This window comes from Arachis ipaensis, chromosome B2, assembly GCF_059453495.1.
Source record: "Arachis ipaensis isolate K30076 ecotype BB chromosome B2, ASM5945349v1, whole genome shotgun sequence".
Classification (NCBI taxonomy): Eukaryota; Viridiplantae; Streptophyta; class Magnoliopsida; order Fabales; family Fabaceae; genus Arachis; species Arachis ipaensis.
Window position 1 is genome coordinate 3614678 of NC_142437.1, and position 287820 is coordinate 3902497.

The window sequence follows — 287820 nt, forward strand, 5'->3', positions numbered from 1 at the left end:
TTCCTGAACCCCGTTTCAAGTTTTCTATCAACTATATGCTAATAAAGCTTAAAATAAAGTAGTGATGTTCAATTCCTTTTTCTTTTTTCGCCTTAAACTTGTGGCAAGGGTGATTCTTATGCTGTTATTGGGCTCACTTCCAATCTTCCATTTAATCCACGGAATTAACTTGGATTAAATACTTTTAAAAAATATATACATATATATTCATATTCGTTTTAATTAGCCTTGGATCATAATTATGCCATCGTCTTAGAGAAAAACATATGAGCCTTGAAGGAATAAAATTAAGAAAATATAGCAAGCTTGTTTGTTATATATATAGAGGATCCTATGCTTTATATAAACAATGCCTAGAGTGTATAAATTTTTTAAAAGAAAAAGATACATAAATTTTTAATTTTTTAATTTGATGACACATAAATCTCTGACTAATTGAAAATACAAAAACGTTTTTCACACCTTAAAATATGAAATATTTAAGTCCCTCCATCTAAAATATATAAGGACAAATAGATCTTACGGAGGAACTTAGATGTCTCACTTCTTAAAAAGTGATGGACGCTTTTGTATTTTCAATTAGTCGAAAACTTATTTGTTTTCGAGATAAAAAAATCAAGAATTATTTTCTCAATTTTTTAAATTATTGTTCAACTTTTTAAAATAGTAATTAATATAGCTTCAAACTCAAACAAATTGGATTGGCAACAAACAAAACTATATTTAGTATTTACCATTAGAGTGCATCATGGAGCAACTTGTGAACCTTTTTTGCCCTAGGCCAAAAAAAGAGAAGAAAAGGAGAAAAATGTGATTAAATTAAAAAAGATGAAAAGTTATTACAAAGAAGAAGATGACTCCAAATTAAGCCATGTCAAGAATCAAATGCAAGACACACAAAGCCAAATCCCACCCCCTTATACATAGAGAAATGAGTCAATTACTCTTGTATTGTACATTATTTTTCATAAAAGTTGAGTCGAATTTATTATTCGATACAAATAGTATAATTCTTAGGTACTATTTGAAAGTTACTATTAAAACATATACAATAGTACAAAATTTATTTATTAACCAAGACACATACAAATATTTTTTTTTTAAAGTTATGTTTTGAAATGAAAATTATTCAATACAAATAACATAATTCTAAGGTACCATTTGAAAGTTATATTACTATTAAATCATAACAGTGCAAAATTTATTATATTTAATAACCAAATATTATTTGTCTCTTCAAAAAATAGGTATAATAATAATAACAATAAAGGTAAGATATTGAAAGTCTAAATATCTGTATTTATATTATAGAGACAAATAAAATTTTAAAAGATAAAGGATGCTTTTTATCCTAATATTTATGATTTTTTTTAAATATTCTTAGTGTTTAATTTAATTTAATTCAATTTTATCTCTAACATGTTGATAAAGAAATAAGAAATAAACAAGAAGATAAAGATTTAAACTGAATGAAAAGATACATTAAAATTAAAATAGAAATAAAAAAATAGATTGAAATTAAATAGAGAATCATTCTACTTTCTACCCAATTTTTTGACGCATTCTAAAAAGAACTCATCAACCTAACTTGCCAACGTCATAGTTGGGGAATTGAATTGAAGGGACTCCTCAACCTTCTACTCAATTCCCCGATGTAACAAGAGAGTGACTCCTCAACCTCAATTGTCCACATCATGGTTTCATCACAAAATCAAAAAGGAATTTTCAAACCTCTAAAAATTCTATGCTACGACTACAATAGCTAAGGAGGTATTTATAACCTCTTATTAGATTAAAACAAATAAAAACCCTAAAGCCCATAAACGTAAGGCCCAATCTAGTAATTAAATAAATAAAATTAAAATATATTAAATTAAAATATTCTAAAAATATAAACTAATAAAATTAAAATATATTAAATTAAAATATTCTAAAAATATAAACTAATATCACGAATATTTGAAGCACGTATCACATGTTTTATTTTTGAATATTAACTCGCTCCATCTAATATGTTAAGAGCAAAAATAAAAATATTCAAGAATAATTTTAATATAAATAAAAAATATTAGAAATAAATTAAAGAATAAAAAAATATTAAAAATAAAATTAAACATTAAAATATTTTAAAAAATTACAAACAATAAAGATAAAAAAAAATACTTTCCCTTATTAAAAGGAAACTAAGTTATATTTATGCATAGTAGTGACTCTTAGGCACAAGGAAAGGGGTAGCATGTGTGGATATGCACAGTTAAAGCATGGAATGGTGAGGAAAAAAAAAGCTAAGTGAAGTGTTTGTAGTGGCAAGACCACTATATATATACATAAATCCATGCATATCACAAGGCTCTATCTTTTTCCAGCCACCTTGCGCACTAGTCACTTCTAAATAGTTTATTGAAAATTTTGCTACCTCTCCCTCCATTATATCATCATTCATCCACTTTTCAACCTTGTTATTGATTATTTATTTGTGGTATTCAACTTGTCATTGATTTTGTCTTGTTATGTGTGTTGACAAATACAATTTGTTTGGAGGCCAAAACCCATGTATCATATGCTGTTTCAGTCTATTTGTTTGATGAGACTTCAACCTAACTTTAATCGGCTAATTTTTTTTGTTATAGAAGTAGGAGTGGTGATATATCTTAATATTGTAATTTTTGGTATTTTTTTAAAATTGTGAAAAGTACACAAATCGGAGGGTCCGATTTCATTACACACAGAGAGAGGTATAAATCGGACCCAAGGTTTTCTGAAATCGGACTCAAGATTTTCTGAAATCGAATCCAGGATTTTCTGCCAGTACACAAATCGGACCCAATGTTTTCTGCCAGTACACAAATCGGACCCAGGATTTTCAGTACCTCTAATCGGACGGTCCGATTTCTCTTGGACAACCATCATACGCCAGTGAATCACCATACACCCCCACAATTCAGGTATATACCATTCCTTTTATCATATTAAAAATAAAAAGTTCAACTTTAATCATCCAAAACATAAATAATAACCAAATCATTCTATTTCTTTTAGTAATTAATATTTGTAGGATTTAGCTTTTCTGTATCCTAATACAAGTTAAGATTGCTAATAATAAAAAATTTTAAATATTTTATTTTAATAAATGTATAAAAATTTAAATTTTGTATCTTTTTTATAAAGACTTTTTTAATTTGTAATTTTATCATGTGTTTTAAAAATATATATTAACTAAATTTATATTTTTATTAAATTCTTTTTTCTAAAAGAAGTTGCTAACAAGTGTTATATGCAAGGTAGAGAAAATCAATAATTTTTATAAAATAAAAAAAGTAAATTAAACACGTAAAATATTAAAATTATAATAATATTTAAATCACAAAATTGTTTGATTTTTAATAAAATATTATAGAATCAATTAACTCTATTAAAATTATAATATCAAAATATTTTAAAAGAAGTATAGAGATTTTATTTACTATAATTCTGTGCTCTTAAGGACACTTAGTTGAGAATACAAAAATATAAAATAAAAATGAATTTAACATTATTTATTACAGAAACATTAAAATTTTATCTTTTCTATGAAATTTTTTCCAGTTTTGTATTTTTGATGGTATTAGCAAAAATCGATTAAAAAAACTTTTACAATATTATGCCAAATAGAATCTTGGATGTTGCACATTATTCTAGAAAAACTAATTAAGCCATTAATCATTCTAACAATTGTACAATATATGATATATGTGTAAGGATTCAGCTAATTTGCTCTTTATTTAGAGGCACATATTGAAGTTTTAAATTAAAATTGTTTATTAAAAATATAAACAATTTTAATTTTTAATATTTTTATATTTATTAAAAAAAACTTTAAAATTTCATTAATTATAATTTTATTACGGAAATGTATCATCTCAATTGTTAAAAAAAAATTGAGAGTATAAAGTGTGATTTTTAACTCTTTATTATTTTTTTTCTCATATTTATTTTTTATTCCACTTATAAAATTAATAATGAGAGATCACACTTTACTCCCTCAATTGTCACTTAAAATACATATTTAACTAAACGCTACGTGTATAACTAGTAGCATGCAAAGTAGAAAGAATGATCATAATAAATAGCTGTAAAATTATATTTAATATTCTAGATAGTATGAGAGATGTTCATTTTGTAACTTAATAGCCCATTGTATACATTGTACAAATAGTCTATTGTCTCTCTAGCGGGATCCAAATATTTAATATATTTACCAACAAAATTTATTTTAGGGCAACAATTAAATTCTATGATGCACGGACACTGACACGGATACGGGACACGACACGACACGAGACACGCCGACACATGAATTTTAAAATCTTACATGACACGGGGACACGTATATATATAAATTATAAAGTATTTTTAGATAAATTATAATGATATTTTGATATTTTATTGATATTAAAATATAAATTAAAATTTTTAATTATTTTTAATGTCTTATTTTAATTATATCAAGTATTTAAAATATTTTTTGTTTTAATAAATAATAATATATATTATATCTAAATTTATTTTAAGAATATATGTTAAGAATAAGACTGGACACGCGGATACGTGATGGTATTTAGGTGTGTCCAGGCGTGTCCGAAGAAGAATTTTTTATTTTTTATAAAACACGGTTGGACACAGCAGACGCGTGTCAGACGAGTGTCGTGTCCGAAATGTGTACGACACGCGGATACGATAACTAAGCGAAGTGTTCGTGCTTCATAGATTAAATCTATATAGACTTAAAAACAATTTTTTTAATTTTATTTTTTCGTAACATTGTTCTCATCATTTCTTCTAAAATTCTCACCAGCCTTATTAAATCTTCTTTTCTTTAACTGCTTTGCATCCTGGAAACTAATAACATTGGTTTCTGCAAAAGGTGACATGCGATGCAACAAATCGAAGTGAAAGAACATACAAGAGCATAGGAATCTTGCTTGGGGATTTTTATTATCATGAAAACTTGATTTACTAAGTTGACTTTATTATTTTTAAATATTTTTTTTCCACAAAAAAGCTAAAATGCATCTTATTGAAAAATGGTGTTAGTGGAAGTGAAAAGTCAGAAGAAAAAAAAAAGAGAGAGAGACAGTTCAATAATACTGTTCTATATAGCTTAAAGGGTAACCCTTAGCTTATAATAATGCTGCCATCACAACATGGATTCATGCAGAGTTAATACTTATGATGGATATTATTCTCCTTTATTTTATAGAAACCAAGCCTTAGCTTAGAATTCACTCATGACCATCTGAAAATTAAAGAGGAATGCCAGGGGTTAGTAACTTTTGTGATTTATAGTCATTAAATAACTATTAATGATAATTTTAATGGTATGAAATTAGTGTGAGATTTCATCCAATGACTCACTTTTTTTGCTGATTACATGCTGACCAAAATTTAACAAAATTGTTGGTTCCTAGATTTTTCCATCTGAAAAATATTAGGGGCAAGCCAAAAAAGTATACATAATAAAAAAATAATATCAATATTAAAAACTAATTAATGGGGTTCCAATTAGTAAAGTTCTCATTAGCAAATATTATTATTGATTTAATTATTTTATTAGTTCTTATAATTTTATTAAGTTTTTATATTTTTTTAATTGGATTCCTACATACTATTTTTAATTTTGTAATTAAGTCATTTTTAGTATAAAAAATATTAGAATTAATTGAATATTTTTTCGTAAATTGAAGATATACATAATTAAAGACCTAATTAGATCTTTGGTCACATATTTTTTGAGAGAAATATTTCGTTAATTTTAACATTTTGATAGAAAATGACTTAATTACAAAATTAAAAATAAGATTTAATTGAAAAAATATATATGGACTTGATTGAAAATTTGATGAAATTATAGAGATCAATAGAGTAATTAAACCATTACTATTTGTTTTATATTGTAAAACCAATTAAACTCGACATATTATGAAAAATAAATATCAAATGAAAAAAAAAAACATATTTTTATGATTTTTAAACATCTTATTAATAGAATAATTTTGTAAGATGTTATCATTAAAGAATTTTCTAAAATAAATATATTTATCGAGCATGATCAAGGTCAAATATTTTACATTTATTTTTAAAAGTCAACAGCACACATAGGAGGAGGTAAAAGGCAAAATCTAATCTAACTTCAAAGATTTGTTGATAATAAATAGTTAAAAGACAAGCAGAGAAGTTTAATTTAGAGCTCTAGAACATAATAAGAACTAAAATCATAAATGGTTACAATTCCCTTTAAACAATCAAAATTGTGTAAATTTCATAAATATTTATTTGATAAAAAAAATAGACATAAGTCTTAAATCCTCTAAACCCTATATAATATATGGTGGTACAACCCATCTTCTTTAAATAAAGAAAATCGTTCAAAATTTATAAGAGAGTGAGTGTATATATATATATATATATATATATATATACCTTAACTACTTAACCTGTTTTATAACTTCAACTAACGAAAAATGTTTCTCATCACAATAACTTTTTTTGGTTTTTTACGATATCTCCCGACTTAGTAGGTTAATGACTAATCAGTCGTAGATCAGAATTTTATTGAAGAATTTGTCGCTCGTTAATAAATTGCTGCATATACATACATAAGACGAAATTTAAATTTCCGACACTTATCTAAATAGACTAATAAATTAACCACACTAAACCAATCCAACTTAGTTATCATCGCAATAACTTTATTTTAATTAAATTGGGAGATATATTAAATTTGATGATATGGCTAGGGTTGGTTGGGGGATACATATCATGAAAGGCTAGGTCCAATGGCAGTTAGTGTAACTGTGGGGACTAATGAACTTGCTCCACATATCGCAATCCACATGATTCTTTAGAACATGTACTGCATTTTCTTTTATGGGCCCTTTTTTAGAGACACTTTTGGCTACCATTTATATACCAACTTCTCAGTGCATTGTGACAAATTTCAAGGGGGGCATGATGTATGTGGGGCTACTATATATTATATAATTATATATACATTCATATATCTTCATTTCTATATATATGTTATTTTAATAACTAATTGTTTATTTTCTTGAAATTTATTTATTTAATGTCATATATATTCAGTTGAAAGCCTTAGCTAAAAGTATATATATATATATAAGAAAGAAAACATGCATCACATATTCTCTGATCTCCAAGTGTTATTGTATTTTGAATACTATATATTTATATAGTGGACAATTAATAATATGGCTAGCTAATTAAATTTATTGTTATGGGTTAACTTTATTTCATTTATTATTATTATATGACTCTATCATTGGCATGTTGTAGACCCACTCTAAATTGTTAAAATATTAGGTTATATTATATATGTAAATGCATGTCACGTAGTAAGTCGTATCTGGTTTAATTTTAGGTATGAAAGAGAGTGTTAAGAGTTTAGAATATCAACAATGCTAGCAAGAGGGTAACAGCTAAAAACTAACTAAATATTTTGGGTCAATCTAAAATTTTTACGTGGATGATGTTTATGTTAGGTATTAGAATATTTTTTCTACTAAGTATCAGAATGTTTCTTTTTTATAATAAATAAATATTCTTTTATATATTTTATAAATTTTTTTATATACTAAGAATCGGGATTGTTGAAAGTTCCGTGATCCCTGCCCTTATTTCTCCAACGTATCATTTAGAATTTTAATTTGGGGTGAGAAGCAATTAATATCAAATATTATAAATTAAAAATAAATAAAATTAATTAAATATAATTATAAATTAATTAAATTGTTTACTTTTTTGTTGATCACCTCTTGTTTCATATACTTTTTCTTAGAATATATATCCAATGTATAAAAGAAAAGAAAATCATATAATAATCTAGATGACGACCATGAAACCGTTGCTATAAGTCTGTAATTAATTGTTACCTGAATTTTTTCAAGTGACAACATAACCTTAACTTATTATTAGTATTTTAATATGTCAAACAAAGAAAATGATGTATTCTATATGATGATCATGAATCCCAAGAATAAAAAACGGATATAGTTTAAATCAATTATGTTATATGTAATACGTGTATACTAAAAATCACTTATTCGTATAAAATACAAGTTATAATATGAAAAATATATAAGATAACACACAGATAAATATATAATAATTAATTTGACGAATAATTTTTTATTTTTAATAAACAAAAAACTCTTTAAAAAACCAAAAAATACAACAAAAATTGGCTTGCATATTGTTTTTTAATTTTCAATAAATCAGAAAACTCTAAGAAAGCTAAAAAAGACGAGAGAAAAAGGATAGCCCATACCTTGCATATGTAATTACTTTTAGGAAAAAGTCTAAGAGCCATTAATTTTTGTGTTTTATGGTCAGCACTTAACCATCAAAATAAAAGTGAGTGATTTTTTATCATTAGATGTAATCTCACACCATTAAAAACATTATTAATGACTAATTAATAATTACAAAATACCAAAATTACTGACCCCTAGCATTTCTCTTACTTTTAAGCTTTAAAAAAAAAAGATTAGCGTCATTATTCTTCTTGTATGGCTATATTATTATATAATGTGTAGTGTAGGAATTTTGGTTGGGATTGATCGAAGGTAGTTTCAATTGGTGAGAGTGAAGTTGTTAGAGTAACGAGGCTGCATTGCATGGCTGGCAAAATCCAAAAAGTGCATGAATTGAAGTCATCAAAGGATTTTGCATTGGTTAGATGATTTTTGAAAGTGACAAGACAATAGTTAATTGTTGTATGGGCTCCATAATTATTACTATTATACTAATTGATTAAAGTAAGTTCCTCTTTATTTTCACCACTGTGTTCCAATAAATGGATGGACAAGTATTTGCAGCAAATTAATTAATTGCTTTCTGACCTCATGCTTACAATTGATTAATTTCTCACACCAGTACCGCCACCCCTATTATTATTATTGAATAAATTATAAAAAAAAACTTAAATTATTTTATTATTGACAAAAATACTATTAAATTTTGTTACGAATAAAAATACACTTAAATTATTTAAAAATATGACAAAATACACATTTGTAATAAGACGTGTTTTACGTTAGCGAAAAACAATAATGTGGTAAATAGAATTTTTGTTATGACAAGTAAGAATCTGACATAGACAAGTGAGTCGCGTGATTCGCGTCACGTTTATTCGTTAGTGAAGCTGATTTCTGATAATATATAAATATTTTGAGTGTATTTTTTGTGGTTTACCCTATTATTATTATTATTATTATTATTATATTGTTTAAGAAATTTAAGGTAAAAAAAAGTATTTAAAAAACTGAAATTTCAGTTATTTAATTAATATTTAATTTGTTCACTTTTAATTTCTCATCAAATCTCTAAAGAATATATTCAAATTAAATCTAGATAGGTTAGTCAAGTAACCAAAAAAAAAAAAAAAAGCTAGAGGGATTGAATTTCAACTAAAATAAATAATTTTTAGAATTGAAGAACATAATTCATCAAAAGCATTATTTATATCTTTGATTTCTTAAATTTCTTAATGATCCGTCCACAACAAGTAGTCAGCCTAACATCTAAGGCATAAAGTATTACTAGTTGATTTTATTGTTATAATTCGGTTATAATATATAAATCAATCAATTATTGATAAATTTAAGTTGTACAATTAAAAACTAAATAGGTGAAAACATAATGAAATAGCGTTATTATAAAAGACAAGAAAGAAAATAAAGTTAAATTTTTTAAGTCCAAATATATCAACAAAATACATACTAACTGGAATGTCGAAATACTTTTTACAAATACGTACACTACTTTAAAAATAAAAAATCGAAATGACAACCAATCACATGTAAACAAACTAGTTATAACTCAACATATCTCTAGAACACTAGAATACTTAGTATCCAATTAATATTCAATAGTTTTGGCTGCGTTTATTTATAGAGACATGACATTAAGACATTAATACTGAGACATAAAATCATATTTGATAGAGGAAACGTGAACAAAAACAGTATGTTCAGAGATACTAAATTAGTGTATTTTGTGTCAATCTTGACAGGAAGGACATGGAGACCCTAACAAGAGACACAACTTATTTTTTATTTTTTTTTTATTATTTTTGTTAATTTTTTATTATTATATTTTTCATCTCAAATTTTTTGAATGAAAAAAATAAGAATAAATTAAATGTTTATAATTTGTTCTAATTTATCACCAAACATAATACAAAAACACAAAATTTTGTGTTTCTATCTCTCAGTGTCTTATCCTATCCTATTCTCAGTATCTTATTCTGTCCTATTCTTAAAAACAAACGCAAGCTTATAGTTGTGCATCACAATTTTATTGGTTTTCATTAAAAAATAAATAAATAAATAAAACTGAAGGTTTAAAAATTAAATGTAGAAGGAGAGTTGTATGTAATGATTCATTGTGAGAAGATGAAATAAATACGAAAATATTTCGGACACAATAAAAAATAATCCAAATCAGTTTAAAATTATCTTATTTTATATTTATTAATTATATTTTTGAAATAAATACATAATATTAAATGTAACCAGTATATAATTTTAAATGTTATATATAAAAAATTATAAATATTAAATTAAATAAGATAATTTTAGGTTATTATTTTTTTAGTATTACTGAAATAAATATTACTATAATAATCTAAATTGTATAACTCATGTATATATATAACTTTATAAAAGAATATTTATTATCAAAGTGATGAATAATAATTCAGCAGCCAAACACATATAATATAAAGAGATGGCATGAATAAATAAATGCTTTTAGATTTGAGGATCAACATTATTGAATTTTGTGGGCCATTATAAACCATGGACAAATCCATTGAAATGATGATGGTGCTTTTGCAAGAAAATATTGTTTGGTTTACATGGTTTTGCTTCCCCCACCCCATCCCAGTTTTCTGCCTGCAGATTCATCTGATCCTGTTGCATTTCTATTATTAGTTATGAGTTACAACCCTCTTCTTTTATACCAATTACTCCATGTGCTAAGAAAATAAAAAACACAAAAATAAATTTAATAAATAATCACACTTGCATTTATTGTATATATAGTGAAGACTTAAAATTTTATATGAAAATTTAGGTGCAATTAATTTCATGTGAAGTTAATAATTGAGAATCGTTCGATAATAATTTAATCAAATTTATTAAATCATTTTATATATATTTCCCAATTTTTAATTTTACATGAAATTAATTACACCTAAATTTTCGTCAAAAATTTTAGGATTAAATTTATAAATATAGTTTGTGGTGGACACGAATATTGTGCCATTATATATAGTTGACTAATCTCTATCGCACTTTTAATATAGTATGCAAGTACTAAGAGTCTCAATAATTAACAAATGGGGTCTCGGGGTTAAATGATAGATTTTATTTATAAACTATTAAAATAATATTTAAAAATTTATATTTTTAACAAAATATTTTTGTAAGATACAAATAATGAATAAGCTAAGATTTTGAAAGATATATTAGTTTAAACTTTTTAAAAAATAGTTTCTTTATATGGTATCAAAATTTCTATGATTAAAATATGTAGAATTTTTTATTTTTATAGAACTTCATAAGAAAAAGAATTTAGTATAAAATAAAAAAAATTATGCAAAAATTAACGAAAACTCAAAAGATGTTCTTGTGTAAATGGCGAGTTAAAGATAAAACTATTTATGTGTCACTTTTTATAAGTTTAAACTTTTGAAAGAAATGATCTTATCATAAGATTACGACAAAAATAACAATTTTTTTTTTCTTTTATACTTAATAAACAAATTTTGTATTAACAAATTAACTTGTGTATTTGATTATATTCAATTTTTATTGTAGAAAGATTTGGATAAATATTTAGAAGATATAATAAAAAATTGGAACAAATTTACTCACTAGATCTCTTAGCATAAAATGATCAAATTTTAATGATAAAAATATCTCATTTTTATAATTTTATTTGTAAAAAATTGTCTTAAAATCTAATTTCTAGAGTCTTTTTTAAAAATATATATCTAATATCTAATTATTTTTCTCATTTTTTAAATTTTAAAATTATTTGTTATTCATATTTTTGAAGTCTTTTTATCCAGTAATAATATAAATTTTAGAATACTATTATTATTTTTTTAATTTTAATTAAATATGATATTTTAATTTAAACTTGTGAAGACATTTTAAACACCTTTATATGTTGAGAGTATAAGAGTAAGAGATACTCTATACTTTGATTTTAGTAGATGGACCAAACAAACCTAATGTTGATTTTATATTTTTTTTTCTATTTTTAATAATAAAAAAAAGAGTTGAATTGCATGGCTAGCATGATCCAACCGAACATGGTGGGAGCAAGATTGATTGCACAACAACAAAAATGGTTGATGTTATAAAATTATAACTTCTTGGATGCATCTTTGTTTGGTTACAAAATGTCTTTGTGGGATTGGTGTGTGAGTTCCATTATTTATTATTGTGACTTATAAATAATCATACTTTTTTTTCTTCTAAAAAAATATATATTACTATATTAGTGAAAATTCAGGTGCAGTCGACTTCACATGAAATTAATAGCTGAGAGCGAGCCGTTAGATGAAAATTTAGTCAAATCATCTAACGACTCTGAGTTATCAATTTTACGTGAAGTCAACTGCACCTGAATTTCTAACTACTATATTTGGATTCATATCAAAAGCATATCGGAAAATATTCAGTTTTGATTGGAAATAAGATCATGAAAGGGACACATTAATGAATTGATATATATAGATACATATAATATAAGGTGCTGGATATGAATAAATTAAAAGATATTTTAGTGCATTGGACTGCCAATTTCTATTTTTTAATACTTCAACATTAGTGGATCCGTTGCATGTAATTATTTAAACAATTAGAGTAGTCTTTCTAGAGAACAATGCTTATATATAAAAATAAACCATAGGATTTGGCCTAAATATTAAAATCTGTTTATTTAGTATATACTACATGAGGCTATAGTTGGTTAATATAAAAGTACAAATATAGTATAGTTCTTCAAACACTAGGTTTTTGAGTTTTTAACTAAATTTGAAGTGAGATTTAACTTTGAAAAACTAACTATAAACTATAAATAAATTGCTTAAATAAATCAGCAATTAACATTGATTAACTACATGTATATAAATTTATTCTTTAGTTTGACTTAAATCAAGATATTATTATTTCATTGCTACAACAATAAACCGCTAACTTATGCAACCAAAACCGCCTCTAAATAACTGTCACAATTTGCCAGATGTGTTGTAGAGTTTATAAGGCTTAAAATAAATTAAAAGAAAAAACCATCCATGCTACTTTTTAGCTAATTAAAATTTGATATATACTCTTTGCTTTATTTTAACTTTAGTTATCAAACACATATACACGCAATTAAATTTATTATTGAAATGGCAATAAAACCTTTTTTTTAGTAGAGATAATTAATTATTTATCAAGAAATTATGAACTGAAATAGCAGTAGTGGTTTTCTTTATTTAAATTCAACAAATTTTAAATAATATTAGGGGAATTTGAGGATAAAAAAAATAATTAATTAAAAAAAAATTCACATACAATTATTTTTTTATAAAATTACTTATAAAAAATTGTTAAATAATTTAATATATTTAACTAAATTATTATTATCTAATAATTCTCAACTAACAGTTTTACGTAACAATAAGGTGCGTTTGTTTATGAGAACAGGATAGGACAAGACATTGAGAACAGAACAGAACAAGACACTGATGGACAGAAACACAAATTTTTGTGTTCTTGTATTCTGTTTGTTGATAAACTAAAACAAATTATGAAAATCTAATTTAATCTCATTTTTTTCATTAAAAAATTTGAGATAAAAAATATAATAATAAAAAAATATAATTATAAAAAATTAACAAAAATAATAAAAAAAGAATGAAAAATAAGTTGTGTTCCTTGTTAGTGTCTCCGTGTTCTTCCTATCAGGATAGACATAAAATACATTAATTCAGTGTCTCTAGACATACTGTCTCTGTCCATATCTCTTCTGTTAAACATGATTTTGCGTTTCTATATCCATATTTTAGTGTCTTATTTCTATAAATAAACGCAACCTAATTGCTTGTGGATTTTCATCTTAATTTAATTTAATTTGTTTCACACGAGGTGAAAGGTAAGGTTGATTATTATTGTTGTTGAAACCGAAGGAGTGGCAGAGTGGCAACTAAGGAAGGTTCAGAATTCAGATTTCAGAATTCAGAAGCATTCACGTCAGCCGGAAGAGTGGGGTGGTTTCCACCATTGCGCCGATGCGTCAGACACAATAATTTCTATCTTCAAATCACCATTCATATTCAATCAATTTTTTATTTTTTGTATAATTGAATGTCTATATATTATATTAAATTCTAGACACAAAAATATTTAATAAAATTTATAAATATTAAGTGGTAAATTTCAAATTATTCTTTAGAGTTTTGAAGATGAATCAATAAATTTAAATCGCATCAATTCGATCGATGCAATATTAAAATATTAAACAAATATTTTAGAATTATTATGTTTTTTAAAGATAAAAATCAATCACTATTATAAAATATATATTAAAATACAACATAAATTTAAAATTTATTAAACTGTGTATATAATTTAATGGGTAAAGTATATTTTTTGTCCTTGAAGTTTAACAAAAGTTTTAAAAATACCTATACATTTTATTTTGTTTCAATTTTGTTTTAAAAGTTTTCGATTTGTATCAAATATAACGGCTAATTTTTCAAAAAATTTAAACCCAATTTAACAATGATTTCATTTCAACACAAACAAATCAAGCATAATTTTCATAAATTATTGTTAGATTGGTCTTAAATATTTTAAAACTTTAGCCATCAAGGGTATATTTGATGCAAATCGAAAATTTTTGAGACAAAATTGAAACAAAATAAAACTTAAGAATATTTTTAAAACTTTTACTAAGTTTCAGGAATAAAAAATATACTTTAATATGTAAATATATAATAATTAATTTAGTGATTGATTTTTGATGTATATATAATATTTCATTCATAAAATTATTGAAACTAACATGATAATGAAATTTAGAGAAAAATTGAGGTCAGATATAACTTATTTTCCATTCAATTAAATCAAACTAATGATACATTTAATGATAATTATTATTTTTAGTTAATGTGATGAGGCTCTGAGAGCTAACAGTAATTGTCTCCTATGGAAAACCATTTGTCCTAGGGTTTCTATTCTCCCTCTTTTTTAGATCACTTAACTTTGTAACTTTTCCAAAAACCACTAATCCACTATAATACAAATTAATTCTAAATTAAAAAATTAGAATTAAAAATTTAAAAACTAATTTAAATATTCATTTAACAATATTTAATTAGTTGCATGGTGAAAACTCAGGTGTAGTAAATTTTATGTAAAATTTATAGTTGAGAGCCGTTAAATAAAAATTTAATCAAATAAATTAAAATATTTAACGACTCTCAACTATCAACTTCACGTAAAGTTAACTGCACCTGAGTTTTCATCTAGTTAGATTGGTCCCATGATAAAACGAGAACAGGGTACGTAGAAACCCATGCCTGCGCTGCATGCACACGTGTCATGTTCTGATTGGCCACATAACTTGAATTTTGTTTTTTAGATTTTGTGGGTTTTCATCATCACTTGCTTCAATCAAATCAAAAATCAAATCATGACTACATGGTGCTATGTGTTCATATCATTTACCTTACCAGCTTCAAGTTACCTCTATCAATCCATGCAACTCCATCCACTCTCTCTTCTCAATCATGTCATTCTCAACATGCATCTCATAATTTCATCTCATCATCTATATAATCATATTCATATTATTATTATTAGCAGAGATTTATTGGAAGTTGATCATTTTATGAGTATATTAATACCTGAATTTTTTTTAAAATACTTCGAATTCTTCTATCGTAATAAATAATTTTTGGATAATTTAAAAATAAAATTTAATTTTAATACACAGACAATATAATGTGTAATTATATCTGTTTTTTTGAATGACTATTTATACGATTAATGTAAATGTAGTTATTTTTATTGATGTAGTGGTACTTAATTACACTGTTAGTGCATCAAATTAAATTTAAATTCATAAAAGTATTATTTAAAAAAGATTTTAATAAAAAAATTCGAATGAAATGCTATTAAATGAAGTAGTGCACCAAAATTGAAATACTGATTCTTAGTCAATTTGTATTTTTTTTAAAATGAGTAGTAATAATGTAACAAAATTCACATGGAAAAGATTATTTTCAAATAATATACTTTAGTTTCAAGTTTTAAAGAGTGTTTGGTAAATAAAAGAATTTTACCTAATTAAAAAAGGTTTTGAATTTCAATAATATATAGATATTCTTACAACTCTTCAAACTTGAAACATCTCTTGCCATTTTTGGTGCAGTTTTCATGGTTCAATGTCTCCCTGATTTCCATATTATTTTGTCGTTGCCTTTTCCTTTGGATTTGTATTTTGATTTTGATTTTGATTTTGTCTATTCACAACTTTTACCTATGCAAATAAACAGTTACTATTCCCCATAAATTTTGCACATTCCCCCTTGTACACCAAAAATAGGTTTTTTCTTTTCTTCTTTGAAATTTCATTATTACACCCCCAAATCTAAGCGCATATATATATATATTTGCTTTCTCCATGAATCACTCCATACCATGCATGCTTCTTGTAATTCGCATCAAGATTTTTTAAAATAAAAAATTAGTAAAATAATAAAATGAGAAGTTAATTATATATATATATATATATATATATATATATATATATATATTATATCTCTAATTTTAAGGCTAAAATGTGTCACATGTCATTTTCTCATTGTAATTGAAATCAAATATTTCCCTCCAAAATTAAAGAATTCTCCCTTCTTCTCTCTTTCTTTCTCTATCTCTTTCCCTCCAAAATTAAAGAACTCTATCTCTTATATATCATTATCAATGACTAATTACGAATTTGACAATCAAAATATACAACATAATATTCTCTAATTGTATTTAAATTAAATTAAAATTAAAATTAAAATATAGCTATATTATATATTATATTTATATATTACTAACTAATTTAATAACTAAAATATGTCACATGACACTCTCTTATTAAAATTTAGATAAAATATTTTCCTCTAAAATTAGTAAACATTCTTCATATATTTTCTTATCTACCTCTCTCTTTTTTTCTATTTTTCTTTATCCTTCCCACTCTATATATAATTTATAATTCATATTTTATATTAGTAATTTGACAAATCAAAATGTGTCACCAGATATTTTCATTATAATTAAAATAAAAAATTTTCTTAACTTCCAAAATTAACAAACTCCCTCTCTCATTCTTTTTCTTTATCTTTCTCTCTCCTTTCTCTCGTTCTTTATTTTTCTCTACCTTTAAGTTCTACGAAAAATAGAATTAACAACATAATATAATTTAAATTAAAAATATTATTATATATATATTTTTTATTTAATTTTAAATTTTTACTGCTTATCTTTTTAATATATATTTTTACTTTTTTTTAATATTTATTACATATAATTTTAAAAAAAATATTAATGTTGTGATTAAAAGTTAAAATTAAGATTCAATTATTTAAAAAAAAAATAAGTTAATTTTATAACTATCAATATAAATTTTTTTATGTTAATATCTAGTTATATTTTTATATATAGAAAAAATATTATTTTTAAATAGCAAGCATAAAAATTAATTATTTCTATTTGTACAACAAACTTAATATCTAATCAAATATAAAAATATACACGTTAAATTCTTTTAAATTTTAGATAACGAATGTTAAAATTAAGTAAAAAATTAAATTCTTTCATTTGAAAATAATAACTAAAAAACTTATTATTTAATTTTGTTTAAGACTTTGGTCTTCTTAGTCGACGGAGACTTTTGTCTCTTACGACTATTTTATAAAAGTAGTTTAATGTTATAAATTTTTTGTGTCATAATCTATAATACCAGGATCGACGTAATTTTAAAAAAATTATATTCCCGTAATAGTATTACGGGTAAAAATACTAGTATTTTACTAATTTTTTATTTTAAAAGATTTAAATTTGTGGAATTTACTCTAGCTAGTTGTGTTTTAAGCATTATTAATTAGTCATCAGTTAATTATCCAATCATGGTAGATTATAGATACTAAAAATTTGTTATTAATTAATCATTATATAGGATATATATTTAGTATTTATAAAATTTTTAATTATTCTATGATAAAAAATTTGATGATTTTACTGTGAAATATTTATTTAAGTATCTTTGTGACTGATTGATTTATTGAAAATTTATACAAATATAAAAAAATATAGTGAATAATTTGATGATTGAGTTTTTTGAATTGTTGAAGTTTTTGTTAATTATTAGTTGTTGGTATGCACATCATTATTATTATTATTATTATTATTATTATTATTATTATTATTATTATTATTATTATTATTATTATTATTATTGTTTTAATTAACGTATAATATTTATCTCATGACCTCAATGATGAAGATGCAATAATGTTAATGTACACATAATTAATATGCTTAACCAAAAAATAAAAATTGAAACAGATAATATATATGATATTTCATATTTGATTCGACAAATACCTTAATAAGACATGTGTCACGTGGCTATAGAGTTCGCATTTTTGTCACTTTGGAAGGCATTTTGTTGCAACTTGCCATGTTGAGAAATTCTAAAAGCAATTCCTATTAAAGTTATTGATTACTATCGTATTAATATACACGTTTAATCCATATTGTTATTTTTATTTATTAAATATATATAATTATGATAAATGAAATTTGATAAATATATTAAACCGGAACTAACGCCAATTTAAATAAATGTTACATTTTTTTCGGTCATGTGATTTGCATGGACTTTCTTTTTTTGGACTCGTGCATGGTCTAAGCTAGACTATCATCCTTTGCTTCTTCTCCATTTTTTGTTTCTTTTCTATCAGAATTTTTGGTAAAATATGGGCCTAAAGCCCATCTATTCTAGCAGTTACCTGTTTTTGTTATGGAAATTCTTCTTTAGAGGCCCAACTCTGTGTGGGTTAGCCCAAAAAAACACTCAAATTAATGTTTAAAAATTTCTACAAAATTTCACGACCAAAAAAAAGAGTTTACAAAATTTTAAATTAAACACTGTATTTTCAAATAAACTTATATTTTTTAAAAGCTTTTGAAAATTATTCTGATTAGATAAATTAATCCTTATATATTTTAAAACAAATTAATTTATTTTATAATAATATTCTTAGAATCAAGTTATTTTGTAATAAAATTTGTTAAACATTTTATATTTAACGCTCATAATAAAAAGTTTAATTAAAAATAAAAAGACAAATTTGAACTAATGGAATCATTCTAAACAACTTCCGAAATAATAAAAACTTGTTAACAACTAAATTATAATAATAAAAATCAATTTAGATATTTACTGGAATTAAAATTTGTACAGGAAGGTTCATTCAGTTATGTAAAATAATAAAAATAGCATAGAAGGTTCTTGACTTTGTGGATATTTATGAATTTGACACGTGGCAGCCACACGAAAAATCTAGAGCATGCGTTAGATTTTGTTGTATGAACTCGGAAACGCGCGAAGCATCTGGAACTCATTTTTTCTCTCTCTCTTTCTATTCTATTTTTAAGTTTATTTTTTTCTAATATAAAAAGGGTCTCAATTCTAAGATACAAACAATAAACAAACAAAAAAAGATTTCAGCTTTGATAATCATACACACAGAGAGAAGAACACTTACAGAAATTCTCTGCTTTTTTGGGTTGGTGGCTTGATTTTGCACTGAAAAATCTTTTCATTTGGATCGTGTGGAACCGTTTGGCTGGAGTTTGTTGCATTTCTTCATATCTTGTGTTGTGTTGTTTACTTTCTATCGTGATATAATAATAATAACAATGTAAGTTCTTATCATTCTTACCTATTCTCTTTAAGAACTCAGTTTCATTCATTCATTCATTCATGTTCTTTGTTTGTTGTGACTCTCTTGATGGGATCAATGGTGAAAATAACAAGTGTTAATAATGTATAGGAAAGAGTTAATGATGAACTGAAGCAGCTCTTTTTCATGTTTGTTAAGTATTTGTTGTTATGTCTGAGTGCTAAAATTATACAACTATTTTATGGGTACACTAAAAATTACTAAAAGGTGTTATAAAATATATTTTAGAATATAAATACACATTAAAAATAAATTAAATCACATTGTATTTGTATATAAATATATTGGTAGTTGATTTTAATGACTGATTTTAATTTATAAATAGCATTTTTAAAAATCATAATACCAATATCATTGAGATCATTCATGTTGCAGTTGGATATTGTTACACATTCTTGCTCAACTTATTTTCTTCCATGTTTAATTAATTAACTATGATTTATTAGTGTTTTGATCACCCCTTGTTCTCTTTAAGCTAAGAATATATATCTTACCGTTGAGTTGTTTTATAACAAAAATGATATTGAGAAACTTTAAGTTTCATTGTTTATAGGATAAGAATATAGTGCTTTTGCTGTTTTTTAATGGTAGCATTGAGAAGGTAGATTATTATGTCTATGTATGCAGAAGATGAATAAGTTTTGTTCCATAAAAAAGAAACGATTATAATTTGATGTTAATCCTGTTCTTATCCTCTTGTGAAATGCAGAAATATCGGATTTTGGATCAATTAACCTTGCCAAAACCATGATACCTGTATGCAGAAGCATGGACTCAACCTACCCATATCAGAGAAACCAAAATCCATATCCTCCTTTTTACTATCCTGGATTTGAGCCTAATCTCCCTCAAATGAATATGAATCCACCTAAATCAGCTTTTCCCTATGAACATCCTTGGAGCCATGGTGGTTGTTGTGGACATTACCCTAACCCAACGAATTTTTGCTGTGCTCACAACAACAATTTCCATGGCTACTATAACTACAGGCCACAACATTATCATCATCATCATGCTCCATTTCCATCTCCACCAATGTACTATTCTGGTGGTTATCAGGAACCATTCTTTGTTCCTTATGCACCACAACCACATTACACTATGGAGCTTCCTAGATATGATTATGAGAAGCATATGCCGGGAGACTATCATTGTTGCGGCTGTCCAAATCATCCATGCCATCAGAAGGAAGAGCAGAGTGTGAAGATTGAGGAGGAAGAGCCTGATAATAATGCTGGAAACAAAGTGAATAATGATGAGGCTTTGGCGCCAATTCAGACAAGGAATTATCCTTATCCATATCCAATTGTTTGGATTCCACCGGAGTATACAAGAACAAGAAACAAAGAAGCGAAAAGTGGTTCCATAGCTGAGGCGAAGGGTGAGCAGGATCAGATATCTCATGATAGGAAGGCTTCTAGTCCAATGAATTTTCAGGAACCGAGAATTTGGAATGGATGGTTACCATTTGATATGAATCACACGCCAAATAAGGTTCTTGAAGGGGATGGAAGAAGAAACAAGAACTTGGAAAGTGAGAGTAATAAAAGGGTCTATGATGATGGAAAAGGAATGAACAACAAAAACCAATGTGAAAACCAGAGATCAGAATTCCCATTTCCTATTTTTTGGATGCCTTACTACAATAAGCAAGAGGAAGTTGGAAAGGAGAACAATCATGAGAGCCATTCAAGTCCGAAATGCGTCAAAGAGGCGCCGCATACCTTCAAGTCCGTTCCGGTAAATTCTAAAGCTGATGAAGTTGTTAGAAATGGAACCATGTCAAATCCGGTTGAATCCATAGACAGAAGTGGTTCAGATGAAACAAAGGATGTTACTAATGAAAAGATCATCCCAGTTAAAGAGGTAGAATTGCATCAAGGGAGAAACAATTCAAATGAAAATGCCAAGAGAGAAAGGATTATTCCTGTGAAACAGATTGAGGAGAATGTGGCGAAGAAAGAGTCTCATGCTGGCATGGAAAAACAATCAGCATCTCCACGGAAAAATGGCAAGTTACCTCCTGTTTGTTTGAGGGTTGATCCATTACCGAGGAAGAAGAATGGCAAAAGCAGCAATGGGAGCTCAAGGTCTCCAAGTCCTCCTGCCTCAAAAGAGCATTCAAAAGCAGCAAGCGAAGCACCATCTGAAGCTCAATCAGCTGGTGTGAGTGACAAGGTTCAGGTATATTCTGATGTCAAGAGTGTTCCAAACATCAGTGAAGAAGTTAAGCCGAAAGAGCAAAATGTTCCAGTATCCGAAGGCAAGAGCAATGAGAAGCCACAGCTGGATTCAAGCCTTCTGACTTCCCCAGATGTTAGCAAGGAAGTTCAACCAAAAGAGGAAACCATCGAGGTGACTGAAAATAAGACCAATAGAGACAAGGGTGCAGATGAGAATCGTTCAGTTGGAGATACTGAAGAAAAGAAGGCACAAAATGGAGCAGAGAACATCATGGAAGAAGCTCGTAAGCCGTATGAAGCAAAGGACTCGAGCAAACCAACTGGCAAAGGTGGAAATGAGAGAAAGGCTTTATCAGATGTTGATGCAGCCATTTTAATTCAAGCTGTGTATCGCGGTTACCAAGTGAGAAGATCAGAGCCATTGAAGAAATTGAAGCAGATAGCCGAAGTCAGTAAGGAGTTGACTAATGTCAAAGCTTCTGTTCAAGCGTTTGAGCACTCTTCTGATCTACAAAATGATGAGAAGCAAAGGATTGCACTTGGTGAGAACATAATGAGACTCCTGCCGAAGTTGGATACTATTCAGGTATGTGTTACTGATGCTGTTAACTTAATATCAAATCAGCAATTTCTTTTCAATATACTTTGATTTGGTAATAACATGTTGCGTGAAGTATGTATTTGTTTCACTGTTTTTTTGATCAATGGCTCTACATTGCAATCACGTGTGATAAATGTGATTTGCAAGTGATTAGATACATATGCATTAGGAGGATTGTTAAGAGTCCTAGTTAGCTTCCTTGTCCTTGATCAATGTTATACTCACGTGGTATTCAATTTATATACCAGGGCTTGCATCCAAGTTTCAGGGAAACAAGAAAATCTCTGGCAAGAGAGCTTACATGCTTGCAAGAAAGGCTTGATTCTGTAATGGCCAAGAGATCTCAACAGCAGATGAATGAGTTCATAGACAAGAAGCCTGTTGAAGACATTTCGGAGAATTTACAGAATGAAGAACATGTGAAGGATCAACAAGAAGAAAAAGCTGCAGTAGCAAGAGAGGATTCTTCTGTGGGAATTAATGATGATATGACGGGAAAAGATAGAATTGAATTTCAGCCACCGCTTGATCCGGCATTGAATGTGGCAGCAGAACCTAATGTAGCACCAAATGAAGCAGTTGATGAATGTAACCATACAAGCGATCTTTCTGTGGAATTTGAAGCAAGATCAGAGGTTGGCAACACTCCCACAGGGATTGAGAATTCAGACACAAATGCTTTGCAAGAATTACCTGTGGGAGTCATAGACGAGGATGGTGCTGACTGTAGTTCCAAGAATGAAGAACAAAATGAGAAAGCAAAAGTAGATTCATCAGGTATCTATGGACTAAAAGAGTTGCCGGTGGGCGTGCTTGATGAAAATCCAGCTGAACTCGTGAAGGATGATGGGGAAACAAAGCTTGGAGATGTGGAATCTATTGTGGAGCTGCCGGTGGGGGTGCTTGATGAGGAAAATGCTGCATCTGAATTCAACAAAGATGATGGAGCAAAATTTTCAAAGCGGGAACTGGATCATGAAGAGGAAGTGGAAGCCATTGTGGAACTACCAGTTGGGTTGCTTGATGAGGATACAGCAGCATCTGAATCTAAGGAGAATGATGATGGAACTAAAATTTCCACGGCTCAACAACAACAACATGAAGAGTTGGAACCTATTATGGAGCTTCCGGTGGAATTGCTTGATGAAGAAGAAACGATAGAGTTTGAATCTGGGAAGCATGATAGAGATATGGAACATATAACGGAGCTTCCTGTAGGGTTGCTTGATGAAGAAGAAAAAATAAAGTCCGAACCTGTGAAGTGTGATGCCCCTGAAAAAGTTCCACCTGCCATAGAAGAGCAATGTAGTGTTGCTGCGAAAGACACTCAACTGGAGCCTGAACAGCAGATGGAAGAGCAGGAAGAGGTTCAATCTTCTGAGGAATCATCAGATGGGTGGGTGAAGGTTGAATGCTCGAAAGACGAGGAACTTAAAGGTGATGCGGAGCGAGATATAGATATAGCAGTCGAATGTGAAGAGGAAACGGGAAATGAAGCTGAATTGCCAACTATGGAGTCTGTGAAAAGGGCTGCAGAACTTGTTAGTGACTCGTATATGGAAGAGGAGTACAAAAAGGAGTTAACACAGCTTGAGGAACAAACTGAGAGTGTAGAGAAGCTTGCTGCACAAGTACCCAGTGGCAACAATGAAGACACAGCATTATCAAAAGAGGCAGATCAGGTTGCTGAACATAATGGAAAACTCAAGAATGGTGAATTATTGGAAGAAAATGAGAAGCTGAGAAATATGATGAACAGGTTGCTTGATGCTGGGAATGAACAATTGAAAGTGATATCAGATTTGACAGAAAGGGTTAAGGATTTGGAGAAGAGATTAGCAAGGAGCAAGAAGAGAATGAGGACTAAGAGGTTCAAACCAGCGTCATCATTGTCCAACATTAGTTCAAAAAATAATCTATTACAACATAGAGCTATTGATGTTGCAATGTAAAACTATTTTGGTTTAAAAGGGTGTTATGTGTTGTAAGCTTGTAATTCTGAGGTTTTGGTATGGTATGAGAGATTGGATCCTTTGTACATTTTAATGTGTCAATTTCACTTGGTGTTAAATATATGAAACATAAGTGCTAAACTTTTCGCTGCTCATTGGTATTATATTTAGATTATGCTTGCTGCATTAACTGTACTGTGTTAAAAAATGGAGATATATGGTAATTATTGATGAGACTGAAATTACAGATGGTTTGGTTAACCTATAATATAGTTGCCATAATAAGGCAGGGTATATATATATATATAACAAAGCGATGATATTATTAGTGGTTGTAAAAAAAGAAGATAAAAACTTAGGTGATATGTTAGAAAAATGTAATGCTCGAAATTGAAGAATGCTAAAATTCAAGTTAATATATCAGTAACTTTTTACCTAAGGTGACATATGCAGTTTCTTACATGTGCAATTAATATTTAACAGACCTGAACAAAAATGCAAACGGTAAGTATTCTGGCTTTAAATGCTCTAGAGAGGCCGAATTCATTTCATTTTTACTTCAGAAATTTGTTCTTTTTAAAATTTCTGTCAATAGTTTCATGTGTTTGTTCCTAGTCTCAGGACTAATCTTTTATACAAGATACTTCTTAATCCATACCAAAGTGCATATTGTTCGAGTATGATCACAAATTTCTAAAGTTTAATTATCAATAAAAGTATGATCCTCATCATGAAATGTTTGAACAAAAAGCAATCAATTTTGTGTAATTTAAGAACTCACATGATTTTCAGAAGCTGAGCTAGTAAGTGACATTCCCAGCAGAATCGAAAAGCCATCAAACACTCAAACTCCCGACCTAATATTTTTTTCAAGAAGTAGAAAGTTAGTTTATCAAGATTGGTTTTGATAACAGATTTTATTAATGAATAACGACATTACAAATGTATCCTTATTTATAAATTCATGTAATAAACTTGAATGCATTAGAAATGTTACATCTTTTTGTTTAAATTACAAGCTCCGCCACTGAATTGCAGTTTTGGCATTGTAACAGCTTTGGCAGCAGTTGAAGAACCAAAATTAAAATGAAAATACCATCGAGTAATCAAAAAACTTCTCTCCTCAAATGTGATTGACTGAATGATACCCTCTAACCCTCAAATCGCTTATCTAAATTGCTTCAATATATGATTGGATGTTGCATACCTAGATAAATTTTACCCAAGGTCAAAATGTTGAGAGCTTTAAACAGATAAGCCTAAGGATTAGGGATCGTTGATAAAGACAGGATCGATGCGTTGTGATAATCAATACTCCAGCTTAAACAGGTTCAATCTCCTTTTGCAGAAAAAGTATCATTTGTTCATTGATTGAAGCACACCAATCAACCACGAACCACTTTACTTTTGGCCTTTCAGGTAGGACCACAAGGTGTTTGTCTAACCCATGCTACAGCATTCACTAGCCATGATTATAAATTGTTTCCAGCGGGTTCTGAAACAAGGTTTAATTTGTCCAGCTATATTCTCTATCACTTGCACCTTCTTCAGATGGGCTTCATTTAAGCATCTATCAAAGAAACAAAAACAAGGACAATAATAGAGCTTAGCAACCTAACATGTTTATACTTAAATAGGCATAGAAGGTATCACAGGCCAAACTAACTTAAAAAATTTATACCTACTATCACTAATTATTTTTCTAAAAAATAAGGCAGAAAATTTGACTTAAGACACAAGGTATAAATGTGCTTGAAAAAATTGGATCATGCGGAATTACTTACCAGCCAATCAAAATAGAAAAAACGTACTTAAAAAAATCAGTGTGTGATGTTTACATCTGCACATTCTCTCAACCTCAAGAATTCTTAAAATTTCGATATTCACAGGCAATCTCTTCAACATCCATCTCAGAATTGTCCACAAGTAAAGGATCCTCATAATCCACGGAACCATGCTGCTCAAGCTGCACGTCCAAGTCCTCTACTTCAGAATCACTCTGCATCAAGCCAATATCGCCTTCTACATCAGACATGTCACTGAGTATCTCAAACTTCTTCTTCCTCCCTCTATAACCAACAAGCTTTAAGACTTTTTCCCTCCATAGGACCAAGGGGCATTTCTCAATCAGCTCCGCACCTTCATATGCTTCATTCAAGAACACACTAAACCTCTTTCCCCGCTCCGAGACATAGAAGATGCCAATGTGCTTCAGAAGAATCCTCATGAGCTTCTGAGGCATCACCATCTCCCAACGAAAATGAGTGAGGTGATCAGTGACCAATCTCTTTTCAATGGTGAAACTAAGAATCTCATGCATAACAGCAACGGCCCTCTTATCAAATTCAAGAGAACCAGCCTTGAGACCTCTTGCATCAGCATAAGGAGACAAATAAGCCCTCTTTTGAAAATCTTGAATCTTTTCACTATAACGATACACCCTTTTATAATTTGAAGGGAATTTCAAAGGGAATGGAAGTGACAGCATACCAGGGATATGCAAATTGGTAGTAGTGGATTCAGTTACACCTGTAACCTTCTCTAATTCCGTTATTGACCAATTAGGATTCCAATTCACAAGCTCCAAGCACTCAACTTGATCAATGCCATCAAAGGACTTCACAACCCTAAAATGCTGTGGATATTGGTGCACCCAATTAGCCCTAAAATCCATAGGCAACCCAAAATCCCTTCTGAAATGAGCAATCTTCTCTAACGGGAGACGCTTATCCACCGACATCATCAGCAACCTCGTAACATGTTCCGCAGCCTTATCGGAATGCTGCTCAAGAACCCTCTGTTCTTCCTCCAACAATTCCTCAGCTCTCTCCGTCAAGCCGCACCACAGCACCCCCTTGTGATCCTTGTAGAGTTCAAAGAGCTTTGGCGTCTTTCGAATGAAATCGGAGATTCTATGTGGCTTTGGGAGATTGATCTGCTTACGGTAGTTTTCAAGGGATCTAACAGGGATAATCATCTCAGGCTGTTGCTTCAGAAGCTCGATTAAGAAGAGGATTTTGGAGAGTATCTTCCACTTCTCGGTTGCGACCTCAAGATCGTTAACTCTCTTCTGCTTACTCCTGTCTTGAACCCTCTTGCTGGTCGTCATCGATCGATGGAAAAGAATTGAAGCTCCGATGAGCTTCTTCACTGAGGGGTTTATCGGAGGTTTCAGCATTTGAGGGAACTTGTACAATTATATATCACACTCAAGTCATAAAAAATTCAGCACTTTGATCTGTAATTCAAACCAACCGAAATTTTTAGTCATAATATCATCAAAATCAGAATTTTATAAAATAGAAATAAAATACTTCCAGTACCACCAGACATTCCAGTATCAAGTATCAAAAAAATAATGTTCAATTTTTTTTATATCAATAGATTGATCCAGTCTAACAAGCGCAAAAGAATAATTACATTGCAAAAGAAAATCAGTGTAGTAAAGTAATAAACTCACAAAGCAGCGACATAGAGAACTGAGAAGAATAGATAACAACAGCAGGATAGCTGTTTGGCGGTAGCATAGAGCAGTGACGACAGTACAGCGGTGCGGCGGTGAGAGAAAGCCGCGACGGTGAGAGTAGACTCCTCACTCTTGCATGCAAAGTGTTTGTAGAAATGTTTCTTACAACTTTTCTTTCTTTTCTAAAAAATGAAATAAAATAAAATTGGTCAAGGTTGCTTAGAACCTTTTTGTTTTGGACAGAGTTGCTTAGAACTTTAGAAGGCAGGAGGTTGTGCCCAAAACTGTAGCATTTGGACCCAAATTAATTGTTTTATTCTCTCATTGCCCACGCCGCTGTCTGCTACGTGGGCTAGTTTAATTCAATCAATTGCAATGGGCAAAAATATGAACTGTGATGAAGACATTTTTAACATTCTAGCAAAAAATAAAAAAACAAACAAAAAGCATGAGAACAACAATTTAACTAAACAATTTTATTCTGAGTTGCAGAGAGCATGAACTTCATTTTGAACAACAAATTCAATTATGATAATTTTCAGCAACAAAATATTTAGCTCAAAAGATGATTGACAGATTTATAACAACAAAAAAATTTATCTAAGAGATTATTTAATCAAAACAACAACAAATTCAAGGTTCTGTGATGATAATCAACAATAAATTTAACGCAGTGATATTTTTCAACAACAAAAAAAATTAGCTCAGCAATATATTCAGCAACAAATTCAGCTCATATCAATAAATTCAGCTCATTGATAATTTTCAAAGATAAATTCAACTATGATAATTTTCAATAACAAAAATTTCACTTCAAATATGATTTACGGCAACAAAAGCTTTAGCTAAATTATTATTTCAGTAACACAGCAATTAATTCAACCCCTAATGATAACAATCAGCAACAAGTGATGATTTTCAGCAATAAAAATTTAGCTCAATGATATTTTTCAGCAACAAATTCAAAATATCGTGATGATTTACAGTAATAAAATTGAAAAAGAAAGAATATGGCCAAAAGAAGCTCACCTGTACAGGGACCAACTGACGGCCGATGACGGTAACAACCACCAGCCAAGGGACCAGATGCTGGTTCCGTCTACTTCTGTCGCCGGCAAAGACGAGCGAAGGGAAGGCGACTAATGAGTGCGAGACGGTGACGACGCAGAACGCGAGGACGAGCTTGACTTCGACTCTCCGAGACAGTGAGTGCGAGACCGAGAGAGCTTGAGCTTGGGTGAGAGATTGACTAGGGTTGGGTCAGGGCTTCTTCAGAGTTCAGAGAAGTGAGTGAGAGCGCTTCAGAGTTGGGATGGGGTCCTTGAACGACGCCGGTTTCTGGGTTTTTTTTTAAAATCAAGCATGACCCGGTCCAAAAAATAAGAATGAAGACACAGCTTGCTGTACTAGTAACCATTGTTAAGTCAATGAGTAATAGCTCAAATGACATAGACTCCCCATACTCAATTAAGAGGTTGCGGGTTCGAGTCTCCTATCTTTTCAAATGTGCCAATGAGTTATAGCTCAAATGACATAGTCTTCCTATACTCAATTAAGAGGTTGCGGGTTCGAGTCTCCTATATTTGGTAAAAAAAAAAAAAAAAAACCAGTGTTAACAATGAAGACACAGCATTATCAAAAATAATTCCTGAGAGTTTGAACTCATTTCATTTTTACTTCAGAAATTCCTTGTTTACGCTTATTCTTTCTAGAATTCCTCTCTAACTATAGTTCCATGTGTTTGTTCCTAATTTCAGCCTTTCAGGATTAATCTTTTGCACAAGATACTTCTTAAGAAATATTTCCCAGCAAATAGAAATCCTCTAATACAATAATTATTATATTTATATATGAAATCTCATGAATGCATATATAGTGTCTCATATAAAATTATATAAGTATTTTCTTTCTTTCTTTTTTTTTTCGAAAAGAAGAACTTCTGTTTCAAAACCACACAAGTTAGCAAAACTTTTCAATTTTAGAAACAGAACATATTGATTTGGCAAATATCTCATCAATTGGAATAGCTGCTTGGAGAATAATTGGAGTAACAATACACAAAACAGTGACAATGATCGAATAACAAAAGCCAAAAAAGTAAAAATAGAAACAAGAGACCGAAATTTTAACGTGGAAAACCTCTTAATGTGAGACATAAAAATTACGGGTCATTCGAACTAAAACAGAAGTACCACTAAAATTAAGTAAAGATACAAGAGAATCTCAAATAAGTGCACAAATCAAATGCTTACATTAAGTCAAAACAATCAAGCGCCAAAGCATATAGATGTGAACCAAAAACATGAAAAATTTACAAACCACAATTGGTTTGATATATGTCCAAACTCCAAACTGCACACACCATTGAGTGAAGTTGATAGGAACGAAATTGTTGCTGATGGCATCACTACAACTTCTTTGACTACTTCAGGTACATGATTGTCATCTTCAAATATGGAAAGCATATTCTTTGAATCTTGACTGCATTAGCTACATACCTTCATCACCTTGGGAAATCTGTTTGATAAGGTGCCCAAATCCAGAAAGGAAGAAATAGTTATTATTACAGAACCTTTTCTAAGTATTAGAAGTAGATTATTAAAGGCATATCTACTACTAATTATTCAATCTATGGGCAAAAAACTTAACACCTTATGCATGCTGACTCCTTTCACTATCCTACATGAATCTTGTAACAACAGCAACTCCATGATCATAAAGAATTGACAAAAACAGAAACACAATTTTATAACTCTTTTCTTTCCACAAATCAAGTTATAATTTATTTTTTCTCTGTGCAAAAAGCAAAAAAGAAAGAAAATTATAGAGGAATAGAAAAATCTAGCAACAACAACCAAAGCTTTTCAATAATGAGTGTCACCAACTTTCTCCATCATATCTTTGCTTTTCAATAACTTGAAGCCAAAATCAGAAAACACAGAGTTTCTGTTTCCCAATACATCAATCGAGCTTAATTACCACCTCAAATGAACTTAGAATTAGATGAAGATGTATAGCCAATGTATAGGATTACATCTTGATATGTGCATAAGCTACCTGCAGAAGATTGTAAAAATATTAAATTTGATACATCCATTTGTTTAAAAATAAACACCCAACTGTTGGATACACAAAAAATACGATTTTTTTAAATGTGATTTTTTGAATAAAATATGAGAGTTAACAAGTATTACAGATAACAATGGCTGTTTCCTAGAGTAAGAAAGGATATTTCTTTAACTAGAACTGCAAACTGAGAGCTTTCCCGATAAACAAAAGAAAAGAATGCAAATTTTCCAGTTGGCATATGAGTTCATGTGGTTAATGTTGTTTATAGAAAGAGAAAAAAATTGACTTGAAGGAAAAGGAAAACTTATGCATGTGTGAATTTAATTGTGGGTAGCATGACAAATATGAAGGTTAGAGAATTACCTGCTCAGAAACCTCTACTCAGAAAATTTGCTTGCCATCGACTTGAATGGTGGGGATGTGGGAAATTTTCGACCAAATTTGTTGATGCTTGTTCTTGCAGTGTTTGGCCAGCAAATCACAGTAGTCAATTTTGAGTATTAAGAGAGAGGGAGGCAGCTTTTCTCCTTCCATATTGTTCAGCTTCATACAGAACCCAATGTGTAGTTGTTGGAGGGAGGTGAGACGGGGAAGCTGGTTGCACTTCAATGTCTCCAGATTATCGAACCCCCATATCTTCAGAGTGGTAAGGGAGGGAAGGCGAGGCAGCGAACCCACCTCTGGGTATGACTTTATTCTGCTCTCCCTGCCATCACCATAAATGGTGAGATGAGTGAGGTTGTCCAAGTTGCCCAACCATGATACAACCCCCAGTTGTTGCCGGCAACCTCCTACACTAAGCTCTTCCAGGTTAGGCAGAAAACCTCTCTCTGGTAACCAACAAATCTTTGGGCAACCTTGTATGTCAAGAGACTGTAAATTTGGGATGCCACGTGGCAATGCATCCAACTTGTTGCAATTTGTGATGCTGAGATGTTGAAGAGCAGCATGTGGTGGCTCTGACATTGAAACTGATTCCACATTCTCACACTGTGTTATCTCGAGATTCTTGAGTTTGGGAAAGGCATCCAACGACAATGAGGTCAGTGAATCACAGCTTTCATATATTTGTAGATCTACCAAATCATATTTCTGTTGTTGCTGGAGTAATTCAATTTGGCTGCACCTATATATTCTAAGTTTTTGCAAAGATTTGGGTAAACAATTGCCCCCCAACGGCCCCAAGGATACAACAGATGAACACTTGCAGATTTGTATTTCTTGGAGGGAAGTTAGATGGTGGATGATCCTTGTCTTAAATGCACACTCCGCCACACATTCAAATCCACTAATTGATAACCTATCCCCATCGAGTGTCATCTCTTTACCCCATCCTGCATCATCTACTTCTTGTATTTTCAGTTGGCGCACTTTGGAAACATCCGATGAGGAAGAAACGATTCTCATTAATACCTGATTAACCATATCTCCGTTCAACATTGGACACCCTCTTATAAGAAGGCTCTTAAGCTGAGGAAAGGCTTCTGAGTCAGGTAAGTGCCACTCCTCCCAACTTGGCATATTATAAAATATCAATTCCTCCAGTGAGGAAAACGGTGCAATAGGCGAAGAATGTTGATGGCCTTCATTCTTGTAAAACTCCTTGCCAATGCTCTTCAGCTCATCAAAACTTTCGATGCACAGGGACTTAAGAGAAGGCAGCTGTCCAAGTGAAGGCAGCATACAGCAATTCTTGCAGGACGCCAGAGTTACACGTGTCATATTTTTGTAGGAACAGCGCCCCAACCAGTCGGAAAATATTGTACCCTTGTATCCCTTGATTTGCAACTCCTTCAAGCCAGTGTCCGGTTGCAAGCTGTGGAGGATATCTTGTTCATTAGTATGTGTGTTTGAAACTATATCATCACTTGAAGACCATTCCAACAATAACTCCTCAATGTGCTTCTTATCTGTTATCCTTGCACTCCTTGCCTGATTGGCATCAACCACATTCTCCAATTTCTGAATCTCAAGTGATCCATGAAGATTTAAAAGCCCTCCTAACTCTTCGATTCTTTTGTCTTCTTGCTTTCCCACCACAAACTTGCTTAAAACGTGCAACTGTTTTAATTTGCCCATTCCTTTTGGCATTTCTTTCAGAGGAGTACCCTTTATATTAAGATGCCGCAAATTCACAAGATTATACATGCCATTGGGCAGCATAGTCAGCTTTGAACAACCTTCTAACTTTAAAGTTTGTAGATTGCACAAGTTGCATAATGACGGTGGCAATACCTCAATATCACTCCTAGAAAGATCCAAATAGCGCAGTTGGATCAATTTAGCTATTGAATCAGGATATATAGGGAGTATATCAAAGGATACAACTCTTAGGTATTTATTCTTTGACAATATGTCACATGGTAATGTTGCGCGTGCTTTCCAGAAACCAGCTCTATGATTGGTATACAGTAAGGTCCTCAAAGATTCTATTTTATTAGAGGAGCATGTTTTCTCAGGGATTGAATCACCGTATGACAAATGACGAGTTAGAATACTCATTTCTTCCTTTTCACCAAGTTCTTCAGATAGTCTACAACAAAATTTTCCAGCAAGAAAAATTGCCAAGTCATGCATGAGATCATGCATTACGAAATACTTCTCACGATCGTTATTGACCTGCTTGAAAAATAGTCTTGAAGCCAAATCATCAAAACACTCGCAACCAACTTCTTCTAGAGTCTGTCCCCTGCTTCGTGGTCGCAAAAGATCTTCAGCCATCCATAGCAAGATTAATTCATCTTTATCAAGTTTATAATCTTTGGGATACAATGAACAATAAACAAAGCAACCTTTTAAATGAGTAGGCAGATGATGGTAACTTAATAACAATGCAGGAACAATCTTGCAATTTGCCACAGAAAATTCCCAAATGTCACTCGATAGTATTTTATTCCATTCTTCAACACGACGCTCTGAGCGCAACAAGCGACCAAGTGTTTCTGCAGCTAATGGCAAGCCATCACACCTCTCGACAATCTTTCTACCTATTCCTTCCAGTTCTGAGCTCCCATTTGATTTAGGAAAGGATGCATTATCCGCAAAAATAGACCAACAATAATCATCTGACAGTTGATTGAGGGTGTAAGAGTTATAGTGTTGGACTATTCGACCAACATTTACCATGCGGGTAGTTAGAAGAATAGTGCTTCCCTTTGTCCCATGTTGAAAAGGGGTGATAAAACTATTCCACTTGTCAGCATCTTCACTCCAAACATCGTCCAAAACAATGAAGAACTTCTTTTCTGACAGTTTTTCCTTCAAATATTGTTGAAGTAAATCAAAGCCGTCAAGACTACAAACACCTGAAGAGATCCCCTTTATAACATTCTTAGTAGTCTCAACAACATCAAAATTTTCAGAAACACAAATCCATGCTTTCAGATCAACCCCGTCCATCAAATCCTTATTGTTGTAGAGCCATTGTGCTAAAGTAGTTTTACCAACACCGCCCATACCAACAATAGAGATGACGGACAAGTTATGATGATTGTTGTCATTGAGCATCTTGATTAGTGCCTGTTGGTCACTATCCCTGCCGAACACATTCCCCTTCACAAGAGAAGTGGATGGAGGTCTCCATGAAGAGCTTCCTGTTTGAATCTCTCTGAGACCAAGGGTATCTTTGCGTTTCTCAAGATCTACTATTCTTTCAACCACCTCTTCTATCTTAGTCACCATCTTCCTACCAGACAGATCAAGGAAGTGAGGAAGACGAATGTGTACCTTGTTTCGAATTTCAGCTTTGATGAAGACACGGTCCAGCAAGTCATCAGCAGTGTAGAGAGCATCTTTGAGACTATCAAGCCACTCCCTCACGAGTTTGTGTCCAAACTGCTTCTGCTCAGCATCAGCAGCCAGAGCTTTGGCAGCCAAGATAGCAGTCTTCAGCCTGTCAACCAATTTCCGATCCAGCTTCTTGCCCACCACCAAGTTGAGAAACTCAGATGAAATGAGCCGGTCAAGAACAACGTTGGCCAAGCCATTAACTAAAGCTCCAACCACAAGTGCTTCAGCCATGATATGATACAGATCTCAACAACAGCGAACTACTGAGTGAGAGATTGGAATTTTCAGAATGTAACAAAGAGAGAGCAATGGTGCAATAATGTTTGCAAGGTATTCACTATGCAGCAATAGGCATACAGCGAGATTCAAATAATTCCCAGCAGTGGAGTGCAAAGCTGGCTTTTCACGTTACTTCATTTTTATATTCTTCTTTGAAGGATGAAACAGAGTATTCAAATAGCAAAAGGGTGACCAACTTAAACTAGTCTTTGTGGAAATTAATAAACTATATAATGGTGGTGTGAGGTTAAAATGGGGTTGGTAATAGTGTTTACTCATTGGCTTCACGTGCTAGCTGTCTTCAAGGTCACTTTTCAATTTTAGAAACACAACATATTGATTTGCCAAATGCCTAATCAATTGGAATAACTGCTTGAGAGAATAATTGGGGTAACAATACACAAAACAGTGACAACGATCGAATAACAAGCCGAAAAAATAAAAATAGAAACAAATCAAATAAAACAGTACCACTATAATTAGAGTAAGGATACAAGAGAATCTCAAATAAGTGCACAAATCAAATGCTTACATTAAGTAAAAAACAATCAAGCGCCAAAGCATATAAATGTGAACCAAAAACATGAAAAAATTACAGAACCACAACTGGTTTGATATATGTACAAACTGCACACACCATTGAGTAAAGTTGATAGGAACAAAATTGTTGCTGATGGCATCACTACAACTTCTTTGACTACTTCAGGTACATGATTGTCATATTCAAATATGGAAAGCATACTCTTTGAATCTTGACTGCATTAGCTACATAACTTGGTCACCTTGGGAAATCTGTTTGATAACGTGCCCAAATCCAAAACGGAAGAAATAGTTATTATTACAGAACCTTTTCTTAGTATTAGAAGTAGCTTATTATAGGCATATCTACTACTATTTATTCAATCTACGGGCAAAAACTTAACACCTTATGATGCTGACTCCTTTCACTATCCTACATGAATCTTGTAACAACAGCAACTCCATGATCATAAAGAATTGACAAAAACAGAAACACAATTTTATAACTCGTTTCTTTCCACAAATCAAGTTATAATTTAGTTTTTCTCTGTGCAAAAAGCAAACAAGAAAGAAAATTATAGAGAGGAATAGAGAAATATACCAACAACAACCAAAGCTTTTCAATAATGAGTGCCACCAACTATCTCCATCATGTCTTTGCTTTTCAATAACTTGAGCCAAAATCATAAAACACAGAGTTTCTGTTTCCCAATACATGAATCCAGCTTAATTACCACCTCAAATGAACTTAGAATTAGATGAAGATGTATAGGCAATGTATAGGATTACATCTCGATATGTGCACAAGCTACCTGCAGAAGATTGTAAAAATATTAAATTTGATACATCCATTTGTTTAAAAATAAATACCCAACTGTTGGATACACAAAATATACGATTTTTTTAATAAAATATGAGAGTTAACAAGTATTACAGATAACAATGGCTGTTTCGTAGAGAAATAAAGGATATTTCTTTAACTAGAGCTGCAAACTGAGAACTTTCCCGATAAACAAAAGAAAAGAATGCAAATTTTCCAGTTGGCATATGAGTTGAAGTGGTTAATGTTGTTTATAGAAAGAGAAAAAAATTGACTTGAAGGAAAATTTATGCATGTGTGAATTTAATTGTGGTAGCATGACAAATATGAAGGTTAGAGAATTACCTGCTCAGAAAATTTGCTTGCCATCGACTTGAATGGTGGGGATGTGGGAAATTTTGGACCAAATTTGTTGATGCTTGTTCTTGCAGTGTTCGCCCAACAAATTACAGGCATGAATTCGAAGTAGTAAGAGAGAAGGAGGCAGCTCTCCTTCCATAATCTTCAGGTTCAAACAGTACTCAATGTGTAGTTGTTGGAGGGAGGTGAGGTGGAGAAGCTCGCTGCACTCCAATGTGTGCAGATTATCAAACCAGCTTATCTGAAGAAAGGTAAGGGAGGGAAGGCGAGGCAGCGACCTTCAATGACTCTAGTATGCCCTTCTTATAGCCGTTGCCTGAGATGGTGAGATAAGTGATGTTGTCCAAGTTGCCCAACCATGATAGATCCCTCAGTTGTTGCTCGCAAAATCCTATCCTAAGCGCTTTCAGGTTAGGTGGCAAACCTCCCTCTGGCAACCTACAAATGTTTGGGCAACCTCGTATGTCAAGATACTCTAAATTTGGGATGCCACGTGGCAATGCCTCCCACTTGTCGCAATTTGTGACGCTGAGATATTGAAGAGCAGCGTGTGGTGGCACTGACATTGAAACTGATTCCAGATTCTTACACTCTCTTATCTCCAGATTCTTGAGATTGGGAAAGGCATCCAACGACAATGAGGTCAGTGAATCACAACTGTATTCTATTTGTAGATCTACCAAATCATACTTGTGTTGTTGCTGGAGTAATTCAATTTGCCTGCACCTATACATTGTGAGCTTTTGCAAAGATTTGGGTAAACAATTTCCCCCCAAGGATACAACAGACAAACACAATGAGATATGTAGTTCTTGGAGGGAAGTTAGATGGTGCATGATCCTTTCCTTAAATGCACACTCCACCACACATTCAAATCCACTAATTGATAACATATCCCCGTCAAGTCTCAAATGTTGAATACACCAAAGACAAAAAAATTTCCTATTTGACAAATGAGATATGAACACAAATATTGTATTCAGAAATACTGAATTAATGTATTTTATATTCTTTCTGATAGAAAAGACACAGAAACACTAATAAGAGACAATTTATTTTTTTCATTTTTTCTTTCATTATTCCTATCAAATTTTTATAATGATATTTTTTTTATTTAATTTTAAACATATATTAGTCAATGCTGCATTATTGGTTTCTTTAATTAGTGAAAAAGACGGAGACATCATTTTGTGATGAAGTGCATATAAATCAAGCTAATCAAGTAATCATAAACTTGCATTCCACCTTGCCAACGAGCTATAGCTCAAATGGCATAATCTCTCCATCCTTACTTAGAGGTCTCGGGAGTTCGAGTCTCTCCTAACTTTGGAAAAAAAAAAAAACTTGCATTCCATCTTAAGAAGGATGGTACATATACGTTTGAAATTGAACTGCAACCAAGATATCTTTCTCTAACTGACTAACTGACATGCATGCATACATGCTAAACTCATGAGAATGAGATCAATATTTTGTCACAGATTCTTGGCAGAAGCATGCCCTTTGTTTATGGAACCTTCAGGAACACAAATATCCAGGAGTTGGAACAAGCAACAGCATATATGCCAAAGAAACCGGCGAGTCCGATTGAGCTGAGCATCACAGGCAGTGTGCATGTGACAATTATGCTTCCAATCCATAACACTAGAGCGCATATAACTATGCAGAGGCCGCACACCCTTGTTGGAAAAATCTCAGAGCAGAGTAAGTTTGGAATTGGTCCATAGGCCATCTTAAAGCAGCAGAAACAAAAGCATATGCGAGACTATCAACACAGGAATCGCGGCGAGTAGTAGTTGCCTGCATATTAAGGAATCTGTTTTTAACAAGTAGACAACAAACAGAAGCAGATAGAAAGATGCTTAAAAAGTGTACTTTTTTCAAAGTATCCTAAAACATAATTTGAACCTTCCATTTCATGAAGCAAGTATTTAGCCAACTCTGGTGGCCAATTTGAAGGGTTAAATTTTGAGATCCCCAGAGTGTCTTCAAAATGATAACAGAAATACACAACTAAACAGGTATTAAACTGCCAAACCAAAAAAAAAAAAAAAAAGCGTACCATCTTCCTGAGATATCTATGAGCCTCATGCTTAAAGCTATACCAGGAAGAATCAACAAGGTTGTGACAGCACTGATTAGGAATGATGTAGATTTGGAGCTAATGCCAGCAAGGAAGTTCAACCAAAAGAGTAAACCATTCAGGTGACTGAAAATAAGACCGATGGAGACAAGGGTGCAGATGAGAATTGTTCAGGTGGAAATACTGAAGAAAAGAAGGCACAAAATGGAGCAGAGAAGATGATGGAAGAGGCTAGTAAGCCGAATGAAGCAAAGAACTCGAGCAAACCAACTGGCGAAGGCAGATAGGAGAGAAAGGCTTTATCAGATGTTGATGCTGCCATTTTAATTCAAGCTGTGTATCGCAGTTACCAAGTGAGGAGATCAGAGCCATTGGAGAAACTGAAGCAGATAGCCGAAGTAAGTAAGGAGTTGACTAATGTCAAAACTTCTATTCAAGCGTTTGAGCACTCTTCTGATCTACAAAATGATGAGAAGCAGAGGATCGCACTTGGAGAGAATATAATGAGGCTCTTGCTGAAGTTGGAAACTATTCAGGTATGTGTTACTGATGCTGTTTACTTAATATCAAATCAGCAATTTCTTTTCAATATACCTTGATTTGGTAATAAAATGTTGCATAAAAAGTATGTATCTGTTTCGTTATTTTTTTTGTTTCAGTCACCACTTGATCCGGCATTGAACGTGGCAGCAGAACCTAATGTGGCACCAAATGAAGCACCACTTGATGAGGATATTGCAGCGTCTGAATTCAACATGGATGGTGGAACAGAAATTTTAAAGCATGAACCAGATCATGAAGAGGAGGAAGTAGAACCTATTATGGAGCTTCCAATTGGATTGCTTGATGAAGAAGAAACAATAGAGTCCAAATCTGTGAAGCGTGATAACGTATAATGGAGCTTCCGGTGGGGTTTCTTGATCAAGAAGGAACAATAGAGTCCGAACTTGTGAAGCATGTTAAGGCTGAAGCAGTTCCACCCGCTGTAGAAGAGGAATGTAGTGTTGCTGCAAAAGACACTCAACCGGAGCCCAAACAGCAGATGGAAGAGCAGGAAGAGGTTCAATCTTCTGAGGAATCATCAGGCTGGGTGAAGGTTGAGATCTCGAAAGAAGAGGAACTCAAAAACCGAACGCATTGATTTGGCTTTGATAACAGATTTTATTAATGAATAATGACATTTTACAGATGTCTTTATAAATTCATGTAATAAACTTGAATGCATTAGAAATGCTACATCTTTTTATTTAAATTTACAAGCTCCACCACTGATTTCAGGTTTTGGCATTGTAACAGCTTTGGCAGCACTTAAAGAACCAAAATAAGTTGATATTTAATTATTTAATGTACATTTAGTTTAGCATATACATTAAAAAATAAGAAAGGTAGAAACACCACCTTCCCTGAACTACATACAATTCCTTCTCAAACCAAGCTATTATCATCTTGTTTTCTTACTCCAACCAAAATAGAAGTAAATTGTACAGAGGAAAAGAGTAACTATACCAACCTGAAAGCTAAAATAACAGAGCACCACTTTTGATGAACTTTGGATTGAATGAAGATAATTTAGATATGGTTACCAAACCTCAATACGTACTTCCTGAAACACAAATTAAAAAATATTTCTAAGACTTAAAAGTGTTTGTCATCACAGAAACCACACACACAATTATGTGAAAACCTCGTGAACACAATTGGTTTGATATACGTACAGAACTGCACACACCATTAAGTGAAGTTGATAGGAACGACATTGTCGCTGATGGCATCAATGCAACTTCTTTTACTACTTCAGGGAAATGATTGTCATCTTCAAATATGGAAAGCATATTCTTTGAATCTTGACTGCATTAACTACATACCTTGGTCACCTTGGGAAATCTGTTTGATAACGTGCCCAAATCCAAAAAGGAAGAAATAGTTATTATTAGTTTATTACAGAACCTTTTCTTAGTATTAGAAATAGCTTATTATCCGCATCTACTACTATTTATTTTATGTAAGATTCAATCTATGAGCAAAATACATATACACCTTATGCATGATGATTCCTTTCACTATCCTACATGAATCTTGGAACAACAGCAACTCCATGATCATAAAGAATTGACAAACACAGAAACACAATTTTATAACTCTTTTCTTTCCACAAATCAAGTTATAATTTATTTTTTCTCTGTGCAAAAAGCAAAAAAGAGAGAAAATTATAGAGAGGAATAGAAAAATATACCAACATCAACCAAAGTTTTTCAATAATGAGTGCCACCAACTTTCTCCATCGTGTCTTTGCTTTTCAATAACTTGAAGCCAAAATCAGAAAAAGCACAGTTTCTGTTTCCCAATACATCAATCCAGCTTAATTACCACCTTAAATGAACTTAGAATTAAATGATGTATAGCCAATGTATTGCATTACATCTCGATATGTGCACAAGCTACCTGCAGAAGATTGTAAAAATATTAATTTGATACATCCATTTGTTTAAAAATAAACACCCAACTGTTGGATACACAAAAAATATGGGAGTTAACAAGTATTACAGATAACAATGACTGTTTCCGAGAGTAAGAAAGGATATTTCTTTAACTAGAACTACAAACTGAGAGCTTTCCCGATAAATGAAAGAAAAGAATGCAAATTTTCCAGTTGGCTTATGAATTGAAGTGGTTAATGTTGTTTAAAGAAAGAGAAAAGAATTTGACTTGAAGGAAAAGGAAATTTATGCATGTGTGAATTCAATTGTGGTAGCATGACAAACATGAAGGTTAGAGAATTCCTGCTCAAAAATATCTACTCACAAATTTGCTCGCCATTGACTATAATGGTGGGGATGTGGGAAATTTTGGACCAAATTTGTTGATGCTTGTTCATGCAGTGTTCACCCAGCAAACCACAGTTATAAATTTTGAGTAGTAAGAGAGAGGGAGGCAGCTTTTCTCCTGCAATATTCTTCAGGTTCATAAAGATTCAAAGAATATGCTTTCCATTCAAAGGAATGCATTAACTACATATTGTTGGAGGGAGGTGAGGCGGAGAAGCTCGTTGCACTCCAATGTCTCCAGATTATCAAACCGTTTGATATGTAGAGTGGAAAGGGAGGGAAGGCGAGGCAGCGAACCCACCTCTGGGTATGACTCTATTATGCTCTCACTGCCATCACCAACAATCATGAGATAAGTGAGGTTGTCCAAGTTGCCCAACCATGATAGACCCCTCACTTGTTCCTCGCAATCTCCTACACTAAGCTCTTTCAGGTTAGCCGGCAAACCACCCTCTGGCCACCTGCAAATGTTTGGACAACCTCGAATGTCGAGAGACTTTAAATTTGGGAGAAGACTATTCATGCCACGTGGCAATGCCTCCAACTTCGAGCACCGCCTAACATGGAGATGAGTCAAGTTGGGTGTAGCCAGTCCTTCTTGGGGAAATGACACTAATTGGGGGCAGTTATGGATGATGAGGCGTTGGAGAGCAACGTGTGGTGGCTCTGACATTGAAACTGATTCCAGATTTGAACAAAATGGTATCTGGAGATTCTGGAGATTGGGAAAGAAATCCAACGACAATGAGGTCAGTGAATCACAGCTAGAATATATTTGTAGATCTACCAAATCATACTTGTGTTGTTGCTGGAGTAATTCAATTTGGCTGCGATCGCAGATTGTGAGCTTTTGCAAAGATTTGGGTAAACAATTGCCCCGCAAGGATACAACAGATGAACACCCTGAGATTCTTATTTCTTAATGGAGCGAGTGTTCATCGTTTACTATCTTCTACGATTAAATTGGTATTTTATTTTTGTTCAAGGGTTAATTAATCTGGCCTGGAAAATTTTAAGGATTTAATTGTCATTTTATTCTATTTTTTATTATTTTATATTTTTTATTTTAATTGTCATTTTATTCTATTTTTTATTATTTTATATTTTTTATTTATATACTACTGGTTTTATTAGTTCAATTAGTAATTTATCGGTTGAATTAATAAACTAATAAATTGATAACTTAAACGGTTTAATTATTTCTGATAATTATGAAAATATATGCAACTTAGGATGCAAAATTACTAATGACAATAATTGAAAATTAATAGTGTCTAACTAAAATTTGTAATCTATAAAGACATTAAATCCATATTTATTATATCTTACCGTTGTAAACAATAAATAAATTTATAATCCCAATAATTAATTTATTAATTTCTACAAATAACTCATTAAATGTAATAAACATCTATATTATTACAAATGTTATAATAATATTATTAATCATAATAAATTTTACGTTACAAATATTCAAATTTTATCCTATTTAAACTACTTATATAAGTCTCTTATCACCATTCCTTCAAATAACATCAAATTTAGTACAACAAATTTATTTTCGAACTACACATCTCAAACTTACTCAATGGAGTATCATTCTTTGGACAATATTATCAAACAAAAAGACAATTGGTTTATCAAAGTTCGCGTAATAAAAAATATTAACACCTACAAATAAAGAGGAGCTTTTTTTGGTTAGAAATGATTATATTAGATAAAAAGGTACAAAACAAACACATTTACTGTATTTTTAAATTGAATTTACGAAAAAGAAATACTTTTATTATTTTTACTTTTTATATTATTTTATAATACTTTATATATAATTGTATTTTAATATTGTTAAAATTATACATTTTTTTATATGTTATTCATTGTTTCTCTTCTAATAACTTAATAAAAATGTAATCAATTTTTTTTTAACTAATTATTAACTATGATTTACTATAACCGTAGGGAACACCTCTTGTGAAGAAAAATATGATTAACAAATTTAAATATTTATTACATGAAGAAAAAGTCTATACTATAAAAACTTTGAAAATAGAATATGCAAATAATTTGTATAGACCAATTAAAGGTACAATGAAAACAAAGTTTTTACTCACAATTGTTGTGAAAGAAATTAAAGATTTAGTTTTGAACATTCTCCAACACTATTTTGAATTTGCATCACTTGAGACATTATTCGACAGGGTGGGTCAAAGAAAAATATTAATAAGTAATTTCATTTTATACTATTTCAATTATTCTTATTAAAAACAATTTATTAAAAAAAACTTATTAAAAATAACTTATTCACTTTATACAATTCTAGAATCCAAATCTTTTATACTATAAATTATTTTAAATAAAACTCCTTTTAAATTTATTTTAATTTACACATATTTAATTTAATTCTACAAAATATAACAATTTTTAATATTTATTATATATTATCATTAATTTATCGCTCTGCACAACACGCGGGTCTGTTTCTAGTTTGATATAAATAGATAGATAGATAGATAAATTGACTCTTTAACCCATTTTCGTTTCTTTCACATAGGAACCTTCTTTCTCAACCTCAACCTCTAGTATGAGGCAAGTCAATTTTATTCACCGGTCATTGTATCAGCGGTCTTCATTTCAATAACTTTAATTTCCTATTCTTCATCATATGCAAAAGGTGTTTTGGCTTTAATCTTGGCCTTTAAAGTGCAACAGGATCTACTTTTTTCTTAATTCTAACAATACACATCTAATTTTTTTTTTTTTAAGCAAAGTTGTATGCATCACATGAAGAATTCATTGCTATTTTATACTACCACCTTCAGATTATAGTTCCTTTAATTTCCCATTTATTTTGCATCCCACTTGGTGGGAAAATGCTTGATGGTTATTATTGTCTTTGTTGTTCAAATTATTATGCTGTAAACTTTATATACTGTAGTTTTGGCAGTTGTTAGTTTTTACTTTGTAGAATTCTTAAAAGTTTGCCACTTCCCTCTTGTTTAATTAGGATTGGCCTTTCATTATTATTTTCCATCTAACAAATATCTTGTTTATCTTCAGATCTTGAAGCTTTTCAGTGATTCCACTGAGAGAATCTCTGTCTTAAAGGTAGATTTGGAGTCAATTTTTACCATTTAAGCAGTTTGGGCTAGAATAAACAGTGCACAAAATTGCATTTGCAGTTTCATATCCAGTGTGCTACATGCCTACATCTGTGCATGTGTGAAACTTTGTAGACTAGTAGTAATTTTAGCTATGAAGCAAATAATAACCTCAAAATTCATTTAAGTTATAGAACTAGAATTATATACACAGACATTATAACTCATGTGAAAGCCCACTAAGCTCGGAATGGCGATGAAATTAGGCTAATCCTAACAATTATCTTCCTGTGAATCAATGCTATTATGGATTTTCATTCTTAGCATAATGGTACCAACGTACTACTATAGAGAACTTGAATTCATATCATTTTTGCTTCAGAAATTCCTTGTTCTCTCTGATTCTTTCTAGAATTTTTCTCAAGTATAGTTCCATGTGTTTGTTCCTAGCCTCAGGATTAATCTATTGTACAAGATGCTTCTCAAGAAATACATCCTAGCAAATAAGAATCCTCTGAGGCAATAATTATTATATTTATTCATATGAAATTTCATGAATACATAGATAACGTCTCATAGCAAATTGTGTAAATTTCATTCTTTCTTCCTTTTGGGAAAAGAAGTACTTTTTCTGTTGCAAAAGCACACAAATTCCAAATATTAAAGATAAAACTTCCCAATTTTAGAAACAGAAAACATTGATTTGGCAAATACATCATCAATTGGAATAGCCACTTGAGAGAATAATTGGCGTAACAATACACAAAACAGTGGCAGCCAACAAATAACAGAAACCAGACAAATAAAAATCGGGACAAGACACCAAAATTTTAACATGGAAATCTCTCAATGTGAGAGGTAAAAACTACAAATCATTCAGACAAAAAAAGAAGACCACTGTAACCAAGTAAGGATACAAGAGAACCTCAAATGAGTGCACAAATTATGCTTATAGTAAATCAAAACAACCTAGCACCAATGCATATAAATGGGAACAAAAAACATGAAAAATTTACAAAGAGCTACTTTGCGTGCGCAGGCCATATATCTCACCCTAGCCAAAACCAAGATTGGACCACTCTCCGACTGCAGATTTATAGTGACTGCATAATCAACCGAAAAAGAAAAAAAAATATCATTCCAGTAACAATATGGTAATGAAAATTGAGGTCCATTACATCAAAATTAATCCATAGCAGTGCATATTATTCAAGTAGTTAGCAGGACAAAATGTCAAAAGAGACATGAAAATTTAGGCAAGTATTTACATCATATGAAATTCTTCTAAAAGAATATTTCAACAATAGTATGATCACAAAATTGTAGAATTTAAATTATCAATTTAGTAAAAGTATGATCCTCTTCATGACATGTTTGAACAAAAAGTAACCAACTATTAGACTAGATGTGTAGTTTAAGAAATCACACAATTTTCAAAAGTGGATGTATATAAATTCATGTAATAAACTTGAATGCATTAGAAACGTTGCATCTTTTTGTTTAAATTTACAAGCTCCACCACTGAATTGCAGTTTTAGCATTGTAACAGCTTCGGCAGCAGTTAAGGAACCAAAATTAAGTTGATATTTATAGTACATTTAGTTTAGCATATACATTAAAAAATGGGAAAGGTAGAAACACCATCTTTCCCTGAACTACATATAACTAATTCCTTCTGAAATCAAGTTATCATCATCTCTTTTTCTTTCTCCCAACAAATATAGGAAAAGTAAATTGTAAGGAGGAATAGAGTAACTATACCAACCTGAAGCTAAAACAGAGCACATCTTCTGTTGAACTTTGGATTGAATGAAGATAATTTAGATATGGTTGGTTACTAAACCTCAAATGTACTTCCCTTTACCAGTGGATCTTCTGAAACACATGAAAAAACATTTCAAGAGTTGAAGTGTTTGTCATCACAAAAACCACACACACAATTATGTGAAAACCTCGTGAACACAATGTTGGATCATTGGTTTGGTTTTAGAGTCAACAGTGAAATGAAATGACACTCATTGGTTTGATATATGTACAAACTGAACACACCATTGAGTGAAGGTGATAGGAATGAAATTCTTGCTGATGGCATCACTATACAACTTCACCTTCTCATAATGATCATTTCAGGTACATGCTTGTCATCTTCAAATGTGGAGAGCATAATCTTTGAATCTTGACTGCATTAGCTACATATCTTCATCACCTTAGAATCTGTTTGATAACCAGTCAAAATCCAGAAAGGAAGAAATAGTTATTACTACAGAACCTTTAGTATTAGAAATAGCTTATTATAGGCATCTAATACTATTAATTTTAACAAATGATTCGTCTATGGTCAAAAAAGATTATAAATCAATAACTTGATCCTTCTGATTCCTTTTACCGTCCCATATGAATCTTGCAACACAACAGCTGACTCTGTTATCATAAAGAATTGGCAGAGATAGAAACAACATTTTATAATAACAGTTTTCTTTCCATAAATTGAGCTATCATTTATTTTCTCACTGCTCCAAACAGCAAAAATAAAATTATAGCAAGGAATAGAAAAATATACCCACAACAACAAAAGCTTTTCAATCATAAGTGCCACTACTCTAACTCTCTCCATCATGTCCTTGCTTTTCAATAACATTAAGCCAAAATCAGAAAACAAAGTATCTGGTTCCCAACACCTTAATCCAGCTTAATTTCCACCTCAAATGAAGTTAGAATTAAATGAAGATATGTAGCCAATGTATAGGATTACATCTTGATATGTACACAAGCCACCTGCAGAAGATAGTAAAAACATTAAAAAAGTAAATTTAATTCATCAATTTGTTTAATACATCTAAAAAAAAAAATCTCAAATGCTGGATACATGGAAAAAGGATATTCCCTGTGTTTCAATGTTTGTTTCATGGTAATTGCTATCATCCTCTTTAAATGTGATTTTCTTTTGAAACATACGACTTAACGAGTATTACATATAGCAAAGACTGTTTCTGAGAGTAATAAAGGATATTTCTTTAACTACAACTGCAAACTGAGAGCTTTCCCGACAAGTGAAAGAAAAGAATGCAAATTTTGCAGTTGGCATATGAGTTCAAGCGGTTAATGTTGTTTAAAGAAAGAGAAAAAAAAATTGACTTGAAGGAAAAGGAAATTTATGCATGTGTAAATTTAATTGTGGTAGCATGACAAACATGAAGGTTAGAGAATTACCTGCTCAGAAATCTCTACGCAGAAATTCGTATGCCATCGACTAGAATGGTGGGGATGTGGGAAATTTTGGACCAAATTTGTTGATGCTTGTCCTCGCAGTGTTCCGCCTGCAAACCACATTCGTCAATTTTGAGTAGTAAGAGAGAGGGTGGCAGCTTTTCTCCTGCAATATTCTTCAGGTTCATAAAGAACTCAATGTGTAGTTGTTGGAGGGAGGTGAGGCGGAGAAGCTCGTTGCACTCCAATGTCTCCAGATTATAAAACGCTCGGATATGTAGAGTGGTAAGGGAGGGAAGTCGAGGCAGCCAACCCACCTCTGGGTATGACTTTATTCTGCTCTCACTGCCATGACCTGAGATGGTGAGATGAGTGAGGTTGTCTAAGTTGCCCAACCATGATAGACTCCTCACTTGTTGCTCGCAATCTCCTACGCTAAGCTCTTTCAGGTTAGCCGGCAAACCTCCCTCTGGCAACCTGCAAATGTTTGGGCAACCTCGTATGTCCAGAGACTCTAAATTTGGGAGAAGACTATTCATATCAGATGGCAATGACACAAATTTGGAGCATCGAGTGATGGAGAGACGTTGAAGAGCAGCGTGTGGTGGCTCTGACATTGAAACTGATTCCAGATTTGAACACCCTATTATCTTCAGATTCTGGAGATTGGGAAAGGCATCCAACGACAATGAGGTCAGTGAATCACAACTGTGTTCTATTTGTAGATCTACCAAATCATATTTGTGTTGTTGCTGGAGTAATTCAATTTCGCCGCAAAAAACGATTTTGAGCTTTTGCAAAGATTTGGGTAAACAATTGCCCCCCATGGATACAACAGATGAACACCATGATATGTGTATTTCTTGGAGGGAAGTTAGATGGTGGATGATCCTTGCCTTAAATGCATACTCCGCCACAGATTCAAATCCACTAATTGTTAAACTATCCCCATCAAGTCTCATCTCTTTACCCCATCCTCCATTATCTTCTTGTATTTTCAGTCGGCGCACTTTGGAAACATCCGATGAGGAAGAAACGATTCTCATGAATACCTGATTAACCATATCTCCCTTTAACATTGGACACCCTCTTATTTGAAGGATCTTAAGCTGAGGAAAGGCTTCTGAGTCAGGTAACTGCCACTCCTCCCAACTTGGCATATTATGAAATATCAATTCCTCCAGTGAGGAAAACGGTGCAATAGGCGAAGAATGTTGATGGCCTTCATTCTTGTAAAACTCCTTGCCAATGCTCTTCAGCTGATCAAACTTTTCAATGCGGAGGAACTTTAGAGATGGCAGCTGTCCAAGTGAAGGCAGCATGCAGCAATTCTTGCAAGACTTCAGAGTTACACGTGTCATATTTTTGTAGGAACAGCGCCCCAACCAGTCGGAAAATGTTGTACCCTTGTATCCCTTGATTTCCAACTCCTTCAAGCCAGTGTGTGGTTGCAAGCCCTGGAGTATATCTTGTTCATCAGTATGTGTGTTGGAAACCATATCATCACCTGAAGACCATTTCAACAATAAGTACTCAATGTGCTTCTTATCTATTATCCTTGAACTCCTTGCCTCATTGGCATCAACCACATTCTCCAATTTTTGAATCTCAAGTGGTCCATGAAGATTTAAAAGCCCTCCTAACTCTTGGATTCTTTTGTCTTCTTGCTTTCCCACCACAAACTTGCTTAGAACGTGCAACTGTTTTAATTTGCCCATTCCTTTAGGCATTTCTTTCAGAGGAGTATCCGTTATATTAAGATGCCGCAAATTCACAAGATTAGACATGCCATTGGGCAGCATAGTCAGCTTTGAACAACCTTCTAACTTTAAAGTTTGTAGATTGCACAAGTTGCATAATGACGGCGGCAATACCTCAATATCACTCCAAGAAAGATCCAAATAGCGCAGTTGGATCAATTTAGCTATTGAATCAAGATATATAGGGCGTATATCAAAGGATACAACTCTCAGGTATTTATTCTTTGACAATATGTCACATGGTAATGTTGCGTGTGCTTTCCAGAAAGCAGCTCCACGATTGGTATACAGTATTGTCCTCAAAGATTCTATTTTATTAGAGGAGCATGTTTTCGCAGGATTTGAATCACCGTATGACAAATGACGAGTTAGAATACTCATTTCTTCCACTTCACCAAGTTCTTCAGATAGTCTACAACAAAATTTTCCAGCAAGAAAAATTGCCAAGTCATGCATGAGATCGTGCATCACAAAATACTTCTCATCCTCATTCTCGACCTGCTTGAAGAATAGTCTTGAAACCAAGTCATCGAAACACTCGCAGCCAACTTCTTCTAAAGTCTGTTCCCTCCTTGGTGGTTGTAAAAGGTTTTCCGCCATCCACAGCAATATTAATTCATCTTTATCAAGTTTATGATCTTTGGGATACAATGAACAATAAACAAAGCATCGTTTCAAATGAATAGGCAGATGTTGGTAACTTAATAACAATGCAGGAACAATCTTACAATTTGCCAGACGAAATTCCCAAATGTCACTCGATAGTATTTTATTCCATTCTTCAGCACGACGCTCTGAGCGCAACAAGCGTCCAAGTGTTTCTGCAGCTAACGGCAAGCCATCACACCTCTCGACAATCTTTCTACCTATTCCTTCCAGTTCTGAGCTCCCATTTGATTTAGGAAAGGATGCATTGTCCGCAAAAATAGACCAACAATAATCATCTGACAGTTGATTGAGGGTGTAAGAGTTATAGTGTTGGACTATTTGACCAACATTTACCATGCGGGTAGTTAGAAGAATAGTGCTTCCCTTTCTCCCATGTTGAAAAGGGGTGATAAAACTATTCCACTTGTCAGCATCTTCACTCCAAACATCGTCCAAAACAATGAAGAACTTCTTTTCTGACAGTTTTTCCTTCAAATGTTGTTGAAGTAAATCAAAGCCGTCAAGACTACAAACACCTGAAGAGATCCCCTTTATAACATTCTTAGTAGTCTCAACAACATCAAAATTTTCAGAAACACAAATCCATGCTTTCAGATCAACCCCGTCCATCAAATCCTTATTGTTGTAGAGCCATTGCGCTAAAGTAGTTTTACCAACCCCGCCCATACCAACAATAGAGATGACGGACAAGTTATGATGATTGTTGTCATTGAGCATCTTGATTAGTGCCTGTTGGTCACTATCCCTGCCGAACACATTCCCCTTCACAAGAGAAGTGGATGGAGGTCTCCATGAAGAGCTTCCTATTTGAATCTCTCTCAGACCAAGGGTATCTTTGCGTCTCTCAAGATCTTCTATTCTTTCAACCACCTCTTCTATCTTAGTCACCATCTTCCTACCAGACAGATCAAGGAAGTGAGGAAGACAAATGCCTACCCTGTTGCGAATTTGAGCTTTGATGAAGACACGGTCCAGCAAGTCATCAGCAGTGTAGAGAGCATCTTTGAGACTATCAAGCCACTCCCTCACGAGTTCGTTTCCAAACTTCTTCTGCTCAGCATCAGCAGCCAGAGCTTTGGCAGCCAAGATAGCAGTCTTCAGCTTCTCAACCAACTTCCGATCCAGCTTCTTGCCCACCACCAAGTTGACAAACTCAGATGAAATGAGCCTGTCAAGAACAACGTTGGCCAAGCCAGAAACTAAAGCTCCAACCACAAGTGCTTCAGCCATGATATGATACAGATCTCAACAACAGCGAACTAATGAGTGAGAGATTGGAATTTTCAGAATGTAACAGAGAGAGCAATGTTGCAATAATGATTGCGAGGTGTTCACTACAGCGAGATTCAAATAATTCCCAGCAGTGGAGTGCATAGCTGGCTTTGCACGTTACTTCATTTTTATATTCTTCTTTGAAGGATGAAACAGAGTATTCAAATAGCAAAAGGGTGACCAACTTAAACTAGTCTTTGTGGAAATTAATTAACTAATGGTGGTGTGAGGTTAAAATGGGGTTGGTACTCATTGGCTTCACGTGGTAGCTGTCTTCAAGGTCACTTTTCTTAATGTCTTATTCTTACTTTGTTTGGAACTGATCATTTTTGTGTTTTTTATTATGAGAAATGCAACAAATTAAAATTACAACTTGACCAAGGTTTCAAACCTTTTTTTTGTCACAATTACCAATTTTTTAAATTGACTACATCATCTTAAGCTTTATTTTACTTATTTAATTTAAGAAACTAACTACACTCTTTTCTCCAAGAATATCTATCAATTTAGAAATTTGATATATTAATGATGTAATATATTTGAAATTTATATCAAGATACACTGAAAAATAAAGGTAGTGAATTATTTAAAAAGAAAAAGGGCAGTGCGTTGCATCCCACGTTACCGCAAGGTTTGGTGAAAGGCCGTACTCAAATGGTGTAATGTAAGCAGTCTAACCTGACAATTACATCAGTGGCTGCTGCTGTTTCCAAAAACTTCTATCAATTTTCATACTCCAGTGTTAAGAAACTTGACAAATGCAGCCATGCAATCATGGTGAAGCTTCAAATATCAAACAACTTCAGCAGCTTCATTGTCTTGTTTTAATTCTGAGCTCTTCTTCTTCCAACATCATTGCTTCTCTAAGGCATTTGGCTGTCATCTCTACTAAATGAACACAACAATAAACTAATAATGCATTTGGATTTGTGTATGTAAATTAAAAATTGCGCATTTGGATTAAAAAATTATGTATATTTTTTGGAACAAAAATATGTATTTATTTATGCATGATATAACAGCTTGGCAAATATTTGATGACGATGGCAATGGCAATGGTAGTTCAACCAAGTCTAACAAATTAAAAGGAGGCAAAGTTGAGTGATTAGGGATGAATAGCCTTTGATTGTTTCTTGATGTTGATATGAAGAAGACATACATGAACACCAGAATTTGCTATGGAAAGTTGGAAAGATAGTATTAAGTGGTCAAAGGCACACCACTGAAGCATCACTAGGTGAGTTCTTCTTTGCAACTTTCCATTAATTACTTCTTCTTTCTCCGCTTCTGGTCTGGAGGATCGTCTGAGTGATGTTTTATGTGCTGGGGCAACTTTGCTTTAATACTAGATTTAAAATGTGTGATGCACAAAAAAATAGTAGAATACAAATGAGAGTACTAAAAATTAAAATTATTTAATTTTAAAGGTATATTAGTAAATGCTGCTGCATTATTAGTTTTATTAATTAGTGGAAAAGACAGAGACATCATTTTGTGATGAAGTGCATATAAATCAAGGTAATCATAAACTTGCATTACACCTTAGGATGGATGGTACATTGGATATGTTTGAAATTGAATTACAAACAAGATATCTTTCCTCTAACTAACTGGCATGCATGCATACACGCTAAACTCATGAGAATGGGATCAATATTATGTCACAGATTATGGTGGAGGCAGCCTGTCTTACTCTTGAACCGGCAGCAAAGAATTCAGTGATGTCTTTATTAGTGAAGAGAATGAAAATGGTAGTTAGCACTAGGTTAGTTGCTGTTATGCTATTATATTTGATAACTAGCCATCGGCCTGTTAGGTGACCTTTGCTATATATAGTGTCTCTCATTCTCTGTATTGTAGCTGTCACGGCCGAAAATGAGCCATGACTGGCGCTCAGGAAAATAGTCCCCCAGCAAGCCTAACGGATTCGAATATAGGATAAATAAGAAGGTTACAAATATTTTTGATAAATTTACAGTTTCAACTTTCAAGAATGAATAATTACATATTTTTAACAAAAATAAAATATAGATGGATCCTGTCTGTGACATACTAGGGCTTGCATCCAAGTTTCAGGGAAACAAGAAAATCTCTGGCAAGAGAGCTTTCGCTTGGAAGATATAGGCTTGATTCTGTAATGGCCAAGAGATCTCAACAGCAGACGAATGAGTTCATAGACGAAAAGCCTGTTGAAGACATTTCGGAGAATTTACAGAATGAAGAACATGTGAAGGATCAACCAGAAGAGAAAAGTTGCAGTACCATGTGAGGATTCTTCTGTGGGCATTAATGATGATATGATGGGAAAAGATAGAATTGAATTTCAGTCACCACTTGATCTGGCATTGAACGTGGCAGTAGAACCTAATGTGGCACCAAATGAAGCACCACTTGATGAGGATATTGCAGCATCTGAATTCAACAAGGATGGTGGAACAGAGTTTTTAAAGCGTGAACCAGATCATGAAGAGAAGGAAGTGGAACCTATTATGGAGCTTCCAATTGGATTGCTTGATGAAGAAGAAAAAATAGAGTCCAAATCTGTGAAGCGGGATGAAGATATGGAACATATGATGGAGCTTCTAATGGGGTGAAGAAGGAACAATAGAGTCCAAAGCAATGCGGTGTTGCTGCAAAAGACAATCAACCGGGGCCCAAACAGCAGATGGAAGAGCAGGAAGAGGTTCAATCTTCTGAGGAATCATCAGGCTGGGTGAAGGTTGAGATCTCGAAAGAAGAGGAACTCAAAAACAGAACCATTGATTTGGCAAATGCCTCATCAATTGGAGTAGCTGCTTGAGAGTATAATTGGGATAACAATATACAAAACAGTGACCGGAATCGAATAACAGAAGTCAAAAATATAAAAATAGAAACAAGAGACCAAAATTTTAACGTGGAAAACCCTCTTAATGTGAGAGGTAAAAACCACAGGCCATTCAGACCCAAAAAAAAACTACTATAATAATTAAGTAAGGATACAAAAGAATCTCAAATAAGTAAGCAAATCAAATGCTTACATTAAGTCAAAAACAATCAAGCACAATAGCATATAAATGTGAACCAAAAACATGAAAAGTTTACAAAACCAGAGTTACTTTGCGCACGCAAGCCATATCTCACCCTCCAAATCTTATCTCAATCCTCCAACCATTCGGAACAAAAACGTACATCCAGAACTTGCTATCGAAATTTCAGCCCAAACTACCATTGAACCATTCCCCAGCTGCAGATTTACAGTGACTGCATAATCAACCCAAAAAGAATTATCATTCTAGTAACAATATGGTAATCATCAAATTAATCCATACCGAAGTGCATATTATTCGAGTATGATCACAAAATTGTAAAACTTAAATTATCAATTTAGTAAAAGTATGATAATCTTCATGAAATGTTTGAACAAAAAAAATCAATTATTAGACTAGACGTGTAGTTTAAGAACCCACATAATTTTCAAAAGAGGAGCCAGTAAGCTTGACATCCAGAGCAGAATCCACAAACGATCAAACACTCAAAGCCCCGACCTAATATTTTCTTCAACAAGGAGAAAGTTTATCAAGATTGTCTTTGATAACAGATTTTATTAATGAAGAACGATATTACAGAGGTCTTTATAAATTTATGTAATGAACTTGAATGCATTAGAAAAGTTACATCCTTTTGTTTAAATTTACAAGCTCCACCACTGATTTGAGGTTTTGGCATTGCAACAGCGTTGGCAGCAGTTAAAGAACCAAAATTAAGTTGATATTTATAGCACATTCAGCTTAGCATATACATTAAACAATAAGGTAGAAACACCACCTTTCCCTGAACTACATATAATTCCTTCTCAAACCAAGTTATTATCATCTTTTTTTTCTTACTCCAACAAAAATAGGAAAAGTAAATTGTAAGGAGGAAAGGAGTAACTATACCAACCTGAAGCTAAAATAGCAGAGCACCTCTTCTGATGAACTTTGGATTGAATGATGATAATTTAGATATGGTTACCAAACTTCAATATGTACTTCCTGAAACACAAATTAAAAAATATTTCAAGACTTAAAGTGTTTGTCATGACAAAAACCACACACAATTATGTGAAAACCTCATGAACACAATGTTGAATTATTGGTTTGATTTTAGAGTCAACAGTGAAAGGAAATGACACCAATTGGTTTGGTACGTGTACAAAACTGCACACACCATTGAGTGAAGTAGATAGGAACGAAATTGTTCCTGATGGCGTCACTACAACTTCTTCGACTACTTCAGGTACATAATTATCATCTTCAAATATGGAAAGCATATTCTTTGAATCTTGACTTCATTAGCTACATACCTTGGTCACCTTGGGAAATCCGTTTGATAACGTGTCCAAATCCAAAAAGGAAGAAATAGTTATTGTTACCTAACCTTTTCTTAGTATTAGAAATAGCTTATTATAGGCATCTACTACTATTTATTTTATGTAAGATTCAATCTATGAGCAAAAAGCTGATACACCTTATGCATGCTGATTTCTTTCACTATCCTACATGAATCTTGCAACAACGGCTAAATTTATGATCATCAAGAATTGACAAAGAGAGAAACACAATTTTGTAACTCTTTTCTTTCCACAAATAAAGTTATGATTTATTTTTTCTCTCTGCAAAAAGCAAAAAAGAAAGAAAATTATAGAGAGGAATAGAAAAATATACCAACAACAACGAAAGCTTTTCAATAATGAGTGCCACCAACTTTCTCCATCATGTCTTTGCTTTTCAATAACTTGAAGCCAAAATCAGAAAAAACACAGTTTCTGTTTCCCAATACATCAATCCAGCTTAATTACCACCTCAAATGAACTTAGAATTATATGATGTATAGCCAATGTATAGGATTACATCTCGATATGTGCACAAGCTACCTGCAGAAGTTTGTAAAAATATTAAATTTGATACATCCATTTGTTTAAAAATAAACACCCAACTGTTGGATACACAAAAAATGCGATTTTTTTAATAAAATATGAGAGTTAACAAGTATTACAGATAACAATGACTGTTTCCCAGAGTAAGAAAGGATATTTCTTTAACTAGAACTGCAAAGTGAGAGCTTTCCCGACAATTGAAAGAAAAGAATGCAAAATTTCCAGTTGGCATATGAGTTCAAGTGGTTAATGTTGTTTAAAGAAAGAGAAAAAAAATTGACTTGAAGGAAAAATAAATTTATGCATATGAGAATTTCATTGTGGTAGCATGACAAACATGAAGGTTAGAGAATTACCTGCTCAGAAATCTCTACTCAGAAAATTTGGTAGAAATCAACTATAATGGTGGGGATGTGGGAAATTTTGGACCAAACTTGTTGATGCTTGTTCTTGCAGTGTTCGCCCAGCAAACCACAGCCGTCAAGTTGAAGTAGTAAGAGAGAGGGAGGCAGCTTTTCTCCTGCAATATTCTCCAGAGTCTCACACCATGAAATGTGTAATTGTTGGAGGGAGGAAGGCAGCTTTTCTCCTTCCATATTCTTCAGCTTTGGACAGTTTGAAATGAGTAGTTGTTGGAGGGAGGTGAGGCGGAGAAGCTCGTTGCACTCCAATGTCTCCAGATTCTTAAAGTTGAAGAGATACAGAGTGGTAAGGGAGGGAAGGCGAGGCAGCCAACCCACCTCTGGGTATGACTTTATGCTGCTCTCCCCGCCATCACAATTTGAGATGGTGAGATGAGTGAGGTTGTCCAAGTTGCCCATCCATGATAGACCTCTCAGTTGTTCCTTGCATTCTCCTATCCTAAGCTCTTTCAGGTTAGCCGGCAAACCACCCTGAGATTTGTATTTCTTGGAGGGAAGTTAGATGGTGGATGATCTTTGCCTTAAATGCATACTCCACCACACATTTAAATCCACTAATTGATAACCTATCCCCATCAAGTCTCATCTCTTTAGCCCATCGTGGACGATGATCTCGTATTTTCAGTTGGCGCACTTTGGAAACATCCGATGAGGAAGAAACGATTCTCATGAATACCTGATTAACCATATCTCCCTTTAACATTGGACAATGTCTTATTTGAAGGCTCTTAAGCTGAGGAAAGGCTTCTGAGTCAGGTAAGTGCCACTCCTCCCAAGATGTCATCTGATCAAATTCCAATGTCTCCAATGAGGGAAACGGTGCAATAAGTGAAGAATGTTGATGGCCTTCATTCTTGTAAAACTCCTTGCCAATCCTCTTCAGCTCATCAAAACTTTTGATGCTGAGGGACTTGAGAGATGGCAGCTGTCCAAGTGAAGGCAGCACGCAGCAATTCCAGCAATATTGTAGAGATACACTTGTCATGTTTTGGTACAAGGAATGCCCAATCCAGTCTGGAAATAGTTTACCTTTGTATCCCTCAACACTCAACTTTTTCAAGCCAGTGTGTGGTTGCAAGCCCCCAAGTATATCTTGTTCATCAGTATGTGTGTTTGAAACCATATCATCACCTGTTTCTCATTGGCATCAACCACATTCTCCAATTTCTCAATCTCAAGTGATCCATGAAGATTTAAAAGCCCTCCTAACTCTTCCATTCCATTGTCTTCTTGCTTTCCCACCACAAACTTGCTTAAAATGTGCAACTGTTTCAATTTGCCCATTCCTTTTGGCATTTCTTTCAGAGGAGTATCCCTTATATCAAGATGCCGCAAATTCACAAGATTATACATGCCACTGGGCAGCATAGTCAGCTGTGAACAATCTTCTAACTTTAAAGTTTGTAAATTATACAACTTGCACAATGACTCGGGCAATACCTCAATATTACTCCAAGAAAGATTCAAATAGCGTAGGTGGATCAATTTATCTATTGAATCAGGAAATATATCGAGTCTACCAAAGGACAAAACTCTCAAGTATTTATTCTTTGACAATATGTCACGTGGTAACGTTGCGGGTGCTTTCCCGATAGAGGATACATCATTGATATATAATAATGTCCTCAAAGATTCTATTTTGCTAGAGGAGCATGTTTTCTCAGAGATTGAATGATTGTATGACAAATGCCGAGTTAGAATACTCATCTTTTCTATTTCACCAAATCTACAATAAAGATCTCCAGCAAGAAAAGTTGCCAAGTCATGCATGAGATCATGCATCACAAAATACTTCTCGAACTCGTTCTCGACCTGCTTGAAGAATAGTCTTGAAACCAAGCCATCGAAACACTCGCAACCAACTTCTTCTAGAGTCTGTCCCCTCCTTGGTGGTTGTAAAAGATCTTCAGCCATCCACAGCAAGATTAATTCATCTTTATCAAGTTTATAATCTTTGGGATACAAGGAGCAATAAACAAAGCAACGTTTTAAATGAGCAGGCAGATGATAGTAACTTATTAACAATGCAGGAACAATCTTACTGTCTGTCATAGAAAATTGCCAAATATCACTAGATAGTATTTTATTCCATTCCCCAGCATCATGCTTTGAGCGCAACAAGCGTCCAAGTGTTTCTGCAGCTAATGGCAAGCCATCACACCTCTCAACAATCTTTCTACCTATTCCTTCCAGTTCTGAGCTCCCATTTGATTCAGGAAAAGATGCATTGTATGCAAAAATAGACCAACAATAATCATTTGACAGTCCCTTGAGAGAGTAAGAGCTATAATTTTGGACAGTCGGACCAACATTTTCCTTGCGGGTAGTTAGAAGAATAGTGCTTCCCTTTCTCCCATGTTGAAAAGGGACGATAAAACTATTCCACTTGTCAGCATCTTCACTCCAAACATCGTCCAAAACAATGAAGAACTTCTTTTTTGACAATTTTTCCTTCAAATCTTGTTGAAGTAAATCAAAGCTGTCAAGACTACAAACACCGGAAGAGATCCCCTTTATAACGTTCTTTGTAGTCTCAACAACGTCAAAATTTTCAGAAACACAAATCCATGCTTTCAGATCAACCCCATCCATCAAATTCTTGTTGTTGTACAGGCATTGTGCTAAAGTAGTTTTACCAACCCCGCCCATACCAACAATAGAGATGACGGACAAGTTATGATGATTGTTGTCATTGAGCATCTTGATTAGTGCCTGTTGGTCAGCATCCCTGCCGAACACATTCCCCTTCACAAGAGAAGTGGAAGGAGGTCTCCATGAGGAGCTTCCCGTTGGAATCTCTTTGAGACCAAGGCTATCTTTGCGTTTCTCAAGATCTTCTATTCTTTTTACCACATCTTCTATCTTAGTAGCCATCTTCCTATTATACAAATTAAGGAAGCGAGGAAGACGAATGCGTACCTTCTTGCGAATTTCAGCTCTGATTAAGACACGGTCCAGCAAGTCATCAGCAGTGTAGAGATCATCCTTGAGACTATCAAGCCATTTCCTCACAAGTTCGTTTCCAAACTGCTTCTGCTCGGCGTCTGCGACCAGAGCTTTAGCAGCCAAGAGAGCAGTCTGCAGCCTCTCAACCAACTGTCGGTTCAGCTTCTTCCCCACCACCAGGTTGACAAACTCAGAAGAAATGAGCCTATCAAAAACAACGTTGATGAAGCCAGAGAGAAAAGCTCCAGCAACAAGTGCTTCAGCCATGGTGTGATGATCACACAACAGCAAATTAATCAATGCGTAATTGGAATTTCAGAATGTAACGAAGAGAGAGCAATAGTGTAATAATGCTTGCAAGGTATTCAGCAATAATGGGCATATAGCGAGATACAAACATAAAGATTCCTCAGCAAAAGGACTTTGGCATCGCGTGGAGTGCAATACTGGGTTTTCTCTTTACTTCTTTTTCATATTCTTCTTTGAAGGATGAAACAAAGTATTCAAAAAGCAAAAGTGAGAACAAAGCAAACTCGGAAACTAGTCTTTATGGAAATTAATTAACTATATTGAGTATATTCTTCTTTGTTAGTGACTTGCACAGGGAAGAGGAAAACAAAAAGAAGTTAACACAGCAAGAGAAACAAGCTGAGAACGAAGAGAAGCTTGTTGCACAAGCAACCGGTGTTAACAATGAAGACACAGCACTGTCAAAAGAGTAGATTCATTAGGCAACAAATTAATAACAATACAAAAATGAGTGAAATTCTTATCTAATTTTTATGAAGAAATCCCTCATCTTTATGAATTATATCTTATGATTTCACCAATTTTATAATGGAAGTGTTTAGAACAAACAACATCAAACAGGAAAAAAAAAGAAAGAAATGAAAGAATAATGCATCACAGCGAATCTAATGTTTAATTGCAGTGGAATATAGAAGTTCCTTATATATATTCACTCTAAGTACTAAAAGATTTAATGAATGATATTATTAGTGGTTTAAAAAAAAAGGAAAAAAAAAAAAACTTAGATATGTTAGAAAAATATAATGCTCGAGATTCAAGAATGCTAAAATTCAAAAAGATATATTTCTAACCTAAAACATGTTATCTTTATTATTTCCTACTTTCCATATTATTTTTCAAGTGTGTTTAAAATTTGAAAAATACAATTCATAATATATTTTGTCAAATATATTTACAGACCCAAAAGAGAGTTAGATTCAGAGTTTGCTACAACATTCTAAAAAACTCAGATTCATTTCAATTTTACTTCAGAAATTCCTTATTCTCTCTTATTCCTTCTAGAATTTCTCTTAACTATAGTTCTATGTGTTTCTTTCTATCCCAGGATTAATCTTTCCTACAAGATACTTCTTAAGAAATACTTCCTAGCAAATAAGAATCCTCTGAGGAAATAATTATTATATTTATTCATATAAAATCTCATTAATACATAGATAGTGTCTCATATAAAATTGTATAAGTATTTTCTTTCATTCTTCTTTTTTGGAAAAGAAGTACTATTTCTATTGCAAAAACACACAAATTCCAAATATTACAAGTTAGAAAGCAAAACTTTTCAATTTTAGAAACCAGAAAATAATGATTTGGCAAATACCTCATCAATTAGAATAGCTGCTTGAGAGAATAATTGGCATAATAATAATACACAAAATAGTGGAAGTGATCGAATAACAGAATCTAAAAAAATAAAAATAAGGACAAGACACCAAGTTTTAACGTGGAAAACCCTCCCAATGTGAGGGGTAAAAACCACGGGTCATTCGAACCAAAAAAGTGCCACTATAATCAAGTAGGGATACAAGAGAATCTCAAATAAGTGCACAAATCAAATGCTTACATCAAGTCAAAACAACCAAGCATCAATGCATATAAATGTGAACCAAAGACATGAAAAATTTACAAAACCAGAGCTACTTTGCACGCGCAAGCCATATCTCACCCTCCAAATCTTATCTTAACCGTCTAACCATTAAGAATGAAAATGTATATCCAAAACTTGCTATCAAAATTTTAGCACAATCCAAGATTGAACCACTCCTCAACCGCAGATGTGTAATGACTGCATAATCAACCCAAAAAGAAAAAAAAATTATCATTCCAATAATAATATGGTAATGAAGATTAAGGTCCATTACATCAAAATTAATCCATATCAAAGTGCATATTATTCACGTAGTTAGCACGACTAAGTGTCAAAAGAGACAAGAAAATTTTAGGCAAGTATATACATGCTCCCCAACCTACAATTCTCAAAAAGGTTGCACAATGAATAACAACATTATAGATGTATTTATAAATTCATGTAATAAACTTGAATGCATTAAAAATGATACTTTTTTTGGAAACTTCTTTGCGCTTAGCTAAAGAGAAATCGAGAGCTAGTTAAAAGATCACGGATATACATCTTTTAGTTTAAATTTACAAGCTCCACTGAATTGCAGTTTTGGCATTGTAAGAGCTTTGGCAGCAGTTATAGTACATTTAGTGTAGCATATACATCAAAAAATGGAAAGGTAGAGACACCATCTTTCCCTGAACTACACATAACTAATTCCTTCTCATATCAAGCTAGCATCATCTCTTTATCTTTCTCCCAACAAAAATAGAAAAAGTAAATTGTAAGGAGGAATAGAGTAACTATACCAACCTGAAGCTAAAATTGTAAGGATGAATTTCGGACTGAATGAAGATAATTAAGATATGGTTACCAAACCTCAAGTGTACTTCCTGAAACACAAATTAAAAAACATTTCAAAACTTAGTGTTTGTCATCACAAAAACCACACACATAATTATGTCAGAACCTCATGAACACAATGTTCGATCATTGGTTTGATTTTAGAGACAACAGTGAAAGGAAATGACACCCATTGGTGTGATATATGCACAACTGCACACACCATATTTCAGGTACATGATTGTCATCTTCAAATGGGGAAAGCATATTCTTTGAATCTTGACTGCATTAGCTACATACCTTCGTCACCTTTGGAAATTTGTTTGATAACGTGTCCACATCCAAAAAGGAAGAAATAGTTATTATTAGTTTATTACAGAACCTTTTCTTAGTATTAGAAATAGCTTATTATAGGCATCTACTACTATTTATTTTATGTAAGATTCAATCTATGGGCAAAAAACTTATACACCTTATGCATGCTGATTCCTTTCACTATCCTACATGAATCTTGCAACAACAGCTAACTCATGATCATAAAGAATTGAGAAAGACAGAAACACAATTTGGTAACTATTTTCTTTCCATAAAAAAAGTTATGATTTATTTTTTCTCTGTGCAAAAAGCAAAAAAGAAAGAAAATTATAGAGAGGAATAGAAAAATATACCAACAACAACGAAAGCTTTTCAATAATGAGTGCCACCAACTTTCTCCATCATGTCTTTGCTTTTCAATAACTTGAAGCCAAAATCAGAAAACATAGAGTTTCTGTTTCCCAATACATGAATCCAGCTTAATTACCACCTCAAATGAAGTTAGAATTAGATGAAGATGTATAGCCAATGTATAGGATTACATCTCGATATGTGCAAAAGCTACCTGCAGAAGATTGTAAAAATACTAAATTTGATACATCCATTTGTTTAAAAATAAACACTCAACTGTTGGATACACAAAAAATGCGATTTTTTGAATAAAATATGAGAGTTAACAAGTATTACAGATAACAATGACTGTTTCCCAGAGTAAGAAAGGATATTTGTTTAACTAGAACTGCAAAATGAGAGCTTTCCCGATAAATGAAAGAAAAGAATGCAAATTTTCCAGTTGGCATATGAGTTCAAGTGGTTAATGTTGTTTAAAGAAAGAAAAAAGAAATTGACTTGAAGGAAAAGGAAATTTATGCATGTGTGAATTCAATTGTGGTAGCATGACAAACATGAAGGTTAGAGAATTACCTGCTCAGAAATCTTTACTCAGAAAATTTGTCTGCGATTGAGTTTAATGATGGGGATATGGGAAATTTTGGACCAAATTTGTTGATGCTTGTTCATGCACTGTTCGCGCAGCAAATAACAGTTGTCAATTTGAAGTAGTAAGAGAGAGCGAGGCAGCTTTTCTCCTTCCATATTCTTCAGCTTGTTACAGTATGAAATGTGTAGTTGTTGGAGGGAGGTGAGGCGGAGAAGCTCATTGCAGTCCAATGTCTCCAGTTCATGAAATTGTTTGATATGTAGAGTGGTAAGGGAGGGAAGGCGAGGCAGCAAACCCACCTCTGGGTATGACTTTATTCTGCTCTCACTGCCATCATCATAAATGGTGAGATGAGTGAGGTTGTCCAAGTTGCCCATCCATGTTAGACTTCTCAGTTGTTGCTGGCAATCTCCTACAGTGAGCTCTTTCAGGTTAGGCGGCAACCTACAAATGTTTGGGCAACCTCGTATGTCCAGAGAGTGTAAATTTGGGAGAAGACTATTCATGTCACGTGGCAATGCCTCCAACCTGTGGCATTTTGTGACGCCGAGATGAGTCAAGTTGGGTGCATCCAGTCCTTCTCCTGCAAATGACACAAATTCAGGGCATTCATAGATGGTGAGACTTTGAAGAGTAGCGTGTGGTGGCTCTGACATTGAAACTGATTCCAGATTTGAACACCTGGTTATGCTGATAACCTTGAGATTGGGAAAGGCATCCAGCGATAATGAGGTCAGTGAATCACAACTTTCAAGTATTTGTAGATCTACCAAATCATATTTCTGTTGTTTCTGGAGTAATTCAATTTGGCCACACCTATACATTTGGAGCTTTAGCAAAGATTTGGGTAAACAATTGTCCCCCAAGGATACAACAGATGAACACCATGAGATGCGTATTTCTTGGAGGTAAGTTAGATGGTGGATGATCCTTGCCTTAAATGCACACTCCACCACACCTTCAAATCCACTCATTGATAACCTATCCCCATCGAGTGTCATCTCTTTATTCCCCCATGATTGACGCTGTTCTTGTATTTTCAGTTGGCGCACTTTGGAAACATCCGATGAGGAAGAAACGATTCTCACTAATACCTGATTAACCATATCTCCCTTTAACATTGGACACTCTCTTATTTGAAGGCTCTTAAGCTGAGGAAAGGCTTCTGAGTCAGGTAAGTGCCACTCCTCCCAACATGACATCTTATCAAATTCCAATGACTCCAGTGAGGGAAACGGTGCAATAGGCGAAGAATGTTGATGGCCTCCATTCTTGTAAAACTCCTTGCCAATGCTCTTCAGCTCATCAAAACTTTCAACGTGGAGGGACTTCAGGGATGGCAGCTGTCCAAGTGAAGGCAACATGCAGCAATTCTTACAATAGCATAGAGATACACTTGTTATATTGTTGTAGGAACAATGCCCCAACCAATCTGGAAACATTGTACCCTTGTAACCCCATATTATCAACTCTTTCAAGTCAGTGTATGGTTGCAAGCTGTGGAGTATATCTCTTTCATTTTGTGCATCTGAAACCATATAATTATTTGAAGACCATTCCAAATATAACTCGTCAATGTGCTTCTTATCTATTATCCTTGCACTTCTTGCCTGATTGGCATCAACCACATTTTGCAATTTGTGAATCACAAGTGATCCATGAAGATTTAAAAGCCCTCCTAACTCTTCGATTCTATTGTCTTCTTGCTTTCCCACCACAAACTTGCTTAAAGTTTGCAACTGTTTTAATTTGTCCATTCCTTTTGGCATTTCTTTCAGAGGAGTACCTCTTATATCAAGATGCCGCAAATTCACAAGCTTATACATGCCATTGGGCAGCATAGTCAGCCTTGAACAATCTTTTAACTTTAATGTTTGTAAATTACACAAATTGCATATTGACTCGGGCAATGTCTGAACAACATTTGTAGAGAGATCCAAATAGCGCAGGTGGATCAATTTATCTATTGAATCAGGAAATATATCGAGTCTACTAAAGGACAAAACTCTCAAGTATTTATTCTTTGACAATAAATCACATGGTAACATTGTGTGTGGTTTCCAGAAACGAACTCCATGACCATGATTGATATACAATAATGTCCTCAAAGATTCTATTTTATTAGAGGAGCATGTTTTCTCAGAGATTGAATGATCGTATGACAAATGGCGAGTTAGAATACTCATCTCTTCCATTTCACCAAGTTCTGAGAATCTACAATAAAGATCTCCAGCAAGAAAAGTTGCCAAGTCATGCATGAGATCATGCATCACAAAATATTTCTCATCATTATTCTCAACTTGCTTGAAGAATAGTCTTGAAACCAACACATCAAAACACTCGCAACCAACTTGTTCTACAGTCCGTCCCCTCCTTGGTGGTTGTAAAAGATCTTCAGCCATCCACAGCAATATTAATTCATCTTTATCAAGTTTATAATCTTTGGGATACAATGAACAATAAACAAAGCAACGTTTTAAATGAGTGGGTAGATGATGGTAACTTAATAACAATGCAGGAACAATCTTGCAATTTGCCACAGAAAATTCCCAAATGTCACTCGATAGTATTTTATTCCATTCTTCAACACGACGCTCTGAGCGCAACAAGCGTCCAAGTGTTTCTGCAGCTAACGGCAAGCCATCACACCTCTCGACAATCTTTCTGCCTATTCCTTCCAGTTCTGAGCTCCCATTTGATTCAGGAAAGGATGCATTCTCCGCAAAAATAGACCAACAAAAATCATCTGACAGTTGATTGAGGGTGTAAGAGTTATAGTGTTGGACTATTCGACCAACATTTACCATGCGGGTAGTTAGAAGAATAGTGCTTCCCTTTCTCCCATGTTGAAAAGGGGTGATAAAACTATTCCACCTGTCAACATCTTCACTCCAAACATCGTCCAAAACAATGAAGAACTTCTTTTCTGACAGTTTTTCCTTCAAATCTTGTTGAAGTAAATCAAAGCCGTCAAGACTACAAACACCTGAAGAGATTCCTTTTATAACATTCTTTGTAGTCTCAACAACATCAAAATTTTCAGAAACACAAATCCATGCTTTCAGATCAACCCCGTCCATCAAATCCTTATTGTTGTAGAGCCATTGCGCCAAAGTAGTTTTACCAACACCGCCCATACCAACAATAGAGATGACAGACAAGTTATGATGATTGTTGTCATTGAGCATCTTGATTAGTGCCTGTTGGTCACCATCCCTGCCGAACACATTCCCCTTCACAAGAGAAGTGGTTGGAGGTCTCCATGAGGAGCTACCCGTTGGAATGTCTTTGAGACCAAGGGTATCTTTGCGAGTCTCAAGATCTACTATTCTTTCAACCACCTCTTCTATCTTAGTCATCATCTCCCTATTAGACTTCCTATGAGGCAAATCAAGGAAGTGAGGAAGACGAATGCGTACCTTGTTGCGAATTTGAGCTTTGATGAAGACACGGTCCAGCAAGTCATCAGCAGTGTAGAGAGCATCTTTGAGACTATCAAGCCATTCCCTCACGAGTTCGTTTCCAAACTGCTTCTGCTCAGCGTCAGCAACCAGAGCTTTGGCAGCCAAGATAGCAGTCCTCAGCCTCTCAACCAACTTCCGATCCAGCTTCTTGCCCACCACCAAGTTGACAAACTCACGTGAAATGAGCCTCTCAAGAACAACGTTGGCGAAGCCAGAAACTAAAGCTCCAACAACAAGTGTTTCAGCCATGATATGATACAGATCACAACAACAGCAAATAAATCAGTGCGTACGTGATTGGAATTTGAGGATGTAAGGAAGAGAGAGCAATATTGCAATAATGCTTGCAAGGTATTCACTATTCACGAGGGTTTGTTCATTCAGCAAAGAGACGTTGGCATCACGTGCTATGGATCTCCGAGGTAACATAAAATAATTCTAAGCAGTGGAGTTCGTAGCTGGCTTTGCTCTTTACTTCATTTAGTCATTGGCTTCAACGTGGTAGTTTTTTGGGAACTGATCACTTTTATGTTTTTGATTCCGAGAAATGCAACAGATTAAAATTACAACTTGAGGAAGGTTTCAAACTTTTTTTTTTTTTGTCAACATTACCAATTTCTGAAATTTTTTTTTTTTGTTAAAATGGCAATTTACTTCGTTTTAAATTACATGATGCATTGAGACAATTTAATTTTTCAAACAAGTAACAGCCAATAAACTGAATCACTGCAAAGTTGATACAATCTTTACTCACAGCCTCACCGGTAACTAACTACATCATCTTAAGCTTTATTTTACTTATTTAATTTAAGAAACTAACTACACTCTTTTTTCCAAGAACATCTATCAATTTGGAAATTTGATATATTAATGATGTAATATGTTTGAAATTTATATCAACATACACCGAAAAATAAAGGGAGTGAATTATTTGAAAAGAAAAAGGGCAGTTGGTGCATTGCATCTCGCATTAACACAAGGTTTGGTGAGAGGCCGAACTCAAAGGGTGTAATGCAAGCAGTCTAACATGACATTTATAACAGTGGCTGTTTCTAAAAACTTTATCAATTTTCATACTCCAGTGTTAAGAACTTGACAAATGCAACCATGCAATCACGGTGAAGATGTCAAACAACTTCAGCAACTTTGTTGTCTTGTCTTAGTTCTGAGCTCTTCTTCTTCAAACATCATTGCTTCTGGCTGTCATCTCTACTAAATGAACACAACAATAAACTAATAATGCACTTCCGATGTACTCATGTAAGAAAAATAATTTTGAATCACATAGTATTATATCTCCTAATCATGAGTATTTTCAGTCTAACATAGCAGCTTAGCAGATATTTGATGAGGATGGCAATGATAGTTGAGTGATTAGGGATGGAAGCCTTTGAATGTTTCTTGACGTTGATACGAAGAAGACATAATGAATACCAGCTAAGCATATGCATGGAAAGTTGGAAGAATGGTATTAAGTGGTCAAAGACACGCCATTGAAGCATCACTACGATGAATTCTCCTTTGCAACTTTTCATTAATTACTTCTTTCTTCGCTACTGATCTGGAGGATCATCTGAGTTATGTTTTATGTGCTGCAGTTTGCTTTAATTTATAATATACTAGATTTAAATGTGTGTGCTGCATAAAAAAAATACTAGAATACAAATGAGAGTACTATTTTTACTAAAAAATAAAATTATTTAATTTTAAACTATATTAGTAAATGCTGATGCATTATTAATTTCATTAATTAGTGGAAAAGACAGAGACATCATCTTGTGATGAAGTGCACATAAATCAAGCTAATCATAAACTTGCATTACACCTTAGGATGGATAGTACATTGGATATGTTTGAAATTTAATTACAAGTAAGATATCTTTCCTTTAATTAACTAACTGACATGCATACACACTAAACTCATGAGAATGGGATCAATATTATGTCACCGATTCATGGCGGGAGCAGCCTGTCTTACTCTTGAACCCGCAGCAAAGAATTCAGTGATGTCTTTATTGGTGAAGAGAATGAAAATGGTAGTTAGCAATAGGTTAGTTGCTGTTGTTGCTATTATATTTGATAACTAGCCATCAGGCTGTTAGGTGACCTTTGCTATATATAGTGTCTCTCATTCTTTGTATTGTAGCAGAGAAGTCAGTAAGGAGTTGACTAATGTCAAAGCTTCTATTTCAAGCGTTTGAGCACTCTTCTGATCTACAAAATAATGAGAAGCAGAGGATCGCACTTGGAGAGAATATAATGAAGCTCCTGCTGAAATTGGATATTATTCAGGTATGTGTTACTGATGCTGTTTACCTAATATCAAATCAGCAATTTCTTTTCAATATACCTTGATTTGGTAATAAAATGTTGCATCAAGTATGTATTTGTTTCACTATTTTTTTGATGAATGGCTTTACATTACAATCACGTGCGATAATTGTGATTTGCAAATGATTAGATACATATGCATTAGGAGGATTATTTAGAGTCTTAGTTAGCTTCCTTGTCCTTGATCAATGTTACACTCACGTGGTATTCAATTTATATACCAGGGCTTGCATCCAAGTTTCAGGGAAACGAGAAAATCTCTGGCAAGAAAGCTTACATGCTTTCAACAAAGGCTTGATTCTGTAATGGCCAAGAGATCTCAGCAGCAGACGAATGAGTTCATAGACAAGAAGCCTGTTGAAGACATTTCGGCAAATTTACAAAATGAAGAACATGTGAAGGATCAACCAGAAGAGAAAGTTGCAGTATCATGTGAGGATTCTTCTGTGGGCATTAATGATGATATGATGGGAAAAGATAGAATTGAATTTCAGTCACCACTTGATCTGGCATTGAACGTGGCAGAAGAACCTACTGTGGCACCAAATGAACACCACTTGATGAGGATATTGCAGCATCTGAATTCAACAAGGATGGTGGAACAAAAGCGTGAACCAGATCATGAAGAGGAGGAAGTGGAACCTATTATGGAGCTTCCAATTGGATTGCTTGATGAAGAAGAAACAATAGAGTCCAAATCTGTGAAGCGGGATGAAGATATGGAACGTATGATGGAGCGTCTAATGGGGTTGCTTGATGAAGAAGGAACAATAGTGTTCGAAGCAATGTGGTGTTGCTACAAAAGACACTCAACCGGGGCCCAAACTGCAGATGGAAGAGGTTCAATCTTCTGAGGAATCATCAGGCTGGGTGAAGGTTGAGATCTCGAAAAAAGAGGTACTTAAAAGCAGAACACATTGATTTGGCGAATGCCTCATCAATTGGAATAGCTGCTTGAGAGAATAATTGGGATAACAATATACAAAACAGTGATCGAATAATAGAAGTAAAAAAAAATAGAAACAAGAGACCAAAATTTTAACGTGAAAAACCCTCTTAACATGAGAGGTAAAAACCACGGGTCATTTAGACCAAAAAAAGAAATACCACTCTAATAATTAAGGATACAAAAGAATCTCAAATAAGTAAACAAATCAAATGCTTACATTAAGTCAAAACAATCAAGCACCACAGCATATAAATGTGAACCAAAAACATGAAAAGTTTACAAAACCAGAGCTACTTTGTGCATGCAAGACATATCTCATCGTCCAAATCTTATCTTAATCCTCCAACCATTTGGAACTAAAAATTACATCCAGAACTTGCCAGCGGGAGTGCTCGATGAAGATACAACTGAATTTGTGAAGGATGATGTGGGGAAACAAGGCTTGAAGATGTGGAATCTATTGTGGAGCTTCTGGTGGGGGTGGTTGATGAGGATATTGCAGCATCTGAATTCAACAAGAATGATGAAACAAAATTTTCGAAGACTGAACCACAGCATCATGAAGTGGAGGAAGTGGAAGCCGTTGTGGAAATACCAATGGTTTTGCTTGATGAGGACACCACAGCATCTGAATCTAAGGAGAACAGTTTCCAAGGGTCAAGAACAACATGAAGATTCGGAACCTATTATGGAGCTTCCAGTGGTATTGCTTCATGAAGAAGTAACAACAGAGTCTGAATCTGTGAGGCATGATGAAGATATGGTCATAATAATACCAAGGTATAAAGAAAAAAATTTCAATAACCTTATATGTTTGTAACAAGAATCAGGTAAGTGCCACTCCTCCCAACATGCCATGTTATCAAATTCCAATGACTCCAGTGAGGGAAACGGTGCAATAGGCGAAGAATGTTGATCGCCTTCATTCTTGTAAAACTCCATGCCAATGCTCTTCAGCTGACGAAAACCTTGAATGCTTAGGGACTTAAGAGATGGCAGCTGTCCAAGTGAAGGCAGCATGTAGCAATTCCTGCAATACTCTAGAGATACCTGTGTCATATTGCTGTAGGAACAACGCCCCAACCAATCTGGAAACATTTTACCTTTGTATCCCTTGATTCTCAACACTTTTTCAAGACATGGTGCGGTTGCAAGGCGTGGAGAATATCTTGTCCATCAGTATGTGTGTTTGAAACCATATCATCACCTGAAGACCATTTCAGTATTAAGTACTCAATGTGCTTCTTATCTATTATCCTTGCATTCCTTGCCTGATTGGCATCAACCACATTCTCCAATTTCCAAATCTGAAGTGATGCACGAAGATTTAAAAGCCCTCCTAGCTCTTGGATTCCATTGTCTTCAGACTTGCCTACGATGTAGTAACTTAAAATGTGCAACTGTTTTAATTTGCCCATTCCTTTTGGCATTTCTTTCAAATGAGTACCCCTTATATCAAGATGCCGCAAATTCACAAGATTATACATGCCATTGGGCAGCATAGTCAGCTTTGAACAACCTACTAACTTTAAAGTTTGTAGATTGCAAAAGTTGCATAACGACTGAGGCAATACCTCAATATCACTCCAAGAAAGATCCAAATAGCGCAGTTGGATCAGTTTACCTATTGAATCAGGAAATACATTAGGTATATCAAGGGATAAAACTCTCAGGTATTTATTCTTTGACAATATGTCACACGGTAACATTGCGCCTTCTTCCCTAAATAAACGTCCATGATTGATACATAATAATGTCCTCAAAGATTTTATTTTACTAGAGGAGCATGTTTTCTTAGGGATTGAATTATCGCATGACAAATGACGAGTTAAAATACTCATCTCTTCCTTTTCACCAAGTTCTTCAGATAGTCTACAACAAAATTTTCCAGCAAGAAAAATTGCCAAGTCATGCATGAGATCATGCATCACAAAATACTTCTCATCATCATTCTCGACCTGCTTGAAGAATAGTCTTGAAACCAAGTCATTAAAACACTCGCAACCAACTTCTTCTAATGTCTGTCCCCTCCTTGGTGGTTGTAAAAGGTTTTCAGCCATCCACAACAAGATTAATTCATCTTTATCAAGTTTATGATCTTTGGGATACAATGAACAATAAACAAAGCAACGTTTTAAATGAGTAGGCAGATGATGGTAACTTAATAACAATGCAGGAACAATCTTACAATTTGCCAGACGAAATTCCCAGATGTCACTCAATAGTATTTTGTTCCATTCTTCAACACGACGCTCTGAGCGCAACAAGCGTCCAAGTGTTTCTGCAGCTAACGGTAAGCCATCACACCTCTTGACAATCTTTTTACCTATTCTTTCCAGTTCCGAGCTCCCATTTGACTCAGGAAAGGATGCATTATCCGTAAAAATAGACCAACAATAATCATCTGACAGTCCCATGAGAGCATAAGAGTTATAGTGAACTATTGGACCAACATTTACCTTGCGGGTAGTTAGAAGAATAGTGCTTCCCTTTCTCCCATGTTGAAAAGGGGTGATAAAACTATTCCACTTGTCAGCATCTTCATTCCAAACATCATCCAAAACAATGAAGAACTTCTTTTCTGACAGTTTTTCCTTTAAATGTTGTTGAAGTAAATCAAAGCCGTCAAGACTACAAACACCTGAAGAGATCCCCTTTATAACATTCTTTGTAGTGTCAACAACATCAAAATTTTCAGAAACACAAATCCATGCTTTCAGATCAACCCCGTGCATCAAATCCTTATTGTTGTACAGGCATTGTGCTAAAGTAGTTTTACCAACCCCTCCCATACCAATAATAGAGATGACAGACAAGTTATGATGATTGTTGTCATTGAGCATCTTGATTAGTGCCTGTTGGTCAGCATCCCTGCCGAACACATTCCCTTTGACAAGAGAAGTGGTTGGAGGTCTCCATGAGGAGCTAGCCGTTGGAATCTCTTTGAGACCAAGGGTATCTTTGCGAGTCTCAAGATCTACTATTCTTTCAACCACCTCTTCTATCTTAGTCATCATCTCCCTATTAGACTTCCTATGAGGCAAATCAAGGAAGTGAGGAAGACGAATGCGTGCCTTACTGCGAATTTCAGCTTTGATAAAGAGACGGTCCAGCAAGTCATCAGCAGTGTAGAGAGCATCCTTGAAACTATCAAGCCACTCCCTCACGAGTTCGTTTCCAAACTGCTTCTGCTCAGCATCAGCAGCGAGAGCTTTGGCAGCCAAGATAGCAGTCTTGAGCCTCTCAACCAGCTTCCGGTCCAGCTTCTTGCCCACCACCAAGTTGACAAACTCAGGTGAAATGAGCCTGTCAAGAACAACATTGGCGAAGCCAGAAACTAAAGCTCCAACAACAAGTGCTTCAGCCATGATATGATACAGATCACAACAGCAAATTAATCAGTGAATGATTAGAATGTAAGGAAGAGAGAGCAATATTGCAATGATGCTTGCAAGGTATTTTGCAATAGGCACACAGCAAAGAGATGTTGGCATCACGTGGTAACATAAAATAATTGTAAGCAGTGCAGTGCATAGCTGGCTTTGCACGTTACTTCATTTTTATATTCTTCTTTGAAGGATGAAACAGAGTATTCAAATATCAAAAGGATGACTGACAGAGTATTCAATGCATATAATGATATAATGGTGGTGTGAGGTTAAAATGGGTTGGTAAAAGTGTTTACTCAGTGGCTTCAAGGTCATTTTTCTTAATCTCTTATGCTTAGTTTGTTTGGAACTCTGATCATTTTTGTGTTTTTGATTCCGAGAAATGCAACAAATTAAAATGACAACTTGAGGAAGGTTTCAAACTTTTTTTGGTCAACATTACCAATTTTTGAAATTTGTTTTTGGTTAAAATGGCTATTTACTTCGTTTTAAATTACATGATGCATAGAGACAATTTAATTTTTCAAACAAGTAACAGCCAATGAGCTGAATCACTGCGAAGTTGATACAATGCTTTACTTACAGGTAACTAACTACATTATCTTAAGCTTTATTTTACTTATTTAATTTAAGAAACTAACTACACTCTTTTCTCCAAGAATATCTATCATCTAGAAATTTGATATATTAATTATGTAATATATTTGAAATTTATATCAAGATACACTGAAAAATAAAGGTAGTGAACTATTTAAAAAGAAAAAGGGCAGCTACCGCAAGATTTGGTAAAAGGCCGTACCCAAAGGGTGTAATGTAAGCAGTCTAACTTGACAATTACATCAGTGCCTGTTTCCAAAAACTTCATCAATTTCATACTCCGGTGTTAAGAAACTTCAGCAGCTTCATTGTCTTGTCTTAGTTCTGAGCTCTTCTTCTTCCAACATCATTGCTTCTCTAAGGCATTTGGCTGTCATATCTACTAAATGACCACAACAATAGACCGATAATGCACTTCCTATGTACTCATAAGAAAAATAATATTGGATCACATGATATTATATCTCCTAATCATAAGTATTTTGAGCAACCAAATTGGATTTGTGTATGTGAATTAAAAGGTGCATATTTGGATTAAAAATTATGTGTATTTTTTGGAAAAAAAATATGTATTTATTTCTGCATGATATAACAGCTGAGCAACTTACAGACAAAATATTTGATGACGATCGCAATGGCAATGGTAGTTCAACCAAGTCCAACAAATTAAAAGGAGGCAAAGTTGAGTGATGAGGGATGGATAGCCTTTGAATGTTTTTGATGTTGATATGAAGAAGACATACATGAACACCTGAATTTGCTAAGGATATGGAAAGTTGAAAAAATGGTATTAAGTGGTAAAACGTCAAAGGCACACCACCGAAGCTTCACTGGCCACTAGGTGAATTCTCCTTTGCAATTTTCCATTAATTACTTCTTCTTTCTCTGGAGGATCATCTGAGTTATGTTTTATGTGCTGTGGCCACTTTGCTTTAATTTATAAATATACATGCATGCATAGACGTTAAATTCATGAGAATGTGATCAATATTACGTCACAGATTCATGGCAGAAGCAGCCTGTCTTACTCTTGAACCGGCAGCAAAGAATTCAGGGATGTCTTTATTAATGAAGAGAATGAAAATGGTAGTTAGCAATAGGTTAGTTGCTGTTATGCTATTATATTTGATAACTAGCCGTTAGGCTGTTAGGTGAACTTTGCTATATATAGTGTCTCTCAATCTCTGTATTGTAGCGCAGCGCAGCCGGATTCAAGCCTTGCGAATGTAGCAGATGTCAGCAAGGAAGTTCAACCAAAAGAGGAAACCATTCAGGTGACTGAAAATAAGACCCATGGAGACAAGGGTGCAGATGAGAATTGTTCAGTTGGAGATAATGAAGAAAAGAAGGCACAAAATGGAGAAGAGAAGATGATGGAAGAGGCTAGTAAGCTGACTCGAGCAACTCAACCGGCAAAGGCGGATAGGAGAGAGAGGCTTTATCAGATGTTGATGCTGCCATTTTAATTCAAGCTGTGTATCACGGTTACCAAGTGAGGAGATCAGAGCCATTGAAGAAATTGAAGCAGATAGCCTTAGTCAGTAAGGAGTTGACTAATGTCAAAGCTTCTATTCAAGCGTTTGAGCACTCTTCTGATGTACAAAATGATAAGAAGCAGAGGATCGCACTTGGAGAGAATATAATGAGGCTCCTGCTGAAGTTGGATACTATTCAGGTATGTGTTACTAAGATCTTGAAAGGCGATGCGCAGCGAGATATAGCAATTGAAATGTGAAGAGGAAACTGGAAATAAAGCTGAGTTGTCAACTGTGGAGTCCGCGAGAAGCGCTGCAGAACTTGGTGTCTCACATAGGGAAGAGGAGAATATAAAGAACTCAACACAGCAAGTACCGAATGAGAATGAAGACAAGCTTGCTGCACTAGTAACCGGTGTTAACAATGAAGACACAGCATTATCAAAAGAGTTAGATCATGTTGCTGAACATAGTGGAAACTCAACAAAGGTGATGCTGAATTATTGGAAGAAAATGAGAAGCTGAGAAATATGATGGACAGATTGCTTGATGCTGGGAATGAACAATTGAAAGTGATATCAGATTTGACAGAAAGGGTTAAGGATTTGGAGAAGAGATTAGCAAAGAGCAAGAAGAGAATGAGGACTAAGAGGTTTAAAGCAGCATCATCTGTGTCCAAGATTATTAGTTCAAAGAGTAACGCAGGGCAACATAGAGCTATGGATGTTGCAATGTAAAACTATTTTGGTTTAAAAGAGTGTTATGTGTTATAAGCTTGTAATTCTGAGGTTTTGGTAAGGTTTGAGAGATCAGGTCCTTTGTAACTTGTAATGTGTTAATTTCACTTGGTGTTAAATACATGAAACATAAGGGCCAAACTTTTCACTGCTCATTGGCATTATACTATATATAGATTATGCTTCTTGCATTAAACTACTGTACTATGTTAAAAACTGAGATTGAATGTAATTGATAAGGCTGAAATTACAAATGGTTTGGTTAACCAATAATATTTTCCATAATAATGGCGATATATTAGAAAAACAAAGTGAAAAGAGAATTTAATAACAAAATTTACACTCTATTATACAAGTCACTGGACATGACAAGCTTAACAGTTAATAAAACATAATTCATATATAATGTCTCATATAAAATTGTGCAAGTATTTTCTTTCTTTCTTCTTTTTCGAAGAGAAGAACTTCTTCTGTTGCAAAAGCACACAAATTAGCAAAACTTTTCAATTTTAAAAACAGGACACATTGATTTGGTAAATGCCTCATCAATTGGAATAGCTGCTTGAGAGAATAATTGGAATAACAATACACAAAACACTGACAGCGATCGAATAACAGAAGCCAAAAAAATAAAAATAGAAACACAAGACCAAAATTTTTAATGTGGAAAATCCTCTTAATGTGAGAGGTAAAAACTACCGGTCATTCAGACCAAAAAAGAAGTACCACTATAATTAAGTAAGAATACAAGAGAATCTCAAATAAGTAAACAAATAAAATGCTTACATTAAGTCAAAACAATCAAGCACCATAGCATATAAATGTGAACCAAAAACATGAAAAATTTACAAAACCAGAGTTACTTTGCGCACCGAAGCCATATATCACCCTCCAAATCTTATCTTAATCCTCCAATCATTCGGAACAAAAAAGTACATTCAGAACTTGCTATCGAAATTTCAGCCCAAACTACCATTGAACCACTCCCCAACTGCAGACTTACAGTGACTGCATAATCAACCCAAAAAGAAGAAAAAGAATTATCATTCTAGCAACAATATGGTAATGAAAATTGAGGTCCATTACATCAAACTAATCCATACCGAAGTGCATGTTATTCGAGTATGATCACAAAATTGAAAAACTTAAATTATCAATTTAGTAAAAGTATGATCATCTTCATGAAATGCTTGAACAAAAAAATCAATTATTAGACTAGACGTGTAGTTTAAGAACTCACATAATTTTCAAAAGAGGAGCTAGTAAGCTTGACACTCCCAGCAGAATCCACAAGCGATCAAACACTGAAATCCCCGACCTAATATTTTCTTCAACAAGGAGAAAGATTATCAAGATTGTCTTTGATCACAGATTTATTAATGAATAACGATATTACAGAGGTCTTTATAAATTCGAGTAATAAACTTGAATGCATTAGAAATGTTACATCTTTTTGTTTAAAGTTACAAGCTCCACCACTGATTTGAAGTTTTGGCGTTGTAACAGCTTTGGCAGCAGTTAAAGAACCAAAATTAAGTTTATATTTATAGCACATTTAGTTTAGCATATACATTAAAAAATAAGAAAAGTAGAAACACCACCTTTCCCTGAACTACATATAATTCCTTCTCAAACCAACCTATTATCATCTTTTTTTATTACTCCAATAAAAATAGGAAAAGTAAATTGCAAGGAGGAAAGGAATCTACGCCAACCTGAAGCTAAAATTACAGAGCACTCTTCTGATGAACTTTGGATTGAATGAAGATAATGTAGATATGGTTACCAGACCTCAATATGTACTTCCTGAAACACAAATTAAAAAATATTTTGACTTAGTGTTTTTCATCACAAAAACCACACACACAATTATGTCAGAACCTCATGAACACAATGTTTGATTATTAGTTTGATTTTAGAGTCAACGGTGAAAAGTTTTAAATGACACTGATCGGTTTGATATATGTACAAACTGCACTCACTACAACTTCTTCGACTACTTCAGGTACATGATTATCATCTTCAAATATGAAAAGCATATTCTTTGAATCTTGTCTGAGTTAGCTACATATCTTCATCACCTAGGGAAATCTATTTGATAACGTCCCCAAAACCAAAAAGGAAGAAATAGTTATTATTAGTTTATTACAGAACCTTTTCTTGGTATTGGAAATAGCTTATTATAGGCATCTACTACTATTTATTTCATGTAAGATTCAATCTATGGGCAAAAAACTTAACACCTTATGCATGCTGATTCTTTTCACTATCCTACATGAATCTTGGAAAAACAGCGACTCCATGATCATAAAGAATTGACAAAGACAGAAACACAATTTTATAACTCGCAGGAAAAGGAAATTTATGCATGTGTGAACTTAATTGTGGTAGCATGAGAAACATGAAGGTTAGAGAATTACCTGCTCAGAAAATTTGGTCGTCATCGACTTCAATGGTGGGGATGTGGGAAATTTTAGACCAAATTTGTTGATGCTTGTTCTTGCAGTCTTCGCCCAGCAAACCACAGTCGTAAATTTTGAGGAGTAAGAGAGAGGGAGGCAGATTTTCTCCTTCCATATTCTTCAGCTTCTTACAGTATGAAATGTGTAGTTGTTGGAGGGAGGTGAGGCGGAGAAGCTCGTTGCACTCCAATGTCTCCTGTTCATAAAAGTCTTGGATATGTAGAGTGGTAAGGGAGGGAAGGCGAGGCAGCGAATCCAGCTCTGGGTATGACTTTATTATCCTCCCACTGTGACGACCTGAGATGGTGAGACGAGTGAGGTTGTCCAAGTTGCCCAACCATGATACACCCCTCAGCTGTTGCTCGCAATCTCCAACACTAAGCTCTTTCAGGTTAGGCGGCAAACCACCCTCTGGCAACCTGCAAATGTTTGGGCAACCTCGTATGTCCAGAGACTCTAAATTTGGGAGAAGAGTATTCATGCCACGTGGCAATGCCTCCAACTTCGAGCACCTGCTAACATCGAGATGAGTCAAGTTGGGCGTAGCCAGTCCTTCTTCCGGAAATGACACAAATTTGTCGCACTTAAGGATTCTGAGACGTTGGAGAGCAGCGTGTGGTGGCTCTGACATTGAAACTGATTCCAGATTTGAACACTTGTATATCTGGAGATTCTCGAGATTGGGAAAGGCATCCAACGACAATGAGGTCAGTGAATCACCGCTTTCAGATATTTGTAGATCGACCAAATCACACTTCTGTTGTTGCTGCGGGAATTCCAGTTTGCTGCAACTCACGATTCTGAGCTTTTGCAATGATCTGGAGAAACAATTGTCCCCCAAGGATATAACAGACGAACCCCCAACAACTCTCATCTTTTTATACAATCCTTCATAATCTAATATTTCCAGTTCTCGCACTTTGGAAACATCTGATGAGGAAATTCTCATTAATACCTGATTAACCATATCTCCCTTTAACATTGGACAATCTCTTATTTGAAGGCTCTTAAGCTGAGGAAAGGCTTCTGAGTCAGGTAAGTGCCACTCCTCCCAACATGGCATGTTGTGAAACTGCAAACGCTCCAGTGAGGGAAACGGTGCAATAGGCGAAGAATGTTGATGGCCTTCATTCTTGTAAAACTCCTTGCCAATGCTCTTCAGCTCATTAAAACTTTCGATGCACAGGGACTTAAGAGAAGGCAGCTGTCCAAGTGAAGGCAGCATGCAGCAATTCTTGCAAGACTTGAGAGATACACTTGTCATGTTTTGGTACAAGGAATGCCCCATCCAATCTGGAAATATTTTACCTTTGTATCCATCAATTTCTAACACTTTCAAGACACGGTGCGGTTGCAAGCCCTGGAGTATGTCTTGTTCATCACTATGTGTGTTTGAAACCATATCATCACCTGAAGACCATTTCAACAATAACTCCTCAATGTGCTTCTTATCTATTATCCTTGCATTCCTTGCCTCATTGGCATCAACCACATTCTCCAATTTCCGAATCTCAAGTGATGCATGAAGATTTAAAAGCCCTCCTAGCTCTTGGATTCCATTCTCTTCAGACTTGCCTACGATGTAGTAACTTAAGATGTGCAACTGTTTCAATTGGCCCATTCCTTTTGGCATTTCTTTCAGACGAGTATCCCTTATATCAAGATGCCGCAAATTCACAAGCTTATACATGTCATTGGGCAGCATAGTCAGCTTTGAACAACCTGCTAACTTTAAAGTTTGTAGATTGCACAAGTTGCACAATGACTCGGGCAATACCTCAATATCACTCCAAGAAAGATCCAAATAGCGCAGTTGGATCAATTTAGCTATTGAATCACGAAATATATTGAGTCTATCAAACGATAAAACTCTCAGGTATTTATTCTTTGACAATGTGTGAGGTGGCAATATTGCGCGTGCTTTCCAGAAACCAGCTGCATGATCGGTATACAGTAATGTCCTCAAAGATTTTATTTTATTAGAGGAGAATGATTTTTCAGGGATTGAATCAGCGTATGACAAATGACGAGTTAGAATACTCATCTCTTCCTTTTCACCAAGTTCTTCTGAGAATCTACAATAAAGATCCCCAGCAAGAAAAGTTGCCAAGTCATGCATGAGATCATGCATCACAAAATACTTCTCATCATCATTCTCGACCTGCTTGAAGAATAGTCTTGAAACCAAGCCATCGAAACACTCGCAACCAACTTCTTCTAGAGTCTGTCCCCTCCTTGGTGATTGTAAAAGATCTTCAGCCATCCACAGCAAGATTAATTCATCTTTATCAAGTTTATAATGTTTGGGATACAATGAACAATAAACAAAGCAACGTTTTGAATGAGCAGGCAGATGATAGTAACTTATTAATAGCGCAGGAACGATCTTACTGTATGTCATAGGAAATTCCCAAATGTCACTCGATAGTATTTGATTCCATTCTTCAACACGACGCTCTGAGCGCAACAAGCGTCCAAGTGTTTCTGCAGCAAACGGCAAGCCATCACACCTCTCAACAATCTTTCTACCTATTCCTTCCAGTTCTGAGCTCCCATTTGATTCAGGAAAGGATGCATTGTCCGCAAAAATAGACCAACAATCATCATCTGACAGTTGATTAAGGGTGTAAGAGTTATAGTGTTGGACTGTTCGACCAACATTTACCATGCGGGTAGTTAGAAGAATAGTGCTTCCTTTTCTCCCATGTTGGAAAGGGACGATAAAACTATTCCACTTGTCAGCATCTTCACTCCAAACATCATCCAAAACAATGAAGAACTTCTTTTTTGATAGTTTTTCCTTCAAATCTTGTTGAAGTAAATCAAAGCTGTCAAGACTACAAACACCTGAAGAGATCCCCTTTATAACATTCTTTGTAGTCTCAACAATATCAAAATTTTCAGAAACACAAATCCATGCTTTCAGATCGACCCCATCCATCAAATCCTTGTTGTTGTACAGGCATTGTGCTAAAGTAGTTTTACCAACCCCGCCCATACCAACAATAGAGATGACGGACAAGGTATGATCATTGTTGTCATTGAGCATCTTTATTAGTGCCTGTTGGTCACCATCCCTGCCAAACACATTCCCCTTCACAAGAGAAGTGGAAGGAGGTCTCCATGAGGAGCTTCCCGTTGGAATCTCTTTGAGACCAAGGGTATCTTTGCGTTTCTCAAGATCTTCTATTCTTTTTACCACATCTTCTATCTTAGTCGCCCTCTTTCTATTAGACAAATTAAGGAAGGGAGGAAGAGGAATGTGTACCTTCTTGCGAATTTCTTTTCTGATTAAGACACGGTCCAGCAAGTCATCAGCAGTGTAGACAGCATCCCTGAGACTATCGAGCCATTTCCTCACAAGTTCGTTTCCAAACTGTTTCTGCTCCGCGTCGGCGACCAGAGCTTCAGCAGCCAAGAGAGCAGTCTGCAGCCTCTCAACCAACTGTCGGTTCAGCTTCTTACCCACCACCAAGTTGACAAACTCACGTGAAATGAGCCTATCCAAAACAACGTTGATGAAGCCAGATAGAAAAGCTCCGGCAACAAGTGCTCCAGCCATGACGTGATGATCACAACAGCAGGAAATTAATCAATGCGTAATTGGAATTTCAGAATGTAACGAAGAGAGAGCAATATTGTAATAATGCTTGCAAGGTATTCAGCAATAATGGGCATATAGCGAGATACAAACATAAAGATTCCTCAGCAAAAGGACTTTGGCATCGCGTGGAGTGCAATACTGGGTTTTCTCTTTACTTCTTTTTCATATTCTTCTTTGAAGGATGAAACAAAGTATTCAAAAAGCAAAAGTGAGAACAAAGCGAACTCGGAAACTAGTCTTTATGGAAATTAATTAAATATATTTAGTATATTCTTCTTTGTTAGTGACTTGCACAGGGAAGAGGAAAACAAAAAGAAGTTAACACAGCAAGAGAAACAAGCTGAGAACGAAGAGAAGCTTGCTGCACAAGTAACCCGTGTTAACAATGAAGACGCAGCACCGTCAAAAGAGGTAGATCCATTAGGCAACAAATTAATAACAAAATAAAAATGAGTGAAATTCTTATCTAATTTTAATAAAGAAATCCCTTATCTTTATAAATTATATCTTATGATTTCACCAATTTTATAATGGAAGTGTTTAGAACAAACAACATCAAACAGGAGAAAAAAAAAAAGAAAGAAATGAAAGAATAATGCATCACAGCGAATCTAATGTTTAATTGCAGAGGAATATAGAAGTTCCTTATATATATTCACTCTAAGTACTAAAAGATTTAATGAATGATATTATTAGTGGTTTAAAAAAAAGGGGAAAAAAACTTAGATATGTTAGAAAAATATAATGCTCGAGATGCAAGAATGCCAAAATTCAAGAAGATATATTTCTAACCTAAAACATGTTATCTTTATTATTTCTTACTATCCATATCATTTTTCAAGTGTGTTTAAAATTTGAAACATACAATTCGTAATATATTTTGTCAAATATATTTACAGACCCAAAAGAGAGTTAGATTCAGAGTTTGCTACAACGTTCTTGTCACAGCCCAAAATGAGCCATGACTGGCGCTCAGGAAAATAATCCTATAGCAAGCCTAGTATACTCAAATATAAATTGAATAAGAAAGTTACAAATATTTTACAAGTTCTAAAATAAATAGTTTTACATTTTAACAAAAATTAAAATAATTAAGAATAGTTGGACCCTGCCTGTGACATATGGAGCATATACTACTAGGAATTCGACAAGAAATAGGTACTCATTGCAGACCGTTACTCTTGAATAGAAAGTCTCACATAGTCAAATATTTGTTCCTGAAAAATATTTTTAAAAAAAAAGGAGTAAGTTTTGCAACTCAGTGACTAGACAATACATTTATAATCGACTTGAGACCATATAAATATCATTATCAAAGTAATATTAATTAGAAAATAATAGTTGATAATAATAGGTGAATCAATAAGGGAGTTCTCATACAGAAATCAAATCAAAAGTCCACACATAGGCGGCTCCACCTCTATGGGTAGCCCTTTCCTCTTGTGTGTCCTAACAGAATAACAGATCTAACGTGTGGCCTACACGTTAGGCTAGCAACACCCCTGCTGGCTGGAGTCTGAGTCAGATGCATCTAAGTTAACGTCATAACCACCGTTAACTACAGTTTTCTAATACGAGCCTCCCAAACCAATTCAAAACATATAATCTCAAATACAATAAATCTTTAATCTCTCAAATATATAAAGTATCGAATCAAATCAATCAGATAATACTTTCTTATCAGAAATCTTTTCAAATCATTTTTTTTCAATCATAAAAACATATTTCATAATTTAAAAGTGAGTGCCAACAAATACGTTAATATTTCAGGAATATATATTCGAATAAAATCAATATTCTAAATTAATATAAAGCTTAATCAAACATATATATTGTCTCATGTAAAATTTCTAAAGTATGAATTTCATAAAAATAATTATTCATCTATAATAAATCAATTATTCTAATCAAATCAAAGTTTTTCAATAATAGTTTTATAAATATAGTTAAAAACTCGTAATAGCATAAGCCAAAAGCTTATCGGTCACAGCATGGTCCTAACGGACCGAAGAGACCAAACCCAAAGTGCGTCTCACCACAGCGATAATGACCACAACACCAGGAAGTCATTTCAAATCGAATATAGAGACAGGCAGATAAAATTCAGAACAGTGGCAAGGTAGTGTTGCCGATGAGTTTGGAAGCTCCGGCGTGTTTTCCGGCGACGTTAGCGCCGTTCCTGGCGACTAGAGGCACGGCGACGAGTCTCCCTCTCCTCCAGCGAGTTCCTTATCCCCCCTCTGTTCGTGTATAGTGATGTTTCTCTTTCTGCGAACTCTCTCTCTCGTTCTCTCTCTCCCGTTCGAGCTCCTCTTCCCGGAAACCCAGCGGTGGTAGCGGCGGCGCAGCAGCTCGGCGACGGGGCAGAACGGCGGCAGTCCTTCTTCCGCGTCTCCTCTCTCGCGCTCGTCCCCTCTCTCAGACGCATCTCTCTCGATTCTGGCCCCTGATGGCGACGCAACGCGAGACGAACGGCGGGCTCCAGGCCAGCGGTGATGAGGCGCGGCTCTCTCTCTCCTCGCGTGGTGACTCGGTGTGGACAGCTCCCTCCTTCCTCCTCCCTTCTCTTTTTTGCGGTCTCCCTCTTCTCTCTTTTCCTTTTCTTTCTTTCTTTTTCCGTCAAGTTTGGGTGTGTGTGTTGTGGGGAAGAGAGTGAGGCGAGTGAGGGTGTGTGCGGCAGCGGGAGGTGAGTGAGAGAGTGTGTGGCTAGGGTTAGGGAAAGAAGAAAGTAAAAATCTAAGAGTGGGTCCCACCGGCTTATCTGTTTATTTTTTTTTTCTGGTTATTACAGTTCTAAAAAACTCGGATTCATTTCATTTTTACTTCAGAAATTCCTTATTCTCTCTTATTCCTTCTAGAATTTCTCTTAACTGTAGTTCTATGTGTTTGTTTCTATCCCAGGATTAATCTTTCCTACAAGATACTTCTTAAGAAATACTTCCTAGCAAATAAGAATCCTCTGAGGAAATAATTATTATATTTATTCATATAAAATCTCACTAATACATAGATAGTGTCTCATAAAATTGTATAAGTATTTTCTTTCATTCTTCTTTTTTGGAAAAGAAGTACTATTTCTATTGCAAAAACACACAAATTCCAAATATTACAAGTTAGAAAGCAAAACTTTTCAAATTTAGAAACCAGAAAATAATGATTTGGCAAATACCTCATCAATTAGAATAGCTGCTTGAGAGAATAATTGGCGTAATAATACACAAAACAGTGGAAGTGAATAAGTGATTGAATAACAGAATCTAAAAAAATAAAAATAAGGACAAGACACCAAATTTTAACGTGGAAAACCCTCTCAATGTGAGAGGTAAAAACCACGGGTCATTCGGACCAAAAAAGAAGTACCGCTATAATCAAGTAGGGATACAAGAGAATCTCAAATAAGTGCACAAATCAAATGCTTACATCAAGTCAAAACAACCAAGCATCAATACATATAAATGTGAACCAAAAACATGAAAAATTTACAGAACCAGAGCTACTTTGCACGCGCAAGCCATATCTCATCCTCCAAATTTTATCATAATCGTCTAACCATTAAGAATGAAAATGTATATCCAAAACTCGCTATCAAAATTTTAGCACAATCCAAGATTGAACCACTCCCCAACTGCAGATTTGTAATGACTGCATAATCAACCCAAAAAGAAAAAAAAAATTATCATTCCAATAATAATATGGTAATGAAGATTAAGGTCCATTACATCAAAATTAATCCATATCAAAGTGCATATTATTCACGTAGTTAGCACGACTAAGTGTCAAAAGAGACGAGAAAAATTTTTACGCAAGTATATACATGCTCCCCAACCTGCAATTGTCAAAAAGGTTGCACAATGAATAACAACATAGATGTATTTATAAATTCATGTAATAAACTTGAATGCATTAAAAATGATACTTTTTTTGGAAACTTCTTTGCGCTTAGCTAAAGAGAAATCGAGAGCTAGTTAAAAGATCACGGATATACATCTTTTAGTTTAAATTTACAAGCTCCACTGAATTGCAGTTTTGGCATTGTAAGAGCTTTGGCAGCAGTTATAGTACATTTAGTGTAGCATATACATCAAAAAATGGAAAGGTAGAGACACCATCTTTCCCTGAACTACACATAACTAATTCCTTCTCATATCAAGCTAGCATCATCTCTTTATCTTTCTCCCAACAAAAATAGAAAAAGTAAATTGTAAGGAGGAATAGAGTAACTATACCAACCTGAAGCTAAAATTGTAAGGATGAATTTCGGACTGAATGAAGATAATTAAGATATGGTTACCAAACCTCAAGTGTACTTCCTGAAACACAAATTAAAAAACATTTCAAAACTTAGTGTTTGTCATCACAAAAACCACACACATAATTATGTCAGAACCTCATGAACACAATGTTCGATCATTGGTTTGATTTTAGAGACAACAGTGAAAGGAAATGACACCCATTGGTTTGATATATGTACAAACTGCTCACACCATATTGAGTGAAGTTGATAGGAACGAAATTGTTGTGGATGGCATCACTACAACTTCTTCGACTATTTCAGGTACATGATTGTCATCTTCAAATGTGGAAAGCATATTCTTTGTCACCTTGGGAAATCTGTTTGATAACGTGTCCAAATCCAAAAAGGAAGAAATAGTTATTATTACAGAACCTTTTCTTAGTATTAGAAATAGCTTATTATAATAAGCATCTACTACTATTTATTTTATTTAAGATTCAATCTATGATCATACAGAATTGCCAGACAGAAACACAATTTTATAACTCTTTCCTTTCCACAAATCAAGTTATGATTTATTTTTTCTCTGTGAAAAAAGCAAAAAAGAAAGAAAATTATAAACAGGAATAGAAAAATATACCAACAACAACAAAAGCTTTTCAATAATGAGTGCCACCAACTTTCTCCATCATGTCTTTGCTTTTCAATAACTTGAAGCCAAAATCAGAAAACACAGTTTCTGGTTCCCAACACATCAATCGAGCTTAATTACCACCTCAAATGAACTTAGAATTAAATGAAGATGTATAGCCAATGTATAAGATTACATCTCGATATGTGCACAAGCTACCCATAGAAGATTGTAAAAACAATAAATTTGATACATCGATTTGTTTTAAAAAAAAAAAAAACCCAAATGTTGGATACACAGAAAAGATGTTCCATATCGTTCAATATTTGTTTAGGGTAATTCTTATCTACCTCTTTAAATGCGATTTTTTTAATAAAATATGAGAGTTAACAAGTGTTTCATATAGCAAAGACTGTTTCTCAGAGTAATAAAGGATATTTGTTTAATTACCTCAGCAAACTGAGAGCTTTTCCGATAAATGAAAGAAAAGAATGCAAATTTTGCAGTTGGCATATGAGTTCAAGTGGTTAATGTTGTTTAAAGAAAGAGAAAAAAAATTTACTTGAAGGAAAAGGAAATTTATGCATGTGTGAATTTCATTGTTGGTAGCATGACAAACATGAAGGTTAGAGAATTACCTGCTCAAAAATCTGTTCTCAGAAAATTTGTCTGCCATTGACTTGAATGGTGGGGATGTGGGAAATTTTGGACCAAATTTGTTGATGCTTGTTCTTGCAGTGATTGCCCAGCAAACCACAGCCGTTAAGTTGAAGTAGTAAGAGAGAGGGAGGCAGCTTTTCTCCTTCCATATTCTCCAGCTTATGACAGGATAAAATGTGTAGTTGTTGGAGGGAGGTGAGGCGGAGAAGCTCATTGCACTCCAATGTCTCCAGATTATGAAAGTAATGGATATGTAGAGTGGTAAGGGAGGGAAGGCGAGGCAGCGAACCCACCTCTGGGTATGACTTTATTCTGCTCTCCCTGCCATCACCAAGAATCATGAGATGAGTGAGGTTGTCCAAGTTGCCCAACCATGATACACCCCTCACTTGTTCCTTGCATCCTCCTACACTAAGCTGTTTCAGGTTAGGCGGCAAACCACCCTCTGGCGACCTGCAAATGTTTGGGCAACCTTGTATGTGGAGAGACTCTAGATTTGGGAGAAGACTATTCATGCCACGTGGCAATGCCTCCAACTTGTGGCATTTTGTGACGCGGAGATGAGTCAAGTTGGGTGCAGCCAGTCCTTCTCCTGCAAATGACACTAATTTAGGGCATTCATAGACGGTGAGACTTTGAAGAGCAGCGTGTGGTGGCTTTGACACTGAAACTGATTCCAGATTTGAACACCTGAATATCTCCAGATTCTGGAGATTGGGAAAGGCATCCAACGACAATGAGGTCAGTAAATCACAGCTCTCTTGTATCTGTAGATCTACCAAATCATATTTCTGTTGTTGCTGGAGTAATTCAATTTGGCTGCACCTATATATTCTGAGCTTTTGCAAAGATTTGGGTAAACAATTTCCCCCCAAGGATACAACAGATGAACACCATGAGATTTCTATTTCTTGGAGGGAAGTTAGATGGTGGATGATCCTTGCCTTCAATGCATACTCCGTCACAGATTCAAATCCCCTAATTGTTAAACTATCCCCAGCAAGTCTCATCTTTTGATGCTGTCCTTCTCCTATTTCCAGTTGGCGCACTTTGGAAACATCCGATGAGGAAGAAACGATTCTCTTTAATACCTGATTAACCATATCTCCCTTTAACATTGGACACTCTCTTATCTCAAGGCTCTTAAGCTGAGGAAAGGCTTCTGACTCAGGTAAGTGCCACTCCTCCCAACATGACATCTTATCAAATTCCAATGACTCCAGTGAGGGAAACGGTGCAATAGGCGAAGAATGTTGATGGCCTTCATTCTTGTAAAACTCCTTGCCAATGCTCTTCAGCTCATCAAAACTTTCAATGTGGAGGGACTTTAGAGATGGCAGCTGTCCAAGTGAAGGCAGCATGCAGCAATTCATGCAAGACTTGAGAGATACACGTGTCATGTTTTGGTACAAGGAATGCGCAATCCAATCTGGAAACATTTTCCCTTTGTATCCCTTGATTCTCAACACTTTCAAGACACGGTGCGGTTGCAAGCCCTGGAGTACATCTTCTTCATCAGTATGTGTGTTTGAAACCATATCATCACCTGAAGATAGAGACCATTCCAACAATACTTCATCAACGTGCTTCTTATCTATTATCCTTGCTCTCCTTGCCTCATTGCCATCAACCACATTTTCCAATTTCTGAATCTTAAGCGATCCACGAAGATTTATAAGCCCTCCTAACTCTTCCATTCCATTGTCATCTTGCTTTCCCACCACAAAGTTGCTTAAAGTGTGCAACTGTTTTAATTTGCCCATTCCTTTTGGCATTTCTTTCAGAGGAGTACCCCTTATATTAAGATGCCGCAAATTCACAAGATTATACATGCCATTGGGCAGCATAGTCAGCTTTGAACAGCCTTCTAACTTCAAAGTTTGTAGATTGCACAAGTTGCATAATGCCTCCGGCAATATCTTAACAGCACTCCAAGAGAGATCCAAATAGCGCAATTGGATCAATTTTTTAGCTATTGAATCAGGAAATATATTGAGTGTATGAACCGACAAAACTCTCAAGTATTTATTCTTTGACAATATGTCAAATGGTAATGTTGCGTGTGCTTTATGGAAATAAGATCCGGGGTTGATATACAATGATGTCCTCAAAGATTCTATTTCACGAGAGGAGAATGTTTTCTTGGAGATTGAACGATCGTATAACAAATGACGAGTTAGAATACTCATCTCTTCCTTTTCACCAAGTTCTGAGAATCTACAATAAAAATCTCCAGCAAGAAAAGTTGCCAAGTCATGCATGAGATCGTGCATCACAAAATACTTCTCATCGTCATACTCGACCTGCTTGAAGAATAGTCTTGAAACCAAGTCATCGAAACACTCGCAACCAACTTCTTCTAAAGTGTGTCCCCTCCTTGGTTGTTGTAAAAGGTTTTCCGCCATCCACAGCAATATTAATTTATCTTTATCAAATTGATAATCTTTGGGATACAATGAACAATAAACAAAGCATCGTTTCAAATGAGTAGGCAGATGATGGTAACTTAATAACAATGCAGGAACAATCTTACAATTTGCCAGACGAAATTCCCAAATGTCACTCGATAGTATTTTATTCCATTCTTCAGCACGATGCTCTGAGCGCAACAAGCGTCCAAGTGTTTCTGCAGCTAACGGCAGGCCATCACACCTCTCAACAATATTTCTACCTATTCCTTCCAGTTCTGAGCTCCCATTTGATTCAGGAAAGGATGCATTGTACGCAAAAATAGACCAACAATAATCATTCGACAGTTCCTTGAGAGAGTAAGAGCTAAAATTTTGAACTGTTGGACCAACATTCTCCTTCCGGGTAGTGAGAAGAATAGTGCTTCCCTTTGTCCAAACCAATGAAGAACTTCTTTTCTGACAGTTTTTCCTTCAAATGTTGTTGAAGTAAATCAAAGCTGTCAAGACTACAAACACCTAAAGAGATCCCCTTTATAACATTCTTTGTAGTCTCAACAACATCAAAATTTTCAGAAACACAAATCCATGCTTTCAGATCAACCCCGTCCATCAAATCCTTATTGTTGTAGAGCCATTGTGCTAAAGTAGTTTTACCAACACCTCCCATACCAACAATAGAGATGACAGACAAGTTATGATGATCGTTGTCATTGAGCATCTTGATTAGTGCCTGTTGGTCAGCATCCCTGCCGAACACATTCCCTTTGACAAGAGAAGTGGTTGGAGGTCTCCATGAGGAGCTAGCCGTTGGAATCTCTTTGAGACCAAGGGTATCTTTGCGAGTCTCAAGATCTACTATTGTTTCAACCACCTCTTCTATCTTAGTCATCATCTCCCTATTAGACTTCCTATGAGGCAAATCGAGGAAGTGAGGAAGACGAATGCGTGCCTTACAGCGAATTTCAGCTTTGATAAAGAGACGGTCCAGCAAGTCATCAGCAGTGTAGAGAGCATCCTTCAGACTATCAAGCCACTCCCTCACGAGTTCGTTTCCAAACTGCTTCTGCTCAGCATCAGCAGCGAGAGCTTTGGCAGCCAAGATAGCAGTCTTGAGCCTCTCAACCAGCTTCCGGTCCAACTTCTTGCCCACCACCAAGTTGACAAACTCAGAAGAAATGAGCCTGTCAAGAACAACGTTGGCGAAGCCAGAAACTAAAGCTCCAACAAGTGCTTCAGCCATGATATGATACAGATCAAAATAACAGCAAATTAATCAGTGAGTGATTAGAATGTAAGGAAGAGAGAGCAATATTGCAACAATGCTTGCAAGGTATTTTGCAATAGGCATACAGCAAAGAGACGTTGGCATCACGTGATAACATAAAATAATTGTAAGCAGTGCAGTGCATAGCTGGCTTTGCACGTTACTTCATTTTTATATTCTTCTTTGAAGGATGAAACAGAGTATTCAAATATCAAAAGGATGACTGACAGAGTATTCAATGCATATAATGATATAATGGTGGTGTGAGGTTAAAATGGGTTGGTAAAAGTGTTTACTCATTGGCTTCAAGGTCATTTTTCTTAATCTCTTATGCTTAGTTTGTTTGGAACTGATCATTTTTGTGTTTTTGATTCCGAGAAATGCAACAAATTAAAATGACAACTTGAGGAAGGTTTCAAACTTTTTTTTGGTCAACATTACCAATTTTTGAAATTTTTTTTTGGTTGAAATGGCTATTTACTTCCGTTTTAAATTACATGATGCATAGAGACAATTTAATTTTTCAAACAAGTAACAGCCAATGAGCTGAATCACTGCGAAGTTGATACAATGCTTTACTTACAGGTAACTAACTACATCATCTTAAGGTTTATTTTACTTATTTAAGAAACTAACTACACTCTTTTCTCCAAGAATATCTATCATCTAGAAATTTGATATATTAATGATGTAATATATTTAAAATTTATATCAAGATACACTGAAAAATAAAGGTAGTGAATTATTTAAAAAGAAAAAGGGCAGTTAACGCAAGGTTTGGTAAAAGGCCGTACCCAAAGAGTGTAATGTAAGCAGTCTAAGTTGACAATTACATCAGTGCCTGTTTCCAAAAGCTTCATCAATTTTCACACTCCAGTGTTAAGAAACTTCAGCAGCTTCATTGTCTTGTCTTAGTTCTGAGCTCTTCTTCTTCCAACATCATTGCTTCTCTAAGGCATTTGGCTGTCATATCTACTAAATGAACACAACAATAAACCAATAATGCACTTCCGATGTACTCATATAAGAAAAATAATATTGGATCACATAATATTATATCCTAATCATAAGTATTTTGAGCAACCAAATTGGATTTGTGTATGTATAATATTATGTGAGGGATTAAATATTTGATTGCATTTTTTAAATATTGGTTGCATTTTTTGATAAGTTTTTTTTGAGCAACCAAATTGGATTTGTGTAATGTATAATATTTGAACTGCTATGCCATAAAAAGTGCACATTTGGATTAAAAAATAATGTGTATTTTTTGGAACAAAAATATGTATTTATTTCTGCATGATATAACAGCTGAGCAACTTCAGGCAAAATATTTGATGACGATCGCAATGGCAATGGTAGTTCAACCAAGTCTAACAAATTAAAAGGAGGCAAAGTTGAGTGATGAGGGATGGATAGCCTTTGAATGTTTCTTGATGTTGATATGAAGAAGACATACATGAACACCTGAATTTGCTAAGGATATGGAAAGTTGGAAAAATGGTATTAAGTGGTAAAACGTCAAAGGCACACCACCGAAGCTTCACTGGCCACTAGGTGAATTCTCCTTTGCAATTTTCCATTAATTACTTCTTCTTTCTCTGGAGGATCATCTGAATTATGTTTTATGTGCTGCGGCCACTTTGCTTTAATTTATAAATATACATGCATGCATAGACGTTAAATTCATGAGAATGTGATCAATATTACGTCACAGATTCATGGCAGAAGCAGCCTGTCTTACTCTTGAACCGGCAGCAAAGAATTCAGGGATGTCTATTAATGAAGAGAATGAAAATGGTAGTTAGCAATAGGTTAGTTGCTGTTATGCTATTATATTTGATAACTAGCCGTTAGGCTGTTAGGTGAACTTTGCTATATATAGTGTCTCTCAATCTCTGTATTGTAGCGCAGCGCAGCCGGATTCAAGCCTTGCGAATGTAGCAGATGTCAGCAAGGAAGTTCAACCAAAAGAGGAAACCATTCAGGTGACTGAAAATAAGACCCATGGAGACAAGGGTGCAGATGAGAATTGTTCAGTTGGAGATAATGAAGAAAAGAAGGCACAAAATGGAGAAGATAAGATGATGGAAGAGGCTAGTAAGCCGACTCGAGCAACTCAACCGGCAAAGGCGGATAGGAGAGAGAGGCTTTATCAGATGTTGATGCTGCCATTTTAATTCAAGCTGTGTATCACGGTTACCAAGTGAGGAGATCAGAGCCATTGAAGAAATTGAAGCAGATAGCCTTAGTCAGTAAGGAGTTGACTAATGTCAAAGCTTCTATTCAAGCGTTTGAGCACTCTTCTGATGTACAAAATGATAAGAAGCAGAGGATCGCACATGGAGAGAATATAATGAGGCTCCTGCTGAAGTTGGGTACTATTCAGATATGTGTTACTGAGATCTTGAAAGGCGATGCGCAGCAAGATACAGCAATTGAAATGTGAAGAGGAAACTGGAAATAAAGCTGAGTTGTCAATTGTGGAGTCCGCGAGAAGCGCTGCAGAACTTGGTGACTCACATAGTGAAGAGGAGAATATAAAGAACTTAACACAGCAAGTACCGAATGAGAATGATGACAAGCTTGCTGCACTAGTAACCAGTGTTAACAATGAAGACACAGCATTATCAAAAGAGTTAGATCATGTTGCTGAACATAGTGGAAACTCAACAAAGGTGATGCTGAATTATTGGAAGAAAATGAGAAGCTGAGAAATATGATGGACAGATTGCTTGATGCTGGGAATGAACAATTGAAAGTGATATCAGATTTGACAGAAAGGGTTAAGGATTTGGAGAAGAGATTAGCAAAGAGCAAGAAGAGAATGAGGACTAAGAGGTTTAAAGCAGCATCATCTGTGTCCAAGATTATTAGTTCAAAGAGTAACGCAGGGCAACATAGAGCTATGGATGTTGCAATGTAAAACTATTTTGGTTTAAAAGAGTGTTATGTGTTATAAGCTTGTAATTCTGAGGTTTTGGTAAGGTTTGAGAGATCAGGTCCTTTGTAACTTGTAATGTGTTAATTTCACTTGGTGTTAAATACATGAAACATAAGTGCCAAACTTTTCACTGCTCATTGGCATTATACTATATATAGATTATGCTTCTTGCATTAAACTACTGTACTATGTTAAAAACTGAGATTGAAGGTAATTGATAAGGCTGAAATTACAAATGGTTTGGTTAACCAATAATATTTTCTTCATAATAATGGCGATATATTAGAAAAACAAAGTGAAAAGAGAATTTAATAACAAAATTTACACTCTATTATACAAGTCACTGGACATGACAAGCTTAACAGTTAATAAAACATAATTCATATTGAGAGAAGGCAGTTGTCCAAGTGAAGGCAGCATGCAGCAATTCTTGCAAGACTTGAGAGATACACTTGTCATGTTTTGGTACAAGGAATGCCCCATCCAATCTGGAAATATTTTACCTTTGTATCCATCAATTTCTAACACTTTCAAGACACGGTGCGGTTGCAAGCCCTGGAGTATGTCTTGTTCATCACTATGTGTGTTTGAAACCATATCATCACCTGAAGACCATTTCAACAATAACTCCTCAATGTGCTTCTTATCTATTATCCTTGCATTCCTTGCCTCATTGGCATCAACCACATTCTCCAATTTCCGAATCTCAAGTGATGCATGAAGATTTAAAAGCCCTCCTAGCTCTTGGATTCCATTCTCTTCAGACTTGCCTACGATGTAGTAACTTAAGATGTGCAACTGTTTCAATTGGCCCATTCCTTTTGGCATTTCTTTCAGACGAGTATCCCTTATATCAAGATGCCGCAAATTCACAAGCTTATACATGTCATTGGGCAGCATAGTCAGCTTTGAACAACCTGCTAACTTTAAAGTTTGTAGATTGCACAAGTTGCACAATGACTCGGGCAATACCTCAATATCACTCCAAGAAAGATCCAAATAGCGCAGTTGGATCAATTTAGCTATTGAATCACGAAATATATTGAGTCTATCAAACGATAAAACTCTCAGGTATTTATTCTTTGACAATGTGTGAGGTGGCAATATTGCGCGTGCTTTCCAGAAACCAGCTGCATGATCGGTATACAGTAATGTCCTCAAAGATTTTATTTTATTAGAGGAGAATGATTTTTCAGGGATTGAATCAGCGTATGACAAATGACGAGTTAGAATACTCATCTCTTCCTTTTCACCAAGTTCTTCTGAGAATCTACAATAAAGATCCCCAGCAAGAAAAGTTGCCAAGTCATGCATGAGATCATGCATCACAAAATACTTCTCATCATCATTCTCGACCTGCTTGAAGAATAGTCTTGAAACCAAGCCATCGAAACACTCGCAACCAACTTCTTCTAGAGTCTGTCCCCTCCTTGGTGATTGTAAAAGATCTTCAGCCATCCACAGCAAGATTAATTCATCTTTATCAAGTTTATAATGTTTGGGATACAATGAACAATAAACAAAGCAACGTTTTGAATGAGCAGGCAGATGATAGTAACTTATTAACAACGCAGGAACGATCTTACTGTATGTCATAGGAAATTCCCAAATGTCACTCGATAGTATTTGATTCCATTCTTCAGCAAGACGCTCTGAGCGCAACAAGCGTCCAAGTGTTTCTGCAGCAAACGGCAAGCCATCACACCTCTCAACAATCTTTCTACCTATTCCTTCCAGTTCTGAGCTCCCATTTGATTCAGGAAAGGATGCATTCTCCGCAAAAATAGACCAACAATAATCGTCTGACAGTTCCTTGAGAGTGTAAGAGTTATAGTGTTGGACTATTCGACCTACATTTTCATTGCGGGTAGTTAGGAGAATAGTGCTTCCCTTTGTCCCATGTTGGAAAGGGGTGATAAAACTATTCCACTTGTCAGCATCTTCACTCCAAACATCATCCAAAACAACGAAAAACTTCTTTTCTGACAGTTTTTTCTTCAAATCTTGTTGAAGTAAATCAAAGCTGTCAAGACTACAAACACCAGAAGAGATCCCCTTTATAACATTCTTTGTAGTCTCAACGACATCAAAATTTTCAGAAACACAAATCCATGCTTTCAGATCAACTCCGTCCATCAAATCCTTATTGTTGTACAGGCATTGTGCTAAAGTAGTTTTACCAACCCCGCCCATACCAACAATAGAGATGACTGACAAGTTATGATCATTGTTGTCATTGAGCATCTTGATTAGTGCCTGCTGATCACCATCCCTGCCGTACACATTCCCCTTCACAAGAGAAGTGGATGGAGGTTTCCATGAGGAGCTACCCGTTGGAATCTCTTTGAGACCAAGGCTATCTTTAAGTTTCTGAAGATCTTCTATTCTTTTAACCACCTTGTTTATCTTAGTCACCGTCTTCCTAGCAGATAAATCAAGGCGGAGAGGAAGGGGAACGAGTACCTTTTTGCGAATTTGAGCTTTGATGAAGACACGGTCCAGCAAGTCATCAGCAGTGTAGAGAGCATCCCTGAGACTATCAAGCCACTCCCTGACAAGTTCGTTTCCAAACTGCTTCTGCTCAGCATCAGCAGCCAGAGCTTTGGCAGCCAAGAGAGCAGTCTTGAGCCTCTCAACCAACTCGCGGTTCAGCTTCTTGTTCACCGCCGAGTTGACAAACTCAGGTGAAATGAGCCTGTTAAGAACAAGGCTGATGGAGCCAGATACTAAAGGTCCAACAAGAAGTGCTTCAGCCATGATATGATGATCACAACAACAGAAAATGAATCAGTGCGTGATTGGATTCTCAGAATGAAACGAAGAGAGAGCAATAGTGTAATAGTGCTTGCAAGGTATTCAGCAATAATGGGCATATAGTGAGATACAAACATAAAGATTCCTCAGCAAAAGGACTTTGGCATCGCGTGGAGTGCAATACTGGGTTTTCTCTTTACTTCTTTTTCATATTCTTCTTTGAAGGATGAAACAAAGTATTCAAAAAGCAAAAGTGAGACCAAAGCAAACTCGGAAAAAAAGAAGATAGCACAGCAAAAGGAACAAGCTGAGAATGAAGAGAAACTTGCTGCACAAGTAACCGGTATTAACAATGAAGACACAGCATTGTCAAAAGAGGTAGATCATGTTACTGATCATAATGGAAAACTCAACAGTGGTGATGCTGGATTATATATAAGATTATGCTTCCTCCATTGAACTACTGTGTTAAAAAATGAGATACAAGGTAATTGATAAGACTGAAATTACAAATGGTGTGGTTAACCAATAATATTTTTCATAATAATGGCATGCCATATATCCCAAAAAAAAACTAAGTGAAAAGAGAATTTAATTAATAAAAAAATCAGAAATATTTGGTAATCAAAAGAAATTTGCCAAAGACAGGTAGAACTTGCTTTATTTAGCATTCATTAATAATTAATGAATATTAAATAAGGTTAGTTCTCACTTTTTTTTTGTCTCCCTAGTATTACAGTAAAAAAAATTACACTCTATCATACAATTTCGTAAAGAGTTGTCAAGCTATTTAGTCTATTAGGCGACAAATTAATAACAAAATAAAAATGAGTGAAATTCTTATGTAATTTTCATGAAGAAATCCCTTATCTTTATATATTATATGTTATGATTTCACCAATTTTATAACGGAAGTGTTTAGAACAAGCAAAATCAAACAGTGAAAAAAAGAAATGAAAGAATAATGCATCACAGCGAATCTAATGTTTAATTTCAGAGGAATATAGAAGTTCCTTATATATATTCACTCTAAGGACTAAAAGATTTAATAGATGATATTATTAGTGTTTTAAAAAAAAAAAAAGAAAAAAACTTAGATGATATGTTAGAAAAATATAATGTTCGAGATACAAGAATGCTAAAATTCAAGGTGATATATTTCTACCTAAAACTTGTTATCTTTACTATTTCCTACAATACTTGAAACAGTGAAAACATTTGAATAACAAAAACCAGAAACATTAAAACAGGGACAAGATACCAAATATTTAACGTGAAAAATTCTCTCAATATCAGAAGTAAAAACTACGGGTCATTTTAGACAAAAAAAAAAAAAAAGAAGTACCACTATAATCAAGTAAGGATACAAGAGAATTCCAAATAAGTGCACAAATCATGCTTACAGTAAGTTAAAACAACCAAGCACCAAAGCATATGAATGTGAACCAAAAAGATGAAAAATTTACAAAACTAGAGCTCCTTTGCGAGCACAATTTAAGAAAACAACTGCACTCTTTTTTTTCAAGAATATCTATCAGTTTACAAATTTAATAAATTAACAATTCAATATATTTGAAATTTATATCAAGATATAATGAAAATTAGATGTAGTAAATTTTTAAAATAAATATTTAAAAATAGGAGTGCAGAAAAACTTATCTATTTAGGAAACTTGATAAATGCAGCCATGGAATCTGAAGTTTCAAATCTGAAACAACTTTAGCAGCTTCTGTTGTCTTAGTTCTGAGCTCTTCTCCTTCATCCAACACCATTTCTTCTCTAAGGCATTTGGCTGTCATCTCTACAAAATGATCACAAACAATAAATAACTCATAACAATATTGAATCACATAAGTTTAAAATGAGCGTTTGGAGTACAAAAATATGTGTATTGTTTAGAACAAAAACATGAATTTATATATGCATGATATAACAGCTTAGCAACTTCTGGCAAAATATTAGATGACTATTGTGAGTTCTACTATGCCATTTTCCATTACTTCTTATTTTAGCAAGAAGGATCCTCTGATTTATATTTCATATGCTACCTCCACTTTGCTTTAATTTATATCATTCTATATTTAAATGTGTGTGAAGAACAAAAAAAACACTAGAATACAAATGAGAGTACTTTTTTATTAAGAAAATAAAGTAATTTAAAATTTTTTGCTTGTAAACGTATATTAGTAACTGCAGCATTAATAGTTCAATTAATTAGTGGAAAGGAAAGGGACATAATTTTGCGATGAAGTGCATATAAATCAAGGTAATCATAAACTTGCATTCCACCTTAAGAAGGATGGTATCTTGGATATGTTTGAAATTGAATTACAAGTAAGATATCTTTCCTCTAACTAACTAACTAACTGACATGCATGCATACACGCTAAACTCAAGAGAATGAGATCTATATTTTGTGACACATTCTTGGCAGAAGCAGGCTGTCCTACCCTTGCACCCACAGCAAAGAATTCAGTGATGACTTCAAGGGGCGTGCCATTTGTTTCTGGAACCTTCAAGAACACAAATATCCAGGAGATGAAACAAGCAAAAGCATGCATGCCAAAGACACCAGCGAGTCCGATTGAGCTGAGCATCACCAGGCAGTGTGTATGTGGCAATTATGTTTCCAATCCAGAACACTAAAGTGCATATAGCAATGCAGAGGCCGCACACCCTCGTTGGAAAAATCTCAGAGCAGAGTATGTTTGGAATTGGTGCATAAGCCATCTTGAAGCAGCAGAAGTAAACCACAACGGATATAGTTGAGATTAGTGCATGCACGATGGAGCTGAACTCTACTGTTTTTTCAATGACCAAAAGCATAAGTGAGTCTATCAACACAGGAATCATGTTGAAGCCTAGTTGCCTGCACATCAAGGATGAATGTTGACTGCAATGTTGGTTGTCCAATGTTGCTCGCAAGACTTCTTCTATTAACCAAAAAATTTATCTTAGATTATGAATAGGCCTGTTATTTTATTAAATTGTGCTTACATAAGTATTTGGATTGGAATTTTCATGCCTGCTAAGAGATAAATTTTCCTATGCACCGATAACGGTACCCATTTGGTTTGCTACACAATCAGATCGATGAAAACAACATTACCACAAAGGAAGTTGAGGCTGAGATAATGTCAAATGATACAAGAATATTTTACAAAAAGTCATTACATGCTCATCAACTTGCCATTGTCATAGAGGCTGCCCGGTACACATTTTAATGGTTGCTGACATTAACTAGTAAGAGAATGATAATATGCCTAAAATTCAAAGGAATCCCAATTAGGCTTGAAATTAAAAGAACATCTTATCACATCAGCTAAAGCATAGTAGAAGAAAATAGGCAGCACACAAGTTCAAATTAGAAAGAGTTAGTATATGCATCTACTATTTATTTAATCTGATAACTAACTGTAAAAAAAGTGCCTGTTTTAATCAACAGAAAATAATTCAACAGCAATACTTTATAGCTTTTTAGTTTTGAAAGCAAATTCTTATTTTTGTGGATTCCTTCTACATGAATATTTGAACACACCAAGTAAACAAGAATATGATCACAAAATTGTTTGAACAGTAAGCTATCCATTGTTAGACTAGATGTGAGGTTTAAGAACTCTCAAATTTTCAAAGCAAAGGTAGTAAGCTTGATAATCCAGCAGAATTCACAAGCACGGTAGCCACCTTCATACAAAGACATGCTCTCTTCAAACTTGTGTCATACTTGATCTTTATTCAAACAGGACACATTAAAGGGGTTATGAACTGAGATGTTAGACCCATCAAATCCTGAAGGTGATATTTGCCATATATATTCTTTTAGAAGCAGAAAAACTTGGACCCTAAAGCTTTTGACATCAGAGTCACAGAACATGACAAGCTTAACAGTTGATAATAAATTTTGAATCATCACTGACATGTTATCTTTACTATTTCCTACTTTCCATATCATTTTTTCAAGTCCTGTGTTAAAAATCTGATAAAATTCAATTCGTAATATATTTTAGCAAAATTAGTTATAGACTCAAAAGAGAGTTAGAGAGTTTGAATTCATTTCATTTTTCCTTCAGAAATTCCTTGTTCTCTTTGATTCTTTCTAGATTTCTCTCAACTAAAGTTCCATGTGTTTGTTCCTAGTCTCAGGATTAATCTTTTGTACAAGATTCTTCTTAAAAAATAATTCCTAGCAAATAGCAAACCTCTGAGGCAATAATTATTATATTTATTCATATGAAATCTCATGAATACGTAGATAGTGTCTCAAAAAATTGTGTAAGTAGTTTTTCTGTTGCAAAAGGACACAAATGCCAAATATTACAATTTAGAAAGCAAAAATTTTCAATTTTAGAAACAGAAAAAACATTGATTTGGCAAATACCTCGTCAATTGAAATAGCTGTTTGAGAGAATAATTGGCGTATCAATACCCAAAACAGAGGCACCGATAGAATAACAGAAATCAGAAAAATAAAAATAGGGACAAAACACCAAAATTTTAACGTGGAAAACTCTCTCAATGTGAGAGATAAAAACCACTGGTCATTCAGAGAAAAAAAGAAGTACCACTATAATCAAGTAAAGATACAAGAGAATCCTAAATAAGTGCACGAATCACGCTTACAGTAAGTCAAAACAACCAAACACTAATGCATATAAATGTAAAACAAAAAAGATGAAAATTTCACAAAACCCGAGCTACTTTGCGCATGCAAGTCATATCTCACCCTCCAAATCTTATCTTAATCGTCCAACCATTCAGAATGAAAAGTACATCCAGAACTTGCTATCAAAATTTTAGCCCAATCCAAGATCGAACCACTCCCCAACTGCAGATTTATAGTGACTGCATAATCAATCCAAAAAGAAAAAAAAAATCATTCCAGTAACAATATGGTAATGAAAATTGAGGTCCATTTCGTCAAAATTAATCCATACCAAAGTGCATATTATTCGAGTATCATAACAAATCATAAAATTTAAAATTGTCAATTTAGTAAAAGTATGATCCTATTCATGAAATGTTTGAACAAAAAGCAGTCAATTTAGTAAAAGTATGATCCTATTCATGAAATGTTTGAACAAAAAGCAGTCAATTATTAGACTAGATGTAGAATTTAAGAATTCACATAATTTTTAAAAGCAGAGCTAGTAAGCTCGACATTCTCAGCAGAATCGACTAGCCATCAAACACTCAAAGCCCAGACCTAATAATTTTTTTCAACAAGGAGAAAGTTTATCAACGTTGTCTTTGATAACAGATTTTATTAATGAATAATGACATTACAGATGTCTTTATAAATTCATGTAATAAACTTGAATGCATTAGAAATGATACATCTTTTTGTTTAAATTTACAAGCTCCACCACTCATTTGCGGTTTTGGCATTGTAACAGCTTTGGCAGCAGTTGAAGAACCAAAATTAAGTTGATATTTATAGTACATTTAGTTTAGTATATACATTAAAAATGGGAAAGGTAGAAACACCATCTTTCCCTGAACTACATATAACTAATTCCTTCTCAAACCAAGCTATCATCATCATCTTTTTTTCTTACTCCAACAAAAATAGGAAAAGTAAATTGTACGGAGGAAAGAAGTAACTATACCAACCTGAAGCTAAAATTACAGAGCACCTCTTTTGATGAACTTTGGATTGAATGAAGATAATTTAGATATGGTTACCAAACCTCAATATGCGCTTCCTGAAACACAAATTAAAAAATATTTCAAGACTTAAAAGTGTTTGTCACAAAAACCACACACAATTATGTGAAAACCTCATGAACACAATGTTGAATTATTGGCTTGATTTTAGAGTCAACAGTGAAAGGAAATGATACCAATTGGTTTGGTATGTGTACAGAACTGCACACACCATTGAGTGAAGTTGATAGGAACGAAATTGTTGCTGATGGCATCACTACAACTTCTTCGAACTACTTCAGGTACATGATTATCATCTTCAAATATGGAAAGCATATTCTTTGCATCTTGACTGCATTAGCTACATATCTTCGTCACCTTGGGAAATCTGTTTGATAACGTGTCCAAATCCAAAAAGGAAGAAACAGTTATTATTACAGAACCTTTTCTTAGTATTAGAAATAGCTTATTATAGGCATCTACTACTATTTATTTTATGTAAAATTCAATATATGAGCAAAAAACTTATACACCTTATGCATCCTGATTCCTTTCACTATCCTACATGAATCTTGCAACAACAGCTAACTCTATGATCATAAAGAATTGACAAAGACTGAAACACAATTTTGTAACTATTTTCTTTCCACAAATAAAGTTATGATTTATTTTTTCTCTGTGCAAAAAGCAAAAAAGAAAGAAAATTATAGAGAGGAATAGAAAAATCTACCAACAACAACGAAAGCTTTTCAATAATGAGTGCCACCAACTTTCTCCATCATATCTTTGCTTTTCAATAACTTGAAGCCAAAATCAGAAAACACAGAGTTTCTGTTTCCCAATACATGAATCCAGCTTAATTAGCACCTCAAATGAACTTAGAATTAGATGAAGATGTATAGCCAATGTATAGGATTACATCTTGATATGTGCATAAGCTACCTGCAGAAGATTGTAAAAATATTAAATTTGATACATCCATTTGTTTAAAAATAAACACCCAACTGTTGGATACACAAAAAATTCGATTTTTTTGAATAAAATATGAGAGTTAACAAGTATTACAGATAACAATGACGGTTTCCCAGAGTAAGAAAGGATATTTCTTTAACTAGAACTGCAAACTGAGAGCTTTCCCGATAAGTGAAAGAAAAGAATGCAAATTTTGCAGTTGGCATATGAGTACAAGTGGTTAATGTTGTTTAAAGAAAGAGAACAAAAATTGACTTGAAGGAAAAGGAAATTTATGCATGAGTGAATTTCATTGAGGTAGCATGAGAAACATGAAGGTTAGAGAATTACCTGCTCAGAAAATTTGGTCGTCATCGACTTGAATGGTGGGGATGTGGGAAATTTTGGACCAAATTTGTTGATGCTTGTTCTTGCAGTGTTTGCCCAGCAAATGACAGTGGTCAATTTGAAGTAGTAAGAGAGAGGGAGGCAGCTTTTCTCCTGCAATATTCTCCAGCTTATGACACCATGAAATCTGTAATTCTTGGAGGGAGGTGAGGCGGAGAAGCTCGTTGCACTCCAATGTCTCCAGATTCTTAAAGTTGAAGAGATGCAGAGTGGTAAGGGAGGGAAGGCGAGGCAGCGAACCCACCTCTGGGTATGACTTTATTATGCTCTTACACCCATAACCATTAATGAAAAGAAGAGTGAGGTTGTCCAAGTTGCCCAACCATGATAGACCCCTCACTAGTTCCTCGCATCCTCCTACCCTAAGCTTTTTCAGGTTAGTCGGCAAACCACCCTCTGGCGACTTGCAAATGTTTGGGCAACCTCGTATGTTCAGAGACTCTAAATTTGGGAGAAGAGTATTCATGTCACGTGGCAATGCCTCCAACTTCCAGCAGCCGCTAACATCGAGATGAGTCAAGTTGGGTGCAGCCAGTCCTTCTCTTGCAAACGACACTAATTTGTAGCATCCCTCGATGGTGAGACGTTGAAGAGCAGCGTGTGGTGGCTCTGACTTTGAAACTGATTCCAGATTTGAACACCCTTTTATCTCCAGATTCTTGAGATTTGGAAAGGCATCCAACGACAATGAGGTCAGTGAATCACAGCTCGATTCTATCTGTAGATCTACCAAATCATACTTGTCTTGTTGCTGGAGTAATTCAATTTGGCTGCAATCGCAGATTGTGAGCTTTTGCAAAGATTTGGGTAAACAATTGCCCCGCAAGGATACAACAGACGAACACCCTGAGATTCTTATTTCTTGGAGGGAGGTTAGATAGTGGATGATCCTTGCCTTATTAAATGCACACTCCACCACACATTCAAATCCACTAATTGATAACATATCCCCATCAAGTCTCATCTCTTTATCCCTTCTTTCTAAATCTTGTATTTCCAGTTTGCACACTTTGGAAACATTCAATGAGGAAAAAACGATTCTCATTAATATCTGATTAAGCATATCTCCCTTTAACATTGCACAATTTCTTATTTGAAGCCTCTTAAGCTGAGGAAAGGCTTCTGAGTCAGGTAAGTGCCACTCCTCCCAACACAGCATCTTATGAAACTCCAAACTCTCCAGTGAGGGAAACGGTGCAATAGGCAAAGAATGTTGATAGCCTTCATTCTTGTAAAACTCCTTGCCAATGCTCTTCAGCTCATTAAAACTTTCGATGCACAGGGACTTGAGAGAAGGCAGCTGTCCAAGTGAAGGCAGCATGCAGCAATTCTTGCAATCAAACAGAGATACACTTGTCATGTTTTGGTACAAGGAATGCCCCATCCAATCTGGAAATATTTTACCTTTGTATCCACCAACACTCAACTTTTTCAAGCCAGTGTGTGGTTGCAAGCCCCCAAGTATATCTTCATCAGTGTGTGCGTTTGAAACCATATCATCACCTGAAGATAGAGACCATTCTAACAATACTTCATCAATGTGCTTCTTATCTATTATCCTTGCTCTCCTTGCCTCATTGCCATCAACCACATTTTCCAATTTCTGAATCTTAAGCGATCCATGAAGATTTAAAAGCCCTCCTAACTCTTCCATTCCATTGTCATCTTGCTTTCCCACCACAAAGTTGCTTAAAATGTGCAACTGTTTCAATTTGCCCATTCCTTTTGGCATTTCTTCCAGACGAGTACCCCTTATATCAAGATGCAGCAAATTCACCAGATTATAGATGCCATTGGGCAGCATAGTCAGCTTTGAACAGCCTTTTAACTTCAAAGTTTGTAGATTGCACAAGTTGCATAATGACTCGGGCAATATCTTAACAGCAGTCCGAGTGAGATCCAAATAGCGTAGGTTGATCAAGTCACCCAGGCTACTAGGCAACATAGTCAGCTTTGAACATCCTTGTAACTTTAAAGTTTGTAGATTGCACATGTTGCATAATGACTCGGGCAATATCTTAACAGCACTCCAAGAGAGATCCAAATAGCGCAATTGGATCAATTTTTTAGCTATTGAATCAGGAAATATTTTGAGTCTACCACAGGACAAAACTCTCAAGTATTTATTCTTTGACAATATGTCACCTGGTAATGTTGTGCGTGGTTTCTGGAAACGAGCTTCATATTTCATATACAATAATGTCCTCAAAGATTCTATGTTACTAGAAGAGCATGTTTTCTTACGGATTGAAGGATCGAATAACAAATGACGAGTTAGAATACTCCTCTCTTTCTTTTCACCAAGTTCTGAGAATCTACAATAAAGATCTCCAGCAAGAAAAGTTGCCAAGTCATGCATGAGATCATGCATCACGAAATACTTCTCATCATCGTTATCGACCTGCTTGAAAAATAGTCTTGAAGCCAAATCATCAAAACACTTGCAACCAACTTCTTCTAAAGTTTGTCCCCTCGGTGGTTGTAAAAGGTCTTCAGCAATCCAAAGCAAGATTAGTTTATCTTTATCAAGTTTATGATCTTTGGGATACAATGAACAATAAACAAAGCAACGTTTTAAATGAGTAGGAAGATGATGATAACTTAATAACAATGCAGGAACAATCTTACAATTTTCCACGGGAAAGTCCCAAATGTCACTCAATAGTATTTTATTCCATTCTTCAACACGATGCTCTGAGCGCAACAAGCGACCAAGTGTTTCTGCGGCTAACGGCAAGCCATCACACCTCTTGACAATCTTTCTACCTATTCCTTCCAGTTCTGAGCTTCCATTTGATTCTGGAAAGGATGCATTGTCGGCAAAAATAGACCAACAATGATCATCTGACAGTCCCTTGAGAGAGTAAGAGTTATAGTGTTGGACTATTCGACCAACATTTACCTTACGGGTAGTTAGAAGAATAGTGCTTCCCTTTCTCCCATGTTGAAAAGGGGTGATAAAACTATTCCATTTGTCAGCATCTTCACTCCAAACATCATCCAAAACAATGAAGAACTTCTTTTCTGACAGTTTTTTCTTCAAATCTTGTTGAAGTAAATCAAAACTATCAAGACTACAAATACCTGAAGAGATCCCCTTTATAACATTCTTTGTAGTCTCAACAACATCAAAATTTTCAGAAACACAAATCCATGCTTTCAGGTCAACCCCGTCCATCAAATCCTTATTGTTGTAGAGCCATTGTGCTAAAGTAGTTTTACCAACCCCGCCCATACCAAGAATAGAGATAACGGACAAGTTATGATGATTGTTGTCATTGAGCATCTTCATTAGTGCCTGTTGGTCACCATCCCTGCCGAACAAATTCCCCTTGACAAGAGAAGTGGATGGAGGTCGCCATGAGGAGCTACCCGTTGGAATGTCTTTGAGACCAAGGGTATCTTTGCGTTTCTCAAGATCTTCTATTCTTTCAACCACCTCTTCTATCTTAGTCACCATCTTCCTACAAGACAAATCAAGGAAGCGAGGACGATGAATGCGTGTCTTGTTGCGAATTTGAGCTTTGATAAAGAGACGGTCCAGCAAGTCATCAGCAGTGTAGAGAGCATCCTTTAGACTATCAAGCCACTCCCTAACGAGTTCGTTTCCAAACTGCTTCTGCTCAGCGTCAGCAGCCAGAGCTTTGGCAGCCAAGATAGCAGTCTTGAGCCTGTCAACCAACTTCCGGTCCAGCTTCTTGCCCACCACCAAGTTGACAAACTCACGTGAAATGAGCCTCTCAAGAACAACGTTGATGAAGCCAGAAAGAAGTGCTTCAGCCATAGTATGATGATCAGAAAAACAGGAAATGAATGAGTGAGTGATTGGATTTTGTGAATGTAAGGAAGAGAGAGGAATATTGCAATAATGGTGCAAGGTAAAGGTATTCAGCAATAATTGTAAGCAGTGGAGTGCATAGCTGACTTTGCAGTTGTCTTCATTTTTATCTTCTTCTTTGAAGGATGAAACAAAGTATTCAAAAAATCTAAAGTGTGACCAATGGAAACTAGTCTTTGTGGAAATTAATAGTGTTTAGACAATGGCTTCACGCGGTACCTGTCTTTAAGCACTTTTCTTAATGTCCTATGCTTAGTTTGTTTGTAATATAACATTTTTTTATTCTTTTATGTTATTCTTGTATTTAGACTAATTAACATATAATAGTATTTGATTTGTCCTACAAAACTTGTACCAATATTAGATAATTAACTACATAAATATTTTAGTGATGAAATTATTATTTTATAGTTTTGTCTATCATCACATTATTTTTTATTTTTTTATGTAATTTTTAATCTTATATTTTAATCTATTTTTACTCTTTATTTATGTAGGTTATTTTATGCCTTAAATAATAATGCTATTTCTTTTTAATAGATATAAATTAGCTAGTTAATAAAACTAGTTTATTCTCCCTTTTCATTCTCACTTCCATTTATTTTTACTATATAAATTAACATTTATTTCATACATTTAATTTCTTTATCTCTTTTGATATAATCTTATGCTTCTCACTGTTTCTCTTCTATCCTTGGTAATGTATATTTTGTACAATTATTTAAAAAATTTGGTTGATGACTATAGTTCTTTATTTTAGTTTGCTAAATAATTTGTACATTATATGTTGAGTGATGAATTTCTAAACACTATAATGTATGATGTTCTTATAATATTTTTATGTTTTTTTCTTATTTTTAATCTAATTGTATTTATCAATTATATATTATCTTTGTCACTTATATATTATTTTTTTTTCAAAAATTTACATTTTTAATATTATCTAGAGCAAACTACCAAAATGGTACCTGAAAGTTCGCATCGCTGATAAAACGGACTCCAAAAGATGCTAATGATAAATAAGTCCCTTAAAGATTTAAAAAGACGACAAAAAAATTAGATATTTAATGTATATTCTAAAAAATAATTTTAGATATAAAATTTTAACGCAAAATTTTCAATCATGATTAGAAAAATAATATATTCTCATTCTTAAAATTTGGTAATTTTTTGTCAAGTGAAGTTTAAAAAAAAATCTCGATATCAAATTTTATTCCGAATTTTTTTATGCACCTTCTAAATAATTATTCAAATTATTGCAACAAAATTTAGATCTATTGGATAAGTGGTTTGCTAAATAAAAAAGTTTTTGTTATTTACAAAAAATATAATATTTATTAGTTATTTTTGTTGTATTTTCAAATATAATTTACAAGATTGCTCTGGGTTTATTAATCCTTTGGTGTTAAAAATCCGAGATATCATGTCTTGGAAATGGTGTGCTGATCTTCGGTTGATCTTGAGAGATGCAAATACAGTAGCAGACATCATGGCAAAGACTGCAATGAGGACTATTTCTCCCCAAGTGGAGCTTCCATTGCCTTGGAAGGAGTTTGAGAATAGTATTCAGCGGGACTGCCTTTCTTAAGCAGTTTCTTGTTTTTTTTTTCTTTCTTAGTTTTTGTTTATTTTCTTTTAAGTCACAAAAAAAAAAAAAAAATCATTCAGAGGTTGTTTTATCGATAACATCATAACATCTTTCAAGAATCTTCTTGTTAGCAGCGTAATTTTTTCGATACCAAATTAGTAGTTAACCCTATTATTTATTTATAATAATAATGTTAAAAATACATAATGTCATGATTCATAGATTATGTCATTTTTAATTATTGAAACATTATATTCATATTTGTATTACATCTAATAATTTTATTCTTGCAGCATAGTATTTAATTTGGGTTTAAATCTAGTTGTTTTAGTTACGAGCCCTTCTCCTTCTTCCAACATCATTGCTGCTGCATTGTTAGTTTCATTAATCAGTGGAAAAGGCAGAAACATCATTTTGTGATGAAGTTCATATAAATCAAGGTAATCATAAAACTTGCTTACACATTAAGATGGATGGTACATAAGTACATTGGATATGTTTGAAATTGAATTGCTAAAACTCATGAGAGCTGAGCATCACAGGCGGCGTGTATGTAACAATGATAGATGTAGAGCGTGTATCTAACATGAGAGCCCATATAGCAACCCGAACCAACTCGTATACCTGGTCATAATTATATATATAACTTTTATGTGTTTTCTAACTCATAACGCTAATCCTATCTCACTAATGTTTAGATTTTAATGTGTTTTGGTTTTAGTTTCTTTCAAAGATTATTCACTAGACTTTTGTATTTAACTTCTAATATTTCTATTGCACTTTTATATTTTCATTAGACAAAATTATTTAGTATTAATATGTTTGGATTTTGATCAGTTTAATTTTTAATATATTTCATATTTAATATGTTTGCATTATTTCTGTTGATGTTACATGTTTATTGTATTTCTTGAATTTTTAAGATAAAAATTTGCCAATTTGGTTTTTTTTTTAATGAACTTCAAAGTCATCAGGTACCCGCTACCCGAACCGAACCAATCTGCTCTTAATCGGTTGGGTTTGATTCGGGTACAAGCACAAAAAAATACAAATCTGAACCAAACCAGACCAATTACTTTTTGATCGGTTCAATTCTAATTTTATCTTAAACTCAAACCAAACCGACCCGTGCTCACCCCTACTTGTAATTAAGAGGTTCTAAACATCTACTCTAAGATGCCCTGGTTTTGACACTAAAATGCTATTTTATACTAAAATTATCTTTTACAAAAATATGTATTTATATATGCATGATATAAGAGCCTGGTAGCCTGGAGGATCCTCTGAGTAATGTTTCATGTTCTGCCTCCACTTTGCTTTAATTGATATTATTCTAGATTTGAATGTGTGTGAATCACAAAAAAATATTAGAATACAAATGAGAGTACTTTTTTATTAAGAAAAAAAAAGTAATTTAAAATTATTTGCTTGTAAACGTATATTAGTAAGTGCTACATTATTAGTTTCATGAATTAGTGAAATCTCGTGAATATATAGATAGTGTCTCAAAAAATTGTGTAAGTACATTTTCTGTTGCAAAAGGGCACTTTCCAAATATTAAAAAATTAGAAAGCAAAACTTTTCAATTTGAGAAACAGAAAAAACATTGATTTGGCAAATACCTCGTAAATTGAAATAGCTGTTTGAAAAAATAATTGGCGTATCAATACCCAAAACAGAGGCAGTGATAGAATAACAGAAATCAGAAAAAAAAAAATAGAAACAAAACACTAAAATTTTAATGTGAAAAACTCTTTCAATGTGAGAGACAAAAATTACGGGTTACAAAAAAAAGTACCACTATAATCAAGTAAGGATATAAGAGAATCCTAAATAAATGCACCAATCATGTTTACAGTAAGTCAAAACAACCAAATACTAATGCATATAAATGTGAAACATTTTTTTTTTATTTGATCGATGGATTAGACAACTCCTAATCCTAAGTTACACGCTCACACACACATGATATCCTCTTTTCTTGATCAAATTTGCACTACATAAAACTTGAACCAAAGACCTCTTGGTAAAAAAGAGGAACATATACCATTTGAACTAAGCCTCATTGACGTAAAACAAAAAAAAAATAAAAAATTCACAAAACCAGAACTACTTTGCGCATGGAAACCATATCTCACCCTCCAAATCTAATCTTAATCGTCCAACCATTCATAATGAAAAGTACATCCCAGAATTTGCTATCAAAATTTTAGGCCAATCCAAGATTGAACCACTTCCCAAAAAGAAAAAATCATCATTACAGTAACAATATGGTAATGAAAATTGAGGTCCATTTCGTCAAAATATCCTTACAAAAGTGCATATTATTCGAGTATCATAACAAATCGTAAAATTTAAAATTGTCAATCTATCTATCTATTTTTAATATATAAAAATAGATGGATAAGTATAGCCACATTATTTTTAAAGCATTTTTTTCTTCTTATTAATGTTATGTCATCAATATCGCTTACTTGACAAAATTTTAGAATCAATCATTCAATTTTTGCCAAATTAACTATTGTTTTCAAATCAGCAAAAAAATAAAATATACAAAAAAATATACAAATAAATGAATAATAGAAATATATGCAAATTAAGCTACAAAATTACCAACGACAATAATTAAAAATTAATAATATCTAATCAAATTTGTAACCTATAAGAATCCATATCCGTATATTTATTATATCTTACCGTTACAAACAATATAATAAATTTATAACACAATAATTAATTTATTAATTTCTATAAATAACTCATTAAATGTAATAAAATCCATTACAAATGTCATAATAATCTATTAATCATAATAAATTTTACGTTACAAATATTCAAATTTCATACTATTTGAACTACTTATATAAGTCTCTTATCACTATTTTTGTTCAAATAACATCAAATTTAGCACAAAAAATTTATTTTCGCACTATACAACATCTCAAACTTACTCAATGGAGTAACATTTTTTGGACAATATCACCAAACAAACAATTCGTCTATGAAAAATATTAACACCCACAAAAGAAAAAGAGTTTCTTTGCTTAGAAATGATTATATTAGATGAAAATATACAAAACAAACATATTTATTGTACTTTTAAATTGAATTTACGAAAAAATACTTTAATCGCTTTTAATATTTTTTTATATTATTTTATAATATTTTATATATAATTATATTTTAATATCGTTAAAATTATACTTCTTTTAATATGCTATTCATTGTTTCTTTTCTAATAACTTAAAAAAAAAATATAATCAATTTTTTTAACTAATTATTAACTATGATTTACTAACACTGCAGGAACATCTCTTCATGTAATTGTGAAGAGAAATATGATGAACAAATTCAAATATTTGTTACAAAAAGTCTATAATAGAAGATGCAAATGATTTGTATAGACCAATTAAAGGTACAATGAAAGCAAACTTTTTACAGAGTGGGTCAAAGAAAAATATTAACAGTTAATTTCACTTTATACTATTTCAATTACTCTTATTAAAAATAACTTTTTCAAAAAAAAATTCTGCGCATTTTTATTCTTTTTATTGTAGATGGCATTTGATAACTGTATGCACATTAAGAGATTAAGGAGAAAGAAAACCATACAAATTCAAAACACATCTTCGGAAGAAGAACATACATACAAAGATGGAACAAACAACAAAATAGAAAGTGCATACAATTCAACAATTCATAAAGAACATGCCTTCACAAGAACCTACGACAGAAAAAAGAAAGCAACAACTCTAACAATAACCAATAAAAGAAAAAGGAGGACGAGTGCCACATAAGAAGATTAAGTCTATCAACTAAAATAAATACAAAAATAAAATCACCAAATAAAAATGTCACTTTGTACAACTTCAATGTCACGGCCGAAAATGAGCCATGACCGGCACTCAGGAAAATAATCCCCCAGCAAGCCTAACATACGCAAATATAAGTTGAATAAGAAATTTACAAATATTTTACAAGTTCTAAAATAAATAATTATACATTTTTAACAAAAATTAAAATAATTAAGAATAGTTAGATCCTGCCAGTGACATATGGAGCATATACACCTAGGAACTCGATAAAGAATAGATACTCGTTGCAGATTATTACTCTTGAATAGAAAGTCTCACATAGTCAAGTATTTGTTCCTGAAAAATATTTTAGAAAAACGGGTGAGTTTTGCAACTCAGTGACTAGACAATACATCTATAATCGGCATGAGACCATATAAATATTATTATCAAAGAAATTTTAATTAGAAAATAATAATTGATAATAATAAGTGAATCAATAAGGGAGTTCTCATACAGAAATTAAATCAAAATTCCACACCTGGGCGGCTCCACCTCTATGGGTAGCCCTTTCCTCTTGTGTGTCCTAACAAAATAACAGATCTAACGTGTGGCCTACACGTTAGGCTAGCAACACCCTTGCTAGCTGAGGTCTGAGTTAGATGCATCTAAGTTAACGTCATAACCGCCGTTAACTACGGTTTTCTAATACGAGCCTCCCAAACCAATTCAAAACATATAATTTTAAATACAACAAATTTTTTATCTTTCAAATATATAAGGTATCGAATCAAATCAAATCATACTATACTTTCTCATCAGAATCCTTTCCAATCATATTTTTTCAATCATAACACACTTCAAATATATTTCAAAATCTTTAAACTAAGTGAATACCAACAAATACTTCAATGCTTCAAAAACAGATATTCAAGTAAATTCAAACATTTTAGAATAATGCAAAACTTTATCAAAAATATATATGGTCTCGAAAACAGATATTCAAGTAAGATCAAACAATTTAAAATAATGCAAAACTTCATAAAAAAAATATATATGGTCTCATGTATAGTTCCGAAATAAACTTCATAAAAATGAATTATTCAATTTTAATAAATCAATTATTTTAATCAATTTAAAACCGTTCTAGACAAATATAGTGAGTATAATTTAAAGATCATAATAAGTATATGTCAAAATAATTATAGATGCACAATCAAACAATTATAAATGTAAAGCCTATTCACAATGTGGTTCCAAGGGACCGAAGATATCAAACCCGGAGTGCCAAATTCAAGGTGAAGAGGATTGAAGTAGAATAAAACGAATGAGAGCAAAAATTTGGACCGGAATAGCGACAAAAGATGGAGCTAGCGATAGTTCTGGGAATCTAAAACAGGCAAAACTAAAATCGAATTAAAACAAGGATAAGATAAATTAAATGGTGGCATAATAGGACATGAAAGCTAGAGCAGAATCAAGGAAAAAGGCTGGACCGGGATAATGGCAGGAGCAGTTCAGCTCTAGCAGCACCAACAACTCCGGCGGCAAGGATGATGGCTTAGCTCAGATACATCCGAACGGTAACAGGAACAGCGCAACAGCGAATGCTCCCTCCTCCTTGGCGTTTCTCTCTCTTCGGGAACTCCTCTCTCTTCGAAGCTCCAAATCTACAACTACGAAAATGGCGGCGAGGCTGGCTTCGATGGCGGCGGCTAGGCGTTTCTTGGTGGTAGAGGCGCGGCGGCCATGGCAGCAGCAGTTCCATCTTTCCTCCAATCATGTAACTCCAATGACAACAGCGGCTTTAGAAAGACAAACCAAAAACAGGGGCAGAGCTCAGCAGCAGTGACAGATTCTTTCCCCACCATCGCGTTTCTTCCCACGGCGGACCCAACAATAGTGGCGGCGGATCAATCGCGATGGAGGCACGGCGGCGTCCCCTTCCTCTTGGCCTTGGCTTGCATCACGTCTCCCTCTTCTCTCCTCTCTGGCAGCGTTGACGATGAAGGAACGAGCTCGGCGTGCAGCACCAGGCGCGATGGCGGCAACAGCGGGACGTAGCACGACAGTGATGATTGGGCACGGTCCTGTCTCTCCCTACTTCCTCTTCTTCCCTCGCGGCTCCCCACTCTTTGGATCTCTCGTCTCTCTTCCGTGGGTGTGGCTGGTGGCTGGGTAAAGGGTTTCCCAATTTGAGAACTAGGGTTTCTGGTTTGGGGGGGGAAAAAAGAGAAGTAAGGGTATTTTAGGGATTTTACATTTTACCCTCCTTACAAAAATTTTTGCCCTCGAAAATTGATATAACCTGCAAAACTTTACTTGATTTTAGCACTTTACCAAACATGAGAAAGAACTATAATGAGGTGCAAAATTTACAAGATATGTTTGTGTTAAAAAGGCGTGGTTAACATTCACATACACTCTTGTTCCTTTGATAAGACAAACACCTATAGCACTCTTCAACTTGTACCAAAATCTCCTTAACTTTCTCCTCAGAACACTCGCACTTCCCAATCTTCTTATTCTGTTGCACATATGCAATATATCCATGGTAGCAATCGGTCTCACATCAAGACTTGAAATTTCAACTTCTCAAACTTCAGCATAACTTATCTTCACACTTCTTGTAATGTTGCACACTTACAAATTTCACCTTCCGCGTCCATAATTCGTGTTTTGTAGAACTAACGTATCGCTGGTTATATCTAGGAATCGCACGTGACATCGAAACAAGTTCGAGTTTACTCAGTGGAATACAAAACTTAGGATAGAAGATCAAACATCACGGACGGTGTTCGCAAGAATTCAGAAGGATGCGTAGGATCACAACTTAGCAATGATGTACAGAAACAATGAAGTGTTCTAGAAAGAAAGTCAATTTGCATTTTAAGAAAGAAATCCAAATCAAGGAACTTTGATAGAAACAATAAAAGAAGGATGGATTATTAAGTCGAAACGAGTTTAAACCAAATAAAAGAAGTACAAAGCTCATAGGAAATGGTCACTAAAGTCAATGTCAATGTTCACAAGGATTTAAGAGAATGATTAGGAATACAATCAAATAAGACATTCATCAACAATGGATAAAACTAAGAGAATTATTTCACATGCTCAAAGGAAAAATATGAAACGAACATTTCAAAGGAAATTATAAAAGGATAAATGCTATCACGTCAAACAAATTTAAGGCTAAACAAAAGATGCAAGGTTTATGAATTGGAGATTAATAGATGTCGGGCAAAGGTTTTTCCTCAAGAACCTCGGAGGATACCTAGGTGCACAATCACACAAGGATATGCATGAGCAAATGGGATGTGGTTGAAAGAGAATCGAGTTGTATTCAAAGAAAAAAAAAATCCAGGGTGAAGATCTCTTATAAATTAATGAAATAGGTGGTGCATTGCAAACAAGCAAGCTCAAACAACATAAGAAAGTTACTCAGACCATGTAGGAAAATGCAGGCAAGATCTAGGGCTATCTTATCAAAAATTCAAAGAATGATTAGGGACACAATCAGGCAAAAGAAGAATAAAATCAAAACTTTTTCAAAGAAGACCCGAAACTCCAGGAGACTACCACAAGATATAATGTATCACAACAAAGCATGTTCAGATTTACATCAAGTTGTTACATAGTTCACGTGGAGAAAAGCAAAGTCAACACTTATATTGTCGAGAATCTAAGGGATAGCCAGTAGCACGATCAGATCGAGATATGTTTAAGATGTATTGCATTTCAAGAAGAATTAAAACAAGGAACTCCCGATATGAAAGATAGAAGAATGAATGATATGTCAAATCACGCGGCACGATCAAAGCGCATACTTCAACACAAACTAACTCGAAAAGAATACCTAGCGTTCTCAAACTTAACGATTACCATTACTTAAAAAAAAAGAAAGGAGTTTAAAAGAACTATTTCTCACATGTTATAATTTCTAGTCCTGTATGCACCATGCTCAATAACCACACCACAAGATGTGATAACGCTAGATATTTTAACTCATGTCATGTTCAAGTGCTAAGCCAAACACATTACTATTAGATTATATTCCATGAAAAATATCCAGAAAACACATCTCAAGAAAAAAATATATGATCTTATTTCAAAACTTTCCGGTTTTTTCATATTGGAACTACCATGTTTACAAACATAGCCAATTCAAATAATGAGATTCATTATATGCACGTCAGTTTAAAACATGTTCCATGCAGAATTGCAGTAACATCCACATGGCCTACAAAATCAATGAGCAAAATAGATAAAATTTTTAAAACTAATATAATTATAAATAATTCTGTTAATTCGATTAATGAGTACTTGGCAATTTGAAGACTGAACCATTCAATTTATTTACGGAATGTCTTCCTGAAAATAATCTTATGCAATGATAAGTTTAAAATAGCAGGGAAGAACTAAAATCAAGTAAACCATTCTACTCTAAATCAACTTGGACAAGATTAGGCAATCCACAAAGTTGTGATGGTCTACATGTAGTTGTACATATAACTGCTTCCAAACTCACCTTGTCAAAATTTCAACAACAGCAATTCATTTTTCATAAATTAAAGAGATATAATTAGATGAGAGGGAAGAAATTTAAGATACAAATAGAAGGAAGCTCTGACTAAACTAAGGTACAATTGTCTGATTCTTTTTCAAGTGTTTTGAATTTGCTGCCAAAACTCATTTTTTTCAGCATATGACACATGAAAGAATGAGTAAACCAAATTCCTTTTTACATATAACAAGATTATTAGATAGCTTCCATCATGCACATGACAGAACATCTGATATTCAACTTAAAAACACTATGTTATTGTAGACCACTGACATGTTGAAGAAAGTTGCTAATAAACGAAAGAATATATTTTTTTTTTTTGCACAAGCAAAGTACTAAATTAACTGAAAGCTCTTAGATTGGAAAAGACCTTCGATCCCGCTAACCGATCATCTAAATAATTCACTACACCTAAGTAGAAAAAATCATCAATCCAACAAACAACAATACTACATTCATATGTTCATCGCATAGTCCTTCTTCTTGAGCAACTAAATAACCGTTTTCAAAATTTTTGATTTGAAAGAAAGGATTACAAGCAAATCAAAATTAGGTCATAACTCCAAAGATTATCAACATAAGAAGAAAACTCCAATATCGCTTATCAAATCTAGAACAAAGCAGCTCAATTAGTAACTCAACAAATCTATGCATTCCACAAATTCAAATAGAATTCTATAAAGGAATCAGATGGTAATTCGCAGCAAACATAGATTAAATCTTTTAAGTAATTCATGAACTATTGACATCAGGAATCATAGAACAACACGAAGATGAAGAAGATTAAAGCATACATTCACAAAATCGAAGAAAATTAGAACTAGATACAAGAGAAATTGCGAACCGGAACCAAAGCTGAAATCATTGCCAAAACACGTTCAAAAAAATCTACCAAAGGAGTATGTCAAGATTGGGTGCAAAAGGATAGGAGTAGTAAGAAGCGGCAGAGGACGCATGATCACAATAATCAGAAGACAACAATGACATAGAGGACAAAGAGGACATTCCTATAAGCCTTTGATAGTGCCACAATTTGTACAAATAGGCGCGCTTCTATTTATACAATTATGATCCTACTATAGGACACTTGCTCCATATTACACAGATTAAACCTAAGCTCTGATACCACTTTGTCACGGCCGAAAATGAGCCATGACCGGCACTCAGGAAAATAATCCCCAAACAAGCCTAACATACGCAAATATAAGTTGAATAAGAAATTTACAAATATTTTACAAGTTCTAAAATAAATAATTATACATTTTTAACAAAAATTAAAATAATTAAAAACAGTTAGATCCTGCCTGTGACATATGGAGCATATACACCTAGGAATTCGATAAAGAATAGATACTCATTGCAGATTATTACTCTTGAATAGAAAGTCTCACATAGTCAAGTATTTGTTCCTGAAAAATATTTAAAAAAAATGGGGTGAGTTTTGCAACTCAGTGACTAGACAATACATCTATAATCGACATGAGACCATATAAATATTATTATCAAAGAAATTTTAATTAGAAAATAATAATTGATAATAATAAGTGAATCAATAAGGGAGTTCTCATACAGAAATCACATCAAAATTCCACACCTGGGCGGCTCCACCTCTATGGGTAGCCCTTTCCTCTTGTGTGTCCTAACAGAATAACAGATCTAACGTGTGGCCTACACGTTAGGCTAGCAACACCCCTGCTAGCTGAGGTCTGAGTTAGATGCATCTAAGTTAACGTCATAACCGCCGTTAACTACGGTTTTCTAATACGAGCCTCCTAAACTAATTCAAAACATATAAGTTGAAATACAACAAATCTTTGATCTTTCAAATATATAAGGTATCGAATCAAATCAAATCATACTATACTTTCTCATCAGAATCCTTTCCAATCATACTTTTTCAATCATAACACACTTCAAATATATTTCACAATCTTTAAACTAAGTGAATACCAACAAATACTTCAATGCTTCAAAAACAGATATTCAAGTAAATTCAAACATTTTAGAATAATGCAAAACTTCATAAAAAATATATATGGTCTCGAAAACAGATATTCAAGTAAGATCAAACAATTTAAAATAATGCAAAACTTCATAAAAAAAATATATATGGTCTCATGTATAGTTCCGAAATAAACTTCATAAAAATGAATTATTCAATTTTAATAAATCAATTATTTTAATTAATTTAAAACCGTTCTAGACAAATATAGTGAGTATAATTCAAAGATCATAATAGGTATATGTCAAAATAATTATAGATGCACAATCAAACAATTATAAATGTAAAGCCTATTCACAATGTGGTTCCAAGGGACCGAAGATATCAATCCCGGAGTGCCAAATTCAAGGTGAAGAGGATTGAAGTAGAATAAAACGAATGAGAGCAAAAATTTGAACCGGAATAGCGACAAAAGATGGAGCTGGCAATAGTTCGGGGAATCTAAAACAAGCAAAACTAAAATCGAATTAAAACAAGAATAAGATAGATTAAATGGTGGCATAATAGGACATGAAAGTTAGAGCAGAATCAAGAAAAAAGGCTGGACCGGGATAATGGCAGGAGCAGTTCAGCTCTAGCAGCACCAACAACTCCGGCGGCAAGGATGATGGCTTAGTTCAGATACATCCAAACGGTGACAGGAACAGCGCAGCAGCGGATGCTCCCTCCTCCTTGGCGTTTCTCTCTCTCTGGGAACTCCTCTCTCTTCGAAGCTCCAAATCTACAACTACGAAAATGGCGGCGAGGCTGGCTTCGACGGCGGCGGCTAGGCGTTTCTTGGTGGTAGAGGCGCGGCGGCCATGGCAGCAGCAGTTCCATCTTTCCTCCAATCATGTAACTCCAATGACAACAGCGGCTTTAGAAAGACAAACCAAAAACAGGGGCAGAGCTCAGCAGCAGTGACAGATTCTTTCCCCACCATCGGGTTTCTTCCCACGGCGGACCCAACAGCAGTGGCGGCGGATCAATCGCGATGGAGGCACGGCGGTGTCCCCTTCCTCTTGGCCTTGGCTTGCATCACGTCTCCCTCTTCTCTCCTCTCTGGCAGCGTTGACGATGAAGGAACGAGCTTGGCGTGCAGCACCAGGCGCGATGGCGGCGACAGCGGGACGCAGCACGACAGTGATGACTGGGCGCGGTCCTGTCTCTCCCTACTTCCTCTTCTTCCCTCGCGGCTCCCCACTCTTTGGATCTCTCGTCTCTCTTCCGTGGGTGTGGCTGGTGGCTGGGTAAAGGGTTTCCCAATTTGAGAACTAGGGTTTCTGGTTTGGGGAAAAAAAGAGAAGTAAGGGTATTTTAGGATTTTACATTCAATATCCAAATTTTTTGTACTATAAATTATTTTAAACAAAATATCTTTTAAATTTAAATTTAGTTTATACACATTTAATATAATTCTATAAAATATAGTCATTTTTAATATTTATTATATACTATAATTAATTTACCACCCTGCATTGTGCGGGTCTCATTCTAGTTTAGTAAAAGTATGATCCTGTTCATGAAATGTTTGAACAAAAAGCAGTCCATTATTAGACTAGATGTAGAATTCAAGAACTCACATAATTTTCAAAAGCAGAGCTAGTAAGCTCGACATTCTCAGCAGAATCGACGAGCCATCAACACTCAAAGCCCAGACCTAATAAATTTTTTTTTATCAACAAGGAGAATGTTTATCAACATTTTCTTTGGTAACAGATTTTATTAATGAATAATGACATTGCAGATGTCTTTATAAATTCAAGTAATAAACTTGAATGCATTAGAAATGATACATCTTTTTGTTTAAATTTACAAGCTCCACAACTCATTTGCGGTTTTGGCATTGTAACAGCTTTGGCAGCAGTTAAAGAACCAAAATTAAGTTGATATTTATAGTACATTTAGTTAGAAAATAAGAAAGGTAGAAACACCACCTTCCCTGAACTACACATAATTAATCCCTTCTCAAATCAAGTTATCATCATCTCTTTTTCTTTCTCCCAACAAAAATAGGAAAAGTAAATTGTGAGGAGGAAAGGAGTAACTATACCAACCTGAAGCTAAAATTTAAGAGCACCTTTTCTGATGAACTTTGGATTGAATGAAGATAATTTAGATATGGTTACCAAACCTCAATATATACTTCCTGAAAAACAAATTAAAAAATATTTCAAGACTTGAAGTGTTTGTCATTACAAAAACCACAGACGCAATTATGTCAGAACCTCATGAACACAATGTTGGAAATTGGTTTGATTTTAGAATCAATGGTGAAAAGAAATGACACTCATTGGTTTGATATATGTACAAACTGCACTCACCATTGAGTGAAGTTGACAGGAATGAAATTGTTGTCCGATGGCATCACTATAATTTCTCCTTCTAATGACTATTTCAGGTATAGGATTGTCATCTTTAAATGTGGAAAGCATATTCTTTGAATCTTGACCGCATTAGCTACATACCTTCATCACCTTGGGAAATCTGTTTGATAACGTGCCCAAATCCAAAAAGAAAGAAATAGTTATTATTACAGGACCTTTTCTTAGTATTAGAAATAGCTTATTATAGGCATATCTACTACTATTTATTTTATGTAAGATTCAATCTATGGGCAAAAAACTTATACACCTTATGCATACTGATTCCTTTCACTATCCTACATGAATCTTGCAACAACAGTAACTCCATGATCATAAAGAATTGACAAAGACAGAAACACAATTTTATAACTCTTTTCTTTGCACAAATCAAGTTATAATTCATTTTTTCTCCGTGCAAAAAGCAAAAAGAAAGAAAATTATAGAGAGGAATAGAGAAATATACCAGCAACAACCAAAGCTTTTCAATAATGAGTGCCACAATAACTTGAAGCCAAAATCAGAAAACAAAACACAGTTTCTGTTTCCCAATACATGAATCCAGCTTAATTACCACCTCAAATGAACTTAGAATTAGATGAAGATGTATAGGCAATGTATAGGATTACATCTCGATATGTGCACAAGCTGCCTGCAGAAGATTGTAAAAAATATTAAATTTGATACATCCATTTGTTTAAAAATAAACACCCAACTGTTGGATACACAAAAAATACGATTTTTTTTAAATGTGATTTTTTTAATAAAATATGAGAGTTAACAAGTATTACAGATAACAATGGCTGTTTCCTAGAGTAATAAAGGATATTTCTTTAACTAGAACTGCAAACTGAGAGCTTTCCCGATAAATGAAAGAAAAGAATGCAAATTTTCCAGCTGGCATATGGGTTCAAGTGGTTAATGTTGTTTATAAAAAGAGAAAAAAATTGACTTGAAGGAAAGGGAAAATTTATGCATGTGTGAATTTAATTGTGGTAGCATGACAAATATGAAGGTTAGAGAATTACCTGCTCAAAAATCTCTACTCACAAAATTTGCTCGCCATTGACTTGAATGGTGGGGATGTGGGAAATTTTGGACCAAGTTTGTTGATGCTTGTCCTTGCAGTCTGCGCCCAGAAAATCACAGTCGTCAATTTTCAGTATTAAGAGAGAGGGAGGCAGCTTTTCTCCTTCCATATCGTTCAGGTTCATACAGAACTCAATGTGTAGTTGTTGGAGGGAGGTGAGGTGGAGAAGCTCATTGCAGTCCAATATCTCCAGATTATAAAAGTTTTGGATATGTAAAGTGGTAAGGGAGGGAAAGCAAGGCAGCAAACCCACCTCTGGGTATGACTTTATTCTGCTCTCCCTGCCATCACCTGAGATGGTGAGATGAGTGAGGTTGTCCAAGTTGCCCAACCATGATACACCCCTCACTTGTTCCTCGCATTCTCCTACCCTTAGCTCTTTCAGGTTAGGCGGCAAACCTCCCTCTGGCAACCTACAAATGTTTGGGCAACGTCGTATGTCAAGATACTCTAAATTTGGGAGAAGACTATTCATGTCACGTGGTAATTTGCCCATTCCTGTTGGCATTTTTTTCAGAGGCGTACCCCTTATATTAAGATGCCGCAAATTCACAAGATTATACATGCCATTGGGCAGCATAGTCAGCTTTGAACAGCCTTCTAACTTCAAAGTTTGTAGATTGCACAAGTTGCATAATGACTCAGGCAATGTCTTAACAGCACTCCAAGAGAGATCCAAATAGCGTAGGTTGATCAGTTCACCTATGCTACTAGGCAGCATAGTTAGGAATCAACACTCCCGTAACTTTAAAGTTTGTAGATTGCACATGTTGCATAACGACTGCGGCAATACCACAATATAACTCCAAGAGAGATCCAAATAGCGCAATTGGATCAAATTTTTAGCTATTGAATCAGGAGATATATTGAGTATACGAACGGACAAAACTCTCAAGTATTTATTCTTTGACAATATGTCAAATGGTAACGTTGGGCGTGCGAAATAAGATCCGTGGTTGATATCCAATGATGTCCTCAAAGATTCTATTCCGTGAGAGGAGAATGTTTTCTTGGAGATTGAACTATCGTATGATAAATGACGAGTTAGAATACTCGTCTCTTCCTTTTCACCAATTTCTTCTGAGAATTTAAAATAAAGATCTCCAGCAAGAAAAGTTGCTAAGTCATGCATGAGATCATGCATCAGAAAATACTTCTCATCATCATTATGGACCTGCTTGAAAAATAGTCTTGAAGCCAAGTCATTAAAACACTCGCAACCAACTTCTTCTAAAGTTTGTCCCCTCCTTGGTGGTTGTAAAAGGTTTTCAGCCATCCACAGCAATATTAATTCATCTTTATCAAGTTTATAATCTTTGGGATACAATGAACAATAAACAAAGCATCGTTTCAAATGAGTAGGCAGATGATGGTAACTTAATAACAATGCAGGAACAATCTTACAATTTGCTAAACGAAATTCCCAAATGTCACTTGATAGTATTTTATTCCATTCTTCAACATGACGCTCTGAGCGCAACAACCGTCCAAGTGTTTCTGCAGCTAACGGCAAGCCATCACACCTCTTGACAATCTTTCTACCTATTCTTTCGAGTTCTGAGCTCCCATTTGTTTCAGGAAAGGATGCATTGTCCGCAAAAATAGACCAACAATGATCATCTGACAGTCCCTTGAGAGCGTAAGAGTTATAGTGTTGGACTATTCGACCAACATTTACCTTACGGGTAGTTAGAAGAATAGTGCTTCCCTTTCTCCCATCTTGAAAAGGGGTGATAAAACTATTCCACTTGTCAGCATCTTCACTCCAAACATCATCCAAAACAATGAAGAACTTCTTTTCTGACAGTTTTTTCTTCAAATCTTGTTGAAGTAAATCAAAGCTGTCAAGACTACAAACACCGGAAGAGATCCCCTTTATAACATTCCTTGTAGTCTCAACAACATCAAAATTTTCAGAAACACAAATCCATGCTTTCAGATCAACCCCGTCCATCAAATCCTTATTGTTGTAGAGCCATTGTGCTAAAGTTGTTTTACCAACACCGCCCATACCAACAATAGAGATGACGGACAAGTTATGATGATTGTTGTCATTGAGCATCTTGATTAGTGCCTGTTGGTCACCATCCCTGCCGAACACATTCCCCTTCACAAGAGAAGTGGATGGAGGTCTCCATGAAGAGCTTCCTGTTTGAATCTCTCTCAGACCAAGGGTATCTTTGCGTTTCTCAAGATCTTCTATTCTTTCAACCACCTCTTCTATCTTAGTCACCATCTTCCTACCAGACAGATCAAGGAAGTGAGGAAGCCGAGTGCGTACCTTACTGCGAATTTGAGCTTTGATGAAGAGACGGTCCAGCAAGTCATCAGCAGTGTAGAGAGCATCTTTGAGACTATCAAGCCACTCCCTCACGAGTTCGTTTCCAAACTGCTTCTGCTCAGCGTCAGCTGCCAGAGCTTTGGCAGCCAAGATAGCAGTCTTCAGCTTCTCAACCAACTTCCGATCCAGCTTCTTGCCCACCACCAAGTTGAGAAACTCAGATGAAATGAGCCTGTCAAGAACAACGTTGGCCAAGCCATTAACTAAAGCTCCAACCACAAGTGCTTCAGCCATGATATGATACAGATCACAACAACAGCGAACTAATGAGTGAGAGATTGGAATTTTCAGAATGTCACAAAGAGAGAGCAATGTTGCAATAATGATTGCGAGGTATTCACTATGCAGCAATAGGCATACAGCGAGATTCAAATAATTCCCAGCAGTGGAGTGCAAAGCTGGCTTTGCACGTTACTTCATTTTTATATTCTTCTTTGAAGGATGAAACAGAGTATTCAAATAGCAAAAGGGTGACCAACTTAAACTAGTTTTGAGGAATGCTTGGGGCCAGCAATTTTTGTGATTTATAACCATCAAATAGCCATTAAGATGATTTTAATGGTGTGAGATTGGTGTAAGATTTCATCTAATGGCTCACTTTTCTTTGCTGGTTACATGCTGGCCAGAATTTAACAAAGTTGCTGGCCCCTAGACTTTTCCGTTGGTAATAGTGTTTACTCATTGGCTTCACGTGCTAGCTGTCTTCGAGGTCACTTTTCTTAATGTCTTATTCTTACTTTGTTTGGAACTGATCATTTTTGTGTTTTTGATTATGATAAATGCAACAAATTAAAATTACAACTTGACCAAGGTTTCAAACCCTTTTTTTTTTCATCATTACCAATTTTTTAAGAGGAATGCTACGTGTACACTAAAATCAGCCACCAGTATAATATACATGTTGAAATACAAATACACATTGAAAATAAATTAAATCACACATATATTTATACACAAATACATTGGTGCCTGATTTTAGTGGCTGATTTTGGTGTACAAATAACATTTTTTATTTTTTAAATTGACTACATCATCTTAAGCTTTATTTTACTTATTTAATTTAAGAAACTAACTAAACTCTTTTCTCCAAGAATATCTATCAATTTAGAAATTTGATATATTAATGATATAATATATTTGAAATTTATATCAAGATACCCTGAAAAATAAAGGTAGTGAATTATTTAAAAAGAGAACCACACAAATTAAAAAATATTTCAAGACTTAAAGTGTTTGTCATCACAAAAACCACACACACAATTATGTGAAACCTCATGAACACAATGCTGGATCATACGTTTGATTTTAGAGTCATCAGTGAAAGGAAATGAGACCCATTGGGTACAAACTGCACACACGATTGAGTGAAGTTAATAGGAACGAAATCGTTGCTGATGGCCTCACTACAACTTCTTCGACTACTTCAGGTACATGATTATCATCTTCAAATATGGAAAGTATATTCTTTGAATCTTGACTGCATTAGCTATTCATCACCTTGGGAATCTGTTTGATAACGTGTCCAAACCCAAAAAGGAAGAAATAGTTATTAGTGTAAAATATACTTTTTGTCTCTGAAGTTTGACAAAAGCTTCAAAAATACTCCTAAGTTTTATTTTGTTTCAATTTTGTTCTACAAGTTTTCGATTTGCATCAAATATACTCTTAACGGTTAATTTTTCAAAAAATTTAAGACCAATTCAACAACGATTTCACAAGAACAACCCTCAACACAAGCAAATCAAGCATAATTTTTATACATTATTGTTAGATTAGTCTTAAATTTTTTGAAAATTTAGCCGTTAGGCATATATTTGATACAAATCGAAAACTTCTGGAACAAAATTGAAACAAAATAAAACTTAGGGTATTTTTGAAACTTTTGTCAAAAGGGACAAAAAAATATACTTTACCCTATTTATTATTACAGAACCTTTTCTTAGTATTAGAAATAGCTTATTATAGACATCTACTACTATTTATTTTATGTAAGATTCAATCTATGAGCAAAAAACTTATACACCTTATGCATGCTGATTCCTTTCACTATTCTACATGAATCTTGTAACAACAGCTAACTCTATGATCATAAAGAATTGACAAAGACAAAAACACATTTTTGCAACTATTTTCTTTCCACAAATAAAGTTATGATTTATTTTTTCTCTGTGCAAAAAGCAAAAAAGAAAGAAAATTATAGAGAGGAATAGAAAAATATACCAAAAACAACCAAAGCTTTTCAATAATGAGTGCCACCAACTTTCTCCATCATGTCTTTGCTTTTCAATAACTTGAAGCCAAAATCAGAAAACACACGGTTTCTGTTGCCCAATACATAAATCCAGCTTAATTAGCACCTCAAATGAACATAGAATTAAATGAAGATGTATAGCCAATGTATAGGATTACATCTCGATATGTGCACAAGCTACCTGCAGAAGATTGTAAAAATATTAAATTTGATACCTCCATTTATTTAAAAATAAACACCCAACTGTTGGATACAAAAAAAAATGCGATTTTTTGGATAAAATATGAGAGTTAACAAGTATTACAGATAACAATGACTGTTTCCGAGAGTAAGAAAGGATATTTGTTTAACTAGAACTGCAAACTGAGAGCTTTCCCGATAAATGAAAGAAAAGAATGCAAATTTTCCAGTTGGCATATGAGTTCAAGTGATCAATGTTGTTTAAAGAAAGAGAAAAAAAATTGACTTGAAGGAAAAGGAAATTTATGCATGTGTGAATTTCATTGTGGTAGCATGAGAAACATGAAGGTTAGAGAATTACCTGTTCAGAAATCTCTACTCAGAGAATTTGTATGCCATTGACTTGAATGGTGGGGATGTGGGAAATTTTGGACCAAATTTGTTGATGCTTGTTCTTGCAGTGTTCGCCCAGGAAATGACAGCCATAAATTTGAAGTAGTAAGAGAGAGGGAGGCAGTTTTTCTCCTGCAATATTCTCCAGCTTATGACACCCTGAAATGTGTAATTGTTGGAGGGAGGAAGGCAGCTTTTCTCCTTCCATATTCTTCAGGTTTGGACAGTCTGAAATGTGTAGTTGTTGGAGGGAGGTGAGGCAGAGAAGCTCGTTGCAGTCCAATGTCTGCAGATAATCGAACCCCCATATCCGAAGAGTGGTAAGGGAGGGAAGGCGAGGCAGCCAACCCACCTCTGGGTTTGGACAGTTAGAACCATCAATGAAAAGATGAGGGAGGTTGTCCAAGTTGCCCAACCATGATAGACCCCTCACTTGTTCCTCACATTTTCCTACCCTAAGCTCTTTCAGGTTAGGTGGCAAACCTCCCTCTGGCAACCTACAAATGTTTGGGCAACCTCGTATGTCAAGATACTGTAAATTTGGGAGAAGAGTATTCATGCCATTGGGCAGCATAGTCAGCTTTGAACAGCCTTCTAACTTCAAAGTTTGTAGATTGCACATGTTGCATAATGACTCGGGCAATATCTTAACAGCACTGCAAGAGAGATCCAGATAGCGCAATTGGATCAATTTTTTAGCTATTGAATCAGGAAATATATTGAGTGTACCAAAGGACAAAACTCTCAAGTATTTATTCTTTGACAATATGTCACATGGTAATGTTGCGCGTGCTTTCCAGAAACGACCTCCATGATTGATATACAATAATGTCCTCAAAGATTCACTTTTACTAGAGGAGCATATTTTCTCAGGGATTGAATGATTGTATGACAAATGCCGAGTTAGAATACTCATCTCTTCTTTTTCACCAAATCTACAACAAAGATCTCCAGCAAGAAAAGTTGCCAAGTCATGCATGAGATCATGCATCACAAAATACTTTTCATTATATTGGACCCGCTTGAAAAATAGTCTTGAAGCCAAGTGATCAAAACACTCGCAACCGACTTCTTCTAAAGTCTCTCCTGTCCTTGGTGGTCGTAAAAAATCTTCAGCCATCCACAACAAGATTAATTCACCTTTATCAAATTCATGATCTTTGGGATACAACGAACAATAAACAAAGCAACGTTTTAAATGAGCAGGCAGATGATAGTAACTTATTAACAACGCAGGAACGATCTTACTGTCTGTCATAGAAAATTGCCAAATATCACTAGATAGTACTTTATTCCATTCCCCAGCATCATGCTTTGACCGCAACAAGCGTCCAAGTGTTTCTGCAGCTAACGGCAAGCCATCACACCTCTCGACAATCTTTCTACCTATTCCTTCCAGTTCCGAGCTCCCATTTGATTCAGGAAAGGATGCATTGTCCGCAAAAATAGACCAACAATAGTCGTCTGACAGTTCCTTGAGAGTGTAGGAGTTATAGTGTTGGACTACTCGACCAACATTTTCCTTGCGGGTAGTTACAAGAATCGTGCCTCCTTTTCTCCCATGTTGAAAAGGGGTGACAAAACTATTCCACTTGTCAACATCTTCACTCCAAACATCGTCCAAAACAATGAAGAACTTCTTTTCTGACAGTCTTTCCTTCAAATCTTGTTGAAGTAAATCAAAGCTTTCAAGACTACAAACACCTGCATTGATCCCCTTTATAACATTCTTAGTAGTCTCAACAACATCAAAATTTTCAGAAACACAAATCCATACTTTCAGATCAACCCCGTCCATCAAATCCTTATTGTTGTACAGCCATTGTGCTAAAGTTGTTTTACCAACCCCGCCCATACCAACAATAGAGATGACGGACAAGTTATGATCATTGTTGTCATTTAGCATCTTGATTAATGCCTGTTTGTCATCATCCCTGCCATAGACAGTCCCGCTTTCAAGAGAAGTGGATGGAGTTCTCCATGAGGAGCTACCCGTTGGAATCTCTTTCAGACCAAGGCTATCTTTAAGTTTCTGAAGATCTTCTATTGTTTTAAGCACCTCGTTTATCTTAGTCACCATCTCCCTAGCAGATAAATTAAGGCGGAGAGGAAGGCGAAGGCGTACCTTCTTGCGAATTTCAGCTTTGATTAAGGCACGGTCCAACAAGTCATCAGCAGTGTAGAGAGCATCCCTGAGACTATCAAGCCATTTCCTCACACTATCGTTTCCAAACTGCTTCTGCTCGGCGTCAGCGGCCAGAGCTTTTGCAGCCAAGAGAGCAGTCTTGAGCCTCTCAACCAACTTTCGGTCCAGCTTCTTGCTCACCACCGAGTTGACAAACTCAGGTGAAATGAGCCTGTTAAGAACAAGGCTAATGGAGCCAGATACTAAAGCTCCAACAACAAGTGCTTCAGCCATGATATGATACAGATCACAACAACAGCAAATGAATCAGTGAGTGATTGGATTCTCAGAATGTAAGGAAGAGAGAGCAATATTGCAATAATGCTTGCGAGGTATTCAACAATAATAAAAGGCATATAAGTGAGAATATACTTCATTTCTATATTATTCTTTGAAGGTTGAAAGTTGAAACACAATATTCAAATAACAAAAGGGTGACCAACCGAAACTAGTCTTTGTGGAAATTAATTAACTATATAATTTAATGTAGGATCATCATCATATGATATCAATGCATATCATTGTTAATAACAATAATGGATAGTATGAGATTAAAATATGTTGGCATTTGGCAATATAGCATAGACATTGACTTCAAGTGGTAGATGCCTTCAAGGTTACTCTTCTTTGTTTTTAATTGGTTAAATTGCACAGTTGGTCCCTACACTTTCAGTGAAATTGCAAATTAGTACCTACACTTTAAAAGTTTATAATTGGGTCTCTAAAGAGAATTAAAATTTGTAATTTAGTCCCCGCCGTTCAAAAAGCGTTTGATTTAACAGAATATTCTCAGAATATTCTCTATTTTGAACATGTGAGCTGCACATGTTTGACAACAGAGACCAATTTGCAATTTTAGTGAAAGTATGGGGACCAACTGTGTAATTTAATCATTTGAAGTGACCAAAATCTCCCTAGGCTATTTGAACCTACCCCGTCCCTCTCCATGTCATGACCCGAACCAAGCCATGACTGGCGCTCAAGGGACAAGTCCCTCAGCAAGCCAAACGACCAAATTTTCAGAAAAACGGACAGAATCTCCTCTGTTTCTAGGACCTTACCAACATAAATATTAACTCCCTGTATTAATAATAAACCTCCATTTCCAAGACGACAACAACAACATACTCCAAATTATATCCACAACCAAATATATCCAAAATACGCATCATATATATATATATATATATATATATATATATATATATATATATATATATATCAAGTTGATAACTAGAGTATATAGTTAAAACCATAAGTCTTACATAACCAAATCATAATCACTACCTAAACAGTTCAAGATTCAAAATAACATAACTCACACGAGGATCCTGCCTATGATATATGGAGCATTGACATAATCTAGATTTTGAGCAAAGGTTCCATTACATAATTACTTAGCCCTTGGAAAGAAGAAGGGCTCACCAAAATGACTAAGATCTACTGAGGGGCAGGTAGAATGGAACCTGGAATGACTCCTGTATCTGAAAAACATGGGAATATAATAGGGTGAGTTTTGCAACTCAGTGAGCAAACATTACATCTATAACCCACACGAGACAATACAGAGTTTACCTTGAAAATTATATTTCTTTTCAGAGATGAGAAATTCATATTAATTAATTATACAAACATTAGATAAATAGTTAAGCGGATGAACTGAAATGGGAGTTCTCATTCCAGAAGTCAAATCAAATCAAATATTACACACCTAGGGCGGCTCCACCTCTAAGGGTAGCCCTTTCCTCTAGTGTGCCCGTACGGTATAACAGATCCAACGTGTGGCCTACACGTTAGGCTAGCAACGCCCCTGCTAGCTGAGGTCTGAGCCAGATGCATCTAGGTTAACGTCATAACCGCCGTTAACTACGGTTTTCTAGTCAGAGTCTCCCAGACCAATCCAAACCAAATCACTTATAAAAATCTCTAGTGCTTATAACATACTACTAAATTCCATAGCAAATCAATATATATAGGATTGCATACTAAAATTTAATTAAATTTACATAAGGTTAAATAAGAAAACATTTATACTTTACAAAATATATAAATATCGTCTCGTGTGTATTTTTATAAAATTGTAAGTTTCACAAATCAATATTTATTTTCAAAAATTCAGAAATCACAATAATAAAATATTTTCAAACTCCAAAATTAATGATTCAACATAGGTATTGATAATAATATATTTAAAAATAATTATAGATATAATATCCACTCACAACTTGATTCAAAAGAACCGGAAGCAACTCTGAGCGCGTCAACGAGCTACCACATGATGTCCAATAATTCTACAACTCTAGAAATATGACAAAAATGATATTTGTGAGCTACTAATATTGTCAATTAACATAATCTTACTCACCTTGACAAAAGCCCCAAATTTTCTAACCCTAATAACCCTAATTCGGATTTATACATACCCATAAATATATAGATGACAAAAATTGGGAATATGGCTAATTATTGAGTCAAAGAGTTACCTTGAAGCCTCAATAATAATTGGAACTCAAAGTTGAATGCTTCCTTCACTTATTAGTATGAGCTTCTTGATTTGGGGTTGTGAAAAATAAAAATTTACTTTGGATATAGATGATATATTAAAATAGAGATAAAATAAAAGGGTAAAATGAAATCTGGTGTGTTGTAGTTGGATGAAGATTTTGAAATGAAGAAGATGGAATGGAAGAGAAGATGAAGGAAAAGAGAGGGTTTGGTTTTGATTTGTATGAAGGAAATGAAAATAAGAGAGAGAGAGAGAGATCGGGGAAGGCTCGAGAGAATAAGGAGGGGGAAGGGGTTTAAGTGGGGGCATGTGCCACCCACGTGACTATGCACTTCTGTTTCCTTTTTTTTTTTTTCTCGTGGGTATAACATTCTCTCCCCCTAAAAAAAATTCGGTCCCCGAATTTTGAACTTATATACTACGATAGATGTAATTATTACCTTCAGACTCAAATAAATATGGATATTTGTCGCGCATGGTATCCTCCACTTCCCAAGTTGCTTCTTCTACCGAATGATTTTTCCAAACAACTTTCACAGATGCTATCTCTTTAGAACGTAGTTTCTTTACTTGGCGATCAACTATAGCCACTGGTTCCTCTTCAAATGATAAATCCTCCTGTAGCTCTATGGCTTGTGGTGCAAGCACATGAGATGGGTCGGGAAGGTATTTGCGCAACATTGATACATGAAAGACTGGATGAATCATAGACAACTCAGGCGGCAATGCCAAGCGGTAAGCAACTGCACCTATTCTGTCCAATATCTCAAATGGACCAATGTATCGAGGACTAAGCTTGCCTCTTTTCCCAAACCTCATCACTCCCTTCATAGGCGACACTCTCAGAAATACCTGATCACCCACTGAAAACTCTAAGTTACGCCTTCTGTTATCAACATAAGCCTTCTGCCTACTCTGAACTGCTAATAAACGTTCTCTTATTATGCGAACCTTCTCAACCGCATCTTGTACCAAATTTGGCCCTAAAAGCTTAACCTCACCAACCTCAAACCACCCAATAGGTGACCTGCATCTTCTCCCATAAAGAGCCTCAAATGGTGCCATTTGAATGATGGCTTGATAACTATTATTATAAGAGAACTCGATCAAAGGTAGATAGCTGTCCCAATTCCCACCAAAATCTAGAACACAACACCTTAACATGTCTTCCAATGTCTGGATCGTCCTCTCTGATTGTCCATCGGTTTGAGGGTGAAAAGCTGTGCTAAGATCCAAACGAGTTCCTAACACTTTTTGAAAAGATTTCCAAAAATGAGAGGTAAACTGGGGCCCGCGATCTGAAATAATGGACACTGGAATTCCATGTAACTTAACTATCTCATCAACATAAAGTTGAGCATATCGAGATGCACTGAAAGTTGTTTTCACCGGAAGAAAGTGAGCTGACTTCGTCATTCTATCCACAATTACCCAAATTGAATCAAAACCTTTAAAACTACGAGGTAAACCTGTTACAAAATCCATTGTAATCCTTTCCCACTTCCATTCAGGTATCTCAATCTGTTGTAATAACCCAGCAGGTCTTTGATGTTCAGCTTTAACTTGTTGGCAAGTTAAGCAATGAGAAACAAAAACTCCTATGTCTTTCTTCATGCCTTCCCACCAAAACAATTGTTTCAAATCTTGATACATCTTATTGGAGCCTGGATGAACGGTATACTTAGAATTGTGAGCCTCCTCCAAAATAGCTTTCTTCAAGTCGGGGTTATCTGGCACACATAAGCGTTGACCACAACGCAAAACATCTTGATCAAGAGAAAAGTCTGAGTTTCTCCCATTGCAAACATCTTCCATAAGCTTTCTTAGTTTCGGATCATCACTTTGTGCAACCTTGATCTGTTCTATCAGGGAAGATTGGGTTCGAACATGTGCTAAGAAAACTCCTGATTCTCCAAGATCAAATTGAATTCCACTGGCCTCCAATTGATGGACTTCTTCAACAATTGGTCTCCTTCCAAGAGTGATATGGGCCAAGCTACCCATAGATTTCCTACTGAGGGCATCTGCTACAATATTTGCCTTTCCAGGATGATACAAAATGGTACAATCATAATCTTTCAGCAACTCCATCCATCTCCGTTGCCTTAAATTTAAATCCTTTTGTTGGAATATATACTTCAAACTCTTGTGATCCGTATAGATCTCACAGGTCTCACCATAAAGGTAGTGTCTCCAAATCTTTAAAGCAAAGACGACCGCTGCCATCTCCAGGTCATGAGTTGGATAATTCTGCTCATGCTTCTTGAGTTGTCGCGAGGCATAGGCAATAACGCGGCCATACTGCATTAATACACAACCAAGTCCTATCCGAGATGCATCGCAAAAGACTGAGAATCCTCCAGACCCAGAAGGTAAAACAAGAACTGGTGCTGAGGTTAGACAAGACTTAAGTGTCTGAAAGCTTCCCTCACAAGCTTCTGACCATTGAAACTTCACATTCTTCTGAGTTAACTTGGTTAATGGTGCCGAAATTCTCGAGAAGTCCTTGATGAATCGCCGATAGTAGCCGGCCAACCCTAGAAAGCTACGAATTTCTGTCACTGTAGTAGGCCTTGGCCACTTCTGAACGGCTTCAACCTTCTTTGGATCCACCATGATTCCATCTTTTGATACCACATGCCCCAAGAATGTCACTTGATCAAGCCAAAACTCACATTTAGAAAACTTAGCATAGAGCTTGTGATCTCTTAAGGTTTGTAACACAATCCTCAAATGATACTCATGCTCCGTAGCACTTTTCGAATACACCAAGATATCATCGATGAAGACGATAACAAAGCGATCTAAGAAAAGTTTGAAGACTCGATTCATTAAGTCCATGAAAGCTGCAGGCGCATTCGTCAGACCAAAGGACATTACTAAGAACTCATAGTGCCCATAGCGAGTACGAAAAGCGGTTTTTGGAATGTCTTCCTCTTTTATCTTCAATTGATGGTACCCTGAACGCAGGTCGATTTTTGAGAAACAGGTAGCTCCTTGAAGTTGATCAAACAAATCATCAATCCTTGGCAATGGATACTTGTTGCGAACAGTTATCTTATTGAGCTGACGATAATCCACACATAGTCGCATCGTTCCATCCTTCTTCTTTACAAATAGAACAGGAGCTCCCCACGGAGAAGTGCTAGGACGAATGAATCCTTTCTCTAGCATATCTTCCAATTGAACTTTTAATTCTCGTAACTCAGTTGGAGCCATACGATAGGGAGGAATGGACACAGGTTGGACTCCCGGAGCCAATTCTATGGAAAACTCAACTTCACGGTCAGGCGGCATCCCCGGTAGCTCATCAGGGAACACGTCAGGGAATTCTCTAACAATAGGAACCTGATCAAGACTAGGCACTTCGGCATCAACATCTCTAACAACTGCCTGAAATCCTTGGTTTCCCTTATCCATCAATTGCATAGCACTCATAGATGAGATGATGCTAGCTAAAGTGGGACAGTCATCACCCTTAAAAACAAAAGGTGAGATACCCGGTATGTCAAACTTCACAGTTTTGGAGTAACAGCCCACATCAGCATGACAAGCTGCTAACCAATCCATGCCTAAGATGACATCAATATCTTCCATTGGTTCTAAAAGGATCAAATCAGCTAAGGTTTCAACGGTATTAATTCTAACAATACAAGACCGAAATACGACTCGAACCATCATGGAGACTCCAAGCGGAGTGCCAACATGAAATGGGTGGGATAACAGTTCAGGTTGTTTATCGAAACGAGATGCAAGATGTGGAGATACATATGAATAATGAGAACCCGTATCAAATAACACTCGAGCATCTAAAGAACAAACTTGTAAAGTACCTGCCACCACAGCATTAGAAGCTTGAGCATCTTGACGTGTTAAAGCATACACACGTGTCTGACCTCTTCCTCTTTGGCTCCCTCCTCTGTTATAAGTCTGACCCCTACCACCAGCTCCTCTGCCACTAGGACCAGAAGAATTCCCAATAGACATAGCTGAAGATGATGGCATTGGTGTTGTAGGACGTGCAATACCTGGAGCAAAGCCTCCTTTAGGATTTGGACAATCCCTCCTAAGATGACCAGATTGACCACAACCAAAACATGCACCAGTAGCCTTGAAACATATACCGGAATGGTAACTCCCACACTGAAGACAATAGGGCTGAGCTGGGCTTGTCTGATTTGAACCCTGTGCACTAGATTGAGAGGTGCTCTTAACAAAAGGTCTGGGATTCGAAACACTCATGGGAGCAGATCCAGAAGAAGCAACCCCACCAAAAGATGCTTGAGGACGAGCTCGATACCCCGAATAACCTTGCTGATTAGTTTGACCATGATGAGACTGAAATCCTCCTAAACTAGATCCACCAGAAAATTGTCCCTTCATCTTGGGCTTCTTACCAACATCCATAAAAGCATTTCTCTCCGCTATCCCAGCTTCAATTCCATAGGCAGAGTTTAGGACATCCTTAAAAGACATGCGTCCGACTTCAGGCATAAGAGTAGTGAACATAGGTTCTGCCAATCCACGAACGAAACGACAAACTTTCATCTCTTCTGAATTCACCAAGTACGGAGCACTCTTAGAAAGTCTAGTAAACTCCTTAGCATACTCAGTCACTGTCATATTCTCTTGCCTTAATCTTTCAAAGGCAATTGCATCTTCTGCTTGCTTGTTAGCTGGATAAAATCGAGCAAGAAACTCTTCAGTAAACTCTTCCCAAGAAGGAGGACGAAGTCCAGTTGCTTCTTTGCTCTCAAGAAGAGACTCATACCAATATCTTGCTGAACCACGCAAGTTGTAGGATACTAACTCAACAGCCCATTCTTTGGTGCACTTGAGAGCTCGAATAGCTTTCTTTGCATCCTCTAGATATTGTTGTGGATCTTCATCCAATGAATCTCCATTGAAAGTGGACGAATTCAACTTCAAATACTTTTCAATTGGCGGCTCTTGATCCCCAAACAATTGATGAACCCTATGAGGCTGAGGATTTGGCGCATTAGGAAGTCTCGCTTCACCCCTATTTTGATTTGTTAGAACCTGTAACACCGCATTAAGAGTTTGATTCATTCCCCTCAATTCAGCTGCTAAGTCCGGTTGAGCCTCTCTTACTGCGGGGTTCTCTTGAACTCTCTCGCGGGGTATCTCTCCTTCGCGCCTATCAGCTATCCTTTGGCTCCTTGGCCTTTGTCGAAGCGCTCCAAGTGGCGGAGAAACTGCCCTATTGGATTCAGCAGTATCAGGAGCATTAACAGCTCCACCACGTCTTTTCTTAGGTGGCATCTTCCACCTATTGAGTAAATAAGCGATTGGATCACCAACGACATATGTATATGGAGTTCAAAGACAATAGGACAGACAGAAAGAATTATGAGACCAAAAGATTGAGGACGACTTCCTATAGGCCTCTAGTAACATCACACTTTGTGAAAATGGGCCGGCTTCCATTTGCACAATTGTGATCTTACTAAAGGGCACTTGCTCCATATTACACAGGAAAACCTAAAGCTCTGATACCACTTTGTCATGACCCGAACCAAGCCATGACTGGCGCTCAAGGGACAAGTCCCTCAGCAAGCCAAACGACCAAATTTTCAGAAAAACGGACAGAGTCTCCTCTGTTTCTAGGACCTTACCAACATAAATATTAACTCCCTGTATTAATAATAAACCTCCATTTCCAAGACAACAACAACAACATACTCCAAATTATATCCACAACCAAATATATCCAAAATACGCATCATATATATATATCAAGTTGATAACTAGAGTATATAATTAAAACCATAAGTCTTACATAACCAAATCATAATTACTACCTAAACAGTTCAAGATTCAAAATAACATAACCCACACGAGGATCCTGCCTGTGACATATGGAGCATTGACATAATCTAGATTTTGAGCAAAGGTTCCATTACATAATTACTTAGCCCTTGGAAAGAAGAAGGGCTCACCAAAATGACTAAAATCTACTGAGGGGCAGGTGGAATGGAACCTGGAATGACTCCTGTATCTGAAAAACATGGGAATATAATAGGGTGAGTTTTGCAACTCAGTGAGCAAACATTACATCTATAACCCACACGAGACAATACAAAGTTTACCTTGAAAATTATATTTCTTTTCAGAGATGAGAAATTCATATTAATTAATTATACAAACATTAGATAAATAGTTAAGCGGATGAACTGAAATGGGAGTTCTCATTCCAGAAGTCAAATCAAATCAAATATTACACACCTAGGGCGGCTCCACCTCTAAGGGTAGCCCTTTCCTCTAGTGTGCCCGTACGGTATAACAGATCCAACGTGTGGCCTACACGTTAGGCTAGCAACGCCCCTGCTAGCTGAGGTCTGAGCCAGATGCATCTAGGTTAACGTCATAACCGCCGTTAACTACGGTTTTCTAGTCAGAGTCTCCCAAACCAATCCAAACCAAATCACTTATAAAAATCTCTAGTGCTTATAACATACTACTAAATTCCATAGCAAATCAATATATATAGGATTGCATGCTAAAATTTAATTAAAATTTACATAAGGTCAAATAAGAAAACATTTATACTTTACAAAATATATAAATATCGTCTCGTGTGTATTTTTATAAAATTGTAAGTTTCACAAATCAATATTTATTTTCAAAAATTTTAGAAATCACAATAATAAAATATTTTCAAACTCCAAAATTAATGATTCAACATAGATATTGATAATAATATATTTAAAAATAATTATAGATATAATATCCACTCACAACTTGATTCCAAAGAACCGGAAGCAACTCTGAGCGCGTCAACGAGCTACCAAATGATGTCCAATAATTCTACAACTCTAGAAATATGACAATAATGATATTTGTGAGCTACTAATGTTGTCAATTAACATAATCTTACTCACCTTGACAAAAGCCCCAAATTTTCTAACCCCTAATAACCCTAATTCGGATTTATATATACCCATAAATATAGAGATGACAAAAATTGGAGATATGGCTAATTATTGAGTCAAAGAGTTACCTTGAAGCCTCAATAATAACCAGAACTCAAAAGTTGAATACTTTCTTCACCAAGTAGGTTGAAGCTCCATGATTTAGGGTTGTGATAAAAGAAATTTGAATGAATAAAATAGAGAAGAGAAGGAGAAGGAATTAAGATGAAAGAAGTGGGTTTAATGATGGTGTGTGTTTGCAAGAAGAAGAGATGAGAAGATGGGAGAGATAGATGGGAAAGAAGGGAAGAGGAGAAGAGGGTTTTAGGTTTTGTTGGAAGGAAATAAAAGAAAATGAAAGAAGGAAAGGGGGGACGGGAGTTTTCGACAGATGGGGGAGAAGGGGAGAAAATTTAAGTGGGGGCATGTGCCCCCCACGTGCTTTCCATCCTTTTTTTTTTTTTCAGTTATAACAAAAACGGACAGAATCTCCTCTGTTTCTAGGACCTTACCAACATAAATATTAACTCCCTGTATTAATAATAAACCTCCATTTCCAAGACAACAACAACAACGTACTCCAAATTATATCCACAACCAAATATATCCAAAATACGCATCATATATATATATATATATATATATATATATATATATATATATATATATATATATATATATATATATATATATCAAGTTGATAACTAGAGTATATAGTTAAAACCATAAGTCTTACATAACCAAATCATAATCACTACCTAAACAGTTCAAGATTCAAAATAACATAACCCACACGAGGATCTTGCCTGTGACATATGGAGCATTGACATAATCTAGATTTTGAGCAAAGGTTCCATTACATAATTACTTAGCCCTTGGAAAGAAGAAGGGCTCACTAAAATGACTAAGATCTACTGAGGGGCAGGTAGAATGGAACCTGGAATGACTCCTGTATTTGAAAAACATGGGAATATAATAGGGTGAGTTTTGCAACTCAGTGAGCAAACATTACATCTATAACCCACACGAGACAATACAGAGTTTACCTTGAAAATTATATTTCTTTTCAGAGATGAGAAATTCATATTAATTAATTATACAAACATTAGATAAATAGTTAAGCGGATGAACTGAAATGGGAGTTCTCATTCCAGAAGTCAAATCAAATCAAATATTACACACCTAGGGCGGCTCCACCTCTAAGGGTAGCCCTTTCCTCTAGTGTGCCCGTACGGTATAACAGATCCAACGTGTGGCCTACACGTTAGGCTAGCAACGCCCCTACTAGCTGAGGTCTGAGCCAGATGCATCTAGGTTAACGTCATAACCGCCGTTAACTACAGTTTTCTAGTCAGAGTCTCCCAGACCAATCCAAACCAAATCACTTATAAAAATCTCTAGTGCTTATAACATACTACTAAATTCCATAGCAAATCAATATATATAGGATTGCATACTAAAATTTAATTAAATTTACATAAGGTCAAATAAGAAAACATTTATACTTTACAAAATATATAAATATCGTCTCGTGTGTATTTTTATAAAATTGTAAGTTTCACAAATCAATATTTATTTTCAAAAATTCAAAAATCACAATAATAAAATATTTTCAAACTCCAAAATTAATGATTCAACATAGGTATTGGTAATAATATATTTAAAAATAATTATAGATATAATATCCACTCACAACTTGATTCAAAAGAACCGGAAGCAACTCTGAGCGCGTCAACGAGCTACCACATGATGTCCAATAATTCTACAACTCTAGAAATATGATAAAAATGATATTTGTGAGCTACTAATATTGTCAATTAACATAATCTTACTCACCTTGACAAAAGCCCCAAATTTTCTAACCCTAATTCGGATTTATACATACCCATAAATATATAGATGACAAAAATTGGGAATATGGCTAATTATTGAGTCAAAGAGTTACCTTGAAGCCTCAATAATAATTGGAACTCAAAGTTAAATGCTTCCTTCACTCATTAGTATGAGCTTCTTGATTTGGGGTTATAAAAAATAAAAATTTACTTTAGATATAGATGATATATTAAAATAGAGATAAAATAAAAGGGTAAAATGAAATCTGGTGTGTTGTAGTTGGATGAAGATTTTGAAATGAAGAAGATGGAATGGAAGAGGAGATGAAGGAAAAGAGAGGGTTTGGTTTTGATTTGTATGAAGGAAATGAAAATAAAAGAGAGAGAGAGAGATCGGGGAAGGCTCGAGAGAATAAGGAGGGGGAAGGGGTTTAAGTGGGGGCATGTGCCACCCACGTGACTATGCACTTCTGTTTCCTTTTTTTTTTTTTCTCGTGGGTATAACACTCCAACTCTCTTACTCTTACTTTCTCACTTTCTAAAATGACACTGAACCCCACCGCTCTCTATCTCTCACCTCGGTTCACCGTCGCTACGCCGGATCCACCGCATTTGTGCTCACGAGTCGGGTCTCGCCTCCTTTCTCCATCTCGCCTCTCTCTTCCGACAACTTTTTCTTCTCTTCCAATCCCAATACTGAACACCGACGATAAATGAAAGAGAACCATTCCAATCCCAAACATGCTCAAAGAGAACAATTTAATGTCTAAGAAAAAAATAGCAACAAATCAACACAAAAATAGCAACTCAATTTATTAGTGAATCCGGCGCGGTGACGGAGGCGAGAGGCACGACGATGGTGAGCTGAGGTGAGAGACAGAGAGCGTTGGGGTTGGGGTGCCATTTTAGAAAGTGAGAAAGTGAGAGTGAGAGAGCTGGGGAGGGGTAAGGTGGATTCAGATAGTTTAGGAAGTTTTTGGTCATTTTCAAATGATTAAATTACACTGTTGATCCTCATACTTTTACTAAAGTTGCAAATTGGTCTCTATTGCAAACATGTGCAGTTTACATGTTTAAAATAGAGAATATGCTGAGAATATTCTGTTAAATCAAATACTTTTTGAACGAGGGAACTAAATTACAAATTTTAATTATCTTTAGGAACCCAATTACAAACTTTTAAAGTGTAAGGACTAATTTGTAATTTCACTAAAAGTATAAGGACCAACTGTGTAATTTAACTTTTTAATTCCAAGAGATGCAACAAATTAAAATTGCAACTTGAGGAAGGTTTCAGACTATTTTCACAACCCAGCTAATATTTTAATAAATAGTTGAATAGTTGAAACATTTAAATAGGCAAATAATTGAAATGATTATTAAATTTAAATGTGATAGAAGAATGTGAAATACCTATCCAGTATTCACATGTATAAATAATACTTTTTCTTTTTTACTAGAAAAATGATATTCCTAGTCAGCAACTAATATGCTATGTTGGCGACTCCGTTAGCAAATAAATAAGCACTTGAATCATTTTGTCAAATAGAACATATTTTTCAGTCATTTTGTTATTATTATCTATTGAGACTATTTTTGTCAAAATCTGAATTTTTTGACAATCAACATGGCTATTTACTCTATTTTAAATTTCACGAGACAATTTAATTTTCCTAGCAAGTAACAATGAAGCTAAATCATTGCATAGTTGATGCAATTCTTTGAGCAGTCAGTTTAGAACTAGTTAAGGTCATGTTGCTTGATAATTGCAGGTACTTTGCAGATTACTTGTGTAAATGATTTTGCTATAGTGGTAGGCTTAAACTTGTACTAGAATGAGCTTGTGGCAATGTTGATGCAGATGGTGATGAACATAGGTCACATTTTCAACACTACATTACTAGTCACTTGAAAAAGTTTTTAAATACAAGTGCAGTCCAATCCTTGAGAAATTCAGTGTTTAAATTGATGCTCTAATACATGAATAAGATTAACATAATCCATTATGCTTACTTTTCAATAATATATCCCTTGTAGAGATCATTTCAGGGGAGAAAAAAAATCATATCAATATTCTCACCCCAGATTTGCCAATTGAACAACACACATGGTAAAGGCAGTCTAAAGATTTGCTCAAATCTACATTGCATCACACATCAGTTCTTTAATTTAAGATGAAGATTTTCTCCTTCCAATCATTCAGCTCACACTCATTGCTTGTCACTGAAAGATACATCAAATCAAAGGCATATCTTTAATACATTGCAAATTCAGTTAAGTATAGAGTTTCTGGATGATAAGATAAAAGGATATCTAACTTTCATAATGACATCAGTTATCTTTTTATCTTATATATATATATATGAAAAAAAAGGTAGAAGTCATAAATGACTCTGCATTTCTGTTGCTTTTTCTTTACTGAAACTGCAATTCAAGATTCTGTCCAGAACTGCAATGCTCTCGTGGCAATTGCTGCTTAATCCTCAATGTATCCCCTGAAACACAAATTAAAAAACATTACAAGAAGTGTTTGTCATCACAAAAGCGCCACACGCTTATTGTTCTACGTTCTCTCTTTTCTTGTTTATTTTTTATACCATTTTTAGTAATGCAGATATGTTAAAACCTCATGAACACAATGTTGGATCATTGGTTTAATTTTGATCCTTCTATTTTGAAAGCTCATACATCTCATGCATGCTGCTTCCTTTTACTATCCGACATGAATCTTGCAAATAACAGCTGGCTCACAAAGAATTGGCAAGACAGAAAGACCATTTTATAACTTTTCTTTCCACAAATCAAGCTATCATTTATTTTTTCTCCATGCAAAAAGGCAAAAATAAAATTATAGAGAGAAACCGAGAAATATACCAACAACAGCAAAAGCTTTTCAATGATAAGTGCCACTTCAACTTTCTCCATCATCTTTGCTTTTCAATAACATGAAGCCAAAATGAGAAACACAGTTTCTGGTTCCCAACACATCAATTCAGCTTAGTTACCACCTCAAATGAACTTAGAACTAAATGAAGAAATATAGTCAATGTATAGGATTACATCTCAACATGTACACAAGCTACCTACAGAAGATAGTAGAAACAATAAATTTGAATCATCCATTTGTTCAATACATCTAAAAAAAAAATCTCAAATGTTGGATACACCAAAGACAAAAAATTTCTCTGTTTGACAGATGAGATAGATATGAACACAAACACCGTGTTCAGAAATACTAACAAGACACCCAATTTATTTTTTTCATTTTTTTTCTTTCATTATTCATATCAAATTTTTATAATTATATTTTTTATTATTTAATTTTAAACGTATATTAGTAAATGCTGGATTATTGGTTTCTTTAATTAGTGAAAAAGACTGAGACATCATTTTGTGATGAGGTGCATATAAATCAAGCTAATCAAGTAATCATAAACTTTCATTCCACCTTAAGAAGGATGGTACATATACGTTTGAAATTGAACTACAACCAAGATATCTTTCTCTAACTAACTAACTGACATGCTTGCATACACGCTAAACTCATGAGAATGAGATCAATATTTTGTCACAGATTCTAGGCAGAAGCATGCCCTATGTTTCTGGAACCTTCAGGAACACAAATATCCAGGAGTTGGAACAAGCAACAGCATATATGCCAAAGAAACCGGCGAGTCCGATTGAGCTGAGCATCACAGGCAGTGTGTATGTGACAATTATGCTTCCAATCCATAACACTAGAGCGCATATAGCTATGCAGAGGCCGCACACCCTTGTTGGAAAAATCTCAGAGCAGAGTAAGTTTGGAATTGGTCCATAGGCTATCTTAAAGCAGCAGAAGCAAAAGCATAAGCGAGACTATCAACACAGGAATCGCAGCGAGTCGTAGTTGCCTGCATATTAAGGAATCTGTTTTTGACAAGTAGACAACAAATAGAAGCAAATAGAAAGATGCTTAAAAAGTATACTTTTTTCAAACTATCCTAAAACATATTTGAACCTTCCATTTCATGGAGCAAGTATTTAACCAACTCTGGTGGCCAATTTGAAGGGTTAAATTTTGAGATCTCCAGAGTGTCTTCAAAATGATAACCGAAATACACAACTAAACAGGTACTAAACTGCCAAACCAAAAAAAAAAAAAAGCGTACCTTGTTCCTGAGATATCTATGAGCCTCATGCTTAAAGCATACCAGGAAGAATCAACAAGGTTGTGACAGCACTGATTAGGAATGATGTAGATTTGGAGCTAATGCCAATATCTTTAAGAAGTGTTTCAACACCCACCTCTTGAAGAATTTGAGGAGTGTAATATAGCAGATGTCAGCAAGGAAGTTCAACCAAAAGAGGAAACCATTCAGGTGACTGACAATAAGACCGATGGAGACAAGGGTGCAGATGAGAATTGTTCAGTTGGAGATACTGAAGAAAAGAAGGCACAAAATGGAGCAGAGAAGATGATGGAAGAGGCTAGTAAGCCAACTGACGAAGGCGGATAGGAGAGAAAGGATTTATCAGATGTTGATGTTGCCATTTGAATTCAAGCTGTGTATCACAGTTACCAAGTGAGGAGATCAGAGCCATTGGAGAAATTGAAGGAGATAGCCGAAGTCAGTAAGGAGTTGACTAATGTCAAAACTTCTATTCAAGCGTTTGAGCACTCTTCTGATCTACAAAATGATGAGAAGCAGAGGATTGCACTTGGAGAGAATATAATGAGGCTCTTGCTGAAGCTGGAAATTATTCAGATATGTGTTATTGATGCTGTTTACTTAATATCAAATCAGCAATTTCTTTTCAATATACCTTGATTTGGTAATAAAATGTTGAATAAAAAGTATGTATTTGTTTCGTTATTTTTTGTTTCAGTCACCACTTGATCTGGCATTGAACGTGGCAGCAGAACCTAATGTGGCACCAAATGAAGCACCACTTGATGAGGATATTGCAGCATCTGAATTCAACATGGACAGTGGAACAGAAATTTTAAAGCATGAACCAGATCATGAAGAGGAGGAAGTAGAACCTATTATGGAGCTTCCAATTGGATTGCTTGATGAAGAAGAAACAATAGAGTCCAAATCTGTGAAGCGTGATAAAGATATGGAACGTATGATGGAGCTTCCGGTGGGGTTTCTTGATCAAGAAGGAACAATAGAATCCGAACTTGTGAAGCAAGTTAAGGCTGAAACAGTTCCACCCGCTGTAGAAGAGGAATGTAGTGTTGCTGCAAAAGACACTCAACCAGAGCCCAAACAGCAGATGGAAGAGCAGGAAGAGGTTCAATCTTCTGAGGAATCATCAGGCTGGGTGAAGGTTGAGATCTCGAAAGAAGAGGAACTCAAAAACCGAACGCATTGATTTGGCAAATGCTTCATCAATTGGAATAGCTGCTTGAGAGAATAATTGGGATAACAATATACAAAACAGTGGCAGCGATAGAATAACAGAAGTCAAAAAAATAAAAATAGAAACAAGAGACCAAAATTTTAACGCGGAAAACCCTCTTAATGTGAGAGGTAAAAACCACCGGTCATTCGGACTAAAAAAGAAAAACCACTATAATAACTAATGGTACAAAAGAATCTCAAATAAGTAAACAAATCAAATGCTTACATTTAAGTCAAAACAATCAAGCACCACAGCATATAAATGTGAACCAAAAACATGAAAAGTTTTCAAAACCAGAGTTACTTTGCACATGCAAGCTATATCTCACCCTCCAAATCTTATCTTAATCCTCCAACAATTCGGAACGAAAAATTACATCCAGAACTTGCTATCGAAATTTCAGCCCAATCCACCATTGAACCACTCCCCAACTGCAGATTTATAGTGACTGCATAATCAACCCAAAAAGAAGAAAAAGAATTATCATTCTGGTAACAATATGGTAATGAAAATTGAGGTCCATTACATCAAATTAATCCATACCGAAGTGCATATTATTCGAGTATGATCACAAAATTGTAAAACTTAAATTATCAATTTAGTAAAAGTATGATCTTCTTCATGAAATGTTTGAACAAAAAAAATCAATTATTAGACTAGACGTGTAGTTTAAGAACTCACATAATTTTCAAAAGAGGAGCTAATAAGCTTGACACTCCCAGCAGAATCACAAGCGATCAAACACTCAAATCCCCGACCTAATATTTTCTTCAACAAGGAGAAAGTTTATCAAGATTGTCTTTGATAACAGATTTTATTAATGAATAATGACATTTTACAGATGTCTTTATAAATTCATGTAATAAACTTGAATGCATTAGAAATGCTACATCTTTTTGTTTAAATTTACAAGTTCCACCACTGATTTCAGGTTTTGGCATTGTAACAGCTTTGGCAGCAGTTAAAGAACCAAAATTAAGTTAATATTTATAGTACATTTAGTTTAGCATAGACATTACAAAATAAGAAAGGTAGAAACACCACCTTCCCTGAACTACATACAATTCCTTCTCAAACCAAGCTATTATCATCTTTTTTTCTTGCTCCAACAAAAATAGGAAAAGTAAATTGTACGGAGGAAAGGAGTAACTATAACAACCTGAAGCTAAAATAACAGAGCACCTCTTTTGATGAACTTTGGATTGAATGAAGATAAGTTAGATATGGTTACCAAACCTCAATATGTACTTCCTGAAACACAAATTAAAAAATATTTCTAAGACTTAAAAGTGTTTGTCATCACAGAAACCACACACACAATTATGTGAAAACCTCGTGAACACAATTGGTTTGGTATGTGTACAGAACTGCACACACCATTGAGTGAAGTTGATAGGAACGAAATTGTTGCTGATGGCATCACTACAACTTCTTCGACTACTTTAGGTACATGATTATCATCTTCAAATATGGAAAGCATATTCTTTGCATCTTGACTGCATTAGCTACATACCTTCGTCACCTTGGGAAATCTGTTTGATAACGTGTCCAAACCCAAAAAGGAAGAAATAGTTATTATTACAGAACCTTTTCTTAGTATTAGAAATAGCTTATTATAGGCATCTACTACTATTTATTTTATGTAAAATTCAATCTATGAGCAAAAAACTTATACACCTTATGCATCCTGATTCCTTTCACTGTCCTACATGAATCTTGCAACAACAGCTAACTCTATGATCATAAAGAATTGACAAAGACTGAAACTCAATTTTGTAACTATTTTCTTTCCACAAATAAAGTTATGATTTATGTTTTCTCTGTGCAAAAAGCAAAAAAGAAAGAAAATTATAGAGAGGAATAGAAAAATCTACCAACAACAACCAAAGCTTTTCAATAATGAGTGTCACCAACTTTCTCCATCATATCTTTGCTTTTCAATAACTTGAAGCCAAAATCAGAAAACACAGAGTTTCTGTTTCCGAATACATCAATCGAGCTTAATTACCACCACAAATGAACTTAGAATTAGATGAAGATGTATAGCCAATGTATAGGATTACATCTTGATATGTGCATAAGCTACCTGCAGAAGATTGTGAAAATATTAAATTTGATACATCCATTTGTTTAAATATAAACACCCAACTGTTGGATACACAAAAAATGCGATTTTTTTGAATAAAATATGAGAGTTAACAAGTATTACAGATAACAATGACGGTTTCCCAGAGTAAGAAAGGATATTTCTTTAACTACAACTGCAAACTGAGAGCTTTCCCGATAAGTGAAAGAAAAGAATGCAAATTTTGCAGTTGGCATATGAGTACAAGTGGTTAATGTTGTTTAAAGAAAGAGAAAAAAAATTGACTTGAAGGAAAAGGAAATTTATGCATGAGTGAATTTCATTGAGGTAGCATGACAAACATGAAGGTTAGAGAATTACCTGCTCAGAAAATTTGGTCGTCATCGACTTGAATGGTGGGGATGTGGGAAATTTTGGACCAAATTTGTTGATGCTTGTTCTTGCAGTGTTTGCCCAGCAAATGACAGTTGTCAATTTGAAGTAGTAAGAGAGAGGGAGGCAGCTTTTCTCCTGCAATATTCTCCAGCTTATGACACAATGAATTGTGTAATTCTTGGAGGGAGGTGAGGCGGAGAAGCTCGTTGCACTCCAATGTCTCCAGATTATGAAACGACCGTATCTCAAGAGTGGTAAGGGAGGGAAGGCGAGGCAGCGAACCCACCTCTGGGTATGACTTTATGCTCTTACACCCAAAACCATTAATGAAAAGATGAGTGAGGTTGTCCAAGTTGCCCAACCATGATACACCCCTCACTTGTTCCTCGCATCCTCCAACCCTAAGCTCTTTCAGGTTAGTCGGTAAACCACCCTCTGGCGACCTGCAAATGTTTGGGCAACCTCGTATGTTGAGAGACTGTAAATTTGGGAGAAGACTATTCATGTCACGTGGCAATGCCTCCAACTTCCAGCAGCCGCTAACATCGAGATGAGTCAAGTTGGGTGCAGCCAGTCCTTCTCTTGCAAACGACACTAATTTGCAGCAGCCCTCGATGGTGAGACGTTGAAGAGAAGCGTGTGGTGGCTCTGACTTTGAAACTGATTCCAGATTTGAACACCCTTCTATCTCCAGATTCTTGAGATTTGGAAAGGCATCCAACGACAATGAGGTCAGTGAATCACAGCTCTCATCTATCTGTAGATCTACCAAATCATATTTCTGTTGTTGCTGGAGTAATTCAATTTGGCTGCACCTATATATTCTGAGCTTTTGCAAAGATTTGGGTAAACAATTGTTCCCCAAGGATACAACAGACTCACACCACAAGAAATGTATTTCTTGGAGGGAAGTTAGATGGTGGATGATCCTTGCCTTAAATGCACACTCCGCCACACATTCAAATCCCCTAATTGATAAACTATCCCCATTAAGCCTCATCCATTTATCCGATTCTGTATGACCTTCTCGTATTTTCAGTTGGCGCACTTTGGAAACATCCGATGAGGAAGAAACGATTCTCATGAATACCTGATTAACCATATCTCCCTTTAACATTCGACACCCTCTTATTTGAAGGATCTTAAGCTGACGAAAGGCTTCTGAGTCAGGTAAGTGCCACTCTTCCCAACATGGCATGTCATGAAACTGCATACGCTCCAGTGAGGGAAACGGTGCAATAGGCGAAGAATGTTGATCGCCTTCATTCTTGTAAAACTCCTTGCCAATTCTCTTCAGCTGACGAAAACCATGAATGCTTAGGGACTTGAGAGATGGCAGCTGTCCAAGTGACGGAAGCACGCAGCAATTCCAGCAATATTGTAGAGATACACTTGTCATGTTTTGGTACAAGGAATGCCCCATCCAATCTGGAAATATTTTACCTTTGTATCCACAAACACTCAACTTTTTCAAACCAGTGTGTGGTTGCAAGCCCCCAAGTATATCTTGTTCATCAGTATGTGTGTTTGAAACCATATCATCACCTGAAGATAGAGACCATTCCAACAATACTTCATCAACGTGCTTCTTATCTATTATCCTTGCTCTCCTTGCCTCATTGCCATCAACCACATTTTCCAATTTCTGAATCGTAAGTGATCCATGAAGATTTAAAAGTCCTCCTAACTCTTGGATTACATTGTCTTCTTGCTTTCCCACCACAAACTTGCTTAAAGTGTGCAACTGTTTTAATTTGCCCATTCCTTTTGGCATTTCTTTCAGAGGAGTACCCCATATATCAAGATGCCGCAAATTCATAAGCTTATACATGTCATTGGGCAGTATAGTCAGCTTTGAACAACCTGCTAACTTTAAAGTTTGTAGATTGCACAAGTTGCACAATGACTCTGGCAGTGTCTCAACAGCACTTCCAGAGAGATGCAAATAGCGTAGGTTGATCAATTCACCCAAGCTACCAGGCAACTTAGTCAGCTCTGAACATCCTTGTAACTTTAAAGTTTGTAGATTGCACATGTTGCATAATGACTCGGGCAATATCTTAACAGCACTCCAAGAGAGATCCAAATAGCGCAATTGGATCAATTTTTTAGCTATCGAATAAGGAAATATATTGAGTGTATGAACGGACAAAACTCTCAAGTATTTATTCCTTGACAATAGGTCACATGATAATGTTGCGCGAGTTCCATGATTGATATACAATAATGTCCTCAAAGATTCTATTTTACTACAAGAGCATGTTTTCTTACGGATTGAACGATCGAATAACAAATGACGAGTTAGAATACTCCTCTCTTTCTTTTCACCAAGTTCTGAGAATCTACAATAAAGATCTCCAGCAAGAAAAGTTGCTAAGTCATGCATGAGATCATGCATCACGAAATACTTCTCATCATCGTTATCGACCTGCTTGAAAAATAGTCTTGAAGCCAAATCATCAAAACACTTGCAACCAACTTCTTCTAAAGTTTGTCCCCTCGGTGGTTGTAAAAGGTCTTCAGCAATCCAAAGCAACATTAGTTTATCTTTATCAAGTTTATGATCTTTGGGATACAATGAACAATAAACAAAGCAACGTTTTAAATGAGTAGGCAGATGATGGTAACTTAATAACAATGCAGGAACAATCTTACAATTTTCCACGGGAAAGTCCCAAATGTCACTCAATAGTATTTTATTCCATTCTTCAACACGATGCTCTGAGCGCAACAAGCGTCCAAGTGTTTCTGCGGCTAACGGCAAGCCATCACACCTCTTGACAATCTTTTTACCAATTCCTTCCAGTTCTGAGCTTCCATTTGATTCTGGAAAGGATGCATTGTCGGCAAAAATAGACCAACAATAATCATCTGACAGTTGCTTCAGAGTGTAAGAGTTATAGTGTTGGACTATTCGACCAACATTTACCTTGCGAGTAGTTACAAGAACAGTGCTCCCCTTTCTCCCATGTTGAAAAGGGGTGATAAAACTATTCCACATGTCAGCATCTTCACTCCAAACATCGTCCAAAACAATGAAGAACTTCTTTTCTGACAGTCTTTTCTTCAAATCTTTTTGAAGTGATTCGAAGCTGTCAAGGCTACAATCACCTGAATTGATCTCCTTTATAACATTCTTTGTAGTCTCAACAACATCAAAATTTTCAGAAACACAAATCCATGCTTTTGGATCAAACTCCTTCATCAAAGCCTCATTGTTGTATAGCCATCGGGCTAAAGCTGTTTTACCAACCCCTCCCATACCAACAATAGAGATGAGAGACAACTGATGATCATTGTTGTCGTTTAGCATCTTGATTAATGCCTGTTGGTCACCATCCCTGCCGAACAAATTCCCCTTGACAAGAGAAGTGGATGGAGGTCTCCATGAGGAGCTACCCGTTGGAATGTCTTTGAGACCAAGGGTATCTTTGCGTTTCTCAAGATCTTCTATTCTTTCAACCACCTCTTCTATCTTAGTCACCATCTTCCTACCAGACAAATCAAGGAAGCCAGGACGATGAATGCGTGTCTTGCTGCGAATTTGAGCTTTGATGAAGACACGGTCCAGCAAGTCATCAGCAGTGTAGAGAGCATCCTTGAGACTATCAAGCCACTCCCTGACGAGTTCGTGTCCAAACTGCTTCTGCTCAGCGTCAGCAGCCAGAGCTTTGGCAGCCAAGATAGCAGTCTTGAGCCTGTCAACCAACTTCCGGTCCAGCTTCTTGCCCACCACCAAGTTGACAAACTCACGTGAAATGAGCCTCTCAAGAACAACGTTGATGAAGCCAGAAAGAAGTGCTTCAGCCATAGTATGATGATCAGAAAAACAGCAAATGAATCAGTGCGTGATCGGATTTTGAGAATGTAAGGAAGAGAGAGGAATATTGCAATAATGGTGCAAGGTAAAGGTATTCAGCAATAATTGTATGCAGTGGAGTGCATAGCTGACTTTGCAGTTTACTTCATTTTTATCTTCTTCTTTGAAGGATGAAACAAAGTATTCAAAAATCTAAAGTATGACCAATGGAAACTAGTCTTTGTGGAAATTAATAGTGTTTAGACAATGGCTTCACGCGGTACCTGTCTTTAAGCACTTTTCTTGATGTCTTATGCTTAGTTTGTTTGGAACTCATCATTTTTTGTGGTTGTGGCTTAGATTTCATATAAATATTTAATTGAGTTGTTGACTGCAGGTGATCAGTGGAGTTTCCATATTCAATTAATTCTTCTTCTTCCTTCAATTTGTTTGAGTATCATACTCATACATACATGTCTTCAATTTGAATTATTTCTCTAAGACCGAATCACTAGATTAAGACTTGAGAGCTAATTAATTATATTATGTAGTATAAATTTAAAATACTATATTATTTAGAGATAAATTATATAATAATATAATATGTGAAAAATATTGTACAAAATATTAACTGATAATTTATATATGATTCAATATAACTATTCAAAAATAAATACAAGAAAAAATTATCTTTAATGGTTACTTTTTAATTCAATATAGTAATAATATGTATTAAATTTAATTGATTAAGAAATTTAAAAAATTGGTTAGTAACATATTAAAATTGATTTAAATTTTGTAACGGACGATGATAAATGACATATTAATACTATAGAGAAGTCTAATTATTTTTTATATACTAAATTGCAAAGTTATCATTTATATATGTGAAATTGTTTATGTGATACAAATACATAAAATATGACATAAGCTCATTTTATATGTTGGTATTAATTTTATATGTAATAAAGAGATAAATAGATAGATAGAAATAGTAAATTATCAACTCTTTTATCATTTTCATATAAATATTTAAATGGGTGTATAATTAAAAAGATTATTTAATTTAAATGTAAAAGAGAAAATAGAGAAATAAGGGTGAAATATCTATTTACATGTACAAATAATTTAGCAAGTAATGTTGTCAAAAAAAAATAGCATATAGATCAATTTGTCTAATATAAGATATCTTTAGATTTAATCTGTTGAAATTATTTTTATTAAAATATAAATTTTTTGACTATCAAAATGACTATTTATTCAGTTAAGTTAGATTAGTCTAATAGTTAACTTATTAGTCCGTTTAAATAAGTGTTAGAGATTCAAATTCTACCAACGAATTAGTGCTTGACCTAGGTTAAAAGATGTCCTAAAAGAAATACTATTTACTTCGTTTTAAATTATATGATGAGACAACCCAAGCAGGTAACAGCCAACCTAAACCATTACGTAGTTTACTAGTTTATAATGAGGTTAAGTACAATTTTGGTTCTTAAGGTAGAAGTTAAAAAAATTTTTCATTTTCAACCTTTTTTCGCTTACAAAATCGTTCCTAATTTAATTTGATTTTAAAATCATCATTTGAATTAAAATGTCCTTTTCCTTCCCTTCTTCCCTAAAATTAACCAGAAGCAAAAGCAGAAGCAACAATGAAACAACAACAACCAAAAACAGAAGAATAACAACAAACACTAGCAGCAACAATAATAAAATCAGAAGCAAAATCAATGAAATCAGAAGCATAAATAGAAACAGAATGAAACAGAAGAAATAGAAACAGAAGAACAATCAAAAGCAGAACAAATCAAAATCAAAAGAACAATGAAATCAAATAACAGAATCAAAATCAAAAGCACAAAAATAATAAAATCAGAATCGAAATCAGAAGAAACAGAAGCAGCAAGGCTCTTCGGGGGATTTGTCACTGAAAAAGCAGAAACGGCTAGGAGCATCTACGATCGGTGACCCAGTGAGGAGGAGAAGCAAAAACGGCGAGCAGCGCGCGACGTCCACCCTCGCAGATCTGCTGGCGTCGACGTCGAGGAGCAGCGGCGAGATCCAGCGACCGAACGACGAGGAGCAGCGGCGAGATCCAGCGACCGAACGACGACGAGCAGCGACGGTGACAAGGAACAGCGGCGACGAATTCCCTTCCCTTTTCCACTTTCCCTTCCGTCTCTTCCGCCTCTTCTTCCCTAAAAAATCCAAAACCCGTGGCGTGATTCCCTTCCCCTGTTCCCTAGCCCTTTAACCTGTTTTTCTTTTATATATATATATATATATATATATATATATTATAATTAGAGATAATTTGATAATAAAAATTAAAATTTTAATAAAAATGACGATTAAAATTAAGTTAAATTTTAGGGACGATTTTTGTAAGAAAAAAGTTTAGAACAAAAAAAATTTTCAGCCCTTATCTTAGAGATCAAAATCGTACTTAACCTCTTGTAATACAATGATTAGTTGCAGTTAACCACATCATCTTAAGCTTTGTTTTTCTTCTTCAATTTAAGAAACTAACGACACTCTTTCCTCCAAAAATATCTATCAATTTTAAAATTTGACATATTAATAATTCAATATATTTGAAATTTATATCAAGATACACAAAATAATAAAGGTGGTGAATTATTAAAATGATAAATATTTTAAAATTATGGGATCTCATGAAATGGTGGTTTGTCACGCCATCTTTGAAACACGCTTAAACCAGCTTCAGAATCAGAGCGCAATGAGAAGAACAACTCTTCCATTGAAAACTGCTTCTTCTAACTTCTCTTTCGCCATTGAAAAACAAAAACCCAATCTTTTCTTTATCTTCCCAATGAACAATGAAACCTTCATCTTCCCAGATCAAAGCCCTGCATGCCCACCTCATCCGAACTTACCGTGAAGCCCACGCTTCCTCTTCCATCTGCCACGTCATCACATCCTACACTCTCTCCCCAACAACACTCCCCAAAGCCCACCTCGTACTCCTCCGAATCCAAAAGCCCACCTTGTCCCTATGGAACCTCGTGATCCGAGCTTGGTCCCTCTCCCACCACCAACCTCATCATGCAATCACGACCTGCAACCTCATGTTCCGCTATGGCCTCTTTGGAAACCACCTCACTTACCCTTCTCTGTTCAAGGCCTGTGCGCGAGTTAACGATGTTTTGTGCGGTGAAATGGCTCATGTTCGTGTTCTAAAACTTGGGTTTGGGTCGTGGTTATTTGTCTCCAACGCGATGGTTCACATGTATGGTTGTTTAGGTGAGATGGGGCGTGCTCAGAAGGTGTTTGATGAAATGCCTGAGAGGGATTTGGTGTCTTGGAACTCGTTGATTTGTGGGTATAGCATGGGGAAGAGGTTTAGGGAGGTTTTGAGTGTTTTTGAAGAAATGTGTGCGGTTGGTGTAAGAGGGGATGCAGTGACTATGGTGAAGGTTTTGTTTGCATGCTCTTGTTTGGGTGAGTGGGGTGTTTTTGATCAAATGGTGGAGTACATTGAGGAAAATGGTGTTGAGATTGATGTTTACTTGGGGAACACGCTTATTGATTTGTTCGGGCGACGCGGCATTGTTGATCGGGCTAGAGAAGTATTTGATCGGCTGCAAAGGAGGAATGTGGTCTCCTGGAATGCCATGATTATGGGATATTTGAGAGTTGGGGACTTGATTGGTGCTAGGAAGATGTTTGATGAAATGCCGCAAAGAGATGTGTTCTCGTGGACCAGCATGATTACGGGTTACTCTCAAGCAAACCAATTTGCTGATGCAGTGAGGCTTTTCAAAGAGATGATGGAAGCTAAAGTGAAGCCGGACGAGGTAACCATTGCTAGCGTGCTTTCCGCATGTGCACATATCGGTTCACTTGATGTTGGGGAGGCTGTCCATGACTATATAAGGAAACATGGGGTTAAAGCCGATGTTTATGTTGGAAATGCCTTTATAGATATGTATTGCAAATGTGGTGTAGTTGAGAAAGCTTTGGAGGTGTTTAATGGGATGAGTAAGAAGGACTCTGTGTCATGGAATTCACTAATTTCAGGTCTTGCAGTGAACGGTTTTGCGATTCCCTCTCTCCATTACTTTTCCCTGATGTTGAAAGAAGGCGTGCAGCCGACCCATGGAGCCTTTCTCGGGGTTTTACTGGCCTGTGCTCATGCTGGATTGGTTGATAAAGGATTAGAATACTTTGAAAGTATGGAAAAGGTTTATGGACTGAAACCGGAAATGAAACACTATGGATGCATAGTTGATCTTTTGAGTCGCTCCGGTAATTTACAAAGGGCCTACGAGTTCATCGAAAAAATGCCGATGGCTCCGGATGTTGTGGTGTGGAGGATATTGTTGAGTGCCTCTCAGATTCATGGAAATCTACCCTTGGCTGAGATTGCCACAAACAAGCTTCTTGCACTTGATCCTTCTAACAGTGGTAACTATGTACTCTCATCTAATACCTATGCTGGGTCCAACAGATGGGAAGATGTTGTTAAAATGAGGGGACTTATGGAAGAGAGTAATGTACATAAAACATCAGGAAGCAGTTCCATAGAAATAGTTGGTTCAAGCAGTTCCATAGTAAATTGATGACTGTTACCCAGGAGAAACATTTATCACTTAATAAATTGACTTCATTTTTATGGGAAAAATATTACATGAAATTGATGTTTTGCGATTAGATGAACATACCCGTATATTCATATGTATTCAATTTAAGATTTTTCATGAATGATGTCTCTATCACCCAAACCACCCTTTTCTCTCTGCATCACTGGTATATGACTTTGTTCTGCTAACTCAGAAAATAAAATTGGCAGTGATGAAAAAGTGAATTGTATTGATTCTGAGACCATAATATAACAGTCATTCCATGTTTGAAAGCCAGATTATTAACAAAACCAGTAGACCACATACTATTATATTGCATGATCCCAAAGTTTTATATCATACTGCAGTAGCAGCCAAAATCTTGATCTCAGGATTTTGAACATAGCGGCATAGCCTTATTAGCATATTAGGAATTTACAGGATCATTTCTCAAATCTCAACACAGTTCAGTAACTGAATAACCTTAGATTTTCAAAGCCAACTAAGCTCTCAATCCACATCTATAATCTAATTATACTACAAACTCTACAATAACATAAAATTCCCCTTCTTTTCCTCCTAAATCCATCTGAACTCTGAAGCATTCATCTTTTATATTCATATTCAAATAATATAATCTGACCATTCAGAGATGAAGGACGTATGGTCCATTGACTCCCCGGGGACATCCTCATGCTTAGAAGGCTTCTCCTTCCCACCCACCAACCTCGCTGGGTTCCCAACCGCGGTAGTCCGTGGTGGCACGTCAATTAAAACAACGCTCCCGGCACCAATCTTAGCACCTTCACCAATCTTCACGTTGCCAAGAATTGTGGCACCGGCACCAATCAGCACACCATCACCAATCTTGGGGTGCCTGTCCCCACCAATCTTACCGGTACCACCTAGGGTCACATGGTGCAGAATGGAGACATTGTTGCCAATCACTGCAGTCTCTCCAACCACCACGCCGGTCGCATGATCAAACAGAATCCCCTTCCCAATCCTCGCCGCAGGGTGAATGTCCACGGCAAAGACATCAGCTATCCGAGACTGCAGTGCTAGGGCCAATGGCCGCCGTGACTGCTGCCACAGTCGGTGTGCCACACGGTGAGCCTGCAACGACAGACAAACACACAGACGAATGAAAAACAAACAAATAAATAAATAAATTTATAAACAGAAGCTCCAAATTGAGAAGGTAAAAAATGATGCATAAATACATAATATAACACAAGCAGAAAACTGGAATATAAATATATATACCAAATTTGAACAATTAGTGATAAAAATGGAAAGTTATGAAAGTAAAGCAGAAATGAAGAACAAATTCACAATTTGAGAAACAGAAACAGAAGTTGCAAACAATTAAGCAAAAACTTTAACTGAACTACAAATTCACACAACTTGAGAATTCACAGCTTGAGAGCCAGAAGCTGAAATTGAAGCACAAATTCACTCAATTTGAGAATATGATAATGATAGTAATAATAATGAGTAAAGTGACAATTAAATCTTCGAAGATGTTGAGTTTAGACTAATTAGTCTTTGAAGGGAAAAAAGTACCAATAAGGACCTCCAAGATAGCAAATGGTAGACATATATGTCCTTCTATCAATGAATAGTGCAAAAAGAAACCGAATTGTCCATGTATTTCGATATTTAGCATGAAAACAATGTAATTTTGGATAGTCAAACATTTATTATCTTTTGAATTTTTATATGCCCTTTATCAAGTGCTCTCTATTTACCATAATCCTATTAAAACAAGTGAAGTTTGCTCCAAAAGTTATTGTTTACATAACTATCTTTTATAAATAGATACGTCAGAATAATTAACAGCATTACAGTTAAGTTTTAGTTGATGAATTGATAGAAAAATATTATGTGTATGCCATAAGACTAAATTGGTACCTTTTTTTTCTTTTTTTTTTTCTTTAGGACTAATTAGTCCAAAGTCGAAAAATCTTCACATACCTAATTGTCTCCTTACTCTAATATTAATAAAATCGAAGCACAAATTCACAACTTGAGAAACAGAAGCTGCAAACAGTTGTAGCAAAAGAGCCACACAATTTCAGGGTAAAAAAAGTGAGAAACAGAATCTGGAAATCGAAGAACAAAATAAATGAAAAAGAACAATCAAAACCATAAACCCTAAAATCTCGGAATCAGAGAGAGAGAGAGAGAGTAAGAGGGTTTAGGCACCTGGCATGCAAGGAAACCTTTATAATTGAGCAAGCAGTGAGAGTACGACACACACGCCGGATCCCGCTCCCTTGCGGCACGAAGGTCGGCGACGGTGGCGGAGAGCAGTGCACAATCGGAGGAAAACGCGTTGAGGAAAAGGTCATAGAGCAGCGTCGAAAGTAGCGTCGAAGAACAAAGCTTGTTCCCTAAATGGAACGAAATCGAACGCTCCAACGAAGAGTGAGAGAGAATCGTTGAATAAAGGTAGCTCGCCAGCGCCGGCTCCGATTCGGCGTCGCGACGCGCCTCCGCTTTGATCTGCGCCCAAACCCATCCTTCCTCTTCGTATAATCCTCCTCCTCCGGCTCCGCCGCCGGTGCCGTGCTCCGCCGTGGACTTCGGCGGAGATGAAGAGGTCGGCATTTTTTCTATTTTTAAAGTGGCGCGTGAGAAATGAAGAGCGCGTGGGTGAGAGTGAGAAAGATGAGAGTGATGATAAAAGATCTTTGTTATGATGTTATCTGAGACTATTATTGAGAACCATGAGTTGAAAGAGTGAAACTGAAAACTGAATAAACTGAATTTTTTTTTTTAATTTATTATTGTTCCAAGATTTACATAAATTTGGACATGAGGTTGTGATTTTATGTTGGGGTTGAATGGTTGATTTAGAAAGTGGCCCTTCTCACGACTCATATATATATATAGAGGATTATTATTTATTTATTATTTTTTTAATTTAAGAAAAAAAATATTTTTATTAGCATTTTAGGTATTAATATAAATGGTATAATATAATATAATAATATATCAATTATATTAAGTCTGTATCAAAAATTTGTTATCAAATCAGTAATATATTAAAATATAAAATATTTATTTATTTATAAATACACAATAATTAATTTAACAGTTTTTTTGTGCATAAAATATTTTTGTAATATATAGTATTTGTTTAGTTGTATTTTATTAAGTTACTTTGTTTAAGTATAAAATAAATATGAAAACAAGTATGATTTAATATATAGTTAAATATTTTTTTTTTTGTAAATAGTTTAACTTGAATGTATTAATCAGCTTTTCACAGGAGATATTTTGGAATTATTTTATGATATATGTGTGGATATGAAAAATAAATTTTAGAAGAATATAAGAATAAACTATTCTTATGCTTTTTTTATTGATAGGGTGTTTGGAAATTTATGGAATTCAATCCACCCAAAATCTACCCAAATAAATATCCTTTACAAACGTATCATTTAACCTTTTTTATCTTCTAAACAAAGAAAAATAATTAAGAGTAATTTATAAATTAACCTTATTAACTTTTATTTAGAAATAAAAAAATTATATTAGAGATACAATCTCATATTAAATCGAAGTTATAATAATTTAATATTGTGTCCTATATATCAAGCGAAATTCTAAATTACTTATTTGATTTTCTAAATATTTAAAAAAAAAAAAAGAGTTATTTGATATTACAATTTTTGTATAAATTAATTTAATGTGACTGAACTTAAAAATTAGAGGAACTAAATTACTGGGATATTAGTTTAGTTCATTCTTTTTTATTATTATTATTATTATTTTATACTAGATAACTGTTAGACGTTTATAGGCCACATATCTAGATGTTACGTAACTAAGTTGCACTTGAAATTGAAGTTGTGGATTATATAGTTCAGTCTTTTTCTTTCTTTTTGGAGTGTTATTAAATTGATTCTTAATGAATTTTCAATCAAATACTTACATCTTTCTGTTAAATAGTTAAGTGTCTAATTAAAATTTTGGGTACCAATTTAAGATATCACCTTTTATTTTGTAATTATGGGTTTTTTTTTTCTTTTTAATCAATTGTCTTTTGTTTATACAAGCTTATAACTTAAAAGATCCAATTTTTTTATTATCTTGTTTTTTTTCACCTAATAAATGTTCTAACAACAATAATTCTATTTTTATGAATTTAAATCTTTTAAATTTTAAATTTTTATTTGAGAAGATAAAATATAATTTTTACATTTGAATGATTTTTTTTTATAGTTTTTTTTAATCTTACCTATAAAATAAATGATAATTTATCCATTTGAATGATTTTTTTTTATAGTTTTTTTTAATCTTACCTATAAAATAAATGATAATTTATCCTCTAAAATAAAATTCAAAATCTAAAAGATTCAAATTTTTTGCGCCCATTTTTTTTTAAATAGCAAGTGTTATTCCAACTTTATTTACATTATGCATTTGTTCTTAATTCCATCTACATTCATTACCAATTTAATAAGATTTTATCACATGCTAGTATGTCACTCATGGAATTGAATAATATATAACATTCTTATACTATAGAAAACTAGCAAAGCACTGAAAATAGTGCTACACTTCCCCAAGGTTTTGCCTCTAAGTTTACTCACTTATTATGTTTCCACCATCCAAATATTTTATATACAATGTTCTAAAAACCAAATTGGTCATTATTGGAGTTAGAGATTTAAATTTTAAAAGTTCAATCAAAATTCAATTGAAGTTAAATTTGAATATAATAAAATAATAATTTTTTATTTTTTATAGAATAAAATATTATTTTTATTTCTAATATTTGGAGTAAGTCTTATTATTTGTATTTAAATCGTTCTATTTATATTCTTAACATTTATAAAAGTGATTTAATGTTATCATGCTGTTAATTATACTAATAGATCAGACTGTATTTTTTAATTATTCTCACTTGAATATATTCATTTTCAATTAGGTCTCACTTGAATGTGTTTGATTTTAATATTGTATCCAAAATTTGTGTTCAGTTCAATTATGTTCCTAAAAAAAGTGAATTATATAAATGTTGTAGAGATTAGTTTCAACTTTAATGCGTTATTATCCGAAGTGAATCGTCGATTCTGACCAAACATTTGTATTTTAACTTCAAAAAGAGATTTGTAGAATTCCAACTAAAGTTTATAATGTGTAATTAATGATAGCATAACATTGAATCACTTTTACAAACATTAGAGATATAAATAAGACAATTTAAACGTTTAGAGACACAAATAGAACTTACCCTAAACATTGGAAACAAAAACGATTCTTTACTCTTTTTTATAAATACATTTTTTATATATATTTTTATATAGTGTTTAACCTTTGGGCAAACGCCCTTTGTTTATGCTTGAGTTATAGTTAAATTGGAGCTTTCAAATGGAACAGATACAGTGAATCTACCCTACTTTTTGGTGTGATTTTCATTGATACACTTGACATTATTATGTACCACTATATAAAATATTATAAATGAGAACTAACCCTAATAAAAGTCCTCGTTACTGTTATTTTGAGTTGACCTTTTTCGATGTTTCTTCTTGGCTTGCCTTGTAAGAAAAAACACAATTTGTAGGAATCCATAGGAATGAAATTTTCAGGGTTCCAATGCCTTATTCTATGGGCTATGATAATGATAGTAATGTTGAAACTTAGTTTGCAACTTAAGCTTAGTTGAGTTTATGATGGTGATGAAGAACAGTACATGAAGTATTTACCAAAATAAGACAATATAAGTCGCCATTGTTTGTCTTTTCGAATGTGAAAGAGAAGAGGAATTCAAGATTCTTTGCATGCATGTGGACTAGATTTATATCTTTTTTAAATTGAAAAAAATAAATGTATAACTCATTAATTCTATCTATCTATTCTTAATATAAAAAAGTAGATAGATAAGTTTATCCACATTACTTTTAAAACATCTTTCTCTTCTTACTAATATCATGTCAGTAGCATCGCTTACTTGGCAAAATTTTAGAACCAACCACTCAAGTTTTGCCAAATCAACTATTATTTTCAAATCAACAAAAAATAAAATATACAAAAAATATACAAGTAATAAAAATATATACAAATTAGGTTGTAAAATTACCAATGATAATAATTAGAAATTAATAGTATCTAACCAAATTTGTAACCATAAGAATCAATATCCCTATATTTATTATATTTTACCGTTATAAACAATACAATAAATTTATAACCCTAATAATTAATTTATTAATTTTTATAAATAACTCATTAAATGTAATAAACATCCATGTTACAAATGTCATAATAATCTATTAATCATAATAAATTTAACATTACAAATATTCAAATTTCATACTATTTGAACTACTTATATAAATCTCTTATCACTATTTCTTCAAATAACATCAAATTTAGCATAAGAAAATTATTTTCACACTACACAACATTTCAAACTTACTCAATAGAGCATCATTCTTTGGACAATATCACCAAACAAACAGAAAATTGGTTTATCAAAGTTCGCGTGGTTCGTCTATGGGAAACATTAACACCCACAAATGAAGAAAAGTTTCTTTGTTCAAAAATGATTATATTAGATGAAAAAGTACAAAACAAACATATTTATTGTATTTTTAAATTAAACATTTTCCAACACTATTTTGAATTTGCAATACTTGAGACATTATCTGACAAAGTGGGTCAAAGAAAACTATTATCAGGTAATTTCATTTTATACTATTTCACTTATTCTTATTAAAAATAACTTATTTAATAAAAAAATTCTACACATTTTTGTTCTTTTTATTGTAGATGTCATTGAAAAACTGCATGCATATCAAGAGATTAAGAAGAAAGAAAACCATACAAGTTCAATACACATCTTTAGAAGAAGAACATACATTTAAAGATGGAACAAACAACACAATAGAAAGTGCATACAACTCAACAATTCATAAAGAAAGCCTTTACAAGAATCTACGACAGAAAGAAGAAAACAACTACTCTAACAATAACCAATAAAAAAAGGACGACTAACGCCACATAAGGAGACTAAATTCATCGACCAAAACAAATGTAAAAACCAAACCACCAAATAAAAATGTCACTTTGTATAACTCCAACATTCAAATCTTTTGTACTACAAATTATTTTAAACAAAACACCTTTTAAATTTAACTTTAGTTTACACATATTTAATTTAATTTTACAAAACATAGCCATTTTTAATATTTATTATATACTATCATTAATTTAACCCTCGCGCATCGCGCGGGTCTCATTCTAGTTAAAATTAATCATTTTGCTCGAAGTTTCTAGAATCTCTCGCTAACCAGCCGAGTACTAAAGTAAAAAGTACATATGATTAACCAAGTTAGCAAGTTATTCTTTTAAATCTCAACTGGCAAAGATGACAATGAGATTACAACTTCATCATGTAGGGCTTTCTTCTCCTTGAAAGGAGTTTAATTCTCCTTGAAAGGAGTTTAAGAGTAGTCTTAAAAGAAACTGCCATTCTAGTTAAATAGTTCTTTTGTTTTTCTTGTTCTTTTTCTTTGTTTAATTTATTTAAGTCACCAAAAATTTCAACTATTCATATAAAATATATCAAAATAGAGAATTAAAATATGTTTAGTTAATATTAATAAAGAATATTTAAGAATTAAACTAGTATAGAATAAAATTTTCTCTAAAACTTCAGCTAAATTATGTGTTGATTGATTTAGAATTGAGTGAATGTAGTTGAAGAGATATTGGAGAGCCTTCATCTTTTATATATTGGTGTACTTATCAAAAATTGAATGGATTGGAACAAAAACCAACTTACTCTTAGGAGCACCAAAAACTGTCTATATAGTTGAGTTTCAAATATTAATTTAGAAATTAGAACATGAGGATAGACAAAAAAATATAAAGTCTATTATGATTACCATTATTTTTTAGCCAGGTTTAATTCTTATGTAAGTTGCTGTAATTTCACTCAAATTTTAAGTAAATTTCTACAATAAAAGTAGGGGGAAAAAACTACTGATCTTTTTTGCTCACTCAAAAGTTACCTAACCCGTTAAAAAATAAAAAATAGAACTTAAAACTACCAAAATTTCTACCTTATGCACCTTCCCCTTCTTACTCAGAATCAGTATCTGGGTCTGCATCCACAATTTCAGGAAGATCAAAATCATCATGAGCCACTGAATCACCAAGATTCAATTTAAATGCAGATTCCTGAATCATTATAGTGTCTGGTGTTCTTTTCGGCGAGGCAGATTCAGAGACTTTATTAGCCGAGCTTCCTTCGCCTAATTCCATCCGACTGCTGCCTTCATTGTGAGCCGTCGTGCTGTCAGAAACAATCCTCTCAGGTTGCACCTCGGTAGCTACCGGCTCGCGATCTACAGGGATGATAGTGGTGTTGGAGACAGGTTCCTGAGATTGCATCATGGATTCGACAGGTTTGTCCGACTTGGAAACGAATTCATCCTCGGCAGCCCTCATTTCAACATCTGCATTGGTCGGGGCGTCGGATCCAGCTATCTCATTCCTTTCTTGGACTTCAGTGCCTGAACACTGGTGCCCGGAAAGCACATTATGGTTGGTGTCTCTAATGGCCTCAGAAGGCTCGTCGGTGCGTACTGTATTCTTAGGTATCGATACATTGGTTCTGGTTCCGGTTCCGCTGGCATTTTCCATCCATTTAGCATACAAATCATCGACAGTGTCGGGAGTATCGAACCCTACTTGTCGAAAACCAACCGGGCCTCGGTTGCTCCAGCTACTGTTTTCGTCTCGGAAATTGTGCTCATTTTCAATGGTAGAAACGTAATTCGGCAAAGGAAGTTCCCTAGGATGTATAAGCACTTCCAAGGCTAAAAGTGCATGCATACAAAACTCAGCTACTTTTGTTCCTGTTTGTTGCTTCCCTGCACAAATTGCAATAAAGTGGTTGTTAGTTGAAATCTGATTGACAATTGTTGCTAAATTCCAAAAAGGAGTCTTAGAACAATGGTTGAGGTCACGAGTTCAAGCTGTGGAATCAACTACTGATGCAATTATCAGATTAAACTGCCTACATTACACGCTTTGGATGCAATCCATCCCCAGACTCTGTTAACGCGGGAATGCGTGTGAATAAATACTCACGAAATCTTTTCTTTACACGTTAATTCGTTATTTTTGCTGCTGCTAACTAAAGTTACCACCAAGGATATGAATATCAATAAAAACAATTGTTAAATCCAGAAGTACCTCTACGGAAAAGGTCGAGACCCTCAGATAAATATGGAGGCCGAATCCGAGCAAAAGAGAGAAAAGATGCCAAAAGAGCGCGCAATGCAGCAAGCTGCAAATCAGCAATGGGTTCAGCAAGTTCTTCTTGCTGGAATTCACTAATTTCGCTACTTGCTGATTCTTCTTTGAAGGAATCCATTGCTGTGGCAAACACAACATCATCAACTTTCGATCTCCACGGTTCGAATCTTAAAGAGCCAGCCTGTGTACAAATATAAATTATGAAGAATTTCAAGCGCGCGCACCACAGTAATAAAAACCCCTGAAGGTACCAAAAGGTTAATGAAGGAACATACCACAGTAATGAGAGTCTCTAACGCCTCAAGAGCGGCTATCCTAAGAGAAATTGGAATCGATGGATTGTTCTTGAGAACTTCTGCTCCCAAACCACCATCATCATTCTCCTGAAGAGGACCACTTGCATTCTTATGCTTCCTCTTTCTACGACTTGGTGATGGCAGTGATCCAGCCGAGGCATTTGGATTAGAACCATTGGATGCTCCACCACTTTTATTATCTATGGTTTCTAGATCGGAAAATGCATTGTTAACAACTTCTTGTGCAAGGTACATAGCCATTCCTGTACAAGATGGTTAGTTAGTAAAAGCCATTACAAACAAAGAGTAAATTCGTTATGTATATCGTCAGAAGTATAAAAACAAAGTAGAAAGCCAACTCAATTGAGAAAGTTTCCGTACCAACACCCATGGATAAGAGTAGAGTCCGTGTGACCGAATAGAACTTGATCCTTAAATCTGGCAATGCACAATCCTTGAAGTACTTTGTAATAATACGAGCAATAGAGCCCGCATGTGGTAATAGTTGACTGCAATTCAAATACAGAAAGTAATTAAAATTCTGAATTTTCGCAACAAATAAGTACCCGATGAATCTACAAGAGCGAAAAATATGGAAGTCTGCATGTGAACAGGACAAAGAACACCATAGCAATGCAAGGTAAGCTATCAAAACGAAGAAGACGACACAGTACAAAAGCTGTCAATAATGAAAGAAACAAAATAAATTACTGAAAATACTATTCGATAAAGTTGCAATCATACCTTCCCATGGCCTTTATGATAGCATCAAGCAATTCAAGGCTGCACAAGTGTAAAGACGGAAGTACCGAGCAAATGTCCTCTTGTTGCCTAGCAGTCGTGAATGGGAATGACATTTGCGGCAAAGAGCCATTGACAATTAGCATTCTCTCGGCAAGGGCCAACAACAAGCGAACAGGTATTTTTACCTAACAATCAATAGCTCTTTATCATCCTGCTCCAAAACTAGTGTAATACAAATTGTAGGTACGAAAATTGAAAAAAAAAAAAACGAAAAAGAAAAACCTACAAATTACCTTAACGGGATATGAACTTGTCAGCATCGTGCAACAGGCAAAGATAAGTGTAGGCACATCAGACGCTGGAGATTGCTCAGACCACTTTCTGTTAATAATTTCTTCGGCCAATATATTGCCTCCTAAAGGGGAAGGAAGAGGTTTTCCAGGCAAGAACAGCAATCCAGTAATCTGATTACGCACGGTTGCTGCAGCACATGGAAAAGATGGTGACCTAATGCTTTTAACAATGTGTTTTATGGAGAAAAAAAAGAGAAGAGGGTGGGACAACAAACCCTAACATCTACCTTCTTCAAGGCCTTGAAAGGCAAAATTTAATTGATCATTTATCAAAACCAAGAGCTTCTGCAGCATCACAGACCAGCTTCCTTCATCTGCTTTTGATTTCGGAAGCAATGCAAGGCAATATGCAAGTTTCTGGATGTATAATTCCAAGCAGAAGACAGTATACATCAGGATAAGAACATTTTAAATTTGTTGTTCTTTATCAGAGAAAATTTCCTCCAAGTGCCAACTAATGAACAAAATAGACATTAAACTAGAAAACAAAAATAAATGGGGAAAACGCTCATCAAGGAGTGCTCGCCTGCTCGGAGAAATATTAATGCAAAAAGGCTGCTTTTTTCTAAATTGCAGTCATGGCAGCGCCATGACGAAATGGCATGGCGGATTTTGGGTCCCGCCAAGAAGCCATCGCGGCAGCTTCGCCACAGCATTGCTTCCGCCGCCGGTTGGCCCTCCTTCTCCGCTCCAAGTGGTTTTCCTTTTCCAACTCTTCCCTCTCTTCTCGAGACTTTGTTCTGTTACAAAACATTAGTTTTCTTTTTTTTTTCTTTTTCTTTTTCTGTTTGTTCCTCTCTTCCATTCCCTCTCTACGACTCAACTTATGAACCTCTCTTCTATGTCCTTTATTTTCTGGTGGTTCTTTTGAGTTTTTAGTATTTGTCTATGCCATAGTTGCCATTTAAGCTCTATGTCTTATGTCTATAAATGTATACTACATATCTTTCTTGGATTCTTCTACCGGATACCTTTTCTGTTCCTCTCTTAAAAACTACCGGACTCTCTTAGGTCACAAAAATGGCTGCAACAAGCATAAGCAGGGAAATACATCCTCTTAAAAATCTCCCGTGATACCCTCCGTGCACTCTTATATTCACAATATAATCATATCATAGAACAGGCTCTTTGAAATTTGATGAAACCATTACCTTTGCAATATCAGGACTGCATTCGTTGGACTCTTTGGATAAAAGTTTTATAGCAATAGCACATTCAATCTGCATAATTTCACATCACAAATCAAGTCATTAACACGTCAGCAAGAAAACTCTAATGCTTTTCATGTACAGTTTTTCCACTGATAAAAGCTACAAGCTAACCAGAAACGCATACAAATATGACATCACCAATTGTTTTAATCTTTTAAGGCATAGAGATGTAAGGATCTTGCATTAGAATAGAAAAATCTAGTTCAATATATTTATATTGAACTAGATTTTTCTATACAAACCACAATCAACGTCTAAAGGAAACTGTTTAACAATAAATTTAATATGAAAATCAAAATGGATTAGAACTATTTCATAAACATAATTCTATTTGATGAAATCATGTCCTTTTGTCAAAATCATCAAAATTTGAATGCTTACTGGTCAAGTTTTTTCAAGCTACATATACATTAGAATAAAGCATGTAGCCAGTGTTAGAAGGGAAGTAGTAACTTACACTTTCATAATTATTCTGATTAATAGAAGATTGAAATGTCATAATTATGGTACACAACAAATTAATTGCGTTCTCCTGCATTCACCACAATACATACAATGAGCAAACCCGTGAGCAAATAAACCGGATAATTTATGCCCAAATAAATGATACACGAAAAATTTAACACAAAAAGGTAAGGTCCAGTGTCAAGGCCATACAAACAAAATGAAATATCCTACATTCAAAGGTTTACACAGGCAAAGCAATAAACAATTTTAATTATCCATCATATGTGCAAATTTTAAGACGAGATATCTTCATTTCTTAGCATACCTCTGCTTAGGTATGAAGTTATGGATTTTCCAATTAGTTATTTCACATTTTCACCCGGCAACGAAGAATACTACCCAAGAAAACTGTTCAACGCTTTCATTTTTTGTGTTTATATTATTTATGATACTTGTTCTGTGATGAACCAAATGATTCAACCTATCATCACGAACTACAGTTATATAACTTCGGATATATTGTTATCCAAGTCCAATGTTGTAATTGAAAGCACATAAGCACAAAGCCACAGAACAATTACAAAACAAGATTTCTACCCTTAAGAATTATTTCAGGAATCTAGAGTTTTTTTCCACCTGTTGTTATAGACCTATTGAAATGACGTAAGCACATCAAAATATATGTAAATCCACCCATCGTTTGGTTTTTTTCATTGTCTGCAACATGTAGAAACCAAATGAATTTTGTGTTGAATCTTGCATTTGCTTTTGTATAGCAAATCCCTTATCCCCCAATTTGTATGTCTTTCTTCTCATCTTAATGAAATTCTTTTTTTATCAAAAGAATAAAAATATAAATAAATAATACACTACTATTCAAATGTAAAGCTTACCCATACAACATCGGATTTAGAATCACTTAACAGCTTCAAAACAGGTTGAACAACTTTCGGGGCACAGGCTGTCCCATCTTTCTTGAACTTGGGAAATTTACTTAACCTAATTTACAAGAGAGTAAACAGCTAAAAGGTTGTGCTAATTTGATTTATAACACTGATAAATGATGCCAAATATTCCACATGACAAATATTGGATAAATTTATGTGTTTATTTCTACACTGTGTACCAATAGTTATGGACTAATAAATACGAGTAGAAAAAGAAATATCGAACCTTGCAAACATATCAGACATTGAAGCGCATGCAGCCACCCTCAAGAATGAAGAATCTTCTTGTGACTGTTTTAAACAAATATCATGGAACATGTCAAACGAGCATATGACACAACTAAAACATATATATTTATCTCAGCAATTTTAACCTTGATCTTAAACTACACGGAAAGAGGGTGATATGATCAAGTCCACATGAATGAGAAAATATTCAAAGCAGGAATTCTACTGCATAAATACAACATATACAATCCCATGTGTTTAGAACACCTGGCAGTGACATGAATCTAGAAGGTGAACTTAAAGGATTTCAGATACCACTAATTGAGTAGTAATAGTATAATTAAGTTTGAAATAGCATCAACCATAATCTATTCAGAGTACTTAGTTTAACATACAGAGATTGTAATATCGAAACAAAAATCATCGACTTAGAGCACCAATGTGATACTATTCAGGTCAAATTATATCTACAACCTAAACCGACAGAAAACCCGCAATAAATAGCAGTTGGCATCCCAAAAGGGGAAGAAAAATCAAAATAAGGTTGGAAGACAACCCCAATGCAAAATGAAAACGTGTGTTACCCGTAGAGAAGGCAACAACTTCTGAAACCACGGAACGAAGGATTCCACGAAACGAACAGGGCTGCACAATTGACAAGTAACCCCAAGCAGAGAGATTCCTACCCAACATTTATCTGACTGTAAAAGCAAACAAGTGTAACAATGTCAAACTAAACAAAATGGATACACCTAAACATAATTATCTTTTTCAGTCCAAAAAAGAGTCTTTGAAGTGTAAACAACCAATAATCAGTATGACAAACTGTGTCTAACAAAAGAATTAGGCAAAAGCACCTTAAAAAACCTCAAATAGTAATAGCAATCATGCAATGCAATTCACAAATTGTGCTGAATACCCAGCAAGGATGCATGTTCAATTACAAAGTAAGTAAACTTAGCTTGGCTATACAAGCAAAAATTACAACAATGCCAAATAAAAAACAACTCAACAAACCTAAGCATTAACAAAAATCAAGTGTAACCAAGTATGTATCAGCAAGCAGTAACCACTAACCAGCACAGAAAACCATTTAAGTCAATCAAAAACTCCTGCTTTTCCTCAATAATAAAATAAAAAAACTGGAAATAATAACAATAATAATAACACTACTGATATATTCATCAAACACAAAAACTGGAAAGGAAAAATAAAGTGATCAAGCAACTCCCAACTAAGATTGAACAACAAAGCAACGAACTTTACCACAGGGCTATCGAGAAGTTCCAAAATACGCTCGACCCAGGTAGTAACAGCTGATTTCCAAGCTTCAACGACTTTTGGGTCCATGGAATCAGTGAAAGACTCAGAGAGGAGACGGTGCGTTTTGACCAAATAGACAACCTTTGAAACCGTAGAAGAATGGTTCGAAAACGGTCGTTTGCTGTCGGGGAGGTGGTCCCTGACGATGGAGAGAAGCAAACGTGGCTTGAATGCAGCGTCGTACACGCCATTGATGAAGTCGAATGCAGACATTGGAGCTAAGAGGAAGAAGCTACAAGGTTTTTGAAAAAGAAGAAGAAGATGATGACGAAGAAGAAGAAGAAGAAGATGAGAGGGAAAAGGGGTGCGGCGGAAGAGGGAAAAGGTTTGAGCTTTGCTGCTGAAAATCTTCCAATTCAGCTGAAATGGTGAATATAGTGAGGGACTGAGGGTAGTATTGTAATTTTGTAACGTGAAAAAGGAAAGTTTAAAAATATAAATAAATTTTCAAAAATTAAAAAATTTTTCCTTTTAATTATTTTTACCGAAACTATTTTTTAGTTACCAAATTAATTTGAAAATCGGTCTTTTTTTTTTTTTTTAGCAAAGATAGGAGACTCGAACTCGCAACCTCTTAGATGAGTATGAGAAAATTATGCCGTTTGAGTTATTACTCTTTGAAAATCGGTCTTTAACAAAGAAAGAAAAAAGAAAAGCTATTTTGGTTAAGATACTACAAATATTAATATGTCTTATTTTTCTTTTTTTGGTTGAAAATCGTATTCTAATTTTTTGGTTAAAGATCAAATTGTCCAACTAAATAAATACTTAATAAATATATTTAATCTCAATAAAATTAACATACCATTTTTATTGAAATATTTGTAAAGATGTTTTTCTCTAAAATATTGGGTATGATATCAAATTTTTATATTATCATCTAATCCGATAGTTATTTTTGTAAAATTATTGAAATAATAAGTGTTTAAGTTAATATATTCATTATTATAATAATAATAATATAAAATAAGAAGTAATGACTAAATCAGTATCTAAAAGATTCAAACGCTGACATTTTAGTATCTAATTATTATTATTGACAAAATGACCTGAATGCAATGTTCTAAAAACTGGATCGGATCGGATCGGTTTAACTACAAATCGGTAGTATTTTCACTTGGTGAAACGAATCGGTAGTATTAATAATCCGGTCAGACATATAAAATCGATAATAAAAAAAACTGACAAAAAACCGTTGAACCGGACGAGAACCGGCCGGTCAGACCGAACCGGAACCCGCCCGGTTTACACAAAAAAGGGAAGCTCCTTCATTTCTTTCTCCCGTTCTCCCTTTCTTTCTTTCGGTCAGAGAAATCACACAAAACCCTAGCACTGTAAGCCTACACCACCACCACTGCCGCCCTCCGTCGCACTCAAAGTTCGCCATCGGTCATCTAGCTTCCCTCGTGCTCCAAGTCTTCAACCCCTGTTCGCTGTCACCGATCGCGGTTGCTTCTTCGAGATCGGCGTCCGTCGTCTTTGTCTGCTCAGCCGCGCTTCCGTCGGCGTTTGTTTGCCGTCTTCGTTCGCGTTCGCTCGGCGTTCACCGTTCGCGTTCACTCGTGTTCACCGTTCGAGTTCGCGTTCGTCTGGAAGCCACTTTGCTCTGCTTCAAACTCTGCGACCAACCCGCGCGCTCCTCTCAGCCGTCGAACTGCTCTCTGTTGTCCCCGCCGTGAGTTCCCTAAACCCGCCACCAGATAATACACTCACACAACACCAATACTCTTCTTCAAACTCTGCAACTTCTGATTTCTATTACAATAAGTAATTATTTGATTTGGTAGTGGTTTGGATTTTTTTATAGACTAAATTAAAGTTACAATAGTTATGTTCTCTTCTCTATCACATTGAAATTAAGCTTTGAATTCTCTTATTTCATTTTAATTTTACCGCACTCAACATGTTTGATGAAATGCTTTAACCATATTTCTGGTTGGTTTTATAATTTCTAGCTTTTAGATACTTAGTAAGTTGATTGCATGTGAAATTAGAATAATTGGATCATAGTAATTAGGAAATTTTAGCTGTACAAATAGCATTTTTGCAGAAGACATATTAGCATGATGATTCCACTTGCATTACTGTTCTTTTGGTAAATTTTTTAACTGTTATTGTGAACTTGTTAATTTGTTAATTGTTCTTGTGTTCTTCTATTACTTTTAATTTTTTTTGTTTTGTTGTGATTTTCTGTTCTTGAATTTGTTAAGTTGATAATTTGGTAAATTGTTGGGCTGCTGTTGTTTTAATTTGTCAAATTGTTAGGTTGCTGCGACTTAATTTGTTGGATTTTCTATTTAGGTCTTCTTCTTGTTTATTTGCTAAATTGTTGTTGTGTATTTATTGTTTATTTGCTGGATATTGGTGATCATTGTCTTTGAGATTATTTACTATGCAGGTTTAGTGTCATCACTGTTTTGGAATGTTTTATAATGTACTCATGTTTGTTGCTGTTTTGTAATTGGTGGTTGCAGGTTTAGTGTGATTATTGGTTAATGTTTTGTAATGTTTGGTACTGAATGGTGATTGTTGAGTTCAGATATGGTTGTTTATTTTGACTTGGGTAAAGAGACTTATGGTCATTTTTTTCCTGCCTTATAGCGATTCAGATGATTATTTTCAGAGGATGAGCACTTATTTATGTATTTTGAGAAACTGTCTTTCTGTGTGTTATGAGCATTTGGTGAAGCCTGTATTGTACCTATTCAAAGCTTAGTTTTACCAAATGGTCTTCAAAGCAACTCATCCAAAATGCTACTGCACAAATCCAAGTCTATTGTCTCTAAAAGCCTGTATGCACCTTCATTTGGTGAAGCCTTTCTAGCACTAGTCCACTACCAACTTTGTTATTAATAATGTTATCAAATTTATTTATCCAAGTACTATGTTTATTTTTTAGTTGGATTTATGATAATTCATTTGATATTCTTCCTATTTTTATCAGATATTTCTTTTAACATTTTGTGTACTGATGAGGAATTTTACTTGCTTGTTATCATGCTTTCATCTGGCAATTTGCATTTAATATAAAAAGGAAAATCCTAAGAGTAATTCACCACTCCATTAGAAAAACTTCATACTACCTTAAACCCTCAACTTAATACTTGCATATTTATAATTTATTTATTATTCTATTCTAAAACGGTTTTTTCAGTTGAACCATCGGTTAGACCGGTTGGACCAGTAAATCAGTGAACCAGTAACTAAAACGATTTGATGACCGGTCCGGTTTTCAAAACCTTGGTTATAATTGAATTATATCATACGTTTGGAACTGGATTTGGAGGAAAGTTTAATTTCATTTCAGAATTAAGCACTGCAAACTGATAAGGTTTCTGTGATTTGATGCACTGCATTCAATTCTCTAGTTAACAAATATATATTTCTTTCATTTCAAGGGAGGAATCTTGTTTCCAAAGAAGTTATATGAATGAACAGATATGTGGTAAACGTGTCAATGTGGTATTGGTACTGGACTTTACAATCCTTTTGTTATACTAAATTATTTTCGAAGGTCTACATATGATGTAAAGTATGAATATATACATGTTTTATTATATATTTTGAAGTTATATGGTTGGTTAAGTTATCAAGAATGTCTTTGTGGACATTTTGTTCTTTAATTTGGAATACCTAACCTTAATAATAAGATCCCAAAAATGAAGTGAACTGATCCGCATGCATGAACCTCAATAAACTTCCATAAAATGGAATTTGATGAAACAAAACTCTTCATTATTTTTGGTTGAGTTGATGACTTTATTTGTTTTCTTTATTAGATGGTTGAAATCTTAAATTACAGTATCTGAATCTCATTACTATACATGTATGGCTAATTTGATGTGACATGGCTAAAGTCTCATTAAGAAAGCATTAATTGATTTATTCGATGTAAAAATAATTGGTTTTTCTATGTAAAAAATTGATTTTGTGTAAAAACCAGTTTTTCAGTGTAAAAACTGGTTTTTATTCTAAAACCGGTTTTTTTATATAAAAATCGGTTATTTTTTTAAAACCAGTTTTTATTTTTATAACCGGTTAAAAATTGGTTTTTAAATTTCCTAACCAGTTAATAACCGGTTTTGTTATGTAAAACTGGTTTAGTTAATTAACCTAAACTAAATATTCCAAAAACAGGTTTGGTTTTTGGTTTAACCATAACCATCTACAGCCCTAAATATATGGGGGTTTTGAAATGGAAAAATGGGATTTACACCTGGTTTTCTTTTTCTCTGGTGTGGAACAACTAATTTGTCTATATGCACATTGATGATCATGCTAGGCGCTTCAATTGAATTTTTGGTTGGTGGAGTTAACTCAGATTAGATTATATGATATGTTATGGCACTGCAATGCAAGGCTTCTGGGAAGGATTACTAATCATGCTGTCCTTTTAGCTGTTCTAATTTTATTAGCTCCACACCACCTTTTTTTTGTCACTTTGTGTCCTTTTTTCTTTGTGTAGCATTTTGATTTGGCAGTGTTATTACTTACTAGGTTGAAGAATTGACTGGACAATTAGTGTGATCAAGGGAATGGGAAGGAAGGAATAAAGAAAGAAACGAAACAAACATTTCTTTCCCGTAGCCCGCAGCCACAGCATCCCCCGCAGCCCTGCTCGTTGTCATCGCAACTCTTCTCCGCTGGGTATAGGTGTCGTGTGTGGAAGCTCTGTCATAGTCTCCTCTGTTCGAGCTCTCTCTCTCTCTCTCTCTCTGTTCGCTTGTGTCGCCGTCTCCTCTGTCGTTGCCGTCACTCCCCTTCCTCCTCACCGCCGGTAAGCACGGTGATAATATTGTGTAGTTTTGTTAATAATTTTTGCTGTGTCCCCTTTCTCTTCTGTGGCCCTCTCAATTTTGTAACTTCTATGGTATGCTTTGATTTCCCGTTCTCACATGCATTTCTGAATATTTTCATGATTTGGTTATAATAAATCAAAATAATTAAATTGGCAATTTCAGTACTTCTCTTTCCTGCCATCATTACTAGCACGATCCAAGCAGCTTCAGAATTACAATTGTTGGTTTAAGTTTCAGTTGCTTTGAAAGTTGTGGTCACATTTGATTCATCTTAGTTGGTGCTATTTATGTCGATAATAAGCACCATTATTACACCTTTGCTTTTTGCATACAAGGTTCTACTGCAGTCAACTTAATGATATGGTTTCTGCTGCATTTTATAATGATTTATTTCTCATATTGAAAGTTTAGTCCATATATTTTGTTTAAATTTGTGTTTTCTGCTAGGAGTTGTAAGATATCATTCTAAAGAGCTATTTGTTCCTGCTTTAAGGAAATTTTCCTATAATTCTTATAGGTTTATATGGGATATCTTTGTCGCATCAATGCATTTCCTTGCATCTGATATAAATTATTGTGTTTTGTTTGGAACAGGCATTTGGGTATCTTCAATTATTGTGTTTTAATTAAATCGGTTGAATTCCGGTTTTTTATTTTTTTGATATTTTTTATTATAATTTTCATATGAATGTTAAACATAGGGAGATGCGGAATGGGGGCCCGCGGAAAATGCGGAAAACGCGGAGAACGGGAATGGGGACAATTATTCTCCCATGACGGGGAACAGGACGGGGACGGAAATTAATTCTGGGGGCGGGGACGGGGAGCAAGGAGGCATCCCCTGCCCCCGTCCTGCTCCATTGACATCCCTAGGGCATTATTTATGTTATTCAATGCCCAAAATGCATTAGTTAGTTGTGCTTTGACTTCTCAATTGCAAGAAGAAATCACAAGAATCAACGAAGAAGGGCCTTATATAGGTTTGGTCATCCCAAATTCTTTTGAACTCAATCCTCTTCTTCAAAATCCAGCCTACACTCCGAGTGAAAATATTATTGACTTTGCAGGAAAATATAAATAAGAATAAAAGAAAATATAAACTTCATAAATATATATAAGTCTCCTTAATTAGGTCTCTTGTATTAATAGTTAATAGGGCAAAAAATCCTAATAAGCCAAGGCCAGTTTGAAATTACGTAAATAAGCCAAAATCAAAATCGTTTCAGCAATGAGCTAAGCTATATTTTAATGTAATTCGAACCAGCCTGGTTCGAACTACATTCTTTAATAAATCGAACTGCATTGGTTCGAATTAGGATGGGAAAAGGTTGAACGTAATTCGAACCAAGGAGGTTCGAACTCAAATTGCTCATAATTCGAACAAGGCTAGTTCGAATTATACCTACGAAAGCTTACCATATAAATCGAATCAACCTGGTTTTCGGCTATGTAAGGAGTTCGAATCAGCCTCATTCGAACCATTCTTCCTTTTCCCGACCCACCAAATTCCAGAGAAAACGACCCAGATTCTCTCCGACGAAGACCTTAACAGAATACTCTGCTGATGGGGGACGATCCGGCACGGTTATATCGCTTGGACGGAGTCACTCATATAGCCGGAGTCATCCACGACGAGGTTAGTGCAGAAATAACATCGTGCTAGCGGTTTATGAGTTAGTGGTTTTGCATGCGGTTTTAGTGGCTGTTTATGTTAAGGGAAAATCGTAGTGGTATTGCTAGTGGTTTAGTTGAGAGGTTTTGCATGCGGGTTAGATGTTGGTTTAGTTGGTGGTTTATGTTAGTGGTTTATGTTAGTGGTTTATGTTAGTTTTTTAATGCTACTTGTTTTACGTTAGTGGTAGGTGTTGGTTGTTTTATCTTGGTAGTTTAGTTGGTGATTTATGTTGGTTGTTTTATATTAGTGGTTTGTGTTATTTGTTTTTTGTTAGCTGTTTTATGTTAATGGTTTTAGTTAAACTGTTTTAAGTTAGTGGTTTAGTTGTGTGGTGTATGGTAGTTGTTTTGCATCTGGTTCTCGTTCATGGATTTTTATGCGGTTTTATTTAGTATGATGTTTTGTTGATGATTTATCGTGTTGGTTATGTTTGTCATTGGTTATGAAGCTGGTTCTAACAATGCGGTGCATGTCATGCGCAGCCTCAGCGATGCATCAAGAGCATGCGGCAGCAGCAGGGCATGCGACTCGATGACAAATACGTTCCGTACTTGCAGATGGTCGGACTATACCATCTTGCAAGGCTGAACGATAGATGGTTCCGGTTAGATGAGACCCTTGTCAGTGCCTTCGTCGAGCGATGGCGTCCGGAGACGCACACGTTTCATATGCCGTTCGGAGAGTGCACGATCACACTTCAGGACGTGGCATACCAGTTGGGTTTGCCAGTGGACGGGCGTTACGTGAGCGGCTGCCTATCGGAGTTCCAGATATACATCCAGGGTGGCCGTCCAGCCTGGGTGTGGTTCCAGGAGTTGCTTGGAGTGACTCCTCCTCCCAACCAGGTTCAGAAGTACGCAGTGAACTGCAGCTGGTTCCAGGAGACCTTTGGGGAGTGCCCCGAGGGAGCCGATGACGAGACTGTGCGGTGATATGCCCGTGCGTACATCATGATGTTGTTGGGTACGCAGCTGTTTACCGACAAGTCCGTCAACCGCATTCACATCAGATGGCTTCCCTACGTAGCTAGGCTGGAGGAGATGGGTACCTACAACTGGGGTTCTGCAGCAGTGGCATGGTTGTACCGGTGCATGTGTCGAGTGGCGAACAGAAATGTGGTCAAGTTAGCGGGCCCACTTCAGCTACTTCAGTCTTGGATCTTCTGACGATTTCCTCGGTTTAGGCCTACATGGTATGAGACGTTCAGCTGGCCATTGGCCTCGAGGTACTCTACTAAGCCTTCTCTATTTCAATTTAATATACATAACTCCATGTTCATTAATAATGTATTACAAATCTCTCACATTTAAGTAGCCATAAGACACATATATGATGCAGGTGGTCAGGTTACAACACTTTCGGTAGCGAGAAGGGTCCTAGGGTGTAGATGTGGAGGCTGAGGATAGATCGGTTACAGGACAGGGAAGTGAGTACGCAACTTAATTATAGTCTTTATTTAACCACACTTTATGAGTTGGGTCCATGAGTTGCCCTGACAATTGAGAGTTCTCTGTGTAGTTTATCTGGATGCCGTACAACAGCCCCGACGTACTTCAGGTTGTGCATCCAGAGGCTTTGGAGCCTCGGCATATGGCGTTGTGGCGGTCTGTGACGTCGCTGATCTACTTTGCCGTTATAGAGTGGCATCAGATAGATAGGGTTCTTCCGCAGTTCGGAGGGGTGCAGCCCTGTCCGCATCCCGCCCTAAACATCGACTTTCTAATGTCGAAGGATGGCAAAGGCGGCGATCGATGGTTCCCGTACCATTTGCAAAAATGGCATCTCCATTGGGACTCCCGTGCGGAGACCGTGCTGAGGTTCGATATTGTTGCCGACCCTGGATCGTCGCATGAGTTCCTGGAGTGGTGGAGTCAGCATGGAAAGAGGTTCTTGTCTCCGGAGATGCACTTGGAGGATCCGAAAGCCGTTCCTATTCCAGTTGAGGCGTCACAGCGGGGTGCTGGGCGGGTTCCTGACATGGATCGTCCTGAGGACGTGCCGGACAGGCGGTGGGTTGAGAGGAGAGCTCGTGTGGGGACACGACGGAGCCAGTGTGAGTGGAGGTGGCTTGATCAGGCTATGGACGATGTTGACGATGCCGGTCCCGCTGGAGGCGGACGACGAGGCCAGGGAGGGAAACGGAAAGCGCGTGGTGCGGCGGACCACCCTGGTCGTGACCCTGACGACGATCAGCATGAGCCCGTGGGCGAGGATGGTGCAGCGGCTGTTGCAGTTGCTGGTGTTAGTACCCATGATGGAGGACATGGAGGTGAGTGGTATGGGTCAGGTGTGGGTGACGGGGCTGACCGTGGTGACGCTGGACTTGGGTCGGGGCCTCTTGGAGATTACTTCGTTGGTGTACCCGCCCATGACCAGACTCAGAAGGAGGGTACCCCATGGGTTATTCCGGGATCATAGTGGTCAGACTTTCTTGCCTCAGATACGCTTGATGCGGACTTCGGGGGTCAACAGTTTCTAGAGGAGATTACCGCCATTATGCAGGAGGACGTGCCGCCCCGGAAGCGTGGTCAGACCTCCGGCACGCAGGCACCTTTAGATGTTGATCTAAACGAGCCTCCTATGGCTTCTGTTGGTGACCATTTTGGTTTGGGAGGTACCCCACCATCCGTCTACACTGCTGCATCAGAGTTTGTTGCCGGCCGTCTGCGGCACCCGTTCATTTTACACCACCTACCCAGCCTTCCCCGGATGAGGAGTCAGATGAGATCGAGGATGAGGAGCCGCTTATCCGCAGAGGTCAGAGGCCACGGGTACCCCGTCGTTGCTTTACGGGCTCGTATCTGTTTAGATGATTCATGTTTCATGTATGATAGTCATGTGTACTTTTGTTATTTTAGAGCTGTTTTCCTTTGTTGTTTGTTCATCGTATTGTACTTTGAAAATGGGTGTTTACTGGATTTATCAGTGACTATTTATAATCATCGCATCGTATTACAGTTTAAACTATTTAGGGTGTTTACTGGATTTACCCTAAATGCAAAATTTAATAAATAAATGTACATATTAAACTGTAATACGATGCGATGATTATAAATAGTCACTGATAAATCCAGTAAACACCCGTTTTCAAAGTACAATACGATGAACAAACAACAAAGGAAAACAGCTCTAAAATAACAACAAAAGTACACATGGCTATCATACATGAATGAACCCTAAGGAACAAAATACATGAAACGTGAATCATCTAAACAGATGCGAGCCCATAAAGCAACGACGGGGTACCCGTGGCCTCTGACCTCTGCGGATAAGCGGTTCTTCATCCTCGATCTCATCCGACTCCTCATCCGGAGAAGGCTGGGCAGGTGGTGTAAAATGGACGGGTGCCGCAGACGGTCCGGCAACAGACTGAGATACAGCAGTGTAGGCGGATGGTGGGGTACCTCCCAAACCAAAATGGTCACCAACAGAGGCCGTAGGAGGCTCGTTCAGATCAACATCTAAAGGTGCCTGCGTGCCGGAGGTCTGACCACGCCTCCGGGGCGGCACGTCCTCCTGCATGATGGCGGTAATCTCCTCTAGAAACTGTTGACCCCCGAAGTCCGCATCAAGCGTATCTGAGGCAAGGAAGTCTGACCACTGTGATCCCGGAATAACCCATGGGGTACCCTCCTGCTGAGTTTGGTCATGGGCGGGTACACCAACGAAGTAATCTCCAAGAGGCCCCGACCCAAGTCCAGCGTCACCATGGTCAGCCCGTCACCCATACCACTCACCTCCATGTCCCCCATCATGGGTACTAACACCAGCAACTGCAACAGCCGCTGCACCATCCCCACCCACGGGTCCATGCTGATCATCGTCAGGGTCACGACCAGGGTGGTCCGCCGCACCACGCGCTCTCCATCTCCCTCCCTGGCCTCGTCGTCCTCCTCCAGCGGGACCAGCATCGTCAACATCGTCCATAGCCTGATCAAGCCACCTCCACTCACGCTGGCTCCGTCGTATCCCCACACGAGCTCTCCTCTCAACCCGCCGCCTGTCCGGCACGTCCTCAGGACGATCCATGTCAGGAACTCGCCCAGCACCCCGCTGTGACGCCTCAACTGGAATAGGAACGGCTCTCGGATCCCCCAAGTGCATCTCCGGAAAAAAGAACCTCTTACCATGCTGACTCCACCACTCCAGGAACTCATGCGACGGTCCAGGGGCGGCAACAACATTGAACCTCAGCACGGTCTCCGCACCGGAGTCTCAATGGAGATGCCATTTCTGCAAATGGTACGGGAACCATCGATCGCTGCCTCTGTCGTCCTTCGACATCAGAAAGTCGATGTTCAGGGCGGGATGCGGACGGGGCTGCACCCCTCCGAACTGCGGAAGAACCCTATCTATCTGATGCCACTCTATGACGGCAAAGTAGATCAGCGACGTCACAGACCGCCACAATGCCATATGTCGAGGCTCCAAAGCCTCTGGATGCACAACCTGAAGTTCGTCGGGGCTGCTGTACGGCATCCAGATAAACTGAACAAGAACTCTCCATTGTCAGGGCAACTCATGGACCCAACTCATAAAGTGTGGTTAAATAAAGACTCTAATTAAGTTGTGTACTCACCTCCCTGTCCTGTAACCGGTCTATCCTCAGCCTCCACATCTGCACCCTAGGGCCCTTCTCGCTACGGAAGGGTTTTAACTTGACCACCTGCATCATACATGTGCCTTATGGCTACTTAAATGTGTGAGAGATTTGTAATACATTATTAATGAACATGAAGTTATGTATATTAAATTGAAATAGAGAAGGCTTAGTAGAGTACCTCGAGGCCAATAGCCAGCTGAACGTCTCATACCCTGTAGGCCTAAATCGAGAAAATCGTCAGAAGATCTAAGACTGTAGTAGCTGAAGTGGGCCCGCTAACTTGACCACATTTCTGTTCGCCACTCGGCACATGCACCGGTACAACCATGCCACTGCTGTAGAACCCCAGTTTTAGGTACCCATCTCCTCCAGCCAAGCTACGTAGGGAAGCCATCTGATGTGAATGCGGTTGACGGACTTGTCGGTAAACAGCTGCGTACCCAACAACATCATGATGTACGCACGGGCATATCGCCGCACAGTCTCGTCATCGGCTCCCTCGGGGCACTCCCCAAAGGTCTCCTGGAACCAGCTGCAGTTCACTGCGTACTTCTGAACCTGGTTGGGAGGAGGAGTCACTCCAAGCAACTCCTGGAACCACATCCAGGCTGGACGGCCACCCTGTATGTATATCTGGAACTCCGATAGGCAGCCGCTCACGTAACGCCCGTCCACTGGCAAACCCAACTGGTATGCCACGTCCTGAAGTGTGATCGTGCACTCTCCGAACGGCATATGAAACGTGTGCGTCTCCGGACGCCATCGCTCGACGAAGGCATTGACAAGGGCCTCATCTAACCGGAACCATCTATCGTTCAGCCTTGCAAGATGGTATAGTCCGGCCATCTGCAAGTACGGAACGTATCTGTCATCGAGTCGCATGCCCTGCTGCCGCCGCATGCTCCTGATGCATCGCTGAGGCTGCGCATGACATGCACCGCATTGTTAGAACCAGCTTCATAACCAATGACAAACATAACCAACACGATAAATCATCAACAAAACATCATACTAAATAAAACCGCATAAAAATCGATGAACGAGAACCACATGCAAAACAACTACCATACACCACACAACTAAACCACTAACTTAAAACAGTTTAACTAAAACCATTAACATAAAACAGCTAACAAATAACACAAACCACCAACATAAAACAACCAACACATACCACTAACGTAAAACAAGTAGCATTAAAAAACTAACATAAACCACTAACTAAACCAACATCTTACCCGCATGCAAAACCTCTCAACTATACCACTACGATTTTCCCCTAACATAAACAGCCACTAAAACCGCATGCAAAACCACTAACTCACATAAACCGCTAGCACGAAATTATTTCTGCACTAACATCGTCGTGGATGACTCCGGCTATATGAGCGACTCCGTCCAAGCGATATAACCGTGCCGGATCGTCCCCCATCAACAGAGTATTCCGTTAAGGTCTTCGTCGGAGAGAATCTGGGTCGTTTTCTCTGGGATTTGGTGGGGTCGGGGAAAGGAAGAATGGTTCGAATGAGGCTGATTCGAACTCCTTATATAGCCGAATCATGAGTATTTCGAATCAGGTTGGTTCGAATTACTATTGGAGCCACGAGAAGGGTAATTTGAACCAGGTTGGTTTGATTTATATGGTAAGCTTTCGTACGTATAATTCGAACTAGTCTTGTTCGAATTATGAGCAATTTAAGTTCGAGCCTCCTTGGTTCGAATTACGTTCAACCTTTTCCCATCCTAATTCGAACCAATGCAGTTCGATTTATTAAAGAATGTAGTTCGAACCAGGCTGGTTCGAATTACATTAGAATATACCTTGACTCGTTCTAAAACGATTTTGATTTTGGCTTATTTATGTAATTTCAAACTGGCCTTAGCTTATTAGGATTTTTTGCCCTAGTTAATATTTGTCAATTATATTTTCAATTTAGCTTTATTTTCTTTTTTTTATTAATGGCTAATAAATAATAATGAAGGAAGGAGATTCCGCTTTGGATCCATTGGCGATAAGCCTGTTATATTGGTCATGGCTGGATTGAGTGTGTATGTTTTTTTTTTCTTTTTTAATTCATTGCATTTGTAAAATACTTTTGGGTGGATGATATATCATAGTTTTTGGTCACTATATTCTAATAATAAATATTATAAAAATTTAGCTAATACATGTATGTGTCTTTAAAACACATATTAAGATTACTATTAATAAAAAAAAATTACATTTATTACTTTAATAGATATATAATAAATAATATATAAAAAATTTAAATTTTGTATAAACACTTCAAAATAAAAAAATATTAGTTGGCCACTATTACTTGGTTATTAATCGTTAATTATTGGAATTTTTATATGTTTTTCCTTTTTACCACTATCATCATCGCTACTTGAATATAATATTTATGGGAGCCACTCAAATAAAAACGTCTAAAATGTATTTTTTTAAAGATTTTTTTAGTAATTAAAATTTAACATATATAATCGATTAAATCGTATTATTTTTATCAAAATTAGGCTAGATAAATTAATTTGACCGAAAAAATAGTGAATTAAATCTGGTCTAAATTAATATTTTTTTATTAAAAAATAACTACAATACCCTTATTATATAAAATAACTAAAATATTTCTATTATGTATATCAATTTGAAAATTTTAAATTCCAACTCTTTACTTCTCTACTGTCATGGGGTTAAGATTTAGAATTTTCAAAATATATATATATAATAAAAGTATTTTAGTCATTTTTTATAATAAAAATATTGTAGTTATTTTTTATAAAAAATAATATTAATTTAGATCGATTCAAGATTTGATTCACCATTTTTTTGGTCAAATTAATTTATGTGGCCTAATTTTATTGAAAATAATACGGTTTAATTGATTGTTAAATTTTAATTATTAAAAAATAACTTTAAAAAAAGATGTTTTAAACGTCTTTATCTAAGTGATTCCCTTTGAAATTAGATTGAAACATGAGCATAATTTTAGAGACCAATAAATATTATCTCTTTGTTGATAATTAAGTTATTTTAATGATAATTAAGATCTAATAATGGTTTATAATTAAAAAAAAAAGTATACTTTTGCATCAATGAATCTATAGTCGTAGCTACGGGTGTTCATAGATCAGATTATATCTATAAATCCACAATATTTATCCGTATCTGTAATTTGTGGATATGATCTGATCTGTAGAATGATCAGATTGGATCGAATCTTATCCACACTCTAATCGAATAGAAATAAATATGTTTTAAAAAGTAAACAAAAAAAAAATTATTGACTTTTTTATAGAAATAAAATTTTTTAATATTTTTTATTTTATGGATATATTTGATATCTGATCTAAACATAAAAAGTGCCGATATCTAATGAGTTTAGTGCGGATTGAATCGAAATTTTAGCCATATCCGATCTGTGAACACCCCTAACTATAATAATTAAAAAATTATAATTATATTTTTAACTAAAGGAAACTCCAATTTAATCAAATATTAAAAAAAAAATTACTTTAAATCAGTTGGATTTTTTTTCCCATATATATAATGTAATAATAATAATATGGTAATTGTTTTATATGTCATACAAATATAAACGTTTTTTCTGTGAACTTAAGAAAGGTTTTGTAAGTCCCTAATCTTGTTATCGATTTTTTTAGTATTTGTCCTCCTATTATCGATTTGATTCATACATAATTCGGATGATAAATTATTTGATGACGTGCTTCCTTTTTTAATGTGACATACTTGTTTTATTATTATTATTATTATTATTATTATTATTATTATTATGCACATTCAAAAATAACCGGGTCAAATTATTGCTATAACATAATGAAAGTATGGAAGTTTATCATTCTCCTCTAATAGAGGTAACATAATTCCTTTTAATAGTTTCTTTAATGTTTAGGAGAATAAAAATAACTTTTACTAGAATAAATTTTAGTACGAGTTTAATATTTTTATTCATCATAAAACACTTATAAAATTATTCGTAGATAAATTTAAAAAAAAATAAAAAAGCATGATTTTTAATTTTATTTTTAAATAAACTTTATTTTTAATTTTAAAATGAATTTTAATTTTATCTTTTAATAATATTAATTTTTTACTATATATAATTATTCAATTATTTTTTAATCACATATAAATAAATTATTCTTAATAAAACTTTTTTGTATATTCAATTATCTTTTTTAAAAAATAATTAACTATTAAAATAATTAAACTTTTCACAACAAAAATAATAAAAGAAATTATAAATGAAAAAATTAACCATCATGATAATTTTTTATATTTTTATTCATATTTTAATTATAAACATAAATATAATTTGATTATATTATTTATGAATTGTGACTATAGATATAGATAAAATTTAGTCATATATATATATATATATATAGTTTCATTGTATTACTTATAAAGTTAGATTATAATTATGACAACAGAATTATTCCGGTATTTTTGTATGTATAACTAATTGATGGTATTAAAATATTACCCTTAATTATAAATAAGGTTTATAATTTAAAAAATCAAAAGACTTAATTAAAAAGATACAAGAAAGACGACGTTAAAATATTCTAATTTTTTAAAATAAAAATATTCGAAATTCAATTAAAAATTATTTAAAATTTTAACTCAATAAAAATTTATATTTAATGTAATTTATATTAAATATATTTAATAATCTATTATATCATATTAGTTGAAATTAGTTTTTATAACGTTAAGTTTCTAATAATATTTTATTAGAAAGAAACTATTTTTTCAGAAATTTTTAAAAATTAATTAATATTATATATATTTTATTACACTACATCTAGTTATAAAAATTATATTTATTTCTAATGCTTATATTAAAAATGAAAACAAATTTAAATTAGTGAATTTTAATCTATAATATAATAATAATATAGTAATTATTTTATATATTGTACGGATATAAATTAGTTATTTTTTTATTTGTAAAAATTTTAAGAAGCTTGAACTTATTATCGATATAACTTGTATAATAAATTTTATTTTAAAAAAATTATATATATATATATATAAATTGATGAGTGTGACATTTTTTTATATAAATAATTTCAGAAAAAGAAATTGTTAATCTATTACTTTTTTGGTTTTAGTCCAAATTAAATATTTTTTTTATTGTTTTGAAAAGAAAATTTTTTTAAGAATTTAATAATATGTGACGAAAAATACCGAATAAATTATACAGAAACCAATTAAAACGTAACATGAAAATATCTTTAGTAAAAGATAAAATAGGCATATTTATTTAAGTGATCCTTGTTAAATTATAGGAAGCTTATCACCTATTTCATCGTACGAATCTGAAACTTTTTCGTTCCAACTTATTTAATCACTCAGATTTAATATAAAAAATATTAACGGTCAAGATTGAGGTGGAAAACATGTTGTGGATGTGCAATTTGAGTGGTTTATAAGTGGTTTTCAACTGCTAGTTCCCTTATCCAATTTTCCTCTGATAAAATTGACACTTGTAGAAAGATTTTTAAGACTTTTTTATGAGTCCAGCCATAGCTAAATAAATTATGCGAGCCAAAGCTACGTATCACGTAATCTTTTTTTTAACGGGTCTTGAAACTTTTACAATATTAGTAATAACGGGTAATGTTAGAGAGACAAAAAAAAACAGTCAGAACTTATCTTATTTAAGGCAAATTATGACTGTTTTTGGCTGATTTTCTTTAGTTATTAAACATTTTCATTTAAACATATATATTTTGCTTCATTTAGTTTTTGTATAATCTCTAAAAATAACGTAATATATAACAATTAGAACAAAAATAACGTAATATATAACAATTAGAACAAGACTCTGACCATGGTGAAATTTGAATTTAAGATTTCATGTTTTTTTTTCTAAATTTTACATTATAAAAGTATTATTAGTATTTTATTTAAATTCAAATAAAAAATATTTACATATTTGCTTACGTTAATTTGTGTATAATGTAACAAATAATTTTTATATTTAAATATAAAAAATGACTTTAAATCATGGATATATTTTAGAATTTAACTGATATGTAAAAAATTTTACATGTGCATTTAATTATAAATACCACATCATAAAAAATAATTACTATTTTTATTGATCGCGTGAATGGTTATTCAAAAAAATGGATGTAGTTACACGAATGTGTAAAACATTTTACATTGTCTGAGCATCAAAAATTAAACTCTATATTTTTTGGTTTAATTATTTTGTCAATCCTTATAGTTTAAATTTTCAATTAAGTTCATATACTATTTTTTCTTTTCGATTGAGTCATTATACCATATCAGATTTTATAATTAAGTTCCTGTCGTGACAAAAATACTAGAATTAACATAATATTCTGTTAAACAGAACAAATATGCCTAATATTTGACTTAAAATTTTGTATAATTTAACAGAATATTCCATTAATTTCAATGTTTTTATCACGGTAGAGACTTATTAATTACAAAATTAGTATTTTTGCCCATAATGTTATTTTTGTCCATATTGATTTATGTGTATTTTCTAGTGTTTCTATGTAATAGATAATATAATTATCTAGTATACTCAATTATAAGCAAATAAAATTATTTTTATTTGTTGGTGTGAATGTTTTTTTAAGATGATATTCTATGGTGTAATTTTAAATTTTAATTATAATCTTTTTAGTTTATGTTTGAAAATAATTAAAGAAAAGAGTTAAGAAAAAATGATTGAGAATAAAAATATAAAAAATATAATATAGAAGTATAAATAAACTTTATTAATCATAATATATTAGAATGTATACTAAATAAGTATTTGTTAGTGTTAAAGCTAAACATACTTAGAGATATTTTTAGACTAAAAGTTGTTATTATAGCTATTTTAATTAAATATTAATTATATTTAAGTATCATATTTTAATTCAATTGAGATGATAAGTATGAAATTTAATTGATTAGTGGTATATTATAACGGATTTAAATTTTAAAACTAGTGATGATAAATGATACTCATAAATAGATACAAATGTTTTAAATATTAGAATTTATATTTTTTAAATTATTACTAGGTTGAAATTTATTTATTTATTGTCTTAAAAAATTATAAAGTTATTATTTATAAAAAATTATTGATAACTTTTCAAAACAATTAAGCCAGTTATTGAAATACATCTTTTGCTTTATAATTTAGGAAAATTATCAGGTGTTCCAAGTATTTTATAAGAACATGGCTGTTCCAATAAGACATAGGTGCAATGACATATTTAACATTGACACCCCTTGGACAGATCATAAGGTTGTTGCCTTTACCAGAATTACCGCCAAGGACTTACAGGTTTACAGGAATCGAAGCAATGCCTTTAGGTCTCTCCGAAATTGCCTGTGTTGGGAACCACCGGTAGGCAATAGTTTTAAAGTTAATTGTGATGCAAGCTTGCATATGGATTCAAATTTAGCGGGATTTGGGTGTATTATTAGAGATTCTAAGGGAGATTGGATCTCGGGCTGCTCTGGAAGCATTCCCGCTTGGTCTATAATCATATGTGAATTATTTGCTGCTTGGAGGGGGCTGTTTTTAGCTTGGGATTGCGGTTTGAGGGATATTATATGTGAAACGGATTGCCTTGACATTCTGCCCATCATGCATGAGCTTACAAGTGGGTATTCATCTGAAGTAACAGATTTGGTTCATAAGATTCAGGAGCTTTTATCTCGTCCTTGGCTTGTTCACGTTGAATGGGTGTCCCGAGAAGCAAATAGAGCTGCGGATTGGATGGCTAAATATGGTGCCAAGAGTAACTCTAATCATGTTATTTGGTCTGAGCCTGGTGTTGATCTCCAACGAATCATCCGCTCGGATTTAGGATAGTTTTTGCTTTGTTTCTTTCCTTGTTTAGACACCAAAAAAAAAAAAAAAGCCAGTTATTGAAAGCCAGCAATCCAAGGGGCAGCGAACCTCTTATAGCTGCCCATTTATGTCATTTAATGTCTAATTTAGAGAATTTTAGAGTCTTTTAAAAAGTTGCTAAACGACAAAATTAATATGAAAACCTTTTGCTTATTGGAACAGCCATGTTCTTATAAAGTACTTGGAACACCTGATAATTTTCCTAAATTATAAAGCAAAAGATGTATTTCATCATTTTGAAAGGAGCAAATATCGCTGTAGATTTGATTACTATTGGGCTTCAGTATTCCAGGTTATTATGAATTGCTGCCAATCGTCCATTTGGTGGTTATTTATTTTCGTCTCAGTGACAAATTATTGTTTTTTGAGATGTAATAAATCAGTAATATTTATATCGTGTGGGCACGTGCTCGAGCGAACGTGCAGCACATATAGCTTATCCATGGTTTATCGTTTGATGATTGTGATTATTAAAGAGCAAGTGATAATTGATGGTTTATCGTTTGATTATGTGAACGTTTCTTACAAGTGTTATAAATTAATAGGAAAAGTATAGAGTACCAATATATTATCTGTCAATTTATTGTCAAAAATAATTAATTATTATATCAATCTCGTTACGTTACCAATAATATTTCTGCCAACTCTTATTTATAATTATGTTTAATAAAAGTGTCTTTGTGAATGTGTCTAATAAAAATATTTTTTTTATGGCTGTGTCTAATAGAAGTATTTTTATATATGTATTTCTTGGATGTGTCTCCTTATACCAACTTATTATCAAAAATAATTAATTATTATATTTTAAACACATGTATAAGGAGACATATCCAAGAAATACATATATAAAGACACTTCTATTAGACAGTCATAAAGACACATCCACAAAGACACTTCTATTAAACATAATTATAAATAAGAATTAGCAGAAGTTATCAGAAATGTTATTGGTAACGTAGCGGAATTGCTTCCTCCTCTTAGGTCAACGAAACTTATGATTGTTGGTACGTATCTAAAGTGCGTTTTGATCAAGATAACCTTTTCAGTTGCCAGGCAGATGGGCAGTCTGCTCTTAAGAAGATTAAACTATATTCTAATATGTGAGTACTTTACATTATTTCTATGCCAAACCAAATATTTTATTGCTTATTTGCTATGATCTAAATTGTTAGACATAATTAAAATGTGTTTGTAGAGAGTGTATAACATTATAGTTGTCATTTTTGTGCCAAAAGGTTTTATGATCACATAAATAGGTGTGGCATTGCCTTAGATAGGAATTTTTGACATATAAAATCAGTTCTCATGGTAAAGTCTATAATTCTGAAGATAAAGTTACTGTTCATAGAGATATTTTTGCATCACCATATGGTTGAGTTAGCAAGCCGTATACACCTGTACTTCTGAAAACTATAATTTATAAATATATTTTTATGATGTTGTCATTTGTGTTATGCATGAATCTTCTATCAGGGCCACAGAGATGGTGCGCTCGTGGTTTTCCGGTAGGATAAGGAACAAGTATTGGAAATGGGAAACCATAGCCAGTCTCGTGGCTGGGTTCTCAACTTCTTTGATCTCTATAACCTTTTTTAGGTTCCTACAACTACTACTATCTAAAACATATCGGTGTTTTAGATCATGGATATTGTGTTTTCTTTTGGCATACTTATCCTTTGTAGCTTGGTTAGCTGTTGAATATGGGAAGAGGCTTGGTCTAATGGATATTTTCAGCATCCATAGATAATAGCATTTTTTTTTTGGTGGAGATAGATCATAGCACTTAATTTTGACAAGTGCGATGCCCTTTAATTGTAACATTATAATGGTAGAAGGTGACATTCTTGTCCCATGAAAAGTAACGGGCTGCTTCATATAGTTATGTATAGTACGAGTGAAAATCTATGAAGCACGGACACTGCTGAACTGCCCTGTCTGCGTGTCGGACACATTTCGGACACGACACTCACCGACATTCGTTCGACACGCGTGTCTGCTGTGTCCAAATCGTGTCTCAATAAAAAATAAAAAATTCTTCTCCGGACACACTTGAACACACTTAAATATCATCACGTGTCAGCGTGTCCGGTCTTATTCTTAATATATATTCTTAAAATAAATTTAGATATAGTATATATTATTATTTATTAAAATAATATTTTAAATACTTGATATAATTAAAATAAGACATTAAAAATAATTTTAAAAATTAATTTATATTTTAATCTCAATAAAATATTAAAATATCATTACGGTTTATCTAAAAAATATTTTATATTTTATATGTATGCGTGTCCCCGTGTCATGTAAAATTTTAAAATTCGCGTGTCGGCGTGTCCCGTATCAGTGTCCGTGCATATAGGTGAAAATTAAAGATGTAATAGTTTGATTTGGATGAAAGGTCTTGTTCCGCCATAGTAATCGGAAATAACAAATCTAAGTTCATGGTTGAATTGGATTACACTCTTGTTCACTCAAGTTTATGACTTGAATTGATAAAAGTTGTTAGGAATCATTTTTGTATGAAAACTGAATGGAGCTAGATATTTTAAGAAATGAATCTTCTCAATTTAATTTATGCGACAAAATTAAGTGTGATTTCTCATAAGAATCTCTTTGTATCACATGCTTTGTGATTGTGTAATTAAATATCATATATTTAACAACTTCAAGTGAAAATTAAATTTTGAGGATCAATTTCCCTTGTTTTTCTTAATTATGCTTGGTGTTAGTTGATGAAATATTTAATATTTTATATATACAAATACAACATAACACAATTCAATTAAGAATTCGTGTATTTTTTTTTTATTCTAAAATTGATTCAAGCAAAGAATACTCAAGAAGCAAAAATCAATGCTAGATGGAATCCGAAGGACAAACACTTGTTATATAGCCTACAATTTGCACATTTCTTGCAATCCTAAATCATGCTAAGCTTTATAAGTACATTAGATCCATTTTCTAGTTCACCAAATTCATTAGCAATATGATATCCTAATCTGCACTTCTCAAATCTCAAATAACAGTTAGATTTTACAAGTTACAAAATCAATATGAGATTTACGGAATATTTCGCAAATAGATTTCAGAGATTCACTATTTATCAGGTGTTGGCCTAAACTGTCCCCCATAACTTAACTATGGTGAGATACAAAAGCATTAGATTTTTCCATTTTCTGATAACATTCTTTCAATCTCTTCTAGGAGGTGCTCTTTTTCATCTGCCAACTCTTGTTCTGCCTCTGAAGGTCTTCTATCTGTTTTGTCTGTTCAGAATCCTTCCTGAAAATTCGCAGGGTATGATCAATATATCAATTCATGTATATACAATTTGTTTACTAAGTTTAACAGTTAGTAGGAAAATAAAGAATGAAAATTCAAGTGATTCTATAATGTATGTTTCATCTTACTATCTTAGTAGGTGCTAAACTTTGTTTTTCTTTGATTACCTATTCATGAAGGACAGATTAAATTTTAGCGACCGGACTTCCTTTTCAAGGGTCTCGCAACGCTTCAAGACAGCTTGCATGTCCGAGGGAACTGATGGTGTTAAGTTTCTTTCCTTTGCCTCAGCCATTCTGCATCACAAGAACATGGCTTTACAAATGAAACAGGTATCGAATACAATACGAGATAGGAAGAAACTCCATTATATGTGTTTATAAGGATTGATCTACATACTTCCTTGAATGTTCACCCTGCGCTTTTTTGTAGTGTCTACTTTTTCCTCTGCACAACCATTTAGTTTGAGAGATAAGAGAGAGTCAAACAAAAAGCCATAATTTCAACTCAATCATTTTTTCATCATTTTCCCTATAGTTCCCATCATGTGATCCAGATAATCATGTCAAAATGATTAAGCAATTGTTAGTTGTGATTTGGACATAAAATCTCTGTCTTAGCATAAGTTAAAATTTCACATGGTAAATCTTAATTCCAATATTTAATATGCGTCTACCTTTATTCGTTAACATTACCTCGAGCATCTAACTAGTATATTTTGTTATATTAAGATCCATGGATTTACAATTATCTAAATGCATATGATATTGTAGAAAGTAGAATCTAAAAAAGTAGTCATTAACATGGTAATCCAAAAATAAATGGCTACCTGAGACTGCTGACGATACAGATCCATATCTATCTAGACTTCTCCTCTGCACAATTTAACAAGATTTAAAGGAAAAATGATATAAATAGTAACTATTGTTGAAACCATAATTCTATCAAAGTAAGTTACGAAATGAGAGTAGGCTATACCTTTCGGTCATCTTTGAGATTATCCATTATCTGTTCTCTGAAACCTGCACGTCCACAAAAACACAATTGTAGTTTAATGGGGAAAAAGATAGAAATTTGTTTTTAAAAAAAAAAAACAAATAATATAAAAAATATTTTATACCTATTGAAAACCAAATAATCAAGAAATATTCTATTCTGAGTTCTGAGATAAAATGGCATTTGAATGCAAGTTATAAATTGGACATAATAATTGTGCGGACTCCTAGTTAGTACAATGTAGTCGCTTCTTTTGGTGGATCAGTTTTCAAATAAAAGAGCTTCCATAATGAACTGATTTAGTTTATTTTTAATATCAAACAAAATGAACATGATGAAGGAAGTCAAATGAAAAGTTATTTAGGATAATCATTGTTAAAACTTATACCTTTGACTTTATTTTGAGAATTCTTTGAACTTTTACTCGCTCCCACTTGTTTCCATGAGCTTTCGCCGAGTTTGATTTTAATTGCTAGGACCTTCACAAGCATCTAAACCAGAGGAGACAACAGGTGCAGCAGCAGAGGATTCACTTTGAGAAGGTTCTTGTGAAGCTGTCCCTAAATACATTTGGTTTGTCTGATTAGCAAAGCTATCCATAACAAAGTTCATCGATCCTTCGAGCCTTTGCAGGACTCCGTGATCAACTTGGCCATTGGACATAGCTTGAACATTCACTGGCTTCTGATGACTCCAATTTTCTGTGGAAAACAGGTTCTTGAGGACAAAAGATTCCATTTAGGCTTTTATTTGTGGCTTCCTTCTCGGTTATCTTGCGTTGCAGTGTGTCTTTTAGTATGCTCACAGAAGATGAAACTTTATCTGCATCACCAAATTGAAGTGTCTTGAAGGTAGATGAAGATGAGTTGGATGAAGTCATGAATGATCGCTGCTGGTTTGGAAGCTCATACATCGAGTGATAATCAAGCCCAGTTAAATTTGCTGCTTCTTGTTTCATAGTGTCAGTACCATCACCATGTTGAGGCACCATGCACATAGATTACCTTGTGCTGCCTGTGCATTTTGCATTTCAGTATACCTCCTCAATTCGGACGATCGGCTTCTAGTCATTCTTTGATCGCTAAGAAACCATGCCTGCATTTAACAATGAGACTTCAAATGGCTAAGAATATTAATTGAATAATGGCTTCAGCCGAGATTTTGATGCGTGGTGTAAACACCTCAAGGCATCGAATAGGAGAAAAGTGAATTAAATTTGGTAAAATAAGCTATGAGGATACGAAAGAATACTCATATTCACAAGCTAGAGAGTAGAGTTTAATCAATTTTTCATGGTCAGTTTTGTCAGAGTAAGTTTACTCAATTTTTCATGGTAAGTTTTGTCAGCGTAAGTTTAATCACCATAGGAGTACTTCTCAACTCTAAATACACAATATTCTCTTATGCAAAATGTTCCATGACCTGTTTTCATGTATCAACATTAGTATAAGCTAAAAGAGAAAGAATTTGGCGGAATAATACTACCTCTTGTTTATAATAGTTTCATTCTTAATTTTGGTTACATTCCTAAATCATAGTATCTACATATAAGTTGAATCAACATACAACGGAAAAAGAATAAAAAATTATGGATGAAGGATTATCTGTGTTCACGAAACAATGACACACAAAACCACTAGCAAGAATTAAGGAGTTAAACATTGACAAATCCGGGTCACAAAAAAGAGGAGTTTTGGGAATCAATTTCAAAAAGTTATTAATTCCAATTTTGCTACAGCATTAATCATGCCTTCTTTTTCCATTCAGGCACTATACCAAAACCAAAAACAGAAAACAGCGTATGTAGAACTAACATAGATTTAACATAATATAGACAATATCACCTTAGCCTGAATTATATACAATAAACAGAAGCTGAAGAGAGAACAAAATCAACGAACCTTGTGTGGATGAAGGCTCTCTATGGCATGATCATAAAATACATTGTCCAAATTTTGAGTTCAATGTTTCTCCAAACTCAAGTCTAACATTAAGAGCCTCACAATTTCAACTGACGAGGAAGACGACCACATCTGCTCTGCATACTTAAAATCTCCCTTGCAAAATCTTGATTGCCGGTTAGGACAAGCCCATTTAGCACACGATTAAAAGTAAACTTCCGGGGTAAAAACCCTCTATTGATCATCTCTAACAATAATTTTCCAGCCACCATCAAATCCTCAGATTTCTTTCTAATAAACATTGCGCTAATCAAAACATTGTACGTGTCTAGATTCGGCAAGCATGACCCATCCGCCATCTTCTCAAACAACTCCAAACCCTTCTCAATATCCCCAGCATCACATAAATACCGAATCACCACATTATACGTTTGAACATTTGGCTGACACCCCTCTTTCTCCATTCTAGCCATAAACCGCAATGCCCTCTCCATCTCACCAGCATGACAAAACCCTCTTATCACAGCATTGTAAGAAACTGAATTTGGCACAAACCCCTTCACCACCATCTCTTCAAAAACCAAGACAGCATTCTCCACATTATCCTTCTTGCACAGAACATGCACCAAAGCATTATAAGTAGCAACATTTGGAACAACCCCTTCTCCAACCATTTCATCAAAAATCCTCTTTGATTTCTTAACCTCTCCCGCAACCCCGAACCCATAAATCATAGTAGTGTATGTAACAACATCAATCTCGCACTTCCTCCTCTTCATCTCCAAGAAAAACTCCCAAGCTTCATTCAATTGACGAGTCATAAAATACCCTTTCAAGATTATGTTATATGTCACCAGCGTTGGCATGATGCCTCTCTCAACCATCTCCTTAAACACCTGCAACGCCATAGGGGGTCGCTTAATCAAGCACCAACCATTGGCGATTATGTTATAGGTGACACTGTCACAATTAAACCTGCTCCTGAATGTCTTGAAGAGGTTATGAGCCATCTCCACGCGCCTTGATTTGCACAAAATGTCAAGGATGGTGTTGAAAGAGGCAAGGTCCTGGTTTTATCATCAAAAACTAAATTCCCGAGATCAAACAAAAATTAATAGAAACAAGACAGCTTTGAATTGTATGTGTGAAATAGAGAATGACAAAACTTGGGGCATGCTTGGCTTGCGTTTCCAAGTTATATATTATTTCTATTTTTTTCTATTTGCAGGGATTTGTGAAAGGAAAACCGAAAATAGAAAAAACAAAATAAAAAGTTTTCTCAGTTCTCGCTTTTTTTTTTAAACACAAAATATTGAAAATAGAAAATGTTTTCACAAACCAACCAGGTCCTTGAGTTTTTTACTCTACTCTCTAGCTTGTGAATCTGAGTATTCTTTCGTATCCTCATAGCTTACTTTAACTGCCACCAGCTAACTCATAACTAACTTATAACTAACTACAACCAGTAAGTAACTATCACGTGAGTAACTAGTTGGTATTTATGCTACAATGTCATAGTGATACCTGGCGGCAGCCGTGGTGGTGCATGGACAGGAACACATTAACAGCCCGATGGGCTTTTCCAGCGGAGGCATAGCGCTCGGCTAGGATGGCAAGGGTCTTGGGAGTGGGCCCAATGCGGAGGGAGCGCATGCGAACCACAAGGGCCCACGCGGCCTGATAGTCGCGCATGCGTGCTGCGATGTCAACAGCGTGGTCGAACGAAGAAGGAGAGTGGACGTAGGTCGGGTGGCGGAACAGGGCGTTGAAGAATTGGACGGCTTTGGGCCCGTGGTTCCACAGAAGCTTCAAAACCCTGTCGACAAGGTGCGGGGACCATTGGAAGGTGGGCTTTGCTAGGGCTTCGGAGAGGGTTTTGGGATCTGATTGGAGGACGAGTTTGGCTACGGCATTAGCATCTTCTTCTGCTGCCGGTTGGGGTGGCGATGGACAGTGGGTGCAGGAGGAAAATGTTCGAGGTGGGACCGAGAATGAGGTTTTTGGTTTAGGGAGTTTGGGCAGTGCCCGAGTGAGCATTTTTTTTTTTACTGTTTTGGTCTGAACCGAGTGAGCAGACACTTGACAGTGCAGGGACGAGGCACAGGAGTCGGCGAAGAGAGTGACGTTTGACGACCTCTGCCGTCGTTGGCTGACGTGGTCGGCGGTTACCGTGCGGTGAGTGAGGTAGAGAGGTGAGAGTGAATGTCTGGGTGAAGCTCTGTGAGAGTGTGAAGGTTGAAGGTGAGTGTGTGTTAGTGTCAAGGTTGCGAGAACCGAACCGAATCGGTCAATGAACCGGTAAGGTAACTGGTTCACTGGTTCAATGGTTCGACCAGAGTTCAACCGAGATTCAACCGGTTTAATTAAAACACAATAATTGAAGATACCCCAATGCCTGTTCCAAACAAAACAATAATTTATATCAGATGCAAGGAAATGCATTGATGCCACAAAGATATCCCATATAAACCTTTAAGAATTATAGGAAAATTTCTTTAAAGCAGGTACAAATAGCTCTTGAGAATGATATCTTACAACTTCTAGCAGAAAACACAAATTTAAACAAAATATATGGACTAAACTTTCAATATGAGAAATAAATCATTATAAAATGCAGCAGAAACCATATCATTAAGTTGACTGTAGTAGAACCTTGTATGCAAAAAGCAAAGGTGTAATAATGGTGCTTGGATCGTGCTAGTAATGATGGCAGGAAAGAGAAGTACTGAAATTGCCAATTTAATTATTTTTATTTATTATAACCAAATCATGAAAATATTCAGAAATGCATGTGAGAACGGGAAATCAAAGCATACCGTAGAAGTTACAAAATTGAGAGGGCCACAGAGGAGAAAGGGGACACAGCAAAAATTATTAACAAAACTACACAATATTATCACAGTGCTTACCCGCGGTGAGGAGGAAGGGGAGTGACGGCAACAACAGAGGAGACGGCGACACAGGCGAACAGAGAGAGAGAGCTCGAACAGAAGAGACTATGACAGAGCTTCCACACACGACGCCTATACCCAGCGGAGAAGAGTGGCGATGACAACGAGCAGGGCTGCGGGGGATGCTGTGGCTGCGGGCTACCGGAAAGAAATGTTTGTTTTGTTTCTTTCTTTATTCCTTCCTTCCCATTCCCTTGATCACACTAATTGTCCAGTCAATTCTTCAACCTAGTAAGTAATAACACTGCCAAATCAAAATGCTACACAAAGAAAAAAGGACACATAAGTGACAAAAAAAAAGGTGGTGTGGAGCTAATAAAATTAGAACAGCTAAAAGGACAGCATGATTAGTAATCCTTCCCAGAAGCCTTGCATTGCAGTGCCATAACATATCATATAATCTAATCTGAGTTAACTCCACCAACCAAAAATTCAATTGAAGCGCCTAGCATGATCATCAATGTGCATATAGACAAATTAGTTGTTCCACACCAGAGAAAAAGAAAACCAGGTGCAAATCCCATTTTTCCATTTCAAAACCCCCATATATTTAGAGCTGTACATGGTTATGGTTAAACCAAAAACCAAACCTGTTTTTGGTTTACCAAATATTTAGTTTAGGTTAATTAACTAAACCAGTTTTACATAACAAAACCGGTTATTAACTGGTTAGGAAATTTAAAAACCAATTTTTAACCGGTTATAAAAATAAAAACTGGTTTTAAAAAATAACCGGTTTTTATATAAAAAAAAAACAGTTTTAGAATAAAAACCAGTTTTTACACTGAAAAACTGGTTTTTACACAAAATCAATTTTTTACATAGAAAAACCGATTATTTTTACACCGAATAAATCAATTAATGCTTTCTTAATGAGACTTTAGCCATGTCACATCAAATTAGCCATACATGTATAGTAATGAGATTCAGATACTGTAATTTAAGATTTCAACCATCTAATAAAGAAAACAAATAAAGTCGTCAACTCAACCAAAAATAATGAAGAGTTTTGTTTCATCAAATTCCATTTTATGGAAGTTTATTGAGGTTCATGCATGCGGATCAGTTCACTTCATTTTTGGGATCTTATTATTAAGGTTAGGGACTCCAAATTAAGAACAAAATGTCCACAAAGACATTCTTGATAACTTAACCAACCATATAACTTCAAAATAAATAATAAAACATGTATATATTCATACTTTAAATCATATGCAGACCTTCGAAAATAATTTAGTATAACAAAAGGATTGTAAAGTCCAGTACCAATACCACATTGACACGTTTACCACACATCTGTCCATTCATATAACTTCTTTGGAAACAAGATTCCTCCCTTGAAATGAAAGAAATATATATTTGTTAACTAGAGAATTGAATGCAGTGCTTCATTCTAAAATGAAATTAAACTTTCCTCCAAATCCAATTCCAAATGTATTATAACCAAGGATCTGAGAACCGAACCGGTCATCAAACCGTTTTAGTTACTAGTTCACTGGTTTACTGGTCCAACCGGTCTAACTGATGGTTCAACCGGAAAAACCGTTTTAGAATAGAATAATAAATAAATTATAAATATGCAAGTATTAAGTTGAGGGTATAAGGTAGTATGAAGTTTTTCTAATGGAGTGGTGAATTACTCTCTTAGGACTTTCCTTTTTATATTAAATGCAAATTGCCAGATGAAAGCATGATAACATGCAAGTACAATTCCTCATCAGTACACAAAATGTTAAAAGAAATATCTGATAAAAATAGGAAGAATATCAAATGAATTATCATAAATCCAACTAAAAAATAAACATAGTACTCGGATAAATAAATTTGATAACATTATTAATAACAAAGTTGGTAGTGGCCTAGTGCTAGAAAGGCTTCACCAAATGAAGGTGCATACAGGCTTTTAGAGACAATAGACTTGGATTTGTGCAGTAGCATTTTGGATGAGTTGCTTTGAAGACCATTTGGTAAAACTAGGCTTTGAATAGGTACAATACAGGCTTCACCAAATGCTCATAACACACAGAAAGACAGTTTCTCAAAATACATAAATAAGTGCGCATCCTCTGAAAATAATCATCTGAATTGTATAAGGCAGGAAAAAATGACCATAAGTCTCTTTACCCAAGTCAAAATAAACAACCCTATCTGAACTCAACAATCAGCATTCAACACCAAACATTACAAAACATTAACCAATAATCACACTAAACCTGCAACCAGCAATACCAAAACAACAACAAACATGAGTACATTATAAAACATTCCAAAACAGTGATGACACTAAAACTGCATAGTAAATAATCTCAAAGACAATGATCACCAATATCCAGCAAATAAACAATAAATACACAACAACAATTTAGCAAATAAACAAGAACAAGACCTAAATAGAAAATCCAACAAATTAAGTCGCAGCAACCTAACAATTTGACAAATTAAAACAACAGCAGCCCAATAATTTACCAAATTATCAACTTAACAAATTCAAGAACAGAAAATCACAACAAAACAAAAAAAAATTAAAAGTAACAGAAGAACACAAGATCAATTAGCAAATTAACAGGTTCACAATAACAGTTAAAAAATTTACCAGAAGAACACTAATGCAAGTGGAATCATCATGCTAATATGTTTTCTGCAAAAATGCTATTTGTACAGCTAAAATTTCCTGATTACTATGATCCAATTATTCTAATTTCAAATGCAATCAACTTACTAAATTTCTAAAAGTTAGAAATTATAAAACCAACCAGAAATATGGTTAATGCATTTCATCAAACATGTTGAGTGCGGTAAAATTAAAACGAAATAAGAGAATTCAATGCTTAATTTCAATGTGATAGAGAAGAGAACATAACTATTGTAGCTTTAATTTAGTCTATAAAAAAATCCAAACCGCTACCAAATCAAATAATTACTTATTGTAATAGAAATCAGAAGTTGCAGAGTTTGAAGAAGAGTATTGGTGTTGTGTGAGTGTATTGTCTGGTGGCGGGTTTAGGGAACTCACGGCGGGGACAACAGAGAGCAGTTCGACGGATGAGTGGAGCGCGCGGGTTGGTCGCAGAGTTTGAAGCAGAGCAAAGTGGCTTCCAGACGAATGCGAACTCGAACGGCGAACAGCGAGTGAACGCTAACGGTGAACGCCGAGCGAACGCGAACGGCGAATAACGCGAACGTGAACGGCAAACAAACGGCGACGGAAGCGCGGCTGAGCAGACAAAGACGACGATCGCCGAGCTCGAAGAAGCAACCGCGATCGGTGACAGCGAACAGGGGTTGAAGACTTGGAGCACGAGGGAAGCTAGATGACGGATGGCGAACTTTGAGTGCGACGGAGGGCGGCAGTATGCCACTCCTTGTGGCGGTGGTGTAGGCTTACAGTGCTAGGGTCTTGTGGTTGGGTTTGTATGATTTCTCTGACTGAAAGAAAGAAAGGGAGAACGGGAGAAAGAAACGAAGGACCTTCCCTTTTTTGTGTAAACCGGGCGGGTTCCGGTTCGGTCTGACCGGCCGGTTCTCGTCTGGTTCAACAGTTTTTATTGGTTTTTTTATTATCGGTTTTATATGCCTGAACGGATCATTAATACTACCGGTTCGCGGTTAAATCGGTCCGACCGACTAGTCTGGTCCGATTTTTAGAACATTGCCTGAATGTTTTAAAAATTTGCCAAGCGTGTCCTCGTGCTTGCCGGACCATAGCTCCAGTGAGTACGATGCTTACGTGGACACTGATTTTTGCTTACAAGAGAAGTTTTATTTGAGTTGGAATTTGTAATTAAAAATATCATTAGCCTACCTGAAAATTAACCTAATTCAATTTAATTTTTGTCCCAATTTAATTTTGCCCTAAAACTCAATTTTGCTCTCTTCGTTCACTCATAGTACAGGATCCAAAATTGGAATATGCAAGCAACTAGGGCTCGTGAAAATGCTGCAACTGTGAGAAAGCAGTCATCGATTCAAGCCTTCGACGTGGATGGTGGTTCAGGAATTGTGAGTAAAACCTATGATGGCTGCTGCTTTTGTCCCCTTCCAGTGGTTCCGTTGAAGTTGAAGACAAGTAGCAACCTTGATAGATGGTTTCTACGTTTTCCTATGTGGAAGGTAAGCTTAGAATGTTGATGGATACGTGACGAAATAATGCAATCTTCCTTGGTTTGTTGTCTCTGGTTATTCAGTTTTAGTTTTCAATCGTCCTCTGATCTATGAAATTTTTGTGCTGTGCTAGAACACACAAATGCGTTGTGGGTATTTTCAATGGTTGGATGAAATACAATAGCAATGTGTGGAAGGAGAAGTTTCTTCGGAGAATAGTAACATGGTGGGCAAATCAGAACAAAAAAAGAAAAGCAAAATCAATCTGGAGTGTGGGGATGGCCAGTAAATTGATAGGATGATGATTGTGCTATCTGTGGTGAATGACATGAAGGAGCATCTAAAGAGAGTTGAGTTGTTCCTGATTTTTATTTGTATATTGATTGGGTTAAATCTGGCTTTGAGTATGTTTTATTTGGCTAAGTAGGTAGACAATGGACAGTTTAAGAGTTTAAAAATGACATTTTATTCCTTTGTAATGTTCTCCTCATTATAATTGAGATGAATTAATGGATGCTATGTTATTCTTGTTCTATGACTTAGTTATTGTTGTTGTGATGTGAGCAAGCTATATGGAAGATAAGTAAGCATTTAAGAAAGGATGCCATAAACAGAAGTTGAATAAAACACCTGTGTCATAACATGAAATAATAATCCATAACTATTCAAAGTAACATACTTCAGATCCAAAATAACACAAGCAAGCCCCCCAAAAAAACTAAGATGGCATAATGACACTTATGTTCATGGCAAGTACTACTAACCCAAAATGGCACTAACAAAATCACAAAAAACTTGGTTAGCACTTAACATGCCATAATGGCACTTAGGTGCATAGTAACTACATCAGGTCCAACATGAAACTAAAAACAAACTAAAAACCCAAGATTCTGAGGTGCCTCCCTCTGTAACATGTTGGGATGGATCTTGAGCTTCGGCACCAGCTCCTCAGCAACCCAAGCACATGTGACTGACTTACTCTTGTTACTTCTCGGACACGTATGTTCGTCCACAAATGTCTTAATCTGAAACGAGGCTAGATAGTTGGTCCTGGCACAGTAACACAACCAAGGGCAATCGGGGTCATAGCAAACTATGCACATCTTCTTCTCATTCCTAAGATAAAATACCTGTCTGCCAATTTGTATGTTGTACTTCTACACTGCTGCTTTAAAGTGATTCATGGTCTCGAACTCCATGTTCAACTCCAGAGTAATTTTTCCAAATGGTGTGTTTGGGTTATGTTGAGAAAATACAGGTTCTTCTTCATCGTCAGATCCAGGAGGGCTATACAGTTCGTCAGAATCGTATTGATACATCTCAGGTCCACTGTCTCCATCTTCTATGTTCGGGTTAGGCACCTCTACCCTTGGTGCTTCATCATCCTTTCCATGTACTATTCTCTGTCCAGATGGTTGAGGCCGTGGATGATTTCTCCTTCTATTTGTCCTCTCATTTGTTTGTGTAACATTGTCTATTAAAACATCAGTTGAGATATGTGAGCCATGATGCAATGCTTATTCAAATATGCTATAACAAAATAGAAACAATAATTTTACCTGCTGCATTTTCTGTGATTGGTTCCTCTGGCCTCAACTCATCTACAACTAGTTCTCCAATATTATCACCTTCATTGGCAACATTAGCATCATCATCATTGGTCTCATTTGTGGATTCATTTACTGTTTCAGCTTCTCGAGGATCACCCTCGGGTTGTTCAGATTCAGCAGCTCTTCTTTCTTGGGATAAACCACTTGGTGGTGGTCTTGGATGCCTCTTTCTCACCTTCTTAACAACCTTCTCTGGAGCTGCATCTTCTTCAGTGTCTTTATCTCCATTCCTATCATTCACATCTTCATTCATAACACCACCCTTACATTTGTTCGACTCGTTAATATCAACAGTCTCCTCAATCACAACTTCATTCAAAGTCTCGTTCAAAACAACAATCAAAGCCTTATTCAACTCATTAACCTTAACAGTGGTCTCATTCACAACTTCAGTTTCTCTCTCATCACCAGGTGGATTGACCTCAACCACACTCTCACTGCTACCATCAGACACCACATCCTCATCAAGGATTTCAGGGTTGGCATCAATGGGGTGATCAAAATAGAGATGGACAGTGTTGTCATTCTTCATCACACTCTCACACATCCTCATCACTTCAGCATCCGTCCTAAGCACTCTAAGACCCTTACCTAAGTCGAAACCAGGTTCTAGCCAATACGCTTCATTATATCCAGGGTAGCCCAAGTCTAAAAATAACCCCTCAACAAAAAATAAATTGCATGTCTCCACATTCACCCTGTATATCTCAGTAATTAAACCCCCTTCGTATATCACATTACCGTCTTTACCCCTTTTCAGGCAACCCATGTGATGATACACAAACGTAACTACATGATTCATCTAAGAAATAGTAGAGGGAAGATACAATGAATAAATAAGATGTCACAAGCACAAAAAATAAACCACAATAACGGCCACTACTTAAACAAAGAGAATGAAGCAGAACCTACCTCTTCGTAGGGTTGCTCCTAGCGAAGAATGGAGAGGCGATGATGCCACTTGAAACAATGTCTCTCGCCTCGTCTCATTCTTCTTCGCACCAAGCTTCCAGAGCAACGTCTCTCCCTCTCTACGTGACCTTTCAGTTTTACTATCTAAGACACACTAAGTCACAGTAACTCAGTAACTAGTAACAGCAGTTGCTAATTGGGTTTTAGGACAAAATTAAATTGGGGGCAAAAATAAGATTGAATTAGGTTAATTTTCAGGTAGGCTAATGATATTTTTAATTACAAATTCCAACTCAAATAAAACTTCTCTTGTCAGTAAAAATCGGTGTCCACGTAAGCATCGTACTCACCGGAGCTATGGTCCGGCAAGCACGAAGCTTGATAAATTTTTAAAACATTCAGTTACCATTTTGTCAATAACAATAGTCAGATACCAAAATGTTAGCGTTTGAATCTTTCGGGTACTGATTTGGTCATTATCTCTATAAAATAACAAGATTAATGTATTATTGGTTTTAAAAAGACATTATAATGCCAAATAACAAAATTCTATTTGTTAGTATTAATATGCATTTTTTGAGAAAAAGTGAGAGTCAAGCAAATTAAAAATGTATAATAACAAAATTAAAATTGCACATAATTAGATTATTGAAGTTGAGTATAAATTATAAAAGACTCGTTTCTTTTACACAAGTGTAAAAAGGTTTGATCATTATTTTAAGTACAAAAAAGTTTTAATATTCCAAAGAGATGTCCTTTTTTTAAGTGAGATATTATATTTATTTGGTTCACTTTGAATAATCATAAAATAAAATTTGAACATTGAGATTTATATCATATTATATATATAACCATTATAAAAGGAATGTTAAAAAACAAATCCAATTCCTTTTTATCGATCTCTATACATATATGAGTCTAATTCTTAGAAAAATACTTCACTTTGAGATATAATGCGATTTAGAATTTTATCGAGTTAAAAGATCAGTTAAGCAAAGAAAAAAAAGGATAAAAGTTTGAGTGTTAAATATTTAATTTTTTTTTATAAATAGGAAACAACTTAATTTTATAACTAGTTGTTTATTTTTTAAATATACATATAGTTGTTTTAATTAGGGTTTTGGGTTTATACTCTAAAGCAACCTTCCCTTGTGTCACAACAAATAAGAAATATTTGCATCTCCCCTTCCCTAACATGACTTTTCCTAATATAGCTTTTACCTACAACACATACAAGAGTGCATTTTAGGGTTGTTAGACCCTTGCAAGTTACAACAAACATGACCTCTATTCTTTTATCTATGTCCACTACTACTATTTTCTGTTGTTATGCATGGGATTGGATGTGACAAGCCAAATTCTCCCAACTGTCTTCTTTGAAATCTTAAAACACAACTTAGGTTGTACTATCTTTATTAGTTAGATAAAAATATGTAGTCACTATCTCATTGAATAGCAACAATTTTTTCTCAAATATGAATTTTGTAATGCACTACATACAAGTCCTTGTAGAAAAGGGGAATAATCTCTTGAAAAGAAGGACCAATAAAAGATATTATTTTCAATCCAATGATCATATATAGCTATATATATCTTATCATCAAAATGTAGGAGATTATAATAATAAGCAAGCAAGCACCTAAAAGTTCTGACTCTTGAGAAACTCCTACTAATACCTACCATGCATGTGTCTCCAATTCTCCATTGGATTCTAAAGCTTTTAAAGGATTAACCAAATTAAATAAAAAAAATTTATGAAGATGCGCTCGAAAACTATGGCTATTATAATTAATAATAGACTTATGTTAACATGTAAAGTATATTGTAAATACATAGTTTCATTTAACAGAGAATTGTTGTAACAAAATCTACTAATATAGAGCACATTTTCTTCTTGGTTACTTAGTTTTCCTGAGTAATTTTTAATAGCATTCTTTTTAAAAGTAAAAAAAAAAAAAAAAGCAACACAGTTAATATATGCTAACATACATTGAATAGGAATTTAATCAATTTATCTATTAAAATATTGAATTGATTGAATTAAAGATACTAAAGTATTATTTATTTAACCAATATACATGTTTTGTTTAGTTAATTTGTTTGTTGATTTGTTATAGGATTAATGAACTAATTGTTAGTTTAATTAATATATTATTATGATTACTAATTCATGTATAATTTTACTAGCATGTTTGGTTTTTCAATTTAGAAATTGATATACTATGATTTTGTACAAGTACAATTTATCTATGTCAAAAGTTAGAATTTTTTAACTCAAAAATATTCTTATTTTTAAACTTCCTCACCAAATAAATAAAGAATAAGAAACAATATTTTAAAATATAATGAAGTTCCAAATAAAAGAAGGCTAAAAAATTTAGATATGGAAGTGATATGAGTAATATATTTTAACATGGTAATTTTTGGTGTTTTTTAAAACTGTGGGAAGTACACAAATCGAACCGTCTGATTTGTGTACCTCAAAATTTTTTATTTTTTTAACACAAATCGGACCGTCTGATTTGTGTACCTCTCACAAATCGTACGGTCCGATTTTTATATTTCTAACAAATCGGATGGTCCAATTTCTACTTTTCTAATTAAACGGTTTCACATTTGAGAATAACACTCCAACCGTCCACATTTCAAAAAATATCATTACCATTCCAATATTAAAAACAAAAAAATGAACAAAAGAATCCCTTAATAATTCTTCACTATATAAGCAAATTCTTAATATATTCTCTACATGTAAAATAATACTTCTCAAACTCAAATCCTTCAATGGATAACTACAAAATTGGATGTAAATTATTAAATAATCATCTTAATTTACCCTGATAATAACAATCTTATTCCGTTTAAATATATTATTTGTAAATTTTTAATATATATCAAGATAAAATATAATAATAATAATTAAATAAGATAATATAGGAGGAAGACTCATCTTATATAAATCTCATATCTTATCTTCTAATATTCTTTAAAAATATATTAACTTGAGACAGAATTAGAATACATACACTGCATATTTTTTTCCAAAATAAACACACTTACCCTTTTGGCCGTTGCTTACAAAATTGACCTTTGAAGTTTGATCCAATAGCAACACTTAGAAAAGGGCAAAAAGGAAAATTTAGCAGAAGTTTAGGGCTAAACATAAATAAATCACAAAGTGGCAACTGGCATCGAGAAAACTTGGGAACAAAAAGGGGCAATTTTTTCATCTATAAGACTCTTCTGAGAGAGAGAAAAAGAGAGAGAAAGAGAGAAGAAAAGGAGAAACACCAAACACAAACAAGAAAAACAAAAATAAAAAAAAAAAAAATTAAAAAGAGGAGTTTGTTTGAGAACTGAACCACGCACCCTCCCCTCCAAAGATCTTAACTTTCCATGCTTCTGTAAGCACCCTTAATCTTCTCCGTCTTCTTCTTACAGTTTCTGGATCTGCAATTTCGATAATTTCGTTCTCTTACACAAGCTCTCTAATGGGTCAATACCAAAAACCAATTTTTGCACTTTGTTTCAATGAAGTTTCCCTCTTTCTTCAAAATTTCAAGTACCCTTTTTGCGGATTTTGGCTTGTTCAGCTGAAAAGTTTTGAAATTTGTGCAGTTTCTAAGGGAATATTTGGTGGGGGTGTGGTCGAAAAGTTTGAAGAAGCTTCTCGATTGGCGTGGCTTTGGTTCCTTTGGGTTCGAAAAGGGGAATTCGGAACTTGCTCGAGGGCCCTGAAAATTTTTCACTGTTGAGGTTAGTTTATTGTTCTTCTCCCTCTAGGTTTCCCAAGTGTTAGGAATTTAGATAGTTTCATGGGGTATAAGTATGCCATGTTTATGGAGTTCCCATGAAGAAGGTTTAGTGTGGTGGAGATTTTGGGAATTAAGAATTATGCTTTATGGCACTTTTTTGAAAAAAAAAAAATTTTGAACGTTACGTTTGAATATTTGTGAAAGTATTCTTGAAGGTGAGAACCGAGATTGGATTATAATTAGGAAGCAATTGTGCCCTAAAACCATTCAAATTAGTGGAAACTGTTTGATATTAGGTACTCCAAAAAATTCATATAGTTTTGTATGTTAGTTTTTGTGTGTGTAAGGTGGTGGTTTTTTACTTTTTCTCCTCTTCCTTTTTTTTCCTTAAGAGTTGGAACATTTATCTTTTCCAAAGTTGACCAACTCAAATTAGGAGTTTATCCAAGCTGAAATTTTCAAGTAAAAAGAAAAAATCAATTCGAGGTGGGGTAAGCAAAATATAAATAAATGTGCTGCAACTTAAATCATTTAACTTAATTGAAGCAGCAAATCATCCTAATACTAATGCTACAAAGTTTAAACCTTTTTAGTTACAAATGCTTTGGTTCTTCTCCTTTTCACAATTGAATTCTACAAAGTCAACTACATTAGCAAGAGTATCCATGTGCATGCTTATCTGAAGTTTTGTATTTGGTGATGTAAATTCTGGTTTCTTTCTTACATAGAACTGTTTGTTTTCAGTTATGGTAGTGTCTTAACATGAATTCTTTGTCTAGTATCATTGTTTTTGTTGTTTTAATATATTATACCAACTTGTCAGCAATAAAGCCATTATATCAACTGTATTGATTTGGAATTTGGAATTTAGTTCGGGGTGCAATTTTGGATTCTATAGTGATTTTATGGCATCTAGAGTTTGAAGAAAAATATGATTTTCTGAAGTATGTGAATACGAAGAAAAGAAATACCATGGATGCATGGTTCTACTCTCAGCTTAGCGGCTGTGGGCATAAAATATGTATTTTTGATAATTCGTCGTATAGTCTTACTTTAGGGTTTGGTGACTCATGTCAAATGATGTTTTGTTAGCATGCTAGGGCTTCTTATGGATTTGTGATTTAGGTTAAATGTTTTGTTGGAATACTAGGGCTGCTTAAATATCTCGGAAGCCTTGTTTAAAGCTTTACTTTCTCATTAATATTATTGTGCTGGAGTGAAGTTTCTTATTAGACTTATAATGGAAGTGCTCTTTTTGATTAGTTTCATTTAAGAGTGGGTAAATTGAGGAGGAGTTATTTGTACACGTTTGATTTGTCTGTATGTGTGGAGATATGGTATTATCTATTTCGTTGTGTCCTGAAGAGTTTCTTACAGAAAAGCTCAATTTGGGGTTTTGTGTCTTGCGCGTGTGCTTAGCACTTAGCAGAAGCCATTATTGCTTCTTTGGTGTGCTGGTCATGCATACCGATAACTCAGTAGTGAGTGCATATTGCTGCTGTTATTTTGCTTCTAAAGAAAATGAGATCTTACAAACTGGATAATTGTTTTGAGACTACATGGTGTGATAAATTGGCAGTTCAATTGGCCGTTTATGGCTATTTAAAGAAAAAGAAAGAAAAAGACAAACTTTGGACACAAGGGAGGAAAGAAAAGTTAGTATGTAGACCACTTAGGTTGCAAATGCAAAATTGCACTAAGGAGATCCGGTCCACGGATAGATGGGTGGCTTTGTTTAACTCTTAGCCTTTGTCTTTTCCATTTTTGTTGCATGTTGACACATAGAATTACTTGCCATGCGACATTATGAACACCATTTGCATTATGCATAATCTACATTCTCTTGGTATTTTGTAATAGGAAAACAATTGGTATTGATGGATAACGAACTGCTTGTTATATTATAAATTGCAGCTGATAATGTTCCAACGATTCAGGAAGGATTGACACATGGATTCTGAAGTCAAAAGGTTTGGAGGAGGTAAAAGTTTTCCATAATAATGTTTTTCTTTCACTACCCGTTACACATTTGTGGACGAGGAAAAATCTCAAACACTGAATTCTACTATGTATGACCGTATTTCTTACTTCCTATGTACATACACACATGCTCACTCACCGAGTTTTCCTATGTTTTTGTTTTCTTCACTGCTTTCTTCTCAAGGACTTATTTTCTAATTTGAACCGATAGGACCGAGGGAGTTGACAGGAGCTGTAGATCTTATTAGTTATTTCAAACTACAACCCCACTATGACTATTTCTGCAAGCGGCCCCTTCCCGTGTCAGTTGCAGACACACACTATCTTCACAACATTGTGGGAGACACAGAAGTAAGAAAAGGAGATGGGATGCAATTAGATCAACTTATTCAGAACACTTCTAACTTCAGAGAGACAAATGCTCGGTTACAGCCTTTCAACCTAGATATTCTCAAAGAAGCTTTTCAACTAAGGGAAACAACTCCTGTTGATCTTCCCACAGTAAGATGTTTTGTTTGATTTCATTCTTACGTAGGGTGCACTTGTTTCTACTTTTCAAAAATCCGATTTAACAACTTGATTTCCTATATAGTTGAAAAGCTTAAAAGCTGATTATATTAAGTTCTGACTATTTTATAAAGTTTATACAAATATGTTAAAAGTTATTTATACAAACACCCCCTAATTTGCCATTCTTGGTTAAAACGAACTATCTTGGTTTCAGAAACAATATAGTATGATGACGTCTCCATTTAAGTTTTCGACTCAAGTTTTTTTTTTTAATATCCTCATAGGCGGAGAAAGGGATTCCAACTATCCCAGGGAAGTCGAAAAGCGAGCACAAAGACAAAGAGAAGAAGCATAAAAAACACAAAGACAGGGATAGGGATAAGGACAAGGATAAGGAGCATAAGAAGCACAAACATCGTCACAAAGATAAAGACCGAAGCAAAGACAAGGAGAAGGACAAGGACAAAAAGAAAGATAAAAGTGGGCATCGTGATTCAAGTGCTGACCATTCAAAGAAACACCATGAAAAGGTTGGTAAATTTTAGTTTCTGGCGTGGCAGCATCTAACATTGTTAACATTCGAATTAAAGAACCACTTATCTAGAGGACCTATTCAATAAATTGGCTTCATGAACTTGAACTTTTCACTTCTCTTCTGTTGATGTTGTTAATCATTTGTTGCTTATGAATACTATTTAAAAATGTTGTTAATCGCTTTCTTTAACTTTATGATTCACAGAAAAGGAAGCATGATGGAGATGATGATGTTAATGATGTTCACAAACACAAAAAAAGCAAGGTAATAAACGAAAAATCTATGCATTCTTTGTAATTCATGAAATCTTATATCTAATGAAGTTCTCTTTTCAATTTCTTTATTTTGTTGCAGCATAAGAGCTCAAAAATCGATGAATTGGGGGTGATAAAAGTCGCAGGCTAAAATGTTTACATACTGTAGTTCGCGTTGTTTCTCATTTGGTTGTTGTCGTTTGTTAAAGTCTGGTGGCATCTTCACTTGAAATTAACAGATTTCGTAAGGTACTTTATTAACGTTCCAATATATTATTCTTTTATCTGCCATTACATGCTTCATACTGTTTATAAGCAGTTGATCATAAATTCCTTTTATTTGCCAAATTTTCATCATGTGTCATATTGTTAAAGAAAGGAAAAAGAAAAAAAAATTCTACTTTCTGTTTAATGAATCCAACCCTTGTTACTGTGGATTTGATAGTTGGTTTAATTATACCACAATGGCACAATTCGCTATAGTTTTACTCAATTTTCATTTAGGTCTCTATAGTTGGAAATTTTTTTAATCAGGTCTATATATTGAATAAAACTGTGTTTTCAAGTCCTTGAAACAGTCTAATGTTACAAAAAGTTTTGAACTTTTTTTATAATTTAATAGATTTAATCAAAAGCATTACAACAATAAATTGCTTTAGGAACTTCGTTACAAATTTTTAAACCTTTTTTTATTAGAATTTGGCAGTAATACTAATAACTGTTATGGTAGTGGTTATTCTTTGTGCAACTATGAAAGTTATGAAAATTCTTTTATTTATTTATATTGTGTGAAATTTTTTTTGCAGACTAGGTAGTGTTCTGACTAAGATTGAAAGGTGAATTCACCCCATGAAGGGAAAAGGAAGCAGGTAAAAAATTTGCTGGAGACAAAAAAAACTTTCTTTTTCTTTTTTGTATAATAACATTTACCTTCATATAATTTCCAGTAATTTGCAGAACTTTGGTGTTCCTTTTCCTCAGTTTTTTGGTGCTCTGGATCGATATATCAACATTATGGATAATTTTTCTTTAATTTCTTCTTAAAAAAAACCTTAGTTTACAAATCAATTAAAAGTTTGAGCTATAGAGCCACTACATGTGTAGAAGTAGTATAATTGAAAAATGGCTATGGATGGGAGAATGTGTAAATTGACTACTTTGACCCCCAAATCATGTATCCAATACTAACATCATCATCATCATCATCACCAACCCCCAAATGTGTGGCTTAGGCCTCAAGGATCCCCCCAAAAAAAAATTCACTTTTGTAGTTTTGTGTATAATATTCATAGGTATGGTTTACACTTGAAAAATCAATGTACATAAGATTCATCTCTATTTTGGATGAGATGAGATGGCCTCTAACTAATGGTTAATTTCTAGTTTTAACTCATGTTTTTTTTCCATGGATTTAGGCTGTGTTTGGTAGGGATCTCTTTGGTTAGTGTTTTGTATTTCTGTCTTGAGACAGGTACCAAATGTGGCCTTAAGGTTTTGTTTGGATTAACTAATTGTAGGTGGAATTTGATAAGGGTATGAATGACATGGAATGGAATACCAAAGACCCTTTTTTTTTCCATTTTGTTTTATTTTTTTTGGGAACATGAATGTGTTACTTGTGTTCAAAAGTTGAGTTTCTCCCTCAAGACCAACTCTGTTTTCTCTGTTTTACAATATATTACTCTCTGTTAGTCATCTTCATGGAAATATTTGAGATATAAATAAAACGAATAAAGTGTTAAGGGCATCATTAGTATTTACTGAAAAGTTTAGAACTTATGAAGTACGGTTACTTTGTTGAGTTGTATACTTGTATATACACTTCTTCGAACACGATATTTCTTTGACATTTGTTTAATACGAGTCTGTTTGACTGTGTTTTAATATAAAGAAAAGTAAATACTTTTTGGAATATACTTGACACATCCTAATATAATTATGTCTAATCTTATTTTTTTACCAATATTCTTGTTATAATGTTTGGTTAGTGTTAAGGGTCAAAAACTTTGGTTGGTTGCACAACTATTAAAATCAAACTTTTCAAAAGGCCCTAATTAAAAAATAAAAATAAATATACTACATAACATAAGTTATTTTTTAGTAGTTTCTTATACATAATAGAAAAATAATAAGAAGCTAGTTATCCAAGTGGGAAACCCGTGAGAGAGGAGTGCATATATAGTTTATGTAAGCATTCAATTAAGGCCAATTTGGTTAAAATTCTACATGGGTTAAATATTTCATTATGATAATGGTTTGGCCAAATTTCAACTTTTTTTTAAGAGAAGTTGAAAAAATTAATTTCTAAAAATAATAGGTTCAACCCCTTTTTTCTGTTAGTTCTAACATTTGGGTTCATTATAGCTAATGTTTGGAGTTTTTATTCATAATATAATATCCTATGAAGGTTTATGTTAATTGCATGAGTTATTGAGGCAATGGGTTGTTGCATGTACGAGGTGGGATTCAAATCCCTAACACTTTTTTAGTGGACGAATGAGCTGATTACTCGACTAACATAAGTTGGTTGATAGATTTTGAATCTTATTAGTAGTATATGGGCTCATTCTGGTGAGGCCCACCAGAAGCCCAAATAACAAAAACTCATTAGTTGACCCATTAATGTATGTTCTGTCCTCATCTAAAAAAAAACAAAATTGTAAGTTTGTAACTTATATCCAAGTTATGCAACTTGCAAGCCTATGCTTAATTTGAATCAAGACCAAAAAAGTAAAACAAAATGCTCAAATGGTGTAAATTTAAAAAATTCATCAAAATCTAAGATAACAACTAATTTGATTTGTGTTATATGCTCTTTTCGGTTTGTATAAGTGTATAACTAACTTTTTTTTTGGTGTACATAACTAACGATTTGATGCTACATTCATAAAAATAGTGTGCTATATAGATACATTATCCAAAGATATAAAGATCCCAAAAATAAAGAAGAAAACAACAATTATGGTGAACTGAAAAAATTAATAAGAAATTAAAAATGAAATTACCCTAAGCTTTATGCGGCATTTTGTCCAAATGATCTTTCTTAGTGATGTCAAAATCGTATTACTTCACTTTATTGGTTTTGGGAATAGGAATATGATGATTTCATTAACGAGAAGCATGGCTTTGAAAATTTTAACAAATGCTTAGCAATGCTCAATATTTCTTTTTTTGTAAGTAGAAACTTTGTATAGAAAAATTAAAATTTTATGCATTTAATTTCAGAAATATTTTAAAATTTTATTTTGTTTAGTAAAAAATTTATACATTAATATTTTTACCGAGTTTTTTTGAAGGCTTTTATTATCAAAATCCTTTAATATATAAAGGCATGACTGGGAAAGTCCCAAAGCTATAAAAAGCACCGCAACAAAATGATTTTAGCCTTAGGGCATCATAATTTTTAACAGTGTGAATCTTTGATATGACCCTAATGATTCAAACAGTGAATTTCATAGTAAGGCTTAGTTTTAGTAAATAGCTTAATTAAGTTATTTTTAAAAAAATAGTTTAAACAATAAATAACTATATTAAAAATAACTTATAAATAAGTTATTTTGTGTTTGGATTTTTAGTTTTAAAAGTGCTTATTTAATAGAAATGTTATAAAAAAATAGTAGTATTATGAGAGAAGTCATTTTTTTAATCTCTCTATAAGCTCCTAAATAGTTTCTTAGAAAACTGCAATTTTGTTTTAAAAATTACACCAGACATTAATACTACTACTTTTCATAAGTCAAAAGTTCAAAAAAGTTACTTTTGAAGTTTACCAAACGGGTCCTAGTAAGGTGAAACCAAGGTTTTTAAAATCCAATTAGTAGAATTAAAGATTTAAAAATTTAGAAATTTAATCGAAATTTAACTAAGAATACAACGAATATAATAAAATAATATATTTATGTGTAAAATATATAATTTTTTTAAATAATATTTTTGTATTGTATTATTTTAACCTAATTAATTGTTAAAAAATTAGACTAATTTAATTGGTTAATCAATTTTTTTATTGATTTTTTTAATCAATTTATTATTAACTTATTTTTATTTTGAATTGAACCAGTTCGATAATAAATTTCTATTTAACCGGACTGGTTCTTGATTTTCGATTTGATTCTCATCAGAATAATGGGTGAAACTATTTGCAACATAAGTGACATATATAATTGATGGGTATGAATTATGATGAACTTGAATACTTAATCCATAAGTTTTTTTTTTTTTTTATATATGGAAAGAAATAGAAAAAGAATATATATATATATATGGACAAAAAGATAATTTGAATCATATTATTGTAAAACCTCTTTTCATATATTATTATTATTATTATTATTATTATTATTATTATTATTATTATTATTATTATTATTATTAAATTGAAATATACTAATATTCTCTATCTTGTCCCCAACTTATATTATATTCTTAAAAATTTAATTGAAGGCACTATTTGAGAATGTCCACGCTCTAATTGTTGTAAAAGCTATACCCTTTTGAATAGTATGGACAAAATGCTTTTGCATGTGAGATGTGACCACTTATATGCATGTTTTGAGATATAAATTATTCGGTGGATTATTTGCTTTTTCATGTTTGCTACTATAATATAGATTTCCTATTTTTCTTTCTCCTTTAATTTACTATAAAGTATTGATGACATTGATTTTGTTTTTGCCAGGCCATGCTTTACTACTTTATCACCACTAATAGCTAAGAGTAAACCTAAACCATTTTTTTCCCCTTTATGCAACGGATAACTTGGTCACTGGCATTTAGATCTCAATTGATATATCACTACAAAAAAATTATTAAAATAATGATCGATTTTATCGATTGAAAAAATTAATTGTTAATAGTGACTAATTTAGTGACCAATATAAAATTTTTAAGATCAGAGAAAAATTAGTCGCTAAATTATATTCAGCAACCGATTTTAGTGACTAATAAAATTGGTCACTAATAGCAATCGAATTAGTTACCGATAAATTTATACAATTAGAATAAATTTGGTCGCTAAATCGATCGCTATTTTTAATTTAACTACTGATTAACAACTAAAACAAGAGAAGTAATGTCTTTAAAATTTTTTATCACAAAATCGATCACTATTTTTAATTTAACGACCATTTTTCTCCCTTTATTTAACGGATAATTTGGTCACTAGCATTCTCAATTGATGCATAAAATAAAGTTCTCTATATTAATTATTAAACAAGAATATACATGTTAATGAATTAATCTAGAATTCAGCTTAATCATCTATTTAAATAAATATTTAAAATTTAAATTATTTTTTATATATAATAATTTATTACCAATAACAAATAAATTCAAATTTATAGCAAATTAATTCTTATCCTATCGAATTAGGATATTTTAAAAATTTAACCAATAATCTCACTTATTATTATATCTAATTTTTCATTTTTTTTAATTTCTAAAATTAGTTATATTATCTGTATATAAAAATTTAATCATTAAATTAATTATTTATATAAAATATATATTAAAAATATAAAATAATTTTTATAAATATATAATAATTACTTTTAATTTTATGAAAAAAAATTATTTTTCTAAAATTGTAGGAGGAAATTAAAAATTAGAGAGAAGAAAAAGAACAACAAAAACAACATTTTGTTTACTTAACAGCTGGCTCTTTATATATATTTGATCATTCTAATTTGTCCTATTCATTCATAATTATAATACACAAATACTCACATGGAGAGACAACACTACTAGCTATATACCTTATTATTATGCATTGATTATAAAGGAAAAGACAAGGGTTCCCAATGCATTGGATACACATAATTTTTGTCATTACTTGAATTATAAGATATATATAGAATTGCATGGGTTGCTTCCTATTGCAAATCGAAGTATACAACATACATTTTCAAACTAATTAATAAAAAAAATTGCAAGAAGATTCATGGGAAAATTTTAATTTAATTCCTACTATTATATATTCAACTACCTAGCTAGCTAACTAGCTATTTTTATGTTGAATGCACCATTACCATGTGAAGTTTTGTATTAAACTATGAGTGTTAGATTTGTAAACGTTGGAATAATTATTCACAAATTAAATAAAAGAAAAGAGTTTAAGTAATTAAATAAATATATTCTATACTCATGTCTATTTTACTTGTCACTTTCTACTTTTATATATGTGACTTTTGGTAAGATATGAAGAATTAAATTAAAGAAATATAAAGTTAAAATTTAAGTATGCATGCATTTCTAATTGACTATATATATAGTCTAATCGGTGTCTCGGGTTTCGGATGGGTCGAAGACGTCTCCTGGATGAGAAGGTGGGGATTGGCCTGGATCTGGGTCTGGAAAGCGAGACTTGCGAACAGACGATCTCCCGAGCTCTTCGTGAGGAAAAAGGAGGGGAGGTACCACCTGCAATAACACTCCGATGCCCTAGTCAAAAAGTATCTAGGTGGTCTGAGAATAGGGGTGGTAGTGATGTACTTCGGGGGAGGGGTAGGACCCTTCCCATATATACCTTGTCAGTAGGACGGACCCCACAGGAAAGGTCTCCTTCCAGGAAACTTCCTCTTCCGCAGCTGTCATGTGGTTGGCAACATGGATACAGGTGTCCGGGTCGCGACTCAGACGAGTTACGCCCGTCAATCAAACTGCGCAGGTCGAATTGTCTGTGGGCCGGATCGACCGATATACCAGCTGAGTTGGACCGTAACATATATAAATGCTTTTTTATTAAAGAACAAATACTATAATTTTTTGTAAGTATTTAACACTATAATCTATCATACCACTTATTTATACTATATTTCAAGTAGTGAATGTAAAATATAGAAACGAGATAATTATATTTTGTTGATAATAATATATGATTAAAATTTTATATGAAATCTTTTACAAATAACAATGTATGAAATATATGATTAAACTTATTTTATAGGAAATGTTTTACAAATGACAATGTCTAAAATTCAAATGCATTTTTAATTTTATTTGGATATATACATAGCTGACTTGGGACTCCTTAGTCTTTATTACTATATTGAATTGGTGATATTTTTAAATAATGTCAAAAATAATATAAAAAACTAATCCTGTAGTTATAAATTTGAAAAAAAAAAAATAAACGAAATATATCTAAGGGTATTAAACGTATTTTGATGATAAGTAAGTGTGGAGAGTTTTATTATCTTTTCCATAATTAAAAATAAAACTGTGAAATCTAAATCACTAAAACGAATAATACTTTTAGTGGGTAAATTGAATTTTTTTATAGGAAAAAAATTATTTAAAAAAATAGCCGAACAGCATTTACAAATTATAGAAAATATATTAGATAAAAAACTACCGAATAAAAAAAAGTTTTATATTCAGGAGACCACTTCGATAAAGATATTAAAAATGCCTTTTTTTAAAGACGCTTACATATGTTATGATATTATTGGACATTTGATCTTTATTAAACTGGTTAATAATTTATTTTTTAATAAACTAGAACAAAATTGGTTTATTATAGCAATAATAATAAACCTAATTGTTCGCACTCTAATTATTAGACCCGATTTGGTCTGACCGATTTACACAATCTAAACCGAATTATGTTTAAATTTTTTGATAAAAAGACAAATATATCCCTAATTTTTATTTAAAAAAAACAAAAGAAAAATCATAATTCAGTGGGTTATGTAAATTGGTCGGTTCGACTGAATCCGATAACAATTAGGTTTATTATTATTATTATTATAAAAAAATCGATTTTATTCTAGTTTCTTAAAAAATTCAAAAATAACCGATTTATTAATATGTCCAATAATAATGCGACACATAAGTATCTTTATAAAAAAATATCTTACGCATCTTTATAGGAGTATCCTCCATATGTTAAATCATGATATGAAAAAAAATATAAAATTCGATTACAAAGAATTTTATACGAAGAAAACAGAGATCAATGATAGTCTCTTTTATTTCTAAATTAAAAAAAAATATATATCTTCTCTTCTTTTGAGAATAAATCTAAAAACTGTCTAAAGCTATAAATATTTTCACAGACAATAAATTTTTCTTGTTTATATCTTCAACCCATTCCTGAGAACTATTACACTAACAACAACTTAGAATCATTAAATTGCTGGGAATATTCACTTTGACTACTATAGTCTATAGTCATTACTCATGGGACATACAAACCTACAATTTTCATTTTTCAGTGCATAACCCTACTTTGTACCTTATATTACTTATTAGATTTGGCATAGGATTTTGCAGCAAATAAACTTGGACCAGCAATGTTGTTTTTTCTAACTTTTTTTGCCTCTTACTTTCTCTCTTTATTTCTATCTTTTTCTTTTCTTTTTCCCTTCTTTAATTTCTTTTCTTCATGCACTTTTTGGGTATCCTAGAAAGTTAGGCCATGGCAAAGCTAACAGATTCCCCTATTTATAATTCCATGCAACATGTTTAGGAAGAGAGCATCTAAAATCTTAGTAACCTCCTATTTGCTTCTTTATATATATGATTTCACTATAGAATGTTTCATTTTTTGTAGTTCATTTTTAATTTGTTCAATAATTGAGTTATTATTATCTTTGCTTTTTTTTTTCTTGAGTTGAAGTTATGTATTTGCAATAATTCATAATCAAATTATTAAATTAAAGAAAGAAATCGTATAATATATTTAAAAAAAGGTGAAAACTTCATCTAACGGCTCTCAGGTATCAACTTCACGTGAAGTCGACTGCACCTGAGTTTCCACCTTAAAAAAAAAAGTAAGGATGCATATAGTTTGTATTTTCATTTACAATTTTTTTATTTTTTAAATTTTGTAAAAGAAAAGAATTAAATAATAAAATTTTATTTCTTTTTTTTTTTTTTACCAAATTCTGAAAACAAAATACATTAAAATAAAAGTACCAACCAAACAACATAACCAAAAAAAATTCTCTTTTTAGTCTTAATATAAGAAGAACTACTAGAATTCCCTCAAATTAAATTAATTAGAATATTATTCTTCAACATTTTTCAACAAAAAATGAGGAAAGAAATTAAAGAAGATATATGGATTTCAGTTGACTTATATGGATTATAATTATAGTGCTAAGGAATTCATATTGCCAATGATAGATGTATAGTGATGTTAATTAATTATATATACATATATGTTGGCATATGCATGCATAGGTTATTATTTAACCATATGCATGATGATGAATTAATAAAGTGAAGAGATAGTGATATAACTCGATTGAGAATTTTAGCATATCCCATCAATTTTGTTCTGTCTGAAAAAAGGTTATCTTTTGATAAGGACATTGATGAAATGGCAAACACCAATATAGCAATAGCATATATATATATAGACTTAGATATTAAAACCGTTTAAAGATAAGCTATTTCATAATTTATGAAGAAAAAATATTAGAATCTACTGAATGAGTTTATCATTCAATAATTTTTTTAGAAGAGTAAAAGTATTGTTTTTTTCTCAACGTTTTGGGTAAATTCTATTTGTGTTTTTAACTTTTAATAAATCGTCCTATTTATATCCCTAACGTTTGTAAAAGTGATTCAATGTTATCCTGCCGTTAATTACACATCATGAGCGCTTTAGTTTGAGTTTTAAAAATCTCTTTTTGAAGTTAGAATACAAATTTCTGGGATAGAATCGATGATCTACTCCGAAGATAACTCATCAAATATTGAAATTAATTCCTACAACATTTACATAATTCACTTTTCTAGGGACATAATTGAATCTAAACACAAATAGTGGGTATAATATTAAAATCGAACACATCCAAGTGAGACCTAATTGAGAATAAATACATCCAAGTGAGAATAATTGAAAAATATAATCAGATTTATTAGTATAATTGATAGTAGGATAACATTGAATCACTTTTATAAACGTTAAGGATACAAATAGAACGATTTAAACGTTAGGGACACAAATAGAATTTACTCCAAACGTTGGGGACAAAAACAATAATTTACTCTTTTTAAAAAAATATTTTTATATATCTAAAGTTTTTAAATTAATGTCAAAGTTAATTCATTTGGAACAAATATCTCGAAGAATTGGATCCCAAAAAATTTATGAAGAAATAAAAGTGCCAAAACCCCAAGCAATTACATAATATAATTGAATAAATAATCTTATATTAATTATTATATATTTGTATATAAATATATATTATTTAATTATTTTTAATATATATTTTATATTAATGTGATTTGATAATTAATTTTAATATACACCTAATATGGTCGTAAAAAAAATTATGTGAAATTTTCTACAACATTGTTTAATCTCCTCTTGTGGCTATAGATTAAATGCAATCTCTTTGGGACCATATCTATGTCCTAGTTAGCATTTAATTTTTGCCAATTTATGGTATGTATGGGTTACCATCAACAATTATTATTAATAACTAACTAAATTAAATTAAAATACAAAGCAGAAACTATATTTGACCCTTGAGCTACTAACTTGTTGGTTAAAATGCTTAGTCTATTAAATGGATTCTATATATGTATATACATTCTCAATCATGTAACTAGTTTGTTTAATTGTGAAATGTTTCCTTTATAGGAAGCATAATATGACTCCAACTCTTACTATCAAAACCAATGTTACAATTTTTTTAAGGAAACACTTTTTTTTTTTATGTCATAATGCAAAATAAGACCTAGATAGTATCTTACTATCTTCTACATGCATGTGATACCTAATTATAAATACAACCCTTTCATAACTTTCACATATATATATATATATATATATATATATATATATATATATATATATATATAATATAAGAAATGGACATGGTAGCCTTTCCAAACTATTTAAATAAAAAAATGGTAAAAAAGAAAAAAAGGGATCATATATAAGTCCAAATATTGAAGACACATTTTGCAAGCTTAGGTGTAAAATAATGATAAAGTTGCTTTGGATTCAATTCACTTTTTTCTTACCACAATCATGGTGGGAAAGACCTCATAGCAAATAATAATGTAGATAAGAACTTGTCAAAATGCTTGTGATGGTTAAATCTATTGCTACTATCAACAAATTATTAAAAAATGACAAAAGTAAGAAATTTACATTCCAAAAGAATTTATTTTATATGAAGTAGGTTATTAATTAATACTAGCTATAACAATTGCAAAATATATGACTTTTTGTTCTTTCAAAATCTATGAATATTTGTCATCATGCTTTGCAATAATAATAATAAATAACAAACAAATTTGATAACAAAAAAAAAATAAAAAAATCAAAATTGATCTTATTCAATATTAATTAACTATTACAATAATTAATAAATATTAAATAAATTAAATTTTGACCTATTTTTTCTTTCTAACATTACCGAATAAATAAATAAACTTCTTTTTTTCTTCTTCTTCTTCTTTCATTTTTGGTAAAGCTCCTTTGACATTAATTTTTTTTTACTCATAATAATTAAATTATTTGAGAGTTAGAAGAAATAATCCAACTTAATTTACAAAGTAGTATTAATTGTCACATTAATTAGATTTTTATTATTGTATATATTTTGTCAAAGGTAGTACATATATAATTACATATGCATAATAAAGGTTATATAAATGAGTTACCATGAAAGTAAAACAAATTAATCATGTATAGGAAGGAGTACATCATTTGATGAAGTTAAAATTAAAAAAAGAGCCTTGAAATCTACTCACAAATAATAAATAATTATATAGTATGATTAGAGCACACGGAGTGGTCATCTAGGAAGGCAACTTTGGCACCACTAATTTATATGTCAATTATTTTATTAATTATGATTCCATGAAACAATGATATGATGTTCCAACGGCATGTATTACAATAAATAAATCTTTACCATATAAATAAAAAATATAAATTACAACTTTACTAATACAATATATTGAATATGGCATCATCATGGTGAATAGTGAACACCGACGTCCTTGTAATCATTTTCAATAATTAGGACTTTATTGTGCACAAGTTTTCTTATAAAAATCATGAATCTCATCATTTTTCTTCATCCATACTCGTTCTAATTATCATATAGTAAGTATTTATTTTTATTTTTATTTCTTAAAAAAAATCGGTTGATTATAAATAATAATACCACCAATAGATTTTTTTTTATTTTTTAATTTTTGTATATACGCTCAGAAGAATTTAATTTGCATATGTATACTTGTTACTGATGAATTACGTGTGACAATAATTTGGGATTTTTGTCAAATTATTAGAGAATAATCTAACGTAATCAATAATATTGTTATATAAGCTAAGGGACTAATTAGCACGCACATGGTGAATCACTGAATCCTCATTATTCAATAGATTTTGGAATATAAGCTAAGGCACTAATTATCATTTGATGATATCATTTAGATTTTTCGTTTTTTTTTGGGTGTGATGGTGTCTATTTAGATTTTTCATCGAGGTAAGTAGAGTTAATATTCAATTTGGTTCTTTAATTTATATGCGAGTCTTAACTTAGTTCTTAAAGTTTCAATTGCCTCTATTTAGTTTCTAAAGTTTATAAATGTGTCTAATATTAATCTTTGAGACGATTTTTAGTATAAAAATGTTAATGAAGCACTGTTATAGACTAGTTAAAACTTGTAAAATGATGCAATTTTGGTTTTGGCATTTAAATAGATCAAAAACGGCGACATCTATCGTATCACTTATTTTGTTAGGTAAAATTTTAATAAACACTATTTATGATGTTTTTGGGTTATTTGAGTGCAAAAACTAAAACGACATTATTTTACAAAATTTAGTGTAGCATCCGGCTGTTCACGACAGTGTTCCGTTAACGTTTGTACGTTGAAAATTATTTCAAGGACTAACATGAGTTATGTTCACAAAGTTTGGGGACTAAATAAAGGCAATTAAAACTTTAGAGACTAAATTGAGCCTTGCATAAAAGTTCAGGGACCAAATTGAATATTATCTCTAACTAGAATATCGGCCAATAATTTTTTTCCATGATAATCAAATTAATAATTTAAGAAACACTAATAAAATATTTTTAAATAAATATAAAACTAATTTTAATTTTAATTAGTTAATATTAATTAATTCATTATTATAAAATTATTTTTTAACCTTTATTTTTTGGATTAGATTTAGAATTTAGAATCTAAATAAAATATTTTGAAAATATTATCTAATATTGACCTAATAATAATTAATTTTTTTACTTGATTTTTTTTAATCCTCCAATAGCTTTTAGGAGCAATGTACAAACCCTATAAACTACTTCTCCTATGTTGTTGTCTTGTCATATATAGTGTCCCCAACAAGCTAAGTTAATAAGGCACGAATATTAATTCCTCTTGTCACATCACCTAACTTCCTCTTTCCATATTCCCATCCGTAATGTACATATATAATTAACATTATAATTAATTTTCCCCCTAAATTATTAAACGCAATCTTGTAATTGAGTTGCTTTGTTACTATATATTGTTGGTTGCTTCAACATTTCTAGTGTCTTCATTAACTATATATAGAAACCTAAACCAATAAATTCTCATTTGCTACCAACTGGCCATGGTTGCTTCATCATATGAGTAGGCCCTTATTAATAAAAGTTGTTACTCCTAATTACTTATATTAATTATTGGAGATTTATTATATTGTTACTAAAAAATATTTTTAACAGATAGTAGCTTAGAAATTAAATAAATTACTTATTAATGTGATTTTACATACTATATATACAATTTTCTTAATTTTTCTACTAAAGGTTTTTGAGAAATAGTTTTGATGCATTTTCATCCTATAAAAGCACTGCTTACACTACAAAATAAAAAGTTATTTTTAGTTTTTTACGGTATTTTTTAATCTGACAAGTCAAAAATTAATCTGACATTCATTTAAGGATATGTTGTTGGTCAACGGACTACTGCATATACAAAACGAAATTTGAATCTAATATTTACTTAAACAGATGAATAAGTTGATCACCAGACTAACTTATATTGCTTAAATAAAAAACTATTTAACAGAATTTTTTTCTCTTTTTAATATTGCCCTCAAAATTGGATTGCGGCAGTTACATATCCCGCCATCATTCTGTGGCGGTTTTTGTAGTGTCAAATATATACTATGTATTCAGCTCACCATATATATATATGACTTCTGTTAAGCTAGGTTTATTAATTAACTTTTATTAAGTTATAGTAGTTAAATTAAAGGACCATATATACAAAAGTATTAGCTTGTATATAAAAAAATCAATCATTATTATTATTACTATTATTTATTGTTCATTAGCTCTTGTCTTATTTTCTTTGTTATTAGATTTGATTTTCTAATTGTTGTTGTAGGTCACTTGATGGGACTTGTGATCTTCACTCACAAAAAGAATACAGGGACCAAACAATGACTAAACGTCAAATTTTTAGGGCGTTTATGGTGGAATAATTAATGTACTACCCCTCTAAATTTTTTGTGATAGATTTTTATTGGCATGATGATGATAATGATGATGATGATGATGAGGGCCATGTTATTCTATTTAGATATTATTTGCATACCCTAATTAATTAACTTATAGATGCCCTTTTCATAGCTTAACTTCCAATTCAAAACACCATAATAATATATATATGATACAACTTTTTTTAAATAAATGGCTATTTCTATTTTTCAAGATAACTTCTATAAATGTACTAATAGAAATAAAGTATGTAATATAATAGAGATTAAGTCACTTTATTAAATGACAATTAAGTTTAGTTTATCTTATTTTTAATTCTGTTATTTCTGTTTTAATAAAATTCTGGTAGCTTGTTATATATATAGTAGAATTGTCTCATATATTGTAAAACATCCAATTACTCGATGATAGATTTACAATTGAGTTCATTTCTTTGTTCTATTGAACACTCTTTCATGGTATCAAAAACATAGGTGACAGATCTATGGCTTCAATCATTCCTCATCAGAATCCACCCACTTCTTCTTTTTTCTCTTTTCTTTAACCCTTTACTGCATCTGTTCTTGACAAATTGACTGAAAACACCTTTCGAACCTAGCAGAAGCTTGCCCTTCACGTTATCAATGCTAATGGTCTTATTGATCATCTTTCTGCTGACAAAATTCCATCACAATTTGAATCTGAATTTGCCAGAGAAGCGAGTACAAAATCAAAGGCTTATACTGCTTGAAAGCAAAAAGATGATTACATTATGACATGGCTCCTTTCTTCTCTGGACCTCACATTCAAGAATTGAATGCTAGATTGCAAGTATGCGCATCAAGCTTGGACAACTGTCACTGAATATTTTGTAAAGACCTCCAAGATCACAATTCAGCAATTGAAGAATGAATTAAAGTCGGTAAAAAAATAAGGTATAACAGCAAATAAATATCTCAAGAAGATTCAAATAATTGTTGATTCCATGGCATCAATAGGCTACACTCTTTCCCTAAAAGATCACATATCAGCCATTACAGATGGTCTTAATGAATACTATGCTTTGTATCTCTCGACAGTAATGGAAAAATATGAATCCATTACTCTTATTGAAACTGAAGCACTTCTTCTTGGACATGAAGAAATGATTGAACGGTTTAAAAAGACTGCTTTGGAAACGATACAAGCACACTATACTCAATCACCATCTTCCCTTCCTAGACCACCGAATACCACAAATTATGCTCCAAGAAAAGGTTGATGAGGGAGAAATTCTAACAGGGACAGGTCATACTGCACTTTCATGTTTTCACCGCGTTGATCAACAATATCAAGCTCCATCTTCTAATGCAAGAACACCAACCCAATCTGGAATCTTGCCATCCCTTACTACCTATCACAATCCAAGGATTTACATGGATGCTCCATCCACTTTCTCAGATGCAAGCTGACTTCCTGACATGGGAGCAAGCAATCATATTACAAATGATGTACACTTTATTTTGGCTCCATCTGAATTTTTTGGTACAGACAAACTCCTTCTAGGTAATGGATCAGGTAGTAGTATCTTTCATATTGGACACTTATATTTGGTGAATTTAGCTTCAAAAAAAATATTTTCTTTTGAATTAGCTTTTACTTATTCCTGAAATTACACAAAATTTAGTGAGTGTACACAAATTTGTCACTGATAATGCATGCTTTTTTGAGTTTCATCCTAATATTTGTTATGTGAAATTTCAGGACATTTAGGAGATTCATCTACAAGAAGCTCCATAAAATGGGGTGTACAAGTTTGATAATATTGCTGTCACAAAATCTGCACCTAAGAATAGTCATATATCTTCACCAAATTCTATCTCTTATATTTCAGTACCTACTGCTTATGCTTCCCAATTAGATACTTATAATTTATGGCGCAAAACGTTTAGGTCATTGTGCATCTAAGACTGTTGTTTCTGTAATGAACAAGTGTAATCTACCCATTTCTTCTGCTTCAATAAAATCTGGTATTTGTGAACATTGTTGTCAGGCTAAAATACACTTGTTGACTTTTCAATTAGATGAATTCAATTTTCATGTTTCTTTAGAAATGGTTTATAGTGACATTTGGAGCCCTGCACCATATACATCCTATAATAGTTTCACATATTATATTTCTTTTGTGGATGTTTACACTCAGGATACTTGCATTTATTTACTTCATACCAAATCACAAATTTTTTAGGCCTTCCTTCAGTATAAAGCTGAAATGGAAACTTTAACTGGTATAAAATTGAAACAACTGCAGATTGATCATGGCAGGGAGTATCTCTCCAATGCCTTCACACAATATTTAGCTCAAGAAGGTATATCTCATTGCTACTCCTGCCTTTATACTCATCAATAAAATGGAAGGACAAAGAGAAAGCATGCATAGACATGTGACTGAAGTAGGCTTGGCACTTTTAGCCACTGCCTCAATCCCTTTAATTCACTGGGATGATGCTTTTATTTCTGCAACATATATTACTAATAGATATCCTTCCTCTAACACTAATAATCTATCCCCATTTGAACTTTTACATCATCATCCACCTGATTACTCTTTTTTTAAGACTTTTGGTTGTGTTGCTTTTCCTTGTATGAAATCTTATAATATAAATTGGATTTTAAATCAAAACTCTCTGTATTTTTGGGTTATGCTCCTCACCATAAAGGCTACAAATGCCTGACTAGAGAAGGTAAGGTTATTATTATAAGACATGTCTTGTTTGATGAAAACAGATTTTCTTATGCTGAACTTTTTCCACTTCTGAAGCCCTTTTCACCATTTGGTCAGTTTCCTCATATAACTCTCCCTTTGCCTCTTATTTTATTTCCTCTATCATCTTCAAGTATGACACGGTCCTTGTCATCTTTTTTTGTCAATCCTGTTCTTGAGATTACTATTGCTTCCGTTCAAAACTCCGAACCTATCACTCCCCTTCCAACATCACAAGTCAAATCTGCTCAGCTCCATCAATCTCTACATCCTCATAACAACTCCATTACTGACATTATTATTTAATCTAGAAACTCTCCTCCTACTAAAATTTCTTCTAATACTCACCCTATGCAAACTATATCTAAGTTTAGCATATTTAAACCAAAAGCTCTTACTGCCTCACTCTCCACCTCATGCGATCTTGTTAATAATATACCCTCATCCGTTGCTGCTGTCCTGAAATCAGAACACTGAAAGAATGTTATGTTGGAAGAATTACAAACCTTATATAAGACCAGTACATGGACATTAGACAATCAACACCCACATATAAGGTTATTGGCTGTCGTTGAATTTTTGCCATAAAAAGACATTCCAATGGCCAAATCATGAAGTATAAGGCTCGTTTGGTGGCCAAAGGCAATCACCAAATTGAGGGAATTGATTATGATCAAACATTTGCTTCTGTGATCAAATCCTCTACAATTCAGGTGGTGCTCTCTTTGGCCCTGAGTTTTCATTGGACAATCAGGCAGTTAGACTTCAATAATGCTTTTCTTAATGGGGATCTTAAGGAACTTGTCTACATGTCTTAGCCACCAGACTTTCAGCAGGGAGATTCATCATGTGTATGTAAGTTAAATAAGTCTATTTATGACCTTAAACAAGCTCTTTGAGCTTGGTTTTTGAAATTGGCCTCAACTCTTGCTGCTTTTGGTTTCATAGAACAAGGTCAGATCCTTCCTTATTTGTTAAATTTTATGGTAACATTATTCTTTATATTTTAATTTATGTTGATGATATTCTTATTACGGGTAATGATAAAAGTGTCATTCAAACCATCATTACTCAATTGAACAATGCTTTCTCTTTAAAGGATCTTGGAGAATTTAGCTACTTCTTAAGGATAGAAGCTACTAAATTATCCTCAGTTTTTTCTATTTGTCTCAATCAAAATATATTCACTCACTGTTAGAAAAGGCAAACATGATAAACTCCAAAGGAGTTCCTACCTCTATGGTCACGAATTTAAAACTCTCAGGTCAGGGAGATGATGAATTTGATAATCCATATCTATATAGGTCTGTAGTAGGATCATTGCAATATGCAACTCTTACCAGGCCCGATATCTCCTTTTCGATAAATCAGGTTAGCCAGTATATGCAACGATCCCTGCTCACACATTGAAAATGTGTAAAGAGAATTTTGCGATACTTGGTTGGCACTATTGATCAAGGCCTATTATTTCATGCTTCTACTGATTTACGGCTATTTGGTTTTACAGATTTTGATTGGGAGTCTGATATTGATGATAGAAGATTTACTTGTGGATATGGAATCTACTTGGGATTGAATCTTGTTTCATGATCAACCAAGAAACAATCTTCAATGAGCCAGTCTAGCACAGAAGTTGAACATCGTGGGTTAGCTACAGCAGACTCTGAAGTCATCTGGCTACAGAATTTATTAAAGAAACTTTGCATATCACTCTCGGGTACCCCCTACTCTTTTTTGTGACAACATCAGTACTGTGTTGCTTGCTGAAAATCCTGTTCTTCATAGCAGAATAAAACACTTTGATTTGGACCTGTATTTTTGTCCGTGAGAGGGTTAATCAGAATCAATTGAAAGTTGTATACATTTCCTCTACAGAATAGGTTGCTGACATTTTTACTAAGGCCTTATCAGTTCCTACCTTTGAGAAGTTTCGTTTCAAACTCAAGGTTATTTCCAAAATCACCATGAGTTTGAGGGAGGATAATAGAGACAAAGTATGTAAGTGACAGTTAAGCCTAGCCTATTTTGTTTTCAATTTTGTTATTTCTGTTTCAGTAGAATTGTGGTAACTTGCTATATATATAGCAAAGTTACCTCATATATTGTATAACATCTAATTACTTAATAATAGATTAATAATTTAGTTAATCTCTCTGATTTATTAAACACTCTTTTCATGTACAAAATTTAGATGAAACTATGTTAATATGCTTCATGATGATGATAATTAAGAGATGAAAATATTAACCCTTATTTATGGTACTAAACTCTAAATAATCCTAATAAACTATAATGACCTAAATCCTAATATAATGTGCTAATGAGTTAGGGTGTATCATTAGTTATATTTGGTGAATATATATATTAGGATGCAAATTAAAGAAGAAGAAAGACGTGAAGATATTATTTGACAAATGTGAGAGTGGAAAGAGGTTGGAAGAGGATACAAACAAAAGCAAAGAAGCTGTAAAAAAAGTGTGGTTATTATTCTATTGAATTTTTTTGTTTTCTTGGTTCAATTGTTGAAGTGTTATTATTTGCATGTCACATCTCTTTTTTATTTAGTGTAGTGTTAAGTACATGTTAAGTGATTAATTATGTAAATATTATTTTTTTATTAGTTATGTAGATATTATGAACGTTATTTGGTTTTGTATGAAATATAATCCACAATTAAATTTTAATAGTGATATATGTAAAATTTAGTTAAAATTTATAGTTAGGAGAGTAAAAATAACGACCGATTTAGAGATTAATTTTGAGATTGTGAAATAAGATAGTAACGACTGATTTAGCGATCGAAAATTAGTGATTGAGTTAGCGATTAAAGTGTTGGTGGCCATTTAGCGACTGATTTATCGACCAAAAAGTTGGTTGCCATTTAACGACTAATTTCTTCAGCGATCAATTTAATGATCGAAAAGTTGATTGGCATTTAGCAACTGATTTTGATAGCGACCAATATTGTTTGATATTAGTTTGCTAACCTTAGTTAAAAATTAATTGCTAACATTTAGCGATCGAAATCAGTCGCTATTTTCTAATTTAGCAACAAAGGTTTTAGTGATTACCCAAATTGGTCGCTAGGAGTTTAACGACCAATTTTAAAGAAAAATTAGTTGCTATTCAGGTAATTTCATATAATAATACTAATGCACTTAAAAAAAAATGTAACACTCTTTAAAAAATAATTTGTTACTAAAAGTTACAAACAAATGAGTAAGTTTTAGATTTTTACTTTTTTATAATCTTACAAAGAACATGGTTAATTTGATTAATATACATATTATCCTTTTAATATTGTCTACTAATATAAAATATAACAAATAAAAGAAAAATAGATTCATTTAATTAATAAAGAGTACAACACTTTTTATTTAATATTTAATAAAAAAACGTTTATATTTTGATAATAAATTGATTACACATACAATACACACATACGTACACACACATATATATTCACCAACACATTGTGGATCATTTTGTTCTTAGCCTATAGCATGGCCTGTTGAATTAAATTAGAAACAAAACTGGGGAATTAAATGGACATGTACTTCAGCACTATGGAGCATGTTTTGCGACGAGTGATGAGATTCATCACTCATGGAATTAAGACTTTGGAGTGTTTCATATATGTTTTGTATTTTAGCATTTTGATTTCGACAATGGTCAAATTGTGGACCCTATTCATGCAATAAAATTAATTTTTTATATGAAAAAGTATAAAAAGACAATGAGAATATTAAATAATGTGAACAATAGATATATCGGATGTTCAATTCAATAGGTATGCAGATGATTATGTTGATTATTCTTAATTGGATGGTTATTCTTTTTTATTCGATTTACTCATTTACAATTAATAATGACTAGATGTTCAATTCACTAGGTGTACGAATAGTTATATATCCTAATATTAGAGTTTAGGAGGTAATTTAGGGTAGAATATTTTTTTACTTTATTAGGTCAATTTTAAATCCTATTATTCACATTATTTACAAAAATTATTATCTACCTAACAAAACCGATATATATATTTAGAGTCCATAATAAAGTATACGTTTGTGTTACCTAATAACAATAATATATTTTCTTATTTATATTCTTTGATAGGAGAGCTTAATAAATTCATTAAGAATATAAAATTAACACCACATTTTTATTTTATTTTATTTTATTAATTAAGTTGCATAGTACGCGCACAGTCGTATTTAGATGGACTTTGGTATATCTATATATCTTGACTTTATTTAAAATAGATTAATTATTCTGTTCCTTCTTATATTTTTATTAAATTTATAATTAAATTTTTATATTTTTAATTAAATTTTTATATTATTTTTATTTTATAATTAAATTCTTTTTTAAGTATAAAAAAATTAGATAAAATTAAATAAATATTTTTTTACAAATTAAAAGTATTTATAATTAAATTTTTAATTATATATATTTTTAAAAAAATATTTTATTAATTTAAATATTTTTAATATGAAAAGAGTTTAATTATAAAATTAAAAAATAATATAAAAATCTAATTAAAAAAAAAGAATATAAAGATTCAATTAAAAAATATATATAAATTTAATTAAAAATTTAATAAAATTATAAGGATTAATAAAATAATTAAAATTTTAAAATGCAATAACAAAATTTTATCTCTTAAAAATATATAATAAATTAAGGAAAATTTGTATTAATTAACTAATAAACAATATGTTTAGAAAATCATTTGTAGGAACACGACCAAAAGAAAGTATGAACAAGATGATCTTTAAATAAATAAACATATTGTACCTCTCCCTGCAAAATTGAATGTCGGCAATGAAATGCTTATATTGGACTTACATTATTTTCACGTGTTGTTCAGGTTTCTGAGGGTAAGAAAAATTATTTGTACCCGAAGAATCCAAAAATCTAAACGAAAAAGTTAATAATAATAATAAATTAATAATACACATAAAAAAAAAAAAAAAGTTTATGGCAATGTGACAATACACGTCGATAAGAGAAGATTCTTACATTTCTAAAAAAAATTTAATATATAGAAATCATGCCTTGTTATTATTAATAATTTAAATAATTTTATTAATTGATAGTTGATAATATAAGACTTTTATCATTGGGGCATATCTTGAATGAACCTAATAATTTTGATTTTTTCTCTTCTCTCTCTCTCTTTTTTTTTTTGCATTCAAATTGTTATTATATATATGTTGAAGTGTTAATTTCAACTTTATTTGATATGTTATGTAGTAGTTAACATATCCATAATCAACAATCAATAGACATTTGAAAAAGATATGTATTCGTGTAATAATTATGCAACGTAACACATTAATCAACAAAAACAAATTAATTTAAATAGTTTTCTATTTGATAACAATTAAATCAACTTCTAGTTCAAGTAGTGCTTTAATAGCATTATATGTTTACAAAAGAGGTCATCAATATTATATATGTACAGAGATATATTCAATACCATATATACTTATAAAATACATAACAAAATACCAAAATATTATTTATTTAAGAGACTGATTATTCATGTGTAAAGTTTTGATTAAATATGAATGGTTAATTAAATAATGGGATAGAGTATATGATATGAGAATAAAAGGGAACAAGGACGGTGGGTTTATTATTGAGAAGAGTGCATGCATGGCAGCATCGATGGCTTCCTTCGCACCGTTTTTGGTGGCCGACATCCGTATATATGTAGAATATATATCCAAATAGATATTTAAAATTTTTTTTGTAGTAGACGTTTTTATTTTTAGAAGTAAATATTAAATTGGTATCTAAAAAATTTTGACGCCAATAAAATGGTATTTGTTATTAACAAAATAATTTTTGAAAGATTTTAAAATTTGACAAACGAACGTGCTCTCGAGCTCGCCATAACGCATCTTTGGCAAGTACGCTGCTGACGTGGTCACCGTGTGTTTGCTGAGATGGCAAAAACTCTCCCCCACGGTAATCCCTTCCCTCCCCAACGTTAATGCACTCTCCCCCTTTTCCTTTCCAAATGCACTCTCCCCTCTCCTCAAACTAGGGATGAGCATGGGTCGCAGGTACTCGATTATTCGTCTGAACTCGAACCGAACTAATTAAATTGGTTTTGAAACCAACGGGTAATCGGGTTCAACCCGAACCAAACTGATGACTATCTCTACTAATTTTTGATTTACGTTGACGATTTGATATTGGTTGAAAATGATTTGGGAGAAATTAATGCTGTCAAAACAGTCTTGGATGATAGGTTCAAAATCAAGGACATTGGAGATTTGAAATTCTTTATTGAGATGGAGGTTGCGCGATCGAAAGAGGACATTTTTCTTAATCAAAGAAAGAATGCTATGAACATCTTGAAAAATGCTGGTTTTGAGAACTACAAGCCTGCTTCTACCCCTATGGACTACAGTACCAAACTCAGCAAAACTGAAGGCGTTCCCTTCTCAGATTCTACAGAATATCGAAAGTTAGTTGGCAAATTGCTCTATTTGACCAACATCCGACTTGACATTAGCTTTGCCATTAGAAAGTTTTGAGTCAATACCTTGACCACCTCACTACTTCTCACCTCAGTGCTGTCCATCGAATCCTCAGATACATCAAAGCTTCACCTGCTACTGGCATAGTGTTCTCGGCCACCTCTGATTTCTGTTTCACTGGATTTGCTGATTCCGATTAGGCGGCATGCCCTGATTCAAGAAGATTTGTGACAACCTACTGCTTCTACATCGGCACTGCCTTGGTTTTATGGAAGAGAAAAAAGCAAGTGACAGTTGCTTGCAGTTCAGCTGAAGCTGAATATCGGGCGCTCGCCGCTGCTACTAAGGAGGCTATTTGGCTCAAGTTTCTTTTTGAAGGACTTGAAAATGCCTCTCACCAAGCCCATCAGCACATACTGTGACAGCTAATCTGCAATTCACATCGCCTCCAACCCGGTGTTCCACGAGCGCACGAAGCACATAGAGGTCGATTGTCACATTGTACGCGACAAGTTCTAAGAAGGTCTTATTCATCTTCTTCCCAGCTCTACCACTGAACAGGTTGCAGACATCCTGACCAAACCGCTGCCTCCGTCCATGTTCTCCACACTCTTTGGCAAGTGCACACTCCTAACTTGAGGGAGGGTGTTACTTGATGTACTAGTTTAGCAATTAATTAATTAATTTATTAGTTGTAGCAACGAGTTAGTTAGACAAATAGCATATAATAGAATTTTTAGTTAGCCCCTAATTATTCTAACTCAGTTGGTTAGATGAACAATATATATATATATATATGTAATCTGATTGTTGTAACAATGTAAAGTGTGGTTTATCATTCAGTACATTGAGAAAACAAGAACTCTCATTTTTTCTCTCTCTGTTTCCACTTCTGCTCTATTCTCACACTTCCCTTGCACACCTTTAACATCCTTATAATTTTACCAAATTTTTAATTAGGTCTCTATACTTTTTTTTTAATAGGTCCCTTTTAATTTTGTAATTAGATCCTTTCTAGTATAAAAAATGTTAGAACTAATTAATTGAATAATTTTTCGTAAATTGAAGATGTCTATAATTAAGAACCTAATTAGATTTTTGATCACATATTTTATGAGAGAATTAAGTATTCTACTAATTTTAATATTTTTGACATAAAAAGACCTAATTACAAAATAAAAAATAGTGTAAGAATTCAATTAAAAAAAAATATAAAAATATAATTATAATTTATAAATTTAGTAAAACTGTATGGACTAATAGAATAATTAAACCAATATAACAAGTTAATTATTAGAGTTAGTTTAATTTAAATAAATATTTTATATTCAAATAAAATATGTAATGAAGTTTATTTTATGTGTTAAATACACATATAATTAAAGCTAATGTGTAATAATATATAAGAATTAGTAATTTAGCTTTTAATTTTTGAAAGATACCGAATACTTGACAAATTATTATTAATTTTTCTTTTGAAAATTAATATGTGAAATTATTAATAACAAATTTAAAAACAGTAACATATATTGAATTCGTATAATTTTTCGCATCAATTTTTTTTTTCTTTAAAAAACTTCTTTGTATACATTTTCCTTTTTCCTTTTTACCGTTCATTTGTACATTTTTCATTTCCTTCACTTTGTAACGTTAGAATGATGAGATTACAATTTAAGTTTGAGTGTAAAAGAAATAAAGAATATATAGGCAAAAGGAGTTGCTAAAAGGCATTTTTGGAGTAAATCTTCAAATTAATTCACAAAAGAATATTCGTTCTTTAAATTAATTTTGGAAAATTTTTTAATTAAATTCAATTTTAAAAAATTTTAAATTAATTGTATTAGTTTTTTTTTGTTATTTTTTAATTAATGGTATAAAAATTTGTTAATATACCATGCACGTTAAGTGACACTATAATATACACCTAAAAATTTACTCTTAATTGACTATTAACATAATAAATTTATGAAATTAATTAGATAATATAAGATCAAAACCTAATAATTAAAAACAGAACTTGAAGTATTAGAATTTTTTAATTTGAGATTTATTTAATCTAATTTTATAAATTAATAAGTTTAATAGTCAATTAGAATTATTAAATATATGTTGTAATGTTACTTAACATACCATATTAATAAATTCTGACATTGTTAGTAATAAAAATGATAAAAGGACTAATATGACTAATTAAAAATTTTTAAAAGACAAATTTTAATTACAAAAAATTTTTAGAGGACCAATTTAAAAATAAATAATCTTTTAGAAACTAATTTGACTATTTATTCGATTATTTTTGTTTTTTTTGTTTTTTTAATTTTTCCACATATTTTTACTACTATATTTTTTATTGTTATTTTTTTATTGTTGAATATTTCCGTCAACTTTGATCTGAGGTATTGGGAGAATATATAATAATTTAAAGGCTCTTTTTGGTGTCAATTTTTGTCAAGCTAAAGAGTAATTATAGTATTTAATTGTAGTGGAAAAAGAGCACAACACAAAACTGTTTTCCACTAGATGAAAGTCATATATATATTAAAGACTCTACCAAATTGAAAATTATGGAGATTAATTTTGGTTTTGAAATTTAGGACTATAGTACTACTATTATATTATTATAATTATGGCCAGCTATGGTTTTCGCAAACTTTAATATTAAATAGTGGGGGATCAACTTTGACTGATGGTGCCATATGATATGCATATGTCACTTGCCAATTAACATCAACATCATTAATGGAATATTATGTTTAGTTTCTTTGATTACTACTAACACTAATTAACTATAGAAATTTCCTAGCTAAACCTGAAAGGCTGAAACCACAGCTTTTGCAGCATTCATTCCTCTTCCATGACTAGTTTAAGTGGCTTGAGCTGTAAATTAAATTCTCCTTTAATTTTCACATTCATATAGATAGTAGTATATATTAAAATAAGTTTCGATAATGAGGGCATTATTATTTGTTAAGATGATTAATATATTTCTATTTACATAACTTTTGATATTATTTTAAAGTGTGATCGAAAATCATGCTATATATCTATAAGAACTTATCTACTAATAAATCAATTATTCACATAAAATATATATTAAAAATATTTAAATATTATATATATTTATATATAAATATATAATAATTGAATCAATGATTAATTTTATACATATAATATTTTTATATTATTATATATCTATTTTACAATAAAAATACTATATAGAGATAAAAAAACTCAATCATTATATATTTATATATATATTTTATAAGTGATTATTTTGTGGCTATTTTCAGCATTTGCATATTATAGTTGAAAAGTATATGAAAATATTAAAAATAAATTCTTATAAAAATAACTCCCCAAGTTGAAAGGACCATTAGAAAACCAATAATTGAATGAAAGTGTGGAAAAAAACATGCAAACTGGTAAGTCTTGGACATTGAAAAAAAAAAAAAAAACACAAAAAGAGAAGAAGCAGAATCTTAGCTGGATGCACCACACTACACCTACCTAAATTTTTTACACTCTCCAAAATCTTCACTTTCTCTCTCCACTTTTCTTATTCACTCTTTCAATCTCTCTCTCTCTCTCTCTCTCTCTCTCTCTCTTCACTTTCCCATTTTCTTCCTTCTCTTCTCTTTTCTCACTCAACACAATCACACTTACCCTTCTCTCTCCCTCTCTCTCTCTCTCTTCCATAAACAAAACTCATACACAAAAAAGTGTTTGAAGAAGAAGAAGAATAAGAATAAGAAGAAGCAAGTGAAGGAAGTAGCAGCAACCACTACCACCACAATGTGGTGCATTTCCACCACCACCACCACCACTACCACCTTCTTCTTCCTCCTCCTCTTCTTGGAGTTATCTTACTCTCAACTCCACCACTACCACCATAGGAGGATCCTCCACCAACCCCTTCTTCCACAACCACAAAACTCATCCCCCACCAATCTCTCATCACCACCATCATCACCACCCTCACCATCACCATCACCACCACCTTCTCCAAACCCAAAGTTCCCATTTTCAGCAACACCCACTTCTCAAAATTCTCCCTTTTTCCCAATATACCCTTCTCCGCCGCCGCCACCATCTCCCTCCGCCTTTGCTTCTTTCCCTGCTAACATCTCCTCTCTCATTCTCCCTCACCCTTCAAACTCCAAACACTCCTCCCCTAAACTCATTGCCGGAGCTGTAACCGCCGTTGTACTCGCCGCCGCTGTCTCCGCCGTCTCCGCTGCCGTGTACTGCCGTAGGAGGAGGAGGCGCAACCAGTCTGCCGATGACAAGACTCTCAGATCCGACAGCAGCATTCGCCTCTTCCCCCGTGAGCCTCCCGGCGGCGGAGGCGGTGGCGGAGGTGGTGGTCGGAAAACCAGAAACCCTTCCTCCACCAGCTCCGAGTTTCTCTACCTTGGCACTATTGTGAACTCCCGAGGCATCGATGACCGCACCGCCGGCACAGGTGGTGGTCGGAACAGCTCCGGCGGAGGGGACGCCAACTTGAATCCTCGGAAAATGGACTCGCCGGAGCTTCAACCGCTTCCGCCACTTGCACGACAGAGCTCAAGAATGCAGCAACGAGATTCCGGCACGACGGCGACGGTTACGGCGGCTGATGAAGAAGAAGAAGAATTCTACTCACCAAGAGGTTCGTCATTGGGGGAAAGATCGGGTTCCCGGCGAGTTTTCTCCGCCGTAGCAGGCGTCGATAATCTCGCCGGCGGCCATAGCTGCTCCGATTCAAGCTCCGGCTCATACTCCTCCTCCACCTCGAACTCGCCGGACCGATCACACTCAATTAGCCTCTCTCCGCCGGTGAGTATCAGCCCCAGAAGATCCCAACCGAAGTCGCCGGAAAATCACATTCCACCACCGACACAGCAGCAACAACAACAAACCCTAACCGGAGATAACAGAAGCAGAAGCAGAAGCTCAATCTCATCCTCCAATCTCTCTTCGCCACGTGTCCTTTCACCTTCACTGTCCCCAGCTCACAACACCACGAACTACACTCAAACGGCGTCGTATTCAACAACCCCAGAAAGAGAACTTAACCAGTCACCGTCGCTTTCACCGATTTCTCTCTCACCGAATCGTTTGCATCCGAAAGTCTCAAATGGGTCACCGAAGATAACGGAAAAGTCTCAAACTTTATCTTCATCACCGGAGAAAGTAAAGGTTAGTGAAACATTTTCACCACAGAGACTATCCAATGCTTCTAACGGTAGTGGAAAGAGTAGTAGTGCGTTGTCGTCTTCGACTTTTTCGCTTCCTTCGCCGGATAAGGTTACAACTTTGATGCATCAGAATCATGGGTTAGATCAGTCTCCAACCATTTCTGATGTTTCAGATCGGTATAGGCATTCTCCAATTGCATCAGTGCCTTTGTCACCAACTCTGTTGTCATCACCGGAGAGAGAATTGAATCACGGTGGTGATAATAATTCTTCTCATGCCCCTCCACAGAGGAAGCATTGGGAGATTCCTGACCTGTTGACACCACCCATTCCCGAATCTTCATCAGTGGAGAATGTGTTTGGAGCAGCAGATTCTGTTGTGGTTCCACAGAGGAAACAATGGGAGATTCCGGCGATTCCGGTGATTTCGGCACCTATTGATCCATCTGGCAGAGTTTCAGCTCCTCCTCCGCCTCCGCCACCACCTCCTCCTCCACCGCCCCTGCCGCCTACGCTGCCGCGACAGCGTAAGCAGTGGGAAGTGCCTTCTCCATCGACGCCTGTGGATCAACCAATTTCTAGGCCACCGGAGCTGACACCGCCTTCTAGGCCTTTTGTGTTGCAGACACCAAATACAAAGGTTTCTCCGGTCGAGTTGCCGCCGAATTCTTCTTCGGGTTTGGGGGTGATTGAGGAGAATTCCGAGGAGGCTTCTAAGCCAAAGCTGAAGCCTTTGCATTGGGATAAAGTGAGGGCAAGTTCTGATCGTGAGATGGTGTGGGATCAGCTGAGGTCCAGCTCCTTCAAGTAAGGATTTTTTTTTGTCAATTGACTAATGATTTTCATAAAATTTCCGAATTAATGCATTTTATTGTATAACATTTTCTGCTTTGATTCATATTTGTGAAACATGGTGTTTAGCCTTTTAGCTTCTTGATAGTTAGTAGCAATTGGTGTTTCTAAATTCTAAGACTCTTAGCTTATTTGCTTTTAATGGATATCAGTGATTTGAACTACTTTGGATATCAGTGATTTGCTTTTAATTGTTTGATGTTGCAATTAGTGTGCTCGAGTTGATCATTGGATCGGTTTTCGGCTTGCAGGTTGAATGAGGAGATGATTGAGACATTGTTTGTAGTGAACACACCGAACCCCAAACCCAAGGACACTACTCCACGCTCGGTCCTTGCCCCGCCACATCAGGAGGATAGGGTGTTAGATCCCAAGAAGTCCCAAAATATTGCTATATTGCTAAGAGCACTCAACGTGACTATAGAAGAAGTGTGTGAAGCATTGTTAGAAGGTATGTTCTCTTGGCTTTAGATCCATCAAGTTTTGTGGTAACGATTACTATTGATTGTCGTTGAAGAATGTCTCGACTAGGTGATGTGGTTATATACAGAATCATGCGTGATGTAAATCTGTCTTCATAATCATTTGGAATTAATTCTTTACTATTCCTAGTACATGATTTTTGCCTACATGTGGAGTTGATAAATTGCTCTTTAATGTTGCAAGGTTCAAATAGGGGTTTTAGAAAGGGAAAAAACTTGGTCTACCGCTTATTTGGCAACATTTTTTTATTGTGATTTGGTTATATATAAAGTTGGTGTACGTGATGTCTAGATATGCATGCGAGTAAAAATGTTAAAATGATTAGTTGTGATTATTACATGCATAGTTGTTGGAAGTTCGAACCATAAGTTTCACGATTCGAACCCATTTCTGGAACTGGTCCAATTCTGATACACAATTTGAATCTTACAGTTCGAACTATTCATTGGCAACATGTGTTCTCGAACCCCTTCTCACGGTTCGTCTCTGCCACTTCAAACTCCCGCTTCCCAAAACCACTTCTCTGCCCTCTTTACTTTCTCATTGTTCTGTCCCTGCTTTCAGTTTCTGTTGCCATTGTGTTTTTCCCACTATTACTGGCTCCTACTCAGCCCAAGATGGGTAAAAAGGATGTTGCATGGGAGCATTGTAGTTTTTGCAACATTTTATGCGATTTTTGTATGCTCTAGGTATATACATTTGCTATTTATTGTTCGTAAAGATAAATGATACCCAGTTCACAATTCTAAAGTTGGTCAAACGATTTACAAAACAATTCACGACTTGACAACTATCATTACATGATACATACTAACCGATAGAGGTTTTGAGTCACTTCTTTTCATCATTTAGAAGTTTGCTTGTTGCCTTTGTTCATGAGAATGTGCTGAATGGCAAATACTCTAGTGCTACTTGGCATCTTTTGGTTTTGACTAAGTTACATAGACAATAGCTGAATAATTTGCAACTCTGCAGGTATAACCGATACACTTGGAACAGAACTGCTCGAAAGCTTGTTAAAAATGGCACCAAGCAAGGAAGAAGAACGTAAATTGAAGGAACATAAAGATGACTCGCCAACCAAGCTTGGTCCTGCCGAGAAATTTTTGAAGGCAGTGCTTGATGTGCCTTTTGCGTTTAAACGGGTGGAAGCAATGCTTTACATTGCTAATTTTGAGTCAGAATTGGAATATCTTAGGAAATCTTTTCAAACTCTGGAGGTATATAGTCACCTTTTCCCCACTGATTTACTTAAGAACTAGTAATATTTGCCATTACGTCGGGTTAATGGCAAATATTTCTAGGTTTAAAGTCGGCAAAGCAAAATCATTCTATGAATTATGTTCATTTGCATTTAGATTTCTTCTATTACATGTCATGATATGTAGTTTCTATGCTTATTCCGACTAATAATTTTGCAGGTTGCCTGTGAAGAGCTGCGAAACAGCCGAATGTTCTTGAAGCTTCTAGAGGCAGTGCTGAAAACCGGTAACCGCATGAATGTGGGGACAAACCGTGGCGATGCACATGCCTTCAAGCTCGATACGCTTCTCAAGCTGGTTGATGTCAAAGGCGCAGACGGTAAAACCACTTTACTCCACTTTGTGGTACAAGAAATCATTAGAACCGAAGGCGCTCGCCTCTCAGGCACCAACCAAACTCCGAGCACGACCACCAACGAAGACGCCAAATGCCGGAGGCTGGGTCTACAAGTAGTGTCTAGCCTAAGCTCAGAGCTAGCAAATGTGAAGAAAGCCGCTGCTATGGATTCCGAAGTTCTAAGCAGCGAAGTTGCTAAACTCTCCAAAGGGATTGCACACATCGCCGAGGTTGTGAAGCTAAACCAAACATTAGGATCAGATGAAAGCAATCACAAATTCACAGAATCAATGAACAAGTTCATGAGAATGGCTGAGGAGGAGATACTAAAGATTCAAGCACAAGAGAGTGTTGCAATTTCTCTTGTGAAAGAGATCACTGAGTATTTCCATGGAAACTTGTCAAAGGAAGAAGCTCATCCATTTAGAATCTTCATGGTGGTAAGAGACTTCTTGAATGTTCTTGATAGGGTTTGTAGGGAAGTTGGTATGGTTAATGAGAGAACCATGGTTAGTTCTAATCATAGATTCCCTATACCGGTGAACCCTTTGCTTCCACAACCTCTAAACCCTATGCTTCCACAACCTCTTCCTGGTTTACATGGAAAGAGAAACTATAGTTCTTCAGATGATGATAGTTCTTCATCACCTTAAGCTTCAAACTATGTTAGTGTCACATCTTCGGCCACATCTTTATTTCGCCGGCAATTGCGAGTTTGGATTCTGGAAGGGAAGGAATAGTAGAAAGGGCTCGAAGGGTAAACCAAAATATGTTATACTCTTCGAACCCTTTCCTCCGATCCCTTCCTTTCCAAAACCCCAACTCGCAAACATGCCCTTAGAAAGCTTCTCGAAAAGAGGTTTGTTATATGTACATACATAGCATGCGATTTTGTGTCAACGTACAATGCATTCGCTATCAGATGAGGCGTAGATCACCCCATTTGACGGCGAATAATGTACGAGTTGGCACAATATCCCGCATAAGATGTACATATAACATTTTTCTTTCAAGAAAACAACCTGGAAACAGGTGATTTTGACTACTGGCCTTGGGTGGGATGCTTGTATGGTTTTGGCCAAAGTGATATTTTTTGTTTCCTTTGTTAAATTGTATAAATCCATGTAAAAGATTTTCAGTATTATATGATAGATTATATATATATATGTAGATGATTAAGAGTAGAGGATTTTCTTTTTGGGAAAAAATAAGCTTGCCTTATATGATTGAGATATATGTATATTATAAGGTTGGTGTACAAAGATTAATATTCAATTAGAGAGGGTACTTTGCTGCAATTATTAAGATTCTAATTTGCAAAGCTGCCATATAATGCTTTAGTCAAATACCAGATCTTGGATCTCATCCTACTCCATGTTACTAAAAATGGGTTGGAGCTAGTAAAGCTGAATTTTAACCTAAGATACTTTAGTAGAAGAGTTTTTTTCTGATTTAACAAAGTGTCACTAATAAGCTATCCAAAGGACGAAAAAAAAGAGTTGTAATTAAAAAATATTTATGCCATAAATTTTATTGGCAAAACAAAGTTAAATACAAAAGAGTAATTAAACTTTCTTTTGTGTAGCTGTAGTTAAGATCTTATTATAATTATTTTTTTCTTAGTATTATTATAATTTTATTTTATTAATGGTAGTAAACCTTATTATACATTGAAAGCATCTTTTGGAGATTTTTTCTTGAAAAATAGAAAGCATAAAGTCATATGAGATTATTTGAAATCAATTTTCACATCTCAAGTGTAACCCTTTTTTTTTAATATATATAATTTCCTTCTCTCTCTCTCTCTTATTTTATTTTAATGTAATAACAAATAAATGAGATTTTTCTAGAATTGTGACAAGGCCGACCAGCTATGTTATCAAGATGGAAAGATTTTGTAATTTTGTGGCAGTTTTCATTTGTTATTATTATTAATAATTTAGAAGAAAAGGTATCTTGCATGTTATGTACATTTTTGTTGCACGTGATGGCATGGCCTATGAGGAGAATTAATGGCAAAATAATTAACCATAGCTTAAATCAATTTTTAATCATATTTATTTTGGATAAGGGAGTCTTTAAAAAAAATTTCAAATAGATCATTAATCTTTTAGAATATTAAAAATTAAAGATCAATTAGTCAAATTTTCTTTGGTAAAAACTAATTTATGTTTAAAAGGATCAATCTAAAACATAGAGCATAGAGCATACAAGAATCCATTTATCTATTTAGTGTGTGACATGAATATGAAAATGATGAGCATGTGGCTTGTAGAAAAACACACATGTGAACACCACCACATACAAGAATCCAAGGTACTTAGTTGGATATTTATATTCAAGCCAAAACATTGGTCTTCGTTGTCAATTTCAATGGCGGATCCTTGTCCATAAGAGCTAGATATTCAGATGAAAATATTTTTATGTGAAAATAATAAATAAAATATTAATATATATTATATTAAATAATTTAATTAAATTAATTAACAGTTTGTAACTATCATTTTCATATATAAAAAGTTACACTTTTTTACATGCCTTGCTTTCATATACCATTAGTACAAGAAGTGTCTTTTTTCTTTAATTGTTTTAAAAATTTTATTTAGGATAATTTATACTAGGAACTCTTCTATTTGTGAAATTACTTGTTAACTTACTAATAATTTAAAATTTGACAATTAATATATTAATATTATGCCATTTTAAAAAAATTATGTTACCATAAAAAATTAATTATTCGTCTATTACAAGTTTGATTATTTTATTACAATGTTTAACACACATGACATGAATGTTGGCCATATATTGTATGGAGCAATTCCTGTTTATGGAGCTATAAAAAATAATTAAAATTATGTTATTATTTCTGATTTTGCCACTATATTCATCTATTAAAATTACAGATTTTTTTTACAAATTATTCTCCAAATTTTGGCACTATATTCTGATAATTAATTTGAAGAATAATTTTTAAGAAATCTGTAAATCTAACAAGTAAATAAAATGGGGGAAAAAATATGGCTTGGAACATAATTTTAATAATTTTTTAGAGCTCTATTCATAAAGCTGTTATGGGAAGCTCCATGAAACAATTTGTAATGAATGTATATGGATATATGGTCAAACTGAAGCTTTAACATTGTTTGCATACCACAATTTTCCTCAAAAAGAAAAAAAGGAAAAAAAAAAAGTTTCTAAATCTTATGTCTAAATTCACACACCTTCCCGGAAAATGTGTTCTTGTTAATCCTAATATTACAAAATAAAAATTAACACTTTTTTTTCTTCTTTTGTTTTTTTTTTTCTTTTTACTTTTTAATTCCTTTGAAGAAATTAATTTGATCCATCACTTGGAAAATTCCATTGGTAGCATCACCTCTACATTGCATAGAAAAACCAGGATTATTATTCACTTACCCTGCTTTAATTTATTGAATTTGGACATGAAGGAAGGGATTATTGTTCTTCATATTTTCAATCATATGGAAAGTGATTTGAGAAGCATATTTCATACAATGGAAGGATCCTGGTCCCAACCTCCTTCTTAGCATCTGGTTAGCATCAAAACTCATTGATGAAAAATCTTCATTATAATGATTCTTTCAAAATTTTATATTGTGATCTTCATCTTGGATTATTAAAATATTTATATTCGGATAACATTTTTGAACATCTAAATATTTTATTCGATGTCAAAATCTATTTCATTAATTTAGATTTTGATATGGTCTCTACTCGATGGTCTCTATTCGGATAACATTTTTCGTGTTCATCCGGAGGACGCATGGTTAGAAGAATGTTTTTACATTTCTAAGAATTTTATACTAAAAATTTTACATTGAAATGATTTTACAAAATAAAATTCCTAAAAATGTAAAAACTTTTCATGAACTATACACACCTACTCAAATCTTGTTAGATAGACCCCTTTGGTTCTATTAGGAAATCACACATTGCATTGAAGGGAGAAATTTTGCATTTTTTTCTTTTTTTTTTGGCAGTTGGAAAGTGATTTGGTCAAAATATATTATGAATCAAGAGGAGCTTGATCTTAACCTCATAATTAGCTTTCATTTCTTGATTGGTTACCTCCATTCATATTTGGTTAGCATTTAAATTCATTGATTTCTATGGCAAAGAAATTAGTTCTTAACAAAAGAAAAAACCCTAACAAATTGATTCCTAACCTAACCTAAATTATTAGGAAAATTGACTCCTAACATTTCCTAAAAAGAGTATGAATTGGTCCCTTATTTTTTTTTTATTTTACATGTGGTTTGATGAAAAGACTACAAATTGTGTAAATTGTTTTGACAAGTAAAGGATTAGGCCAAGTTTGGATTGATTTTTGTTTTTCATCTTTTAAAAGAGACTTTTTGTTTAATTAGAAGAAACTGTTTTGTATTTGGAAAGGTAATAGAAAAAAGTACCTATTTTTAATAGACAATTCATTACAATCTTCTTAAAATTTTGCTTTATTAAAAACTAATAGATGCTTAAAATAAAAGAAGTTTTTTTAATAAAAGTGCTTTTCTAAAAATTGTATTCAAACACCAATTAAAAAAAATACTTAAAAAAAAAAAAAACCAATCCAAACAAACACTTAACTCGACTTATATTTACATCCTACATCGGATTTTCGTGTTTGCGAATGAACACTGAGCAGCCTCTATCTTTTACAGGGATTGTTTTAACATCAAAAGAGAGTCATGGAACAATTTAGACAGATTGGTAAGGCATTGGGGAGTTTGAAGGCTTTGATGTTATTCAAAGAGAATATTCAAATCAATCAAAGACAGTGTTGCCTTCTTCTTGAAGTGTTCACCTTTGCATATGATACTATTGCAGATGAGATCAAACAGAACCTCAAATTTGAAGAAAGGAATGTGAAATGGAAAGGATTAGAACAACCTTTGAAAGAGATTCACAAGATCTTCAAAGAAGGTGAATCATATGTTAGGCATTGTTTGGAAACAAAGGATTGGTGGGCTAAGGCTATTATATTGTGTCACAACACAGATTCTGTTGAGTTGCATATACATAACTTGATTTGTTGCATGCCAGTTGTGATTGAAGCTATCGAATTGGCCGGAGAAACTTCAGGGATCGATCAGGACGACATGAATAAGAGGAAGTTAATAAATTCTCATAAGTTCAGAACAGAGTTTAGAGATATGAACCTTTTTCAATGGAAATTTGGGAAACAGTATTTAATTACACCTGAGTTTTGCAGCCGATACGAAACGGTTTGGAAGGAGGACAGGTGGTTTCTTCAACAGAAAATGCATGAGAAGAAGATGGCAGGAGCAACAAAGCAAGAGAGAAGATTGATAGAACTTATTTTGAAGAATTTGCAAGAATCATGGGAAGGGAAGCTTATTCCAAGTTCAACCTTGGTTGGATCTAAGGACTTCCAGGTTAAGAGAAGGATGGGGAATGGACAAGACAAGGAAATTGCGTGGTTAGGCGAAAGCTTCGTGATCAAGCATTATACCGGAGAGATCGAAGCTTGGGAGCCAGAGATCAGAGAAGTTTTGTCTCTGTCTCATCCAAACATAATGGATTGTCTTTGTGGTTTCACGGATGATGACAAGAAAGAATGTTTCTTGCTTACGGAAGTTATGAGCAAAACATTAAGCACTTACATCAAGGAGATCCATGGCCCCAAGAAGCAGAAACCATTCTTACTCCATGTCGCGATCGATCTTATGCTTCAGATTGCGCGAGGAATGGAATACCTGCATTCAAAGAAAATTTATCATGGAGAGCTAAATCCTTCAAACATTCTTGTTAAGCCAAGAGGTAACTTGCCTGATGATTACTTGCATGCCAAGGTAACTGGTTTCGGCCTATCTTCGGCCATGGAATCAAACCAGAAAGGGGGTACAAATCAAAATCAGAATGGAACTTCACCATTCATCTGGTATGCTCCAGAAGTACTTGAAGAGCAAGAAAATTCCGGGGGTGCCTTGCAATGCAAGTATTCAGAGAAATCTGATGTTTATAGCTTCGGAATGGTTTGCTTTGAGCTTCTAACAGGTAAAGTCCCTTTTGAAGATAGTCATCTACAAGGAGAGAAGATGAGTAGGAACATAAGGGCAGGGGAGAGGCCACTTTTCTCGCTAAATTCGCCGAAATATGTCATCAACTTGACAAAGAAATGTTGGCATACAGACCTGAATCAGCGTCCGAGCTTCTCTTCCATCTGTAGAATTCTCCGGTACATAAAACGGTTTCTTGCCATGAATCATAGTCATATCACTCAATTAGAGGCACCGGCGCCAACGCCGGCTATAGATTACTGTGACATAGAGACTGCACTTTTGAAGAAGTTTCCTACTTGGGGGAATTCTGAATCTACATCGATATCACAAATTCCTTTTCAAATGTTTTCCTATCGAGTCGCGGAACGAGAGAAAACAGGTACATACTCTAAGGAGAACTCTGAATCTGGAAGCGACGCTTCGGCGTGTGGAGATGATCTTGCTACCTCCGGAGATGAGGCATTCATATCATCCACAAATGAAAAGAAGATTTGCCCTGCAAATGAAAGCATGAGTACCAAGAAGCATTCACTAGCAAGGAAATCATTAGATTTTAATAAGCCAATAAAACAGCAAGGTTTACCTTCAAACTTTGTTTCTTACTCCATGTTAATTACTATCCATGAAATTGTTCAACAAAACCAATTAATGATTCTCCATTTTGTGCTACTATTTCATAATTCTAGGGTGCAATCCCATCTGCCATCTTTGGTTAATGAAAAAATGAAATGATTATTATGTTGGTTATAAAGTTAACCTAAAAATCTATCATGTTTTCAAGTCAAAACAACCAATGGCATCACATGGAACTTGACAAGTTCAAAATTACTTCCATGAACTTCCACTACTTCACCATAAAACATGTCCTCATTTTACAAAATTTTATTATATGATGATCAACATGGAATGAACTCATAGACATAATAAGCTAATGCAGTATCTAAATTTTTATCATTGTATGCATGGATAACTAATACTGATCTAAAAATTAAAGGTATGTGAAGATAAGTACTTGAATGATTTACATGTTCTTGTGCTCTTCAATGCAGTTACACCAAGATCAGCAAGGCCTCCGCAGATGTCGTCTTTTGGGCGGCCGAAGAGGACTAGTTCGGACCAGCAAACATCGAATTCAAGAACAAGAAGAACAGCTTCGGGTCATGTCTCGGATTCCGAGCTCTCTTAGATCTTCACAGCATATCATCATCAGAATTCAGAACTTAACACTTTAAGTCTTACTTCAGGCCCTATGCAGATTCCTTGATCAACTATAAATTCCAAGATGATTCTCTCAATTTGCAAAGGAAGGATTGATTCTTACATAGTTAGCTTAAGATATTTCAAATTAAGGTATTCCTAAAAAATGATGTCGTTTGTAAGTAGGGATATAAGAGCAGCAAGCCTTGTATACACTAAAAATTCTTCGTCCGCCCTAAAAATATTCTTCACAATCGAACAACAACGACTTTTCAAGTGTGTAATGAAACCACTTATCTCAAAATTTTAGACTTTTTAATCATAGAAGTTCTTATATCATATCATAAAAATACGTATTCCAAAAACTTAAATTGTTAGATAGAAGTATATGAATAGTTATATATCACACAAAATATAATAGTTATGTAATATAGAAAGAGATAGAAATGAACAAGAATAAAAGGTGAAAAGCATGCAACTTCTGCATAATTTTGAATGATGGTGTACAGTAATATATATTTTTTCCCTGTATCAACTACAGTTAGCTTTCTTTGTAAGTAATTCAAAAGCACATATGGTATTCTTTTGATAAATTACAATTTCATTTGGAAAGTCATGGAAATTAGTGAATAATATCTGGGGTGCATCCAAATCTGCAATTTCAGTAATATATTTTCCTCACTTCCTTAACAGACTGCAGTCTCCACCCATCCATGGAGAAACTTGGGGGAAGGAGCAAATTCAATGAATTTTGAAGGACAACAATCTTCAAGTCTGGTGCAGCTACCTTGTCGATTTGAGAGCCGCGACAAATCAAAGAAAACATAGTAGTCAAGTGAATCTTCTAAGAGAGTTACAAGGCTCCAACTTCACTGATTCTTCAATTCAAAAATCATATATTTTGGACATGCTTCATAAATTTCTTGTTCATCAAGAAATAGCTTCTTTGAGTCAATGCCATTGGACAAACTCAGAGATCCCATTCAAGCTTTATTCCCTTGTTAATAATTGAAGAATAAAGTTTAATCCGAAATATTGCGAATGCTGAAACCGAACTGCTTTTCCGATTTCATTGTTAACCAATGTATACTTTCCCACTGTCAAACCATCTGTAGCAGTTTCACAATTCCGATCGAATTGGCGGCAACAAGCATATTAGATTTCTTTTTCCAGCAGACACTAGAAACAAACTGTCCATTATTGTCATCACTAGTCGAATGACCAGAAACCGGATCGATAGATTCGAATTTGTGAGAAGTGATTGGCAATGGCAGTGACTTGTGATAACAATATACCTGAAACATATAAACATTTACAAGGTATTAGAAAAAGAACCTATGAAGTATGAACTTCAAGCATTTTCCATATAGACATAGTATAAAAGTTGGTGTTTTAGAACATAAGAACATGTAATAATGAATGGCTACAGCAACAATGGTAAGCTGACATTAATCCATGTCTAACTCCATTCTATTAGGTTCCGTTTGGTAACTGTTTTAAGACAGAAACATACAAATCTGTTTGGAGAAGGAAACAAACATAGATATAGGCAAATGCTTTTGTCCATATCTCTCATCTTTGTATTTTTTGTCTTGAGATAGTTACTAAATACAGCCTTATGGTTACAATTCGAGTGACTTAGATAAATAATATACCATGTTATAAAGTCAAGGTTATCATCATAAAGTAAAAACTATACCTCATTAGTTTCCGAACCGCATGCAATATATCCATCTGAAACAGATAAACCTACAAAATTCTGAACAAAAAGAACATGAACAACCACCAAAATTAGAACAAGACAATATATAAAAAAATGTGAAGGAACCAACCTTTTCATTACTATGACCTTTGAAGGTTAAGGCACAAGCATCAGATGACAAACCAGAAGAACTAGCTTTCTTCAGGTCCCATAGCTTCAAAGAGTTGTCAGTGGAAGCAGAAACAACTGTTTCAGCATCTACAGATTTTACATAGCTAACAGCTTTTCCATGACCACCTAAGGTGCACCAAGGGACTCGAGTGTGGCGAAGATCGTAACCGTAGACCTTGTAATCAGCTGAACCAAAGAACAAAAGGTGTGTTGAGAAACTGGAGAACTGAACACAGCATACATTGGCAGGGTTCCATATGGTTCCTACAGAGTTTCTCTGCAAAGAACAAAAACGATTGAAACACTTTATTATGTTGTTGCAATGTGAGGCAAACATGTACAATTATAAGATACGATAAAGTTTGTCATGAACACCTTATGAGATCTAGCCATGATATGAATTAACAAATACGATAACGTTTACAATTATAAGATACGATAAAGTTTGTCATGAAACCATGAATAGTTATATTTCTAACACGCCCCTTCACGCAATAGCCTCTTTTTGGGTTTGCGTGAATTTTTTACAGGCCTTCTTTCTCTTTTTATTTGCCTTATGCTGAAATTTTTTCTTTTGGGTTCAACAAGGATCGAACTCTGGACCTTTAGATCATAGAAGTTCTAATACATGTCATGAAACCACTTCTCCCAAAAGCTTAAGTTGATAGGAGAATGCACATGAATGATTATATCTCTAACAAAGTTTTAGACTAAAAATTGTTAAAGAAATATAACAAAACACAAATTTTTAACTATCAAAGGGATACTAATCTCGGTATCAAAATAAGCTATTGTAAACACAATACGATGTACTTATTCGGTATAAAATCAATAACAAAAGAAAGCATGCCTCGCCGATATTCCAGAGTTTGACAGAGCAGTCATCACTTCCACTAGCAAACATTTTTGGATCTGACAGAGAAAAATGAACAGACCAAGCTCTCTTTTGGTGCTCCATGTATTGAGACAATGGCTGACCAGTGCCTGCATCCCACATCTGAGTTCATGCATACATGAAAATACTATTATTAATGTTAAGAAAACCTCAGATATAATCAAACACCAAAACCAATGAAAGCTTTTGCAGGGTGCAAATGAGTTAAATAATTCATGAATTCTTTGGGTTTAGTTACTTCAGTTCTTAATCAAGTTCATTTGTAAAAATAAATAACTTCAGAGTTGTATGTTGTTATTATTGTTTTTTTAATTAATTACTATATGCTATTTGGCTAGTTCTATTTTTTTGTTTGAATATTCAATTAATGTATAGGGTTGTTTTTCACTCAATGTTTAAATAAGCAACATCTTCGAAAATTCAGTTTTTAGTTTTTTCAGTTACATAGAAGATTTGAACTGCAAAATTACTTTCTCCAAGAAAGTTGAAACAAACACACCCTTTAAGGTTTTAACTTGGACCAACTTGGTTTAGAAACTTTGCTTAGTTGGCAAGAAAGGACAAGACAATTTCTAATTTTTCAGCAATGACAGTTTCAATGTTGCAAAGATCACACACCTGAACAACACCATCATAATCAGTAGAAGCCAGATGATTTTTAATATAGCTGTTCCAGCACACACAGCTAAGCTTTGATTTATTCGACATCTCGACTACAGGGTACTGGATGTCAACAGAACCACTCATAATACTACTCAAGTCAAAAACCTTGATCTTCTTTGAAACTCCGGCTGCTGCGATGTAATCCTCGTCGCGGTCAAAACTCAAAGCACATATCACATTGGCAGAGCTAAGCAGATCTCGGTTTCTCAGTGTGCCGCGTTCTTCAAACTTGCTGTAACGAGCAAACTTGCATAAACCTTCAAAGAAGGTTCCTAAAGAACCAGCAGAACTCTGAATTCTATTGGGCTCCTTAGTAACATTCTCTGTATGATGCAATCTATCTCTACTTTCAATCACATCTTTATCATAGTTTGCAACGGTTGAAACCTCTTTGAGTAGCATTTGGCATCTCATTGAAAAATAAGAACTCTCTAGCTGATTTATGTTACTCAAGAATCTTGCCTCATTAGCACTTGAAATGGCATGTTCTGGAAAATGATAACTGCTTCCTATCAATTCAGCATAGTTCACTTGTTTCAAAGGAAACCTCGAATCTGTCTCGTGCGAATTACTTCTTTCTACCAACTTAATGTCTTCATCCAACCAACTTAGCTCTTCTACCAACTTTGATTCCTGTTTTTTCTTTTCTTCTTGAAGTGAGACTAGAAAATGTAGTAATTGCTGTGTTTCAGCTTCATCATCATCTGATACTCCAACCGGCAGAACATCATCTGCAGAATTTGATTTCTCTGATTCGACTATAAACTGAGACTCTAAAATCATCCTGTTAAACATAGAAGGATAATTACAATTTAAAACATTATACGAAGTCATTACAATGCATCTCCTGAAGTTGAAAAAGAATAACCAAAAGATAAGAAGAGCATCATCCCTTTTTCTGTTACCTGGTATTGGGGCGAGAAGACGGATCAGGATGAAGATGCCAAAGACAAAAGCCAGCTTCCTTTGGATTTTCTGATAGAAATCTTGGTGGTAAGATTCTATGACATAGATCTGACATCACGGCCGAATGCAACTCCCATGACTCAATATTGCACAGCAACTGATACAAATGTTCACTTAGAAGTTAAGTATGATATTTTCAGTAGATAAATCTTTACTTGCAAGCAACATCTTATCTTTAATTGATAAAAAAATCACATATCATCATAGTTAACATATTGAGGAAAATGAAATAAGTGAAAACTTTTTCTTTACCTCAAATAGAAGAACTCCAAGGCTATAAATATTTGAAGAAAATGTGCAAACCCCACCATCTAGCTCTTCTGGACTAGTATACCATTTCTCTTCTAATTGCGTTAAAGACATACATTTCTTCTCTTCTAATTTGGTGGACTCATTTACGGTAGATCCAATTTGATTCGCCATTGTAGTCCTACATCCATGAATGGAAGTGAAATGATGATGCTGCCGAAGAGATCTTGTCTCTTCATAGAGATTTTGCTGCTTCATTCTCAAGATTTGGCTCGCACCGGCGTCCTGTTCTAGAGGCATTTTTTTGTTCACATTGCAAGTCAATAATTTATGCAACTCCTGTTGGCCAGATGAACCGATGTACTTGATTTTACTCGAAGAAGGTGATAGAGTGAAACAAGATGGTCTTAAGTTTAGCATGACAACACCTTGGGAATGTGCAAAATCAACCAATTCCAGAATCTGCTTGAATATTTGTAGCCTCCCTGATTTATCGATTTTATGACCTTGTGGCCTAAGCCACTCTCTCAAGTTCATCCCGTCATTCGAGGAACCTGTGCCAGACTTCACAGTTACTTGCAGGGAAGGCGTGTTATCAGTCGCATCTGGTTTCGGCATATCAGATTGATGAGACTCATCCTCCTCCTGCCTCATAAGTACTACTCCGGCAGGACCAATTCTTCCGTCGAAGTCCTTGCAAATAACTCCCTTTCCCTTCAAGGTTTGCTTCACAATCAAATGAGAAACACTATATGCAGATGAAGTATTCTGAGTAGTTCCATTAATAACAAGGCCATTGCTCGAGGTAAAGATCTTGTCCACATTGCTTCTATTTGCAGAAACTCTCAGTGATGATTTCAGGCCCCGAAATTCGGAATCAATTCCCTTAACCCCTTTGCTTAGTCTCAATGGTATTTGCTCTTCATCTTGTTGCACAATTTCTCTACTCAAGCTACTATACCTAGACTCAATAGCTACTTGATTCCTCTGAGGGTAGAAATTAGGGTTCTTATTATGAGTTCTAACAGTTAAATCATCATTAATGTGAGCAGAATCTGTCATGGAACAATAACTAGTACTAGGAGGTCCAGATCCAGCTAAAGAAGCAACACATCTACTCAAGTTATCATCATTACCAATAACACACTCATTTTGCAAGATTTCTGGCCAACCTTCCCTAATAGTTGTGCACAATCTTGGTGACTTTTGAACACTTGGTTTGAGCAAAGAATCAAACACCTTCTTCCTCTTGTGTTGTTGTTGTTGTTCCTCAGTTCCTGTTCCACCATTTGCAGTCATAACTTCTGAAACTCAACACCAAGCAATAATCCAAATGCAGCAGTTCCTTCAAACCAAATTTTCAAAAAAAAAAAAAAAAAAATAGATCAATCAAATTCACAAAAATGATAAAACCTCAACATAAAAGTGATGAATTATTTGAACCCAAAAAAAAAAAAATGCAAATGGGGTTCATAAAAGACATTCCTTTTTCATCTCAATAAGAAGAATTTTGATCACTAAAATTTAAAATAAATAACAGAAAACCTCTAACATAGAAGTGATCAATTATTTGCACAAAAAAAGCAAATGGGGTGCATAAAAAACATTGCTTTTTATGTGATGACACAAATACATGTAAGTGAATGTTGTTTTGCTTAGTTACAACAAAAACAAGAAACATGTTTGGATTGGCATGCATGTAGGATTGAAAAGAGATAAAAATCTTCAACCATTTTTTGTCACAATAAAGTAGCAATGAAACTTTGAAGGCATAGTAACAATCAATGGAAGAGAAGAGAGGATAGAATGAATAATGATAATGGAAGATAGTTGGTTACCTCAGCTAAGTAATTAACCAAGAGTTTTTCATTGATGCTGAGGGAAAAATATCTTCTTGGCCACAACACTGACAAGCAACAAATTATGAAACCAATGAATGCTTTTGAATGAATTCAGAGCAAAGAAAAACTATTGGGTTGGGTTGTTAGTTTGAGATATTTATGAAGAATTATTATGGACACAATTTTATTTATAAAGTTTTTTGCTTTTTCATTACTGGTATTCAGAACACTGTCCACGTCTGAGGCAAAAAGTGTAGCCACGATGTTTTTTATTTTGTTTTATAGCCACCGATAAATACATACGAATAAAGGCTCATTTTTTTGGATATGTAAGTGTGTTGTGCATGATTATGGAACTGGCAAGTGGGTGATGCTAGATATGAATATGGGACAGTTTTTTTTGAACCATGAAGGGAAGAAAACCGACTGTCTGATTATTTTATAAAAAAAATTAAGAATACAAATCGGACAATCAGATTTGTGTGGGAGGAAAAATTGGAGGGTCCGATTTGTACTTTTATTTTTTTATTTTAAAAACAAAAATCAGATTGTCCGATTTTAATATTAAAACTTTTTTAATTGTCTAAAACACAAATCGGACGGTAAATCGGACGGTCCGATTTGTGTATTGAATTTTTTTTTAATTTTTTAAATATAAATCGGAGGAGGGTCCAATTTATTCTTGATACCACAACTGCGTAAAACATCCATACACTACACCATTTTTCTTTCTATATCTAAATTAAAAAGTGTACGAATAAAATCATATTCGTTGTTTATTTTCAATTTTCATTTTCTCAATCAAAGAAGTAAAATTAAAGAAATTTTTGCTTGTTCTAACTAACATCCATTTGAAAGTACAAAAATTATCTAAATATGATGGCACAATATTAGAAAAGATCAACTGAATCTTTAAACGATAATAATGACAATCTAAATAAACACTTTCTTAAGGAAGTAAATTTACTATTTCGGTATTTCCATTACTTTGCTGAGTTGGATGTGTTAGCTTCATTTGCATTAGATTATCAATTATTGAGACTTAGATTTTGAATCTTAACAACAAGCACTTCTTATAGTTTTGATGTAGCATCTAGCGATTTGAATATTTGTATAAAAATTTCATCTACATTAATTTTTCTATTTTCTTTAATTTTTTTAGTTTATATTATATATTTATAAAAAACCTAATATTTGAATTTTAATCCTCTAATTTTTGAATTTTTACATTAAAGGATAAAGAGAACTGTTACACATACAAATTTTTTTGGCTTACAACTTATACAAGTTACTCCAAGCCCAAGAAAAAAACACGCGCCCCTTCCACAACACGTTCACTCTTCCTCTTCTTCCTCAATCAAAACGCAAACCATCAAGATTCAAGGGACATTTGAAACAAATTACTACGATTCTGCAGAAACGTTCCAATTCCTTGCAAAAAGTAGAAGATATCAAAAAGAAAAGATACAAATCTCCATAAAAAATCACTAAAAAAAAAGAAGAAACATTATTTAAGGTCCTATTTTACTGTTCTTCTAGGTTTTTCTTTTAGATTGTCTCTGTCATGTGCCTTATCCTTAACCAGCAAAACATTTCAAAGCTTGATTTCAGACCATGAAAATCGAAAAAAACGAAGCAAAGAGAGAACGCACGAGGAGATCTAACAAATTTGGCAAGAAACTCAAAAAAAGAAACTAAATATTTTAAAAAATGGAAGTTATATATTTGCGCGTTAATTGATTTGAATTGATTTAAAATTCTGTTAAAAAGACACGTAAATTTAATGGGTATGTTTTGTTCAGACTTGTAAAGCTTGTAAATGCAAAACACTTGAGATTAATCCGAGGATAAAATATAATCTTTTCGAAAAGAGGATTAACATTAATAGTGACATAAATTATCTCTCCGAAAACACTAATTTATCTCTTGCAATCACAAATAGTTTAGCTTTGATTAATGAAACATCTCTTTCAATAGCAGGTATACCATTTAAACTCAGATTTTAATTTGAATATATTAATAGCTTATCTTTATTTCTGTTGTTATTCCAATATATACAATACTATGTAAATTAAAAATTACTATTATCATCAAATGTTGTACTTAATACTTAGATGAACATTTAAATTCTTAAATGTATTTGAATAAAAATATAAAACAATTTTACAGTAGTATATTAATATAAAAATTTATTTGAATAATATTAGTATTTGGATTAATACTTACGTTGCTTCTTATAGAATTATGCATGAGTATGATCCTTCTAAATTTTAACAAACCAAAAAAAAATTTATAAATCATATAAAATATTATTTTAGTTTTTGACGTTTAAGTCAAAATTTAATTTGATCTCTAATATTTTAAAATTTTATTCTGTCCTAAAAAATTTTAAATAAATTTAATGTTGTTCTATCATTAAATTTGACACTAATAATTAACGGAATAAATGACACAGACGTTAATAATATTACTAATTAAGTTATATCTTTTTTATATATTAAAAAATGTAACTAAAATTTTCTTGTAATATTTCTTCTCTTCAATTTTCTTTTGATACAAAATTCTAAATTCTAACAATCAATCATCAACGCTGCAAAATAAAAAATTTTTATATTAATGATCGTTGGATTGATTTTATATTTTTACTTACATACTAAATCGAATGCTATCACCTCTTTAATATGTGAATTGTTTGTGTCAAATTTAATAATAGAACAATATTAAACATATTTTAATTTTTTTTGTGATTGAACTAGAATTCTTAAAATTTTTTGAGACTAAAATAGAACATTTACAATATTAAAAATTAAATTAAAGTTCGACTCAAACATTAAAAATCAAATTATACTTTACCCTCTATAAATATTAAATGAGTCAAATTAATTTTTTAATATACTTAAATTAATCCATTTAAAAGACTTTTAAAAATTAAAATAACTTATATTTATTACTCACAAAAATAACTTTAACTTATGAAAATCAACATAAAGCTAAAAAAGTACATTAACTGCATTAACCCAATTAAAAAGTTGAAGTTTTCAAAAAAGAGATGGTTGTGAAGGTGGACACGAGAGTGAGAGTACAGATTCAATGGTCAAGGATTAGCCCATGGGATTTGGCGGCTGATTCAGTGGCATAATTGTAATTAATTCATAAAACAGTGGCATTTTGAAGAAGAGAAAAGGAGAGGTTTACATTGGTTTGGTGGGTCCCAATTTGGTAGTGCCAATGATATTTGTTGATTTTTGTGGCGTGGACCTTCTTTTGGCCACACCCTCCACCGTTTACCACGTCACCTTATTGTGTAAGCACAAACAATAAATAAATAAATGAAAAGCACAAAAATTATTGGCTGATTTTCTTTTTTAAAATTTGGATCCATTAAATTTTAAATTTTTATTTTAGAGAATAAAGTGTGATTTCTCATTTTTAAATAGTTTCTCTTTCATATTTTTTTTTTGTTTCACCTATAAAATAAATAATAAAAGATCACATTTTATCTTTTAAAATAAAATTCAAAATTTAAAAAATTCAAATTCTTTTTTATATAAAAAATATTGATATTTTTTGTAAAAATAAAATTATTTGGTGTAATTATATGTGGATAGATTTTGTAAGTGAGAAGTCACACGTAAGGGGGCATATTACAACTCATAGAGGATGTATTGCAACACGTGGAGGTGTTGAATATTTCCACAATACTGAATTTTCACTGCCATATTAAAAATAATTTCTGAAAATTATTGCTATTATTTAAAATTTTGTTATTTGTGAAAATAATTTTGTAAAATATGAATAGAATTATTGTGTAGATTTATATAGGGCTAATCCTGGACAAAATGTTAATGCATTTTCAAAAGAATAAAGAGTGCAGCAATTAACTTAATAAGTCATTATTGTATATTATTAATATAAAATATCATAACTAAAAAATTAAAATTTATTTAATTAACAAAGTTTGATATTTAAGGATAACCCTTAATAATATAGTACTTGAAGTTTTAATATCGTACATTTATTTCTAACAAAGGTGCTCTGTCACTTTTGATTCTATCTTTCAAATTTGTTTTGATTGTTTCTACCACCCAACCATAATACCTACTTTCTAAACCTTGTCTTTTCTGGTTTAGGCACTAAACTTTATAGTTAGTCTAGGTTGAACAATATTGCAGTCATAATTAATCATTTCAACAGTATAAAAAAGTTCCACACTACTACTCTTCAAGTAGAATCAAGTTGAATGTAACTTGTCCTAGTTAACAAAAGCTAGCCAAAAATTAATACTCAAGTGTTAATATATAGTACATTTAGTTTGTATTTGTATTTTCTTTTTATTTTTAATATTTTCTGTTTTAAAATCTTGTAAAAAAGAGAAATAAAAATAAAAATCATAATTTTTTTCTTTCATAAAATGTTAAAAACAAAAATCACTAAAAAACGCAAATCAAACACACTCTAATTTTCTTCAAACAAAAAGTCATAATAGTTATTTCAAATTATAAACTATATAGTACAATAAATTATTCAACTAAGAGAATAAATTGATCTTATAAATGTAAACTATCTATAAAAAATATATAATCAAAATCTGAATTTCTATATAAGGAATGTCATACTCTAAACTAATTTAAAATACTAAAATAATCAATATATAAGGTTACTGATATAGCCAAAAAGTCCTCGGTGAATATCATTTTAATTTTGACACAAAATAGAGGTAACTTGCATAAGAATAATAACACTTTGTACCTTAACTTCCCCAACATGAACATAGAAGAAAGAAAATACAAAAGCAAACAAATTAAAAGGAAGATGCAAAACTTTTGTACCCAGAAGCATCTAATCAGATCAATAAGTAGATGCTGAACACTGAGGCCATGTATCTACTATATGTCTGTCTATCAAGCACCATCTGATGGCAAAGTGCTCTGAATATTTGAAGGCATAAGGATGTTGAATCCATCTGCTGCTGTAGATACAATCATCCCAGGAATCTGAGCATGCCAATGTAGTTCTTTGAGGTCTTTTTGTCCCTGATTTGAGATGAAAAGAAAATAAATGAATAGAACTAACCATGAGGATAAAATTTCAAATAGGATTTGCATTAAAAGAGAGTGCTTATGATTTCAACATTTAGAGTTTGACCTACCTGATGAATAAATAGTAGTTGGGGAGGAAGATCTTCAGGGGCATTCACTAGTTCTTTGGTTTGAGCCTTGAATTCAGCCTCCTCTTCCTCGTCCTTTTCTAAAGAAAGGTCCCATATCCTGTACACAAGTCAACACAGATTACTCGCATTTTTCTAATCGCAAACAATTATAAGACAAAATAGATGATTGATGGATACTAATATCTATTTGGAAGTTGATTAATGGCATTTGGAGATAGAGGTATAAATATTTTACTCACGTAAGCTGATTATCGGATGACGAAACGGCCAATGATGAGGCTTCATGTGGACTCCACTCAATGGATGTGATTGGGTGTTTATGGTATTCAAAATGTGCTACCACAGAATCTCCTTCCTAACCACAATAATGCAGTTTTCGCATGAGATTTGTGAAAACAGCACTAAAAAATATCAGCCGAAAGATCAGACATATGTAAGCTAAGTCTTCACCATAATGCATCTCAAAGGATAAGATAAGGAATCATGGGTAAAAATATTATGTTAAGTACCATGTGATCCAAATCTTTTTCTAAGAAAAGTGACTAAGAAAGAAAGCATCCTTAATACAAGTCTATGAGAACACAACACACAACAAATGCAGTAAGATCTGTATTATGAATGAAATCATGTTCATTATTTTGTTGTTTTTCTTTAAGGGTATAGGGTGATCTTGACCGCTACAATCATAGAGCTCATACCTTGAGCAATCTGAGATCACGAATGGAAATTGTCCCATCATCACTCCCCGAGGCCAACATAATACTAGCCAACCTACTCAGTTTAATCAAGTACAATATAAGAAAGACATGTAGAATGAATGGCAGTGAAATAGAAGCATCATAAAAGTGAATGCATTAATACCTGTTCCATGATATAACATTCACATCAGCGTTATGTGCTTTAAAAGATGCAGCTGGAGATTTCCCCCGTCGAGTATCCCATATAGCAATGCTTCCATCCACAGAACAAGAAGCAAAAACATCAGGCTCCGCAGGGCTCCACTGCAGGTATTAATTGAACAATACATCTCATTTTAGATGGATAGATGAAGAAAAACTACTTTTACATTGCAGATAGGACTGCACAAATATTCAAACAATAAGAAGAGCAACTAATGCTTTTTGCATTAGTACATACTTGCAGATCTTCAACACTAGCAGTATGTCCAACAAAAGGAGTATTGTCAATATTCCATGTTGCAGCAGATGTCGGTTCCCACAGATAAATACAATTCTTGCAATCCCCTTAAAACATGAACACACCATTGTCAAGCCTCATATTTTCATTATTTTGTAAACGACACACTAGCAAAAATGTAGCTAAACTGAGAAAAAGATATAACCAAAGATTACCAGATACAAGCCTTCCAGGAACAAGAGGATTCCAGTCAATAGCATAGCCTTCATCTTTGTGTTTATATTTAGATAGGGGGTCCTGAGTAAAAACTGCAGCAGCTCCTTGGATACCTTCTGTTTCTGACTCTGCTAGAGCATTCAGATGAGAGCTTAAGTCCCAAACCTACAAATCAACTAGTTAACTATCAGATTGTATACTAGACCAAAGAAGGTATGAGGCATAGTAAGAACGAAGTGGAAGTTAACGTTTATTATTGTATAAGATAATCTAGAATAGCATAGATGCATGTTTCATGTTAGTTGCTGTAAATAATTGAGTATTTAGTAGTTATAATGTTTTTTGAGCAATTAGGACTAATCAACCATATTTTCCTGGAGCTACAATTTATCATATCTAATCATGCTATTACTAGCTTTGAAATTTGTTAGAAATGTTGTATCCCGAACTGTTGTAAAACCAATTATAAAGGCGTGTAGTCCTATTTAGTTCCTATAATAAAACAAAAAACAAAATTATGGCCTGGGGTAGTATTTGATTTCTCTAACAAGAACCTAACGGAGTGCCATAATAGAAAGATTTATATGAAGTTGAGCCAAAGTTTTATGATTCCATGTTTTTCAAAACTAAGCCTGCAAAGTACAGAAGCACGTCATAGTAACTAAACCAGTAAAGTCCTATTCACAATGATGTAATTAACTGTTACTTTTTTCCCTATGAACAATTTTTCGTTTTCTCTTATACTCTGATAGTACCAAGCTTAACTCTGTTAGATTCAATTGAAAGATAATTTGTGCCTCTATCTTGACAATCATAAGTTTGTAACCACCTGAACCAGAGACCCCGACTCAAACATATTAATTTGACCAGCTTAAATGACTTGAACATCCATGAAAACTAAACCATATGGTCGAGAGTCTGACCTGTACATAACCAGTATCTGCCCAAGCTGCACATATATGTGGGTTTTGTGACATGGAGCGTATACGGTTGACACATCCTTCGTGTGTTACCTTCCGCAACTGTAAATGCGAGAAGAATCAAAATTTTAAGATCAATCTTTAGAACACTTAATAAAAGGAACAAATACAAACAAAAATCAGGGCTGTTGCCTGCAAGGTGGGACCCCGAGCTCCATTTTCATCTTCATCGTCACTATCATCTTCACTATCACTATCCTCGCCATCCTCATCACCTTCATGTTTAGGCACCAGCTCACGTCTCTTCCCAGTAATATTTGAAACTTTAAATATTCCAATAGAATTCCAGGAAGCTTTCTCCGCCTTGAGTGCATCCAACATAACAACAATATGACATTGTCAAACAACGGAAGCAAAAATGAAAATAGATAGAAGATACAAAATAATTAATAATAATAATAATAATAAAGAGAAATACCCTCCTAAATGTTAGTAAATACATAGCTTGATATCAACTTCTATAATCCCCGTTTCAAAATTGAAAATGTTAATTCATAATAAAAACATCAACTTGATTAATTGAAAATGTTAATTCATAATAAAAACACTCACCTGAGTCCCTGCCATGAAATATACTGTGTGGGGAAATTCTGTTCGAACTAAACCCAGAGTGTCTCGTACAATATCAAAGCTGTTTAAACATATTCATAGCTTTAGATTATTGAAACTAAGCAGAAATTAGAACAAGTTTCCAAAAAGGCAGCATCGAGTTTCCCTCGGAATTACAATGCTGACGACAAAGCAAACCAACTCTACTCAACACGCCTTTGATCATAGTGTAACACTATGTCCATCGACAACAAATGGGTTTTGTTTCATATAAATTGCAAACGGATTACAAAACCAAAAGTATGAGAGGAAAAAGGATCAATGCTCATTCAAATTTTACCTCAAACAGGGCCATCCGATGTGAAAGGCATGAAGAGAGTTGTAAGCAGAAGGATCACACTGGAGTTCCTCACCTTCCTCCAACTTGTCCACACCAGGTTGCCACACCTTCACCGGATGTTGCGGCGGCACCGAAGAAGACCCTTCCCCTTTCTTCGAACCCTGAATTTATTTTAGTTCCACACAAATCCAGAAAAAACGAAAATGAGATAGATACAGCTACAAAAGAAGCAGAGAGTAAATCGAGGTTGTGGAAGAGGGTTAACTAGGCCACAAGATTGAACCTTGTTCTTTCTCTTGGCTTTCATACGGTGTTTTATCCCGCGAGTCATCTTCAAATTAGTTCAGATTCTTCTTCAGAGTTGAGAAACTGATGCAAAATCGACAAGCCAATGAATTACAAAAGGAAAACCATATATAATAACTCGAATCGTATTCAGACTAATTTTCGAAACAACTCAAACTATATTATATTATAATAGCTCAAGCTCAAACAACAAAAAAACACCTAGCACAAACACATACATATACCAATTCACAATTTGGTAGCCATTTTCAACTGTGACAGAAAAGGAAGGGATAGGAAGAGATACCTGTTGGTGTACCAATCCAATAGACGGCGGCGACACGATGTGTTGTGGCGGCGGAGGAACACGCTTTATGGAATGGAGTTATGAGGCTGAGCTCAATAGATGTGCGAGAGAAGTTGAATGAGTAAGCTTGAAGCTTGAGTAGTGTCCAGTCACCGGAGGAGAGTGGCCGCCGTGAAGGTTGGGTGGAAGGGAGCTAGGGAATGAGTGGTACAACTACTGAGTCAGACTGGCAGTGAGTGCGGTGCCCCAATTCCCTAAAACCCCTAACTTGCTTGCTTACTTTCTCCCAACCGGGCTCGGCCCAGCCCATCCGGATAAAACCTGACTTTAATCAGATTGATTATTAGATAGGCCTGGCAGCATGGATCCTACTCAGCCGACCCAATTCGGTCGGGTAGGATTGCCAATCCGATTCGCTGCGGGTAGGGTTGGGCGCGGAGCAGGTTGGCTTGCGAAGCTTTTTGAACCAAGGACCTTAAACATGTGTAAAAGTTTTTTTTGCCATTGAACCAAATTTATAAATTTGTGAACTTTACTCATTTATTTTTATAAAATATATTTCTTATTTAATGAGATATAAATACAATTTTTAATAATCTAGTGGCTTTCATTTTTGTCAATCCGCAAGTAGGGTTGGATACCCATGGATTGAGTGCGGGTAGAGTTAAGATTGGGTATTTCTCAACCCGTGGGTAGGGTTAGAGTTGGGTTCAAACCCTACCCTACCCATTGCCACCCCTATTATTAGACCACTAGAATTGTTTAAAGTTACCAAGCTAGTAATTTTTTTTTTTTTTTTATAATAGTTACTATTTAGTTAGGACTGACAATACATATCCTACGGGTAATTAATATGGACCAACCCGTTAAGATAGAGCAACACATCTTTTATAAAAATTAAGTATAGTGAAGGAGGTGAGAGTTAAACTCATAACCTCTCTCATGTAACGATTTACAATAAATGAGTAATCACTAAACTAGTTAGTTAATTTAATAATTTAGAGTATTAGTTTTTTATTTTTAATTTTATTAATATGTATGAAATTTAGATTGAAATTTATATTTGCTTTGAAAAAATTTGATATTTCTACAGATAGAGTAAAGTAGGGTAGAATTTAGAACTTTAGAGTGCGAGTAGAGTTAGGATTGAGAGATTCTCAACTCGCGAATAAAATAAAAATTAAAATAAAGTTTAAATAAAATTTTTAACCTACATGTAGAGTTAAGATAGAATTTAAATCCTACCCTATTTTACCCATTGTCAGCCTTATATTTAATATTAACAAACTAGTATTTCAATTTGTTAATAATATATAAACAATATTTGATATTATGAAATGTAGTAATATATTCAAATATTTTTTTTTTCTGATAAACGAGCAGGATCAGAATGAAAAATTTAGTAAAGAATATAGTTCATTTTAAAATTCTACGGAATTTAAACTCACACATAGAATTAGAATAAAACTTAAATCTTATTCTATTTTACATATTATTATCCTTAAATATTCGAATAGTATCAAAAATTGTACAATGCTAATATTGATTATTGGTCAACCTAAAGAATTAGTACAACTAAAATTTTCAAGAAATAATAAATAGATTAGAAAAAGAAAAATCAATTTGTATAAGAAAAAATCTTCATAATATTTCCTTTTTTATGTAATATTTTGTCATTTTAATGTTTTTCTTATATGTTATTTATACATTAAAAATTAATAATCATGGTGTTACAAGTTCTCTGAGAAGGCTACTAATTATAATCAGAATCATGGTGTTACAAGTTCTCTGAGGAAACACATGGAAAAAGGAGAATTAGAGTGAAATCTGACAGAATATAGAAAGCAAACTCAATAGTCATGCAAGTACATAGCCATAACTTATTACATCATGATCATAGTAGCAAACCTTAGATGTTTGCCAAACTGAGTTGAAATCACACAACTGTGCTATAATCTCTGGAAAAATTTGGTGGTTTAAAAAGCCATATCAGCATTTTTCATTGTACTTTCTGCAGAGGATGCTCAGCTGACTCCTGTTTTACGACTTGGAGCTGGAGCATGTGCTGGAATAATTGCCATGTCTGCAACTTATCCAATGGATATGGTTCGAGGTAGGATAACTGTACAGGTAAACTTTTTCCATTCTTTTTTATTTTTTACCAAACACGTTTTACTTTTGAGCTAAATTGTTAGTCGAAAATGCGTGAAGGTAATACCTCTTATAATTGCTGTATGATTAATTGGAGAGACGAATTGTGTTAAGTTTACCCTTGCCCTTTGCAGTTTATTTGACATCATGTGTTGTTGGTATTCTGCTTGCAGACTAAGAAATCCCCTTATCAGTATAGAGGAATGTTACATGATCTGTCTACTGTACTTAGGGAAGAAGGTCCACGTGCTTTATACAAGGGTTGGCTACCTTCAGTAATTGGAGTTGTGAGTCATTTAATAATATGTATTCTCTTTCTATAGTCGATGAGTGTGACCATGATCATATACATGGAAGAGAACTTCATCCCATGTTCTTTTTTCAAAGATGATATCATTATGAATTAATAAACTTATGTTACATCAGATGTTTCTACCTGGACCTCTTTGTTTTTGACAATTTCATGCTTGGATCTGTTAGCTTTTCTTTTAAATTTAAATTAATTTAAGATCCTTAACTAAGCTCTTAATAAATTATATTAGTGGGTTGAGCCTTTTCTCAATTTATTTTAAAAGCTCTTTATGTAAACTTCTAAAAGTATTTGCTGATATTTTTTTGGCCTTGCTTGTTTGTGGATGTTAGACTACTACGCCACAATTTCTCGAACACGTTTCTCACATGTAGTTGACTTGATATTCTCGCTCTTATTTTTCCAGATTCCTTATGTGGGTCTCAACTTTGCTGTCTACGAGTCTTTAAAAGATTGGTTAATCAAATCCAAACCGTTTGGTCTAGCTCAAGATTCTGAGTTGAGTGTGACAACACGTCTGGCTTGTGGTGCTGTTGCCGGAACTTTTGGACAAACTGTTGCTTATCCTCTCGACGCCATTCGTCGAAGAATGCAGATGGTGGGCTGGAACCATGCTGCTTCTGTTGTAGCTGGGGACGGAAGAGGCAAGGTCCCGCTCGAATACACTGGAATGATAGATGCATTTAGGAAAACCGTTCGATACGAGGGATTTGGTGCATTATACAAGGGTCTGGTGCCAAATTCTGTAAAGGTCAGTCTCATCTAATATACTCAAGAGGTACAATCCTTTTAGTGGCCTTACTTTTGTTGCATTGTAACATTCTTCAACTTGCTGTTTTCAAGAGAATATGGCGGGAGAAAAGCTGTCTTCCTCTCTATCACTACTTCAAATTCAAGACTGTCCTTTGCTCAGAGAACGCTGCAAGAAGAGTTGCTGCTGAACTCTCTGTAAAGGTAACTATAAACTTGATGGATCTATAGTTATTGATATTTAAAATTGCTCTATATGAATCTAATACCAACTCAAATAGACTTTCTAGGGGCCTGAAGAGATAGATAACTACTATGGTCAAGATAAGGATCTGATTTCATTATGGATTCAACCATTAGAATGTGCATTAGGACAGCTTCTGTGGCAGTTTCAACTTGGTGAGCATGTAAGTACTTTTCTAAAAATTTTTCATTGTGGTATTGTTATTTTGATATCAAACTTTTCTCAAGCTGAGTTTATCCCTTTCAGTTCTGTTTTCAAAGCTAAAAAAGGATGGCAACAATGTTGATCACATCATTGTGTATTTATCATAGCAGGTTCTGATCATTTTCTTATGTGAGTGTCTCTCTATATTCCCATTATTAGTGTATCAGCCTGATCAAGTGAATCATCTGATAATCAAATCTATTCTTGTTTAAGTTGAGATTCAATATTATCAGTCAATTCATTAAGAAGCCATTATTATTAAACGCATCGAATGCTAAGTACAAGAAATCATTATGAATTTTTGCTACAAATGTTTTACTGCACAACAACATCACACATTAAAATGTTCATCATATCATAATTTTATATAAAATTAACGTTTATTAGGAACAGCTTCTAAGAAAAAAGTTTTAAACTTGGCAACAAAATTTCCACAAAGAAAATAATTCCATTGGTCACACAAAAGGCTTGAATGATACTCCTCTCATGCGCTTAGTATACTTTAGCTGGTATTATAAGATTATGTTTGCAAGCTTAATTTGGATATTCCTTTTGAAATTTTGGTAACATAAAATGCTAATTATATTATTGGATTGTAACAGCTAGCTTTCAACTAAACTCTCTATGAGGATTAAGCTTGATGATCAATAGGTATTCAATTTTTTTTTTTGGTCTTGGGGGTATTCATATTTTCATATCGCTCTATCTCGTGCATTTCTTGTGGATATCAACTAAAAATAGATTTTCTAGAGGGCCTGAGGATTTTTTTTTGTTAATCTAGTTCGGGGATTTGGGCTGGACTTTTTTTTTTCAGATTGACATATACATCATTGTACAAAAAATTAATGGAACAAATTCCAAGCATGAGTATTGAGTGCTCATTTTATGTTTGATAGGTAGACAGTGTAAAACATAGTTATTTTTAATGTCTGTCATATTATATAATTAGATGTATGTATAAAATAACGAGAACGCATCAAATTAAATTCAATAAGAAATGACATAAAAAGCAAGAAAGATCTAATTTTCAAGAGGGTCTGAAGATGAAATTTTGAAGTAAATTTTTTTTGTTAATCTACTTCGGGCTGGGCTTTTTTTTCAAATTGACACATACATCGTTGTACAAAAAAATTGATGGAACATTGCTTATGGGATGAATTCCTAGCATTAGTGCTCAGTTTATGTTTGATATAGGTAGACTATGTAAAACGATGAACCACATCCTTTTTTTTTTGAAGATTATTTATACAGTTAATGTAAAACATAGTTATTTCTACCATTGTGATATTACGTAATTGAATGCGCGTGTAAAATTAATTTATACTAATAATATATTAAAATTAAATTCAATAAGAAATGACATAAAAAGCAAGAAAGATCTAAACAGAGAAAACAGAATTCCAATTACATGTACCGATGATGTTCTAATATTACATTGAACTTGTTAAATATCTTTTTCTTGACAAAGGTATGTTTGTTTTCACTATTACCAACCCAAGTAAATGTTAGGTCCCAAAAAATAATAATAACATCAACATGAGCTGCTCCTCACTAATATTAGCATTAAGAGTATCCAGATGCTCATTTTAAATAAAAGCAACCTCAGTGAGCGATAAAATTTGTAGAAGACCGAGTAAAGATTTACTTCATTTGACAAACAAATTATGGACCATCTTGTTATTAGATAAATAAATATTTGTTTCTATGGTTTAATAAACTAAAGTTGATTCATCTGACCAATCACCTAATTAAAGATTGATAACTATTACCTTTGTCGTGATTCATGCCACAGTTGAAGCCTTCCTCAACTTGCAGTTTTGTTGCATCTTAGAGACTTAAAAAGACACAATAAAAGTTCAAAACAAACTATTAAACTAAGACTAAGGCATTAAATTATTGGAAAATTATCAGGTGTACCGGAGAACAACGGTGTTCCAGTTGTTTTAACCGTTGATTTCAATTAATATATATTATATATATCTTTTATAATTAAGATCAATGGTTAAAATAACTGGAACACCGGTGTTTTCGGTACACCTGATAACCTTCCTAAATTATTAAGACAAGTACCATGCATTCTTGTTATTAATAACTTAATAATATAAGGGTAATGCTAGGGAGATAAAAAAAAAACAGCCAGAACTTACTTTATTTAGCATTCATTAATTATCGCAACAATTAATATGTTACCATGATATACATACAAAAATCTGGTGCCAAAATGCTCTTAGTTTTATATAGTAAGTTTCCACAAAGACTAGTAGTGTCAATTGGTGACGCGGAAACAACACCACTTGCAAGAAAGAATTAAAAAATGAGTTAGAGCAAAGCCAATTAAGCACTCCATTTCTATGAATTTTCTAAGTTACCTCGGAGACCGATACCGTGTCTTGTTGCTATAAGGAATCATTGACCGCGTCTAAGTATATACCACTTTTTTTGGAAAGCTTTCTTGGGTTAGAGTATAATTAAGATCAATTAGCATTATTTAGCATATTTAAATATTAATTATAGGATATGTTATTTTTATTATATCGATTTTTTTAACACTTATAAATACTCTTCTATATTTTATCATGAGGAATGCTAGGGGGCCAGCAATTTTGGTGTTTTGTAACCATCAATTGGCCATCAATAGTATTTTTAATGGTGTGAGATTATATCTAATGGTGGAGATCACTCACTTTTGATTTGATGGTTAAGTGCTGGCCAGAAAATACAAAAGTTGGTGGCCTCCTAGACTTTTCCATTTATCATTTCACACAACTTAAATACACTCAAACCTTTTCTCTATCGTCCTCTTTTACCTTTCTAACACTTGGTTTTAACTCTCTAGAATTTCTTGATAATGTATTTCTCTAAGAAGACAACAATATTTACATCCAAAAATTCAATAAAAGAATCATTATGATAATTACCGAATGCTGTAATTACCTAATGCACGTTTAAATTTTGGTCGTGCATCAGTTGAAAAATGCTTCCTCAACTTGCAAATCTAATAGCTTTATAGCATCCCTGGGAACTAAAAACACAGAATGTGCATACAAGGAGAAAAATCATCGTTTCTACCAACAGCCACATTTTTCCAACCAAAAACGTGGCCACAAAGTAAGCGTAGCAATTGATACCAAAATACGTGGCTATAGAAAATTGTCCACAGTTGAACAGGTGACCATTTGAAAAGCGTGACCAGTTATAGCCACATTTTTCAGCTTTTCAGTACACTTCTAATTAAAACATGGTATAAGACAAATTTTCTTGTAGTAATATAACCGGAAAAAAAAAAAAAAAGAAAACTGAATTCAATTTGGTTGTACTCAACTTAAGAATATGGATTAACAATTTGGTTGTCTCTACTAGCTAGGAATATATTATTGAAAAAGTAAGGATATAATGGATTATGTTTTACAAATGTAACCTTACTTCATGTATTAGAGCATGAATTCCATAAGTAATCTGCAGGATCAAGCATCATGATCTTAACAATCTTTAATCTGACTGCTCAAATAATTGCATTTATTATTGGTTGCATATTTCACTGTCATTGATTTTTGGTATCAATATTAGTGTGAAATATAATTTTCATATAGATTTGTTGTCATGCAAGTATATTTGCTACTAATTATTTTATTTTCTGAGTAATTACCCAAATCAGTCCCCAAGGATTTTAAAAGTGGACACTTTAGTCCCCAAGAAAAATTAATACACAGATTAGTCCCCAAGGTTTTATTTTGGCGGACAAATCAATCCCAGTTCATTTTTCGGGCAAAGTAATTACCAAAATCAGTCCCTAAGGATTTTAAAAACGGACATTTTAGTTCCCAAGAAAAATGAATTGGGGACTGATTTGTCCGCCAAAGTAAAATCTTGGGGATTGATCTGTGTATTAATTTTTCTTGGGGACTAAAGTGTTCGCTTTTAAAATCCTTGGGGACTGATTTGGGTAATTACTCTTATTTTCTTTTACAAAATGTACATATTTTCTTTTATTAACCGTACTAGCTATTACCTTGGTTGTGCAAAAGTTTGAAACCTTGCTCAAGTTGCAATTTTCATTTGTTACATCTCTCTCGGAAATAAAAACACGAAAAATGATCATAAACTAAGCATAAGACGTTTGTTTGGAATGCTAAGAATTAGAATTCATTGAAGAATTGAATTTTTTTTATTGTTTTGGAACAATTTAAAATGAATGATTTGAATTTTTTTGAGAATTTCAATTCTCATCTTTCGACCAAAAGGGAATTCTAATTTTCAAATTTACTCACACACTCTTTAAACTTGAATTCTATTCTATTAATATATTATAGTCATTTCAAATTATAGAATTGAGTTTCAAATATAAATAAATTTTTTTCTTAAAAGAAATAGAGTTAAATGGTTTCCAAACAACTTCACAAAGGTGCTTAAAGACAGGTACCGCGTGAAGCCAATGTCTAAACACTTAATTTCCACGAAGACTAGTTTCCATTGGTCACGCTCTAGATTTTTTGAATACTTTGTTTCATCCTTCAAAGAAGAAGAAGAAGAAGATAAAAATGAAGTCAACTGCAAAGTCAGCTATGCACTCCACTGCTTAAAATTATCCCCTATTATTGCTGAATACCTTTACCTTGCAGCATTATTGCACTCTCTTCTTTACATTCTCAAAATCCAATCACTCACTCATTCATTTCCTGTTGTTGTGATCATCATACCATGGCTGGACCACTATTTTCTGGAGGTTTAGTTTCTGGCTTGGCCAACGTTGTTCTAGACAGGCTCAGTTCACATGAGTTTGTCTTGGTGTGGGGCAACAAGCTGGTTGAGAGGCTCAGGACTGCTATCCGGGTTGCAGAAGATCTGGCTGCTAACATTGAGCAGGAGCAGTTTGGAAACGAACTTGTGAGAAAATGGCTTGATAGTTTCAGGGATGCTCTCTACACTGCTAATGATTTGCTGGACGATGTGCTCACCAAAGCCGCCACTCAAAAGGTGGTACGTTTCTGGCGCTTTAACTACGTCAATCCTGAAGGTAGGCAGACAGTAGTAGATAAGATGCAAGAGGTGGTTGAAAGAATAGAAGAACTTGCGAAAAGGGAATCTAGCCTTGGTCTCATATTTATTCCAACGGGTAGCCCCTCATTGAGATTGAGACCTCCATCCACTTCTCTTGTGAAGAGGAATGTGTTCGGCAGGGATGGTGACCAACAGGCACTAATCAAGATGCTCAATGACAACAATCATCATAACTTGTCCGTCATCTCTATTGTTGGTATGGCCGGGGTTGGTAAAACTACTTTAGCACAATGCCTGTACAACAACATGGATGTGAGGATGGAGTTTGATCTAAGAGCATGGATTTGTGTTTCTGAACATTTTGATGTTGTTGACGCTACAAAGAATATTATAAAACGGATCTCTTGGGGTGTTTGTAGTCTTGACAGCTTTGATTTACTTCAACAAGATTTGAAGGAAAAACTGTTAGGAAAGAAGTTCTTCATTGTTTTGGACGATGTTTGGAGTGAAGACGCTGACAAGTGGAATAGTTTTATCACCCCTTTTCAACATGGGAGAAAGGGAAGCACTATTCTTCTAACTACCCGCAAGGTAAATGTTGGTTCAGGGATCCAAAATTGTAACTCATACCCTCTTGAGAAACTGTCGGATGATTATTGTTGGTCTATTTTTGCGGATAATGTATTCTTTCCTAAATTAAATGGGAGTTCAGACCTCGAAAGAATCGGCAGAAAGATTGTCGAGAAATGTGATGGCTTGCCGTTAGCTGCAGAAACACTTGGAAGCTTTTTGCGCGCAAAGCATGATGCGAGGGAATGGAATAAAATACTATCGAGTAACATTTTGCAAATTCCTACGATAGAAAATAAGGTTATGTCTTCATTATTAACAAGTTACTATCATCTGCCGACATATTTAAAACAATGTTTCATTTATTGCTCGTTGTTCCCAAAAGATTATTATTTTGATAAAGATGAACTAATCTTGCTGTGGATGGCCGAAGATCTGTTACCACCACAACGGCGGAGAGAGAGTTTAGAAGAAATTGGTTGTAAGTGTTTTGATGAACTAGTTTCCAGATTATTTTTCAGAAAGATTCAATTTCATCACAATTATTTTGTGATGGATGATATCTTGCATGAGTTAGCAATACATCTTGCTGGAGAATTCCATTGCAACTTGGAAAACCTTGGTGAAAATGAGGAGATAAAGATTCAGACTCGGTATTTGTCCTTTGGAATGTTGAATAGTCGTAATTCCATTGCTAAATTGGAAAATCTAACGACATCCTTGTGTGTGGACGATTTGTTTAGCATGGAAAGCATAGCATCAAATTTAAAAAACTTGAGAGTTTTATCCTTTTGTAAACTTGATGTATTGCCTGAAATAATAGGTGAATTGATTCGTTTACGCTATTTGAATCTCTCTTGGACAAATATTAAGACACTGCCAGAGTCGTTGTGCAACTTGTACAATCTACAAACATTAATGTTGTATGAATGTACCAAGTTGACCATGTTGCCTAGTGGCATGCACAAGCTTGTGAAGTTAAGGCATCTTGATGTTAGGAAAACTCCTTTGAAAGAAATGCCGGGAGGAATAAGCAAATTGGAAAACTTGCAATTTTTAAGTAGCTTTGTTGCGGGCAAGCATGAAGATAACGGAATCCAAGAAGTAGGAGGGCTTGCTAATCTTCACGGATCATTTGAGATTAAGAAGTTGGAGAATGTTGTTGACGTCAGCCAAGGAAGGAGTGCAAGGATAATAGATAAGACGCACATCGACGAATTATGCTTGGAATGGTCTTCAGCTGCTAATGTGGTTCAAAACACAAACAGAAAGAGATATACTGGAGAGCTTGCAAGCGCACGATGACTTGAAAGTGTTGAAAATCAAGGGATACAAGGGTACAACATTTCCAGATTGGTTGGGGCACTCTGCCTTCACCAATATGACAAGTGTATCTCTGGTGTCTTGCAACAATTGCTTCAAGCTGCCTTCACTTGGAGAGTTGTCATCTCTAAAGTCCCTGCGCATTGAAAGGTTTGATCAACTCAGGAGTATTGGCATGGAGTTGTACAAGAACGAAGGGGATCATCATTCTTCGCATATTCCACCATTTCCCTCACTGGAGACATTGGAATTTCATGATATGCCATCTTGGGAGGAGTGGCACTTACCTGACTTTGAAACTTTTCCTCAACTCCAGAAGCTTCAGTTAACAAATTGTCCAATGTTGAAGGGCGATATGCTTAATGGCGTATTCTTGAGGATGGTTTCTTCTTTGTCAGATGGTTTGGAAGTTCGCAAACTACATATATCAGAAGTTCCAGAGGGATGGAATCAAGAGATGATACTTAATGGCTATACTTTATCAATTAAGGGATGTGTGTCGGTGGTGGATTCTGCGTTTAAGGCAATGAGCAACAACCATCTAAGTCACCTCCAAGAAATGCACATCTCAGGGTGTTGGTCTGGTTTATCCTTTCCGGGCAATTCTTTACCCAGATCTTTGCAAAAGTTGAAGATCATGGATTGCAGAAAACTGGAATTCCCCCAGCAACAGCCGGAGCAGAAGTATGATTTGGTAGAGCTACAAATTGAAGACAGCTGCCATTCACTTACCTCATTATCATTGGATTCCTTTCCCAATCTCACGAATCTCGAGATATCGTTGTGTCTGAATCTGGAATCAGTTTCAATGTCAGAGCCACCGCACGCTGCTCTTCAACGTCTCACCATCAATGGATGCCATAAATTAGTGTCATTTGCAGGAGAAGGACTGGCTGCACCCAACTTGACTCATCTCAGCATCACATATTGTGACAAGTTGGAGGCATTTCCGAGTCACATGAATACTCTTCTTCCAAGTTTACACTCTCTCTGCATAGGAGCTTGCCGGAAAATCTGTAAGGTGCCAGAGGGTGGTTTTCCGCCTAACTTGAAAGAGCTTGTTTTGGAAGGTAGCGACGAGCAAATGAAGGAGCTATCATGGATGGCCAACTTAGGCGCCCTCACTAAGCTTACTATGGATTTTTCTTGCGTGAGGTCATTCACACAGGTTGGTTTGCTGCCTTGTCTTCCCTCCCTTACCACTTTGCACCTTTGTTACTTTCAAAATCTGGAGACTTTGGAGTGCAACCAGCTTCTCGGCCTCACTTCGCTCCAACAATTACACATTTCATATTGTCCAAAGCTGGAGAAGATGGAAGGAGAAAAGCTGCCTTCCTCTCTCTCACTACTCAAAATTCAAGACTGTGATTTGCTGGGAGAACTCTGCAAGAACAAACATGAACCAATTTGGCCTAAAATTTCCCACATCCCCACCATCGAAGTCAATGGGCAACAAATTTCTGAATAGAGATTTCTGACAAGGTAATACTCTAATCTTTCATGTTTGTCATACCACAGTTAAATTCATACATGCTTAAATGATACTTCTTAACACATATTTTTCTATAAAATTGCATTTAGAGCAGAACAGAAGATATTAATTAGTAATTACCATGAATTAAGAGTTCATTCTGGGTGGTTAAGTGGACTAATATGTTAGGAATCGTAAGACTTGATTTCTATTTTAGCTTCAAGTTGGTACTTTATTCCTCGCCATATTTTACTTCAGGTTGGAGAAATATGCTGGGAGAGAAACTGCCTTCCTCTCTGTTACTACTTCAATTCAAGACTGTCTGTTGCTTGGAGAACACTGCAAGAAGAAGAGTTGCTGCTAAACTCTGTATGAAGGTAACTATAAACTTAATGGATCTATAGGTAGTGATACTTGAGATTGCTCTATTTAGTAACATTTCTTATGGATACCTACTCAGATTTTCCAGGGGCATGAAGAGATGGGTAACTACTAGGGTCAACCTAAGGATCTGCTTTCTTTATGGATTCCACCATTAAAGTGTGCATTAGGCAGCAATTCAACTTGGTGAGCATGTAAGTACGTTTGTAAAATATTCTATTGCAGTATTGTTATTTTTCTCAAGCTGAATTTTTCCCTTTCAATTCTGTTTTTGAAGCTAAAAAGGAAGGCAACAAACTTGATCTCATCCTTTTGTATTTATTATGCAGATCATTTTCCTTTATGTGAGCAAACACTTTTTGGGGTTCCTCTCTAAATTCCCATTAGTGTATTAACCTCATCAAGTGAACGATCGAATGGTCAAATCTTTTCTTGTCTAAGTGGAGATTCTTCACTCATAGTACTTCAATTTCGAGGTGTGGTTGTGATCTGAGCTCTCAAGTCGAACTGCCAGAAAGTCTGTAAACAAGCATCATTGATTTCATTTTGTTGATGTGTATGTGTCCTTGTACAAGAGTTGTATATGTATGCTTATTAGTACTTCTAAGTTTTGAGACATCTTTGTAGCTTTGATTTGGATAATAGTATACCTATATACCTTCCTGTGGGTTTTTTTGATCTCTCACATTGAGAGGTTTTTTCCCACATTAAACTTTGGTGTTCTGTTTTTCTGCATTTTCTTCAATATTTTACTGCTATTAACTATTATCATAGTGTGACTATATTATGTTTGCCTTTGTCAGGTCCATTCCCTTCCCACTATTCTTAGATTGAAGTCAAATATAATTGAGTATATTGCTTATGAACCATAAATATATAGGATTCTCACAAGATTAGAAGCCTAAGCAAATCATATTAAGGTGCTTAATGTTTCCAAATGCACACAAAAGGAGAAAATCTTGGTTTCTAGCTTGGTGGAATATGCCATATAACCTAAGGAAACCAAATTCAATTTGGTTGTATCAACTCAAGAATATTGATTAACAACGCTGCTAATATTTAAAACTGAAAATAATGCATCAACTATTAATTAGCCTAAAATGTTTTCATAGGTGTATACAAGAACTAATATCTTGGCATATACACTTTACTGGAATACAAAAATGAAAGTGAAGAATCATCCTCTTCCAAAAGGGAATATAATTCATTAAGTATTTTCATGGCATTGTCAGCGGTTAAAATGCTTTAAACAAGAGTTGGCTTGGCTGATCAAGAAGATCCAAGAATGACAACAAACATTTTCTTTTAAAAATATGAAAAACAGAAGATCATAACACCATACAAAGTTGAATTTGCTGCATCACTTATAAGTAAGAACTTAGTAATTTACTTCTTACACATCCCCATCCATCATTTTGGGTTTCTACACTGAGTCCCTTCCGCCCAATATCAAATTGTTCGCTCAAACCAAGTTCTGCCATGAGAAGACAAACATGAGTGAGAAATTCTCCTCCTCTTCGGAGTTGCTGAGCATGTGCCTCCCATTCACACTGACTTGCAGCATAAGTAAGCATCTCTATCCACACATTACAAATCACTTCCCATGAAACTCTCTGATCTTCAATCTGTGAAGCAAGGCGGCAACCTTCATGGAGCAAAGACTTGCCAGTCTTTTCCACTCGAAGTTGTTCGAGTGGCTGGTGACACTGCGTGTACATTTGAATCAGCAATGTTGAAGCGCTTGCAGCATCTTTCACCGGCAGCTGCTCACGCTGCAATATCCTTATGGCTTCCCTGAAAGTGTTCCGAACGTGAGTAATCCTGTTGATCCATTTAGGCAGCATGAGTGGACGCAGGAGTAAAAGATACAACATATAATTTGATATTCTTTTGCTCACTTCCCTGTAGTCCTTTTCGGATTCTTCTGTTCTAGAGTGGTAGCATATATCAGTTGCAATATGCCAAATGAGTAAGCTATGACCGAATTCCACCTCAACACTCCAGCCAATATTTTTTATTGAAATGGAAGCATTGTCACCTTTATAAGAGAGCAATTTCTTGAGAAAATTGTAATCAAATCCTTGTTCTTTGTACAGCTCTTGTTTTTGTGTGAGATGTTTAAAGATAAACTGTTTGAGATCAGCATCAGCATCTTCCCATGTCCTTTGCCTGTATAATTCCATCACAAAGTAGCTTCTGAAAAGAAAATCATTTCGAATGCATCTTGTTACCCTCTTCTTCATGCAAAAATTCAACAAGTTGTGTTGAGCTAACTGCCCTGACCACCTTTTCCGACAACGAGACAAAACCCAGCATATGAAATTCTGCAGTGAACTATGCTTGTTGACAACTAGCCAATTCAAAGTCCAATCCGACAAAACAAGGGACACAAATGCATAAAGCTCGAGTAAAAAAGCCCCAATAAATAAACAATATGTTATAGGAACATCAACCCTTGAGTACTCATGCTCATGAACATTAAGGAAGACAACATATGAAGCTAAAGCAGACACTATGGATAAAACACAAAACGAAAAATGAGACCTAGTAGAGAGTAAATTATAGTTGATTTCGTGTAAAGCAAGTCATACAAAAACAATTGGTAGGTTCGCTGACCCTCAGCGAACCTTAGGCTCAGATTGGCATAGAGACGCTTGAGAACAGGAAACAAGTAGTATCCTCTGTGAACATACTCCAGCTCGGCATTGGCATAAGAAAGCTTGAGATTTGGAGGTTGTATGGCCGGAGCGGAGAGCAAAGATTCTTCAAGTTGTTCGGCGCTAGCGGATCTCAGAACCCAAGTGCGCTCTGCATACTTAATGATCCCGGAAACAAACACTGCAATGGCTATAAAAGTCAAGGCAGTGGTGCTCCAAGATCTTAAGTAGATGTAGAAGGCCACGGAAACTTGGACAAGTAGACCGAGCAAATGGCGTAGCCATAAGGTGTTGTCTTCTAAGGCGTAAGCAGTGATTGTGTCGGGGCCGCCGAGATGGAGGAGAAGGAAGGGAGCCCAAATGGTCTGCAGGGCGTGGTTCCTATCTTGTGTGCTCGCGTCTCCTTGGTTGTTGGCAAGTGTGCCCAAAGAAACCGTGGCTAACCAATCTGCTGACAAATATGTTACCCAAACGACGAAGCGGATGAAGCCACCACGGGCACGCTTCCTCCATGAGCCACAAATGATGAGGACAACCTGCCATGTTAGGCTTAGCAAAACCAGCCCCCTCAGCTCCCATTCGTTCCACAGATGTCGCACGTGTTCTGGGAAGATCTCCATGTTCTCAATTAAAAATACACTTGGAAGTAAGAACGTGAACCTCTCCAAGCTCCTCTGTCACGGTTTTTATGGTGCACAAGTGCTGAAAAGACTTAGAGGCTAGACAGAGGTCTTGATTGTTTTGTTTTGTCACAGTTTAAAACGCCTCAAAACAGTGGCAAAAGGATGAATCGACTACCTTTTTAGTTTTTACCCACCACAGTCTCATTCGTCGCCACGGTTTTCACGTACATTAATAACGGTTTTAGTCTATTTCTCTTGTAGTGCAACCCAAATTCAAATGAAATACAAGAGAATTAACCAAAGTAATTTACGATTCTACTGTAAGAAAAATTATTTTTAATATTACGCAAAAGATAATAAAGAATAGGAAAAGTATAGGTAAATAATGAAAATATTAAATAATGTAAACAGTAGATATATCGGATATTCATTTTATTAGTGTACGGATGGTTATTTTAATATTAAAATTTAGATGATTAATTTAGAGGTGTAGTTGGTTTTTATTTGATTGGTGGTTATTCATGTTGTTTAAAATAGTCATTATTTCTCTAGCATTCTCCTAAAAAATATACCTTTGCCAACAAGTTATAACTCAAATGATATAATCTCTTATACTTATTTAGAGGTCTTAAATTCGAGTCTCACTTATAATTTTAAAAAAATAAAATAAAGAATATATCCTTGTGTCTTGTATAAATCTCTACACCGAATTCAAACCATGACTAAAAGATTTATATATCTCTTATTTATAAAAGTTAGAGACTTATTTATATTTAAATTTGATGAAAAACTTATTTGTTTTTGTGATAAAAAATAGAGATTATTTATTTTTTTAAATAAAAATTGATAGAATTAATTTTTATTATATAATTATTATAAAATTTATTAGGATACAAATTTTTTGTTTTAAGAGTTAGATAGATTATTTTGTAATTAATTATAGAATTTAAAAATTATTTATTATTTATAATATTTAAACAATTATTTATAATTTTTTTAATATTATCTTCAGGAGAGTTGCCAAGAAATTGCCCTCGGAGGGCCCAATTTGGGTAGGCCAATAATCAGTTGCGACTCACACGGAGTCGCGGACTGTTGGGTCAACCTCGACGACTCAACTCTGTATATATGGTTCAATTGTTTTAGTCCTCTCTTTCTTTCCTTTTTTTAAAAAATAATTAACTTATAAAATTACATTTCTAAATCTAGTTATAAACAAATAGTGCATTACACTACTCAATCAACTGTGTACTGTTTTTTCTTTTACGGAAACTGTGTATTGTTGTACACTGCATGCTGCATAGCACATGTGAAATTATTTGGGTCCGAATGTAATGTTCAAATATTCGAGTAAAAATAATTTTGATGCTTAAGTCAATAAGAATTTTAATAAGTTTTTAGTAAACTAAAATTGAATGGTATCTAAATTTGATGAGGTATTTACTAGGAATGTCAACGGGATAGGACGGGAGACGGGGAATGTCTCCCTGTTTCTTATTTTCGCCTTTAAATTTGTTCTTCATCCTCGTTCTTATTTTCTGGTCGTGGAGAAATATTGTTCTTCATCCCCATTTTTTACGGGTTTCATTTTCTGCGGGACTCCATTTCCCATCTACATAATAATTCTAATTAATTATTAATTTCCATATGAATAGAGCTCTTATACAAAAACTGCAAGATTTTATACAAAAAGTCTAAATGACGCAATGGGGGGACAACGACGAGCCAAAGGACAAAGCAGTGGACGAGGTGGGAGACACGGCAACAAAGAGGAG

General features: G+C 34.0%; 29 protein-coding genes and 6 pseudogenes across 60 annotated transcripts; 13 read left to right on the forward strand and 22 right to left on the reverse strand.

The window, feature by feature from the left end:
* Nucleotides 1–19708: 19708 nt before the first annotated feature.
* BAG6 (BCL-2-associated athanogene 6) lies at nt 19709–24974 on the forward strand. The gene is made up of 3 exons (XM_016325066.3): nt 19709–20041; nt 20793–22852; nt 23116–24974. The coding sequence occupies exons 2-3, from the start codon at nt 20831–20833 to the stop codon at nt 24817–24819; spliced, it is 3726 nt and encodes a 1241-aa protein (XP_016180552.1). The 5' UTR covers nt 19709–20041; nt 20793–20830; the 3' UTR covers nt 24820–24974.
* Nucleotides 24975–25721: 747 nt separating this feature from the next.
* LOC107623011 (protein WHAT'S THIS FACTOR 1, chloroplastic) lies at nt 25722–76933 on the reverse strand. 4 transcript variants are annotated; one of them, XM_088504604.1, is made up of 5 exons: nt 76793–76933; nt 70104–70360; nt 29315–29605; nt 26604–28027; nt 25722–26389 (listed from the first exon to the last, which is right to left on the reverse strand). In XM_088504604.1, the coding sequence occupies exon 4, from the start codon at nt 27995–27997 to the stop codon at nt 26678–26680; it is 1320 nt and encodes a 439-aa protein (XP_088360730.1). In that variant the 5' UTR covers nt 27998–28027; nt 29315–29605; nt 70104–70360; nt 76793–76933; the 3' UTR covers nt 25722–26389; nt 26604–26677. The 4 variants fall into 4 exon arrangements, with proteins under 4 accessions (XP_088360730.1, XP_088360729.1, XP_016180620.1 ...); XM_088504603.1 differs by having other exon boundaries at nt 26604–28057; nt 76793–76917; XM_016325134.3 differs by lacking the exons at nt 70104–70360; nt 76793–76933 and adding an exon at nt 28280–28467 and having other exon boundaries at nt 26604–28057; nt 29315–29884.
* Nucleotides 30409–38086, reverse strand: LOC110268628 (putative disease resistance RPP13-like protein 1). 5 transcript variants are annotated; one of them, XR_015905091.1, is made up of 6 exons: nt 37107–38086; nt 36543–36753; nt 36060–36214; nt 31718–35406; nt 31265–31342; nt 30409–30802 (listed from the first exon to the last, which is right to left on the reverse strand). XR_015905091.1 is itself a non-coding variant. In XM_088504601.1 (5 exons), the coding sequence occupies exon 4, from the start codon at nt 35372–35374 to the stop codon at nt 31736–31738; it is 3639 nt and encodes a 1212-aa protein (XP_088360727.1). In that variant the 5' UTR covers nt 35375–35406; nt 36060–36214; nt 36543–36749; nt 37107–38086; the 3' UTR covers nt 30409–31342; nt 31718–31735. The 5 variants fall into 5 exon arrangements, 3 of the variants coding, with proteins under 3 accessions (XP_088360727.1, XP_088360726.1, XP_088360725.1); XM_088504601.1 differs by having other exon boundaries at nt 30409–31342; nt 36543–36749; XM_088504600.1 differs by lacking the exon at nt 31265–31342.
* LOC148572840 (uncharacterized) lies at nt 39832–40351 on the forward strand (annotated as a pseudogene).
* On the reverse strand, nt 45937–52761 carry LOC107626601 (putative disease resistance RPP13-like protein 1). Of its 4 annotated transcripts, none has more exons than XM_088504598.1 (5): nt 48338–52761; nt 47692–47902; nt 47236–47341; nt 46893–47002; nt 45937–46230 (listed from the first exon to the last, which is right to left on the reverse strand). In XM_088504598.1, the coding sequence occupies exon 1, from the start codon at nt 51991–51993 to the stop codon at nt 48352–48354; it is 3642 nt and encodes a 1213-aa protein (XP_088360724.1). In that variant the 5' UTR covers nt 51994–52761; the 3' UTR covers nt 45937–46230; nt 46893–47002; nt 47236–47341; nt 47692–47902; nt 48338–48351. The 4 variants fall into 4 exon arrangements, with proteins under 4 accessions (XP_088360724.1, XP_088360722.1, XP_088360723.1 ...); XM_088504596.1 differs by having other exon boundaries at nt 47177–47341; XM_088504597.1 differs by having other exon boundaries at nt 47688–47902.
* On the reverse strand, nt 54126–60797 carry LOC148572841 (putative disease resistance RPP13-like protein 1; annotated as a pseudogene). The gene is made up of 4 exons (XR_015905093.1): nt 57292–60797; nt 56724–56932; nt 55960–56051; nt 54126–55278 (listed from the first exon to the last, which is right to left on the reverse strand). The product of XR_015905093.1 is annotated as a putative disease resistance RPP13-like protein 1 (transcript).
* On the forward strand, nt 54336–54929 carry LOC148572842 (uncharacterized). Its single transcript, XM_088505548.1, is given in 3 exon segments — nt 54336–54625; nt 54627–54647; nt 54649–54929. Coding segments are annotated over 3 exon segments (498 nt in total). The 3' UTR covers nt 54836–54929.
* On the reverse strand, nt 62132–68157 carry LOC107626603 (putative disease resistance RPP13-like protein 1). Its single transcript, XM_021115162.2, has 4 exons — nt 64250–68157; nt 63679–63890; nt 62981–63060; nt 62132–62392 (listed from the first exon to the last, which is right to left on the reverse strand). The coding sequence occupies exon 1, from the start codon at nt 67976–67978 to the stop codon at nt 64268–64270; it is 3711 nt and encodes a 1236-aa protein (XP_020970821.2). The 5' UTR covers nt 67979–68157; the 3' UTR covers nt 62132–62392; nt 62981–63060; nt 63679–63890; nt 64250–64267.
* Nucleotides 72142–74456, reverse strand: LOC107626604 (putative disease resistance RPP13-like protein 1). Its single transcript, XM_088504602.1, has 2 exons — nt 72272–74456; nt 72142–72216 (listed from the first exon to the last, which is right to left on the reverse strand). Exons 1-2 carry the CDS (start codon nt 74375–74377, stop codon nt 72142–72144), a joined length of 2181 nt encoding a protein of 726 aa, XP_088360728.1. The 5' UTR covers nt 74378–74456.
* A 946-nt stretch (nt 76934–77879) lies between the features above and the next one.
* On the reverse strand, nt 77880–86205 carry LOC107622995 (putative disease resistance RPP13-like protein 1). Of its 4 annotated transcripts, XM_088504608.1 has the most exons (5): nt 85310–86205; nt 79628–84490; nt 78923–79013; nt 78448–78525; nt 77880–78215 (listed from the first exon to the last, which is right to left on the reverse strand). In XM_088504608.1, the coding sequence occupies exon 2, from the start codon at nt 83229–83231 to the stop codon at nt 79632–79634; it is 3600 nt and encodes a 1199-aa protein (XP_088360734.1). In that variant the 5' UTR covers nt 83232–84490; nt 85310–86205; the 3' UTR covers nt 77880–78215; nt 78448–78525; nt 78923–79013; nt 79628–79631. The 4 variants fall into 4 exon arrangements, with proteins under 4 accessions (XP_088360734.1, XP_020970039.2, XP_088360733.1 ...); XM_021114380.2 differs by having other exon boundaries at nt 79628–86200; XM_088504607.1 differs by having other exon boundaries at nt 78448–78535; nt 79628–86200.
* Nucleotides 86206–86563: 358 nt separating this feature from the next.
* On the reverse strand, nt 86564–89012 carry LOC148572843 (uncharacterized). The gene is made up of 4 exons (XM_088505549.1): nt 88777–89012; nt 87758–87884; nt 87504–87583; nt 86564–86915 (listed from the first exon to the last, which is right to left on the reverse strand). The coding sequence occupies exons 1-4, from the start codon at nt 89010–89012 to the stop codon at nt 86867–86869; spliced, it is 492 nt and encodes a 163-aa protein (XP_088361675.1). The 3' UTR covers nt 86564–86866.
* Nucleotides 89013–89581: 569 nt separating this feature from the next.
* On the reverse strand, nt 89582–92449 carry LOC148572844 (putative disease resistance RPP13-like protein 1; annotated as a pseudogene).
* Nucleotides 92450–94100: 1651 nt separating this feature from the next.
* On the forward strand, nt 94101–95452 carry LOC148572845 (uncharacterized; annotated as a pseudogene). Its single transcript, XR_015905095.1, has 2 exons — nt 94101–94287; nt 94388–95452. The product of XR_015905095.1 is annotated as an uncharacterized LOC148572845 (transcript).
* Nucleotides 95453–95808: 356 nt separating this feature from the next.
* LOC148572846 (putative disease resistance RPP13-like protein 1) lies at nt 95809–98721 on the reverse strand. The gene is made up of 2 exons (XM_088504610.1): nt 96078–98721; nt 95809–96022 (listed from the first exon to the last, which is right to left on the reverse strand). The coding sequence occupies exons 1-2, from the start codon at nt 98172–98174 to the stop codon at nt 95948–95950; spliced, it is 2172 nt and encodes a 723-aa protein (XP_088360736.1). The 5' UTR covers nt 98175–98721; the 3' UTR covers nt 95809–95947.
* A 1149-nt stretch (nt 98722–99870) lies between these two features.
* Nucleotides 99871–109160, reverse strand: LOC107622953 (putative disease resistance RPP13-like protein 1). Of its 5 annotated transcripts, none has more exons than XM_088505480.1 (7): nt 105117–109096; nt 104545–104756; nt 104012–104202; nt 103782–103873; nt 102895–103013; nt 100622–101101; nt 99871–99972 (listed from the first exon to the last, which is right to left on the reverse strand). In XM_088505480.1, exon 1 carries the CDS (start codon nt 108955–108957, stop codon nt 105121–105123), a length of 3837 nt encoding a protein of 1278 aa, XP_088361606.1. In that variant the 5' UTR covers nt 108958–109096; the 3' UTR covers nt 99871–99972; nt 100622–101101; nt 102895–103013; nt 103782–103873; nt 104012–104202; nt 104545–104756; nt 105117–105120. The 5 variants fall into 5 exon arrangements, with proteins under 5 accessions (XP_088361606.1, XP_088361605.1, XP_088361604.1 ...); XM_088505479.1 differs by having other exon boundaries at nt 100622–101104; XM_088505478.1 differs by lacking the exons at nt 99871–99972; nt 100622–101101 and having other exon boundaries at nt 102664–103013; nt 105117–109160.
* Nucleotides 109161–124347: 15187 nt separating this feature from the next.
* On the reverse strand, nt 124348–126966 carry LOC107626606 (putative disease resistance RPP13-like protein 1). The gene is made up of 3 exons (XM_016329512.3): nt 125185–126966; nt 124957–125043; nt 124348–124866 (listed from the first exon to the last, which is right to left on the reverse strand). Exons 1-3 carry the CDS (start codon nt 126964–126966, stop codon nt 124348–124350), a joined length of 2388 nt encoding a protein of 795 aa, XP_016184998.2.
* Nucleotides 126967–129542: 2576 nt separating this feature from the next.
* Nucleotides 129543–131975, reverse strand: LOC148572847 (putative disease resistance RPP13-like protein 1). The gene has a single exon (XM_088506362.1). It carries the CDS (start codon nt 131973–131975, stop codon nt 129543–129545), a length of 2433 nt encoding a protein of 810 aa, XP_088362488.1.
* Nucleotides 131976–147850: 15875 nt separating this feature from the next.
* Nucleotides 147851–148372, forward strand: LOC148572848 (uncharacterized). The gene has a single exon (XM_088506292.1). It carries the CDS (start codon nt 147851–147853, stop codon nt 148370–148372), a length of 522 nt encoding a protein of 173 aa, XP_088362418.1.
* A 152-nt stretch (nt 148373–148524) lies between these two features.
* Nucleotides 148525–154906, reverse strand: LOC148572849 (putative disease resistance RPP13-like protein 1). 2 transcript variants are annotated; one of them, XM_088506290.1, is made up of 6 exons: nt 150849–154906; nt 150277–150488; nt 149780–149934; nt 149562–149653; nt 149084–149160; nt 148525–148850 (listed from the first exon to the last, which is right to left on the reverse strand). In XM_088506290.1, exon 1 carries the CDS (start codon nt 154672–154674, stop codon nt 150853–150855), a length of 3822 nt encoding a protein of 1273 aa, XP_088362416.1. In that variant the 5' UTR covers nt 154675–154906; the 3' UTR covers nt 148525–148850; nt 149084–149160; nt 149562–149653; nt 149780–149934; nt 150277–150488; nt 150849–150852. The 2 variants fall into 2 exon arrangements, with proteins under 2 accessions (XP_088362416.1, XP_088362417.1); XM_088506291.1 differs by having other exon boundaries at nt 149084–149170.
* A 2449-nt stretch (nt 154907–157355) lies between these two features.
* LOC107623030 (pentatricopeptide repeat-containing protein At2g22410, mitochondrial pseudogene) lies at nt 157356–159404 on the forward strand (annotated as a pseudogene). The gene has a single exon (XR_015905097.1). The product of XR_015905097.1 is annotated as a pentatricopeptide repeat-containing protein At2g22410, mitochondrial pseudogene (transcript).
* Nucleotides 159405–159472: 68 nt separating this feature from the next.
* On the reverse strand, nt 159473–162107 carry SERAT1;1 (serine acetyltransferase 1;1). The gene is made up of 2 exons (XM_016325170.3): nt 161451–162107; nt 159473–160358 (listed from the first exon to the last, which is right to left on the reverse strand). The coding sequence occupies exons 1-2, from the start codon at nt 161853–161855 to the stop codon at nt 159867–159869; spliced, it is 897 nt and encodes a 298-aa protein (XP_016180656.1). The 5' UTR covers nt 161856–162107; the 3' UTR covers nt 159473–159866.
* A 5065-nt stretch (nt 162108–167172) lies between these two features.
* Nucleotides 167173–174424, reverse strand: LOC107623021 (proline-, glutamic acid/leucine-rich protein). Its single transcript, XM_016325145.3, has 13 exons — nt 174020–174424; nt 173338–173454; nt 172752–172816; nt 172472–172577; nt 171589–171663; nt 171072–171140; nt 170148–170277; nt 169861–170048; nt 169568–169752; nt 169205–169332; nt 168803–169086; nt 168465–168708; nt 167173–168139 (listed from the first exon to the last, which is right to left on the reverse strand). Exons 1-13 carry the CDS (start codon nt 174287–174289, stop codon nt 167346–167348), a joined length of 2655 nt encoding a protein of 884 aa, XP_016180631.1. The 5' UTR covers nt 174290–174424; the 3' UTR covers nt 167173–167345.
* Nucleotides 174425–175260: 836 nt separating this feature from the next.
* LOC107623046 (uncharacterized) lies at nt 175261–183581 on the forward strand. 4 transcript variants are annotated; one of them, XM_088505417.1, is made up of 6 exons: nt 175261–175751; nt 178574–178853; nt 179470–180511; nt 181033–181775; nt 181889–181976; nt 182069–183581. In XM_088505417.1, exons 5-6 carry the CDS (start codon nt 181938–181940, stop codon nt 182966–182968), a joined length of 939 nt encoding a protein of 312 aa, XP_088361543.1. In that variant the 5' UTR covers nt 175261–175751; nt 178574–178853; nt 179470–180511; nt 181033–181775; nt 181889–181937; the 3' UTR covers nt 182969–183581. The 4 variants fall into 4 exon arrangements, with proteins under 4 accessions (XP_088361543.1, XP_088361542.1, XP_088361541.1 ...); XM_088505416.1 differs by having other exon boundaries at nt 179577–180511; nt 181872–181976; XM_088505415.1 differs by having other exon boundaries at nt 179577–180511.
* Nucleotides 183582–184765: 1184 nt separating this feature from the next.
* On the reverse strand, nt 184766–185961 carry LOC148572850 (serine/threonine-protein phosphatase 7 long form homolog). The gene is made up of 5 exons (XM_088505550.1): nt 185953–185961; nt 185614–185855; nt 185434–185530; nt 185130–185216; nt 184766–185038 (listed from the first exon to the last, which is right to left on the reverse strand). The coding sequence occupies exons 1-5, from the start codon at nt 185959–185961 to the stop codon at nt 184766–184768; spliced, it is 708 nt and encodes a 235-aa protein (XP_088361676.1).
* Nucleotides 185962–196082: 10121 nt separating this feature from the next.
* LOC107623056 (protein CYCLOPS) lies at nt 196083–198448 on the reverse strand. The gene is given in 9 exon segments (XM_088505551.1): nt 196083–196302; nt 196305–196351; nt 196519–196647; nt 196747–196798; nt 197181–197226; nt 197330–197373; nt 197782–197992; nt 197994–198343; nt 198346–198448. Coding segments are annotated over 9 exon segments (1056 nt in total). The 3' UTR covers nt 196083–196228.
* LOC148572851 (pentatricopeptide repeat-containing protein At1g74900, mitochondrial-like) lies at nt 198304–205650 on the reverse strand. Of its 2 annotated transcripts, none has more exons than XM_088504613.1 (5): nt 205213–205650; nt 202158–202427; nt 200773–201643; nt 199249–200315; nt 198304–198442 (listed from the first exon to the last, which is right to left on the reverse strand). In XM_088504613.1, exons 3-4 carry the CDS (start codon nt 201283–201285, stop codon nt 199347–199349), a joined length of 1482 nt encoding a protein of 493 aa, XP_088360739.1. In that variant the 5' UTR covers nt 201286–201643; nt 202158–202427; nt 205213–205650; the 3' UTR covers nt 198304–198442; nt 199249–199346. The 2 variants fall into 2 exon arrangements, with proteins under 2 accessions (XP_088360739.1, XP_088360740.1); XM_088504614.1 differs by having other exon boundaries at nt 202158–202459; nt 205213–205623.
* Nucleotides 205651–212015: 6365 nt separating this feature from the next.
* Nucleotides 212016–217606, forward strand: MED19A (mediator of RNA polymerase II transcription subunit 19a-like protein). Of its 3 annotated transcripts, none has more exons than XM_021115178.2 (9): nt 212018–212226; nt 212441–212578; nt 214492–214558; nt 214769–215058; nt 215352–215597; nt 215807–215866; nt 215957–216105; nt 216663–216725; nt 217374–217606. In XM_021115178.2, exons 3-7 carry the CDS (start codon nt 214528–214530, stop codon nt 216005–216007), a joined length of 678 nt encoding a protein of 225 aa, XP_020970837.1. In that variant the 5' UTR covers nt 212018–212226; nt 212441–212578; nt 214492–214527; the 3' UTR covers nt 216008–216105; nt 216663–216725; nt 217374–217606. The 3 variants fall into 3 exon arrangements, with proteins under 3 accessions (XP_016180703.1, XP_020970837.1, XP_016180708.1); XM_016325222.3 differs by lacking the exon at nt 217374–217606 and adding an exon at nt 216804–217249 and having other exon boundaries at nt 212059–212226; XM_016325217.3 differs by lacking the exon at nt 217374–217606 and having other exon boundaries at nt 212016–212226; nt 216663–216924.
* A 25420-nt stretch (nt 217607–243026) lies between these two features.
* LOC107623090 (formin-like protein 1) lies at nt 243027–248964 on the forward strand. Its single transcript, XM_016325234.3, has 4 exons — nt 243027–245524; nt 245821–246020; nt 247028–247272; nt 247474–248964. The coding sequence occupies exons 1-4, from the start codon at nt 243333–243335 to the stop codon at nt 248302–248304; spliced, it is 3468 nt and encodes a 1155-aa protein (XP_016180720.1). The 5' UTR covers nt 243027–243332; the 3' UTR covers nt 248305–248964.
* Nucleotides 248965–251078: 2114 nt separating this feature from the next.
* LOC107628123 (uncharacterized) lies at nt 251079–254881 on the forward strand. Its single transcript, XM_016330929.3, has 3 exons — nt 251079–251205; nt 252334–254272; nt 254745–254881. Exons 2-3 carry the CDS (start codon nt 252361–252363, stop codon nt 254879–254881), a joined length of 2049 nt encoding a protein of 682 aa, XP_016186415.1. The 5' UTR covers nt 251079–251205; nt 252334–252360.
* A 469-nt stretch (nt 254882–255350) lies between these two features.
* Nucleotides 255351–261559, reverse strand: LOC107623097 (protein SUPPRESSOR OF PHYA-105 1). Of its 2 annotated transcripts, none has more exons than XM_016325248.3 (8): nt 261377–261559; nt 259542–260883; nt 259229–259386; nt 258279–259107; nt 257616–257762; nt 256725–257042; nt 256592–256651; nt 255351–256187 (listed from the first exon to the last, which is right to left on the reverse strand). In XM_016325248.3, exons 2-8 carry the CDS (start codon nt 260835–260837, stop codon nt 255993–255995), a joined length of 3003 nt encoding a protein of 1000 aa, XP_016180734.1. In that variant the 5' UTR covers nt 260838–260883; nt 261377–261559; the 3' UTR covers nt 255351–255992. The 2 variants fall into 2 exon arrangements, with proteins under 2 accessions (XP_016180734.1, XP_016180742.1); XM_016325256.3 differs by having other exon boundaries at nt 261269–261379.
* A 4468-nt stretch (nt 261560–266027) lies between these two features.
* Nucleotides 266028–270673, reverse strand: LOC107623110 (Transducin family protein / WD-40 repeat family protein). The gene is made up of 13 exons (XM_088504615.1): nt 270364–270673; nt 270055–270140; nt 269772–269932; nt 269435–269513; nt 269015–269185; nt 268826–268924; nt 267902–268067; nt 267687–267793; nt 267411–267550; nt 267248–267320; nt 266789–266904; nt 266529–266646; nt 266028–266412 (listed from the first exon to the last, which is right to left on the reverse strand). Exons 2-13 carry the CDS (start codon nt 270100–270102, stop codon nt 266281–266283), a joined length of 1410 nt encoding a protein of 469 aa, XP_088360741.1. The 5' UTR covers nt 270103–270140; nt 270364–270673; the 3' UTR covers nt 266028–266280.
* A 1448-nt stretch (nt 270674–272121) lies between these two features.
* On the forward strand, nt 272122–274838 carry LOC107628124 (mitochondrial adenine nucleotide transporter ADNT1-like). Of its 4 annotated transcripts, XR_015905224.1 has the most exons (7): nt 272122–272493; nt 272688–272801; nt 273231–273575; nt 273668–273778; nt 273865–273981; nt 274065–274151; nt 274625–274834. XR_015905224.1 is itself a non-coding variant. In XM_021115180.2 (6 exons), exons 1-6 carry the CDS (start codon nt 272443–272445, stop codon nt 274080–274082), a joined length of 756 nt encoding a protein of 251 aa, XP_020970839.1. In that variant the 5' UTR covers nt 272122–272442; the 3' UTR covers nt 274083–274838. The 4 variants fall into 4 exon arrangements, 2 of the variants coding, with proteins under 2 accessions (XP_020970839.1, XP_088361226.1); XR_015905225.1 differs by lacking the exon at nt 274625–274834 and having other exon boundaries at nt 273856–273981; nt 274065–274088; XM_021115180.2 differs by having other exon boundaries at nt 274065–274838.
* A 3662-nt stretch (nt 274839–278500) lies between these two features.
* LOC148572852 (putative disease resistance protein At3g14460) lies at nt 278501–283550 on the forward strand. The gene is made up of 4 exons (XM_088505502.1): nt 278501–282395; nt 282643–282761; nt 282845–282959; nt 283095–283550. Exon 1 carries the CDS (start codon nt 280837–280839, stop codon nt 282379–282381), a length of 1545 nt encoding a protein of 514 aa, XP_088361628.1. The 5' UTR covers nt 278501–280836; the 3' UTR covers nt 282382–282395; nt 282643–282761; nt 282845–282959; nt 283095–283550.
* LOC148572853 (putative disease resistance RPP13-like protein 1) lies at nt 278721–280837 on the forward strand. The gene is made up of 2 exons (XM_088505552.1): nt 278721–280738; nt 280831–280837. The coding sequence occupies exons 1-2, from the start codon at nt 278721–278723 to the stop codon at nt 280835–280837; spliced, it is 2025 nt and encodes a 674-aa protein (XP_088361678.1).
* A 381-nt stretch (nt 283551–283931) lies between the features above and the next one.
* LOC148572854 (uncharacterized) lies at nt 283932–286232 on the reverse strand (annotated as a pseudogene).
* Between the last annotated feature and the right edge of the window lie 1588 nt (nt 286233–287820).

Excerpts from the sequence above, each read along its gene's own strand:
- LOC148572853 (XM_088505552.1), top strand. The coding sequence starts at position 278,721 with ATGGCTGGACCACTATTTTCTGGAGGTTTAGTTTCTGGCTTGGCCAAC.
- LOC107628124 (XM_021115180.2), top strand. The coding sequence starts at position 272,443 with ATGTCTGCAACTTATCCAATGGATATGGTTCGAGGTAGGATAACTGTA. Across the intron at positions 272,802-273,230 it reads TACCTTCAGTAATTGGAGTT|ATTCCTTATGTGGGTCTCAA; the intron begins GTGAGTCATTTA and ends TTATTTTTCCAG. Across the intron at positions 273,576-273,667 it reads TGGTGCCAAATTCTGTAAAG|AGAATATGGCGGGAGAAAAG; the intron begins GTCAGTCTCATC and ends GCTGTTTTCAAG.
- LOC148572843 (XM_088505549.1), bottom strand. The coding sequence starts at position 89,012 with ATGAGCTTCTCCGCCTCACCTCCCTCCAACAACTACACATTTTATCCT. Across the intron at positions 87,885-88,776 it reads GAGAACAGATTTTTGAGCAG|ATTTCCCAAGGTGACAAAGA; the intron begins GTAATTCTCTAA and ends GTTATCAAACAG. Across the intron at positions 86,916-87,503 it reads CCTTACAATTTTAGCTTCAG|TCATTACAAATCTGCAGTTG; the intron begins GTTGGTATAGTT and ends TTGATTATGCAG.
- LOC148572847 (XM_088506362.1), bottom strand. The coding sequence starts at position 131,975 with ATGGCTGAAGCACTTGTTGTTGGAGCTTTAGTATCTGGCTCCATTAGC.
- LOC107623110 (XM_088504615.1), bottom strand. The coding sequence starts at position 270,102 with ATGACTCGCGGGATAAAACACCGTATGAAAGCCAAGAGAAAGAACAAG. Across the intron at positions 269,933-270,054 it reads AAGCCAAGAGAAAGAACAAG|GGTTCGAAGAAAGGGGAAGG; the intron begins GTTCAATCTTGT and ends AAATAAATTCAG. Across the intron at positions 267,551-267,686 it reads CTAGTGTTGAAGATCTGCAA|TGGAGCCCTGCGGAGCCTGA; the intron begins GTATGTACTAAT and ends TAATACCTGCAG.
- LOC107622995 (XM_088504608.1), bottom strand. The coding sequence starts at position 83,231 with ATGGCTGGAGCACTTGTTGCCGGAGCTTTTCTATCTGGCTTCATCAAC.
- LOC148572849 (XM_088506290.1), bottom strand. The coding sequence starts at position 154,674 with ATGGCTGAAGCACTTCTTTCTGGCTTCATCAACGTTGTTCTTGAGAGG.
- LOC107623011 (XM_088504604.1), bottom strand. The coding sequence starts at position 27,997 with ATGCTGAAACCTCCGATAAACCCCTCAGTGAAGAAGCTCATCGGAGCT.
- LOC107623090 (XM_016325234.3), top strand. The coding sequence starts at position 243,333 with ATGTGGTGCATTTCCACCACCACCACCACCACTACCACCTTCTTCTTC. Across the intron at positions 246,021-247,027 it reads GTGTGAAGCATTGTTAGAAG|GTATAACCGATACACTTGGA; the intron begins GTATGTTCTCTT and ends GCAACTCTGCAG. Across the intron at positions 247,273-247,473 it reads AATCTTTTCAAACTCTGGAG|GTTGCCTGTGAAGAGCTGCG; the intron begins GTATATAGTCAC and ends ATAATTTTGCAG.
- LOC107628123 (XM_016330929.3), top strand. The coding sequence starts at position 252,361 with ATGGAACAATTTAGACAGATTGGTAAGGCATTGGGGAGTTTGAAGGCT. Across the intron at positions 254,273-254,744 it reads TAAGCCAATAAAACAGCAAG|TTACACCAAGATCAGCAAGG; the intron begins GTTTACCTTCAA and ends TCTTCAATGCAG.
- LOC107626603 (XM_021115162.2), bottom strand. The coding sequence starts at position 67,978 with ATGGCTGAAACACTTGTTGTTGGAGCTTTAGTTTCTGGCTTCGCCAAC.
- MED19A (XM_016325217.3), top strand. The coding sequence starts at position 214,528 with ATGGATTCTGAAGTCAAAAGGTTTGGAGGAG. Across the intron at positions 215,598-215,806 it reads CAAAGAAACACCATGAAAAG|AAAAGGAAGCATGATGGAGA; the intron begins GTTGGTAAATTT and ends TATGATTCACAG. Across the intron at positions 215,867-215,956 it reads ACAAACACAAAAAAAGCAAG|CATAAGAGCTCAAAAATCGA; the intron begins GTAATAAACGAA and ends ATTTTGTTGCAG.
- LOC107626601 (XM_088504598.1), bottom strand. The coding sequence starts at position 51,993 with ATGGCTGAAGCACTTGTGGTTGGAGCTTTAGTTTCTGGCTTGGCCAAC.
- LOC110268628 (XM_088504601.1), bottom strand. The coding sequence starts at position 35,374 with ATGGCTGAAGCACTTGTGGTTGGAGCTTTAGTTAATGGCTTGGCCAAC.
- LOC148572848 (XM_088506292.1), top strand. The coding sequence starts at position 147,851 with ATGTATTTGTTTCGTTATTTTTTGTTTCAGTCACCACTTGATCTGGCA.
- BAG6 (XM_016325066.3), top strand. The coding sequence starts at position 20,831 with ATGATACCTGTATGCAGAAGCATGGACTCAACCTACCCATATCAGAGA. Across the intron at positions 22,853-23,115 it reads CGAAGTTGGATACTATTCAG|GGCTTGCATCCAAGTTTCAG; the intron begins GTATGTGTTACT and ends TTTATATACCAG.
- LOC148572846 (XM_088504610.1), bottom strand. The coding sequence starts at position 98,174 with ATGGCTGAAGCACTTCTTGTTGGACCTTTAGTATCTGGCTCCATCAGC. Across the intron at positions 96,023-96,077 it reads ATGCCAATGAGGCAAGGAAT|GTGATGATATGGTTTCAAAC; the intron begins GCAAGGATAATA and ends AATGGTCTTCAG.
- LOC107626604 (XM_088504602.1), bottom strand. The coding sequence starts at position 74,377 with ATGGCTGAAGCACTTGTTGTTGGAGCTTTAGTTTCTGGCTTCGCCAAT. Across the intron at positions 72,217-72,271 it reads ATGCCAATCAGGCAAGGAAT|GTGATGATATGGTTTCAAAC; the intron begins GCAAGGATAATA and ends AATGGTCTTCAG.
- LOC107623046 (XM_088505417.1), top strand. The coding sequence starts at position 181,938 with ATGTGGAGGCTGAGGATAGATCGGTTACAGGACAGGGAA. Across the intron at positions 181,977-182,068 it reads ATCGGTTACAGGACAGGGAA|TTTATCTGGATGCCGTACAA; the intron begins GTGAGTACGCAA and ends TTCTCTGTGTAG.
- LOC148572850 (XM_088505550.1), bottom strand. Across the intron at positions 185,531-185,613 it reads GTGCGGCGATATGCCCGTGC|CTTGGCTGGAGGAGATGGGT; the intron begins GTACATCATGAT and ends TTCCCTACGTAG. Across the intron at positions 185,217-185,433 it reads GCGAACAGAAATGTGGTCAA|GTGGTCAAGTTAAAACCCTT; the intron begins GTTAGCGGGCCC and ends TGTATGATGCAG.
- LOC148572851 (XM_088504613.1), bottom strand. The coding sequence starts at position 201,285 with ATGCTCACTCGGGCACTGCCCAAACTCCCTAAACCAAAAACCTCATTC. Across the intron at positions 200,316-200,772 it reads ACCACCACGGCTGCCGCCAG|GACCTTGCCTCTTTCAACAC; the intron begins GTATCACTATGA and ends TGATAAAACCAG.
- LOC107622953 (XM_088505480.1), bottom strand. The coding sequence starts at position 108,957 with ATGGCTGAAGCACTTCTTTCTGGCTTCATCAACGTTGTTCTTGAGAGG.
- LOC107626606 (XM_016329512.3), bottom strand. The coding sequence starts at position 126,966 with ATGGCTGAAGCACTTGTGGTTGGAGCTTTAGTTAATGGCTTGGCCAAC. Across the intron at positions 125,044-125,184 it reads TCTCTTGGAGTTATATTGTG|ACATTGCCTGAGTCATTATG; the intron begins GTATTGCCGCAG and ends AGTGCTGTTAAG. Across the intron at positions 124,867-124,956 it reads TGACTATGCTGCCCAATGGC|ATGAATAGTCTTCTCCCAAA; the intron begins ATGTATAATCTT and ends TTACCACGTGAC.
- LOC107623021 (XM_016325145.3), bottom strand. The coding sequence starts at position 174,289 with ATGTCTGCATTCGACTTCATCAATGGCGTGTACGACGCTGCATTCAAG. Across the intron at positions 169,753-169,860 it reads CAAGTTCATATCCCGTTAAG|GTAAAAATACCTGTTCGCTT; the intron begins GTAATTTGTAGG and ends ATTGATTGTTAG. Across the intron at positions 169,333-169,567 it reads ATCATAAAGGCCATGGGAAG|TCAACTATTACCACATGCGG; the intron begins GTATGATTGCAA and ends TTTGAATTGCAG.
- LOC148572852 (XM_088505502.1), top strand. The coding sequence starts at position 280,837 with ATGTGGTTCAAAACACAAACAGAAAGAGATATACTGGAGAGCTTGCAA.
- LOC107623097 (XM_016325248.3), bottom strand. The coding sequence starts at position 260,837 with ATGACTGCAAATGGTGGAACAGGAACTGAGGAACAACAACAACAACAC. Across the intron at positions 259,108-259,228 it reads TCTTCTCGCCCCAATACCAG|GATGATTTTAGAGTCTCAGT; the intron begins GTAACAGAAAAA and ends TATGTTTAACAG. Across the intron at positions 256,652-256,724 it reads AAGGTCATAGTAATGAAAAG|AATTTTGTAGGTTTATCTGT; the intron begins GTTGGTTCCTTC and ends CTTTTTGTTCAG.